Source organism: Phyllobates terribilis, unplaced genomic scaffold, assembly GCF_046119375.1.
Source record: "Phyllobates terribilis strain yellow unplaced genomic scaffold, ASM4611937v1 Scaffold_5__5_contigs__length_657084704, whole genome shotgun sequence".
Taxonomy (NCBI): domain Eukaryota; kingdom Metazoa; phylum Chordata; class Amphibia; order Anura; family Dendrobatidae; genus Phyllobates; species Phyllobates terribilis.
The window spans coordinates 400,394,581-400,682,938 of NW_027362765.1; the positions used below are offsets into that span (position 1 = coordinate 400,394,581).

The 288,358-nt window shown below is 44.4% G+C and overlaps 1 protein-coding gene across 3 annotated transcripts; it reads left to right on the top strand.

Moving 5' to 3' along the window:
- Positions 1-19,873: 19,873 nt before the first annotated feature.
- Positions 19,874-234,104, top strand: PTPRE (protein tyrosine phosphatase receptor type E). Of its 3 annotated transcripts, none has more exons than XR_012322091.1 (21): positions 19,874-20,083; positions 124,180-124,291; positions 136,102-136,207; positions 147,073-147,146; positions 176,425-176,561; positions 178,868-178,958; positions 183,627-183,703; positions 183,814-183,850; positions 185,498-185,595; positions 187,360-187,479; positions 187,613-187,773; positions 195,135-195,270; positions 195,685-195,834; positions 201,857-201,950; positions 203,715-203,791; positions 212,903-213,037; positions 213,178-213,303; positions 214,895-215,046; positions 217,372-217,507; positions 221,418-231,270; positions 231,669-234,104. XR_012322091.1 is itself a non-coding variant. In XM_073685061.1 (20 exons), exons 1-20 carry the CDS (start codon positions 20,051-20,053, stop codon positions 221,490-221,492), a joined length of 2,127 nt encoding a protein of 708 aa, XP_073541162.1. In that variant the 5' UTR covers positions 19,874-20,050; the 3' UTR covers positions 221,493-234,104. The 3 variants fall into 3 exon arrangements, 1 of the variants encoding a protein (XP_073541162.1); XR_012322090.1 differs by having other exon boundaries at positions 221,418-228,277; positions 228,343-234,104; XM_073685061.1 differs by having other exon boundaries at positions 221,418-234,104.
- Positions 234,105-288,358: the final 54,254 nt, after the last annotated feature.

The following is a 288,358-nucleotide window of genomic DNA, read 5'->3' on the forward strand; positions in this document are numbered from 1 at the left end:
GGAACCTAGCAACTCGCTTGTCTATTTCTTCCAGCTATAGCGTCCAGCTGGAAAGTCTTGAAATAGCCAGATTCACAATGTTTGCCCAGTCGAATGTTCCCAGAAAGATGTAACTCACAGATCAGTGATAGGGGTAGATAGGGGTAGAGAGGGGGAGTGGTTTTCTATGCCGGGATTTCACAACATTTTACCAAATGCAAATCTAAATACAGAAAGACTGTCTTGGCAAAATCAGGACTGTTGGCAGGTACACTCCCTCCCATGCAGTGCAAGAGTTCTGGATGACATGAACTTCAGAGACGTGGTCAAACTTGAATAATTTAAAGCTTCTTTGTCCTAATCCAAAATCAGCAACAAAATCCCTGCAATTACCAAACGTCCCAAATCTCGCAGGACTAACATGTTTTTTTATACATAAAAGGACATGTGCTATTAGAAAATGACTCATGTTTTTTATCAGGTTTATACGTTAACGTATTTTTTTTAATTATGATCTTTTTTTTTTAATTTCCATATCACTATCAATGCAAAATAATTCTGACATGTTGTTATATTCACACTAGTCACTTGGCCTAATATTAGAGTCATGATTTCTGTTCTTTAAAGATGACTTTTCATCAGTCACATTATTGTCGCATACATGATTACAATGACATGCAGCACCTCTGAGTAATAGATAACACAGGATCCACCATTGACAATAGGTGATGTCACAGCTCACCTCCTCCTCCTGTACAATGACTGATAACACCTCTATATACAGTAGATAACACAGCATCCACAATTCATAATAGGTGATGTCACAGCTCATCTCCTCCTCCTGATAACATAGGATCCACAATTCATAATAGGTGATGTCACAGCTCACCTCCTCCTATTGTACAATGACTGATAACACCTCTATATGCAGTAGATAAAACAGGATCTACCATTCACAATAGGTGATGTCACAGATCACCTCCTCCCCCTCCTGTACAATGACTGATAACACCTCTATATACAGTAGATAAAACAGGATCTACCATTCACAATAGGTGATGTCACAGATCACCTCCTCCCCCTCCTGTACAATGACTGATAACACTTCTATATACAGTAGATAACACAGGATCCATCATTCACAATAGATGATATCACAGCTCACCTCCTCCCCCTCCTGTACAATGACTATTAACACCTCTATGTGCCTATAGACCTGATTGTGGGGGAGTAAAAAGCCCAATACAGGCTGACCGTAGATTCAGCCACGGGTCGCATGTACACACCTAGATTTAGAGGAATTTAGATTTTGTATCCAACTTTTTTTCACAAAAGATTTTATCGTCAGTGTCCGTTTTGCAGAAGCCGAATATCTGAGATGCACCGACAACCAGCAATCTCTGTCATTACACAACTTGTGGTGAAACCAGAAAACTTCCAGTATCCTGTTTATGTAATAGAAGTCGTGCAAAATGGGTTTAGTTATTTTACTGCTCTACGTGTCATCTCTATTACAGTCTGTGACTGGATAGCATAAAACTAGACAAAAAAACACATCACAGTGAACTGCAGAAAAGATCAAGCTAGAAACACTGCTCATTTCACCCTTAAAGCGAATGTCATCAAAAATGACCTAAAGTTTAAATCAAGTTTTGATTCTAAATGTATATTTAAAAATGTAATCTTTAAAAAAAAAAGATTTTTCACTTGCTGATCTTTTAGCAGATTCACATGTATATTAGCAGCAACAGACTGACTCAGACCTTACTTAGTTGTGTTGAAGCAGCTAATGAGCGTGTGCAAAGGTTATTGTAAAGGTAAGGAGAGCAGGAGGAGCTGGGTCATCGCCTATTGTGATTGGTGGATTCTGTGTTACTTGTCATAGTAATCCAGCCTCTGCTGATAATGAACCTGCTGAAAATTTAGAACAGGAAGTGTGAATCTAAAATAGCCAATATGCCCAGTGTGAAAATGACAAGATTTCTAATATTTTTATAAATACAAATTGTGATATGAAGAAAAAAACATTTTTTTAAAAAAACATGTAACAGAAAAAACTGATTTTAAAAATCATTATTTGATTATACATTTGCTTTAAAGGGACAGCAATTGTCCAGCTAAAAGAAAAAAATATTCAATATATTTATAGGGGCTGCAGGGGACCGAAATATTGTCAGATATTGATTTTTTTCCTTGTCGTCTCTAGCGAAGAGTGTGTGAGCCGAACAGTGCAAAAAGTGAATAAAATAATTCCGTCTGCCAGACAAGAGCTTTCCTGTGGCCATTATTAGCCAGCAATGCCCACAGGGCAGCGACATAGCTGTCAAATGGACAATCATTTATTTGATTGCCCCCAACTTCCCAACCAATGCACTAAAGGGAAGTGCTCACCCGATACGGAGACTCCGCTCCCTATTGTTTGTAAAAAGAAATCTGAAGTTGGTGCTTTTGTTTTAACACAATAACATCTTTACAGTGGTGTTTTTTTCTTTTTTATGTTACTGAGCTTCAAAGCTATAGATACATGATCAATTTCTGTCCATCTGCAGTCACCACTAGGGGGAGGTTATCGTCTATGGATTTATATACCTCCTTTTTATTATGAGTCAATAGGATCTGTCTCGAGACATTACAGACATATATACACAGTGATGTCACAGTACAGGGATAATACACACAGTGATGTCAGAGTACAGGGATAATACACACAGTAATGTCACAGTACATGGATAATACACACAGTGATGTCACAGTACAGGGATAATAAACACAGTGATGTCACAGTACAGGGATAATACACAGTGATGTCACAGTACAGGGATAATACACACAGTGATGTCACAGTACAGTGATAATGCACACAGTGATGTCACAGTACAGGAATAATAGACACAGTGATGTCACAGTACAGGGATAATGCACACAGTGATGTCACAGTACAGGGATAATAAACAGTGAGGTCACAGTACTGGGATAATAAACACAGTGATGTCACAGTACAGAGATAATAAACACAGTGATGTTACAGTACAGGGATAATACACACAGTGATGTCACAGTACGAGGATAATACACACAGTGATGTCACAGTACAAGGATAATACACACAGTGATGTCACAGTACAGGGATAATACACACAGTGATGTCAGAGTACAGGGATAATACACACAGTGATGTCACAGTACAGGGATAATACACACAGTGATGTCACAGTACAGGAATAATAGACACAGTGATGTCACAGTACAGGGATAATGCACACAGTGATGTCACAGTACAGGGATAATACACACAGTGATGTCACAGTACAGAGATAATAAACACAGTGATGTCACAGTACAGAGATAATAAACACAGTGATGTCCCAGTACAGAGATAATACACACAGTGATGTCACAGTACGAGGATAATACACACAGTGATGTCACAGTACAGGGATAATACACACAGTGATGTCACAGTACAGGGATAATAAACACAGTGATTTCAGAGTACAGAGATAATAAACACAGTGATGTCACAGTACAGGGATAATAAACACAGTGATGTCACAGTACAGAGATAATAAACACAGTGATGTCACAGTACAGGGATAATACACACAGTGATGTCACAGTACAGGGATAATACACACAGTGGTGTCACAGTACAGGGATAATAATCACAGTGATGTCACAGTACAGGGATAATAAACACAGTGATGTTGTGGCACCCTGCTACCACAGGTCTCAAAAGGGTGCATGGACGGACTTCTCCAGAAGAGGCCCTCACTGCAAACAAACACCTCCACCCTTCCACCTCATACCACCAGAGGGAGCCTGTTAGGGATATATATATGGAGGGTGGAGCTAGGCAGTGGAGTTCAGTACTTCAGTTCAGTCAGACAGTGTGCTGGCACTTAGACCAGTGAAGAAGCAGCATGTCTGCTGCTGTGTTGAGGGCCCTGAGAGTGGCCGAAGCAAGGAGAGAGGAGTTAAGGGGGCAGAGGAGCATCACAGGCTCACCCCAAGACACAATCCGGACACCTACAGGGTTCTCTATACCAGGTAGGGACAACCGGCATACCAGGAGGCTTCCAGACCCCTGGTCATCCTGAAGCTACCATCAAATACAGGACTAGGCCCCGGCGTCCAGGGATAGTGGTTGCCAAAGAAAAGTCCTACTACCAAGCGGTCAGGTGAGAGAGCAACGCAACATAGAAGCCAGGCCAAGTTCCAGGCTGGCCAGAAGCTTAGAGAGAGGGAGACACAGATCAGGAGGCCTTATACCCGTCACTGGGGAGAGCCCTGAAGTGCACCCTTCCTAGCAAGTACCCCGGACCATACCTGCTGTTACACCAGTAAAGGTACTGAAGCGAATCCCCTGTGTGCGTGTCCGTCATTCCCCCTGACCCGACCGGACCATCTCTCACCTGCATCCCATCCATCAACCCTGCCCCGGGGACCCGCTCCGCCTGTGGGGAGCAGAAACATCCCAGCTGCCATCCCATCACCCCTGGAGGTGTGCAGCAGCGCCGGAAACCATTACCGGAATCCACAGGTGGCGTCATGAGACAAACTGTTAACAAAAACATACAAAACCCCTTTTAAAGAGTGACCCCAAAGGACGGGCCCGGGAGCTGACTGCCGTGACATCCCACAGAAGGTAAAGGCCCGGGTACCGAGTTTCCCCCATTTCCCCCTCTGGGCGAGTCAGCTCTTCCTGGCGTCACGAACAGGATGCTGTGCCCGTTGCCACCGGGTACTGTGTGCCGTATTTGAACTGTGTTTGAACTGTGGTGAACATCGCCTCCATTACCGCATTGCCGCGCGGGAAGAAGAGGGGCGTAACCGCGGGAACCAGAGAGGCGTGACTGTTGGTAGCGCGCGAAACTCAAGCCCCGCCTCGCGCTCTGATGCAACACTAGGAAGCGTCAGGTCCTGGAAGGAGACCGTTGTCTGCGGAGCTGGGGCCTACCTGATAAAAGCGAAGAAGGTAGGCTACGGTTTACTAGGGGGGCACAACCATGGCCGACGACCAGCAAGACTCACGCCCGGCGCTGCTCAGGCCGGAGCGGCTGCCCCATCAGCAGGGGTCGTGACTCCATTCATACCCATCGCCCTGCCGTATATCCCCGGAGCGAAATGGCTTCCCCAGTATGACGGCAAACCGGACACCCTGTCTGGATTCAAAAGGAAAATATGCGGTGTACTGGACATGTACTCAATGACTGGTAAACAGAGAGCCGCTGTTGTGTTGGGACAATTGACTGGTGCCGCAGAGCGGGAAGTTGAGACCTGGCCAGCCGCAGACCAGGAATCAGTATCCATTATATTTAAGAGACTGCAAACTGTGTTTGAAAACCGCACTGAGACAGATCTTCGGATGAGGTTCTATCACTGTACCCAGAAACCTGAGGACAGTATCCGGGACTATGCCTGGCATCTACAAGAGGCACTGCGGGCCCTGAAACAGGTTAGTCCAGCCAGCATACATGATGAGAACAAAATGCTGACAGAACAATTCATCCAGGGGTTGAGGTCCCAGGAGGAGAGCAGAATTGTACGGTGGTGGGCCTTAGATCATCCAAATGCCACCTTTGACACCCTGAAGGACATGGCTATTAAGGGCCTTCGGCCCCTGGAAACATCAGATACTGCTATCCAGCGTTACCAGGGTGGGGCCACCCCAATGGCTACAGCACTCACTGCCCCTTCATTAGCGGCTGAGACAAAAGTGCAAACAGCGCCCCTTAACGAGCTGGACAGCCTGCGCTCTGAAGTGCGTCAGCTAAGTAAAACTCTGACCACTGTCCTGAGCGCCCTGCAGCTACAGGCGGAGCCCGAGCCGGATGGAAGGATCCTACTCGCCGACAGTCCTGAGGATGTCCCCTGGATGAGGAGAAGAAGGAGGACAACGCCACCCCGTCGGAGGACCAACGACCAACATCACCCTCCAGGAGAACTCATCTGCTACCGTTGCCACAAGGCAGGCCACACCACACGGATCTGTCCTTTAAACGGGCAAACCCTGGGGCCAAGGGCCGACACCCAGGAGTAGAACAACCAGGCCCATCAAGCTGGTACGACCAGTTTGTAGGAGGAAGGCCTTTCCTGTCCATCGTGCTGGACGGCATAGCAACACCTGCGCTAATGGACACCGGCTCACAGGTAACCATCATACCTGATGTCCTCACCAAAAGGTACTGGTCCATAGATGAACTCCACCTGCCAGCCCCAAATCTCTCTGTGTATGCCTCCAATGGCCTTCCTCTTAGCCTAGTAGGGGTTAAGGACGTGACAGTGAAGGTGGGGAAAGTGGAACTAAAGGACCAAGGACTAATTGTTATAGAATCTAACCCTGGTGATACAAATCCATATATGATACTTGGTACAAATGTTGTTGGTAACTGTTTGGGAGAAGTGTTGTTCTTGCTCCAACAGATTGCTGACACTGCCAAACCAGGGCAGAGGAAGGTGCTCCAGAGAGAGATACGAGCCCTCCTGTACCAGCAACAGGTAAAGCTAACAGGTGGTGAGATTGGTAATGTACGGGTGACAGACCCGATACCCATTGTGATTCCCCCAATGAGTGAAATGCTGATTTGGTGTAGGGCAGCAATAGGTCTCAAGGGACAGAACTACCAGGCGGTAGTAGAGGCCATCAACTCAGAACACAGACCCACACTCCTAACTGCTAGAGGGGTAGTTGATGTACGCAATGGAAGGGTACCCGTACGCCTCCTAAATTGTGGGGAGGAGAAAGTCAAATTGCCACGATACGCCACTGTTGCCAGACTGTATACTGTGAATAATGATGCCATACACACAGTGGAATCCTTGACCCCACCGGATACAGTGGAGGACAATGACTCCGAAGCTCAGCTGGAGGAATGGTGTTGACAGCTCCATGTTGGGACTGACGCCACTCCTGTCCATCAGAAACACGGTGTTTACAGAGTGGTTCAGGAATATGAACAGGTGCTTAGTAAACACCCACTTGATTTCGGAAGGGTTAAAGGGGTACAACACCACATACCCACCGGTAACCATCCACCCATTAAGGAGCGTTACAGACCCATACCACCAGCATATTACCAAAAAGCCAAGGAAATGTTGCATGATATGAAAAAGGCAGTGGTAGTAAGGGATAGCTGTAGCCCCTGGGCAGCTCCCCTGGTCCTTGTCAGGAAAAAGGAAGGTAGCATGAGGATGTGTGTAGAGTACAGACAAATTAATCGAATAACACATAAAGATGCATACCCTTTGCCCCGTATAGAGGAATCCCTGGCTGCACTGAAATCTGCCAATTATTTCTCTACATTGGATCTCACTAGTGGGTACTGGCAAGTCTCTGTTGCTGAGGAAGACCGGGAGAAGACAGCCTTCAGCACCCCGATGGGATCATGCGAGTTCAACAGCATGCCGTTTGGTCTCTGCAAAGCACCCGGAACGTTCCAGAGGTTGATGGAGTGTTGCTTGGGACACCGGAACTTTGAGACAGCGCTGCTATACCTGGATGACGTTATCGTGTACTCGAGGACGTATGAAGACCATCTAAAGCACCTGGCGGAGGTATTTGAGGCGTTGTCCCGGTATAGGATGAAACTAAAACCTTCCAATTGCCACCTGCTTAAACAGAAGGTTCAGTACCTGGGACACGTGGTCAGCTCAGAGGGAGTAGCACCAGACCCGGAAAAGGTCACTACCATCCAGAAGTGGCCTGAACCAAGGAACATCAAAGAAGTACGTCAATTCCTGGGACTGGTCGGGTACTACAGGAGGTTCATTAAGGACTATACCAAAAAGGCAGCACCTCTACAAGATCTCCTGGTAGGACAGTCCAAAAGAGGTAAAAGTCTCCCATTCCAGTGGGGCAAAGAGCAGACTGAGTCCTTTGCATTAATGAAGGAAGTCCTAACCGGTGAGGAAATCCTGGCTTACCCCGACTACAGCCAATCTTTCCTGTTGTACACAGATGACAGCAATGAGAGACTGGGAGCTGTGTTGTCCCAGAAGCAAAACGGCAGAGAAAAGGTAATCGCCTATGCCAGTAGGAAGCGTCGCCCTACTGAGAAGGAACCCGGAGAATTACAGCTCCTTCAAGTTCCTGGCCTTGGTCTGGGCTATCACTGAAAGATTGAAGAATTACCTAGCCTCAACCAAGTTCACAGCCTTTACCGACTATAACCCCTTGACACACCTGGAGACAGCCAGGTTGGGAGCCATGGAACAGCATTGGGTAGCCAGGTTGTCGAATTATCAGTTCACAATCAAGTACCGGGCAGGTCACAAGAACACCAATGCAGATGCCCTGTCAAGAATGCCCCACCAGTCGGACACCGAGGATGAAGTGGATGACCTAGAAGAAATTGAATTACCAGCTTTCCACAGAAGCGGAGTGGTCCACGAGCAACATACCTCCAGAAGACGTCATGGTAGGACGCTGAATCATTTACCTCATCACAGCTGGAAGGAGACCCAGGACAGTGACCCGGTTGTCAGCCTCATCAAAAGACTGACAACCCAAGAAGGTTCTCACCTGGAGAAGGATGCTCCTCCACAAGCCAAACACCTGTGGAATGAGAGAAGCCGGCTGTTCATCTGTAGAGAAAAGCTGTGCAGAAGGTATGTCAACCCCAGAACCCATGAAATGGTGTGGCAGATTGTTGTACCCAGGACAGATATCCAGATGGTGCTAGAGGCCTACCATGACCAAGCAGATCATTTTGGTTGGAAGTAGCTGGAAACCCTGCTAAAGGACCGATTCTATTGGGTTGGAATGCGGAGTTCCATAGAAAGGTGGTGCCGGAATTGTGGGCCCTGTAGCCTCAGAAGGAAAGACTACGGCAGCCAGAAAGCACCCTTGCAATCCATCAAGACAACCCAACCCCTGGAGATTATCGCTCTGGATCATGTCAAACTGTCGCCCAGCAGATCAGGCTATTCCTATGCCCTGACCATGGTGGATAACTATTCCCGGTTCCTGGTGGTAGCCCCTGTCAAGGATCTGACAGCAGAAACTGCAGCAAGAACGTTCCAAGCCTACTTCTGCAGACCCCATGGATATCCGGACAAGGTGCTAACAGATCAAGGCCTTGCTTTTGAAGCTGAGCTATTCAAGGAATTCTGTCACCTGTATGGATGCTAGAAGATCCGGACTATGCCTTATCACCCGCAAACCAACGGTATGTGCGAGAAAATGAACAACATCGTTATAGACCTGTTGAAAACCCTACCTTTGGAAGAAAGGAACCAGTGGCCAGAAAAGCTACCTCACCTAGTGGACCTGTATAACCACATACCCGTGAGTTCTACTAATTGTACCCCAGCGTACCTCATGAGAGCAAGACCTGGAAAATTGCCCATGGACCTGGAGCTCGGAGTGGTAGAACCTGCTGCAGATACGTCCACTTAAGATTGGGACACAAGTCGGCAAGAGCAGTACAGGAAAGTACAGGCCTGTGTCGAAGACAGTCTAAACAAGATGAGGGAAAGACAAGAAGAGCAGTATAACAAACATGCACCAGCAGAACCCTTGGCACCAGGAGAAATAGTGCTAAAGCGGAAAAGAAGAGGTCACAAGCTCGATGACCAGTGGGAAAGAGAGCCCTACACAGTGTTAAATTCCAAATTCGACAACACCAAGACCTGCCTGATCAGCAAGGATGGAGGTAAGACGACCCCAACAGTCTCAAGAGACCACTTGAAGTTGTGCCCAGGTCTACTGAAGACACGGTAGGAAGAAGCACCTCTTGTAATACCGGAAAAACCAAAGGAAGATGTACTTCATACAGTTCTAGGAGACTTCCCTGCGGACTGGCCTCAACTTGATGGAGCAGTTATTATACCAGTAATACACTTCTGTCAACCACCAGAAGAGCCTCCACCACAAGAAGAACCTGCTCAGGAAGAGGAAGAGTCCTCAGTAAGAGGAGGATCACCCGTTGAGGCAGAGCCTGAAGGCCTAGCAAACAGTGTACTTGCCAGTCCCATAGAGAGATTGAGGCAGCCAACAGAGAGTGCATGCCCAGACACCAGTAACACCCCAGTGCTACGAAGGTCCACACGCAGCACACAAGGCCAAATCCCTGCCAGGTATAGGGAATAAATACAGGATGCCTACATTGTAAATAGTTACCCAGTTGGGTATTGCTTACTGTTATTTATGGTGTGAACTGAAAATAATGTGTGCACTTAGTTACCCGTAAGGGTATAAAGACTTGTAGGCTGAGGACTGTGAGCAGCCAAAAACTGTCTCTGTAAATAGTTGCACTTATCAAAGTGCCTCCTTATCTGTTTCATAATTAAAAGAAGACCACAGAACAAAAACCCGTTTGGCGTGGCCGAAGACGTGGTCCAACACCTGGATAACTTATGCCCTGCAGCCACGCCCAGGGCCTACGATGAGGGTTTTCAGGCGGGTCCCTCATGCTACTTTTGTTACACCTTCATCAGTGAAATGGACACCTGGTGACGGGACTTACTGTAACATTGTTATTGTTATTATTATTGTTACTTGTTGTTATTGTTACCTGTTTAAAATGCTTCAGTCCAGGAGTACTGAATTGTACTAGGGGGGAATGTGGCACCCTGCTACCACAGGTACCACAGGACCCAAAAGGGTGCATGGACGGACTTCTCCACAAGAGGCCCTCACTACAAACACCTCCACCCTTCCACCTCATACCACCAGAGGGAGCCTGTTAGGGATATATATATGGAGGGTGGAGCCAGGCAGTGGAGTTCAGTAGTTCAGTTCAGTCAGACAGTGTGCTGGTACTTAGACCAGTGAAGGAGCAGCACGTCTGCTGCTGTGTTGAGGGCCCTGAGAGTGGCCGAGGCAAGGAGAGAGGAGTTAAGGGGGCAGAGGAGCATCACAGGCTCACCCCAAGACACAATCCGGACACCGGGTCCACGCCTACAGGGTTCTCTATACCCAGTAGGGACAACCGGCATACCATGAGGCTTCCAGACCCCTGGTCATCCTGAAGCTACCATCAAATACAGGACTAGGAACCACGAAGGCCCCGGCGTCCAGGGATAGTGGTTGCCAAAGAAAAGTTCTACTACCAAGCGGTCAGGTGAGAGAGCAACGCAACATAGAAGCCAGGCCAAGTTCCAGGCTGGCCAGAAGCTTAGAGAGAGGGAGACACGAATCAGGAGGCCTTATACCAGCTCACTGGGGAGAGCCCTGAAGTGCACCCTTCCTAGCAAGTACCCTGGACCATACCTGCCGTTACACCAGTAAAGGTACTGAAGTGAATCCTCTGTGTGCGTGTCCGTCATTCCCCCTGACCCGACCGGACCATCTCTCACCTGCATCCCATCCATCAACCCTGCCCCGGGGGCCCGCTCCGCCTGTGGGGAGCAGAAACATCCCAGCTGCCATCCCATCACCCCCGGAGGTCTGCAGCAGCGCCGGTAACCAATACCCGAATCCACAGGTGGCGTCACGAGACAAACTGTTAACAAAAACATACAAAACCCCTTTTAAAGAGTGACCCCAGAGGACGGGCCTGGGAGCCGACTGCCGTGACATCCCATAGAAGGTAAAGGCCCGGGTACCGAGTTTCCCCCATATCCCCCTCTGGGCGAGTCAATGTCACAGTACAGGGATAATAAACACAGTGATGTCACAGTACAAGGATAATAAACAGTGATGTCACAGTACAGGGATAATAAACACAGTGATGTCACAGTACAGGGATAATACACACAGTGATGTCACAGTACAGGGATAATAAACAGTGATGTCACAGTACAGGGATAATAAACACAGTGATGTCACAGTACGAGGATAATACACACAGTGATGTCACAGTACAGGGATAATAGACACAGTGATGTCACTGTACAGGGATAATAAACACAGTGATGTCACAATACAGGGATAATACACACAGTGATGTCTCAGTACAGGGATAATACACACAGTGATGTCAAAGTGCCAGGATAATACACACAGTGATGTCACAGTACAGGGATAATAAACACAGTGATGTCACAGTACAGAGATAATAAACACAGTGATGTCATAGTACAGGGATAATACACAGTGATGTCACAGTATAGGGGTAATAATCACAGTGATGTCACAGTACAGGGATAATAATCACAGTGATGTCACAGTACAGGGATAATACACACGGTGATGTCACAGTACAGGGATAATAATCACAGTGATGTCACAGTACAGGGATAATAAACACAGTGATGTCACAGTACAGGGATAATACACACAGTGATGTCACAGTACAGGGATAATACACACAGTGATGTCACAGTACAGGGATAATAAACACAGTGATGTTACAGTACAGGGATAATAAACACAGTGATGTCACAGTACAGGGATAATACACACAGTGATGTCACAGTACAGGGATAATACACACAATGATGTCACAGTACAGGGATAATACACATAGTGATGTCACAGTACAGGGATAATAAACACAGTGATGTCACAGTACAGGGATAATACACACAGTGATGTTACAGTACAGAGATAATACACACAGTGATGTCACAGTACAGGGATAATAAACACAGTGACGTTACAGTACAGGGATAATAAACACAGTGATGTCACAGTACAGGGATAATACACACAGTGATGTCACAGTACAGGGATAATACACACAGTGATGTTACAGTACAGGGATAATAAACACAGTGATGTCACAGTACAGGGATAATACACACAGTGATGTCACAGTATAGAGATAATAGACACACTGATGTCACAGTACAGGGATAATAAACAGTGATGTCACAGTACAGGGATAATAACCACAGTGATGTCACAGTACAGGGATAATAAACACAGTGATGTCACAGTACAGGGATAATAAACACAGTGATGTCACAGTACAGGGATAATACACACAGTGATGTCACAGTACAGATATAAGGTATTACTGTGAGCACAGAATCGATTAAGGAGATTGCCCATAACATTGATCTCAGATGCTATTTTCAGTTAAAATTAAAATTTTTGTAACTCCTGGAAATCCCTTGAATCATAACCAGGCTCTAATGTTCAGTCCACAAACACCAATATTCAAACCCAAAATGTCAGACCCCAGTGCCCAAAAATGTAGTCATCAGACCAGACCTCATAATTTTGATGCCAGGTCATAGAGTATCTATTACATTAAAACTAGTGTTGAGCGAGTATGTTCTGTTAACCTTTTCGCTGAGTATGCTCAGGCCGAGCTCTGAGTATTTACAGCTGCTCGGTGATGTGTTTGAATCGCTCCTGTGTACATGATTTGCGACTGTTTGACAGCTTTAATACATGTGAGGAATGTCTATTTCTTACACATTCCTCACATGTAATAAAACTATCAAACAGTTGCAAATCATGCACACGGGAGCGATTCAACCATATTGCCGAGCAGCTATAAATACTCGGACATCGGCCCGAGCATACTCGGAACAGAACATACTCGCTCAACACTAATTAAAACCTAAGATAGAAACAAAATGAACATATACCCTGCAGTAAGTAAGTAATAATAATAATCTTTTTCTTTATATAGCGCCAACATTTTCCGCAGCGCTTTACAATTCAGACAATTTACAGACATTATGGGCACTGTCCCCATTGGGGCTCACAATCTTCAGTCCCTATCTGTCTTTGGAGTGTGGGAGGAAACCGGAGAACCCGGAGGAAACCCATGCAAACATGGGGAGAAGTAAAAGGAATAGTGCATATAAATATCATAGGGTACTTAGTAAACGCTGTTTTTTATCTAAAAGAGTGTAAAAGCCATCCCACCATGAAAAAGGTGTACCCCAGTCAGGAGGGTCTTAACCTCTAGCATTAAAACCTTACCATGTGTGAAAAATTACCTCAATGTGTATAAGGACTGAGCAGGAATGGGGCCTGACTATGAACATACAGCAATAGGAAGCTATACAGTCAAGGCTGAAAGTGTTGGCACCCTTGAAATTGTTCCAGAAATTGAAGTATTTCTCCCAGAAAATGATTGCAATTACACGTTTTGTTATACACACGTTTATTTCCTTTGTGTGTATTGAAACAACACAAAAGAATAGAGAAAAATAGGCAAATTGGACATAATTTCACACAAAACCCCCAAAATGGGCCGGACAAAATTGTTGGCACCCTCAACTTAATATTTGGTTGCACACCCTTTGGAATAAATAACTGCAATCAATTGCTTCCTATAACCATCAACAAGCTTCTTACACCTCTCAACTGGTATTTCGGACACCTCTTCTTTTGCAAACTCCTCCAGGTCTCTCATATGTGAAGGCGCCTTCTCCCAACAGCAATTTTAAGGTCTCTCCACAGGCGATCAATGTGATTTAGATCCGGACTCATTGCTGCCACTTCAGAACTCTCCAGCCCATTGTTTCCATCCATTTCTGGGTGCTTCTTGAAGTATGTTTGGGGTCTTGTCCTTCTGGAAGATCCATGACCTAGGACGCAAACCCAGCTTAATGACACTGGGTACTACATTACCACCCCAAATCCTTTGGTAATCTTCACATTTCATGATGCCTTGCATACAGTCAAGGCACCCAGTGCCAGAGGCAGCAAAACAAACCAAAAACATCTTTTAACCTCCACCATATTTGACTGTAGGCACGGTGTTCTTTTCTTTGTAGGCCTCATTCCGTTTTCAGTAAACAGTACAATGATGTGCTTTACCAAAAAAGCTCTATTTTGGTCTCATCTGTCCAAAAGATGCTTTCCAGAAGGATTTTGGCTTACTCAGTTACATTTTGGAAAACTGCATCTAGCTTTTTTATGCCTGTGTGTCAGCAGTGGGGTCCTCCTGGGTCTCCTGCCATAGCCTTTCATTTAATTCAAATGTCGATGGATAGTTCACGCTGACATTCTACACCTTGAGCCAGCGGGACAGCTTGAATTTCTATGGAACTTGATTGGGGCAGCTTATCCACCATCTGGATTATCCTGCGCTGCAACCTTTCATCAAATTGTCTCTGCCACCCACGTCCAGGGAGATTAGCTTCAGTGCCATGGGTTGTAAACTTCTTGATTATGTTGCGCAACATGGACAAAGGAATATCAAGTTCTCTGGAGATGGACTTATAACCTTGAGATTGTTGATATTGTTCAACAATTTTGGTTCTCAAGTCCTCAGACAGTTCTCTTCTTCTCTTTCAGTTCTCCATGCTTAGTGTGGCACACACAGACACACAATGCAAAGATTAAGTCATCTTCTCCAAAATTTATCTGGTTTTCGGTATGATTTTCATATTGCCCACACCTGTTACTTGTCACAGGTGAGTTTGAACGAGCATCACATGTTTGAAACAAATTGTGGTTTAACCACAATTTTGGAAAGGTGCCAACAATTTTGTCCGGCCCATTTTTAGTGTTTTGTGTGAAATTATGTCCAATTTACCTTTTTTCTTGTGTTGTTCCAATACATCCAAAGGAAATAAACATGTGTATAACAAAACATGTGTAATTGCAACAATTTTCTGGGAGAAATACTTCATTTTCTGGAATAATTTCAAGGGTTCCAACACTTTCAGCCTTGACTGTATAAACATAATATGAAGCTCAAAAAAAGGGTGGTCATACCATTGCATGCACTGAGTGCAAGAAACTAAAGCAAAACTGAAAGAAATGAACTGGAGTATAAGTTGGTGTACATGCAACATGTAGGAGCACGTTCACACTGTGGCCATTAAACAGACAAAACCTAAGATAGAAACAAAATGAACATATACCCTGCTGTAAGTAAATGGTAATAAAGCATATAAATAACATAAGGTACTTAGTAAACACTGTTTTTTTATGAAAAAAAAGGGTAAAAGCCATCCCACCGCCACAAGGTGTACCCAATCGGGACGGTCCTAACCTCTAGTATTAGATCTAGAACCATCCAATTTGGTACACCTTGGTGCTGGAGGGGTGGCTTTTCCACTTTTATTTGATTAAAAACAGTTTTTACTAAGTATCTTATGTTATTTATATGCACTATTACTATTTACTTATTTACTGACTATAGGGTATATGTTCGTTTTGCATCTATCTTAGGTTTTGTCTGTTTAATGGCCAGTGTGAACATGCGCCTACACGTTGCATGTGCACAAACTTATACTCCAGTTCATTTCTTTTGGTTTTCCTATTACATTAGTAACATTTGAAGTCTACTGATTAAAAAATGGTCTGTGTGGGATCCGATTTTTATTTTAAGCAGCAACAGACTTGAAAGGACCAAGGGAAAAATCATTCACCTGAACAGCCATATTGCATAACATGGGTCAGTGTGCTGTCCGATTTATACGCTCGTCTGTATAAGCCCTAATAGGAAGTTACCCCAAGCTTCCAGCCAGTGACCACTCACCAGAAACTCATTCCCATGCCATTTACTTGATGGAAGGAATCAGCGGCAGATCACTTTTGCAGAGACAGGACTGAATCCGCCTGTGAGTAGGTTATATGTTTATCAATTTGTCTTTTTACTGCAGTATGAGATGTAAAATATTATGTATACAAGTCTGCACATTAACCAATAAAATCTGCACACACCATTTATTTTATAGGACTGCAAAATATAACCTTGTAATGACAGCAGTCTGCCTCTAGAGGTCACTACTTAGATATATTCTCCTAGTAATAGAAACAGACTGACACAGATCAGACACAGCAGAGAGCAGAGGTCTATAGTCAGTGGAGAACATGGAGCCAAAGGTTATTATCTTTCCTGTATCTATCTCATATCTATTAATGTTATATCTACTATTATCTATCTGTCTATCATCCAGATTTCTAAAACTTAACATGGACAAAACAGAGTTCATCATCTTTCCGCCGTCTCATTCAACCCTCCCAACTGACCTATCTATCAACGTCAATGGCTACCCACTCTCCCCAGTCCCTCAAGCTCGCTGCCTTGGGGTAACCCTGGACTAGGAACTCTCTTTCAAACCACATATCCAAGCCCTTTCCACTTCCTGCCGACTCCAACTCAAAAATATCTCCCGGATCCGCACATTCCTAAACCATGAATCTGCAAAAACACTAGTGCATGCCCCCATCATCTCCCGCCTTGACTACTGCAACCTCCTGCTCTGTGGCCTCCCCTCTAACACTCTCGCACCCCTCCAATCTATCCTAAACTCTGTTGCCCGACTAATCCACCTGTCCCCCCGCTATTCCCCAGCCTGTCCTCTCTGTCAATCCCTTCACTGGCTCCCCATTACCCAGAGACTCCAGTTCAAAACCCTAACCATGGCATACAAAGCCATTCACAACCTGTCTCCTCCATATATCTCCGACCTAGTCTCCCGTTACATACCTGCACGCAACCTCCGATCCTCACAAGAGCTCCTTCTCTACTCCCCTCTTATCTCCTCTTCCCACAATAGTATACAAGATTTCTCCGGTGCATCCCCCCTACTCTGGAACTCTCTACCCCAACACATCAGACTCTCGCCTACCGTGGAAACCTTCAAAAGGAACCTGAAGACCCACCTCTTCCGACAAGCCTACAACCTGCAGTAACCACCGCTCCACCATACCGCTGCATGACCAGCTCTACCCTCACCTACTGTATCCTCATCCATCCCCTGTAGACTGTGAGCCCTCGCGGGCAGGGTCCTCGCTCCTCCTGTACCAGTCGCTGTCACATTGTATTCAAGATTATTGTAATTGTTATTGTATTATACCCTTTTTTCACATGTAAAGCGCCATGGAATAAATGGCGCTATAATAATAAATAATAATAATAATCTCTCTATCATCTATCTTTTTTTTCCATTTATTTTTTCTATGTATCAATAAATATCTACTACCTATTATGTTTTAAATAATCTCAGATCTACTTCTCTATGTATCTATCATCTATCTATCCATCTCCTGTTTCTCACTTTCTTCTATCCATCTCATATCTATCCATTGGCGGACACACACAGAAGAGGGCCCTATTTAAGAACAATATATGGGCCCTTTGCAGCCCAATAGTTCAACATAATATACAATTCCATTTGTTTTGGAGGAAGATGTGGCCCCCATATATCTTTTGGGATCGTGTGCAGCTGCAGAGGTTGCACCAATAGTATGTCCACAACTCCATCTATCTATCTATCCATCCATCTATCTATATATCTATCTATATATCTAGCTATCCAGGGGCAGAAGTACCATTGGTGCAACCTGTGCAACTTCACAGGGACCTAAGAGGTGAGGGGGCACACTTTTAACGCCAAAGCAGGTGGAACTGTATATTATGAGCTGTTGGGCTGTAAATTGCCCATATACTGTCCTTACACAGGGGCCTCTTCTGTCTCTGTCCGCTCCTGTATCTTTCCCTATTATTTATTTATTTCTTCTCTTTACTAATATCTACTGTTGTTTATTTATCTCATATCCCTTTATCATCTATTTATCTATCTATCATCATCTATTTATTTCTTCTATTTACTAATATTCACTATTATCTATATCATATCCCTCTATCATTATCTATCTATCTATCATTATCTATTTATCTCTGTATCTATCTCTCTATTTATTATCTATGTATCAATTCTACCTATTTATTCTATCTCATCTCTCTATTTAATATTTATCTATATTTCTCTCTATCCCTCTACATATTATCTATCTTATATCTATTATCTCTCTCCTCTTTCGATCTCGCCTTCTCTCTCTATCCTTCTCTCTGTGTCCTTCTATCTATCTATCTATCTATCACTCTCTCCTCTTTCTCTCTCCTCTCTATCCATCCATCTCTCCTCTCTATCCATCCATCTCTCCATTCATTATCTCTCCTCCTCTCTTTATCCCTCCATTATCTCTCTCTCCTACTCTCTCTATCCCTTTATCTCTCTCTCTATCCATCCATTAACTCTCTCCTCTTCTCTCTATCCATCCATTATCCCTCTCTTCTCTCTATCCCTCTCCTCCTCTCTATCCATCCATTATCTCTCTCTTTCTCCTCTCTATCCCTCTCTCTCTATCATCCATTATCTTGCTCTCCTCCTCTCTATCCCTCTCTTTATCCATCCATTATCTCTCTCTCCTTCTCCTCTCTATCCCTCTCCTCCTCTCTATCCATCCATTATCTCTCTCTCCTTCTCCTCTCTATCCCTCTCCTCCTCTCTCTATCCATCCATTATCTCTCTCCTCCTCTCTATCCCTCTCTCCTCCTCTCTCTATCCATCCATTATCTCTCTCTCCTTCTCCTCTCTATCCCTCTCCTCCTCTCTCTATCCATCCATTATCTCTCTCTCCTTCTCCTCTCTATCCCTCTCCTCCTCTCTCTATCCATCCATTATCTCTCTCTCCTTCTCCTCTCTATCCCTCTCCTCCTCTCTCCATCCATTATCTCTCTCCTCCTCTCTATCCCTCTCTCCTCCTCTCTCTATCCATCCATTATCTCTCTCTCCTTCTCCTCTCTATCCCTCTCCTCCTCTCTCTATCCATCCATTATCTCTCTCCTCCTCTCTATCCCTCTCTCCTCCTCTCTCTATCCATCCATTATCTCGCTCTCCTCCTCTCTCTATCCCTCTCTCCTTCTCTCTCTAGCCATCATCCCTCTCTCCAAGATCTGGTCTTCCCATTGTACACGGGCAGCTCTGCGCTGATGCAGTTGGGAAGGAGGAGGCTTTTCCCATTCATGGCCAGCCATGTACAGTAGAGGAGACCAATCCCTGATGGAGGAGGCCTCCCCGTGCAGTGTGGGGCTCGGCTTCCCCTCCTGCAGTGTCACTGCTGGGGGCACACACTCCCCTGCACACTGGGGATGAGGATGGTGGAGGAGGCTGCAGTGTGAGCCCCGGCCGGGCAGCATTCCACACAGCATTCCCCAGCACCCCGGCTCAGCCCCGGACCCGGCCCCCCGGCTCAGCCCCGGACCCGGCCCCCCGGCTCAGCCCCGGACCCGGCCCCCCGGCTCAGCCCCGGACCCGGCCCCCCCGGCTCAGCCCCGCACCCGGCACATGGGAGGATTGTTTCTCTTTCTGCTTGAGTAACGCTGTCCAGGAAATGCAGCGCAGCGGAGGAGCGGAGCGCGGCGCCGGCCCCGGGGAGAGCAGTGCTGCGGCGGCGGCGGCGGCTCCGGTGTAACGCGCAGGGATGACAGCTCCGGCGGCGCACTGCAGCCCACAAGTAAGAACTTCTGCTGCGGGAGATGGGGGGATAGCACAGGACCGCGGCTGATGCAGAACCTCATGGCTGCATGGGAAGAGAAGGAAGGCTGAGTGGGTGGATGTCAGTGCTGGCATTGATTTAGATAACCACACACATGCCATTATTAATACCACAGCTGCTGCAGAACCTCTTTAGTACAAGGCAAATCACAGTGATCTAAACATACAGCAGCTGATGCAGAACCTCATTACTACATGGCAGCTCAGTGTTATTTACAGACCGCAGCTGATGCAGAACCTCATGGCTGCATGGGAGGAGAATAAAGGCAGAGTGGGTAGATGTCAATGGTGGCATTGATTTAGATCATACACATGTGTCATTTTCTGCAAGAACCACTGATGCAGAACCTCATTACTAAATATATTCCTAGTATTTACAAACTACAGCTGATGCAGAACCTCATTACTAAATGTATTAGTGGCATTTAAAAACCACAGCTGATGCAGAACCTCTCGCCTACAAGGTATAGTAAAGGTTATAAACAGACCACAGATGATGCAGAAAATCATTTTTACAAAATATAGTATAATAAGTTGTGCACAGATCGCAGCTGATGCAGAACCCCATTCTCATAATTCATAGCATAGTATCCCACCCAGAATGATGCTGATGCAGAACTTCATTCCTACAAGGCAAAGCACAGCAATAATGTACAATCATATATAGCGGTTGGAGAGCAGCATAAGTCGTGTTACTCCCTTGAGTATAATGTCATGCGCTGCAGAGTGCGCAGCTGATGCAGAACCTCATACCAAGAGCGTAGTGCTCTGCACAGACCATAAGTGCTGCAGAGCATCTAGCCCAGTGGCTATAGATTATCTGACTGCAGAGTATGTGGTAGGTGTAGAGGCTGCAATTAATGCAGAAGAAATCATAGTCACGTGTCCTCCCCCAGCTAATGGCACAACCTGCGCTCCTGTGCTTCCTTGCCATGTGGGTTCACCTGAGTACAGCTCATAATAAGAGGCTGCTTCTGTAGGTCTGTGGCTTTCAGGCATGATGGGAGTTGTAGTTTTGCAGACACAGTTTGGCAATTGTTAATGACATTCATTTTGATTCTATACTGGTTCTATGCTAATTTGCATAATTTACGTTAATGGTGCCATGTTCAAGTCTTCATGGTGTGTGATGTATATTCTGGAGTCTGCAGTTATGAAAATCCTTGTTCCTATAATGTCAATTTGCAATTCGTATGTGGCCCTGGGGCCTCTTAGTTGTGGCCCCTTGGTGGCTGCCATCTGCACATAATGTGGGTTATCAATCAAATGGCTACATATTAGACATGATCAGAAAGAATAGCAGGACCCTTGTCCAGTGGCCACATCGGTGTCTGCTGATCCAGAGCCCTGTGAACCTCACACTACTGCCCGCATCCCTGGCACCGCATTCCCAGTCTACAAATCTGAAAAGTGCCTGTGATCCCGGCAGGTCAGAGGAGGTTGGCAGGGCTTGCCATGGCCTCTAGACCAAGGTCCTGCTAATCTTTTTAGTGATCTTTAGTAATAAATAGACAGCTACATATAAAATATCTTGTGCTGTCGCAATTTTGCTGGTTTCAGAGCTGAAATTACTGAACATTCTGTGCGGCTTTAATATCTTTGTAGACCCTTTTAATGTCATTTGCATTCAGTGGAGTGTCCTCTTTACTTCTACTCCCAACATTGTCCCTTGCTCGTGCTGGTCACAGCGCAAGCAGGGGACAATGATGAGAGCAACGTTCTGCACCCAGCGCTTGGCAACAGCGCTAACTGTACACTGATTCCCAGGTGCCAGTATGTGTGATACTGATGACAAATGGATGTCATCCGTGTGTTTTCAGAGTGATACATTTTGCAGACCGTGCAGCTTGTAAAAAACAGACATGTCAGCGTGTGGAGAACATGGACACACGGTCCGTGGAAACACTCTGACATGTGCGTAGACCCATTGATTTGAATGGGTCTGCATGTGTCAGTGTCTCCAGTACACGTGGAAACTGTCACCACTCGTACCGGACACACCAATGTGTGAAAGAGCCCTAAGGCAGAGAGCTGGCTAAATAGTCAGGTAATTACTGTGAACAGGAGACACATGGATGAAGCCTCGGCACACCCTGGTCCTGACTGGATGCTAAACTGTCACTCCAGACACTGACAGCTCAGCACGCCCCTGTCATAGATTGGACAACAGAACTGTCATTCACTGCGTCCAGACACTCTGATAGAAGGTACATGACAGTTGGATTATAACTTCTCGATCCTTCTGTTCTCACTGCAGATACGTTGCCACCACTGGTGTCTGGCAGCAACTTATTCCCCTTTCCTCACTGAGAATACATGCACACTTGACCAAGGTGAGCGTGCATGTGTATGGGGGTCCGGAGGAATTGCTGTTGGCTAAACGAGTGTTCGGTTTGCGGCCGTCTGTGGTGTATGGGAAATCTAATTCCCTCCTTCCGTCATATGATCTCAGCTAAGCTTTTAGGAGATCATGTCCGACTACAATTTTTTTGACTTTTTCTAATAGCAACTAGCAGATTTGTGAATGCAGCTCTGAAGCATAATAAAGTCTGTAAGTCAAGATCAGTGCTAAATAAGTAACGCAATGTATTTACAAAGTTACTCAACTTCTTATGTAGAGTAAAGCTACAATGTGTCAAGGCCTCAGATGCAACCTGTGTACAGAAAGACAAATGGAGGTGGAAGATATCGGTTGGTTTGAAATCTCTAATTGGTTATCTGACAACTTCCAAAACTTTACATCCTGTCAGTACGACTGTCCTTTTTATAGTCAGCTCAAATGTCCATAATGTCATTGATTGACTGATCTCTCTCCGATCCACAAAAATATATTTATAGCAATGAAATAATGAAGATTGTAGATAATTGTGTTATGAAAATATCATGTTCTGTGATGCCAGGAACAATCAAAATACTTCGAACTCAAACTAGCAAAAATATTATGTTTTATTATGTATATCTACCTATCTATCTATCCATCAAATATCTAATATTTATTATCTATCATATCTATTATCTATCCTTCTATCTATTATCTATCTATTATCTATCCTTCTATCTATTATCCATCTATCTCTATCTCTCTCTATCTATTATCTATCTATCTATTATCTATCCTTCTATCTATTATTTATCTCTCTATCTCTATCTATCTATCCCGCTATCTATCCTGCTATCTATCTATTATCTATATATTATATATCCTATCTATTATCTATCTATTATCTATCTATTTATTATCTATCAATCTATCTATCTATTATCTATCTATCATCTATCTATCTATTATCTATCTATCATGTATCTATCTATCTATCTATTATCTATCATCTATCTATTATCTATCTATCATCTATCTATCTATTATCTATCTATCATCTATCTATCATCTATCTATCTATTATCTATCATCTATCTATTATCTATCTATCTATTATCTATCATCTATCTATCATCTATCTATCTATCATCTATCTATTATCTATCATCTATCTATTATCTATCTATCTGTCTATCTGTCTGTCTATCTATCTATCTACACTGTGTGTAGAATTATTAGGCAAGTTGTATTTTAGAGGATTATTTTTATTATTGATCAACAACTATGTTCTCAATCAACCCAAAAGACTCATAAATATCCGAGCTTAATATTTTTGGAAGTTGGAGTGGTTTTTTTTTAGATTTGGCTATCTTAGGAGGATATCTGTTTGTGCAGGTAACTATTACTGTGCAGAATTATTAGGCAACTTAATAAAAACCAAATATAATCCCAACTCACTTGTTTATTTTCACCAGGTAAACCATTATCAGTGCACAAAATTTAGAAATAAACATTTCTGACATGTAAAACCAAAAACCAAAAAAATGAGTGATCAATATAGCCACCTTTCTTTATGATGACATTCAGCAGCCTTCCATCCATAGATTCTGTCAGTTGCTTGATCTGTTTTCGATCAACATTGCGTGCAGCAGCCACCACAGCATCCCAGACACTGTTCCCAGAGGTGTACTGTTTTCCCTCCCTGTAGATCTCACATTTTATGATGGACCACAGGTTCTCTATGGGGTTCAGATCAGGTGAACAAGGGGGCCATGTCATTATTTTTTCTTCTTTTAGACCTTTACTGGCCAGCCACGCTGTGGAGTAGTTGGATGCATGTGATGGAGCATTGTCCTGCATGAAAATCATGTCTTTCTTGAACGATACCGAATTCTTCCTGTACCACTGCTTGAAGAAGTTGTCTTCCAGAAACTGGCAGTAGATCTGGGAGTTGAGCTTCACTCCACCCTTAACCCGAAAAGGTCACACAAGTTCATCTTTGATGATACCAGCCCATACCAGTACCCCACCTCCACCTTGCTGGCGTCTGAGTCGGAGTGGAGCTCTCTGCCCTTTACTGATCCAGCCTCTGGCCCATCCATCTGGCCCATCAAGAGTCACTCTCATTTCATCAGTCCATAAAACCTTTGAAAAATCAGTCTGAAGATATTTCTTGGCCCATTCTTGACGTTTTATCTTATGTTTCTTGTTCAAAGGTGGTCGTTTTTCAGCCTTCCTTACCGTGGCAATGTCCCTGAGTATCGCACACCTTGTGATTTTTGATACTCCAGTAACGTTGCAGCTCTGAAATATGGAAAACTGGTGGCGAATGGCATCTTGGCAGCTTCACGCTTGATTTTCCTCAATTCATGGGCAGTTATTTTGCGCCTTTTTTGGCCAACACGCTTCTTGCGACCCTGTTGTCTATTTGCCATGAAACGCTTGATTGTTCGGTGATCATTCTTCAAAAGTTTGGAAATTTCAAGACTGCTGCCTCCTTCTGCAAGACATCTCACCATTTTGGACTTTTCAGAGCCCGTCAAATCTCTCTTCTGACCCATTTTGCCAAAGGAAAGGAAGTTGCCTAATAATTAAGCACACCTTATATAGGGTGCTGATGTCATTACTCAACACCCCTCCTCATTACAGAGATGCACATCACCAGATTTACTTAATTGGTAGTTGGCTCTGAAGCCTATGCAGCTTGGAGTAGGACAACATGTATAAAAAGTATCAAAGTGATCAAAATACGCATTTGCCTAATAATTCTGCACGCAGTGTATCTATCTATCTATCTATCTATCTATCAATCTATCCATCCACAGTGTCTATCTGTTTTTGCAGTTTCCACTAACATTTTCTTCACACGGATGGTTTTTATATAACATACTGAGGCTTCTTGTTATTTTTCTTCTTGTCAGATTTCAAGGTTTTTTTATGAGTGTGATTGAATATTCTGGATTTTGTGCAGTCTGCAGTCCCGTGGTAACATGTGATGTGTAGAGAGATGCGTCTTTCCAGAGCTGTCTGCAGATATTTTCTCCTTTGCCCCAGGAAGCATAAGGACCTGTGCACACGTTGGAGATATGTCGACTTTTTTGCTGCTGAGATTTGTCACAAAACCTGAAGGGTCTCCTAGTAGTTCCTAGTACATTGCTTATTTTTGACTTGCAGATTTAAATCTGCAACGTGTGCACAGGCCCTTTCAGAGTTTTACTGCAGATTTCACTCATACTAATGAGTGAGGAAAAAACTGCACCACAAATGCATATAAAAACGTATCAAAAATGCGCCTATTTTATGCTGCGTTTTTCCTGGCAAGAGATGCAGAAATTTCTGCGCCAAATACTTAACGTGTGCACAATAGCCTAAGTGTTTAGGGTGCAAACTTCTAACATAATGTGAATAGTAAATGCACCCTAACGAGGGTCCAGATAAGGGGCACACGTTTCATATTTAGCTTGCAAATCGTATAGAATAAAGCGTCTTCTATATTGTGTTTGGTGCCTTCTGCCCACAGAATTCCAGAAATGCTTCGTGTCCTCCGGATGCTTTGTGTTGACATAATCATGTAGTCAAAACCATGAGATTAGGAGGAGAAACAAGCCGGACGGTGCCAATTACTACTTTAGGAAACGAGGTGAAATCTTGTTTGTGCTGAATCATCATTTTTATACTAAACTTTTGTTTGAGTGGCAGTCAATAGCCCCAATTTATCATTTGTGATTTTGATTTATTATGTCAATTTTTGCGCTCGTCTTTGTTTTCACACCAGCAGATTTTGTGCCAAATTCATCAAAATGGTTCACAATGTTAGATAAATTTCCTGCACATTCAAAGATGCTTTTATTTAAGGACTTTTTGAGTAAAAAGTTCAATAGCATTTGAAATGTTACATTTTAGTCCTCAACAATACAATATATATATATATATATATATATATATATATATATATATATATATACACATATATACACACATACAGTGCTCAGCATAAATGAGTACACCCCAGTAGATTTATCAGAAAATCTATAGTTTTCTTCAGAAACAACATTTTCTATGGACTACCATACTACAAAATACTCCCACAAATGAGGGCCATTGATTGTAAACAAGATTTGTTATTTTGCACACCCAAGAAATTAATTTTCCTAACAAATTCATTCAAGACCATTTTGTAAAAATGAGTACACCCCAATGAAAAACTTAAGGGCAAAGTTAAAGTTTAGACTACAAAATCGTAATTAACAAGAATTCACCCACAGGTAAGTCTAATTATTCATTAAACAGATGTCCAGCAGATGGTTGACTATAAAAGGGCGTTATAAAACAAAGAACACCGATTTCATGCTGTCAGCAATGGCACCACGTGGAAGAGAAATGTCACAAGACCTGAGAAAGAAAATAATTTCTTTACACAAGAAAGGTGAAGGCTACAAGAGGATCAGCAAAGCTTTACTTATCAGTTAGATACTAGAGCAAAAGTGATACAAAAATGTAACACAGATGACACTGCAACCATCTCACTGAAACGCGTCCAGGCCGACCATGGAAGTTAAGACCTAAACAGGAGCGTCTTCTGATGATGAAGAAAATCAGCATGCAAGTTCACTGCAGTTAGCTAAAGAAGTCGAAATCCAAATGGGGGTGACAGTGAGTGTTTCATGTGACACAATACGGCGTACACTGCAGGGGAATGGCATGCATGGGTGTCATCCATGAAAGAATCCTCTCCTAAAACCCATGCACAGAAAAGCCGCCTACAGTTTGCCAGGGTCCATGCTGAAAAATATGAAGACTACTGGGACTCTATACCTGGAATGATGAGACCAAGATAAATGTTTATGGAACTGATGGCTTCAAACCTGTATGGTGTCACAAAGGTGAGGAGGTCAAAGAACAATGCAAGGTGCCTACCGTGAGACATGGTGATGGCAGTGTCCTTATGTGAGGCTAAATGAGCTGCTGGTGTCGGGGGGCTACATATCATTGATAGTATTATGAATTTACAGATACACTGCTCTAAATTGGAAGAAAAGATGCCTCCATGACTCCGTCCTCTTGGTAGACATGCACTTTTCCAACATGACAATGATCCAAAACACAGATTTAAGGCCACTGTTACATTTCTGAAGAAAAATAGGGTGAAAGTGATTCAGTGGCCAAGTGTCTCCAGATCTGACCCCAACTGAACACCTATGAGGAATTCTGAAGAGACAAGTTGTCATCACTCTCCATCCAGCATCTGGGCTCTAAAAGAGCTTGTTCTGGAAGAATATAAAAAGATATTGCAATTTGTCGCCAAGCTCCGCAAGATATTGATTAAAATTGTACTTTTCAAAGGGGGTGTACTCATTTATACTGAGCACTGTATACTGGGGCCAGACATATCATTGGTACAACCTGGGTAGTCGCACAGGGGTCCCAAAAGATAAGAGGGCCACTTCCACCTCCAAATCACATGGAATTGCTCATTGTGATGAACTATAGGACCTCAAAGAGCGCATCTATTATTCTTTCCCCGGGGGCCTTTTTGGTTTGCGTCCGCCAGTAACTGTATATATATGACAGATTTTTCACTCCACTAGGGTGATCGAGTTACTCTTGCTCAAAAATAATGTGACGTTTCAAATATTCTCATCTCATGAATTACCGGTAGCTGAAAATATCTGGACAATGAAAACCACATTGATGAGCAAATCTATAAAATGACGATGACGTAAAAAAAAATAGAGTAAAAATGGAGCAAAAACCATAATGAATTTATAATAAAAATGCCTAAAACCAAACTTTTTCCTTTAAAATAACACAAAAAAAGAGAAGAATCAACTAATATCTCTGCTAGATAGAGAGCTGGATGGATGGATAGATATAGGTAGATAGATAAATGATAGTGTGATAGATAGATAATAGATAGATAATAGATAGATGGATGATAGATACATTAGTAGACCTATCTTCTTTCTTTTCCGGGACCTTTCTTCACATTGCAGGGACTGCTGCTTCCTATTGTAAAATCACACAACCTCATCCTTCCTCAGCCAAAAACCATATTGACTTGTGGTTTCTTCCTTTCTCCACAGTCTCATGACTTAAAAAATAATATTTTCTGTGTTAACATTTCACCTGTTGATCGCTGCTGGTAACAGATATTTTTTGGTATTTTCACTTGTATAGTATATAGGTATATACTCATAATTGCACTGTGCTTCTCTGGCTGTTAGGAAACTACAACTCCTAGTATGCCCCGAGCACTACAACCTTAGACTGTACGTTCAGAGGGGAGTAGGCTTATTACATAACTCCCATAGACTTCCATGTCACGTACATACTGAGCCACTTCTCCATTTATTTCTATGGGGAAATCCTCCAGAGTGAATTTGTGAATGAGACTCCTATTCTCTGCAGGTGGTGAGGACACCACCCGTAACCAGAGCTGGACTGGCCATCTGGCAATTCTGGCAAATGCCAGAAGGGCCTGTCCGGTCGTGGGTTGCCTTTTCTGCTACGCTGTTAACAGCATCGGCATCCTCAAGATGGGGACCATCATACTATATAGGGTACAGTGGGTTGGACCATCATCGTATATAAGGGGCTGTTGTGTGGACCATCTTGATTTTCTCCAGGCAGGGTAATATTAGTAATATATTCCCATCTGGTGCTTGGGGACGGGAACTGCATGGGCCTGTGTGCTTTCAAATGCCAGGGCTAAATTTCAGTCCCAGTCCATTCCTGCCCGTAACTATCTGGACTTCATGGCATATCCTGGAAATGTTCCTTATTTCTGTAACATGGGAATACCCCTCCAATCCCTCTATGTTGAGCACTGTATGACTTACACTGGGTTCTTAGGAAATCCTTACATCCTGTCACTGTCGTCTCGAGGAAATGTAGTGATGAAGTTACAGCCGAGCAATTCACCCACATCATTACTGAGAAACACATAGTGGCCATGAGATGTCACTACTTTTTTGCTACATAGGCGTCCCGCATAAAAAGCATAATGTGGCGTATCCCTTCTTTAATATGACTGTATAGGTCCTTGTACAACGATAAAAATGATACCTGTCTTGTAGTAATCCGATGTGCCAGCGCTGAGAAATTAAGTTTTGAAGACATATCTGAGTTTGTCTGGAAGTGCATTGGGGCCGTGTCCATGCACTAAGAGAATATTGACACTCCACTCCCCAGTGCACTTCCTGGCTAATTTGCATGTAGATTCAAAGCTCGATTTCTCAGCACTGGCAAATCAGATTATTACAAGACAGGTATCATTTTTATTGTTGTACTAAGAATTATACAGTCATACTATTAGTTTATGTAGAAAAGAGGTTACTTTTAACTCCTTACTGACATAGGATGTAGTGGTATGTTCATCACAGGGCGTGGGTATATAAAACAGTCTCAGCCAACAGCTGAGCCAACTCCATACATGGCAGGTGCCGGCTGTGTTATACAGCCAATTCTTGCCTCTAATATTTCGAATTACTGCTGTTTAACCCCTTAAATGATGCCTACAGAAGACCCCCTGTCTCCTCCATCTTTGGACTCCAAAGTTGGTTCATCATCTTTTATATACACTGCTATACAAGAGTATTGCAGTGTATAGAACGAGCGACAAACAATAACAGGTGCGAGTCCCCTAAGGGAACTAAAGATTAAAGTAAAAATGAAGAAGAAAATGTTTTTTTTTTTTTTTTTTAATAATATAAAACAATATAATATGATATATATATATATAAGTTATAAATGTTTGAAACGCTCCCTTTTTTCCCCAGTTTAAAAATAAAAAATAAACATATTTGACATCGCTGCATCCGTAAAAGTCCGATCTATGGAAATATAAAGTTATTTAAAGAGTACAGTAAATGGCGTAAAAAGAAAAAAAATAAAGTCAGAACTGTCATTGTTGCACTTCTCAGCAAAAATGCAATAAAAAACTATTAAACTGAGGTATGAACCTAAAAATCATACATATGAAAACCTCAGCTCATCACAGAAAAAAACTGCCATCACACAGCTGTAATAGCAGAAAAATAAAAAAGTTTAAAATCAAATAGTTAAAAACCTGAGTAGTGGTGAGTAGTGGCAGGGAAAATATTTTTGCATTTCTCTCCCGTTCATTTTAATGGGTGAAAAGTACATGATGAGTCTTGGCAAAAACGTGGCAGGGCTCAAAATACGCACGGTAAAAAAAAAAGCGGAGTGTATGCATGAAATTTCTGAAATCTCATTGATTATGCTGGTCCTAAATAGATTGCTTAAAAATTAACTGCAAAAACGCAACATGTGAATATACCCTTATGGATCTCAGAAAGCGCTGATACAAACTTTTTTTTCTACAAAGTTTAACATTTTTTGTAACTACTAAAATCTAAAAAAAAGAAAACTATACAAGTTTGGTATCGCCGTAAATGTACTGAAATGAAGAATTATGATATCAGGTAATATTTACCGCACAATAAACGGCGTAAAAACAAAAAAATAATAGCATAATAGCAATTTTTTCACTTATTCACCACACTTGCAATTTTTTCACTTATTCACCGCACTTGCAATTTGTTTGACGCTTTTTCAGCACATTGCAATGTAAAGTGAATGGTGCAAATGAAAACTACAATTAACACTTAAAAAAAAGTTAGGATGCTTGGAAGGAAGGGAGTGGAAAAAAAGAAAGGGCCAAAAAATAAAAATGACCCAGTTATGAAAGGGTGAAGGCAGATTTGCCATTCAGGAACCTGGAAAGTTGGGTGGCTAGCGGTCTATATTCTCCCTATACGGTGCTGTTTGTCTTGCTGACAGGCAGTAATTGCTTCTACTTAACGTTGCGCATTATTCCGACAGCCGGGGGCGGCTTTTTTTCCTGCCCAGTAGAAATCCTGAAAGTGAGTGGAAAAAACGCTGTTAATCTAATTTCCAATCAGTCATAGGCGGCACCTGGGACATTATATGAGCGGCCTCTGCACGCCGCATTGTAATATAGCGCCATTGTCAGCTGTTTTTAAATGACCAGTAATGAAGCTGAGGCGTAATGTGATGGAGATAAATTCACAGCATGTAAAGACATTAACCAGCCCGCGGTAAAAGAAATGCAAAGGTCGGAGTAGGGAAACATACAATTTCCATATCTTATAAGACATACAAATTAATGGGTTGGTCGGGAAAGTCAAGGAAGTTTGCAAATAGTCTCATTTTAAAATCTACCGTTTTGTGTATACAGCTCCTATGCAAACCTATGCTTCTGTATACAGGCTATAAACAAATCTCGCTCGGACTTGGAAGCTGATTTTGGGGAGTTACAGCTTCCCGACGTACATTGTGAGATTTTATCAACTTTTGACAACTTCTAATGGATCCTGCTGTGGATGGTGTAGACCAGGGTTCCCCAACTCCAGTCCTCAAGGCCCACCAACAGGTCATGTTTTCAGGATTTCCTTAGTATTACACAGGTGATAATTGCATCACCTGCACAGGAAATAATTCCATCACCTGTGCAATACTAAGGAAATCCTGAAAACATGACCTGTTGGTGGGCCTTGAGGACTGGAGTTGGGGAACCCTGGTGTAGACAGACGTTTATTTCTAACTCATTCAAGGGGTTTTCTCATCTCCGCTCCTCTGCTTCCCGGATTCCCGCTTTTGGGGGTGCATTGTTTTCTTGATGATTGACAGTGTGGACCGGTGGCACGGGTCTGCCGATGACCCTATGGCTATATGCACACGTTGCGTTTTTGCTGCATTTTTTCCTGCAGGCAAAACCTGCTCTCTTGGCAATAAAAAAGCTGCTTACAAAAAAGTAGGCTTTGCTGCTTTTTTTGCTGCGTTTTTGCTGGGTATTTGCTGCATTTTTGTCAGGTACATTAGTCTCTTGTGCTTGCTGATAAAAATTTCTGTCCCCGAAAAAAAAACCAGGATGTAACTTCCTGAGTTTTCTGCACCAAAACCGCAGCAAAACCTGATACCTGCATTTTATACTACTTTAAAGATACTACGCCTCTTTAAAGAAAGACAACACCCCCAGTCGGACAAAGTGTCTAAAACCCATCGTAAATATGGTGCAAGTCATGAGAGACAGATTTGGGCACAAGTGACACCAGAATGCTGATGCATTTAGCTTGATAAATACACCAAAGTGTCGGCTAAGATCTACTTCTGTCCTCAGAGGCTCCTACTTTTTTTTTCGGGGGTGGGGGGACGCTTTACTATACTTTACATTGCTGGCTAATTGGTAGATTCCATTCTGTCTAGGGTAGTATGATTGAAGAGTCCCCCAATGATAAGCTGAGCACACAGTGTCTCTCCAATGAGATCCTCAATGATCAGTTGTTAAAGGGGTTGTCCAGCCTTAGGCTACAAGTCTGTAGTCACAGTTCACGCTAAGAGGATTTTCCGATGAGCAGCGGGTGCGTGACCTCAAGTATCTGATTTGCATACATGCGGTCACATGCTGACTAGACGTGCCCGGCCTCTCTCAATGCAAGTGTATTGATCAAGGGCATACATTTCTAGTCGGAATGTGTCCAAAAGTATGCAAATGACATACTTGTGCTCATGTGCCGGCCGCTCTCTCATCATTCTATACTCCCAACTATACTCCACCTAAAATTTAGACAATGAAAAAGTAAACTTTTTTGTCTCCTTCTACAATTGTATAGGAGCACAGAGTCTAACACTATCAGGTTGGGACCTTTTGCTCATCCTAATGACTATAGTTCATGAATATAATGTCAAAACTACAGTAAAGACTGAACACTGGTAAGATGCTAATGCTGGGTCTAGGCACGCCGATCGTGTTGCCTACGTAGAAGCCAATCAGCGGTCATTTAATGACCTGTTCAGACAGTCCGGCCACAATTCTGTGTGCACAGAATGATCATTAATACAGTCGTTCTGTGCCCATAGAATATCATCCTTATCGGCTACACATCTGTATCCGTGTGATTTTGGAGCAAGCCAGATGTGAATCCTACTCTGGCCACCATGGTAGACTATTTAATTCAATGACTGTCTTAAAATATTACATTTCCCTTTTAGCATACCCTGCAGAAAAATTAATTGATCTGCTGGAGCATTCTACAGAATTACAGCTGATCACTGGGAATTCATGTTCAGGCTCGGACTGGCCCACAGGAAAGCAGGACAATCCTCTGGTAGGCCGCTCCTGTGAAAGGAGTGCTGATGAACAGTGATTTTACACTTGATGCACAATTTTCAGAAAAAGGTATCATCTAATCATTCATTAAACAAGATAGTTAAATTAATATTACAGAGAAGCAAAAGTAAATTTGTGTACTAGGGTCAGCCGAATGGTGGGCCCCAAGAATCAATTAATGTTACTGGTGGGCCTTTGCCAACCCAGTCCGATGCTGTCCATGTAGGGGTTGTCTTTATGAGAAACGTTAAAAAGATCACACATTATTACATAATCTCAATCATCTAAAAAAGTTTCGGAATCTTTAGGCTAAAACATGAATTATCGGGCAGAGAACGGCGTTTTGGATCTGATCTGATTTGGAGAAGAGAAGAGGCTATTTGTGCAGTTTCCTGCTAGGATCGCAGCGGTGGAGTCTCCTCGCATTTCCTTCCTCTTGTTATTTACGTGTTCTCACTCTTAATTGGCAAATAGCATATTGCGAATCTCCAGTCAAGAAAGAGGAAGCGACGTCCTGCGGAGCCCGTGCAATTCTATAATAAAAGGAATTATTAGCTGTAAAGCTCAACGCCATCGATTACTTGTTTAACTCACTGGACGACAGCGTGGAGCGTATTAAAGGGAACGTGTCATCAGAAAACAACCTGTTGTTTAAATCAGATTTCTATATTCTGTCTATCTTTTAAACATTTTTATATACATTTTTTTCATATTGCAATCTATACTAAAAGAAAATAAATCTTGCAATTTACTCCTACTACTTCCTGTTCTGTACAGAAGACCTTTTAGTACTTTCAATATTATCTCAGACAGGATTTCATTGATAAATAACGGCATATAACACAGGATCCACCATGCAAATAGGTGATGTCACAGCTCACCTCCTCCTGTACAATGACTGATATCACCTCTATATACAGTAGATAACACAGGATCCACCATTCACAATAGGTGATGTCAAAGCTCACCTCCTCCTCCTCCTCCTTTACAATGACTGATAACACCTCTATATACAGTAGATAACACAGGATCCACCATTCACAATTGGTGATGTCACAGCTCACCTCCCCCTCCTGTACAATGACTGATAACACCTCTATATACAGTAGATAACACAGGATCCACCATTCACAATAGGTGATGTCACAGCTCACCTTCTCTTCCTGTACAATGACTGATAACATCTCTATATACAGTAGATAACACAGGATCCACCATTCACTATAGGAGATGTCACATCTCACCTCCCCCTCCTGTACAATGACTGATAACATCTCTATATACAGTAGATAACACAGGATCCATCATTCACAATAGGTGATGTCACAGCTCACCTCCTCCTCCTCCTGTACAGTGACTGATAACACCTCTATAGACAGTAGATAACACAGGATCCACCATTCACAATAGGAGATGTCACATCTCACCTCCCCCTCTTGTACAATGACTGATAACACCTCTATATACAGTAGATAACACAGGATCTATCATTCACAATAGGTGATGTCACAGCTCACCTCCTCTTCCTGCGGAATAACATTTCCCCAGATCAGTACATGCTTAGATAACGCTTCTATACAAACAAATAGGGTCTGAGTCAGTTTATTACTGACGATGTCCATGTGACTGCCCCCATGCTAAGTTTCTTGGAGGTATAAAGTAAGGCTCCGTTCACATGTACAAAGTAGTTGCTGTTTATAATGGACACCACAAGGTTCTGCTGGATCCATCGCACCACAAATACCAACCACCTGATGGAGCCCATTGACTTATAAGGGCTCCCTTTGTTGTCCTGGCATTTAGATGGGAAAATAGCGCTGCCTGCTGTTGTGTCAGGTACTGCATGCAGCGCCATATTTTCTATAGGCTGTGGAGTAAGAAACTACAGAGTTTAATGGGTTCCCCCATAGGAAAAGTGTTGAGAACAACCGGTCTCATGGTTCCTCAACCATTCATCTGACGTGTCAGGTCTGCATCTTCTGCCATTGATGTGATGCCGGGAGATAAGAGCTGCACCATTGCTAGTAATCGGTTCTGGTCGGAAGCTCATTACAATTCTGTTTCTTTCAAGCATCATCTAACAAAATAAAGGGGTCACAGCCCCAGAGGTGCAGCGTGCGACTCATCCTACTGATCCAGGGGTCTCGGCTCAGGGATGACCATTGTGTTATCTGATGCACTTTTAGTTCATAAGTTTCCAGTAGGCATAACAGAGGGACAGCACAAAACAGAGTCCTAATTAAAGATGTCTCAGAATTGTTATTTGAAGGGGATACAAGTATTTATTAAATCTAAGGAGAGCTGACAAGTTGTTTTTTTAGGATAAGGCAGTAATGGAAATTTTTTGAAAATTCTTCTATAGAGGACCTCTCACCAGGAGAATATTGACCAGTTTTTGCTCTTATTTTATTCCCGCTGAGTATTCTGGTTTTTGTTTTTTGAAAATCTACCATACGGTTCCAGAGATATGGGCCTATTTATTGTATTGCACATTTTTGTAGTCTTCCCCCTAGGGGGCGTGTCAAAAAGGGTAATTATGCAGAACAGCCTGAAGACCCGCCCCTGAGGATCCTATCAGCCACACCACAAAAAAAGGCTAAAAAATTTGCACAAAATGTAAAGCCCCATATCTCTGAAACCGTATGGTAGATTTTTAAAAACGAAAAAATGGAATACTCAGGGAAGTAGCAGGAATAAAATAAGAGAAAAACTGGAAATGTTTGACCTTTATTAAATTGAAGATTTACTTTAAAGAGGATTTCCAAGACTAAAATATTAATGACTTATCAGAATAGGTAATCAATATTAGAGCAGTAGAGATACGACACCACAGCGCCTTATACTGTGTAGTGGCCGTTCTTGTGTACTACAGTTAAGGTCATATTTATTTTTATAGAAGCTGAGCTGTAGTACTGAGAATGGCCACTACACGGTGTATGGAGTTGTGCTGTATCGGCTCCGTACACTCTGGAATGAGCTTACAGCCAATCATTGAGGGTCTCGGTTGTTGGACCTCCATCGATCTGATATTCATGACATTCCAAGGATAAGTCATCAGTTTCATAGTTGTGGACAAACCCTTTAAGAAACATAATATAAAAAAAATTGAATGGAGATGTAATATTTTTTTACCGCAATGTTTTTATCAGAGGGAACTGCGCAATAAGTGGACATGAAAGCAGATCATTGGGATCCTGTTACTGTGTACGCTGCTTATCGCCGAGGAGATAACGTTACATTTTCAATTAAATCCGAGGATTCTGTTGCCGTGGAGATGTCGAGAGGTGCAAAAGTCTCCGTGGTTCACACGTCACTCGCATGGATGTAACTTAATCAAACCACATCAGCGGGTCCGGCCCGAGCACATGCATCATTATGGCCTCCCTGAGAGGGCGCCACATGGAAATGACTGGATGACCTTTCAGGATTGAAGAGACATCAGGATATGGACGATGAGGAGGCGACAAAGTGTTCAGACGGTTTATTGAAATCTGTGCCGTAAAATAACACTGACAGATATATTAGAAGAAAAATGGGGTGAAATTTAATGGGGCGTCTGATATAGACAGTGTCACATCTCCAGTGTTATGTTATAGGAACCATCCAAATCACCCGGACACTTATTTCTATAAGATAGAACCTGATTATATGGGGAATGTGTGGCAGTATTATTCTGTGTTATGTCAGCACTGTATGGCAGTATTATTAGGTTACTGTATGGTGATATTTTTACGACACTGTATGGCATAGCATCTCTTCATACTGAATAGCAGTATTCATTGTATAATGTATTTCAGCATTATCTAGACACTAGGTGGCAGTATTTATAGCTAAATAGATACACCTATATACATACTATATACTGTATATATACTGCCTAATGCTTGCAACATGTTGGAAACGTGCACGTCTACCAAGAGCACGGAGTGATGATAGCATCTTCTCTTTCATTAGAGAGCATTGATGATACCATCAATGACATGTAGCCCCCTGACACCAGCAGCTCATGCAGCCCCACATAAGGACAATGCCATCACCATGTGTCGCTGTAGGCATCATGCATTTTTCTAAATTCATTTTTCTAAATGCAGTATTACTAGAGCACTGTATAACGGTATTATTGATGAATGGATTTTAGAATTTGAAGACAGTCTTGCAGTCCAATATTAACAGTATATTGTGCTGCTGTTTCTGCACAATACTGTATGGTCTGGTTATTTGAGAAGCGTATAGTAATATTATCCTGCCTCTGTATGTAGGTATAATTTAATGTTGGATTATATAATTTGAACACTCTAATGTATGCAGCGTTTTGCGGTATTGTGTCTGTATTATATGGGCTGGTTAATTGAGAAGCATTTGATAATGTTATCCTGGCACTGTATGGTGGTATAATTTATTATTTGTTTATATATTTTGAAAACTTTAACGTAGGCAGCGTATTGTGGTATTATTTCTGTACTATATGGACTAGTTATTTGAGAAGCATGTGGTAATGTTAACCTGGCGCTGCATGGTAGTATCATTTATTATTGGATTATATGATTTGAAAACTTTAATGCTTTAATGTAGGCAGCATATTGTGGTATTATTTCTGTATTATATGACCTAGTTATTTGAGAAGCATGGGGTAATTTTATACTGCCACTATATGGCAGCAATATTTATTATTGGATTACATAATTTGAACACTTTAATGTAGGCAGTGTATTGCGGTATTGTATCTGTACTATGTAGCCTAGTTATTTGAGAAGTACAGTATGTTGTAATGTTATCCTGGCACTGTATGGTAGTATAATTTATTATTGTATTATATAATTTGAAATCTTTAATACTTTAATGTAGGCAGCGTATTGCGGTGTTATTTCTGTACTGTATGGACTAGTTATTTGAGAAACATGTGGTAATCTTATCCTGGCACTGCATGGCAGTATCATTTATTATTGGATTGTATAATTTGAAAACTTTAATGCTTTAATGTAGGCAGCGTATTGCGGTATTATTTCTGTATTATATGACCTAATTATTTGAGAAGCATGGGGTAATTTTATCCTGGCACTGTATGGTAGTAATATGTATTATTGGATTACATGATTTGAACACTTTCATGTAGGCAGTGTATTGCGGCATTGTATCTGTACTATATGGACTAGTTATTTGAGAAGTATGTTGTAATGTTATCCTGGCACTGTATGGTAGTATAATTTATTATTGTATTCTATAATTTGAAAACTTTAATACTTTAATGTAGGCAGCGTATTGCGGTATTGTGTCTGTACTATATGGGCTGGTTATTTGAGAAGCATGGGGTAATGTTATCCTGGCACTGTATGGTGTTATAATTTATTATTGTATTATTTAATTTGAAAAATTTAATGTAGGCAGCGTATTGCGGTATTATTTCTGTACTATATGGACTAGTTATTTGAGAAACATGTGGTAATGTTATCCTGGCACTGTATGGCAATATCATTTATTATTGGATTGTATAATTTGAAAACTTTAATGCTTTAATGTAGGCAGCGTATTGCGGTATTATTTCTGTATTATATGACCTAGTTATTTGAGAAGCATGGAGTAATTTTATCCTGGCACTGTATGGTAGTAATATTTATTATTGGATTACATGATTTGAACACTTTCATGTAGGCAGTGTATTGCGGCATTGTATCTGTACTATGTAGCCTAGTTATCTCAGAAGCATGGGATAATGTTACCTGACACTGTATGGCGGTATTATTTATTATTGAATTATATAATTTGAGCACTTAGTAGACAGTCTGCTAATTTATTAAACAGGTGATTCTTTCTTTAATTATTGATTTCCATCACCTCCTTTTTGGGTCAAGTCAAGAGAACCAATACAGTGCAAACCCTGATGGGGGAAATATTACTCTGCGGTTTGTAAGTTGGGTGATAAGTGGCACTAGTTGTCCCTGGCAGCCACTGATCTCACTGCTCCTATCAAAATAACAAGCTCATTTGACCAAGCAAGATCAGCATCTTTAGGCAGGGGGGTATGTGAGCTCCATGCATCGCAGACGTTGCTATCTAATCAGTTTTTCTTGCAATTAAGAATAGTGAATGTGGCACCGTTATATGCGGAGTTTGTCTTTTCTGCCTCAGACGAGAATAAAAGCCTTTCATGAGCCGTCTCCGGGGAAAGTGAAGAGCTTCGGGGAGATCCACCATTATTTCTACAGACAAGATAAATTAGTTGTCCGGATCGTGTGCTGCTGAAGGGACGAGTAGTAACACTAGCATCAATTACATGAAACATTAAGTCGCCATGTCTCCATAATGAAAAGAATCCCTAATTGGGCTGCTTGGTGCAATTTTGATACAATCCCTGTTTTCCCTCCTGTAGATCTAGCAGTGCTATGAATGCTGAGTTGCGTATAGCCCCGCCCACACCACTGATAGGCTGCTTCCTGTGAACACTGTGTCAACAAGCTGCCAATCAGGAGAGGGGGCTGGGTTAAACAGATTCTGACTATCTTTCATGTGACATTTAGTACTGCAGTGATTATCTCCTGCTGATAAAACACTGATTGTATTGTAACTATAGCACACAGCCTAGTAAATGACACATCCCTGGAATCAGGATCTCAGCCCCTAGGTCATGCTGCTCTCAGATTACATAGAAAAACCTGCTGATAGATTCTCTTTAAAGCATCATATTGTTTTTAAGTCCTGGTAATTTTTTTAGGATTATTATTTAAAGGATATGGACACCTTCAGGGGTATTTTATTTTTCTTAAATTAATGCATTTTTGGGTAAAACTTTTTACAATTGGGTTTCATTAAACATTTTGCACCATTTATCTTCAATAGTCTGAGTTGCAATCTGTGTTGCATTGTCTGTTGCTGGCTGCAGATTGAGTTAATTAAGAATCTGTCAGTGAGTTCATTTTGACAGATGGATTTGGCCGACTTTACTCTGATGTATATGGGGACCTTGAGGTTTTTCTTTCTTTGATTATCGTCCCCCATACACAACAGATAGCGGTCGGGTGAACGATTGTCTCCCTATTAATTTTCCAGAGAACAAAATCGGAAGGCCAAAATCCGACTTGCCAGATCCTTCTCTACCCCGACGTCATCGGTCAGGAGGCCCCCATACACATTAGACTGTCAGCGAATCCTGCTAATATTGCTGGGTTCGGCTGACATTAGTCTAATGTGTATGAGACCAGAGTTTTAGTCACTCTTTTGACCTCCACTCATCTTACAGTCCCGGGGAACTTTTTTGAATTTACACTTTTGAGTCCAGGAAAAAACTTTAAGACAACCTCTTTAATCTTAGCTAACTAATTTAGGAAGAAGGTTTAGAGATTTTTTGGAAGAAATTAGATTTTTAAATTCTGGTAAAAATGATTATTATCAGTAAGTGGTGCAGTGGCCGCAGTCTATGGGGGTCTCCGTGCCGGCAGCTATGATGTGCCTTTGCCTTTCATATTCTTTCTGTACTATTTGCCTTTGAAATCGTCTGAATCAACATTTACTCAGGAACCATCTGTCACTTCTCGTCATATACCGATGCGGTTCTATCACTATAAGTCTCTGCATTTCTTGCTTATGTTTTATTCAAATAATCACCCAGGTCCATTGCCAAAAATTCTCGTGATCGGAATACCCTTTAACCCCTTGCTGCCACAGGCAATTTTCATTGTTGAATATTTTTTTTTGCTCTTCTTCCAAGAGTCAACATTTTTATATTTCTATCCTTATAACCATAGACTTATGAAGGCTTGTTTTTATGCAGGATGAGTTTTAGTTTTGAATGTCACCATTTATTTTCCCATTTAATGTATTGAAATACATTTTTTCATTTTTACTTTATTTATTTTTACTTCCCTTCACTTGAACCTGCTTGTTCTATACACACTGCAATACTACAAAACTAATCTCTTATGAAGCCTAGCCACAAACCTAGCTTTATATGAGCACTAACAGAGCTGCCATGGGGGTCTTAAGCGAGCCTGACAGCTTATTGGCTCCCTACAATCTTGTTGCGGGGGGCCAACGAACGCTGGAGATCTTAATGTATGGAAGGCTCAATGATGTGATCAGATCGTTGTCAATAGATATTCACAAAATCATAATTTTCATTCCTGGCGAGACTTCTGAGTATGTAAGTCCTGAGGAGATCTACAGTTTTATCGACCTGCAGCCTGATACTCCCGGGTTGAAAAATGAATAGATTTAAAGCAAAAGCCGTTTTTGGACGCTACAAATCTCCCGGAATGGGTCACACTTTGAAACATTCAATATTCTATTTTTTTTTCTGCTCATGTTTTGCTGCAAAGGCGGCATTATGTACCGGATGAAACCGCTTTCCCGCTTATCTTGTCGTATTCTTACCGAAATACACTGAAAGCGAAGCTTTTCATGTCTCCCCCGAACAAAAGCTGTCCTGTGGGAAGGACTTCATACAAAACGCCATCTTCAAAGCCTCTCGCCCCCTACCAGAAACTTCAAAGAATCCGACATCAAATAGACATTTAAATATTAGAATAAACATTTTGACTTCTGGTCACCCTTCATTCACGTGCTCTACATGGTAGTTTGCCGAGATCTGCCATTAAAAGGCACGGCGGTATTTTACAGCTAGCGGGTCGTGTCTGAGCATCAGCATGGAGAATGAATGCACAGACGGGCTATTACCAGCAGGTAATGTGCCGCCGGCCGGTAAACACTAACAGGTCCTGCAGGGTACAGGCACTGCCGCAAATGACTGACGGGGAAGACTATGCTGCCAAAATGTATCATGTGCCTAAAGGAGTGTGTCATCAGAAAATCATCTATTATTTAAATCAGGATTTTATGTTAAATATATTTAAATATATATATATATATATATATATATATATATATATATATATATTTATTTATTTATTTAATATCAGAAGTTATGTACAAAAAGTTCTAAAACCTTACAGTTTTAAAATTGGCCACTAGGCGTAACATTAGTTTTATAATTCTTGTTCTAGCTGGTGAGCTGTGACATCCCCTATTGTGAATGATGGATCCTGTGTTATCTACTGTATATAGAGGTGTTATCAGTCATTGTACAGGAGAAGGAGGAGGTGAGCTGTGACATCACCTATTGTGAATGGTGGATCCTGTGTTATCTACTGTATATAGAGGTGTTATCAGTCATTGTACAGGAGAAGGAGGAGGTGAGCTGTGACATCACCTATTGTGAATGGTGGATGCTGTGTTCCTACTGTATATAGAGGTGTTATCAGTCATTATACAGGAGGGGGAGGTTGAGGTGAGCTGTGACATCACCTACTGTGAATGATGGATCCTGTGTTGTCTACTGTATATAGAGGTGTTATCAGTCATTGTACAGGAGGAGGTGAGCTGTGACATCCCCTATTGTGAATGGTGGATCCTGTGTGATCTACTGTATATAGAGGTGTTATCAGTCATTGTACAGGAGAAGGAGGAGGTGAGCTGTGACATCACCTATTGTGAATGGTGGATGCTGTGTTCCTACTGTATATAGAGGTGTTATCAGTCATTATACAGGAGGGGGAGGTTGAGGTGAGCTGTGACATCACCTATTGTGAATGATGGATACTGTGTTGTCTACTGTATATAGAGGTGTTATCAGTCATTGTACAGGAGGAGGTGAGCTGTGACATCACCTATTGTGAATGGTGGATCCTGTGTTATCTACTGTATATAGAGGTGTTATCAGTCATTGTACAGGAGGAGGTGAGCTGTGACATCACCTATTGTGAATGGTGGATCCTGTGTTGTCCACTGTATATAGAGGTATTATCAGTCATTGTACAGGAGAAGGAGGTGAGCTGTGACATCACCTATTGTGAATGGTGGATCCTGTGTTATCTACTGTATATAGAGGTGTTATCAGTCATTGTACAGCAGGAGGAGGTGAGCTGTGACATCACCTATTGTGAATGGTGGATCCTGTGTTGTCCACTGTATATAGAGGTGTAATCAGTCATTGTACAGCAGGAGGAGGTGAGCTGTGACATCACCTATTGTGAATGGTGGATCCCGTGTTATCTACTGTATATAGAGGTGTAATCAGTCATTGTAGAGGAGGAGGAGGTGAGCTGTGACATTGCCTATTGTGAATGGTGTGTTATCTCTCAATATAAGGTGTTATCTGTCATTGCACTCCTGGCTTTGATGGTAATTAGACTTCTGAAAAGTCTCCTGTAGAATATATCAATTGTAAGTTCTACAATTTAGATTGACATTGATAAATTCCTCCTGGAAGTGTATGAGTAAATTGACAAAGACGTGTAAAACAGATTTATTAACAACCAATTGTACATGAAGGCTGAGTTCACATGGAAACGCATTAAAACCGCTTGGTAATAGGTCTGCCATGGATAGCAATGATAATCCGCATGTCCTGTGCACATGATGTGGAAATTTCCGCTCCGGATTATCATTGTGGCAAAAACTTCAGCATAACCAATTCAGGCGCGATTCCGCGGCGAATTTGTGCCCATTGACTTGCATTGAATCCACGCTGGTCTCTGGCTGACAACAGCGAGAGCAGCGTGGATGGGAGAAGCAGCAGCCTGCCCCTCCCAGCCCGCGTGCCAGGACCAGTAAAAAAAAAGAATAAAAAAGTGAATATTAAAAAAAAACCTTCATACTCACCTGTCCGGCGGCCCCCGGTGTCCTCCTCGGCTATGCTTCCTCTTCGGCGGCTCGCGGTACACTGCAGGGCGCGGGCTCGCGCCCCGCAGTTTACTTCCAGGACCTGCGGTGATGTCACTGATCAGCTGATGGTCGCTTGACCATCAGGTGATCAGTGCCGGCTGCAATCAGCTGATGGTCACGTGACCATCAGCTGATTGCTAAAGCCGGTAATCAGCTGATCGGTCTCATGACATTCACAAGAATGTTCCCATGCTCTCTAGCTCGCCGGGTCTCATAAGCAGGTCTTCAGCTGATGAACCCCAGTGACCCCCTGCACAGCAGTGTACACTGACAGGGGGTGATTTTACACACCTGTCAGTATACAGTGCTGTGTTCTACAGCTGTGACATCAGTGATTTCTGATGTCACAGCTGTAGAAATGATTGGGATCGTCTTGGGACAGTCGTGATCGTGGACTACGTCGTTGACGGCGGGTAGTTTTTTAAAAAAATTTTCAGAAGATCAAAGCTTCACGGAGGCGGGTAATAAAAAAAATTGTAGAACCCTGTGTGTTTTTTATTTCATTAAAATACTTTACTCTGGCCAACCATTTAACCACGCGGTTAGTAATGGGGGCGTCTTACAGCCGCCAATACAAGGCTGACATGAACCCCAAACCCATTACCCCCTGCCACCGCTACAGGGCAGTGTAGAAGAGCGAGGCTAAGCGACAGCAACTGGGACTGCTGAGGGATGATATTAATAGCCGCGGAGGGGGCTAGTATTCATGGCCCCTTCCATGGCTATTAATATCAGCCCGCAGCTGTCTAGTTTAGCCTTTGCTGGTTAGATTTTATAAGGGGACCCCACGTCAATTTTTTTCTGGGGTCCCCCTGTAATCTAGACAGTAAAGGCTAAACGTGGGCTGATATCAATAGCCAGGGAACATTTTTGGCTAATGGCCCCTTCCACGGCTACTAATATCATCCCCCAGCAGTCGACTTTCCCTCTGCCGGTTATAAAAATGACACGGAAGCCCACGCCATTTTTTTTTTAAATTTTAGGCTTTGTGCCCATAATTCAGACGTAGCAGTGCTTTGGATGCAAATTTTTGCTGCGTCCAAAACATTGCATTCTATTGAACGCAGGTAAATCCACATCTGTTCACTGAACTATGCGGATTCAATACTTTCTAGTGGTCGAATTTCTGTTGCGCAGACTAGCGACTCCACAAGATAATTTGATATGCTGCGGTCCTGAAAGACGCGCCGCATATTAGTGTCCGTGGTTGATTCGCAGCCTCTGATGCACGTATAGTGGACGTGGGATTCGTAGAGATCCCATCCACTATACTGTAACATCTGGACGCTGCGGGTTTGACGCTGTATATACACGCAGTGTCAAATCTCCAGCGGCTCCTGATCGTGGCCACGTACCCAAACTCACCCGCAGCATGTAAATTTCTGTAGCGGACACGCTAGTCTCCGCAGCAGATTTTGATCGATTGAAGTGTCATTATATGCAGTGGATTAACATGTACCAACAACAAAAGTGCGGCATTAGAACACCGCGTTTTGGACGCAACATAAATACGTTGTGTCCAAAGCGCTGATGAGTGCTGATCGGGGGGAATGTAGCGGCTAAAAAAACAGCTGTGAGATGTTATTTAATGGCCAGGGAAATGTTTGCCTATAGGCACCTTCCCAGGCTAAAAAAATAGCTCACAGCAGTTGCATGAATTACATAAATAAAAATGCTAATGAAGATTGGGTGAATGGGACTAGCTGACACCCAGCTTTTTTGTTTGATGATGTCAAGGTCTCAATCAGACCTTTTTATGACCAAACAAAGTAATGAAATACACAGACACAGTGTAAACACATTATTTGAAATACAACAGACACATTCTTAAATCATTTAAATATACTCAACCCAGTTCTTATGGTAATCCAAGAGCTTAAGCAAAGTCTCACCAACTTTATTTCGCTCCAAAAATCATTCATTGATGCTCAAAAACGCTTAAAAAAACGCATGCAAAAACGCATGTAAATCCGCATGCGTTTTTTTCTGCCAGGGAGAGGCAAAAACGCTCAGGAAATTTCTGCTTCAATTCCTGAATGTGTGCACATACCATTATTCATACATTTGCAGGAGGAATAACAGAGCAGCATCTCAAGGCAAAGTTCTAAGAAAAGATGCTGTAGAAGTTTGCAGGGAAAACACTCAAAACCGGTCCTGACCGCACTGATGATGTAGATTTTGGAATGTGTATTCAGTAGAGAGGGCCAGGAAGTTATAAGGAGGGATACTAGTGACCGGCGCGATCAGGAAGCTGAAGCCGGAACCTGACAACAATAGAAACTGGAGGAGAAGACAGAATGATTAGCAGCAGTGAGGAACCACAGAAAGATTTCAGGTCGTTACTACTTTCCGATGCTCAGTGGAGACATCTTCCTGTATATAAAAGCCCCCGCCCCTATCCTGGTCAAAATAAAAAAAATAGGGTATGTGCACAAGTCAAGGATTTGCAACAAATTTTTCTGCGGAAAAAATCAGTGTTGACTGGAAAAAGCAGTGTAAAATACTCGCATTTTTATGTGTTTTTGCTTGTATTTTTTCCCCCCAATTCATTTGGATGGGTGAAAATCGCTGCAAAAAAACACTGAATGAATGAATTTGCTGCAGATTTGAAAAAAACGCATTGATGCTTCAAATCTGCAAATAAAAAATTAAGCATCACATGCATGAGATTTCAGAAATCCCATTCAGTTTGCTGGTACTGTAAAACGCAATGTGTGAACAAGCCAAAAGATTTCAGGTCGTTCCTTCTTCTCCATGCTCAATGGAGATACAGACATCTTCCTGTATATAAAAGCCCCACCATCTCCCTCCTGCTTTAAAAAAAGCACCTTTGGGCTGACATAAGGATTTTTCCACCTCTTTTTTAGAAAATCCTAAATACGCTTATGTGAAAAGATGGGGTTACTGCCCAGAGTCGCAATGTTAGATTGCAGAATTTTCATGTGTATTTTTCCAGACATGTCGGTCCCAGTATACACATCCATACTGACCTAGGGCTCTGTTCACATGGGTGCAGTGGTATCTGTTTAAAGGGAATCTGTCAGCAGTTTTTATTTGCAATGGAATCTATCAGCAGCACAATGTAAAGAGAGAGACTCTGATTCCAGGGATGTGTCACTTTCTGGGCTGCTTGGTGCAGTTTTGACAGAATCCCTGTTTTATCTGATGTAGATATAGCGGAGCTAAGACTTCTGGGCTGTGCATAACCCCACCCACACCACTGATTGGCAGCTTCCTATGTACACTGTGAATTGTCAGTTAGCAGCCAATCAGTGGAAGAGGGCGTGGTTATACAGATTAGCCTGACTATTTGGCACATGAGTTGTAGTCCTGCAGTGATAATCTCCTGCTGATAAAACAGTGATTATATTGAAACTGCAACACACAGACTAGTAAGTGATACATCACTGGAATCGGGGTCTGAGCTCCTAAATGATGCTGCTCTCAGATTAAATAGGAAACCTGCTGACAGATTCCCTTTAACACAAAAGCAGAGGCGTAGCTAAGGGTTCACTACAAGGTGGCCCCTTACATGGTTAACCATTTTTACAACTATGGTGGTACACCCTAAATAGGGGCTAAAGGGGAGCCTCAGCAGATGACCATGTTGTTATTGAAAAAAAGTATCGCTATACAAAAGTCAAGAAAGATAATATCGCCATACGAGACCATATTGTGGTAGAAACCAGTTCTACAGAACATATAACAGATTATAGTACAGTTACAAATAGTGACTTTTAGCTGAAGTTCTTTCTGTTATAATTGTTCACTTTTCCCGCCTTTTCCATCTGGCCCAGACCGACATGACGACTTCTCCAGCCAGGACTCGTCTGCAGATATTACAACAAAGAAACATTTCACTTCTCACATTTCCAGCACCGTCCCCATTTATTCTCGACCTGAACAAACTCCTCATCCTGCTGATATCCCAGTACTGAGCTGATGCTGCCGTATGTTTTCCTATTACTGGACCTGCTATTTGGCAAAGTAATAGTACTCCTCTCAGTGCTCCACATAATAATGCCCACCGCTGTGACCACTACATTGTAAAATGCCAACTTTCTGCCCTCTAGATGGTAAAATTGAGCACTAGAAAATATTAATGCCCTCTGTGAGTGCCCTAGAAAGTAATAGTGCCTCCTGTGTGCCCCTTTGAAGGCTGCAATACCTTGAATGCCCCATAATGTAACAATGGCTTTTAAGTGCCCACTTAACATTAAATATTGTTCTCTGAGAGACCTTAAAAAAAGTAATAATGTCCTCTTATGTTTCCACACCCCCACACACACAGTATGATGGCCCCATAGCCCCCCACACAGTATCATGGACCCCACAGCCTCTTACAAACAGTATAATGCCACCACAGCTCCCCACACTCAGTCTGATGCTATCAGTCACCCTCACACAGTATAATGTCCCCACAGTCCCATATACAGTATGATGGCCCCTACACAGTATGATGCCCCCACAGTACATTCTCCCCCAAGACAGTATGATGTCTCCACAGCCCCCTATACAGTATTATGTACCCACAGCCCCCCCACATACAGTTTGATGTCCCACAGCCCCCCACACAGTGAGTGGCCACCCATAGTCCCCCACACAGTATGCTGCCCCAAAATCTTCTATGCAGTATGATCCCTTATGCAGTATAAAGCCCCCACATCCATGGTACAAGCAAACACTTAACTAATCCATGATTCTGGAAAGTTCATCAGCTCAGTCAGGCACAGGTTAAGTGGCATGGAGAAACTGTCTCGCCATTTATGCTAGGACGCTGACATCCTGTGCGTGCTTGCACCATTCCTTAGGCCTGCGGACTACAGAACAGAGCAGTAGAAAAAGGAGACTATTCTATCACGTATATGTATTATTTTTACCCTGAGGTTCCCATTTTCATATTTCGTATTTCCTGTTCATTAAGTACAGTACTTATGTGATACAATATTAGTGTATGTCCCTAGAGGTTCATTCGACTCAGTTTGAGGAGGAGAAGGGGTCTCATTGCAAAACCAAAAATGGTTCCCATGTTTTGTCTTAGTTAACATTGTTGCATCCACGCTTCCCAGATAGGAGAACTGATGGGTTATTTGCCCCCTTAGGCTAGTGCCCCTTTCCCAATTCCATTGTCTTTGGAGATTCCCACTGCTTTTATGAAGAGGGATAGAGATACATCATAGTAGATATGGAGGAACATGAATAATTTTAATTTTTTGTTAGAAGAATTATATTCAACAGTGTCCTAAATTAACATAAAGAGCAATTGGGGCCCAATATAGGCCTAGGCATTTACAATGCAAGGCCTGGTTTCATGGCCTCCACCATTGATTATTCCATGATCCTTAATTCAACCTCTGCCCACCCTTTTTTCTAATAATACAGTTCATCTGAAAAAGACAGTACTGTCCACCCAAAAGCAAAATGGGTGGCTTAAGACCCCCAAGTACATTAGATAACAATCGTCTTAACCTTCCGATTTTGGCGGGATTGGATGTCCATCTAATGTGTATGGAGGTCTCCATGCTCTCCCTCGACAGATGATGTCGGAAGAGAGAAGGATCCGACCTGTTGAATTTCATCAGCTGATCCTATTGTTCAACGCAGAGATAAGCATCCGCCAGAAGAGTCTGGCAGCGGCTCTTTCATAGAGAACACCGTAGAGCTTGACCATGCCGAGCAGTCGTGTGTATAGAAGGCTCTGGAAAGATAACGGTAGTCTGATCGATTATGTACCCAATGTGTACGGAGCCTTTAAGTGCTGGTTTACCCCTGGCAGCCACATGGTCTGCCTCCATGGTAAACAAGACCTTGCCGTATATACCTCATTGCCATGTGCACCAGCCATAAAGAATATGTTATTAAAGTTTGGGCACAAAACCTTAAAACCTTGGTTTGTTCCATTTTCTCATTCCTCCATTTATGTATTTTCTTACACTATAGATAAACCTCTTCCCCCCCCGGTTGTGGTTATCGGGACTGACATCGATGTAATTTCACTGCTAATTGTAATGCAGAAGATGTCCGCACCTCCCAACAATTCATTATCTGGAATGTGCTCCTCATTATTAGTTGTTCGTTCTAGTTCTGACAGCCAGGCTCTGCGCTCGTCACGTTTGTAGTATAAAATTAAGGAATTTGTTAAAAATAAAAAAAAAAATAAAAAAAAAACTAAGAATATAGCGGCAAAAATGTGCATTTGAAGAGTTCATTTTATCTGCCTTCACAACCAATTTGGTTGCTCAAGTTCATTGGAAATGGGAGTTGGAGCAATTTTGCAATTGATCTTTATATATTTTATCTATGGTTTTGTGTCCACAGTGCCTAGGAAGATCTGTGTCTCCATGGTAACAGACTACAAACGCTGTAGTCCCGTCCTGTAGACATTCCAATTGTATTTTACCTCAAATCTATTTTTCTAAGCATTTTTCCCAAAAAGTGAATAGCTCCACCAAACAGGTTTGATTAGGATCTCCCATATTAGCATCACTTGATTGAGCCCTGATTGTGTCGATGGTGCAGTACAGTCTGTAGGTCCCTACTATGGACATCTCAATTTTTGATATTGATACCAATTCTTAAGGGTAGTTAAAGTCCCAGAAAACGCCTTTGAATTCTCAGGAACTTCGTTGTTATTTGGACTGCGGCCATTCTTGCCATTTTTCTGTCAGTGGGAAGTGTATTGTCTCAGATTAGAAAGTGGCCTTTAAATCTCCCCCCACATGTGAATAGAAGAAATGAATGTGACTCTGTTTCCAGTGCGGAGGAGAAGAGCTCTGCGCAGAACCCCATTATTCCCGGCTCTGCTGACTCTCGGCTTAGACTAGGGGGCAGTATTCCTGCAGCGGTGGCCGAGCAGCGGAGGTGCGAAGGTGCAGGAGGCTTGTTCTGCTGAGGTGGAAGTACACTGGAGTATAGGGAGCAATTACCCGTGTTATGTGCGGGGGGCTGTAGATGAACAGCAATCCTTAATAATTAATAGAAAATACTGTATATGGTGACACAATGATATCAGGAGAAATGTCACCCAGATTATAATCCCCTCGTGTACTATAGATGTGAGTACAACAGACGGGGAATAACCTATCTGTATATCTCACATTCTATCTGATTATCTATTACCGTATACCTAATTCATCTCTATTCATCTCATATCTATTTATCTTATATCTATCTCATATGTTTCTATCTAATTCTATTATCTATTTACTATATGTTAACAATACATATATCTATTATTTATCTATCTATTATCTATCCCTCTATCTCATCTATCTATCTATCTATCTCTCTATCTATCTATCTACAAAGTCACTGGCAGAATACTGGAGGGGAGATATGGAAGTCTTCTCCTGGAAGTCTTCTCCTGCATGGTAGGTGCAGAGAGGGTTAAATAATATTTAAAAGGGCATGTTTTGTTGTGAATGGCCATAGTGCAGGTGGGAGGCCATTCACCATATCTCCACCCCATGGTGTTGTCTGGACTGTAAATAGCCAGCCTTGTGACTCAGGTGTGGGTCAGTATCTGGAAAGACTTGCTCCAGAGAGGAGCTTTCAAGTGTTGTGCTGAACCGTGTGTGGATAACCCTGGCTGATACACAGACTGTACTGCATCTTTGTATTTTGTTTTGCCATTATGCCGAGTGGGCATATCTATCTATCTATCTATCTATCTATCTATCTATCTATCTATCTATCTATCTATTCACCTATCCATCTATCTATCTATCTATCTATCTATCTATCCCTCTATCTATCTATCTATCTATCCCTCTATCTATCTATCTATCTATTATCTATCTGTCTATCTATCTAACTATTATCTATCTCTCAATCTATCTATCTATTATCTATCGATCTATCTATTATCTATCTATCTCTCTATCTATCTATCTATTATCTATCTGTCTATTATCTATCTATCTATTATCTATCTATCTATCTAACTATCTATCTATCTATCTAGAGGTAGAAAAATAAAAGCAGCACTTTTCATGTAAAGATGAATGCAAAACCCCCAAGGTTATCACCAAAACGACTTGTATACAAATCCAAAAAATGGGGGCAGCACTCCAAAGTCAGATGGTGAGAAAACAGATTTTAATTAGCAACATTTTCGCTCAAAATGGCTGAGGATTTCTCAAGCCAATTTTTGGATTTATCTATCTATCTAAAAAAAGAAAATTATCAAGCCACACAGGCTGTGTATCAAAGAAAAGAATGGGGGGTGCAAACCTTCCCAGGCAATAGCCCAACCTGAATAGTAAATACAAAAAACGCAGCACTCCAAAATAATGCAAGTCATTAGACTTTACTGGCCCATGTGGCAACATTTCAGTTAGTGTGAACTTTTCCCAAGCAGTTAAACAAATGCACAAGCCAAAAACATAATTAAGAAAATCATCATTTTGTAAGATCAGTGTAACATAGATATAAATGATAATGGACTACATTGTATCCCCAATGATTTGCAGTATTTTTGGAGAACTGCTTCAATCTCTCTTCTTTCTCTCTATCTATCTCATTTCCCATTTTCAAAGCTGTCTGTGCATCTCTGGGGCAGAGCTCTTTTATAATCATGGAGAAGTAGATTTATTACTTCTATTACCGCTATCAGATCAGCTTCTTATATCGGACTGGTCATTGGGAGGAAAGTGAATATACAAAGAGACGTCTTCAATGAACACATTATAATAAGTATAATAAAGAAGAAGTTGAGTCATGAGATGAAGGAAGCACAAATATTCCACGGCTGGAGGTGAATACATTTCTGGACGCTGTTATGTCTATTTCTTGTGGCAAAACAACCAACAAGACACTAAAATTTGCAAGAGGACTATCAAGTGTCTGTTCGTGCCTCGGAGTTGGCGTGGCTTCCACTTTCCAGCTACAGTAATATAAGCAGGAATAGAAGATGTAGTTACAAGCAGAAGATTGGAAAACCAGAAGAGGTCAAAATACACAGGTTGGGTGACCAGGTGACCAAAGACCACTCTATATAGTCAAAAATGTCTGACAGCAAATGCAACTTCCTGTCTCTACCTCCAATAAGAATAGCAAACTACTGGACTACCTGCTCTATTCACAAAGGGACTCTCATTTTTGTGATCTGTGGATAGGTGATAAATTTATTGGAAAGCCCCTTTAAACTTTTTCACCTAGACCTCAGCAGCCACACCATAGTTTCTGTCCAAATGTCTTGGTAGAAAACAATGCCAGTGGTCAAAATTTATGCCTAAGAGTGAAGAGTGCCATAAGTGCCGGCAACGTTTCTCTTGGTATCATCCACAGTTCACCCAATTACATTCTTACAACAGTCCCTATTTTGCTGGGATAGTCCTGCAAACCCAGAGGACAAAAAAAGTAGAGCTTAGAAAAAAGACACCCAACAATGGGCAACACGGTCCCATGTCTTTTACCGCAAGAAGGACGTCTTCTTAGCAATTTCTATTCTTGTCCCATGTTTTCATGGATAATTAGATCCAGAAGCCGTAGAACAGTCTGTTGCTGGCCATTCTAAGCTCTGCCTAATAACAAAACCTCTCATAAACACCCGTTTTTGACAAAATTTGCAAAACTATACCCATTTTGCAACATGGCACGGTAGAGCGGTATGCCAGCAGTCTACTTTCAAGCCAAAAGAATGAAGAGTGCCGTGGTTCCAAAAGTATCAACTGCGGTGCTATCAATCATATACTTAACAATAATCCCTATTTTGCAGGGGCAGTCCACCAAATACCAAAAAGGGTTAGATTAGAAAAAACACCTAAAAGTGGGTGTTTAGAATTAGCACAAAACCACCCCACCTCTGCTGCCACAAGAAGGAAGTTGTCTTGGAACTTCCCATGTTTTCTGGATAAAAGGACTTGGAGGAAAGAGGACAGTCCATTGCAAGGCAATATTTGGCTTCGTCTGAAAATAAAACTTTTCATAAACAACCAATTTTTGGGAAAACTTGCCTGAACCACAACTGTTTTAACCCTGCTCTCCAAAAATGGCACAGGGGGAGTGATATGCCAGGGGTTGACATTCATGCCAAAGAGTGAAGAGTGCAAACAGTACCGGGATTAGTATTAGTTACATTACTCCCAATCATAGACTTGCCAATAATCCCTATTCTGTTGGGAATTTCTAGTAAACACAAAAGGAGTGGAGCTTAGAAAAACACACCTCAAAGTGGGCGTTTAGGCTTTGTTCGTTGGACGGGCCCTACTTTTTGCATTGTAAATCTTGGTGTGATCACAGGCAATGTGAGTGGTAGCCTGACTTCTCTTATTTAGGCTTCCATGGGCAGACGTAGAGCTGGCCATTCAGGAGTTGCCCTGGCCTTCACCCTTTAACGCCTGTATGGGGATCTGAACTAACACATTGGCCACTGGATTGGGTCCACAGAGTAGCTGCTGGCCGGTAGAGCGGGTTGGCCGAGGATGGTCAGGATGCCAAGTCAATACCAGTAGATCAGGGACAGGAACAGAATCGTCATGTAGAAAGATAGTCTAAACACTGCCCGAGGTTAGAAATTGGATTAAAACCCGGAGTGAAACAGAGCAAGTGTAAACTGTAACTGGCACCGCCAGTAGAGTGGGCTGGCAGAGGATGATCAGGGTGGCATTTCAATACCAGGAGATCAGGGACAGGAACAAAATTTTCAAGTAGAAGGATAGTCTAAACACTGGCCGTGGTCAGAAACTGGATTAAAACAGGCTTAATAACCGGAGTGAACCAGAGCAAGTATAAACTATAACTGGCACCTCCTAGCAGTATGCTGGGAGTTTAAGGAGGGTGTGGTGCTTTCCTATTAGCCATAGCAATGAGCTGAATACTCCTGCTAGACAGCACACACCAATACTGCAAGACTAGGCAGCAGCTGCTCTAGCATCTCTGGCTGGTCGGAGCTCTTGGTCCTGATGTCTACATCATCACCAGCGGCACCTACAGAATGAATGTGGCGGCACCTGATGGCAGAAGCAGTCAACTCAGGAGGAGGTTTTTTTCTGTTAGAAGCCAGTTATCTTAGAACTTTTTGTTTTTGTCTCAAGTTTTCATGGATAATGGGAACTGGATGCAGTAGGACATTCTTCTGTACAGTGTCCATTTTAGGACATGATCAGATATCAAAATTAAACATCAGAATGATGTCAGTTTGAGGCTAAGTACCCTGTCTGAGAACTGATTTTGATAAGTGATTCTGACAAGTGATTCTGACAAGTGATTTTGACGAGTGATTTTGATGAGTGATTCTGACAAGTGATTTTGATGAGTGATTCTGACAAGTGATTTTGATGAGTGATTTTGATGAGTGATTCTGACAAGTGATTCTGACGAGTGATTTTGATGAGTGATTCTGACAAGTGATTCTGACAAGTGATTTTGATGAGTGATTCTGACAAGTGATTCTGACGAGTGATTTTGATGAGTGATTCTGACAAGTGATTTTGACAAATGATTCTGACAAGTGATTCTGACGAGTGATTTTGATGAGTGATTCTGACAAGTGATTCTGACGAGTGATTTTGACCAGTGATTTTGATGAGTGATTCTGACATGTGATTCTGACCAGTGATTTTGATGAGTGATTCTGACAAGTGATTCTGACAAGTGAGTCTGACAAGTGATTCTGACAAGTGATTTTGACAAGTGATTCTGTACTGCTGAATCCAGGACACTTGTGAGAAAAACTGTTCCTCAAAAAATGTGAGAAGCTCTGATTTAGTGGGTAGGTGCTCAAAAATAATAGGGTCATGCTAGTGACGGGTTGTTTTTCCGTGGTGCATAATTGTACTATTCAGATATAAGGAAGAGGGACTGGAAATGAGATAATTGGCATAAGAAGCGTCTGCCAGGTCATTCCAGTTCAGACCTTGTCAGCTTCGGCTACATGTTCACGATATTTCCATAAAATTTGCAGCTGTTGAAAAACCTCCTAGAACTCGACCTCTTCTATATTAATTACAGGGTCAGATTTAACACTTTGCTTTTCTTTCACAACGTGAATTTCTCCGTTCGTGTCGGAACCATCTCCATCTTTTAAGAAAGTCTTATCTCGGTGGCACAGATTCACAAGCCATTTGCCGGCACAGTTGGATAATTGGCTTAATGACAATTGGTTTGAAATGAATTGCAATAGGGAATTAGCTGAAAATTGAACTTTGCAGCGGTTTGATCCCGTTAAATAATGGGGCTGTGGGAAAGGCACGCTCTCGTCATGTGAAATAGATCTTGTTTATCAAAGTTCTTTTTTTTTTTTTTCCATTATTTTTTTTTCCTGGGATTCGTGTCCTCATTCCTGACGCCTGCACACTGCCCTAAGGGGAATTGTACTGGAATTAGGTCAGTCGGAAAGCAATCCATGTCTGCCAGTGCGCCGGCCTTCTGTGTTTACATGTAGTCAAATGGAAATCAAAGGCGCAGAGAGGAGACTACCCAGGGATGATTTATATATGAGATTCTAATATTTTCACTTCTCTCGTCAAGTTTCAAAAATGGTCAGTTTTTCCAAATAATTTCCATACGGTGCAAAAAAATAATAATTGTAGGATAATTATGTTAGAAATAGAGAATCGTTCAACTATAATATTGAACTTTAATATTTGATCAACATTTACTTAAGTAACTGCATCAATGCAGCAAATGTTGCATCCACTTCATTGTTTGCCAATATACAGCACCATACATATGGTTGTGGTGGTGCCTGGTACTGCAGCTTAATGGGGAATAGAATGCACAGAAATTAGAAACTTTGTAATATATCTTATTAGACAAAGCCGCTTCTTTCTTCTCGTGGTCTGGTCACTCATTCTCAAAATTCTCAATTTCCGTGTAAAATGTGTCTTTAGTCGGTGCTTATAAAATTCTATGGAGAACTGTAGCTGTTGTTTTAAGAGAACTTGCAGCAGAATATCTGTGTCTGCCTCTAGCTCCTCCTCCCCCCATAGAATTTTAAAAGCACCAACTGTCATCTATCTCAATAATGTAAATAGTCTGTCTTCACTGAATTCAGATTTTACTCCTGGACTGAGAATGCTTTTAAAATTCTATTGATGGAGGAGGAGCTAGAGGCAAACACAGATATTCTGCTGCAAGTTCTCTTAAAACTAAACTTACATGTCTCCAAAGAATTTTATGAGCACCAACCTTCATCTCAGTAATGGGAAAATCTGTATTCACTAAAGACACATTTTACACAGGAATTGAGAATTTTGAGAATGATCAGTTGAGGAGGAGGAAAAAGAAACAGATTTCTCTGATGAGATATATTACAAAGTTGCTTATTTTCATGTGTACTATTGAATTATGTAATAAAAATTTAAATTACTGCTCCTTTTTAAGCCTATGGTGCTGACCTGCTTTAGAAAATGTAGTCTGTGGACAGTTTTTGGGAACAGCTTCACGCAACCTTATGCATGGAGTTTGTATGTTCTCTCTGTGTTTGCTCAGGTTCCTCCCACGCTCTAAAAATACAGTAAGAGTTTAATTGTCTTCCTATGAAATTGACCTTTGTGCGTCTATCTGAAATAGGAACAGAGGAGTGGGTTCAGGGACAGATGTGACTTTGTACAGTGCTGTGGAATATGTCGGCCCTATAAAAAGATATGGGAAATAATAATTAATTTTAACTGTAATAATATTATTATTAAAGAGGTTGTCTGATCTAGAAACTTTTTTTTTTAAATACCCTATTAGAGAAATTTGAGTTATGAGAGCTGCTCCCAACATGTTCATGCATTACTCAGACAGGTCATTGATTTTAAAGTTGAATTGTGTAATACTTTCTTTCTCCTGTGGGAGCACTGTAGGGAAACTGAACACTTGATTACAGCTGATCGCTGGAGGTAGAAGCAGTGGGAATTCCTATGAATAGCTTCGTAAAATGGTTACATCTAAGAAATGATTTATATGTATGTTCCATCATTGTGGGGGTTCTTTTATAAGGATCCATGAGGTCTGTGACCGCCTCTATACCCTTTGACAATATGACATTTTGTAATCATACATATTAATGGATGTTGCTGGCTCCTCGCACCTACAGAGTTTGTGACAGATGCAATATAATGGCAGGGGACAAACAGAAATATAAGTATAAACTAGAATCATATGACTTTTGCGTTCATAGAAATCGCATGGCCTTTTAGGTGACTTTAAGACATTTCTGTCCTGGTAACTGTTTAGTTCATTTTCTTAAACCTCTACATTGTGCCATTCCCCTGTTATTCCTCCTGGAAATATATGATTTAGTCAATACCTGGGACATTAGCATTCCACTTTTAAATAGGGTTTGTCCTTACACAGTCAGAATCCATAGGGACACACCCCATTCACATTCAATTTTCATTTATGAATACATTTCCAGGAGGAATAACAGAGGGATTTTCATCAAGGAATATCAATAGATATGTCAGAAGATATTAAAAAAAATAAGAAAAATGTACAGGAAACACCTATTTGCTAGCCTGAAAGACCCTGAAACAAAAAATATTGTAGAAATCTGGAAGAAAAAAAAGTGCCCCCTCTCCCTTTGACCCTCATACAGCAGGTTAGTGATGAGCGAGCACTACAATACTCGGGTGCTCGAAGCTCGGGTCGAGCATATTGGGATACTCGGGTGCTCGGTCCGAGTAACGAGCCCAATGTAAGTCTATGGGAAACTCGAGCATTTTTCTGGCGGTCTCCCCCGGCGGTCTGCAGAAGGTCAAAAATTGCTGAAATCGATGGGAACAGTGCTCAATTAAACGTCAGGCAGGCAGAATATATAAGCAGACAGGCAGGCAGGGTATATAGGAGGGTGCATGAAAAACATAGCAGGGCACTTGGAACACACTAGTGCCCTCCGATTTTCATGCACCCGTCTCTTTAAAAAAGCCGGCCGGCAATTCAGCAACGGCATACAACGGTACCCGACAATTTAGAACAGAAAGAATAGAACATCACACATAGATTAGATAGATAGAAACATGTCAGTCACATATATAATAAGTACAGTGACAGTGTTGGTTACTGTACTTGTCATTTAGTGTTAAAATAAAGGATTTATTATAAGCTGACATCAACCCCAACCCTATTACCCCACTGCCACCGCTACAGGGCAGTGGGAAGAGCGAGGCTAAGTGCCAGAATTGGCGCATCCTATGGATGGTCCATTTCTGGGGTGGCTGACGGCTGGTGTTTCTAGCCTGGGAGGGGGCCAATATTCATGGCTCCCTTCCTGGGCTATTAATATCAGCCCCCAGCTGTCTGACTAGCCTTTGCTAGCTATTAAAATAGGGGGGACCCCACGTAATTTTTTTTGGGTCCCCCATTTTAATAGCTAGTAAAGGCTAGGTATTCAGCTGGGGGCTGATATTAGTAGCCTGGGAAGCTCCGTGGGTATTACCCACTTCCCAGACTTCAAACATCTGCCCCAGCCGTCTGCTTAACCTCCGCTAGAGACTATAATTACGGGGAACCCCACACAATTTTTTTTTTAATAAATCCTTTATTTTAACACTAAATGACAAGTACAGTAACCAACACTGTCACTGTACTTATTATATATGTGACTGACATGTTTCTATCTATCTAATCTATGTGTGATGCTCTATTCTTTCTGTTCTAAATTGTCGGGTACCGGTGTATGCCGTTGCTGAATTGCCGGCTTTTCATGTTTCACTATGAGTACTGTTCCCATCGATTTGGGCAACCACTGTAATGTCCCAACCACCATGGCTGTGGCATTACAGTGAGTGGCAGACAATCCCTGCATGATTGGTGTTCTAAATAGCGCCAGACATGCAGGACGGGGACCCGAGCTCCCGCCCGAGCATCGCGCAAGTACTCGGCGAGCTCCGAGCATCTCGAGTACTGAGATGCTCGGGCGAGTACCGAGCAGTGGCGAGCATGCTCGCCCATCACTACAGCAGGTCACTGACTTAGAGGGGGGTCTTATCCACAGGGCTGTTAGTTATCTGGTCTCCTTTTAAGAGACATCAGCCTATCCCTTTTCTTTAAAGTCATTGTTTCACATGCACTAGCACTGGAGCAGGGTGCTTCCTGGGACACATATTCTGTTATAAGGTACCTGTCACTTTTTTATAATTTTATTTTTAACCTGGTGTAAATGCCGCTGTTTTCCTGAATCCGGCGTTGTTTTTCTTGTCTTCCTACTCCTCTCCATTCCTGAGATATGGCCTATATCTAAATCTAGTCTATTTAGCCAAGTGGGTGTAGTCATCAGCTCTATTCTAGGAGTGTCTTCTTGTGGATCAAGCCCACTTGGCTAAAAATACAAGATTTATCTACAAGAAAAATAGGGTCATACATATCTCAGGAATGGAGAGGCGCAGGAACAAAAGAAAGACAACGCCGGATTCAGGAGAACAGCGGCATTTACATCAGAAAATATATATAGATATATATATATTTATGAAAAGTCACAAGTTCTCTTTAAGTTCTTGGGACAGGATTAAGGGCGTCAAGTCACTTTTGCTATTTTTTATACTTTTCCTTTAAGGTCATATTGACGTTTGCCTTTTTTCATATTAATTTCATAAAATATATCCTTGTCCAGGACATATCTGCTCATCAAGTTGGTCTGTATTTCCATGAAATGTGAAATCAATGCCCCGCCGCGATCCCATATTACAGCGTTATATTACAGGCATTGGAGATTTCCCGGCATTGAGGCTTTTATTATATTCTTATTTCTTCCATTATTCTGTAAGCTGAAGACGCGGCGGATAGAATACGAATTCTGGCGATCGCGGCACGACTGAGATAAATGACCCCTCTGCTCCTAGGAGCCGGGGTGCGGGGATACGGTGGAATATATGCGGTGGTGCAATTAATATAAAGAATGAGGTGTTTCCTCTTCTACAATCCAAGAGGGGCAGGAGAAGTGAGGCACAGATAGGGCGATCACAGTGATTTATGGCAGGGTAGGAAATGAGATTGGGGGTGGGGTAGATGAGCCGAGGAAAACTGGATATGCTCATAGGGAAACACATAAAAGTTGAGTCTGCTGTGGAGTTTACATGGAAAATATATATATTTATTATTGAAATATGAAATAACCTAAATATTTGTGTCGGAGATTTTTCATTTTACTTTTTTCAGAAAAAGCCGGGAAACAATATGGCCGCTGATCAATACTCGCAATGGGATCGACCGTCCAAGACCCTTAATCTCAGAGCAGTGATACAGGGCTAAGGCTTGATGTAGGGAGATTTTATTGCAGAGGAAACCTTGAGAAAAATCAGATGTGATAGATGTAAGGGCAGCCATGCTACCGCTCTCCTAAATATACCTATATATAAGATTTTTTATGGGAGGGGGAAACTCTCTTTAAGTAAAGGTGTACATAGCCGGTGGTGGATTATAAATGGCAGGCTTACATAAAGCAGCCCATAATGAATTTGTAGAACTTTGACAAGGAATTATAAATCTATAGCCGTTCTGACCATGTATTATAGTTAGGAAATTAGATTGAGATCATTTAAAGTATATTTGTCATTTTTGCACAAAACATGTAAAAAAGCCCTAATCCTCCACAACAAGTAAAGCTGCATCTGGTCTAATATGTCCAGGAACTGTCCAGATTCTCCGACTATCTAACTTGCCAGACACTCTTTTTGAGTCTGTGATTCCTCTTCATCCATAGTTTGCCAGCACTATAGGTGCCTGAACGTCCTTTCCCTTTATAAGCCTGCCCCTCTGGTATGCCTGTGTGAAGTGTGACAGACAGGACAGGAGGAACAGAGAGACAAAGACACACCCACATTTCCTGTAGTGATACAAATCCCCGCCCCCACTTCCTGTAGCAAAACAAAACCCTGCCTCCACTTCCTGTAGTGATACAAAGCCCCACCCCCACTTCCTGTAGTAATATAAAGCCCCGCCTCCACTTCCTGTAGTAATATAAAGCCACGCCTCCACTTCCTGCAGTGATTTAAAGCCCCACCTTCACTTCCTGTAGTGACACAAAGCCCCACCCCCACTTCCTATAGTAATATAAAGCCCGTCTCCACTTCCTGTAGTAATATAAAGCCCCGCCTTCACTTCCTGTAGTGATATAAAGCCCCAACACCACTTCCTGTAGTGATATAAAGCCCCAACACTACTTTCTGTAGTGATATAAAGCCCCGCCTCCACTTAATGTAGTAATATTAAGCCCCACCTCCACTTAATGTAGTAATATAAAGCCCTGCATCCACTTCCTGTAGAAATGTAAAGCCCTGCCTCCACTTCCTGTAGTGATATAAAGCCACACCCTCACTTCCTGTAGTGATACAAATCCCCACCCACTTCCTGTAGTAATATAAACCCCCTCCTCCACTTCCTGTAGTGATATAAATCCCCGCCTCCACTTCCTGTAGTAATATAAAGCCCGCCTCCACTTCCTGTAGTGATATAAAGCCCCGCCTCCACTCCCTGTAGTGGTATAAAGCCCCGCTTCCACTTCCTGTAGTGATTTAAAGCCCCACTTCCACTTCCTGTAGTAATATAAAGCCCGCCTCCACTTCCTGTAGTAATATAAAGCCCCGCCTCTACTTCCTGTAGTGATATAAAGCCCCGCTTCCACTTCCTGTAGTAATATAAAGCCCTGCTTCCATTTCCTGTAGTGATATAAAGCCCCACCCCTACTTCCTGTAGTAATATAAAGCCCTGCCTCCATTTCTTATAGTAATATAAAGCCCCGCCTTCACTTCATGTAGTGATATAAAACCCTGCCTCCACTTCCTGTAGTGATACAAAGCCCTGCCTCAAATTCCTGTAGTGATATAAAGCCCCACCTCCACTTCCTGTAGTGAGTTAAAGCCTTCCTCCACTTCCTGCAGTGATATAAAGCCCCGCCCACTTCCCGTAATCCCTCTTGTTGTCTCCGCTGTTAGACGCTGATTACACTTGACAGCAGGCAGCGGATTGCAAAGTTACACAGAAGGGAGACACCGAGTGGCCAGCAATTAGAAGTGATTTTGAAGGGATAAGACAACATAATTTTTAAATAAATTGATTTGCAGATTGTTTATTCATCACATTATCTATTGAATCAGATCAAGTCTGAAGTACAAAGAGCATTTATGATATATAATTTTATCATGTATTTGTCTGATGGCAGCCCTGATGCTGTACACAGTGATAGTCATCATCTTGGGGGTTGTCCTGCGGATCCTCGTTATCCACATATCAGGACTATGGTGTAACCAGAGAAATCCTAACATAAACCTCCTGAGGCTTCAGAGAGCATCACCGAAAAAATGTATTTTATCTAGAAATGTAATTGTAGGCAGAAAAGCATCAGGGAATCGTCCACGTGAGCGCAGTAACCCTGGGATCCAGATTAAAGCGCTCGTAATAACAATCATTTTCTTCACAGTGAAACCTTTTATAGATGCGGAAATAAATTGCCTTCTCTCTAACAAGTAAAATTGAATTACATTATCCAATTGGCCCCTGCAGCGAGTTGCTGACGTGCGGTGGACGAGCCGACTGCCCGGGATCACAGAACTCTGCAACCTGGGAGTGCCATTGGAGGCTATAATGTCTCAAGTGCCCCCTCAAAGTAATAGTGCCCACTAATGCCCCATCAAAGTAACAATGACTCTTATGTGCCCTCTTAAAGTAATAATGCCCTGTATGTGCCCTCTTAAAGTAATAATGCCTCTTATATGCCCTCTTAAAGTAATAATGCCCCTTATGTGCCCTCTTAAAGTAATAATGCCCCTTATGTGCCCTCTTAAAGTAATAATGCCCCGTATGTGCCCTCTTAAAGTAGTAATGCCTCTTATATGCCCTCTTAAAGTAATAATGCCCCTTATGTGCCCTCTTAAAGTAATAATGCCCCTTATGTGCCCTCTTAAAGTAATTATGCTCCTTATGTGCCCTCTTAAAGTAAATATGCTCCTTATGTGCCCTCTTAAAATAATAATGCCCCTTATGTGCCCTCTTAAAGTAATAATGCCTCTTATATGCCCTTTTAAAGTAATAATACCCCTTATGTGCCCTGTAGAACAAATAAAGCCCCTTATGTGCCCCTTCAAAGTAATAATGCTCCTTATGTGCCCTCTTAAAGTAATAGTGCCCCTTGTATGCCATCTGAAAGTAATAATGCCCCTTGTATGCCCCCTGAAAGTAATAATGCCCCTTATGTGGCCTCTTAAAGAAATAATGCCCCTTATATGCCCCCTGAAAGTAATAATGCTCCTTATGTGCCCTCTCTAAGTAATAATGCCCCTTATGTGCCCGCTCAAAGTAATACTGCTCCTTATATGGCCTCTTAATTTAATTATGCTCCTTATGTGTCCTCTTAAAATAACAATGCCCTCAAGTACCCCCTTAAAGTGACAATGCTCCCGAGTGCCCCCTTAAAGCAATAATGCCAACGAGTCTCCGCTAGAAAAGTAACAAAGCAACCGGAGTGTAGAGGAGACGCCATCTCACCTTCTAATACTGCACAGATCATATCCAGTGCTCGTATGTGGAATAAATGCAAACGGATTCCCACATTATAGTAATAATGTCTCTGAGTGCCCCCTTTAAAAAGTATTAATGCCCCAGACTATTCCCTTAAAAGATAATAATGCCAACTATGTGCCACCCTGCAAAAACTAAAAGCTTAATCCCTATCCCAATGCGGATTCCAAGACTGCCAACAGCAGCGTCCTTTTCTAACCTGCACATAGTTGAGCGGTGCAGGTGGTGCACTAAAGTAACTGCCCTGCGCCACCTGCACCGCTCCACTGCGCCAGGATGCCGTCGTCTTATAGGCTGCAGGTCAAGCGGAACGTTTTTTCCTGCTTTACCACATTATCCAACTGTATGCAGTGCTAATTGAAGCTCACTGCCGGAGATTTGATGCACAAGGAGAGAAGTCCGAGGGATGTGCCCCAAATGTTTGCCACCAGCAATGTCACTGCCCTAGGAGCCTTCCTGGCACATGGAACCATCCAAATCATCCTATCAATCCCTTAAATCTTTCACACTGCAGCCCTTAAGTGCATTTCTGCTTTTGTTTTTTGCTCCATAACTTTTTTATTTTTCGGTCAATATAGCCATGTGAGGGCTTGTTTTTTGCGGGACAAATTGTATGACATCATTAGTTTTACCATATCGTGTACTGGTAAAAAAAAAAAAATCAAAGTTTGTTATTGTTGTTAAAAAAAATACATTTGTTTTTGTTTTTTTCTTTTCTTTTTTTTTGGAAAAATAAATAAAAATCTATTGAAAAAAAAATTCCAAGTGCGGTGAAATTGCAAAAAAAGTGCAATTACACAATTGTTTTTTTTTTTTTTTACCATGATCACTATATGCTAAAACTGACCTGCCATTATGATTCTCCAGGTCATTATAAGTTTGCAGGTACCAAACATGTATAGGTTCTTTTTTATTTAAGCGGTGAGAAATAAAAATCCATACTTTGTTTAAAAAAAATGGCGCCATTTTCCGAGACTTGTAGGGTCCAACTTGTTGCGCACCAACCTGACGTTTCTATTGATACCATACTGAGGTAGATAAGATGTTTTGATCGCCTGTTATTGCATTGTATTGCAATGTCGCGGTGATCAAAAAAACTTAATTCTGGCGTTTTGATTTTTTTTCTCACTACGCCGTTTACCGATCAGATTAGTTATTTTTTCATAGATCGGTCGATTTTGAAAGCGGCGGTACCAAATATGTGTATGTTTGATTTTTTTTTATTGTTTTATTTTGAATGGGGTGAAACGGGGTTGAATTTGAACTTTTATATATCTTTAAAATTTCTAATAATTTAAAAAACTTTTTTCTCCTGCTTTTTTCTTGCTTCAATAGTCTCCTTAGGAGACTTGAAGCTGCAATTGTCTGATCGCCCGTGTTTCACATAGCAGGGCTTTAGCTCTGCTATGTGTATCAAAAGTGCTCATCTGCTATGAATGCTGACCGCTGGGCTGCGCTCATAGCAGATTGGCTATAAGAACCACAGGGGTCTCTTGCAGACCCCGGGTTGTCATGCCAACCCATCGGCGACCAGCAGTCATGTGACACGGGCGCCGATGGTCAGAGCTAAAGATTGACAGCGGCATTTAACATGTTAATCAGATCAGCTGTCATGTGCCCGGAAAGGTGCGGGCTCATCGATGGAGCCTGCATCAAAGGGGGAGACACGTCGTGAAGGGGTTAAAGGGAATCTGTCAGCAGATTTCTGCTACCTCATCTGAGAGTAGCCTGATGTAGGCTAAGAGAAGCTGAATCCAACGATGTATCACTTAGTTTACTGGGTGCAGATGTTCTGACACAATCAGAGCTGTTACGCTCGCGCCCGGACTGACTGGCGTGAGCGTGATTAGTGATCCCACTGTACCATGAACCGAGGAGTGCCTGGAGGGGCGTAACTAAGTATCAACCCGATCCGACCAAGGTCGCACAGCGGCTCAGTCGACTCCGTGAACCAGGGAGGAACCGAGCAGAGGGACCAGGTGCTACTCCAGGTCAGACCCTGGTCACAGCTGTTGACCCACACCGGGGAATGCAGGAACAGGCAGGTTAGACTGGCATGTAGACAGGTGGGTACTGGTAAACACGGCTGCTATGCAGACAGGTGGATATTGACAGGCACAGCTGGTATGCAGACAGGTTGGCACTGGCAGGCACGGCTGGCGTGCAGACAGGTGGACACAGGCAGGCACGGCTGACATGCAGAGAGGCGGGTACTGGCAGGTAGAAACGCAGGCAGGATAGGGACCAGTATAGACTAGGATACGGGAACGGAGCCGCAGATGCGGTAGACAAGCAGAACGGAGCAAAACCCGCAGATGCGGTGAACAAGCAAAGCAGAGAAAAACCCGCAGATGCGGTGAACAAGCAAAGCAGAGCAAAACCGCAGATGCTGTGAACAAGCAAAGCAGAGCAAAACCCGCAGTTGTGGTAGACAACCAAAGCAGAGCAAAACCCGCAGATGCGGTGAACAAGTGAAACAGAGCAAAACCGCAGATGCGGTGAACAAGCAAAGCAGAGCAAAACCCGCAGATGCGGTAGACAAGCAAAGCAGAGCAAAACCCACAGATGTGGTGAACAAGCAAAGCAGAGCAAAACCGTAGATGCGGTGAACAAGCAAAGCAGAGCAAAACCCGCAGATGCGGTGAACAAGCAAAGCAGAGCAAAACCCGCAGATGCGGTGAATAAGCAAAGCAGAGCAAAACCGCAGGTGCGGTAGACAAGCAAAGCAGAGCAAAACCCGCAGATGTGGTGAACAAGCAAAGCAGAACAAAACCGTAGATGCGGTGAACCAGCAAAGCAGAGCAAAACCCGCAGATGCGGTGAACAAGCAAAGCAGAGCAAAACCCGCAGATGCCGTAGACAAGCAAAGCAGAGCAAAACCCGCAGATGCGGTGAACAAGCAAAGCAGAGCAAAACCGGAGGTGCGGTGAGCAAGCAGAGCAAAGCAAAACCCGCAGATGCTGTAGACAGGACAGGGCTCTGTTCACATGGAACAGACTGGAGAACACAAGAAGATAGCTGTAACACAGGAGTTAGATACAGATGCAGGGAAACAGAACGAGCAGAACCAGATACACACACAGTACTTGCAATGAAGTAGCGAGTGGACACTAAACTCACAAACAGAAGTACAGAGACAACGAGTTGGAGTTAGGTGCAGGTTCAGATACTGCAGGAAAAGGGAAAGGTACAGACATAGAGACAAACAGGTAACGGACTAGGGCACTGTTCAGACAGAATCTGAACCAGGAGCAAGATACAGGAACGAGCCTGGGAACTCAGCCCCCAGGGTGGAGGAAACTGACTAAAGTCACAGGTACAGGTAACAGGCCTGGGTATACAGCCCCCAGGGTGGCAGAAACAGACTAGATACAGGACAGGACCTGGCAACTAAGTTGCAAGGAACAAACAGATGGAAAGTGTTGCTCAGGCACCTCCTACTGGGTGGATGGGGTTTAAGTATCCAGTGACTCACAGCAATAGGCTGGGGACACATTAGGACTGTGCACATGGTAGCTATAAGAAACAAGCAGAAAGCCGCGCTGACGCCCTAAGCAATCAAACAAGAGACATGGACACAGCAGGAACTGAAACAAAGAGTGCAGCATGGACTGACAGATAAGATTGCGGTCTTGCATGGTGGGAAGTGGTGCACCATGCAAGCACACTACCAGGAATGTTACAAGAGCTTTTAGATTTAGGATGAAGCTGAGCTGAGGAAGCTAACCCCGCCCACACCACATCTAACCCCACCCACATCAGGCTCTGTGTACAAAGTCCATAGACAGTGAGGTGCTCATCACAGGAGGGGGCGTGTCAGACCAGGACACATAGGCTGCTGTGTCCAGCAATGATAAGCTCCTGGTGCTAAAACAATTATTGCAAGCAAACAAAACCTCAGAGCTTGATAAGAGAGGCATCACTGACATCTGTGTTTTAACCCCTTCAGCATGTTGTCTTCAGATTACATAGCGAAAACCTGCTGACTTTTTCCCTTCATCTAGATAGGTATTAGGTCAGCCATACCTGTGTCAGTCTGCCTCCTATCTGACCAGTGCTCCATATTTAATTTTTTTGCTTCCTCCCCAAATTCCCAACAAAAGAATATGAACTTTTTCCCTTATGAAGAGCCTATTCCTCAAGCCCAGTACTAGACATCAGGAAGAAATATCTCCTATGGGATTTATTACAGCGCCCCCATGCATTAGTTCTGGACCACATGTCCCCTCCAAAAATTTTTTTAGATTGATCCTTAATTACCGGCACTGATACTGCGGAGTTTGTTAGTCTCGGGCACGCAGCTTACTCAGTTTTCCGTACTGATGTAGGTTGGCATTAGCTCATTAGTTCTTCGAAGATCTTTCTGTAAACAGGAAAATACTTGCTGATGGTTTCCACCCAACAGGATCATAAAGGCGAAAGAAAAACTGAGAAATACAAAAATTGACATTCATTGATTCTGATGACACCATGCTTTTGGAAGTGTCAGTGCCCGCGAACCCCGTGTACTGTGTCCTTCCTTGATTAATAAGGTCTTTTATGTTTTTTTGTTTTTCTTTGGGACTGGTATGGAAATCTCAGCAGTAGACTACCAGTCAAGTCCAGGAATGTATACATGTCTCTGCCACAACCCACAACAGTTGGCAGTGCCAAGCTGCCCACAATTACCCGGTAATGATCTATTTTCTTTTTCTAAACAGGTTTGCTCAGATCTAAATAGATAAAAGCCACAAATAAAAAAAAACGTTTGTATTTGTAATTATATTGAATGTACCATATGTTTGCTATATTGAGACATGGCAAAAAATGCCCACTGAATTTTATGGACATTTTATGAGTGGGAAGACCAATGGGAATCATAGGTACAATGAATATTTATAGGGGGTGCACCGGTTATGATTACACCACCTTGATGTCATGAATGCCCATATGCTACACAGCAAAAGCCCCTATGCTACATCGGAGCACAGCAGTACCAAAAATGGAAAGTTCGGAGGTGGGATAGTAACTAGGGCTGTGGAGTCAGAGTCCATATTGGTGGAGTCGGTATAAAGTGGACCGACTCCTAAAATATATAATACATTGGTACAGTAGTAAAATGCAGGATGTGTTGTAAATTTTTTCACAAGAATTTGGGAAAGTTATTAAATGTCCTATAAATGTCTGTTCTGTTCCTGATCTAAGGACTTCGACTTTTAGTTGAGATGAATCTGTGCTGCACTTTATGTACATGCTCAGTAGTGAGGCAGTGCTGCACTTTATGTACATGCTCAGTAGTGAGGCAGTGCTGCACTTTATGTACATGCTCAGTAGCGAGGCTGTGCCGCACTTTATGTACATGCTCAGTAGTGAGGCTGTGCTGCACTTTATGTACATGCTCAGTAGTGAGGCTGAGCTGCACTTTATGTACATGCTCAGTAGTGAGGCTGTGCTGCACTTTATGTACATGCTCAGTAGTGAGGCTGAGCTGCACTTTATGTACATGCTCAGTAGTGAGGCTGTGCTGCACTTTATGTACATGCTCAGTAGCGAGGCTGTGCCGCACTTTATGTACATGCTCAGTAGTGAGGCAGTGCTGCACTTTATGTACATGCTCAGTAGTGAGGCAGTGCTGCACTTTATGTACACGCTCAGTAGTGAGGCTGTGCCGCACTTTATGTACATGCTCAGTAGTGAGGCTGTGCTGCACTTTATGTACATGCTCAGTAGAGAGCCTGTGCTGCACTTTATGTACATGCTCAGTAGTGAGGCTGTGCTGCACTTAGTGAGGCTGTGCCGCACTTTATGTACATGCTCAGTAGTGAGGCTGTGCTGCACTTAGTGAGGCTGTGCCGCACTTTATGTACATGCTCAGTAGTGAGGCTGTGCTGCACTTAGTGAGGCTGTGCTGCACTTTATGTACATGCTCAGTAGTGAGGCTGTGCTGCACTTAGTGAGGCTGTGCCGCACTTTATGTACATGCTCAGTAGTGAGGCTGTGCTGCACTTAGTGAGGCTGTGCCGCACTTTATGTACATGCTCAGTAGTGAGGCTGTGCTGCACTTTATGTACATGCTCAGTAGTGAGGCTGTGCTGCACTTTATGTACATGCTCAGTAGTGAGGCTGAGCTGCACTTTATGTACATGCTCAGTAGTGAGGCTGTGCAGAACTTTATGTACATGCTCAGTAGTGAAGCTGTGCTGCACTTTATGTACATGCTCAGTAGTGAGGCTGTGCCGCACTTTATGTACATGCTCAGTAGTGAGGCTGGGCTGCACTTTATGTACGTGCTCAGTAGTGAGGCTGTGCTGCACTTTATGTACATGCTCAGTAGTGAGGCTGCTCTGCACTTTATGTACATGCTCAGTAGTGAAGCTGTGCTGCACTTTATGTACATGCTCAGTAGTGAGGCTGTGCAGCACTTTATGTACATGCTCAGTAGTGAGGCTGTGCAGCACTTTATGTACATGCTCAGTAGTGAGGCTGTGCTACACTTTATGTACATGCTCAGTAGTGAGGCTTTGCTGCACTTTATGTACATGCTCAGTAGTGAGGCTGTGCAGCACTTTATGTACATGCTCAGTAGTGAGGCTGTGCCGCACTTTATGTACATGCTCAGTAGTGAGGCTGCTCTGCACTTTATGTACATGCTCAGTAGTGAGGCTGTGCCGCACTTTTTGTACATGCTCAGTAGTGAGGCTGTGCCACACTTTATGTACATGCTCCATAGTGAGGCCTTGCTGCACTTTATGTACATGCTCAGTAGTGAGGCTGTGCTGCACTTTATGTACATGCTTAGTAGTGAGGCCGTGCTGCACTTTATGTACATGCTCAGTAGTGAGGCTGTGCTGCACTTTATGTACATGCTCAGTAGTGAGGCCGTGCAGCACTTTATGTACATGCTCAGTAGTGAGCTGTGCTGCACTTTATGTACACGCTCAGTAGTGAGGCTGTGCTGCACTCTGTGTACATGCTCAGTAGTGAGGCTGGGCTGCACTTTATGTACATGCTCAGTAGTGAGGCCGTGTTGCACTTTATGTACATGCTCAGTAGTGAGGCTGTGCAGCACTTTATGTATATGCTCAGTAGTGAGGCTGTGATGCATTTTATGTACACGCTCAGTAGTGAGGCTGCGCCGCACTTTATGTACATGCTCAGTAGTGAGGCTGTGCCGCACTTTTTGTACATGCTCAGTAGTGAGGCTGTGCCACACTTTATGTACATGCTCCATAGTGAGGCCTTGCTGCACTTTATGTACATGCTCAGTAGTGAGGCTGTGCCGCACTTTGTGCACATGCTCAGCAGTGAGGCTGTGCTGCACTTTATGTACATGCTTAGTAGTGAGGCCGTGCTGTACTTTATGTACATGCTCAGTAGTGAGGCTGTGCAGCACTTTATGTATATGCTCAGTAGTGAGGCTGTGCTGCATTTTATGTATACGCTCAGTAGTGAGGCTGTGATGCATTTTATGTATACGCTCAGTAGTGAGGCTGCGCCGCACTTTATGTACATGCTCAGTAGTGAGGCTGTGCCGCACTTTTTGTACATGCTCAGTAGTGAGGCTGTGCCACACTTTATGTACATGCTCCATAGTGAGGCCTTGCTGCACTTTATGTACATGCTCAGTAGTGAGGCTGTGCCGCACTTTGTGCACATGCTCAGCAGTGAGGCTGTGCTGCACTTTATGTACATGCTCAGTAGTGAGGCTGTGCTGCACTTTATGTACGTGCTTAGTAGTGAGGCTGTGCTGCACTTTATGTACATGCTCAGTAGTGAGGCAGTGCTGCACTTTATGTACATGCTCAGTAGTGAGGCAGTGCTGCACTTTATGTACATGCTCAGTAGTGAGGCAGTGCTGCACTTTATGTACATGCTCAGTAGTGAGGCCGTGCTGCACTTTATGTACATGCTCAGTAGTGAGGCTGTGCCGCACTTTATGTACATGCTCAGTAGTGAGGCAGTGCTGCACTTTATGTACATGCTCAGTAGTGAGGCAGTGCTGCACTTTATGTACATGCTCAGTAGTGAGGCCGTGCTGCACTTTATGTACATGCTCAGTAGTGAGGCTGTGCTGCACTTTATGTACATGCTCAGTAGTGAGGCTGTGCTGCACTTTATGTGCACGCTCAGTAGTGAGGCTGTGCCGCACTTTATGTACATGCTCAGTAGTAAGGCTGTGCCGCACTTTATGTACATGCTCAGTAGTGAGGCTGTGCTGCACTTTATGTACATGCTCAGTAGTGAGGCCGTGCTGCACTCTATGTACATTCTCAGTAGTGAGGCCGTGCTGCACTTTATGTACATGCTCAGTAGTGAGGCTGTGCTACACTTTATGTACGTGCTCAGTAGTGAGGCTGTGCTGCACTTTATGTACATGCTCAGTAGTGAGGCTGTGCTGCACTTTATGTACATGCTCAGTAGTGAGGCCGTGCTGCACTTTATGTACATGCTCAGTAGTGAGGCTGTGCTGCACTTTATGTACACGCTCAGTAGTGAGGCCGTGCTGCACTCTATGTACATGCTCAGTAGTGAGGCCGTGCTGCACTCTATGTACATGCTCAGTAGTGAGGCAGTGATGTGGGGTCAGAGTCAGGGAAATTGAGGAGTCGGAATCGGAGTCGGTGGTTTGGCTTACCGACTCCACAGTCCTGATAGTAACAGATGGCCATAGTTAAGGATGCGGCAATATATATTAATAATGAAAATGTAACGAGTTAGTCTAGTACCTCTAGTTATAAAAAAAAAATGAATGGCAGCCAGGGGTGTGTGTACTATCGTGGCAGATCTCGTGGGTACTACAGGGTCATAGAGAAAGGGAACTAGTCCCGTTGGTTCCATCCCCGTTGATTCTGCATGGGAGGAACTTATGTGACTTTCTCCTCTCCAGAGGAACGACCTTGTTTCTGTGGCACCCCAGGGGTCTGGTTGCCACAGTAATAGAAATATTACGTCTGGGAGCATGTGGGAGGTTTCTCTGGTCAGGAGCCCTTAAGCATGCAACACTTCCTGCCTAGACATGGGAGGGGAGGAATCTGCCCTTATATACTGGGTCTGGGGCGGGATTAGTGAGTAGACTCAGAGCCTGGAGACAGTTCCAGACACAGGGAAAGTGTCAGCAAGGAGCTCTGTAGGAGTAGTAGCAGAAGACCAGGGGCTGGAAGCTAAGCAGAGATATAGCTCGCCCTGGCAGAAGAATCTAGGAACCGGACACAGGAGTCCGAGGCTGTGGGGACTGATATCCACCCAGCAGCAGAAACCAGCTGGCAGGGGATTCCAGGTCCTCTGGCCATAGAAGCCCGGAGACTCAGTCACAAGGAAGGGACCAGCACCGCCATCCAGGAGCGGAGGCTAACAGAAGGCCCCAAGTCACCAGCCATACGGGTGACCACACGGTATACTCAGGGACGTGGGCTACTTCTACCCGCTTACAGCAAGGTAGCCAGAAAGAGTGCAGATAGACGGGGAGGCCTACAACTCCACCTGGCCAGGGGAACGCCTGTTTGCTCGCAGACTGACCAGGCCCCTTATGTTAGCCAGTACTCCCGGGAGGGTCTGCCTTAACATCACCAGTAAAGACCCTGAACTGCACTGCAAAGACTCTGAGTCGTTCCTGCTTCATCGCCGCACCAGCACTACTAGTGCTGGGACTCCCGTGCACTATCACCCTCACCATCAACTACACTGCCCTGGGGCTCCACTCTTCCCGTGGGGAGTCACACTACCTCAGATGCACACACCATCAGCCCCAGCGGTGTGCCTTGCAGCGGCGGTCCGCACTGACCGCAATCCACGGGTGGCGTAGTCGGACAATTAACTTAAAACCCCCACAAAATACCGCCATCGGCCTGACCACCCTGAGCCACGGGACCGGGTCGCCGCCACGGAGACTACAAACCCCAGCATCCCCCAGAGACCTGGTTCCGGGTAACCCACTACACGTGTACGCGGGGCCCAGGGGGGCGAGTCATTTCCAAAGAAGAAATTGGTCCAAGGATCTTGGAAAGAGCCATTTCCGTCTGTCCTGAGTGTAAAAATTTGACACTATTATTGGGAGCCCAGTTTGATCCCTGTTATAGACCCCCACCTCTCTTCTACTTACCCCACATATTTACTCTTAGAAAATAGGAAGACCAGCCAGACTCCTTTAAAACCCCAGAAAGCATCATTGTGAGAAGGGGGCATGAAATGGGGTGTAGAGAAAGCATTACCTGTAAAAGAGGGCACTTTATGGGGAAATGTTTCACTTGACTAACACACTTAGAACACCTCCAAGAAAGACCTAGTAAAAGTAGGCAAGTATGCCAAATATACAAGACAGATGGTTGGGAGTCATCTTTCTGTCCGCTGAGAACTTTGTGGCTGTTCCATTTTCCCATTTTCTTGGAGAAAATGAACAGTTTTGATAATGTAAAGTTATTTTGCTAAAATGTTGGAAAAAGTTTTTGTTCCCAAAGTGTTTGAGACGTGCCCAATAGGCCATATCGGACTTGGCCAATGTGATCACACATCATGATGATTGGCTGTATCATTGGACCATCCATTATTTTACAGGGAGGGTCCTTAATGATAAGTGGATTGCAGGGTTCCTTCTGCTCTCACTCCCAGTGATCAGCTGGAATTGGTGAGGGAACATGGAAACAAATGTTCCTTTCCCTGCAGAGAAAATAAAATATTACACAGTGGCCACTGGAATCAGTGAGCGGGCCATGTGCTAGTGGGTTGGACTGGCCAACCAGAGAACCGGAGAATGCTCTGGTGGGCCCTAGCTTCTCCTTTAGGAGAGTTCATAGTGCAACCCTTGCAGCTGCTATGGGGCTCTTGAGTAGGGGAGAATGGTGGGCCCTCAGAATCAAATCCTCTGGTGGGCCCAATGTTCTTCAGTCTAACACTATGTGCTACTCTCACTTCTGGCTAAAAAGTCAGGGTCCTAACTGGGCGTTCGGGAGTCTGAAAAAAACTTGGCGTTGACCTTTGTGGTAACCATATTTGTAGCTATTCTAGTTGTCACCCAAATTTCCCAAAAACAAACAGTAGGAAAAGACTCACAAATATAAAGGGGTTGTCCTGGAGTTAAAGGGTTTTCCGGCTAAAATCGACACCAATTGGGAGATCAGGGAACTTTTTTCCCCGACGTTACACTTTTATCCCCCTTACAAGTTGCCATGTCAGGTCGGACACCGGACCGCCGTTCCATTCATTCCCTTGGGCTACCGGAAAAAAGCCGAGTGCAGCACTCGGCAGCCCCATAGGGATTAAATGAAGTAGCGGTTCAGTATGCGCACTGCCGCTCCATTCTTACGGAGTAAAAGTTCTCCTTCTGCCGATTGGTGCGGGTCCCAGCAATCAAGACTCCCCGCTGCTCAAAAAGTTGCAAATTGATTAAACTGGACCCCTTTAAAGCTCACACATTAGATGAAATTTGTCCGAACCAACCAACCATCTGATGTGTATGAAGGTCTCCTGACTCTTCCCTGATAGATGGAGTTGAAGAGAAAAGGATCGGGCAGTTGGAAGTTGGAATTTAAAATCCTTTGGTTTTCACGGAAGATAAGTCGCTGCCAGAAGAGTCTCAGGTACTGCAGTAGCTCCGCACCCTGCATAGTGGCCGATCTCAGGTACTGCAGTCCAGCTTCTGCAAACATCTGATTGGTGGGGGTCCTGGGTGCCAGACCACCACTGATATTGAGGATAGGCCTTTAATATCCAAGTCGTAGACAAACTCTTTATGATTTTTTTCTAGTTTATAGGGAATGTGCTCATTGACCCCTTTTCTGTTAATTTAGTTTTTAAGAAAAAAAAAATATTATTCTGTAATTTGTCTTTTCCTCCATCAGATATTTCAGATTTTGCAGATATTCCTGTGTGCAGATCTGTGTTTTGCTCTCCGTTAGTTGGACTTATAATGTGCGCTCCTCTACATCCCGCTTTATTAATATGATATTGGCGATCAAGTCTCTGTCTGGGTAATATCTCATGACAATGTTGGATCTGCTGAACTTGGTCTCTGTTACCCCCTGGCCGCCCGAGGGAGCTGTGCTCGGTCACAGTCTTTGCATTTATTTTCATGCACAAAACCCTGATCATTCGTTTTGCGAAAAATATATCCCAAATCTGGCGGGTAATAGGAAATGACACATGAGCTCAGCTTGGTACAGCTGAATAAGCGTATGAGCGGCTTGTCTGGAAGCACTGGAGTGTGCAGCCCTGCATGCAGGGAGGAGGCAGCCTGTATTCTGTGCACTCACTTATGTGATGGGAAATTAAGCAGATGGCCCTGGAAACAAACACATTCTGACTTTATCTTTCCTCCTTCTTTAACCTTGATACTGGGATATCTTCTGCTGGTATTTTATGATGTGAGCACAACCTAATGACGGGAGAATTAAAGGAAATCTCCAGTCGTTATCTATATTTGTATTTATTCCTTCCTCTCCTGTAATGGCTCAAAAACTTTAGAAGTTTTTTTTTTTAAAGTTAAATTGATATTTATTTAATCATGAAAAAGCAAATAAAATATTCTGACCCAGATGGGAAAATATAAAATATTATAGCCACGCGACATTGTAGAAACTGTATGTTACACTGTATGCAATAAATGAGCAATAAACAATCCACCACTAGTATAGACACCAGACAGTAAGGCTGTGTTCACACAGTGCGTTTTTTTCTATAGGAAAAAAACTTCTCTCTAGGCAGTAAAGAAGCTGCTTCCAAAAAGCATTTTTTTGCGTTTTTACTGCTTTTTTTGTTGTGTTTTTGTTGCTTTTTTGCTGATTTTTTGTTGCGTTTTTGTTGTGTTTTTGATGCAGTTTTTGGTGCAGATTACATGTGTCAATTTTCGACAGTACATGTTTAAAAAAAGTTAGTTTTATTCACCAAAAACTCAGCAAAAATGCATTTTTTTGCTTTTTTGGAGGCTTTTTGCAGTGTTTTCACATGTTGCATTTTTTGCTGTGCTTTTGGTGTTCTCTTGGCAGTAAGGCTATGTGCCCACGTTGTGGAAATGAAGCGGAAAATTTGCGCTTCATTTCCGCATGTCCCTTCCCGGAAAAACGCATACGGAATTTCACAAGCGTTTATCGTGCATTTTTCGCGTGTTTTCGACATGCGGAATTGCCTTGCGTTTTTTATTGCATTGAAAAGGCAATTCCGCATGCGGAAACGCAAAATTAATGGACATGCTATGGATTTTTCCACGCATCAAAAACGCTGCGGAAAAATCCGCAGCATGGGCGTAGAACTTACGGATTCTCATTGGGGACCATGGGGTGCGGATTAACAAGCGTTTTACAAGCATTTCCGCTGCGGAAATTCCACATCAAATACGCTTGTAAAACACTACGTGGGCACATACCCTAAAGAATCTGCTTACAAAAAGCTGTTTTTAGTGCATTTTTGCTGCTTTTTTTGTTGATTTTTTGCTGCTGTTTTTTGGTGCAAATTACATGTCATTTGTCTACATGGTGAAAAAATGCTGCAAAACGCAGAAGAAATTAACATGCTGAAGATTTTAAAAAAGCAGCAGTTTTCCAATTCAGTGTGTACATGAGATTTCTGAAATCTCATAGTTTTTGCTGGTACTGTAAAAAGCAGCTTTGCATAAAAAAAACACTGCAAAAACGCAATGTGTGACCATATCCTTACCGTAACTGCAAAGATCCAAAAAATTGTACTGTGCTATTTTCTTTTTCAATAGGGTGTTTTTCTTATACAGTTTGTTAATGTGTCACATTGAGTTGGGCAAGGACAATACTCTGCTGCCTATTTATTCTTACAGTTCCAATAAGAACAATAGATGCGCAGTAGAAATTTCTAAGTAAGAAGTATTTACTTGTCCAGAGAACTGACTTTTTATCTTCCCACTAGGGGCTGATATTTCCATTTGCCACAGACAATGGGAACGCAGCCTTCTTAAAGGAGTTTCCACTCTTTGTAGCACTTACTCCTTCCTGTCAGGGTATCACAATATACGGTGGCTTGGTACATCATTGAGGGGCTCTAATGAGAAGTGATGAATGAGTTGATCTCCAGTTAGCACTCAGTTGTCATCTACTTAGCAAGTGGACAACTAAGCACCCATGTACACTTCTTGCTCTCTTGTTAAAGTCCATTCCTGTTTCCTCCAGTTTTGCATAACCTTATATCAATTTCAGGGGATTATCTGACTTTAAAAAAGGAGTCTGCTTTACTACTGCCCATGGGCAAATGATCAGTGACTGTGACTAAGCTGTAATACCAGATGCAACCCGTGAACAAAAGGGGTGCTGTTTCTAAGAAAAATAAAGAGATCCTATTATTGATCATAGACAGACCCTTTCAAGACAGCCCTATGTCTTAAAGAGAGGCAATGTTCCTAGGGTCAACACTTTTGGATCGGTAAGAATCCCTATGATGCTAAAAATGAAGGGAAGGACATATTGCTGGGGTAGCTCTGTGCTCTCTATTTTTTTTCCTGCTCCTGGATACCAGGCTGTACAGGGAACTGCAACCTACCCCTTTAACTTAAAGGGGCCACTTAGAAGGAGAAAGGCAGTGATGATGCTTCACTTGGGGGAAGTCCCAGTGATATGACGTCTAATGATCTGATCTGCGGATCTGTGGATCAGTGATCTGATGTCCTAAAAGGACAAACCCCTTTAACCAGGCGTAACACTGGAAAAAGCCAATCTGGGGGACTTCACAGTTAATAGGGTCTCGGCTCCTCTTCAAAACATGCATTATAAACAGCAGACCTCTTCTGTAAATTGCACAATCCATAACCTTGGATAGTTCCTTAGTAATGGTTCTGTAACCTCTTCCCTGGGGCCAGTAGGATTGAGGACCACCAATACATTTTCTAGGGATGGGACCTTACAATAGACTCCATCCCGATTTCTCCTGGCATCCAAGGAACTGAATCGAAGCTTATTACGGAGGGGAGATTTTTCTTTTCGTGTGTTGCTTGGATGAGCAAATATTTCTGTTGATTGTGCGGCTGAAGCGGAGTTTGGTATATAAAAGCCCTGACTGATGCATTTTTTTTACACTTTCTGATATTTTTCATTTTGTGGATACTTTGTAGCACTGGCTGTTCCAAATTTTAAAAATATTGAGTGTTTACATTTTTTGAAGATGATAAAATGTAAACAACAAAAACAACAAAAATACAATAAATATGAGGTGCGATAAAAGATCCATAGTAGAAAGCAAACTATTAGCTTTTCTGAGTCTGAATCTCACTAGGAGGAGTGAGATAAGTGGACGTCTGCTATATCTGTTGCTGCTTATCTCTGGGAAAAGCCAATGATTGGAATATTGTCCTGACAGTAGACATCAGGGAAGGTTGGGTGGTCCCTATTGACAGTCAACTAATGTGGAATCCTATCATGATTTGTAGACCACACAATGCTCCCTGGGAATAAAAAAAGGGTTGTTAAAAAGTTTGGACATTGACTTATTGGGTAGTTTCTTCCAATAGGTGGCACTATGGAGACAGATTTCTTCTCCCCGGAGGTGGAGCTAATCTGTATATACGCAGATTTTGCCCCATTTCATTGAATAGGATCAAGTTGCATTTCCAGATAGAAACCATGGACAAGAGGGGCACTGTTTCTAGAAGGAAGTAGCCATATTTTTCCAATAATTTACGATTATTTAAAGTGAAAGTTGTCTTAAGAAATTGCCCACTGTTTAAATTTAAATTTATTTTTTTAAACTATATATTTTTTCCATATTACTATATTTAAAGAGGTCAGAAGGTGAGCTGTGATATCACCTATTGTGAATGGTGGATCCTGTGTCATCTACTGTATATAGAGGTGTTATCAGTCATTGTACCGGAGGAGGTGAGCTGTGACATCACCTATTGTGAATGGTGGATCCTGTGTTATCTACTGTATATAGAGGTGTTATCAGTCATTGTACAGGAGGAGGAGGTGAGCTGTGACATCACCTATTGTGAATGGAGGATCCTGTGTTATCTACTGTATATAGAGGTGTTATCAGTCATTGTACAGGAGGAGGTGAGCTGTGACATCACCTATTGTGAATGGTGGATCCTGTGTTATCTACTGTATATAGAGTGTTATCAGTCACTGTACAGGAGGAGGAGGAGGTGAGCTGTGACATCATCTATTGTAAATGGGGGATCCTGTGTTATCTACTGTATAAAAAGGTGTTATCAGTCATTGTACAGGAGGAGGAGGAGGTGAGCTGTGACATCACCTATTGTAAATGGTGGATCCTGTGTTATCTACTGTATAAAAAGGTGTTATCAGTCATTGTCAAGGGAGTGGGATGTGGTGAACATTACCTTCTGTGAATGGAGAATCTTGTCTTATCTACTGTAATAGAAATGTGATCAGTTAATGCAATCCTGTCTGTGATGATAATGAGACTGCTGAAAAACCTTCTGCACAAAATATATAGTGTGAGTCTGAGCATTTTCAGATTTTTTATGTACTGTAGATCTCAACTTTTTTTTTAAATATATTGAAAACCTGGTTTAAACAATAGGTCATTCATTTTTCTGATGATACGTTCCCTTTAATTTCTGCAATCTTGATTCAGATTAATGTGGCGGTCACAAATTCTTTCAAATCTGCCGCATATTCTTATATAATTAAGCAGAATCATATGATGGGAAAATGTGTTGATTTTCTTACAGAGGGCAATATTTGCCATGTCTGCCAGGAACCATAGTTGGATTTGCTTGGTTCTGCTTTACACCCATAGTTCTACAATAAAAATCCAGGATGTTCTAATTACAGTTAGTAATTACAGTTCTAATCATTTTATGCGGGGGCATTTATGCATATAGCATTTATGCATACTTTATCGAAGTGCCATAATTTATCAAAGTGTCTCGGCAGTTAGCTATGGCAGTTCTAATATTCATCTCTCTTCTCTTCTTACAGGTATATATATCTCACTCCTCTGCTCCATGTAATCTCTTCTGAAATCTACATTGCATCTCCTTGTTACTTGCAATGCTCTGCAGCTAATCAATCACTGGTATATATATATCTCACTCCTCTGCTCCGTGTAATCTCTTCTAAAATCTACATTGTATCTCCATATTACTTGCAATGCTCTGCAGCTAATCAATCACTGGTATATATATATCTCACTCCTCTGCTCCGTGTAATCTCTTCTGAAATCTACATTGTATCTCCATGTTACTTGCAATGCTCTGCAGCTAATCAATCACTGGTATATATCTCACTCCTCTGCTTCGTGTAATCTCTTCTGAAATCTACATTGTTTCTCCATGTTACTTGCAATGCTCTGCAGCTAATCAATCACTGGTATATATATATATATCATTCATCTACGTTGTTTAATCCATGATACTTTAAGGTCATCACACTTACTTTAACAGTTTATGATCCATGTAGAGTTGCCAGTCTGTTTTTTTTCTGCAGTTTTATGGTCTCCTGTTGTCTTAAGCTAGTTGATTGATTGCTAACGAGTTAAATCTGTGTAGATCTAAGCAGATACGTCCCTATATATTGAGACATAGTCAAGGAGCAGCATTTATGCGGGGGCATTTATGCATATAACATTTATGCATACTTTATCGAAGTGCCATAATTTATCAAAGTGTCTCGGCAGTTAGATATGGTAGTTGAACAGGGCAGGAGACAGGTAAGACATGCAGGACAATTAAACAAACTTGCTTCCAGGTCATCTGTTTTGCAAACAGTATTCACCATTTGTATTTGTGCCATTTACATTCTGGCTGCTACAATCATCCACATTCACCGTTCTCCCACAAATTCTGCACACTTCATCCATATTAACCCCTCTCTCCTCTCTTCTCCTATGTACAGCTGTCATGCTCTGTACACAGTGTTATACCACTCAGATCCATTCACTCCCACCATACAACACAGGAAACGCTCTCACAAATCACTCAACCATCTGCTCACTCTCTGTATCTTCCTTCTCTTAGTTGCAGGTGATATTTCTCCTAATCCAGGACCCTCCAGTAATAACACCAACTCTTTCCCTGTTACATTCAGTAACCCTGCTAATCTCATTAATATTCCCTGCATATCTTCTGTCTCATTCAACTGTGCCCTTTGGAATGCGCGCTCAGCATGTAATAAACTCTCTTACATCCATGACTTTTTCCTCTCTAATTCCCTCAACCTTCTGGCTCTCACTGAAACCTGGATCCAGCAGTCGGACACCACCGCCGCTGCAGCTCTCTCCTATGGTGGCCTACAATTCTCCCACACTCCGAGACCTGACAACAGATCAGGTGGAGGTGTTGGTCTGCCTCTTTCAACAAAATGTACTTTTCAGATTATCCCCCCAGTACCCTCCCTTGTCTTCCCTTCTTTTGAGGACCACACAGTCACACTCTATCGGCCCTTCTCCCTGCAAGTGGCCGTTGTCTATCGCCTTCCAGGTCCCTCTCGTCAGTTTCTTGATCACTTTGCTGCCTGGCTTCCAAATTTTTTATCCTGCGACATCCCCACGATAATCATGGGAGATTTTAACATCCCAATTGGCGATCCCCTTTCCCCATCTGCCACTCACCTTTTATCACTAACCTCCTCCTTCGGCCTTTCACAGCTTGCTAATTCTCCTACACATGAAGACGGGAACACATTGGACCTGATCTTCTCCCGGCTTTGCTCAGTACATGACTTTACTAACTCTCCCCTTCCACTCTCTGACCATAATCTTCTTTCATTCTCTGTCAAGAACTGTGACTCTACTCAATACCCCCCCCCCACTTTCCACACTTAGAGAAATATACGCGCCATTAACACCCAGAAATTTATGAAAAAGTTGCAATCATCATTGGCCCCGATCTCCTCCCTCTCATGTCCTGACTCTGCACTGAAGCTTTATAACGAAACATTGCAATGTGCCCCTGCTGAAGCTGCACCTCCTACACAAAGAACAATTTGGCATAGACGGCGACAACCCTGGCACATGCCTCAAACACGTCTTCTCCAGAGGTACTCCAGGTGCGCTGAACGGCTGTGGAGAAAATCTAATCTGCCCGAAGATTTCCTCCATTATAAATTTATGCTGAAAACATATAACTCTGCGCTATACCTCTCCAAACAAACCTACTTTAACAACCTCATAATCTCACTTTCCAATAATCCTAAACGACTCTTTGACACGTTTCATTCTCTCCTCAATCAAACAGCACAGGCCCTGATCACTAACCTCAGCGCTGATGATCTGGCCAATTATTTCAAAGAAAAAATTGACCATATCCAACAGGAAATTTTCTCCCAATCACCAAAGGTTATGCATGCTCTCCCCCGCCACATTGTATCTTGCTCACTTTCTGACTTCAAACCAGTCACGGAAGATGAAGTGATCAGGCTCTTTGCATCTTCTCGCCCTACCACCTGCACCAGTGACCCTATTCCCTCACATCTCCTTCAGTCCCTTGCTCCAGCTGTCACCATTCACCTAACTAAAATTTTCATCCTCTCCCTCTCATCTGGTATCTTTCCTCTTCTTTCAAACATGCCAGCATACATCCATTACTTAAAAAACCATCCCTTGACCAGAACTGCACGGCCAACTACAGACCTGTTTCCAATCTTCCCTTTATCTCTAAACTCCTGGAACGCCTGGTCCATTCCCGTCTAATCCGCTATCTCTCAGACAACTCTCTTCTTGACCCTTTACAATCTGGTTTCCGCTCTTTACATTCTACTGAAACTGCCCTCACTAAAGTCTCTAATGATCTACTAACAGCTAAATCCAATGGTCACTACTCCCTGCTGATTCTCCTGGATCTCTCTGCAGCATTCGACACTGTGGATCACCAGCTCCTCCTCACTATGCTCCGCTCTATTGGCCTCAAGGACACTGTTCTCTCCTGGTTCTCCTCCTATCTCTCTGACCGCTCCTTCTCTGTGTCTTTCGCCGGCTCCTCCTCCTCTCTCCTTCCCCTTACTGTCGGGGTTCCTCAAGGATCAGTCCTAGGCCCCCTTCTTTTCTCCTTATACACCGCTCCCATTGGACAAACAATCAGCAGATTCGGTTTTCAGTACCATCTCTATGCTGATGACACCCAATTATACACCTCTGCTCCGGACATCACCCCTGCATTACTACAAAAGACCAGTGATTGTTTTTCTGCTGTGTCTAACATTATGTCCTCCCTCTGTCTAAAACTGAATCTGTCAAAAACTGAACTACTCATATTTCCTCCCTCCACTAACCTACCTGTGCCCGATATTGCCATTTCTGTTTGTGGCTCCACCATTACTCCCCAGCAACAAGCCCTCTGTCTTGGGGTCATTTTTGACTCAGATCTTTCCTTCACTCCTCACATCAAATCACTCGCTCGTTCATGTCATCTACACCTCAAAAACATCTCAAGAATCAGGACTTTTCTCACCTTTGACTCGGCAAAAACTCTTACTGTAGCTCTTATTCATTCTCGTCTGGACTACTGCAACTCTCTACTTATCGGTCTCCCTCTTACTAAACTCTCCCCTCTCCAATCCGTCCTTAACACAGCAGCCAGGATCATATTCCTCGCCAACCGCTACACCGATGCCTCTTCCCTGTGCCAGTCATTGCATTGGTTGCCCATCCAATATAGAGTTCAATTTAAACTTATCACGCTTACCCAGAAAGCACTCCATGCTTCAACACCCCCCTACATCTCGTCCCTTGTCTCAGTCTACCACCCTATACGTGCCCTCCGTTATGCCAGTGACTTAAAACTAAAATCCTCCATAATCCAAACTTCCCACTCCCGTCTCCAAGATTTCTTGCGTGCTGCGCCAATTCTTTGGAATGCATTACCCAGGACAGTTCGATTAATTCCGAATACCCACAGTTTCAAGCGGACCCTAAAACCCCATTTCTTTAGACTGGCGTATCGCCTCCACACACTATCTGTCCGTCCCCGTTTTCCCCCATATTAAAATCTTCTTCAGTTTCAGGTTCATACCAACCATGCACTTAATAGCCTCGGTCAGGACTGTACACATACTGGCAGGCGACCAGTTCCTGTATTATTTATCCTATTTAGTATATGAAGGCTGCATTATACAATATATGTACTTTTTACCTTTTGTGTCTCCCCCATTTCCTCATAGACTGTAAACTTGCGAGCAGGGCCCTCACTCCGTTCGATATGAAATATGCTTATTCTGTATTGTCCCCCCTAAAATTTGTAAAGTGCTGCGGAATATGTTGGCGCTATAAAAATAAAAAAATTATTATTATTATTATTACAATGTGCAGTCTGTGATGAGATGCAGAGTAGCATATTGTTTATAGATAGGGAAAGGTTTTCTGTGCGGTTATCATTGTGTCACCCTGCGGGAGATACCTTCATGTTTGCACACTAGTCTTGTCTTCCTGCTGTTTTACTTACCCTTCCAGAGTTTAATTAGTTTCATTATTGTGTCTTTTTAGTGACATCAGATAAGATCGGGCAGAATTAAAAGCTTCTTTGCATAAAATAATTGCAGCAAAAGAACAAAAAAAAAAAAATTGCAGATAATAAAAAGAACAAAGACAGCAATGCTCTAAATACCTCATCCTAAGGCGATACTGTACAAGAGAGTAATCGGATGATGAAAATATGTCTGATGAGTGGATGTTTTAAGAGGAAATAGCTATGCGTTTAAACAGGATGACAATATTTTGGAAGCTGAGTATTTGGCCTCGTGCTCATTCTTGATTTGCTTGCAGAGATCCTGTAAGAATGCAAGTTAGTCCTTGCAACTACGTATTATGGAGTCGTGGGTTACTGAGATATTCTTGCTGAAAAGCATTGGAGTGCACCTGTAAGGTGGCCATGGGGGTGCAACAATGAATATTGGAGTATTCCTGTAGGGTGGCCATGGAAGTGCAACATTGAGTATTGGAGTGTTCCTGTAGGGTGGCCATGGGGGTACAAGAATGAATATTAGAGTCAAGGCTGTGGAGTTGGTAAGCCAAACCTCCTACTCCGACTCCTCAATTTCCATGACTCCGACTCCACGACTCTTGCTCCACAGCCCTGTCTCAGGGTACAGCTCACTAAATGCTTCACATCATATTTCTTCACAGTCTATGAAGAGGGGAGGAGGGAGGGAGCATGTTTGCCGAATCATATTCCCGTAAAACACATACATATGTACATAAAAATATATACAGTACAGACCAAAAGTTTGGACACACCTTCTCATTTAAAGATTTTCAGTATTTTCATGACTATGAAAATTGTACATTCACACTGAAGGCATCAAAACTATGAATTAACACATGTGGAATTATATACTTAACAAAAAAGTGTGAACCAACCGAAAATATGTCTTATATTCTAGGTTCTTCAAAGTAGCCACCTTTTGCTTTGATGACTGCTTTGCACACTCTTGGCATTCTCTTGATGAGCTTCAAGAGGTAGTCACCGGAAATGGTTTTCACTTCACAGGTGTGCCCTGTCAGGTTTAATAAGTGGGATTTCTTGCCTTATAAATGGGGTTGGGACCATCAGTTGTGTTGTGCAGAAGTCTGGTGGATACACAGCTGATACTCCTACTGAATAGACTGTTAGAATTTGTATTATGGAAAGAAAAAAGCAGCTAAGTAAAGAAAAACGAGTGGCCATCATTACTTTAAGAAATGAAAGTCAGTCAGTCCTAAAAATTGGGAAAACTTTGAAAGTGTCCCCAAGTGCAGTTGCAAAAACCATCAAGTGCTACAAAGAAACTGGCTCACATGAGGACCACCCCAGGAAAGGAAGACCAAGAGTCACCTCTGCTTCTGAGGATAAGTTTATCCGAGTCACCAGCCTGAGAAATCGCAGGTTAAAAGCAGCTTAGATTAGAGACCAGGTCAATGCGACACAGAGTTGTAGCAGCAGACACATCTCTACAACAACTGTTAAGAGGAGACTTTGTGCAGCAGGCCTTCATGGTAAAATAGCTGCTAGGAAACCACTGCTAAGGACAGTCATCAAGCAAAAGAGACTTGTTTGGGCTAAACAATACAAGGAATGGACATTAGACCAGTGGAAATCTGTGCTTTGGTCTGATGAGTCCAAATTTGAGATCTTTGGTTCCAACCACCGTGTCTTTGTGCGACGCAGAAAAGGTGAACGGATGGACTCTAAATGCCTGGTTCCCACCGTGAAGCATGGAGGAGGAGGTGTGATGGTGTGGGGGGGCTTTGCTGGTGACACTGTTGGGGATTTATTCAAAATTGAAGGCATACTGAACTAGCATGGCTACCACAGCATCTTGCAGCGGCATGCTATTCCATCCGGTTTGTGTTTAGTTGGACCATCATTTATTTTTCAATAGGACAATGACCCCAAACACACCTCCAGGCTGTGTAAGGGCTATTTGACCAAGAAGGAGAGTGATGGGGTGCTACGCCAGATGACCTGGCCTCCACAGTCACCAGACCTGAACCCAATCGAGATGGTTTGGGGTGAGCTGGACCGCAGAGTGAAGGCAAAAGGGCCAACAAGTGCTAAGCATCTCTGGGAACTCCTTCAAGATTGTTGGAAGACCATTTCCGGTGACTACCTCTTGAAGCTCATCAAGAGAATGCCAAGAGTGTGCAAAGCAGTCATCAAAGCAAACGGTGGCTACTTTGAAGAACCTAGAATATAAGACATATTTTCAGTTGTTTTACACTTTTTTGTTAAGTATATAATTCCACATGTGTTAATTCATAGTTTTGATGCCTTCAGTTTGAATGTACAATTTTCATAGTCATGAAAATACAGAAAAATCTTTAAATGAGAAGGTGTGTCCAAACTTTTGGTCTGTAGTGTATGTCCTCATCGATCCTGTTGCTGTATTTCTGAATTTGAGATGTTAGAAAACAGTTTTTCCCCTTATATTATATGTATAGTGCATATAAGTCATCAGAGCAGCTAATTTCTCCAAACAAGAGCTAAGAGGAAAAACAAACTAAAACATCAAGCATACAAAGACAACATATACTGGACTATTGGTTTATGCACAGTTTATTGAAAGTTTAGATATGCTTTAAGAAGTACGTACCTTAATCCTGCTTTCCTGTTCACTCCAGCAGTTCTGAGATGAGTGCAGGCATTCCTTCCCTGTGTGTTTGTTTTTTTCCTCTTATCTGTAGAGGAGGAGCTTCACTACTTATCATGTACGTAAACTGCAGCACAGATTTATCTCAGCTAAAAGTCTAGACCCTTAGATCAGGAATAGGACAGACATTTATAGGACATTTCATAACTTTCCCAAATTCTTTTGAAAAAATATTCCCCACAAACTGCATTGAACTACTGTACCCAATTTATTATATATTTTAGGAGTCAGAGTCGGTCCATTTTATACCGACTCCTACCCCACCAAAATGGACACCAACTCCACGACTACGACTCCACAGCCCTGATTAGAGTGCTCCTGTAAGGTGGCGATTGGGGTGCAACATTGAGTATTGGAATGCTCCTGTAAGGTGGCCATGGGTGTGTAACAATCAGTATTGGAGTGCTCCTGTAAGGTGGCCATGGGGATGCAACATTGAGTATTGGAGTGCTCCTGAATTGTGGCCATGGGGGTGCAACATTGAGTATTGGAGTGCTCCTGTAAATTGGCCATGGGTGTGTAACATTGAGTATTGGAGTGCTCCTGTAAGGTGGCCATGGGTGTGTAACATTGAGTATTGGCGTGCTCCTGTAAGGTGGTTATAGGTGTGCAACATTGAGTATTAAATTGCCATGGGGGTGCAACATAGATTATTGGAATGCTCCGGTAAGGTGGCCATGGGAGTGCAACATCGAGTATTGGAGTGCTCCAGTAAGGTGGCCATTGGGGTGCAACCATGACATTGATGTAGCAAATTAAGAACCCATACACATATCGGCGGGATCGGCTTACCACCTGATGTGTATTGGAGCCTCCTTACTCTCTCCGACTGATGGTGTTTGAGAAAGAAGGATCTGGTTGTTGTAATTTCAACCCTTGACCCTTTTGTTTTCAGAGGAGATAAACAGCTGCCCAAGTTGCCTGCCACTGGCTTTCTACTCTTTCTCAGTTGTAAGCACATGACCACTTGGCCAAATCGGGAGAAGTCAGGGGAGATTGTTGTCTGCAGCATGGACATTTGGTGGACAGTCATCTCATATGCATGGCCAGCTTTAGTCTTGAATGATACTGTACTCTTCATGTCATCCACAAGGTGTGTTTGGCCCTAAAGCAAAGTGCAGAAACAGTTTGCAACTTTCAAACAAGATTCCGAAGAGACACACAATTGTAATGGCTGAACAGTCTTGGTCAGAAACATACAACGGCAGATAACTATTATGTGGTGAAATTGCCCTTAAAATCCTTACAGCAATCAGAGTGTACCTCTTGAAGGACTTGCTCCTAGGTGTGCAGAGAGACTCAGTTCTCCACCCTCATGGCTTCTCTACTGGATGCAAAAAGACTAATTTTCCACTTGCCTAGACATCGAGCACAGGAAGATCTGGCACAGTTGATCAGGTCTATTCATCAAAAGGATCCATCTTACTTTTGCAATGCACGTACTCAACGATGAATAGTATACCACGAGCATGCCCCACCCTGTGACACCCCATGCCACACCAGACCTCTCCCTACCGGGAGATCCATGACAATATCCCTAGTTGTACTCAGTAGTAGTAGTATTCGTAGGATCAGAGGTTGGACCCCCACCGATCACAAAGTGACGACCTTCTAGGGAAGAATATCTCTGTAATAAGATGGTGACCCAAACTTATCATAAAACAATTGCGTAGCTTAATAAAATGTGAACACTTTACACAATAAACCTTTCAGTCCCCAAATCGGCCACGTCCTTGAAGGGTCAAAACATCTTTTTACAAGGAGGCGAGTCTCTCAGCCCATGATTAAACATTGGATACTGGACAACATATCTTGTGCCACCAGAAGCCGGGCGAATCAATGACTTAACAGCAGCTCATAAAATAATATAAAACAATATTACAATAACTGGATTAAAGCCAAACGTCCAGCTATGAAAATCTTTGACTGTCAGTGGAAAATCCTCTTCTGGGAAGTTAATGTTTTACAGAATCAAAATAAATACGAGTTTATTTTTAGGATGTCAGAGTTGATCCTTACAAACCCAAAAATACACACAGATTGTCACTGGCTCCCAAAGGACGCTGAGACTGTATATCCATTAGATTCCTCTACGGTTGCTTTCTGGATTGCCCCATTTAATCTACGCTGTGATCTGTGTGACCCTTCTAGAATGAATCTCTTTTTTACAGTTTATGTAAAAATATAGAAAAGTAACTATTAGTGTGTAAATGTTTATAAGGATTTGCCACCATTAAACAGAAGTAGTTATTAATCATTTTTATTATGTTGCCCATTTCTGTGCTGCACCTTTGTTTTGATGCCACCAATGTCTGCTGTGGGTGGATTTACTAAGCTAAGTAGAGAAGTACGGTTCCAATGATTGTGCTCCTCTTATTTTCAGTTTATTCGGTTTATTAACAAGTCCATACATCGTCACAGCTCACAAAGCAAAAACAGACTTTACTCAGCATATAGGTAAACATAAACAGGTAGAGTTCTCTGTATCACAGACACGGGCTCACCTGTTTAGAGCAAAGTACTTTCAGTCAGGCTCTGAGAACAGATGAGATATAACAATGTATCACAGGTGTTTTCCTCCTTCCACATACAGATACCAACTGATGTAGCTGTGCTGCCTTAAATAAGCTGTTCAAAGCCTGGAGGTTGAGATATGGGAATGGCCAGTCCCACCCAGTTCTTCTGACCGTTCCTAAAACCCGGACACAAAATCCGAGCTTAATAAAAAAAGACTCTCTCAGCACTCTGTGCTAAAGTTTGCTTTACCGGGCTTCACATTACCGAGGTTAACCACCTCGGTGATACAAATCTCCCATCCATGATCTGTCCAGCTGCCACCTTACTATACCTTACTCGACAGAGTGAGCGCCCTTGTGTACCGGAGAGAAGGGCGAGAAATCTGCTGACCGAACGATCGGCTGAACCATTGTTCCGCCAACTGTTATCTAAAGTGTACGGAGAGGGTTTTAGACTAGACTTTTAAAATCTGCCACATTTATCACACTGATTGATAAATGTATCTTATTTAGGACTAATAATTACAGCAATTATCAATTTTCAGTAACAGAAGAATCTATGCTTGGAATAAGTTTGTGGTCAATATCTTTCGTCCTCCCATCAGATAATTAATCCTGGGCACGTTTATTTCCTAAGTGATGTGTAAGCTATGAGCGTATGGTATAATTAGTTGTTCATTTTCTCCAGTCACATAGAGCAGCCGATGTCCGCGCCATGGTGTAATACTCCGCTCTGGACTCGCGCTCGTACAGCTCGCTGACTCTTCTATGTAACCTTGATTTAAATTGATTTGACCTCTTCTATTTCATCATGTCTGAAATATACTGTGCGTTTATCTGCAGCACTTTCTAAGCTTTTTTTTCTGATCTCACCTATTTGGAGGGTCATTTTTGCTGGGAATTCAGAACAGTTTTTTATATTTACAAATGTTCTATAAATAATGCAAAACTAATAGAACAAATGTCATTTTGTAAGAGTCCATGTCTCTGTTCATTTTCTTAGGATCTTTGCTGCAGAAGTGTAGAGCACTGAATATTTTTACCATCCCAAGAAATGGGATACCTCCGTAGGGATGTAGGCACTTCTCACCCTTACAAAAACATTGTGAAAATGAAACAAAGCCCCTCTCCACCTTGCAAACATGTTCCTGGAATAAGTGCAAATATATAGAACTGTAATAGACAGTATGCTAGGAGGTTATAGTTGCAATCCAAATTTTTTTAGCCCTCCCTCATTGCAACATTTACAAACTTTCTGCTGTTTGCAATCGACCAATAATAATTGGAATAGTTGAGCACAACTAATTTAACAAGTATTTTCTTCAAATTCATCACAAAATACCACTTCTAATGATTGTTGCAATCTCAGAATTATTCATCTCTTCATGATAAGTGTCTTTGCTACTTGGTAGAGGCCCTCTGGCTGTTACAACCTGCTGCACACATGATGTATACAGCTTCTGTTTGGGTTTTTTGAGAAATCTTGGCTCATTCTCCATGGGCATTGGCCTCACGTTCACTAATATTTTTGGGTTTACTTGCCATAACTGCTTTCTTCAATTCCCACCAAAGATTTTCTCTGGAGTTTAAGTCAGGAGACTGTGAAAGCCACTCCAGAATCTTCCAGAACTTCTTCTGAAACCAAGCCTTGGTGGACTGTGAGATTGCTTGGGATCATTGTCCTGTTGGAAAGTACAATGATGTCAAAGCTTCAGCTTCGTGCAAAAAGCATGATATTTTCTCCTAGGCTTTCCAAATACTTGATTGAATCCATCTTGCCCTCCATACGCTGCAAGTTTCCAGTGCCAGGGGAAGTACAGCTGCCCAGGAGCATCAGTAATCCACCACCATGATTCACTGTAGGCATCACCAAGACACTGCCATGCTTCACTGTAGACATCACCAAGGCAATGCCATGCTTCACTCTAGGCATCACAAAAGCACCGCAATGCTTCAATGTAGTGATCACCAACCAAGACACTGTCATGCTTCACTGTAGGCATCACCATGGCACCGCCATGCTTCACTGTAGGCATCACCAAGACACCGCCATGCTTCACTGAAGGCATCACCAAGGCACCGCCATGCTTCACTGTAGGCATCATGAAGGCACCGCCATGCTTCACTGTAGGCGGGATGTTCTTTTCAGCATGTGTTTCACTCTCCCACCTCCAGACAGACTGCTAATCCAGAGGCCCAAAAAAGTCCAGCTTTCTTTCACCACTCCACAGAGCAGAATCCCAAAACTCCTGTGCATATTTATATGGTTTTAGGTATATTGGAGCCAACTTATTTTGTGATTTTGGGTCAGTAGCGGTGCATGTCCTGGAGTTAAAATATGAAAGCCTTCATAATTTAGTATGCATCTCAAAGGGACTCCAGCAGCACAGAATGACTGTTCAAACAAAGTGCAGGCGCTCGGTGCTTCACGGTGTGGTCAATCATTTATACATACCTGCCCACCTGCCCTTGTCTGGCTCTGTGAAGCCCAGAGCTGTCAATCAAATAAGTGGGTGGTGGAGATAGAGGGAAAATAAGCAGGTAAGAAGGTGTATATAAATGAATGGCCCTGCCATGAAGCACCGAGCAGCGGGACTTAGTTTGAACAGTCATTCTGTGTTGACAGAGTCCCTTTAACTAAAACATCCTCTTTCTGCCTCCTCCAGATAATGCAGCCAGTGCTGCTGTTACTTTGAATTGTAAACTCTGCTTCTACCTATATCTCAAGGAACATTCATTATCTTTGCTATCTTTTCTTATTCTTTTCCTTGCTTGTGCAAGGCAATGATCTCTCAACTCTTTGGACCTCTCTCTTGACTTAGACATACATGCAATCAAATGCCACAGTCAACAAACCCCCTAGCCAGTCCGGGTATTTGATATGTTTTATATCAAGCACACCTGATGTAATTAATGAAGCCTCTGATTATTACCACAGGTGATCTATCTGTTATGTTCATTAAAAACACCATCAGAACAACAGGATCCTCCGGGGCTTGTCTTTAGGCTGCTCTGCACTATTACCCTGTGAGTAATTATTCTTTCCTATATAAACAGTGCACAGAGCCAGAACAGCACCATACATAGTCTAATGGACACTCTTGGTACTGCAGATCAGTTCCTTTCAATAAGACCAAAAATTGAAAGCTTTACCAGGTAACTTTATTTTGGGGTATTTCACCCATGGTTCTTCCTAGATTTGCAGGCAACACTGTGTACAAGTAGAATATAAATAATTCCACACTTCAGACTGTACAGCTTTTCCATCATCTGTCCCCTCTAAATGCCTAATTACCACTTTACTCTAATAGTTAATTGCTTTTGACTGGAGAACTAATCTCTCGGTCATTTTCCATTACAGACACATAATATCTCAGCACGCTCATATTATCCACCCTGATGTTATTGAAGAATCTGTTTTTATTTCCAGGCCATTTTTATTGAGGCAGTTCCTGTCACATCGTAAAAAAAAGAAAAAAAGAAAAACAATGGAAAATAGACGCAATGTGGGGAGTTTGGCGGTAGATAGAAGGGAATGCTTTTGTTTTTTTTAATTTATGTAGATTTTTTTTAGTTTTAGCTGAAAATTTTACAATTTAATTTTAACATCCAGACTTACAGAACTAATCCTCTGTCCTTTCCACCTATTTTTCCAACGAGCCAAAAAATATAAGAATTACACAGATCATATCTAGAAATGTTATTATTAGGCTGGGCGCAAATTGCGGCCTTGACAGGTGGATTTTTATTAAAGGGAATCTGTCAGCAGGTTTTTGCTGTGTAATCTGAGAGCAGCATGATATATGGACAGAGACCCTGATTTCAGTGATGTATCACTTAATAGACTGTGTGCTGTTGTTTCAATACAATAAATGTTTTAGCAGGAGATTATCACTACAGGACTAGGTGTCTAGTGCCTCCTAGTCCTCCTGCCCTATGTAACCCCGCCCTCCACCACCTTCCAGCCAATCAGTGGTGTGGGCGGGGTTCTACAGAGCTCAGCAGTCTGACCACTGCTAGATCTACAGCAGAGAAAACTGTGATTTCATCACAACTACTGCACTCATTAAGTTAAGTAGTATATCGCTGGAATCAGAGTCTCAGCCCTTACACTATGCTGCTCTCAGGTGAGGTAGGACAAACTGGTGGCAGATTCCCTTTAAAGATGTTCCTATAATTTCCTCAGATTTCAGGGAAAAAACTTCACATGCTGCTACCCCAAGACTCCAGTGTCATTCATTATCAAGTAATCTTGAACAGCATGCACTATTATACAGTGGTCTATATGTAATTATACAGTCTATGCCAGTTTTTAGTGGAAAGTAAGCCACAAGGATTGTTTATGTGCGGAAAAACTTTCAAAAATTCATGATTTGTGCAAAACTTTCTATTTTGCACCAAAAGTTAACAAAGAGGGGGTGGAGTACCAGAAAATGTAGCAAATTTTGGCTGAAGTCTACATCTGCTCATATGAGGTATAGATTTAATTTTCTTATTTTTAGATAAAAAAAAACCTGTTCCAGTTGTATTAAAGAGTTTGTAACAAGTTTGAAAGTTATTCCCTTGGATAAGTGCAGGTTACCTCAGTGATCATGAGAAGAGGAGAGGAGGTCAAACATCTGCACCTTCTCTCCGTTCATTGTCTATGAGAGTAGCCAGGCGCTGTTCTCTACTATGGCAGTCCCATAGCGAATGAATGGAGCGGAGATGCACAACCTCAATCCCTCTCCATTCAGACTGGGCTCTTCAGAGCCTCATACTCAAAATTGTTGGAAATCCCAGTGATGGGGATGTTAGAAAGCGGATAACTCCCAAACTTAGTAAAACTTATTTAAGTGACATACTCCTTTTAATAAATTAGGTCCCATTTACTCCAATCCATCTTTTTTTGTTGTTGCAAAATTGCTTATAAAATGCCAGCCTTGATAAATCTGTCACATTATGTGTAATTATAAGCAGGGACATAGCTATAAAGGATGCAGGAGTAGCAGTCACACATTGGTCCTGTTGCCTCAGGTGGCCCGTAGCCTCCTGTTGAGAAAGTTTTTCCCGGCCCAAAAAGATCCAAGTGAAAGGCAATCTGCTACCCTGGTACCATACCATTGATAATTTTCGGAGCCAACAGATCAGCCTTGATAGGATATTTCTAACAGAGGGGTTGTCCCATCAGGATATCCCTCTCCTTGTGTCCTCTTAATGCATTTGTAAATCAAAAAGGAGGACCTCCCACTCAAGTCCCTCCCTCTCGGAGCCAGGATAGAGAACCACTCTGGTGAACACTCATCTGAATGGCTACCATATAATAATATAGCTGTGTGCATCACTCCCCAGCAAAATCCTTGTTTCTGGCCTTAAGGAGTTGGTTGGCAATGAGATACTTTGCAGTCTAGAGCAATATGCTGACAGCGTGCTCATATAAATCTCCACCAACGCTGATGTCATGTCGTCTGGGCGGCAGCGGGATCTGGTTTTATTTCCAAATGATTTTTGTTGAGGCAAAAGATGTCAGATCCGCTCCACATCGTATAAAAACAAAAGGGGAAGCAGAGTAGAAACAGAGTATGCGAGAACAGCTAAAATCAAGAAAAATTAATATATTGAAACTGCAAATAATAATAATAAATACAAACTCAACTCTAAATGATCTCTAGCCGAAATCTGTAGGACACCTGAGACCTTCCAACTCCATGCTAACATCTATTGATGACTACTCATCTATTAATGACCACAGTGGGTTCAAATACTTTTTCATCACCTGGAAGTAAGTCAACTCAAAAAAATATGCTAATTCAATGGATTAAACCTTAAGATATGTAGATTGACGACAATAAGTACCCATGGTTTTGCGGCACATTTTGGTGTGGATGTGGGGTTGGTACGATATCATAGAATCATAGAATGTTAGAGATGGAGGGGACCTCCAGGGTCCTCGTGTCCACCCCCCTGCTCAATGCAGGATTCACTAACCCATCTTAGACAGATGTCTGTCCAGCCTCTGAAGACTTCCATTGAAGGAGAACTCACCACCTCTCGTGGCCGCCTGTTCAAAGCATTGATCACCCTCACTATCAAAAAGTTTTTTCTACTATCTAATCTGTATCTTCTCCCTTTCAGTTTCATCCCATTGCTTCTCATGTTCCCATGTGCAAATGAGAATAAGGATGATCCCTCTACACTGTGACAGCCCTTCAGATATTTGTAGACAGCTATTAAGTCTCCTCTTCTTTTTTGCAAGCTAAACATTCCCAGATCCTTTAATAGTTCCTCGTAGGACATAGTTTGCAGTCCGCTCACCATCCTGGCAGCTCTTCTCTGAACTTGCTCCAGCTTTTCAATATCTTTTTTAAAATGTGGTGCCCAAAACTGGACCCAGTATTCCAGATGAGGTCTGACCAAGGAGGAGTAGAGGGGGATAATTACTTCATGTGATTAGACTCTATGCTTCTCTTAATACATCCCAGAACTGTGTTTGCTTTTTTTGTTGCAAAAAAAACGAGATGCACAAAAGCCAAAAATGTTATTGATGTCACCTTTTGGAGGTTTAATTCCCTCCACAATGTTTCTCATGTCCCATTCCATATCCCCAATTGGATGTCGGGGCTTTATTTAATGGCAGAACATCTTGGCGTCAGGCACAGAATAGTATCTGGAAACACTGACTACCGAGAGGTTACCCATGAGATTTGCCAACTTGGATGTTCCAGGACAGTTGACAAATATGGTAACCATAAAATCGATGTGCTGTACAATAGGCTGCCTGTTCACACTACACAGACTTGTTCAGATCAATCCCACACAGGCTAAAATAGGATATAGGTGCAAGAATATATTATATTTTGGAGAGTTCCTCAAAACCTAATTTACGTAGCTCTGAAAGAGTTAAAGAACGACCGGAAGTTAGTGATTAATGAATGAGAATTAATGAATGTATAATGCTACCAATATGCTAAGTACACAACTCTTGGATCTGTGACCTTCCGTCCAGATGGAATATAAATCTGTCTTCATGAGTTAGGTTCTGCTGTTATTTTGACAGAAAGGCAAACGGATTGAGATGGCAGAAGCTAACATTTACTGCTACATAACACATCTCCCGGGGAGCAGAGATCCATCGAGATTCCCTTGTTTACATACAATGGATCATATGCATACCACTGACAGCTGATACTAGCGCCATAGCGGTAATTATATATTAGAAAAACCCGGCACTCAAGATTTTAGTGAAAAATTATATAGAGTTTTTAATGAAGTAGGTACAATAAAATTGACAAACGTTTCGGTCCCTCGGGACCTTCATCAGTGTACAAGGCAAGGGTCATGAGGGTGGATAAAGTCCACTACGGTTGCTGAACTGAAAACTGTTAACCACCATTGAACAAGCGGTGGACACCGCGTTCTACAGGTCAGCACACCACAGCCATTGCCACGAACATACCATCTCTGATTTATACTCCAAAGTATACATTAACAGTTTTCAGTTCAGCAACCGTAGTGGACTTTATCCACCCTCATGACCCTTGCCTTGTACACTGATGAAGGTCCCGAGGGACCGAAACGTTTGTCAATTTTATTGTACCTACTTCATTAAAAACTCTATATAATTTTTCACTAAAATCTTGAGTGCCAGGTTTTTCTAATATATTGTATTTGGCTTGGTACCCTACACGTGCACCAAGTATTAATCAGGAGTGCGATAGTTTTTGTCTTTTACATAGCGGTAATTATACACATTAATGCCGCAAAGGTCATCACATCATCAACAGTACTTATAATGAAAAAAAATTTGATCTTGTTGATTTTGGTAATTTTATTAACTTGTGTATTCCGAGACTTTGCAGATGAAAGAAATCATTGACAAATTAAGTGCAACTAGAGCTATGTTCACACTGAGTTTTGTTTTCAGGAGCTTTTGGAGCAGAAGTTCTCCAAAATTCAAAAACTGCTTCAAAAACTCTTGGAATTCTGAGAAAATCTTTTATACTAAAGCATCTAATGAGCGTGTGCAAGGGGCATTGTGAAGGAAGGGAGAGCTGGGTCAACTCTGGCATCACCTATTGTGAATGGTGGATCCTGTGTTACCAGATGTGTATAGAGATATTACCCATTATTATAATCTTGCCTGTGATAAGGAAACTGATGAAAACTCTTCCTGAAAGGACTCTCCCTAAAATATTTCCAATGGCCAGATTGAATTTTTTTTTACAATTACTAATTTTGTTTCTTAAGGATTGTGATATGAAACAAAAAAATTGCCAAAATTAGAGAAAAATATGTAACTCAAAAACTTGATTTAAAAAGTAGGTCATTTTCTGACTACACATTGTTTAAGCACTGTAGACCACCATGGTAATGGATATTGATCATCTTAGGCTTCTAGAGATGCTTAACCAACTAGACATTCTAGACCACCAGGGATATTGGATCTAAGGAAGATTAACAAGTATTTTGAGGTGGACGATGACAAACTTGAAGTTGTAAAGGACTTCAACCTTCTCAGCTCAATGATCACTCAAGAAGCAGCAACGACTCTGGAAGTCAATAGGAGAATCAACAATGAATTCACTGGACAAGGTCTTCAAATCGAGGAACATTTCACTGGCGAGGAAGACACGGCTCGTACATTGTCTGGTCTTTTCTATGGTAACATACGGATGCGAAACCTGGACGATAAAGGAACAAGGCTGAAGAAGAATCGATGCCTTTAAAATGTGGTGCTGTAGAAGGATGTTATCAATACCATGGATGGCAAGAAGAACGAACAAATCAAATCAATTTTGGACCAAAACAAGCCAGACATGTCAATCGAAGCAAGGATCACCAAGCTACGACTTGTCTACTTTGGAAACATTATATGAAGACCGCAATCACTGGAGAAGGACATCATAGGTAGAATAGAAGGAACCAGGCGAAGAGGAACACCAGCAACTTGATGGCTTTCCACTATCAAGTTAATGGTGGAGAAGACTCTGGTGGACCTATCTAAGCTTGGACAAGATCGATCTTCCTACAGAGCGTTCATCCATCAAGTCACCATGGCTCGAGATTGAGCCGAAGGCCATTAAAAGAAAAGAATTTTATGTGATAACTGTTAACTATCGTAGACCACCATAGATAATGGATATTGATCACCTTTGGCAACTAGAAATGATATGTATTAACTACAAAGACACTCTAGACCAGCATGGAGATTACATATTAAGAGTGTTAATTAGAATACAAGATATTAACCCTTCACTACCCTAGGCCACCACAGATTATGGATATTAATGAAAACCCCTTAATCACCATACTCCACCAGAAATACTCGATATTACCACTGACACTGATCATAAAGGATATTGCAGAAATATTGTGACTAGCGCGTTCATCCTTCTAAAAAATGTAATTACGGTAGGTACAGTGAGTATAACTGGGGGTCGAGGAAGAAGAGGGGAAATTTTGCAATCTCTGTCATGTGTACTAAGATATTTGAAAACCCTGTTTAAAAATTCGACATTTGTCTTAGCCCGATCCTTATGGCTACGAGAGTCCCTTCCATTGCGTTTTTCTTACCCTGTGTGTAGTTTCTTCCTTCCAAGACCGGCATCTGCCGAGTGAATGCACGGAATAACCGGCCGTGACAGGAGAAGCCATTTGAACTCCAGTAATTTGAAAATCAGTCAATTGAGGACTTGACATTGCTTTAATGAGCGAGCTTCTGGAAGAATTATATAAAAGTCAATGAGATTAGATTTCATTTCATCCTGTGGAATTCTGTTCCTTCTTACAGCACCTGCCAGCCAGTCACACACCGTACCTTTACCAGCCTTAATTCTTAATGGCCTATGTAGCCGACAAAAAGAACACTCTGTAAGGGATAATAAAGTCCTCTGCTGCTCGATAGCGGGGCGCGGGCTTATCTTATTACATACTGAATCTATGAAAAAGAACAAACGCCGAGACAATTTATGTTCTACTCTTTAGGCAAAGTTTTCCGTTGTACCAATACAGCATTATTATATCAGAATTCATATTTCTCCAGTGAGGACTGGCGTTTTTTTTAGGGCCAGCTTGAAAGTTAGCTTAAAGTGATAATTTGCAAGACCTGTAATGTCTGAAGTGGAGATAAGCATCCTTGAAGTCCTTTGATCAGATAAGTAGTTCTGGAGCAACACGGACAAGTTGTGCTGATGCAGCAGGGCGGCTAAGTCAGGGTGAAGTGGAGATGAAGATGTAACTGTCTGCAAAGAAGATGACAAACATGTGTATTAGAGCTGAATCACTAATGACTGATGTAGCCAAGCTGGAACAGTAATGAATGATGCAGCAGAGCTAGTAGACCGATGACTGGAATAGCAGAGTGGTGGTGGTGGAACACAGATAATCAGAATAGCAGAGTTGTTGCAGCGGTGGCTAATGCAGAAGTGCTGGGACAACGATGACTGGAATAGCAAAGCTGTTGCAGCAGTGGTTTATGTAGCAGAGCTAACTCAAAAAATTCTGATATAGCAGAGCTAGCTCAATAAAGTCTGGTATAGAAGATCTAGCCCAACAAAGTCTGATATAACAGAGCTAGCCTAACAAAGTCTGATATAGCAAAGCTAGCCAAACAAAGTCTGATATAGCAGAGCTAGCCCAACAAAGTCTGATATAGCAGAGCTAGCCCAACAAAGTCTGATATAGCAGAGCTAGCCCAACAAAGTCTGAAATAGCAGAGCTAGCCCAACAAAGTCTGATATAGCAGAGCTAGCCAAACAAAGTCTGATATAGCAGAGCTAGCCTAACAAAGTCTGATATAGCAGAGCTAGCCCAACAAAGTCTGAAATAGCAGAGCTAGCCCAACAAAGTCTGATATAGCAGAGCTAGCTCAGCAAAGTCTGATATAGCAGAGCTAGCCCAACAAAGTCTGAAATAGCAGAGCTAGCCCAACAAAGTCTGATATAGCAGAGCTATCCCAACAAGGTCTTATATAGCAGAGCTAGCCCAACAAGTCTGATATAGCAGATCTTGCCCAACAAAGTCTGGTATAGAAGAGCTAGCCCAACAAAGTCTGGTATAGAAGAGCTTGCCCAACAAAGTCTGGTATAGAAGAGCTAGCCCAACAAAGTCTGATATAGCAGAGCTAGCCCAACAAAGTTTGATATAGCAGAGCTAGCCCAACAAAGTCTGTAATCACAGAGCTAGCCAACAAAGTCTGATATAGCAGAGCTAGCCCAACAAAGTCTGATATAGCAATGCTAGCCCAACAAGGTCTGATATAGCAGAGCTAGCCCAACAAAGTTTGATATAGCAGAACTAGCCCAACAAAGTTTAATATAGCAGAGCTAACCCAACAAAGTCTGATATAGCAGAGCTAGCCCAACAAAGTTTGATATAGCAGAGCTATCCCAACAAAGTCTGATATAGCAGAGCTAGCCCAACAAAGTCTGGTATAGAAGAGCTAGCCCAACAAAGTCTGTAATGGCAGAGCTAGCCCAACAAAGTCTGATATAGCAGAGCTAGCCCAACAAAGTCTGATATAGCAGAACTAGCCTAACAAAGTCTGATATAGCAGAGCTAGCCCAACAAAGTCTGATATAGCAGAGCTAGCCCAACAAAGTCTGAAATAGCAGAGCTAGCCCAACAAAGTCTGATATAGCAGAGCTAGCTCAGCAAAGTCTGATATAGCAGAGCTAGCCCAACAAAGTCTGAAATAGCAGAGCTAGCCCAACAAAGTCTGATATAGCAGAGCTATCCCAACAAGGTCTTATATAGCAGAGCTAGCCCAACAAGTCTGATATAGCAGATCTTGCCCAACAAAGTCTGGTATAGAAGAGCTAGCCCAACAAAGTCTGGTATAGAAGAGCTTGCCCAACAAAGTCTGGTATAGAAGAGCTAGCCCAACAAAGTCTGATATAGCAGAGCTAGCCCAACAAAGTCTGTAATCACAGAGCTAGCCAACAAAGTCTGATATAGCAGAGCTAGCCCAACAAAGTCTCATATAGCAGAGCTAGCCCAACAAGGTCTGATATAGCAGAGCTAGCCCAACAAAGTTTGATATAGCAGAACTAGCCCAACAAAGTTTAATATAGCAGAGCTAACCCAACAAAGTCTGATATAGCAGAGCTAGCCCAACAAAGTTTGATATAGCAGAGCTATCCCAACAAAGTCTGATATAGCAGAGCTAGCCCAACAAAGTCTGATATAGCAGAGCTATCCCAACAAAGTCTGATATAGCAGAGCTAGCTCAATGATGGCTGATGTAGCAGAGCTAGCCCAACAAAGTCTGATATAGCAGAACTAGCCTAACAAAGTTTAATATAGCAGAGCTAACCCAGCAAAGTCTGATATAGCAGAGCTAGCCCAACAAAGTCTGATATAGCAGAGCTATCCCAACAAAGTCTGATATAGCAGAGCTAGCACAATGATGGCTGATGTAGCAGAGCTAGCCCAACCAAGTCTGATATAGCAGAGCTAGCCCAACAAAGTTTGATATAGCAGAGCTAGCCCAACAAAGTTTAATATAGCAGAGCTAACCCAACAAAGTCTGATATAGCAGAACTAGCCCAACAAAGTCTGATATAGCAGAGCTATCCCAACAAAGTCTGATATAGCAGAGCTAGCACAATGATGGCTGATGTAGCAAGGCAAGCACAATCATGACTGATATAGCAGAGCTAGCACAACAAAGTTTGATATAGCAGAGCTAGCAGAACAAAGTTTGATATAGCAGAGCTAGCACAACAAAGTCTGATACAGCAGAGCTAGCACAACAAAGTTTGATATAGCAGAGCTGGCACAATCATGAGTGATGTAGCAGAGCTAGCACAATGAAGGCTGATGTAGCAGAGCTAATCCAGTGGAGTCTGATGTCCTTAATGCTGGGTAGTGGCAGAACAGCAGCTACCTGAATATACGGCATCCTGCCACCTGAACCAGGTTAAATAACCCCACGAGATGATATCACTGAAGCTCGTCAGGTTCCCACACTCAGCCCTGGAAACAATACCAAACACAGTCTACAAACAAGAGTAGACCATTTCATGTTAAAAAAAAACAACTTAATTAGTGACAGCACCATTGAGGTTCCTTTATAATAATACTTAATGTTTTTATTCCTTAAAGGGGTTGTCCACTGAATTTTTTTTTTTTAGATTTGTTATCTATACATTTTTATCTAAATTACGTAATATATTAATTAGCAAAGTTCTGCTGAGGCTTCCCTTTCACCCTCAATCCCAGGTCTTGGCAGCTCCACTTTGGGTCCTGTGCCCTAGACAGGAGAATGTTTCCAGTGCCAGCCCAAGAACCTAACTGAGTGTGAGGGGGGCTGGCTGACTGCTCATTTCAATAACCAAGCCAGCCCCTTTTATGTCATGGCCAATACATAGACAGAGAAGGGGTTTGACTTAGCTATTGAAATGAGCAGTCCGCCATCCCCTTTTATGGTCATGTGCTGGCACAGGAAGCTCTTCTGTGTCAAGTACAAACTGGAAGTGGAAATGCTGGGAACCAGAACCGATGAAGCGGTGACAGGGAGGCCTCCGTGGAGTTTTGCTAACTAATATAAATTAGTAAGTTATATAGAAATTGATAAAAAGATAGTTCTAAATATATTTTTTTTAGTGGACACACCCTTTAAAAAAAACATTACTATTTTTTTTATTAGTTGTGAAGCAATGAAAAAAAATGCACAAAAAAAAACATTCAAAAGATTTTATGTGAAATGACACAATTCCAGATTTGAGGTTTCTCGCTCTTGTTTTGGAGCTCCAGACTGAATAAAAGATTAATGATTTTTTCCATCCGTATGATTTTCTTTACACATTGAATGTTTCTGGGAGTGGAATATTTTGGGAGCCATCTGCTCTTATGAAATAGTAAGAAAAATATAGAGCTCCTAAGAAACTGTTAAAAATAAAAATACAAGGCGCTAAAATGCTTATTGGGCCATCGATGGTGGTGAAGGGTGGAAGCTTTGGTGGTATATTATTAGTAGTATTTATTATTATAGCGCCATTTATTCCATAGCGCTTTACATGTGAAAGGAGTATACAAAGCACAAGCAATTACAATAATTTTGAACAATCCAAGTCAATTGGTACAGGAGGAGCGGGGACCCTGCCCGCGAGGGCTCACAGTCTACAGGGGATGGATGAGGATACAGTAGATGAGGGTAGAGCTGGTCGTGCAGGGGTATGGTGGAGCGGTGGTTACTGCAGGTTGTAGGCTTGTCGGAAGAGGTTAGTCTTCAGGTTCCTTTTGAAGGTTTCCACGGTAGGCGAGAGTCTGATGTGTTGGGGTAGAGAGTTCCAGAGTAGGGGGGATGCACCGGAGAAATCTTGTATGCGATTGTGGGAAGAGCAGATAAGAGGGGAGTAGAGAAGGAGATCTTGTGAAGATCGGAGGTTGTGTGCAGGTATGTATCGGGAGACTAGGTCACAGATGTATGGAGGAGACAGGTTGTGGATGGCTTTGTATGTCATGGTTAGGGTTTTGAACTTGAGTCTCTGAGTAATGGGGAGCCAGTGAAGGGATTGACAGAGATGAGAGGCCGGGGAATAGTGGGGTGACAGGTGGATTAGTCGGGCAACAGAGTTTAGGATAGATTGGAGGGGTGCGAGAGTGTTGGAAGGGAGGCCACAGAGCAGGAGGTTGCAGTAGTCGAGGTGGGAGATGATGAGGGCGTGCACTAGTGTTTTTGCAGAGTCTTTGCTGAGGAATGTGCGGATCCGGGAAATATTTTTGAGTTGGAGTCGGCAGGAAGTGGAAAGGGCTTGGATATGAGGTTTGAAGGAGAGATCAGAGTCCAGGGTTACCCCGAGGCAGCGAGCTTGCAGGACTGGGGAGAGTGAGCAGCCATTGACTTTAATGGATAGGTCAGATGGGGGGGTTAAGTGAGACGGTGAAAAGATGATGAATTCTGTTTTATCCATATTAAGTTTTAGAAATCTAGCAGAGAGGAAGGATAAAATAGCGGACAGACATTGTGGGATTCTGGTTAGTAAGGAGGAGATGTCGGGTCCAGAGAGGTAGATCTGTGTGTCATATATGTACGTACAGACAATGTAATGACCCTTTAGCTGATATAACCCTTCTAATACATGAAAATACAAGTTCATTGTGGACCTCTCTCAATCAGGATCCTCATCTTTTAGCCAAAGTGATAGACACCTACAAAAAATCTTTAGGGGGAACCTACTATTCTCACGTAATCCAAGAACTGCCCACTGATATCAATAGACACTATGTAATACCACGTTTCTTCTGTGGTGGCGCTGTTGGGAGGTTTGAACACAGTTGCTGGGAGCAGACTTATTTTTCTATTAAGCCCTTTGACTCGATGATCGATGATAAAAATTTAGCTTTATGGTTGGGATGAGTTCACGTGTAGTACTGAATAAATCACGGTATAGGGTCTGCTCTGCGGGAAAGAAAAACCTTCAAGCGGTACTGGAGAGGTTTTTTTATTCCACCGCGTTTTGGCACTGGACCGGCGCCTTTCTCAAGACAAAACCCCCCCCCACAAATATCATATCCTCCTTTCTGTCCAATTGGATTCCAATCCAGCTCATCCTCAATTCTTTTTTCATGACATACATTTTCATCATGGTGATCTCATGCACCTGCACGATCCGTGGCTCTGTCAATCTACCAGCTTCCTCACGACTCAATCATGGGATGTCGATGGTTTCCGATATTGGTTGGAGCCTAAACAATGGCCTCAATAGTTGCCATCTGAATGCAGTTGTTTAAGGCTGAGCTTTGCCTGTCAACTTCCTATGGCAGCCGGGGTCTTCACTTGGGGTGGACATATCATTTGGATTCCAAAATTTGGGGGAAATTCCGACTAGTGGGCGCGGCCTTACTCCATACACATTTGTACAAATCTGATTCTTTTGAGGGTCTGCAAAGGGGTTAAAAAGAAACTCACCCTATACTCACCTGTCCTAGGGTTGACTGGTTCCTTTAATTTAAATCGCAATAATATGGGGGGGGGGGGCAACACGTCATTGACGTAAATGATGTGTGTCACTAGCCTCAGCCATCCAAATTGAAATCTGATGGCTGAATACAGTAGCCTGAAATACATTTTGTCAAATTCGCTTGTAACATATACTACATGTTGAATGCTGTAAAGAAACAACCCCTCCTCCTAAAATAAAAAAAGTTAAAACAATAAATTATTTCACTCAAAAATTGCACCATTGAAAAATGCATCTTGTTTTGCAAAAAAATCAAGCCCTAGTATAGGAACAAAAATGGAAAATTAAACATGCAATGGTTCTTGAAATGCGACTAGAAGAAAGTTAAAAGAAATTGCAAGATCCTTATGGGCCAAAACAGGCAGGTCCTTAGAGGGTGAGGGGAATAAATCTTCATGTAATTATTGCAGATCATTTGATCTCAGTGCTACTGCTTTTATGTTTTTTTGTGTTAGTATTTTTATATCCTTTTTGATTCATGTACTCTTCATAAGACATTAAAGAGCAGTTAAACATCAGTATAAGATAATTTGATACGAAAAGACATCCTAAATCGTTAAATTCTATCCCCATTTGTTTTAGGAACTTCCTCACATTCCAAATAGAATGTAAATAGCAATATTTTCTTCTCGTCACAAGATTCCTGCTGTCTGGACCATGAGCAGCATGAATGAGATACAGGATCCCTCATTATAAACATCAATATTTAAATGTCATTTTAAATTCCTACATACCGTTAATTAGCTGATCAATCTTGTTTTGTCTAGGGAAATAATGACTATAATACATTAAAATTGCAGCTGTCTTATTGCACTAACAAAATAGTCCTAGAAGTTTAATAGCACAGGTGCCTGTGAGCATATGCAGTAGGAAGCTGCACTGCTTTGACCTTGAGATAACCAATACCATGTACTATCAAACTCCAGGTCACAGAAGCCGCTCAGCATTCAGAAGGACAGGATGGACATCAATGTCAGAGGCCTCTTCATACCTTGATACCACTGGTATCACCAGTATTAGATCAGACAGACAAGGTGGACAGCAGTGTGAGCAGCCTCTTCTTACCTCAGCACCATTGGTATCTCCAGTATTAGATCAGATAGACAGGGTGCACAGCAGTGTGAGCAGCCTCTTCTTACCTCATCATCCCTGGTATTTCCAGTATTAGATTAGATAGACAGGGGTAACAGCAGTGTGAGCAGCCTCTTCTTACCTCAGCAAACCTGGTATCTCCACTGTTGGATCAGACAGATAGGGTGGACAGCATTGTGAGCAGTCTCTTCTTACCTCAGCACTCCTGATATCTCCAATATTACATTAAAAAGACAAGGTGAGCAGCATTGTAAGCATCCAATTCTTACCTCAGCACCCCTGGTACCTCCAGTATTAGATCAGATAGACAAGGTGCATAGCAGTGTGAGCAGCCTCTTCTCACCTCAGCAGCCCTGGTTTCTCCAGTATTAGATCAGATAGACAGGGTGGACAGCAGTGTGAGAAGACTCTCAGTACCTCAGCACTCCTGGAATTTCCAGTATTAGGTAGACCGGGTGGACTGCAGTATGAGCAGCATCTTCTTACCTCAGCACTTTGGGTATCTCCAGTATTAGATCAGGTAGAAAGGGTGCACAGGGATGTGAACAGCCTCTTCTTATCTCAGCTCCCCTGCTATCACTAGTATTAGATCAGAAAAACAGGGTGGACAGCAGTGTGAGCAGCCTCTCTTATCTCAGCACTACTGGTATCTCCACTATTAGATCAGATAGACAGGTTGGACAGCAGTGTGAGAAGACTCTCATTACCTCAGCACCCCTGGTATCTTGATCAGATAGACAGGGTAGACAGCAGTGTGAGCAGCCTCTTCTTACCTCAGCACTTAGGGTATCTCCAGTATTAGATCAGATAGATAGGGTGGACAGCAGTGTGAGCAGCCTCTTCTTACCTCAGCACTTAGGGTATCTCCAGTATTAGATCAGATAGACAGGGTGGACAGCAGTGTGAGCAGCCTCTTCTTACCTCTGCTCCCCTGCTATCACTAGTATTAGATCAGAAAAACAGGTTGGACAGCAGTGTGAGCAGCCTCTTCTTATCTCATCATTCCGGATATCTCTAGTATTAGATCGGAATATCTACTGACAGTACAGGAGAAGAGGTTGCGGAGCTTCCTACTGCACATACTCCCAGGCCCTATTAGCATTCTGACTGATTTTCAGTGTAAGAAGACAGAGGCCATTTTAATATTCTGTAGTAATTACTTTCTTAGACAAAATGAGCATGATTTGCTAATTAAAGGACTTCAGGAACTTATTAATAATGACATTTTCTATTTATTTCTTTTTACATTCCTTGAGAGCCCAGGCCACCAGCGGGGATATGCATTAGGATTGACACAAGATTAATAACACTCACTAAGGAGCTGCTGCTTTGGTGATGACCATAAAACTGTGTCTAATTTTTTAATATGCGTAACATGCGGTATTCTAGTCCATAGTCCAGCACCACTTTCTACTCCTCCAACAAGACGTTATATTCAAGAAGCCAATCAGCAGACCCCTAAATGTAGCCATCTCTTCCCTTCCGACAGAAATTGGCACAGAAATGACACATTTGTAGATGACTGTAGAGAGAATTTTTCTTGCCGCACTGGGATATACTGGTTGTTGCCCCTCCAGATATACAAGTAGCTTCTGCAGACAAATTACCATATCAATGGCTTATAATAGTCGCGTTATATATTGACACGTGTAATTAGGCGACAGCTCTCCACTATTTGCGATATGTAGAAGCTGAGGCCATTATGTCATTAGACATCGCTCGTAAAATCATCTGCCATAATAACAGTTTAGGGACAAAAAAAAAAGGTTGCACAGGCAATGTATAAAGACGAGAAAGAAGAAAAAGCTGCCAATCCGCTGTTTAAAGGGTCCGCGGTGCTCATACATGTCTACAGTATACTTAGTGACAGTACAAGTATTGCAGCACTTTCCCATATAAAGGTATACTGATGTGTTGGACGGAAAAATGCAGTATAAAATTGACACGTTTTTGACGCTTTTTTTTTGCATGCGTTTTTGATGCATTTTCCCCCTTCATTAGTAGGGTGAAATCTGCAGCAAAAACACGGAAAGAATTGACATACTGCAGATTGAAATCTGAAAAAAATAAGCAACGTGTGCATGAGACTTCAGGAAATTCATTTTGCAGGTACTTCAGGTTTTATGACAAATCTGACCCTAACTAGATGTGACAAATCTCCCTTACATAACATAGCTGATACACCTAAAACATCCTTAAAATGTAACCGCCGTTTTAATTCCTATTTCATACATCATTGGTACATGTGAAGATAAGCAACTTTGTAATGTATCTTATCAGAGAAATCTGCTACTTTCATCCTCCTGGACTGATCTTTCACTTTCGAAATTCTCAATTCCTGGGTAAAATTTGTATTCAGAGAAGACAGATTGTTACATTACCGAAATAAAATGTGATCAGTAGCAACTGCCATCTTCTATGTAGTTTAGATCTCTGCCTCTAGCTCCTCCCTTCTCCCCTCTACATAGAATCTTATCAACAACAACTGCCATCTTCTATGTAGATTAGAGCCCTGCCTTTAGCTCTTCCCTTCTCCCCTCTACATAGAATCTTATCAGCACCAACTGCCATCTTCTATGTAGATTGGAGCCCCACTTCTAGCTCCTCCCTTACCCTCCCCTCTACATTAAATCTTATCGGCACCAACTGCCATCTTCTATGCAGATTAGAGCCCTCCCTCTAGCTCCTCCCTTCTCCTCTCCTCTACATAGAATCTTATCAGCACCAACTGTCATCTCCTGTGTAGATTGGAGCTCTGCCTCTAGCTCCTCCCTCCTTCCAACTACATAGAATCTTATTGGCACCAACTGTCATCTCCTATGTAGATTGGAGCTCTGCCTCTAGCTCTTCCCTCCTTCCAACTACATAGAATCTTATTGGCACCAACTGTCATCTCCTATGTAGATTGGAGCTCTGCCTCTAGCTCTTCCTTCCTCCCGTCTACATAGAATCTTGTCGGCACCAACTGTCATCTTCTATCTCAGTAATGTCACAATCTGTTTTCACTGAATACAGATTTTACTCCTAATTTGAGAATTAGAAAAATTACTGATCAGTCCTGACAGAAAAAGAAGCAGATTTCTCTGATAAGATACAGTACAGACCAAAAGTTTGGACACACCTTCTCATTTAAAGATTTTTCTGTATTTTCATGACTATGAAAATTGTACATTCACACTGAAGGCATCAAAACTATGAATTAACACATGTGGAATTATATACTTAACAAAAAAGTGTGAAACAACTGAAAATATGTCTTATATTCTAGGTTCTTCAAAGTAGCCACCTTTTGCCTTGATGACTGCTTTGCACACTCTTGGCATTCTCTTGATGAGCTTCAAGAGGTAGTCACCGGAAATGGTTTTCACTTCACAGGTGTGGCCTGTCAGGTTTAATAAGTGGGATTTCTTGCCTTATAAATGGGGTTGGGACCATCAGTTGTGTTGTGCAGAAGTCAGGTGGATACACAGCTGATAGTCCTACTGAATAGACTGTTAGAATTTGTACTATGGCAAGAAAAAAGCAGCTAAATAAAGAAAAACGAGTGGCCATCATTACTTTAAGAAATGAAGGTCAGTCAGTGCGAAAAAATGGGAAAACTTTGAAAGTTTCCCCAAGTGCAGTTGCAAAAACCATCAAGCGCTACAAAGAAACTGGCTCACATGAGGACCACCCCAGGAAAGGAAGACCAAGAGTCACCTTTGCTTCTGAGGATAAGTTTATCCGAGTCACCAGCCTCAGAAATCGCAGGTTAACAGCAGCTCAGATTAGAGACCAGGTCAATGCCACACAGAGTTCTAGCAGCAGACACATCTCTTCAACAACTGTTAAGAGGAGACTTTGTGCAGCAGGCCTTCATGGTAAAATAGCTGCTAGGAAACCACTGCTAAGGACAGGCAACAAGCAGAAGAAACTTGTTTGGGCTAAAGAACACAAGGAATGGACATTAGACCAGTGGAAATCTGTGCTTTGGTCTGATGAGTCCAAATTTGAGATCTTTGGTTCCAACCACCGTGTCTTTGTGCGACGCAGAAAAGGTGAACGGATGGACTCTACATGCCTGGTTCTCACCGTGAAGCATGGAGGAGGAGGTGTGATGGTGTGGGGGGTGCTTTGCTGGTGACACTGTTGGGGATTTATTCAAAATTGAAGGCATACTGAACCAGCATGGCTACCACAGCATCTTGCAGCAGCATGCTATTCCATCCGGTTTGCGTTTAGTTGGACCATCATTTATTTTTCAACAGGACAATGACCCCCAACACACCTCCATGCTCTGTAAGGGCTATTTGACCAAGAATGAGAGTGATGGGGTGCTACGCCAGATGACCTGGCCTCCACACATGGGCGTACCCAGGATCAAAACTACGGGGGGCAAGCCATGGTCACAGATACCGAAGAGAAATATATATATAGTACAATGCAAAGATTTCACTTCTTACATTACATGAGTGATATCTATTGTAAATTCCACAATAGCTCAGAAACCGGCGAATCGCTCCACACAGTATACTGGCCCCCATAAAATGCTCCATACAGGATACTGGCCCCTATATAACGCTCCATACAGGATACTGGCTCCCATATAACGCTCCATACAGAATACTGGCCCCCATATAAAGCTCCATACAGAATACTGGCTCCCATATAACGCTCCATACGGAATACTGGCTCCCATATAACGCTCCATACAGGATACTGGCCCCCATATAACGCTCCATACAGAATACAGGCCCCCATATAACGCTCCATGCAGGATACTGGCCCCCATATAACGCTCCATGCAGGATACTGGCCCCCATATAACGCTCCATACAGAATACTGGCCCCCATATAACGCTCCATACAGAATACTGGCTCCCATATAATGCTCAATGCAGAATACTGGCTCCCATATAACGCTCCATACAGAATACTGGCCCCCATATAATGCTCCATACAGGATACTGGCCCCCATATAATGCTCCATACAGAATACTGGCCCCCCATAAAATGCTCCATACAGAATACTGGCCCCCATATAACGCTCCATACGGAATACTTGCCCCCATATAACACTCCATACAGGATACTGGCCCCCATATAACGCTCCATACGGAATACTGGCCCCCATATAACACTCCATACAGGATACTGGCCCCCATGTAACGCTCCATGCAGGATACTGGCCCCCATATAACTCTCCATGCAGGATACTGGCCCCCATATAACGCTCCATGCAGGACACTGGCCCGCATATAACGCTCCATACAGAATACTGGCCCCCATATAATGCTCCATACAGATTACTGGCCCCCATATAACATTCCATACAGAATACTGGCCCCCATATAATGCTCCATGCAGGCTGTTCCCCACACATAATGCCTCATGCAGGCTGTTCCCCCCCACATAATGCCCCATGCAGGCTGTTCCCCCCACATAATGCCCCACGCAGGCTGTTCCCCCCACATAATGCCCAATGGAGGCTGTTCCCCCCCATATAATGCAACATGTAGGATGTCACCCCACCTTATAATGCCCCATGCAGAATGTCACACCCCCCCCTCCCTTATAATGCCCCATGCAGGATGTCACCCCCCCTCCCTTATAATGCCCCATGCAGGATGTCACACACCCCCCTCCCTTATAATGTCCCATGCAGGATGTCACACACCCCCCCTCCCTTATAATGCCCCATGCAGGATGTCACACACCCCCCCTCCCTTATAATGCCCCATGCAGGATGTCACACACACCCCCTCCCTTATAATGCCCCATGCAGGATGTCACCCCCCCTTGTAATGCCCCATGCAGGATGTCACACCCCCCCTCCCTTATAATGATGTCACACAAACACCTCCCCCCCTTTATAATGCCCCTTGCAGGATGTCACACCCCCCCTCCCTTATAATGATGTCACACAAACACCCCCCCTTTATAATGCCCCATGCAGGATGTCACCCCCCCTTATAATGCCCCATGCAGGATGTCACCCCCCCTTATAATGCCCCATGCAGGATGTCACCCCCCCCTTATAATGCCCCATGCAGGATGTCACCCCCCCTTATAATGCCCCATGCAGGATGTCACCCCCCCCCTTATAATGCCCCATGCAGGATGTCACCCCCCCTTATAATGCCCCATGCAGGATGTCACACACCCCCACCTCACCCCCCTCCCTTATACTGCCACAGGCCTCCATACAATAAAAAAAAAATCAAATACCTCATGTCTCACCTGCTGCCGCTGCTCCGGACTCCAGCGTCGCCGGCCTCATCCCGCTCTGCGCTGTGACTGCTCAGGAGAGAGTGCAGTGTAAAGACGTCACCGCGCCCTCTGACCTGAGACGTCACAGTGCAGCAGCCGCGGAGGATGCAGGAGCTGCTGCGGAGGCACGGGGAGGGGTAAGTATTGTGCTGGGTGCCGGGGCCCTGAGCAAGCGGGGGGGAGCGGGCGCTGACGGTGAGGGCCCCCCCGTCTGCTCAGGGCCCCGGCATTTGCCCGGGTGCGCCGGGTGCTGACGCCGGCCCTGGTGTGCGGCTTGCGTGCCTGCTTCTAGGGGGGGGCAGCTGCCCCCCGCTGCCCCACGGTGGGTACGCCCATGCCTCCACAGTCACCAGACCTGAACCCAATCGAGATGGTTTGGGGTGAGCTGGACCGCAGAGTGAAGGCAAAAGGGCCAACAAGTGCTAAGCATCTCTGGGAACTCCTTCAAGATTGTTAGAAGACCATTTCCGGTGACCACCTCTTGAATCTCATCAAGAGAATGCCAAGAGTGTGCAAAGCAGTCATCAAAGCAAAAGGTGGCTACTTTGAAGAACCTAGAATATAAGACATATTTTCAGTTTTTTCACACTTTTTTGTTAAGTATATAATTCCACATGTGTTAATTCATAGTTTTGATGCCTTCAGTGTGAATGTACAATTTTCATAGTCATGAAAATACAGAAAAATCTTTAAATGAGGTGTGTCCAAACTTTTGGTCTGTACTATATATTACAAAGTTGCTTATCTTCATGTACTATTGATTTATTAAATGAAAATTAAAATGATGGTTACTCTTTAACCCCTTAATAACATCTGACGTACTAATACGCGTCTGTGCCCTGGGACTTAAGAGCCAGACCCGTATTAGTACGTCATGGCGATCGCGCGCGCACACAGGCTGTGCGGGCGCGATCGCCGCCGGGTGTCAGCTGATTGTCACAGCTGACACCCGGTACTATGTGCAGGGAGCGGTCACGCACCGCTCCCAGCACATTAACCCCCGCGATGCTGCGATCGAAGTCGATCGAAGTCGATCGCGGCATTGCGGGGGCAAGGGGAGGTGATCGCCGATACTCACCTCCTCTTCCGGCTTCCAGCGCAGTCTGCAAAGGCTTCCCGGGTGTTGCCATGACGACCCGATGTCGTCATGACAACATCCGGGTCACCAGAGAGCAGGAAGATTGCTTGGACATGCGCAGTGCATCTCCAAGCAATCTTCACACTGTGCACTTCTGACAGCCTTCATGGCATAGGGATGGTGCTCCATTCCTGTGCCATGCAGGCGATCAGAAAAAAAAAAGTGAAAGTCCCAGAGTGGGACAAAGTAATAAAGTGTATAAACTGTGTGAAAGTGGAAAAAAAAAAAAAAAAAAAATGTGCAAAAATATTATAAAAAAATAAAAAAAATAATACACCAAAAATAAAAATATAATGTACCCATCAATAAATATTATTATAAAAAAAATAAAAAAAAAACAATAAAAGTACACATATTTGGTATCGCCGCGTCCGGAACAACCTGACCTATAAAACTGTCCCACTAGTTAACCCCTTCAGTGAACACGGTAAAAAAAAAAAAAAAAAAACCAAGCAAAAAACAATGCTTTATCACCATACCGCCAAACAAAAAGTGGAATAACACGCGATCAAAAAGACGCATATAAATAAAAATGATACCGCTGAAAACGTCATCTCGTCCCGCAAAAAACAAGCCGCCATATAGCTCAATCAGCCGAAAAATAAAAAAGTTATAGCTCTCAGAATAAAGCGATACTAAAAAATATTTTTTTCTATAAAATAGCTTTTATTGTGTATAAGCGCCAAAACATAGAAAAATTATACAAATGTGGTACCGCTGTAAACGTACTGACCCGAAGAGTAAAGCTGCCTCATCAATTTTACCACACGCGGAACAGAATAAAAAAAAAAAAAAAAAAACAATTCCTGAATTGTTGGTTTTTGTTTATTCTGCCTCCCAAAAATCGGAATAGAAAGCGATCAAAAAATGTCACGTGCCTGAAAATGGCACCAATAACAACGTCAAGTCATCCCGCAAAAAACGAGCCGTCACATGACTGTCTGCCAAAATTTGGAAAAATTATAGCTCTCAAAATATGGCGATGCAAAAACTAGATTTTACAAAAAATGCGTCTTTTAGTGTGTGACAGCTGTCAGTCATAAAAACCCCATATGATTCTGGCATTGCTGTAATCACACCGACCCGAAGAATAAAGTCGTCTAATCACTTATACCGCACAAGGAACGGCGTCAAAAATAAACTCTTGAGTTAGGATTGGGCTAGGGTTAGGGCTGGGTTTGGGGCTAGGGTTGTGCTGGGGCTAGGGTTGTGCTGGGGCTAGGGTTGTGCTGGGGCTAGGGTTGTGCTGGGGCTAGGGTTGTGCTAGGGTTAGGGCTGGGGTTGGGATTTTTTTCAAAAGTAAGAAAAAAAGATGACGATATGGCGACTAGTGTTGAGAGCAAGTGCTCGCTACTTGAGTTTGCATCGGGTGCTCTGGTATGCATTTAGTATCGTGGGTATTTGAGTGACATGCTCGAGTCTCTGCCCCATATGCTTCGCGGCCGAAAAACTTTACGGGGATTGCCTGCCATGCACGAGCGATCCCCGCATGTTTTTTTTTGGGTGTCTAATAACCGTGAAACATGCGGAGCAGGGACTCGAGCATGTCACTCGAGCACACGCTGTACATGGTGCATACCTGAGTACCCGATGCAAACTCAAGTAGCGAGCACTTGCGCTCAAGAATAATGAAAACTTATTCAATATGATGACCTAATGTAAACAAATAATGTGCCGTACCTCTGGGTTCAAAATGTTCACTATACACCTTAATAAAATCTTTGAGGGGTATAGTTTCCAAAATGGGGACACTTGTGGGGGAGCTCCACTGTTTAGGCACATCACGGGCTCTCCAAACGCGACATGGTGTCCGCTAACAAATTGAATGGAAAATCGGCTCAAATTGTTAGCGGACGCCATGTTGCGTTTGGAGAGCCCCTGTGTGTCCAAACATTGGAGCTCCCCCACAAGTGACCCCATTTTGGAAACTAGACCCCCCAAGGCACCTATCTAGATGCATAGTGAGCACTTAGAACCCCCAGGTGCTTCACAAATTGATTCGTAAAAATGAAAAAGTGAAAATAAAACACTTTTTCATTTTTATGAATCAATTTGTGAAGCACCTGGGGTTCCAAGTGCTCACTATGAATCTAGATAGGTGCCATGGGGGGTCTAGTTTCCAAAATGGGGTCACTTGTGGGGGAGCTCCAATGTTTGGGCACACAGGGACTCTCTAAATGCAACATGGTATCCGCTAACAAATTGAATGGAAAATCGGCTCAAATTGTTAGCGGACACCACATTGCGTTTGGAGAGCCCCTCTGTGCCCAAACTTTGGAGCTCCCCCACAAGTGACCCCATTTTGGAAACTAGATCCCCCAAGGCACCTTTCTAGATGCATAGTGAGCACTTGGAACCCCCAGGTGCTTCACAAATTGATTCGTAAAAATGAAAAAGTGAAAAAAAAAACACTTTTTCATTTTTATGAATCAATTTGTGAAGCACCTGGGGTTCCAAGTGCTCACTATGAATCTAGATAGGTGCCTTGGGGGGTCTAGTTTCCAAAATGGGGTCACTTGTGGGGGAGCTCCAATGTTTGAGCACACAGGGACTCTCCAAATGCAACATGATATCCGCTAACAAATTGTCGGCTCAAATTGTTAGCGGATATCATGTTGCATTTGGAGAGTCCCTGTGTGCCCAAACATTGGAGCTCCTCCACAAGTGACCCCATTTTGGAAACTAGACCCCCCAAGGCACCTATCTAGATGCATAGTGAGCACTTGGAACCCCTAGGTGCTTCACAAATTAATTCGTAAAAATGAAAAAGTGTTTTTTTTTTCACGTTTCATTATTACGAATCAATTTGTGAAGCACCTGGGGGTTCCAAGTGCTCACTATGCATCTAGAAAGGTGCCTTGGGGGGTCTAGTTTCCAAAATGGGGTCACTTGTGGGGGAGCTCCAAAGTTTGGGCACAGAGGGGCTCTCCAAACGCAATGTGGCGTCCGCTAACAATTTGAGCCGATTTTCCATTCAATTTGTTAGCGGATACCATGTTGCATTTAGAGAGTCCCTGTGTGCCCAAACATTGGAGCTCCCCCACAAGTGACCCCATTTTGGAAACTAGACCCCCCAAGGCACCTATCTAGATGCATAGTGAGCACTTGGAACCCCTAGGTGCTTCACAAATTGATTCGTAAAAATGAAAAAGTGTTTTTTTTTTCACTTTTTCATTATTACGAATCAATTTGTGAAGCACCTGGGGGTTCCAAGTGCTCACTATGCATCTAGAAAGGTGCCTTGGGGGGTCTAGTTTCCAAAATGGGGTCACTTGTGGGGGAGCTCCAAAGTTTGGGCACAGAGAAGCTCTCCAAACGCAATGTGGTGTCCGCTAACAATTTGAGCCGATTTTCCATTCAATTTGTTAGCGGATACCATGTTGCATTTAGAGAGTCCCTGTGTGCCCAAACATTGGAGCTCTCCCACAAGTGACCCCATTTTGGAAACTAGACCCCCCAAGGCACCTATCTAGATGCATAGTGAGCAGTTGGAACCCCCAGGTGCTTCACAAATTGATTCATAAAAATGAAAAAGTGTTTTTTTTTTCACTTTTTCATTGTTACGAATCAATTTGTGAAGCACCTGGGGGTTCCAAGTGCTCACTATGCATCTAGATAGGTGCCTTGGGGGGTCTAGTTTCCAAAATGGGGTCACTTGTGGGGGAGCTCCAAAGTTTGGGCACACAGCAGCTCTCCAAACGCAACATGGTGTCGCTAACAATTTGAGCCAATTTTGCGTTAAATTTGTTAGCGGACACCATGTTGCATTTAGAGAGCCGCTGTGTGCCCAAATATTGGAGCTCCCCCACAAGTGACCCCATTTTGGAAACTAGACCACCCAAGGCACCTATCTAGATGCATAGTGAGCACTTGGAACCCTCAGGTGCTTCACAAATTGATTCATACAAATGAAAAAGTGTTTTTTTTTTCACTTTTTCATTGTTACGAATCAATTTGTGAAGCACCTGGGGGTTCCAAGTGCTCACTATGCATCTAGATAGGTGCCTTGGGGGGTCTAGTTTCCAAAATGGGGTCACTTGTGGGGGAGCTCCAATGTTTGGGCACACAGGGACTCTCTAAATGCAACATGGTGTCCTCTAACAAATTTAACGGAAAATCGGCTCAAATTGTTAGCGACACCATGTTGCGTTTGGAGAGCCGCTGTGTGCCCAAACATTGGAGCTCCCCCACAAGTGACCCCATTTTGGAAACTAGACCCCCCAAGGCACCTATCTAGATGCATTGTGAGCACTTGGAACACTCAGGTGCTTCACAAATTGATTCATAAAAATGAAAAAGTGTTTTTTTTTTCACTTTTTCATTGTTACGAATCAATTTGTGAAGCACCTGGGGGTTCCAAGTGCTCACTATGCATCTAGAAAGGTGCCTTGGGGGGTCTAGTTTCCAAAATGGGGTCACTTGTGGGGGAGCTCCAAAGTTTGGGCACACATGGGCTCTCCAAACACAACATGGCGTCCGCTAATTATTCAAGCAAATTTTACAATCAAAAAGTCAAATAGCGCTCCTTCCCTTCCGAGCCCTGCCGTGCGCCCAAACAGTATTTTTTCCCCAAATATTGGGTATCTGCGTGCCCAGGGGAAATTGCACAACAAATTTTGGGGTCCATTTTTTCTTGTTACCCCTGTGAAAATAAAAAAAATTGGGTCTAAATTAACATTTTTGTGAAAAAAGTTAAATGTTCATTTTTTTCTTCCACATTCAAAAAATTCCTGTGAAGCACCTGAAGGGTTAATAAAGTTCTTGAATGTGGTTTTGAGCACCTTGAAGGGTGCAGTTTTTAGAATGGTGTCACTTTTGGGTATTTTCTGTCATAAAGACCTCTCAAAGTGACTTCAAATGTGATGTGGTCCCTAAAAAAATGGTTTTGTAAATTTTGTTGGAAAAATGAGAAATCGCTGGTCAACTTTTAACCCTTATAGCTCCCTAACAAAAAAAAATTTTGGTTCCAAAATTGTGCTGATGTAAAGTAGACATGTGGGAAATGTTATTTATTAACTCTTTTGTGTGACATATCGCTCTGATTTCAGGGCTTAAAAATTCAAATTTTGAAAATTGCAAAATTTTCAAAATTTTCGCCAAATTTCCGTTTTTTTCACAAATAAACGCAAGTGATATCGAAGAAATTTTTCCACAATCATGAAGTACAATATGTCACGAAAAAACAATCTCAGAATCAGGGGGATCCGTTGAAGCGTTCGAGAGTAATTACCTCATAAAGTGACAGTGGTCAGAATTGTAAAAATTGGCCCAGTCATTAACGTGCAAACCACCCGCGGGGCTTAAGGGGTTAAACTAAAATATACATAATATCTAAGGCTCAGCTCATAATAATTAAGCTGTTAGGAGGACAGGGTTGATTTATTAAGTGTCGCCCGAAGCAGCGAGTGCCTGTGAAACATTTTATCTAAAGAACAGCTACTTCATTATTCCTTTAGTGGATCAAGGCAAGAATTAAAGTGCCAGCTGCAAGAAGCATTTGTATGGGCCTTTTGTCTTGGCCTTTCAGCAGTAACTTCAACTGTTGCTTTAAGAAATCAGCGTCTGTCTGTACATGGGTGTAAATTGCTGAGCTGAAATTCTTTGCTGTATATGCTTCACTATCCTGCACCTGGTATATAAGTGTATGGGCCCGGACTCCGCCTTAAGCCAATGACTGAATACATTAATTCCACATAGCACAGCAAAGCCAAAGCATGAAATGTATAATATGTGACGACACTCATAGCAAAGTATTGCAAGAGTAGGCATATATCAAATATATACATTATTTATATATATATATTATTTATATATATATATATATATATATATATATATAGAATGTATAAATTTGCCATTAAAGGTGTTCTTTCATCGCAGGTAACTTATTTTAAAGAGCAGCTGGGGAAGCCTCATTCATCTAGACATTTCTTTAACCCTTTAAAAAACAGAATCTTTGTTTTTTCCTTGCCTTTTTCCAAGAGCCAAAACTTTTTTAATTTTACATAGACATGTGAGGGATTATTTTTTTGCAGGATGAGTTTTAGTTTTGAATGGCACCATTCATTTTACCAGGACATAAAAACTATGGATGAAGTATCTGTTGGTGGTTTCTATGAAGTTTCCATCGGGTTTAGACTGATTTTGTGTATTCATATGTTTAGTCACCAAAAGCAATGAGGAAATGAAAGAAAGATACCAATAGAGGAACTAGGGGAATGCATGACTCGTTAGTTGACTTAACAGCATATCTCATCAGAAAATTACTTATTAATTAAATCAGGCTTTTATGGTTAAATGTATTTTGCAAAAAAAAAAAAAAAATTATAATGTATTTATATTGTCTTGCACTTTTCACATTGGCCTCTGGGCCTAATATTAGTAATGGACTGACTCACACCCTATTTGTTTGTAAAAAGTGTTATCTGGGCAAAAGTCGATGTGAAGGGAGGGGAGGAGGTGAGCTGTGACATCACCTATTGTGAATAATGGATCCTGTGTTATATACTGTATATAGAAGTGATATCTGTCATCGTACAGGAGGAGGAGGTGAGCTGTGACATCATCTATTGTGAATGGTGGATCCTGTGTTATCTACTGTATATAGAGGTGTTATCAGTCATTGTAAGGGAGGGGGAGGAGGTGAGCTGTGACATCACCTATAGTGAATGGTGGATCCTGTGTTATCTACTGTATATAGAGGTGTTCTCAGTCATTGTACATGGAGAGGAAGAGGTGGGCTGTGACATCACCCATTGTGAATCCTGTGTTATATACTGTATATAGAAGTGATATCTGTCATCGTACAGGAGGAGGAGGTTAGCTGTGACATCATCTATTATGAATGGTGGATCCTGTGTTATCTACTGTATATAGAGGTGTTATCAGTCATTGTAAGGGAGGAGGAGGTGAGCTGTGACATAACCTATTGTGAACAGTGGATCCTGTGTTATCTACTGTATATAGAGGTGTAATTGTAATCCTGCTGTTATAATGAGACTGACAAAAATCATCTGACCAGAACATGAGCCTAGCATTAAGCTTAGTCGCCAGTGTGAAATTTTAAGAATTTCTGTTTTTATTGTTTTGTTTTTTTAAATCAAAATAATTGTAAATGATATGGAAACAGTGGTTCATTTTCTGATGACGCGGTCCCTTAAAAAGATCTGTCCAGTATTAGAAAGACATGGCTGCTTACTTCCAAAACAGTTCTACACCTTTCCATGGGTTGTTTCTTGTTCTGCAGTTCAGCTTTATTGTGATAAGAACTTGTCCAAGATAAAAAAAATAGCTCAGGACCCCAAAACAAGTATACAAATAAGATATACCCTTTAAAGAGGACCTTTCACCTAATTTTTCATGTTGAACTGGACACACAATGTAATAGTGGTTGCAGAATAAAACGTTTTTGTTTTGTTTTTTTTAAATTCGCCTCTTCGTTGCGGAGACATCAGGAATTAAATATTTGGCACCTAATGAGTTAACTTTTGTTAAGTCCAAGTGGGTGTTATCAGATAACAACTTCTACAGGGAGATTAAGTGCACGCCTCCAGTGACAACACCCAATTGGATTTAATTGGTCAGTTACCTAGTACCGCCCCCCACAGGAGTAAAGAAGTATTACAAAGTTTTAGTTGTAATTAGTGGTCTAGCTGTGTAATGTTCAGACGTAGCCAGTCCTCTAGGGTGAGAGTCACCACTAGTGTGGGTGTCACGCAAGGTGAGGGAAAGAATAAGTGTACAACGACGGGAAGAGGGGGAAGGGTGCCCAACAACTAGGGAAAGGGAGAGTGGAGACCCCTAGGAAGATCTAATATCACCCTGCCTACCCTATCGTCCCTATATAGGATCCACACCTATTGCCGAGCAGGAACCTAAGTCCTGAATGTCCCTAGAGCTAGGCCCTAGATAGGGAGGGGACACGGTGAGGACTAGTCAGGCCCCACTACAAACTAAAGACAACAAGGTAAACAAACAAAGGGGATACACTTACCTTGAGAAGATACCAGAGAGATAACGCCAACAGTTCTCCAAGGACACCAAAGGCGAGACTAGCCAACTGCTAGTACTCCAAGCCAACACAGAGGTACATAGAACTATCACCGGCGACTCTCTGGAGAAACTGAGAGATTTTAACTACCAAGCAAGGGTGTGTCAATCAGGAGCAGAAGATGGAGGTCGCTGCTGGGTCCTAAAGGGAGAAGGATATAACTATACTACAGAGATGAGACGATCAAGAAGGCGTCTGCAATGCCAAGCGCAGTGACCGTCTACAGCCGGATCCAAAACGACTGTCTGTCACACCTTACACACCCTTGACAGTGGGGGACTTGTGAAGGTTTTGGGCTATGTAGGCTTGTTAACAGTGAGAAATCCTTATTGAGCACCTGCAAGTCACCATCTGGTGACTTTTTGATAACTATGTAATTATTATTTCAGATTTTTTTTTAATCATTTTTATGTTTTTCTTTTTAGATAATCATGTTGGGACGGCTCTGGTCACCGATTATCTACTTCTTTATTACGCTCGGTCAAGGGTTGACGACGGAGGTGAATCAGACAACATCATCATATTCCACATTACCAAGTAAGAGAATGCGTCGTAAATGTATGAGATACACTGAAATAAATATTGCTAAAAATGGAATAACTTTAAAAATATATATGTTTATCTCACCCTCCCCTGGTTCAGTGCTGAGATTCCACTGCTGCTCTCGGTGTCTGTTATTGCCTACAGTGCTCACATCACGTCACGTGCAGCAATCAGTGAGCTCAGCCAAAGTAGACAACTTGAGCTGAGCTACTGAGCTCACAGATTGGCTGCAGCGTTGCTGAGATGATGTTAGTGCTGTAGACAATAACAGACACTGGGAGCTGCGGTGGAGACTCAACACTGGACCCAGAGAGAACAAAGTGTTTTCTGAAAATGGAAAACCCCTTTAAGCAGAAGAGTATCCTGGTATAGTCCATAGAAATCACATTGTGTCACATGCTTCATCCATGAATTTAAAGTTTATCTCCAATGTTTTGCGAAGTGTTCAATATCAGTTTATTAAATACATACTTGCAAGCTTTTACTGTTTTTTAGTATCTCTTTGTGCTATTTTTTTGTATGTTTCTGTTTGTAGTTTGGGAGTTTGTAGGGAAAGGTTGTGTGTGAGTGCGTTTATCGGCTAGAGCTGAAGTGACCAATCAGAAACAGCAGAAAATGTCAGGTGATATGATCGACCAATCAGCTGCTGAATTCTGCATTTCAAGTGGGCTGGAGGCTCAGAATATTCATCGGCAGACATTTTTTTTCAAAGAAGTATAGATAGAATTAAGGAGAGCGTTAGTGTAATTGAATGGAAGAAAATCGCAGTCGAGGCCTCATGATATGTTTATCATATGATTCCATAACTGTTACTCCGTAGATTAAAAAAAAAATAGACATTTAATTTGAAATGTAAAATTTCTGTTTTTTTTCTCTAGCCAACACTATTTTCCCTTGTTACTAACGGGGGTTATGAAGTGGTGGTGCATAAGCGTTTAGCTGGTGAATAACTAACAGTTTGCTTAGACATTTGTGGAAGACTTAAAGGGTATCTGTCAGCAGGTTTTTACTATGTAATCTGAGAGCAGCACGATATAGAGGCAGAGATCCTGATTCCAGCGATGTGTCACTTACTAGTCTGTGGTTTGCTGTTTCAATAAAATCAGTAGGAAATTATCACTACAGGACTAGGTGTCTCATGTCTCCTGGTCCAGCCCTGCCCCCAGCACTGATTGGAAGCTTTATGTCAGTGTACAGTGCACACAGAAAGCAGCCAATCAGCGGTGTGGGCGGGGTTATACATGGCTCATCATTCTGAGCTCCGCTAGATCTGCACACAGTAAACTAAGTGACACATCGCTGGAATCAGGGTCTCTGCCCCTAAATTGTGCTGCTTTCAGATTACATAGCAAAAACTGCAGACAGATTCCCTTTAAAGAATTTTTTGTTTCCCGCATGGAGTTTTTACTTTTAATTTTGTAATCTGCAAAACTCTACTCCCAGGAAGAAATTAACATTCAGAGCCCAACACTAATTGTATCAGAAACTAAATCCTCCCTAATTGTAAACCAATCAGCCTGGAATAAGTGCAGATGATTAGGATGCAGACAGCTGACAGATGTCTAATTTGCATGAATATATATATATATATATATATATCAATAGAAACGCCCTGGAAGAAGCCACCAACTGATTATCCTAAGAATATTGGGACAAGGATCTCCTATTTTATGAAATGAACGACATTAGTTCTTAACCATTTGCTGCAGCGTGCGGTGACATTGTGGGGAGTAGGAGTCTGGAGCACCTTAGTGCCTGCGGTGACCGGAAGTGCTCAGTTACGGAGCTGCTCCGTCTAGTGCTCACAGTCGGGTACTGCACATCCGCCCCCTATTAAAATCAATAGTGGTCGGATGTGCAGTACCTGGCCATGGCCACTCTCAGTAGATGGAGCAGCTCCGTAACTGAGCACTTCTGCCGCTACTGGTACACCACACAAAAAAACAAGCTATTTCGACAGCAACCAAATTTTTTGTTACAAAGTTCTACATTTTTTTAACCAGTAAGATAAAAAAAATTAATTTTTTTGTACCTCCATAATAACACTGATCTGCAGAATCATGTCACTACCGTAGGTTATTTTTACTGCACTGTATAAAAAGAAAACAAATGGGAATTTTTTTCTTCACCATTCCATCAAAACTGTATTTTTTTCCTGTTTATCACTACGTTTTACGGTAAAATTAAAGTGTCATTCAGAACTACAGCTTGTCCTTATGTCTATGTCGATGCAAAGTTAAAAAAAAAAAAAAGTTATGGCTCTTGAAAGAAAGGAAAAAAAAAAAAGTAAAATGCAAAAAAAAAATAAAAAAATCACCAAGTCTTGAAAAGGGTTAAAAGTGAGAACTAATATATTGCCGCCCTGCATTAAAGCAGTGATTGGAGGATCACAATTCCCAGGACTTTTGTGGGAATTAAAAAAATAAAGTTTATTGGAATGAAAAATTCAGGAAAAAAGTATATTGTGTAAAAATCTTAAATTAATATAACATATTACATAAAACTCCAGCGTGAACAATGTAAAAAATCACAACTCTTTTATTTATTTATTTTTTTACAAACCCTGGTTTCTCGAAAATTACTAATTGAACACCAGCACCCATAACCTATACATAACTTTCACCTCCTTCATGTCACCCTCCTTTAGTGACATTAGCACAATAGTTGAGGTGACGCCTAGCCTATAGCTATATGATGTTCTTTTTAAATTGATAGAACATTTTTTTTTATTAAAGGGTTAAATGCTTTTACTCTCTACTGATTTTTAGTTATTTTAAACCATTTTCTCGATTCATACACAAAAGCTGCTTCCATGTTGCTACTGATTGTCTTCGGAAACAGTCAGCAGTTCTGGCTCCACCCACTGTCGGACATGTGACCTAAAGGCTTAGCGCTAACTGTACAGCTGAGTCATCTGAGTTCCCACAATGCACTGCTCCCTGATTACGGGAAACCAGCAGGATTCTAATTTTAGCTTTAGTCAAGAATGGAGAAGTAAACATTGTGTAACTCCAAGGCAGTAAAAAAATAAGAGGCTAATAATGAAAATAGTTGCTGCGGTATTTTATTTTGTGAGTTTTGGGGCTAAAAGTAAAGTACACTTAACCCCTTCCCAACATAGAACGTAATATTACAGTATGGATGTATGGAACGGACTTAAATGCCAGTGTCAATGATCCTGCTCGGTGTCCATCGCCTTCCACCCCAGCAACGTGATCGTGGGGGTGCTGATGAATTACCTTGGCAGTCAGGGACCTACTGAAGACAAGCGATTGCAGGTTCAAGTCCCCCTGTGGAGACAAAAAAACAATGAAAAGTAAAAAAAAAAAAAAAAAAATCTGTATTGATCTATCAACATCTAAAATTATTTAACCCGTGCTGTAAAGCAAAAATTTTAAAAATATCAATAAGCCAGAATTTCCATTTTTCTGTTGTTGCACCTGTACTAAAAAAATGATCAAAATGTCCGTTGAAGCCCACAATGATACCAATAAAAACCATAGCTCCCCACACAAAAAAAAACAAAAAAAAACCAAGCCCTCACACAGTTCCATCTACAGAAAACCAAAATAAGTTACGGGTCTCAGAAATTGGTGACAGAAACTAAATTACTATTTTACAAATTTCAGATTTTTTTTTATCATTACTTAAAGGGAATCTGTTAGTAGGATCAATCCTCTTAAGCCGTTTATATGGGCATGCAGGTCATAGAAAGTGGAATGAAATGATACCTTCATATCTGTGATCCGATGTTTTATTCCAGAGTAATCCACATCTTTCTTAATATGCAAATGAGCTGTTAAGATCTATGGGCCGGACATAGATCTCCCTGAGAATCTGCCTCCAGAGCTTATTATAAATGAAAGAGGTGTTACCAGTGTGAGACATGTAGATCAGGAGAGCAGACTGTCAGTCATTACATGTCTCACACTGGGAACGCCCCCTTTCATTTATAATAAGCTCTGGAGGCTGATTCTCAGGGAGATCTATGCCCGGCCCATAGATCTTAACAGCTCAGTTACATATTAGGAAAAATGTGGATTACTCTGAAAAAAGACATCGGATTTCAGATATCAAGGTATCATTTTATTCAGCTTCCTATCACCTACATGTCCATATGGACGGATTAGGAGGGTTCTTCCTACTGAGAATCATGTTGCCAGGTCATTTTTACTTCACATTGAATCCTTTTAAAACAAAAGTAAAAAAACATTAACGGAATAGTTTTTTTTTCACCATTTTACCGCAATTCCAAACTGTCTTCCATTTTTTAGTGCATTGCATGGAGAAATAAATGGTGTCACTCAAAACTAAAACTTGTCCCACAAGGAACAAGCCCTCCTACTGCTATGTGGATATAGGGCAGTCATGGTATGGTTTTCGCATGGCCGCCATCGGCTTCTTGTTAAGCTGGAGATCAGTGTGATCTGGCACCTGATTGAGATAGATGCTGCCGGGAATGGAAGTTATCTCTGTGCTCTCTGGAGTCACGACAAACGATTAGTATGGATAAAAATGTAGGAGTATTGTCTACGCGTTTAAGAGTCCACCAACTCCTTCCTCAGGACAACCATACATAATCATAACCATACATACTGGCACCTGATTGGGTGTTTAAATCCAAAGTGATTGATCCTTCTCTCCCCTGATATCATCTGTCGTGGTAGTCAAGAGGCTCAATTCACATTAGATGACCGGTTCTGCACTTAGGTTCTTCTGACTTTAGTTCAATGTAGACAAAGACCTTTATACCGAGTGTTGCCCCATTTGGCAAAAATCTGAATTTCTCACAACTCTCTTTTGTATAACATTGACACATGACTGTATCAGTTTCCAGAGACCAGAAAAGTTCCTAAGGGGTTGTCACCCGGCTATCCTAAAGTCCTGAAAGTCCTAAAGTTTTCACGTTAATTCTGTGATTTATTTGAAACAGATTTAGAGACAGATGTCCCTTTTAGGAGGCTGAGAAAATTGAGAAAATGCCCTTGTTTTGGATGTGCTCTAAGGGTTATCACCCAGTTTTTCCAAAGCGTTTAATAAACTTCTGCAGACACAAGCTGCATACACTCCTCAATCCATTAATGAAATCTTATATAGCCGTATAATCCTACTAATTGACAAAGATCAGGCTTCCACTTGTCACCCCTTGGACATGACACATGAGTGCGTTATAGGGTGTTAGCCGGGTGTTATAGCATTTAGCATGCGATATATCTGCTAATCCTTAAATTATCCTGGAATATGTATCTTCTCGCCGCCTCTGCAACAATCTTACTCCCACACAGACTATATTCAGTCTCCTTGTAGCTGCATTAACTGACATTGGGAATGAACCGCTGTTAGTTACAATGAGAAAGTGAGGCTGCTCGTCCTTTCACCTGCAGCTGACATGGGGAAATTTATTTTTTCTGATGATGGGATTGGGGGCATAATGACCTAGCGGCAGAAATCCTTCACCTGCATGAGTTTATTTACAAATCTAGGTCATTTTGTGGACATGGTGCCCCATTTTCTCAACAACCTTCTTACTCGGCTTTAAAGAGGACCTGTCACTTGACATAAATATATAATTTTTTAACCTGGTGTAAGGCTGTGTGCCCACGTAGCATTTTTCAAGCGTATATGCTGCGGAATTTCCGCAGCGTAAACGCTTGAAAAACGCATGTATATCCGCACCCCATGTTCCCCAATGGGATTCCGCAAGTTCTATGCACATGCTGCGGATTTTTCTGCAGCGTTTATGCCGCGTTCAAAAATCCGCAGCATGTCATTTAATTTTGCGTTTCCGCAAGCGGAATTGCCTTTGTCCAATGCATAAAAAACGCAAGGCAATTCCGCATGTGGAAAACGCGTGACAAACGCGCGAAAAATGCGCGATAAACGCGTGCGGAATTCCGCATGCGTTTTTCAGGGAGAGGACTTGCATTTATGCAGCAGAAATTTTCTGCTTCATAAATGCAACGTGGGCACATAGCCTAAATGCTGCTGTTCTCCTGAATCCGGCGTTGTCTTCCTTTTGTTTGTGCGCCTCTCTGTTACTGAGATATATCCTCTTCTTCCCTGTATATAAATCTAGTGTTGTTATCCAATGGGGTGTGGTCCTCTACTCTTCTCTGTGGGCGTCTTCCTGAGAACCTCGCCTGGTTGGCTAAAAAGACCACATTTATATACACGGAAGAGAAGGCCATATCTCAGGAATGGAGAGGCACAGGGACAAAAGAAAAACAACGCCGGATGTAAAAAATTACATATTTATGACTTGTGAAAGATATTTTTTAAAGCTGTGGTAGGGAAGGATCCAGGAACCATTGGTCCGGCAAACATGATGGTGATGGGACTGTGATTTCAATCTCTACAGTGCCTTGAGAGTTTGCTGTGGGAGATAAAATTTGGAAAAATTTCTGGGCTCAATAGGATTGTCTGGGATTAACAAAGTTTTGCAGTTGTCGAAATAACCACTCCGCTATACTCATCCTCCCCAGGTTCAATCAGGTGTAGATTACTTATTCTTATCCATCTACAAGCCCTTGTAGCGAGATCCATTTTATAGTGTTCTCACAAGAGTGGTCAAAGACAAGTACTCATTGGTAAAACTATAGGTTAGGTTTTTGGTTTTGTTCCCCAGAAACATCGTGACTTTTGTCCGTAGGTTGTATCTGGCATTGCATCTCAAACTCATTAAATTTTATAGGGCTTAGCTGCAAAATCAATGACATCCAAAGGACAAAATTGGCTCTGTTTTTGAAAGAAAGCCACAATGTTTCTCTAACCTTATGCAGTCGATGAATCTGAGGAATCTCCAAGAAAATCTAGTCTTACGCATTGAATCATTCATTCAGGAGCCCCTGAAGGTCTCTAATAAATAATTTTTGGGACTGCTGCAGAGGCAGCTGGTGGGTGACAATTGTCACGTAAGTGGTTTGTGGAACCACTGTTCAATGGACCGAGGAGTGTCTGGAGGGGTGTAATTAGGGGCCTCGCCCAATCCGACCCGGATGCACGGCGGCTTTATGACTCCGCAATCCGAGGAGGGATGAGGGAGGTGGCCCAGGTGCTACTCCAAAACAGACCAACGGACGCGCAGCGGTTGGACCCAGTAGGACAGGTAGGCAAGATTGCACCAGAGTGCAGCAGGCTTGGTTGCACCGGAGTGCAGCAGGATTGCACCAAAGTGCAGCAGGCTTGGTTTGCACCGGAATGCAGCTGGATTGTTTGCACCAGAATGCAGCAGGATTGTTTGCACCAGAATGCAGCAGGATTGTTTGCACCAGAGTGCAGCAGGATTGTTTGCACCAGAATGCAGCAGAATTGTTTGCACCAGAGTGCGGCAGGATTGTTTGCACCAAAGTGCAGCAGGCTTGGTAGCATGAACTAGTACACAACCTTCACAACATTGACTGTAGAACAGGAAGGTTGCTCAGGCACCTCCCCAGTGGGGAGGAAGCAATATATATGTAATGTTCCACAGGCATTGGCTGGGGACGTAATAGCAAGTGCGCGCTGGCCCCTAAGGACACGGCCGAAAGCCCTGCTGGAAGCAGGCAGAACACGGGGGAGGGAAGCGCCGACCGCAGCACGGGTGAGTGAAGTGACACGCCGGAGACCCTTCTTGTTAGAGTGGGGATCCGGCGTGGCGCTAACAACAGTTCTGGATGTCCACAGTCATTTGGAGACCCAACGTTGTTGCTGAGCTGTACTTGGTAATTGGACTTTTTTTTACCAATGTGTATGGGGAGGACGGTTGGGATTCCGAGTTCTTTTTCTTAAATATTGCACTTAGAATGTTCAAATAGAATGTTGGGAAACCCTGGAACATATTAGTTCTCTTCTCACCAATTTCTTTGTTGCCTTGGAAACTACAACTATTCCGATAAAAAACAGAGTGAACTCCTAGAGCAGACTGAAGAATCATGTAATGAGCGTGGAGAGGACACTCTCCGACCTCTCTTCACAACTCGCAATTCTGTAATATTTCAGAAAGTACTGTAAATTACAGAACACGGCTACCAGACTCCATTTGAAGGGCTCTTCTTGGCGACCCCAAAGATTGTTGTAAATTGGTAGCAATTAGGTTTCATATTAAATAATATCTTCATGTTATTTTTTCCCTTTTTTTGCCCTAGCACATAACATTGGCCTATTGAAGAGAGAATTATCCTTTTTCTTCATCCAGGACTTTTTGGTTCATGATCCTGCCCAAACACATTAGATGAACGTTGAAAGAACACGCAGATATTGGCTGGTCCAACCAATTATCTAATGCATGTGGGGGTGTCCTTACTATCTGTAATGGCAGATCTCGAGAGAAAAAATTTCAGCTAAGACTCTGTTAATATTCTAGGAACATTGGACGTATTGGGTCCGATTCATCATCTCTTTTTTTTCTGAAATTTCTTTTTTTTTGTCTTGCGTTTTTCGTTGACTTTTTTTGCATCATGTTCTTCAACATGGTGAAAATGGTTCATAAATGTTGGGAAAAATAAAAAAAAGCTCTTTATTTTTTTGTCTTTAACATTTTTTATAATTTTTTTTTACCCCAAAAAGTTGCATGTTTGGGTATAATGTGCGTAAAATTTGCAACATTGGCGAGCATAAAAGAAAAAAAAACAAACAAGCAAATGCATATAAAAGAAACTTTAGAATAGGCACAAAGTAAAACAATAAGATGCAAATGAAAAAAAAAAGATCAAAAACACCAAAAGCTAGACAAAAATATGTAAATGGATAATAAACTGGGCCATTTTTATCTATAGGTGATTGTGCACCCTGCCTGAGCCTTAAGAGTGTCGTTTTGGCATTCACTAGGCATGAATATGTCCCTTTTTTTAGAACTTTATGTAAAAACAAGATCTTCCGCCCTCTTGGACTTGTTCCTGTAAACTTTAGGTACTCACAATGAAAATCCCTTTTACTGCAAGCCATTAAATAGAAGACAAGGAGGAAGGGGGGATGCAGCTGCATAATCTCACCCTGTCGGGGTCGGTGAGGCTGCATGCTGTGAAATAGGAGTAAGAGTAGCGGAGGGCACAACTGTTACATTTCAGAGAAAATGTAAATTTATAGCAACCTGGGTTTCAAGAATCCACTGGACATTGCAAACCACCAATTAACAGCTATCTATGCATACTTATTCAGTGATGGCTGTCAGTTTCCAATAAGACCTCCCACTGGACTCCTAAGTCCTGAGTGACCATGAATTTAAATGGATAAACTACAAGATATACTGAGTACTGAATCTTTTCATACAAACCCATATATCAATCTGCTCATCTCCTCCTGCTCTTATCCATCCTGTTTACAGATTGGACTGTATTGACATGTTTAACGTGACAGATTCCCTTTAAAAAAGTCCCGAACATAGAACTTATATGTAACTGTCTAATTGTTGTAAAACTTATGTCGGGTTTGGTAACCCAATGCTTAAATATGGTTCAAGGCCAATTCTTCATGGTTTGTAGCTTATATTCTAGCATGGTCATACTCAAGAGTAATCAAGATGTCCTCCAGGACTAATGTATTGATGACCAATCCTTAAGACACGCCATCAGTGATTGACTTACATGGGTTCCATCAGCTTAAACCTCCACTTTTTAGCGCTTGAAAGGGATTGAATGCCGCGGCATAACATGAATCTCTTCCTGGGCTCCGATGCAAAATCTGTACTAGAGTCCTCACTTATCAAGTGTCTTCTAATGTGGGTCCCCTCAACCACTAGGGCCACATTTTACTGCTGATTTTGGACAAGCTAATGTGCCTGAATAATATTTTCTAATAGTCCTACATTTCCTGGGACTGTCACAATTTTTTGAATATTATTATAGCAAATTTGTGGCTGTCCCGGGAAAAAATGGGTGTTAGGATATGTAAACCCGACCTAAAAGTAGGTGGTCGTGATCAACTTGGGTGATATCGCCAATAATCATATAAGACATAAGTGGCCCTATTGTTCTAACACCAATGTTGGTAAGTATGCCGCATAAATATTAAAGGTTCCCCATTATTCCAGTGATCACCGTGGTTTTTATGGGTCAGACCGCTAACTTTTATGCATTTCTGTTCTATCTGACGCGCCTTCTGGGCCGTGGGGTACCCGGTGCCGAGCCGGTAGATGCCGGGGGATGTCACAGTGGCGGTGACCCGGTCCATGACCCAGGGCGGTCATTCAATGGGGAATTATTTACAGGGGAATTATGTACAAAGTTTGTGACGCCACCTGTGGTATGCAGTTAAACGGAGCCGCCGCTGCGGAGCAGTCCTCTGGAGCTGATGTTACTGCAGCAAAGCTGGGGTGGCTCTCCACAGGTAGAGCTTAACTCCAGGGAAGTGTAGAAGTAATAGGTTGTGTTGGGCGTTGTAGTGTGAGGGTGATGGCACAGATAATAATCACAGAGACAGGGGGGTGCAGTCCTCAGGGTCTTGACTCACGGTTGTTGCAGTCCAAGTTACAGGTACCAGTGTAACTTCCCTCGTCCTGCTGCGCTTACTCAGGGAGGGGTTCAGTCCACCCTCAGATATCTCCGGAGTACTTAACGGGACCCCCTTCTGTGTCCTTTCTCTGGCTGTCTCCCTGCACCTCATACCAAGTGTCCCAATCCGGTACCTGCGGGCCTTGTCGGGCGACATCTGTTCCGTCCCCTGGGTCCTCTATAGCTACCTTCTTGGTGAGACTGATTTGGACTGTTGGCTGAAGGACTTGAAATACTGCAGCCTCCGGTTTCTAGTTGAGTCATAAAGTTCTCTGCTAGTTGAGGGACCGGTCCCCTTTGTGTGGCCTGACCCCTCCACCTCCCGGTAGATTCGGGCATACGGGTGGCTTCCAGCACTGCCCGTACCCGTGGGGTCCCTTCTTCTGTTCCTGGAGCCTTCCTGCTCCCTCTCCTTCTCCTTCAGTCCTGGGCCTCTCCTCAGGCCCTCTGCCTGAGCAGAGCTAATGCAGAGCCCTGCTCCACTCCTCTCCTGTAGACTGTTCTGACTGGACTGGACTGAACTGTCCTCACTAAACAAGATGGTTTCTCTATTTATACCTTTCTTCCATGTGCTCCCCTAAGCTACTTTCTCCACCCACACCCACTACATAACCCCTCCCGCCAGCTAGGGACCTGGGACTGTGCTCTCCCTTAGGAGCAATCTCTCCCTACCCCCACTGCGGGTATGTGTTGGATGCAGGTGTTAGGGTCCCGAGCTGTACTCCTTCCTTACCTGAGAGTGAGATACCACACTTCTGGGTGAGATGCAGTACCTCTGTGGCGACCGAACCCTCAGGGGCGCCACATATCCATAAAGGGTTAGTCCAAAAAAAAATCAAGTTATCCCCTATCCATGCTGATCGCTGGGGTCTGACCACTAGATTGGTGCTTTGGACCTCCCAAGAACATGGTTCGGAATGGAGCAGGAGTGCATGCTCCACCGCCACTGAGCGTATGCTCCTCTGTCACTGAATGCATGCCCCTTCGTCTTTGAGCACATGCTCCTCTGTCACTGAGCGCATGCTCTGCCACCACTGAGCGCATGCTCCACCGCCACTGAGCGCATGCTCCACCGCCACTGAGCGCATGCTCCTCCGTCACTGAGAGCATGCTCCTCCACCACTGAGTGCATGCTCCTCCGTCACTGAGCGCATGCTCCGCTGCCACTGATTTCATTCTCTATGGGACTGCTGAGTGCTCAGCTTTCTCCAGCAGTCAATAGTCATAGTCAATGAATGGAGCCGTGGCCAAGCATGCATACTTCTCCTATCTTATACATTGATCCATAGGATATCTGTATTATACACATATACTAATGATGTTATATTTTATTTCCAGATACTACAGGCAGTCCTCGTACTGACACGTCCTCGCTCCTGACATCCGTGCTGGTGCCTTTGTTTGTTTGCTTCGTTCTCATACTTCTGGCTGGCTACCTTCTAAGGTAACATCATTCACATGAGATATACATTGCTTTATTGGTATGATGTGAATGTATTTATGCAGGAAACCAAAGAAAAACTTCCATAGTCAGTCTGGCCACCAGTAGATCCTGATGTAATAATGAGATTAAGACTCATCAGGACCCATGGGGTCAACCCAGCTAAAGCCAACGGTGAAGTAGATGATCTATGATACACCTCTCTCTAGATATTCTCTTACCCTGTAAGCAGATGATGAAGCCATTGTAAAGGTGCCATCATGCAACTTGCTCACATAGATGCACTAAGCACAATACTGCCTTGCGCATATGCAAATACAGAGCTCTAAATCCCCTTCATAGACATAGTGTAGCGATAAAATCCTGGCTTCCTGAAGCCACCACTAGAGGGAGCTTATTGCATACTTGTTTATACATTAAACTCAATTACACCAGTGTTTGGTTAGCTCCCTCTAGTGGCCGCTGAATGCAGTCAGCATGCTAAAGACATCTTTGCAGCTTTTTGAGTCGGCTGTCCAGTAGAGGGATGAAGTGCACTGCTGAGTTCTCCTCCTTTGATGCTACGTTGCTCCACGACTTGTGCCACAACCATTCAAAGTGCAATTGGACATCAGGGCATGGTCTAATATCTTAGCATCAAGCATAGGAAAACTTCAGGGAATTCTTGTTTTCAGGAGCTTGTTAGGGGGTTAAGGTGGCACCAAGAAAGTTTTCTAACTCCTCAAGGAGTCCGGGATTTCCACCAGTTTTCCAAGGAAAGTTGTCAAGCTTGTTTGCCAGTTCTCCTTACATGCCCGGTTTAATTAAAGGGGTTGTCCTCTTTTTACAGAAAAATGTCTGAAAGGCTTAAGGTGCTTGAAAATAATAAAATCAGCATTATTTACATATTGAGGTCCTTGTTGCTTCAGCATTGCTTCTCCGCTGATTGGTGATGTCACGTCTACTACATGTGATCGCTGCAGCCAGTCACTAGGCTCAGCAGTCTAATGCCAAAGTAGACCGCGCAAGACTGCTCAGACCAGTGATTGACTACAGTGGTCACGAGATATAGATGTAATGTCACCTCTGTAGCCATGTCAGCAGAGAACAATGGGAAGCAGCGGCGCAGCAATTCTGCAACAAAAAGGACTTCGGCTTGGTGGCTCAGTGGTTAGCACTGCAGCCTTGCAGCGCTGGGGTCCTGGGTTCAAATCCCACCAAGGACAACATCTGCAAGGAGTTTGTTTGCTCTCCTCGTGTTTGCGTGGGTTTCCTCCAGGTTCTCCAGTTTCCTCCCACACTTTAAAGACATATTGATAGAGAGTGTAGATTGTGAGCCCCAATGGGGACAGTGCCCATAATGTCTGTAAATTGTCTGGATTGTAAAGCGCTGCAGAATATGTTGGCGCTATATAAATAAAAAGATTATTTTTAAATAATGCTGATTTTATTATTTTCAAACAGTTCAAGCCTTTTAGACATTTTTCTGTAAAAATGGACAACCCCTAAAATACTTGTATTCCCCATCAAATATCACTTCTTCAATTAAATCTGTCAGCAGGTTTTTGCTATTAAATCTGAGCGCAGCAAGATTTAGGGACAGAGAGACTAATTCCAGAGATATGTTTCTTATTAGGCTGTGTGCTGTAGTTTCAATACAATCAGTGTTTTCTCAACAGGAGATTATCAGTGATGGACTAAGTCTCATGTGCATGGCAGTCAGGCTAATCTGTGTGACCCCACCCCCATCACTGATTGGCAGCTTGCTGACACTGTACACAGAAAGCAGCCAGTCAGTGGTGTGGGCGGGGTTATACACTGCTCAGCATTCTGAGCTTTGCTAGCTCTGCAGCAGAGAAAACTGTGATTGTATCACAACAGCTGCACCCAGTAAACTAAGTGATACATCAGTGGAATCAGGATCACTTCTCTTAGATCATGGTGCTCTCAGATTACATAGCAAAAACCTGCTGACAGATTCCCTTTAAGCACTTTTTCTTAGAACTTTATATTGTGTCTTTCGTATGTTATTCCGATTGTATATGTCTAAATAAGATGACAAGTAGGTGTTACCAGTTGGATTTATGTCTCTCTACATTCTAACACTATCCAATCAGTACCATCTGTTTAGGGACACCCCCTTTTGACAAGCGCAATGGAAAACACCCAGTAGTTAATTTATTCATAAATTTTCAGGAGGAAATATGGAGAAGAACGTTGCAGAGTTTTAAAAAATATATACCGTAAACGAAAATTGCTAATTGCGGTGAACACAAGTATTTGCTAAACTAGACAATTCTGAAGAGATGAAGATTCCCCTTTAAGTTTTACATCTTTATGTAGCAAGGGATTTGGAGCTCAGAATCAGAAAAGCAGAGAAACAACTGCCATAAAGATACAGTAAGAAAAGAATCGGCACAGACTTTTGGACACAGAATCGTTGTGATGATTAAAAGGGAATATTTACTTTAAAGTTTCAGGCGTCTTCCGCTTTTCTCAGCAGGATTCCCTAAGTGAAGGGGGTGAAGCGTGAAGCGACATGATATGTTTCCTGTGAGATGATATCGATGATTGTGGGCTTGGTGAGCAATAATAAAAGCAGGGCAATTAAAATAGATCATGCACATTTCCTGTGTGACTGCGAAGCGGACTGTCAGAATATTTGAACCCGGGTATCCTAGTCAGAAACCGTTCTTTTCAGAGCATAATAATAAGATGCAAAGGTTTTGATTGCAGGTGTAATGACTGCTTCTTACTTTGGGATGGTTTCCTCATGAGCTCTCGCTTCCCCTTCTTAGTATGCATTTGTCAGAATAAGAAAAGGAAACCTCCGGAGAATTGTGTGACTGTGGGTAAAGGCAATCTCTGTGCCCACGACTGTATCATGAGGATGCCTCGACTGTACATGCAATCTGTGAGCTGTAATATACCCATTGATGTCTGTAGGCAATTATTGTCTATGTTCATAGAAAGCTTATGCCTCAGCTGGTGAGGTGGATTTGCTATGTTGTAGGTCAGGGTGAACAGCACGGACCAGCTGCATTGATGCACAGGAGTTGGACAGACCATATGGGAAATGAGCAGTGAAGATCAGCTGGCTGGAACGTGGAACAGCGAGGATCAGTAGAGCAGGACATGTGGACGGGCACCTTGGCATAGCAAAGAAGAATGTGCAGACAACACCTTAGAGCGAAAGGGCAGTGTATGTAGTCAAGCACTTTGGTACTGCAGAGCCAAGTGTGTTGACAACACCTTGCAAACAGTAGAGTAGTGTAAACACACCTTGATGCATCAGAGCCGAGTGTGCAGTCAACACCTTTGAAAAGTAGAGTCATGTTGACAGACAGGTACCTTGACGTAGTAGGGCCGAGTGCGCAGACAGTACCTTGAAACAGCAGAGCCGAGTGTGCAGACAGCATTCTGGTAAAGCAGAGATGAGTTGGCAGAGAGGCACCTTGATGTAGCAGAGCTGATTGTACGGACAGCACCTTCAAACAGCAGAACCGAGTTGGCAAACAGACACCTTGATGCAGCAGAGCTAGGTATTTTTCTTGTAGCTAGGCTGAATGCAACCAAGTGGTAGTAGCTTGCTCTTAGTACCTGAATACTCAGGCGTCTACGCAGCCTTAAAAGGCCTAGGAATATGACATTAGAGAGGCGCATTAGAGCATAGAGAAATGGTCCGCTGAGGCAGAAAAACACTTGGACCAATGCTGGAGCCAGGACAGCTGAGCAACACATACACATGTGATTGACTAAGAATTGTGCCTTATTCTATCAGAAGCTCAGCTTCTAGGTTAGGATAATTCCAAAATTTAGCACAGAGCTATGTTTTGAGCTGCAAAAACTCTGTGGAAAACATTAATTAAAAATTTGCACAAAATATGTAGTGTACTCCGCTTCTCCATATTTATCAACATTGCACCTTAATGATATATTTGGCGTAAATCGCTTGCGCAACTTAAGGATGATAGTGAACTTCCCAATAATAGATAAAAGCCACAGGGCAATATTTCTAATGTCACAATTCAATACAAATTTTTTTTTGCACAAATTTACAAATTTTAACTTCTTATTCATTTTAATTGGTACACGTCCAAATGTTAGAAAAGAGTGGGAGAGCAATATGTGAAATGTTGCCTTGTAATGTAGAATTTTGAGCGAATTGCGACTTTTTATGCAAGTCAAAAATGGTTGCAACATATATGTATTTGTTCCACTCATTTTTTAATACAGCTGTCAGGAATATGTGACATTTTTATTGCTTTTACGTAGAAATATAATTATAAATATGTTGTACTTTATACCAAACTGTTAAAGGAGTTGTCCGGCCTTAGGATACAAGTCTGCAGAAACTCTATGTGACAACATGACTTCTGTGAATCCTCACACCACGTGCACTGCGCACTTTCAGAATTCTCCGGCGGCAATATGTATACATGCGGTCACATTCCGACTAGACGAGCATGGCCTCTCTCAATGCAAGTGTATTGAGCGAGGCTGGAAACGTCTAGTCTGAATGTGGCCGAAAGTACAGTACAGACCAAAAGTTTGGACACACCTTCTCATTTATAGATTTTTCTGTGTTTTCATGACTATGAAAATTGTACATTCACACTGAAGGCATCAAAACAATGAATTAACACATGTGGAATTATATACTTAACAAAAAAGTGTGAAACAACTGAAAATATGTCTTATATTCTAGGTTCTTTAAAGTAGCCACCTTTTGCTTTGATGACTGCTTTGCACACTCTTGGCATTCTCTTGATGAGCTTCAAGAAGTAGTCACCGGAAATGGTCTTCCAACAATCTTGAAGGAGTTCCCAGAGATGCTTAGCACTTGTTGGCCCTTTTGCCTTCACTCTGCGGTCCAGCTCACCCCAAACCATCTCAATTGGGTTCAGGTCTGATGACTGTGGAGGCCAGGTCATCTGGCGTAGCACCCCATCACTCTCCTTCTTGGTCAAATAGCCCTTACACAGCCTGGAGGTGTGTTTGGGGTCATTGTCCTGTTGAAAAATAAACGATGGTCCAACTAAACGCAAACCGTATGGAATAGCATGCCGCTGCAAGATGCTGTGGTAGCCATGCTGGTTCAGTATGCCTTCAATTTAGAATAAATCCCCAACAGTGTCACCAGCAAAGCACCCCCACACCATCACACCTCCTCCTCCATGCTTCACGGTGGGAACCAGGCATGTAGATAGAGTCCATCCGTTCACCTTTTCTGCGTCGCACAAAGACACGGTGGTTGGAACCAAAGATCTCAAATTTGGACTCATCAGACCAAAGCACAGATTTCTACTGGTCTAATGTCTATTCCTTGCGTTCTTTAGCCCAAACATGTCTCTTCTGCTTGTTGCCTGTCCTTAGCAGTGGTTTCCTAGCAGCTATTTTACCATGAAGGCCTGCTGCACAAAGTCTCCTCTTAACAGTTGTTGTAGAGATGTGTCTGCTGCTAGAACTCTGTGTGGCATTGACCTGGTCTCTAATCTGAGCTGCTGTTAACCTGCGATTTCTGAGGCTGGTGACTCGGATAAACTTATCCTCAGAAGCAGAGGTGACTCTTGGTCTTCCTTTCCTGGGGCGGTCCTCATGTGAGCCAGTTTCTTTGCAGCGCTTGATGGTTTTTGCAACTGCACTTGGGGACACTTTCAAAGTTTGCCCAATTTTTCGCACTGACTGACCTTCATTTCTGAAAGTAATGATGGCCACTCGTTTTTCTTTACTTAGCTGCTTTTTTCTTGCCATAATACAAATTCTAACAGTCTATTCAGTAGGACTATCAGCTGTGTATCCACCAGACTACTGCACAACACAACTAATGGTCCCAACCCCATTTATAAGGCAAGAAATCCCACTTATTAAACCTGACAGGGCGCACCTGTGAAGTGAAAACCATTTCCGGTGACTACCTCTTGAAGCTCATCAAGAGAATGCCAAGAGTGTGCAAAGCAGTCATCAAAGCAAAAGGTGGCTACTTTGAAGAACCTAGAATATAAGACATATTTTCAGTTGTTTCACACTTTTTTGTTAAGTATATAATTCCACATGTGTTAATTCATAGTTTTGATGCCTTCAGTGTGAATGTACAATTTTCATAGTCATGAAAATACAGAAAAATCTTTAAATGAGAAGGTGTGCCCAAACTTTTGGTCTGTACTGTATGCAAATCGCATATTTATGGTCACATGATCACCTGTTCCGCACACTGGCACCAGAGAATAATCAGTGTGCCGTGCGCGTGATGTGAGGGTTCACAAATCTGCAGTCACATAGAGTGATTGCAGACTTGTACCCCGAGTTCGGACAGCCCCTTTAATCACGCTGCCTCTTATTGTTATTTCTAAGCTTTGGCACCAGTATTGATATACAGTGCAGTAAATGTTATAAAAGATTAATACATTTGGCATAGGCATTTACAACAATGAAATGTCGCAATTTGCACAAAAATTTTGGTGTGAATGTAATGACAATTGTCCTGCTCTTTGAATGTGCGCAGACCTCATGGACATCATGCAAATTATAGAAAAGTCATGGCGGAGGTATCTGGCAGTGACTTAAAGAGTTACCTTCATTTTCATTATCTATATATATAATCGTCTTATCCCGTCTGTCTGTCTGTCCTGGAAATCCCGCGTCGCTCATTGGTCCGGCAGCGGCCAATCAGCGCCGCGGGATTTCTGAAAAAAGATGGCTTCCGTTAGCGGCTCATCTGCGGGACGGAGCTCAGCGGCGTTGCAGCCGGGAGATGACCGGCGCGAGGCGCACTTCTCCCGACCGCCGGCGACGCTGACCTCCATGCGGCTAGGGTGTCAAGGGAGGACCGGGGAGCGGCGCTGCGGGTCGGGATACTTCTGCTGCGAGCGTCCGCTCATGTCCCGGGTTCTCGCAGTGGAAGTAGCCGTACAGGCAGCGGCGCTGACATCACCGATTTGGGCGCCACATTTAAACACTGCTGTGCTGATTGGTCGCGGACGCTGCCCGCGACCAATCACCGATTTTGGCGCCACATTTAAATAGCGGCCGCGACCAATCACCGATCTCGGCGCCACATTTAAACACTGCTGTGCTGATTGGTCGCGGACGCCAGCCGCGACCAATCAGCGAGCTTGGCGCCAAATTTAAACAACGCTCTGCTGATTGGCGCCAAATTTAAACAACGCTCTGCTGATTGGCGCCAAATTTAAACAACGCTCTGCTGATTGGCGCCAAATTTAAACAACGCTCTGCTGATTGGTCGCGGACGCCAGCCGCGACCAATCAGCATTACTGGCGCCAAATTTAAGCCCCGCTCTGCTGATTGGTCGCGGTCGCCGGCCGCGACCAATCAGCAGTATTGGCGCCAAATTTAAACACTGCTCTCCTGATTAGTCGCGGTCGCCGGCCGCGACCAATCAGCATTATTGGCGCCAAATTTAAACCCCGCTCTGCTGATTGGTCGCGGTGGCCGGCCGCGACCAATCAGCAATTTTGGTGCCAAATTTAAACAACGCTCTGATGATTGGTCGCGGCCGGCGACCGCGACCAATCAGCAGTATTGGCGCCAAATTTAAACACTGCTCTGCTGATTGCGCCCGGTCGGCCGCATACATATTCTAGAATACCCGATGCGTTAGAATCGGGCCACCATCTACTTATTTAATAAGTCACTAGTACACATGAAAATAAGAAACTTTGTAGTATATCTTATCAGAAAAATCTGTTTCTTTTTTCTCCAGGACTGATCGATCATTCTCAAAATTCTCATTTCAGGGGTAAAATCTGTCTTCAGTTGGTATAAAGCTTTAGCGCCTCCTTCCTCCCTTTTACATAGAATCTTGTTAGAACTAGGTGTCATCTCCTATCTCAGTAATGTAACAATCTGTCTTCACTGAATACAGATTTTACCTATGAAATGAGAGTGAATGATCAGTCCAGGAGGAGAAAGAAGCAGATTTTTCTGATAAGATATATTACAAAGTTGCTTATTTTCATGTCTACTATTGATTTATGAAATGAAAATTAAAATGATGGTTACTCTTTAAGGCCACCTTAGAAGGGCCCATTTTGGCCCCCTTAACGAGTTTTGATCTACTGTATGCCAGTCGGTCAATACTCGTTTACTGGTCTTTTTTAACAATGAAAACTAATGGGAACAGAACTATGGCTAATACAAGTGTCCTGTCCCCTTACAGCATCATGTTCTCGGCAGCACTCTGTTTACACAGGATGATGCTTTGCCGATAATAATGATTTTTATGCTGGCCAAGGCAATCTGATCATCGACAAAAGAGTGTTTTGCTCATTCGTCAGGGGATTCATCATGTTTACATAGACTGACAATTATGAATGTGTAGTCTTACGAATGCCCATCGGTCAATGATTGAGTCGTCTAAATGGGCCTTTACTCCTCTAACCCCATTCAGAATACGTATGCTCAGCCCGGCTGATGGTGCATGTGTATGAGAGGTTGGGAGAGAGCTTTTGGAGGACTTGATATCCAATGTGTATAAAGGTTATTCCGAACATTAAGAATTATTATCACCTATCAACAGGATTATTTTTTCATTATTATTATACTTTATTTTTAGAGCACCATTGATTCCATGGTGCTGTACATGAGAAGAGCTTACATACAGGATACAGACATAAATTATGGTGAACAAACTAACAATGATAGACTGGTACAGAGGGTAGAGGGCCCTGCCCTTGCGGGTTTACATTCTACAGGATGATGGGGAAGGAGACAGTAGGTCGCGGGGTTGCGGCAGCTCTGGTGGTGGTGAGGCGGCAGCGGGGTCATTGCAGGCTGTACCTATCTTGAAGAGGTGGATTTTCAAGTTTTGTCTGAATGTTCTGAATGTGGTGGATATCGGATGTGTTGGGGCACAGAATTCCAGAGGATGGGGGATACTCAGACGGAGTCTTGGAGGCGATTGGGTGAGGAACGTATGAGTGTGGAGGAGAGAAGGTGGTCTTGGGAGAACCGGAGATTACGTGTTGGAAGATATTGGGAAATTAGTTCGGAGATGAATGGAGGAGATAGATAATGGACGGCTTTGTAGGTCATTGTTAGCATTTTGAACTGGATACGTTGGAGAATTGGGATCCAATGGAGGGATTTGCAGAGAGAAGAAGCAGAGCAGTAGTGAGGACAGAGGTGGATTAGTTGGGCAGCAGAGTTAAGGACAGACTGGAGAGGTGCGGCAGTGTTAGCAGAGAGGCCACAGAGGAGGATGCTGCAATAGTTGAGGCAGGAGATGATGAGGGCATGCACTAACATTTTACTAGATTTGGGGTTGAGGAAAGGACAGATTATGGAAATATTTTTGAGTTAGAGGCGACAAGAGCCGGAATGTGCAGTATGAAGGAAAGGGCAGAGTCAAGGGTTACGCCGAGGCAGGAAGGTGATAACTTGCAGAATGCTGGGACCCCACTGATCCTGAAATGGCCCTTTGGAATTGAGACCTGGCCACGTTTGTGCGCCACCACTCCATTTATAGTCCATGGGATTGCCCAATATAAATAAGTACAGTGCTCAGCTTTCTCCATCAGTCCCACAGACAATAAGTGGAGCAGTGGTGAGCATTAGTGATGAACGAGTATGTTCTGTTAACCCTTTTGGCGAGCATGCTCGGGTGTTTTCCGAGTATCTTCAGTGTGCACGGGTGTTATGTTTTCGTCACTCCATGCTCATGATTTGTGACTGTTTGACAGCTTTAATACACGTGAGGAATGCCTAAGAAACAAGCATTCCTCACATGTATTAAAGTTGTCAAACATTCGCAAATCATGAGCACAGAGTGACGAAAACATAACACCTGAGCACGCTGAAGATACTCGGAAAACACCCGAGCATGCTCGTAAATCTGGAATAACGAGCATGCTCGCTCATCACTAGTGAGCATATATGGACACTGCTTCATTTCGACAGGGAATTTCAGCTCTCATTCTCGGAATCAGTGGGGATAACTGATAACATTCATTGCTGGGAATACCTCTTTATTTCGGGTGATCTGGTGACGTAAATTCAGACCACTATATTCGGTCGTACTATGGCAGTCACAGATGTGAAGGAAGCTGAGATATAGGATGCTATTTAGTGGGGTCTGCTGCTTTATCTGTCGTTATGTGATACATGGTATATGCGTGCTACCTGTTAAAGTAAGCACAAAATTACAGCCATGCCCATGATTATAATGGATCCTTGGTCCAACTTTATATGAACAAGTACGAGATATGTAATGGGTGAATATAGAAAGAAAGACTATATACACTGTTATATATGGTGAGTTTTGCTACAGTGTTGCGCAGGCTTGTGGGGTTAGCATCATTTTTCCTGTGAATTTTTGGTGGAAATTGCAATGTCAATTGCAAAATGTGTCAATGAGTTTCTTACTTGATTGTGTAATATAATAAGTTTATGATTCTTTGATGAGGTCACAGAGGGGTATTGCTATATGGGGTGCAGCTGCAATTACGAGACCCCACCCCAGTGGTGCCAGGGACCCCCGATGCTACGTAAGAGAACACCAGTATTAGGGGCACTGTGCCTTATTATTGCACAGTGATGTCATTATAGTACACATATGTAATATATACCGATCCTATGCCTTAAGAGCAAAGGGCAACAAAGGAGCAAAGTTGCCAACTATTTAGTGGTGGAGCCAATCGTGGCCGGGCATCGGGTCCAAGAGCTTCCATCTATGTGTCCGAGGTCACAAGTTTTGAGCTGGGAAAGATTAGCCCTTACACAATGACTTATATGAAACATCAAAGTGTTAAAACTGTGTGGCTGTAACAGGAACTTAACTTTAACAAGAACGCGGCTTCCTGTATTGAAGCTGTTGGGAGAAGTAGTTGGCTGCCGCTGCTATCATGCTAAGAGGCCTCTTTTTTTCAAGGTCCAGAAAGAGTCGGAAAGCAGACGTGAACTCCGGAGATAAGAAGATTCCGAATGGAATCCTGGAAGAACAAGGTGAGGACTTCTGACCATAGTTCCCTAAGGTTTCTGCTTTGTGTAATACTTGTCTATGTGAAGAACCTGTCACTGTGGACTTAGTTAAGGCTTAGGATAGGGGAATGTTCACACAGTGCCGCCATATTGGATTTAGAGGCTATGTCAATTGATGAACACCATGCAGTCGTATCTCAGAGAGCTGATGGGGTGACAGAAGGAGATCCCTTTGATCTTGGTTGTTACAGTGGCTTTTAAATGCAGTAGGTACCCACTGATGATGGTGTGGGCAAAGCATAGCACAGATTGATCCACTTACTGGAACATATGATTATGTCGCAGGGTGAGAAGAGGGTTAACATTCCTACTTATCTACTCAATGCCAGGCAGGTTCTTCAAAGCCCAACTGATTCAATGGCATGGAAATGATTAAGACTGTGTTCTCACGTTGCAGTTGAGCTGCATTTTTTATTGCTACAATTGTGGCATAAAATGTGATTTTCAAAAATCGTGCCAAAAAAACGCTGTGGTTTTACCGCTATTCTAGCAAAGTAAGAAAATCATTGCAGCCCCAAAATATGAATGCAGCTTAGAGTATGGTAATTATTATTAGATAACCGTCACTCAACACTTTTTTATTTATATTTTTCTATATTTTAGCCCTATGTACATGTGAATTTGGGGCGATTATGCCCTACAGAAATATTTCATGTAAGCACTAACCATCTCTCTATAATGGTCAATAAGATCATCTTTAAGCTACAATTGTGCATTGAAGCTCCTGTGCGTTTTTTATTGCCACAATTTCTGAAAATTGTGGCAAAGTGGTTAATTTCTGCCACAATTGGGGTGTTTGCAATGTGTGAACGCAGCCTTAGGCACTAGGACCTGCATACCTGTTGGATAATCTATTAGCACACAGTCATTAACATTTTTAATTTTAATGAATAATTATTCAATGTATGGAGAGAAATGAGGGGATTGTACTATAAAGGATATTTGCCGTTTTGTAGCTTGGGAAAAAGAGGCTTTTGGGAGGGTCACACAGACATAACTGCTCCAAGAGTGGAATCAAGTTCTTAAAATAATTTTAAATTTTAAAAAAAAGGAGAATCTTAGAAACATTTCAAAGCTTTTCAAACATTTATACCAACCAATGCCAGGGAGCTGCTGCTAAGCCAGATATGCTGTGACTATATGGTAATTGTCACCAGGTAGTTAGCATGTAATCATTATTCTCTATTATTTCATCCCTCCACATACATACATGAATGCTCATTGATTTTCTTATGCATTATTCATATTATATTTTTCTATAGAAGTAATCCCCAGTGTATACCTCCGATAAATGTCACTATCCATAAGTTGACATATATCGCTCCCACTAGCCAGAACTTTAAACAAACGTCTTCTGCATTTTTTTATGCAGCAAAATTTCTGGCATATGGAAACAAAAAGGACACTCTTTTTAAATTACCATTGGGTCAGTGAGGTATATACAGTAACTGCAATCTGTACTCGGGACAGGAAGCTTTCCCTGCTCATAAACCAAATATGTGCAAATGGCGTGAGGAGACCACTGCCCTCGACCCCGTTTTAGACGGTTGTATGAAAAATTGGGCAAATTGCTGACGTTATTGGCTCCATGTGCTCGTCAGCATTGCTAATGGTGGCATGAGCTGCACTATTTTGGTCTATAAAATGGACCATAAGGGATCGTGCTGACATCCGTGCAAATCGGTCCGAGCACGGACTGGCCATGGCTCTCCCGACCCGAGCGTCACAGTGCTGAGGTTGGGAGAGCCGAGGCCATTCCGGGCATTGTGGTCCATGCTCAGACCGATTTGCACGGACGTCTGCATGAGCCCCAATAGTGTGTGCTCCACTTTTTTGCCATGTGGACAATCGGTTCTCATGGGAAATCGCCGATGTGCGCTAGCACCTTGACTACAATTGGTCCGTATGCTCTACATGGACCGAAACACTTTGGTCTGAACGAACCCTAACACCTAAAAATTTGCCATCATTGACTAACTGGATCATTAAGATACATTTAACATAGAGATAAGAACAGACTGTTGTGGTTTTTCGGAACTCTAGAGGTTTGGGAGGATTATATTACTAGTGAATTCACTTGGTTTCTTAAAGGACTTGTTTGCTTTAGCCCTATTTTTTTACTGGATCAACAGGGACCAAGATTAGGGATGAGCGGACCCGTGTATGTTCGGGTTCTGGTACTCTCTCTCTGCTCCTGGACTTCCCCCGGAACTCCGAACATTGCAGCGAACTCCCAGGCAGGAGAAGTCCGTGTTTGGCGTTTAACCCTGGACGCTAACTGTCCGGTACGAACCCCAAACTTTTAAGTTTGGGTTTGCTCATCTCTAATCAAGATTGATCAACTGTTATTTTGGGGGAAACCTGACAGTAAGGCAGCGTTCCATCATCCGGTGTACTCGTCCGTTTTTTTCTCAGACAGCACATTGACCGACAGAGTTTCAACGATCCATACACACATCAGTCTCCGGTACGTGAGACTCAGAGCTTGGCCTATTCTCATCTGTTTCGACACAAGTTCGTTAAGCACAGATGAAAAACGTAAGACATCCTTTTCACTTTTCTATCCGTGCCTCTTCATCCATTTTACACCGATCCATTGCTAGGAGTCGGTGAAAAATTAAAAGCTCAGACTGCCCACCTCCTTCAGTTTTTAAAAAACAGATGAGAAGATGATTGCAACGCGAAGGCAAAACAGATGACGCATGAGAGAAAAACGGTCCGAATGTAAAAACAGATATGCATGTGTGATTGTGGCCTATGTGTTCATTTTTCTTGCCGCGCCCCAAAAGGGATTACACATTTTTCAATCAAATCAACAGGTTTTCTGCATAAATCAGGTCAAGTCCAATTTTATAAAGGCTCTCCATTCCGCGTATGAAATGACGATCTTCAGCAAAAAATTCCCCTCTGTTAAGTCAGAATTTCCCAGTAATGTATGTGAAAAAGGGTTTTATGAACCGAACAATTGCTTTATGAAGTAATAGCAATGTCTGTAATTTTTCACAGTTTTTACAGTTCTTTTACAGAGGTGAGATAGAAAGTGCTATATTAAGAGGTAAGATTGTGTGGTTTGGCTGTGTTTCTAGGGGACGCTCTACCACAGGATGTTGTGTTGGGTATCTGGTAGAATATTCTAAAATGTCGCTGAATGCCTTTCTCAAAAATTATAACAATATATAAGAGCCTCAAAAAGCTGGTCTGATACATTAGATAGCTGTGGGTTGAAAGATTATTTAGCCGTCAGCACTCTCCCTACTCCCACTACACGGGATTGCTCGTCTCACCCGAATGGCTCCTGTGTTCTCCATGAGAGCCACTGCCAAACTCCTCTGGCAGCGACTTGTCTCCCCGTCACACTGAACAAAAGGATTAGCTGATGAAATTCCAACCACTGGACCCTTCTTCTTTTCCACGACATGAGAATTAGGGGTCCCATAGACATTAGACCGTCTTCCGATCCCACCAATATTGGTGGGTTTCGTTGACTTTTATCTGATATGTATGGGAGCCTTAAAGATGTTGGCCACAACTTTTTTTTATTGATGGCCAATCTGTGAGATAAGTCATCAATATCTGATCAGTGGGGATGCAACACCCAGCACCACCGCCGATCAGCTGTTAAAGGCACCGAACTGGAATTTCTTGAATGATGTCGGAACACAGCAGTTCCATTAAAACTATGGCAGCTGGGGCCGTGTACTATGGATCTACCCCTATACATCTGGCGGTGCCAATAACTGCTGATTGGCGGTGGTGCTCGATGTCTCATCACCACCAATTGGATATTGATAGACCATCAATTAGAAAGTAGTAGTCAAAAAACATCTGGGCAGCACGGTGGCTCAGTGGTTAGCATTGCAGCGCTGGGGTTCTGGGTTCAAATCCCACCTCAGACAACATCTGCAAGGAGCTTGTATGCTCTCCCCGTGTTTGCGTGGGTTTCCTCTGGGTTCTCCGGTTTCCTCCCACACTCCAAATACATACTGATAGGGAATGTAGATTGTGAGCCCTGATGGGGACAGCGACAATAATGTATGTAAAGCGCTATGGAATATGATGGCGCTATATATATGCAAAGCATAATAAATAAATAAACACTTAGAAACTCCAAACCTTGCCCTCAAGGAAAACATATAAAATAGACTTTGAAAAAGTTGCAAATTAAAAGAAGTATTTGGCTCAAAAAAAAAAAAAGGTACGGTATGGGGATTTCTACACTCGCTCTATTGTGGACCTGTGCAGCATGCGTCCATACTGTCTCGTACATGCAACCTAAGAATTTGTCATAGCAGCTCGGTGCTAGTTTACATGTTGCTGAACTTTTATAGTGAACAAAGAAAGAAAGTGTAAACTGCAAAAATGGTGATAACTATGTATAATATTTTGACATGGTGCACAGCAGTTGCTACCATGGCAAATTTCTGCAGCTTCCCTATTCCTGAGAATGTGGCTTGTAGAAGTCTATGTTGCAGAAATAACTCCACTCAAATGAATACAGGTGCATCTCACTAAGTTAGAATATCATCAAAACGTTAATTTATTTCAGTTCTTCAATACAAAAAGTGAAACTCCTATATTATATAGAGTCATTACACACAGAGTGATCTATTTCACGTGTTTATTTCTGTTAATGTTGATGATTATGGCTTACAGCCAATGGAAACACAAAAGTCATTATCTCAGTAAATTTGAATTATTAACAAAAAACACCTGCAAAGGCTTCCTAAGCGTTTAAAAAGGTCCCTTAGTCTGTTTCAGTAGGCTCCAGAATGATGGGGAAGACTGCTGACTTGACAGATGTCCAGAAGGCAGTCACTGACACACTCCACAAGGTCCCAGAGTCTGGAGGAAGAGTGGAGAGGCCACAATCCAAGCTGCTTGAGGTCTAGTATGAAGTTTCCACAATCAGTGATGGTTTGGGGAGCCATGTCATCTGCTGGTGTAGGTCCACTGTGTTTTATCAAGACCAAAGTCAGCGCAGCCGTCTACCAGGACATTTTAGAGCACTTTATGCTTCCCTCTGCCGACAAGCTTTTTGGAGATGGAAATGTCATTCTCCAGCAGGACTTGGCCCCTGTCCACACTGCCAAAAGTACCAACACCTGGTTTATATACAACAGTATCACTGTGCTTGATTGGCAGCAAACTCACCTGACCTTAACCCCATAGAGAATCTATTATAGAGAATCTATGGGGTATTGTCAAGACGAAGATGAGAGACCAGACCCAACAATGCAGACGAGCTGAAGGCTGCTATCAAAGCCACCTGGGCTTCCATAACACCTCAGCAGTGCCACAGGCTGATCGCCTCCATGCCACATTGCCGCATTGAGGCAGTAATTGATGCAAAAGGAGCCCGACCAAGTATTGAGGGCATTTACTGAACATACATTTCAGTAGGACAACATTTCAGATTTTAAAATAATTTTTCAAGCTGTTGTTATAAAGTATTCTAATTTACTGAGATAATGACTTTTGTGTTTTCATTGGCTGTAAGCCATAATCATCAACATTAACAGAAATAAACACTTGAAATAGATCACTCTGTTTGTAATGACGCCATATATTATATGAGTTTCACTTTTTGTACTGAAGAACTGAAATAAATTAACTTTTTGATGATATTCTAATTTAATGAGATGCACCTATAGAACTATGTTTAAAAGCAACCTGTCAGCAAATTCATGCCGCTCAAGCCTCGGGCAACATGAATCAGAGCCTAGGTGCACGATTGCAGCCAAGTATAGTTTACTCTGAAACGCTCTGATTCTCTGCACGTCCCAGAGATTTTGGAAGCAAATCTGTCGCCATACACGTCTGAGGGTTATGTCAAGTTTTCTTTTCTACTGGGCATCAAGGGGTTGGACTGGCCCACTGGAGAACAGGAGAATCCTCCGGTAGGCCGCTCCTGTGTAGGAGTACTAATGAGTGGTGCTATTACACTTGATTCACAATTTGCAGAAAAAGGTATAATCAAATCATTCATTAGCAAGCTAGCCAAATTAATATTACATAGAAGCAAAAGTAAATTTGTGTGCTGGGTTCAGCTGAACAGTGGGCCCCAAGAATCGATGTTACCGATGGGCCTTTGCCAAACCAGTCTGACACTGTTCATACCCCTGGTTTTCTTCTCCCTGTTTGCTAATATTCAGGTTCCTGATAAGATGGGGCACTTTTTCTGGTTCACACCAAGGTTATGGTATCTGCCCCACAGCAACTGAATGGTCAGCCCCTATTACAATAGTAAATTAGGAATTTGCTTTTTATTCAGCATCTCTGATTTTTTTCCGTAAGGGTGGCACTCATATACTAGGCGTGCCATTAATCCGTCTGCAAGAAAGGACCACTGTGCACACAGAGCAGAAATAATAGAAGATTTTAGGTATTTGTGGCTTGTGAATCATCCGCTCATTAGTTCCCTTTGCATCAGATAGGATCCCAGGAATAACCACCAGTTTGGAGGCGGGGGATTAATGTTCTTGTATAAATCCTCTCTTGGTCATTGATGTAGAGCAGGAACTAGGAGTAGGGAAGGAAACGTGCACTTCCCGATACTCCTCTCACTAGTCTATGGCTTTGTATGATTTTTTTTACTCGCACGCTATTACTGCGACCTGTCAATCAGATGGATCAGCGAGGTCAAACGCTTCACATCTCCGTCTCGCAGCGTGTATTGCACATCTGAAATGTGAAGCTTATGTCAGGCCTGAAAATCTGCAGAACCCCGTTATCATGTTCTTAGTATTATTAGGTCCCTCAATAACCAACATTTAAAGAGGATGTCCACTACTTTTACATTGATGACATAGGGCATCAATATCTGATCGGTCGGAGTCCAACACCCGCCCCCCCCTGCCGATCAGTTGTTATCAGTGCCGGTGGTGGCGGCCACCGGCCGGAAGCACTTACTTGCAGAGCTTTGTCGTCTACTTGTAGTGGCCGCCACAGGGTACTACACATCCGCCTCCAATTGAAATGAATAGGAGGCGGATGTGTAGTACCCCGCGGCGGCCACTAAAAGTAGACGACCAAGCTCCGCAAGTAAGTTCTTCCAGCTGGTGGCCGCCACCAGCGATAACAGCTAATCGAAGGGTTGCCAAGTGTCGGACCCCGACCGATCAGACATTGATGACCTATCCTAAGGATAGGGCATCAGTGTAAAAGTAGTGGACAACTCAACTCCAAATTGAAGCCAATTTAGCCCAGAAGCCTAAAAGTGACCCTCCACCCTGGAGGAATGAAAAGTAGCCATATATTTCTCATATGTTGTCGCCCTCTGTTTGCCTCTTACTGCCTCCTTCTCTCAGATTGGCGCTACGTTCCTCCTTCTTCCAAGTGCCATCAGGAGCCACTTTCCTGTATCTTGAGATAGGAAAGGCAAGAGGGTCACTTGCTAAAAAATAAAAAAAAGTTCTAAAAATTAATAAAATTGCCAACGATCCAACGCTGATGTAACTACTGGTTTTTGTGTACACGTATCGATAATTTACCTGCTTCAGCCAATCAATGTCTGCACATACTGTACTATACTGGCATGACCAATCTGCACAGGGCTATGATGTTTGGGGCGTGACAGTTGTGCCCACTGATTGGCTGCAGCGGTCATAGGCTGGCAGCGTTTAAACAAAAACTGGAAGAAGAACCAGAACATCAGCACTGGATCGCCTAGGTCAAAGACGTGAGTATTGTTTTTCTTTTATAACATTTGCACCTATTTAGATTTTTGTTTTGTAAGTACAGGGAATGACCACTCTTTTTTTTTTTTAAAACTAAATATATCCATAATTCTTAATATTTTATAGATTTATATTCTGATACAGAGCTAAAAATCACAAACTTACACCTAATTAATGAAATTCTAGATGCCTGCAGCAATCACTGAAGCAGCTTACTGCACTAGAAAATGTACTATAAAGTCATATTAGACCACTGGACTGTCAGCAATCACGAGAACAGGGGTCCCCGATTGAGAGGAATGATGATTCCGCATGAGCACTAGTGACTTATTCATCACATAATCGTGACTCAAATGAAGCTTCCGCAATGTGCGTAGCCGCCACTAGGTGTACCTGGTGTCCCCCTGGGGTTGCAATGTGTTTGACTTGAGGCTAAACTGAGGAGTGAAATTTAAGAGATTCTGTGGTTTTGACCCTTTAAATCCTATAAATGGGTTGCAGGGAATCTCCACATCACAACGTCAGATTAGTCACCGTAAGGGCTCGAGCATAGTGTGATCCGATTCTCTTGGATGTGGAAAAGATGGAGAACAAAATGTTTCCATCTTCTTCATTGTGTCAGCGCGCGGAAATGGGACTGCACTCAGATGTCGCCCGAGTACAGACAGGTTTTTTTTCCACAGACTCATTGACTTGCATGGCTGAGTGCGATTGGAGTATCGGCTGTAACTCGTGCATGCTGAGATTTTTTTCCTCGACAGACTCTAACCGAGGAAAAAATCAGCCATTTGCACGGCCCCATAGAATAACATTGGTCTGAGTGCGATCCAATGTTTTGTCGGCTTGCACTCAGACCGAAAATACTTTTGTCTGCACGAGCCCTTCATGGCTGACAGATGATGGTATTCAATACATAGGGCCAAAATGAGAAATATGAGCTAGCGGCTGAGTTCAAGGCAAGAAGACTTCTCTCAAAATAATAGTCAAGCAAGGTCAGGGCAGGCAGCAGACAAGATAAAGATCAGGAGACAAGCGGGGTCTTTATTTGGAAGACGACTTGGGGAGACACCTTTGGAACCAAGACCAAAAGGGACCCTAAATTATTATGGGTTGACTCGGCATAAGCTGGAGAAGAACTTGAGTGTGCGCTGCTCCTTTAAAGGGAATGTGTCGTCCGAAAAATACCTATCGTTTAAATCAGGTTTTTGTGTTACACATATGTAAAAAAATGTCAATTTTTTATATCACTGTCTGTTTTTAAAAGCAAAATCAGTAATTTTGCAATTTTCACACTGGCCACTGGGACTTTTTTTGACTTATATTTCCTGTCCCTTCAGAAAGAGTTTACTGGAGTTTTTATATCAGAGGCAGGATTACAATGACTGATAACACCTCTATATACAGTAGATAACACAGGATCCACCATTCACAATAGGTGATGTCACAGCTCACCTCCTCCTCCTGTACAATGACTGATAACACCTCTATATACAGTAGATAACACAGGATCCACCATTCACAATAGGTGATGTCACAGCTCACCTCCTCCTGTACAATGACTGATAACACCTCTATATACAATAGATAGCACAGGATCCACCATTCACAATAGGTGATATCACAGCTCACCTCCTCCTTCTGTACAATGACTGATAACATCTCTATATACAGTAGATAGCACAGGATCCACCAGTCACAATAGGTGATGTCACAGCTCACCTGATCCTGTACAATGACTGATAACACCTCTATATACAGTAGATAGCACAGGATCCACCATTCACAATAGGTGATATCACAGCTAACCTCCTCCTCCTGTACAATGACTGATAACATCTCTATATACAGTAGATAGCACAGGATCCACCAGTCACAATAGGTGATGTCACAGCTCACCTCCTCCTGTACAATGACTGATAACACCTCTATATACAGTAGATAGCACAGGATCCACCATTCACAATAGGTGATATCACAGCTCACCTCCTCCTCCTGTACAATGACTGATAACATCTCTATATACAGTAGATAGCACAGGATCCACCAGTCACAATAGGTGATGTCACAGCTCACCTCCTCCTCCTGTACAATGACTGATAACATCTCTATATACAGTAGATAGCACAGGATCCACCATTCACAATAGGTGATGTCACAGCTCACCTCCTCCTCCTGTACAATGACTGATAACACCTCTATATACAGTAGATAACACAGGATCCACCATTCACAATAGGTGATGTCACAGCTCACCTCCTCCTGTACAATGACTGATAACACCTCTATATACAGTAGATAGCACAGGATCCACCATTCACAATAGGTGATATCACAGCTCACCTCCTCCTCCTGTACAATGACTGATAAAATCTCTATATACAGTAGATAGCACAGGATCCACCAGTCACAATAGGTGATGTCACAGCTCACCTCCTCCTGTACAATGACGACTGATAACACCTCTATATACAGTAGATAGCACAGGATCCACCAGTCACAATAGGAGATGTCACATCTCACCTCCTCATCCTCCTCCTCCTCCTGTACAATGACTGATAACACCTCTATATACAGTAGATAACACAGGATCCACCATTCACAATAGGTGATGTCACAGCTCACCTCCTCCTGTACAATGACTGATAACACCTCTATATACAGTAGATAGCACAGGATCCACCATTCACAATAGGTGATATCACAGCTCACCTCCTCCTCCTGTACAATGACTGATGACACCTCTATGTACAGTAGATAACACAGGATCCACCAGTCATAATAGGTGATGTCACAGCTCACCTGCTCCCCCTCTCTTCACAATGACCTTTGCACATGTTCATTAGATGCCTCAATACAAAAGACACGATCGGAGTTGGTTCGCGGAGGCTAATGGACAAGTGTTGTTTCCTGAAACAACAGGGAGTTAGAGTCTAAAAAAAACCACAATGGTCAGTGTGAAAATTGTGTGAAAATTGCTGGGTTTCTATTTTTTATTCTTAATAAAGATTATAATATAGTAAAAAAAAACATTGGCAAAAACCAAAAAATATATAGTAAACCTGAAAACCTGAATTTAAACAATGGGTCATTTTTTAATGATACATTTCCATTTTAAGAGATCTGAAGTCATTGTGCTCCCTAACGTTGATTACTGTGACTGTGGTGACGTAGGAAGGCATGCAGATGGGGAATATTATAAGGGGTTTCTGTCATTGTCATAATACGATTTGCAATAAAATGACGGGAGAAGAAGAAATCTTGTGACATTTGGGTGGAATAATTACCCTCATCTGTCTTGGAGTTGTTAGCGTTGCCTGTGTGTGGTGCTTCCTGTTTTTGTAATTACTGTTCTGAGCGAGGACATTAGCATTTTCAGAATCTTGTGATAATGACTTGTAAACTGTAATATGTCGGCTAATAAGATGTAACCATATCATCTGTTTCACTTCTGAGTCATTCCTGGCTCTGTACAGGGCGTAGAACAATTTTAGATCATAGAGCTTAGATGTTCAGAGATGGACTAATACAGTGGCGGACTGGACCACCAAGGACCCACCAGTAACACTGACTCTGGTGGCCCACTGCTCAGCTACATGCAAATATCACATTACCCTCATTCACAAGTTTTCCTGTTTCTATATAACAATAAACTGGATAAATGAATGATGAGATGCTGCCCTAGTCTGTACATTGTGAAACAAATATATTGCACCAAATATTTCTCATATATTGGGAGTGAGGCCCACCAGGGAATTTTCCTGTTCTCCTGTGGGCCAGTCCGAGCCAGGACTAATATACAGGTTGTAGTGCCGGCGTCCCTGCCCTCTGCTAGGCAGGGACGCTGCTCCTCTCACCGCTCTGCTCCGTGCCCGGCTTCCTCCCCCCGCTCTGCTGTCAGCGCGCGCTCCGTCCCGGCGTCCTCCTCCTGCTCTGCTCTCAGCGCGCGCTCCTTCCCGGCCCCTGTGCTTAGGGCGCGCGCGCGCGCGCTCCCCTCCTCTTAAAGGGGCCGCGCGCGCCGCCCTAAAGAGTCCCCGGCCAATGGCCGGAGGACTTCATCATATATAAGGCACCTCCTCCAAAATGGAGGTGCCCGAGCAATGTTGTTTGCACCTGTGTCTCACCTGTGCTTCAGCCCTCAGGTCCCGTTGCCAGTTACCTGCCAGTTTCCTGCTAGTTACCTGCCAGTACCTGCCAGTTACCTGCCTGATTCCTGCCTGAATACTTGTTACCTGTCTGCCAGTCTGAGGTCCGACGGTCTGCCTTACTTCTCCTGTCAGTCTGTCTAAGGACCAGCCTGCCCGCTCACCTGGGAGCGCATGTCAGCTACCTGCCTGCTTGCCTGAGGTCCGACGGTCTGCCTTACTACTCCGGTCAGTCTGTCTATGGACCAGCTTGCCCGCTCACCTGGGAGCGCTTCTCCGTTATCTGCCTGCTTGCCAGCCCGGAGGCTCCGTTGTCACGTGCTGTGACCACCAGCTATCTCAGAGACTCTTGCCCGCTCACCTGGGAGCGCATCTCCGTTACCTGCCTGCTTGCCAGCCCGGAGGTCCCGTTGTCACGTGCGGTGACCATCAGCTATTCCAGAGACTCTTGCCCGCTCACCTGGGAGCGCATCTCCGTTACCTGCCTGCTTGCCAGCCCGGAGGTCCCGTTGTCACGTGCGGTGACCATCAGCTATTCCAGAGACTCTCGCTTGCTCACCTGGGAGCACACATCTACCACCTGCCTGCTAGCCTACCCGGAGGCTCTGCCATCACAGGTCGTACCTACCCCTTACCCAGAGACTGCCCTGATCACTTGCCGTAACTCCCTGTCCGTTCACCCAGAGACTGCCACCCGCTCCCTTACAAGGGCCGCCCCCTTGTATAGTAGCTCAGAGGTTCCGCCTCCCGGACCCGTTACAGTCCGCCTCCCGGACCCGTTACAGTTTGCTCGGGCCATGGAACCCGGTGGCACCCAAGCTCCCTCGCTCTCGGACCTCGCTCTTGAACTGTCCCGTCAGAGGTCCCAACAGGAGGCCATCCTGGGTCACCTGCGGAATGTTAATACTCGCCTGAACACTCTGTCTGATCCACCAACAACCTCCGCCAGTGCCATATCTTGCAATCCGGCGGCTCCGCTGCTCACTAATACTATGGTATCCTACCCCGGACCCCGGCTTTCTGCACCTCCTCGCTTCGGAGGCGACCCCGTCCAGGCTCGGGGCTTCTTGAATCAGTGCACCCTGCATTTTGAACTTTTGTCCTACCAGTTTAACTCCGACCGGGCCAAAATTGCCTTCATCATGTCCCATCTCACCGGGGAGGCCCTGGCCTGGCTGAATCCTCTATGGGAGAGAGGAGACCCCCTGGTGTCCAACTTGCCTGCTTTTCTCACGGCTTTCCGGAAAGTCTTCGACGAACCCGGACGGAAGACCTCATCTGCATCATCGTTGCTACGCCTCCGTCAGGGGAGTCTCACCGTGGGCCAATATGCCATACGGTTCCGTACCCTTGCCTCGGAGCTGGCCTGGGATAACGACGCTCTGGTTTCCGTCTTCTGGGAGGGTCTGTCCGGCCGTATTAAAGATGAACTTGCCGGTCGGGACATTCCTACCACTCTCGATGACTTAATAACTCTTGCCACCCGAATTGACCTACGGTTTCAGGAGCGTGCCAAAGAGATCACCCGTGAAAGAAGGATTCCACGTTTAGCTCCTACTTTCCAGAAACCCGTCATTCCCTCCATCTCTCCCCAGGTACACTCTCCTGAGCCTATGCAGGTCGACCAGACCAAGATGGTCAAAACCCGTCAGGACTCACGCCGTGCCGAGGGGAGCTGCTTCTACTGTGGCAGTAAGGAGCACCGGATCCGTGCCTGCCCGGAGAGGTCGGGAAACGCCTGTGTCTAGGTTCGCTCAGAGAGGTCCACCTAGACAAGAATAAATCCTCTCCATCCCTGCTGTTGTCAGTTTCGATCATCTACGGGGAGAACCGTTATTTCGAACTAGCCCAACTTGACTCTGGAGCAGCCGGGAACCTTATTTCACAGTCCCTGGTTGAGAAATACCGCATCCCCACCAAACCTCTGGCTGTACCCTTGTCTGTCGCTGCCGTGGATGGGGGCCTCTTACCTCGCCCCATTCAACTCATCACCGAATCCATTACCCTGCAGGTGGGAATGCTGCATTCTGAAAGTATCTCCTTTCATGTTCTGCCTGGACTCTCTCACGCCCTCTTGCTAGGTCTGCCCTGGCTCCAGAGACATGCACCCGTGCTAGACTGGCAAACCGGAGAGGTCCTTCGCTGGGGACAAGACTGTCATAAGACCTGCCTGGTTCCCGTCCATCCCGTTCGTCCCTCTCCTACCCCAGCTAATCTACCTGGACTTCCGATTCCTTATTGGTCTTATGCAGATGTCTTTAATAAAAAGGAGGCAGAGACATTACCACCACATAGACCATACGACTGTCCCATCGATCTGCTACCCGGTACTACTCCTCCCCGTGGGCGTATCTATCCTTTATCCGCTGCTGAGACCCGGTCAATGTCCGAATATATTGAGGAGAATCTGGCCAGAGGATTCATCCGGAAATCTACCTCCCCGGCGGGAGCAGGCTTCTTTTTCGTCAAAAAGAAGGACGGCTCTCTCCGTCCCTGTATAGACTATAGAGGCCTAAACCTGATCACGGTGAAGAATAAGTACCCCCTTCCGCTCATTCCAGAATTATTTGATCGTCTGAGGGGGGCTAGGATCTTCACCAAACTGGACCTTCGTGGGGCGTACAACCTGGTTCGTATTCGTCAGGGGGATGAATGGAAGACGGCATTCAACACCCGGGACGGCCACTATGAATACCTGGTAATGCCCTTTGGTCTCTGTAACGCTCCTGCCGTCTTTCAAGAGTTGGTCAATGACATCTTCCGGGACCTTCTCTACTCCTGCGTAGTGGTGTACCTGGACGACATCTTGGTCTTCTCTCCGGATCTCCAGACTCACCGGAGGGACGTTCGTCAGGTCCTGCTCAGGCTAAGGCAGAACCATCTCTACGCTAAATTTGAGAAGTGCCTCTTTGAGCAGACCTCGCTTCCGTTTCTGGGCTACATTATCTCTCAGACCGGCCTTCAAATGGATCCTGAGAAACTGTCTGCCATCGAGAAATGGCCCCGACCGGAGGGGTTGAAGGCCATTCAGCGTTTCCTGGGCTTCGCCAACTACTACCGCCTCTTCATACCACACTTCTCTTCCCGGACGGCCCCAATTTCTGCGCTCACCCGTAAAGGTACTAATCCCAAAGAGTGGCCACCCGAAGCAGAGGAGGCCTTTCTTTCCCTTAAACAGGCCTTCTCTTCCGCCCCGGTGCTGCATCGCCCAGATGGCAACAAGCAGTTCTTCCTGGAAGTTGACGCCTCCTCCTCTGGAGCCGGAGCGGTACTTACTCAAAAATCATCTTCCGGGAGGATGGTAACTTGTGGCTTCTTCTCTAAACTCTTCTGCTCCTCTGAGCGCAACTATTCCATAGGAGACCGAGAGTTATTGGCCATCAAACTGGCATTGGAGGAGTGGCGTTACCTGCTCGAGGGGGCTCTTCACCCGGTAATAATTTACACTGACCACAAGAACTTGGCTTACCTCCAGCATGCCCAGAGACTTAACCCGCGCCAAGCCCGGTGGTCCTTGTTTTTTGCTCGTTTTGATTTTGTCCTTCATTTTCGCCCGGCTGACAAAAACGTCAAGGCGGATGCCTTGTCTCGATCCTTTCTGGTGTCTGATCTCGAGGAGGATCCGAAACATATCATCGATCCCGCCAGAGTAATGCAGGTGGCTCCCGTGAGTCTAAATCGTCTTCCTCCTGGTAAGACGTTCGTACCAGTACCTGATCGGGAGAAGATTCTACACTGGGGTCATTCGTCTAAACTAGCTGGCCACGCCGGTCAGAAAAAGACCCTCCAGCTTATTACCCGGCACTACTGGTGGCCTAACCTGCACAAGGAAGTAATAGACTTTGTTTCTGCCTGTGTGTCCTGCGCCCGCAACAAAGTTCCGAGACACCTGCCGGCCGGCCGCCTCCTACCTCTGCCAGTACCTGCTGCCCCCTGGCAGCATATAGCGATGGACTTCATTACTGATCTGCCTGTCTCTGCCGGTTGTACGGTCATTTGGGTGGTCGCTGACCGCTTCTCCAAGATGGCTCACTTCATTCCACTGCCAGGTCTTCCGTCTGCACCCGAGCTGGCTAAAGACTTTATCCGCCACATCTTCCGTCTTCATGGCCTGCCCCGTCACATCGTGTCGGATCGTGGGGTACAGTTCACTTCCCGTTTCTGGAGAGCCACTTGTAAATTGCTGGACGTCACCCTGGACTTCTCCTCCGCTTACCACCCACAGTCTAATGGTCAAGTGGAGCGGATCAATCAGAACCTGACCAGTTACCTTCGGCACTTCGTTAATGCCCACCATTCTGACTGGGTGGATCTCCTGCCATGGGCCGAATTCTCGTACAACAATCACGAGAGCGAGTCTTCCTCCAAATCCCCGTTTTTTGTAGTCTACGGTCAGCATCCTCGGATCCCGTTTCCCGTCTCCACCTCGGCGGACAATCCGGCTGCGGAATCTCTTGTTAACAAATTTTCCTCCATATGGGAGAGTACCCGGTCCGCACTTCTTCTGTCATCCGAGCGTATGAAAAGACACGCTGACAAAAAACGTCTGGACCCTCCTCAATTCCGCCCTGGGGATAAAGTCTGGCTCTCGTCCAAATATGTCCGGCTCAAGATCCCTTCCTATAAGTTAGGGCCTCGGTTCATCGGCCCACTGGAGGTCATCAGTCAGATCAACCCGGTGGCCTATAAATTGAAACTCCCGGCCAACTTACGGATCCCTAACTCCTTCCATGTGTCTCTCCTCAAACCTGTGGTACTTAACTCTTTTTCCAAGTCTACAGGTACGCCTCCTGCTCCGGTTTCTGCTGTGGACGAGTTTGAGGTAGAGAACATTCTTGCCACCAAAAGGGTAAGAGGAAAGACCTTTTTCCTGGTAGATTGGAAGGGGTTTGGTCCTGAGGAGAGAACGTGGGAGCCCCGGGAGAACATCCATGCCCCTCTCATCCTAGCTAAATTTCTGTCTGGCCTAAAAAAGGGGGGGCCTAAAGGGGGGGGTACTGTAGTGCCGGCGTCCCTGCCCTCTGCTAGGCAGGGACGCTGCTCCTCTCACCGCTCTGCTCCGTGCCCGGCTTCCTCCCCCCGCTCTGCTGTCAGCGCGCGCTCCGTCCCGGCGTCCTCCTCCTGCTCTGCTCTCAGCGCGCGCTCCTTCCCGGCCCCTGTGCTTAGGGCGCGCGCGCGCGCGCTCCCCTCCTCTTAAAGGGGCCGCGCGCGCCGCCCTAAAGAGTCCCCGGCCAATGGCCGGAGGACTTCATCATATATAAGGCACCTCCTCCAAAATGGAGGTGCCCGAGCAATGTTGTTTGCACCTGTGTCTCACCTGTGCTTCAGCCCTCAGGTCCCGTTGCCAGTTACCTGCCAGTTTCCTGCTAGTTACCTGCCAGTACCTGCCAGTTACCTGCCTGATTCCTGCCTGAATACTTGTTACCTGTCTGCCAGTCTGAGGTCCGACGGTCTGCCTTACTTCTCCTGTCAGTCTGTCTAAGGACCAGCCTGCCCGCTCACCTGGGAGCGCATGTCAGCTACCTGCCTGCTTGCCTGAGGTCCGACGGTCTGCCTTACTACTCCGGTCAGTCTGTCTATGGACCAGCTTGCCCGCTCACCTGGGAGCGCTTCTCCGTTATCTGCCTGCTTGCCAGCCCGGAGGCTCCGTTGTCACGTGCTGTGACCACCAGCTATCTCAGAGACTCTTGCCCGCTCACCTGGGAGCGCATCTCCGTTACCTGCCTGCTTGCCAGCCCGGAGGTCCCGTTGTCACGTGCGGTGACCATCAGCTATTCCAGAGACTCTTGCCCGCTCACCTGGGAGCGCATCTCCGTTACCTGCCTGCTTGCCAGCCCGGAGGTCCCGTTGTCACGTGCGGTGACCATCAGCTATTCCAGAGACTCTCGCTTGCTCACCTGGGAGCACACATCTACCACCTGCCTGCTAGCCTACCCGGAGGCTCTGCCATCACAGGTCGTACCTACCCCTTACCCAGAGACTGCCCTGATCACTTGCCGTAACTCCCTGTCCGTTCACCCAGAGACTGCCACCCGCTCCCTTACAAGGGCCGCCCCCTTGTATAGTAGCTCAGAGGTTCCGCCTCCCGGACCCGTTACAGTCCGCCTCCCGGACCCGTTACACAGGTGCATCTCACTAAATTAGAATATCATCAAAAAGTTAATTTATTTCAGTTCTTCAATTCAAAAAGTGAAACTCATATATTATTTAGAGTCATTACTAACAGAGTGATCTATTTCAACTGTTTATTTCTGTTAATGTTGATGATTATGGCATACAGCCAATGAAAACACAAAAGTCATTATCTCGATAAATTAGAATACTTTATAATACTTGGTCAATACCTCAATACTTGGTCGGGGCTCCTTTTGCATCAATTACTGCATCAATGCGGCAATGTGGCATGGAGGCGATCAGCCTGTGGCACTGCTGAGGTGTTATGGAAGCCCAGGTTGCTTTGATAGCAGCCTTCAGCTCGTCTGCATTGTTGGGTCTGGTCTCTCATCTTCCTCTAGACAATACCCCATAGATTCTCTATAATAGATCCTCTATGGGGTTAAGGTCAGGCGAGTTTGCTGCCAATCAAGCACAGTGATACTGTTGTGTGTAAACCAGGTATTGGTACTTTTGGCAGTGTGGACAGGTGCCAAGTCCTGCTGGAGAATGAAATATCCATCTCTAAAAAAGCTTGTCGGCAGAGGGATGCATGAAGTGCTCTAAAATGTCCTGGTAGACGGCTGCGCTGACTTTGGTCTTGATAAAACACAGTGGACCTACACCAGCAGATGACATGGTTCCCCAAACCATCACTGATTGTGGAAACCTCACACTAGACCTCCAGCAGCTTGGATTGTGACCTCTCCACTCTTCCTCCAGACTCTGGGACCTTGTGGAGTGTCAATGACTGCCTTCTGGACATCTGTCAAGTCAGCAATCTTCCCCATGATTGTGGAGCCTACTGAAACAGACTAAGGGACCTTTTTAAACGCTTAGGAAACCTTTACAGGTGTTTTTTGTTAATTATTCTAATTTACTGAGATAATGACTTTTGTGTTTTCATTGGCTGTAAGCCATAATCATCAACATTACCAGAAATAAACACTTGAAATAGATCACTCTGTTTGTAATGACTCAGTATATAATATATGAGTTTCACTTTTTGTATTGAAGAACTGAAATAAATTAACTTTTTGATGATATTCTAATTTTGTGAGATGCACCTGTATATATATATATATATATATATATATATATATATATATATACACATATATATTTATATATATATATATATATATATATATATATATATATATATATGATAAATGCAAACATCGAGTTTGTGAAATGTTAAGGGTATTATTGCAATATAGACTATTTATAAAATGAAGATATTTAGCACACAACCTAGCCAATTTGTGACCACCAGCCACGACAAGGCGACCTTTCTCTGGACAGAACCAAACTATTTCTGTCAGATAAGCCGCTTCTGAGCCAAAAAAACTAAAAATTTAAAGAGTAGGTAGGATCAAATGCAAATAAAAAAAAACCTGAAGGCTTTTTCACATGGCCGATTTTTCCACGTACGATAAAAACGGACCGATTATTCTGATCAGAGTGTGGTCTGAGAGTCATCTGTTTTTCTCGTACATGGAGAAATTAAAAAAAAAAAAAAAATTCTCCACCTTCTCCATTCTGTTAGTCCGTGAAAATCGGACCGCACTCTGATGTCATCCGTGTACGGTCCGATTTTTTCCGGACCCTTTCACTTGCATTTCCTATTTTGATCCGACCGAGGGATGTGAATGGCCCCATAGACTATCACAGGTATGAGTGCTATCCCTGAATATCACTTATACGCAAAAATTGGATGTGTGATTGAGCCCTTAGGCTGATGGAATATACAGTGGTGGCCAAAAGTATTGGCACCCCTGCAATTCTGTCAGATAATACTCAGTTTCTTCCTGAAAATGACTGCAATCACAAATTCTTTGGTATTATTCTCTTCATTTAATTTGCTTGCAAGGAAAAAACACAAAAGAGAATGAAGCAAAAATCAAATCATTGATCATTTCACACAAAACTCCAAAAATGGGCCGGACAAAAGTATTGGCACCCTCAGCCTAATACTTGGTTGCACAACCTTTAGCCAAAATAACTGCGAACAACCGCTTCCGGTAACCATCAATGAGTTTCTTACAATGCTCTGCTGGAATTGTAGACCATTCTTCTTTGGCAAACTGCTCCAGGTCCCTGATATTTGAAGGCTGCCTTCTCCAAACTGCCATTTTGAGATCTCTCCACAGGTGTTCTATGGGATTCAGGTCCATTGCTGGCCATCTTAGAAGTCTCCAGTGCTTTCTCTCAAACCATTTTATAGTGCTTTTGGAAGTGTGTTTTGGGTCATTGTCCTGCTGGAAGACCCATGTCCTCTGAGGGAGACCCAGCTTTCTCACACTGGGCCCTACATTATGCTGCAAAATTTGTTGGTAGTCTTCAGACTTCATAATGCCATGCACACGGTCAAGCAGTCCAGTGCCAGAGGCAGCAAAGCAACCCCAAAACATCAGGGAACCTCCGCCATGTTTGACTGTAGGGACCGTGTTCTTTTCTTTGTTGATGCTTTTTCCCAAAAAGCTCTACTTTTGTCTCATCTGACCAGAGAACATTCTTCCAAAACGTTTTAGGCTTTCTCAGGTAAGTTTTGGCAAACTCCAGCCTGGCTTTTTTATGTCTCAGGGTAAGAAGTGGGGTCTTCCTGGGTATCCTACCATACAGTCCCTTTTCATTCAGACGCCGACGGATAGTACGGGTTGACACTGTTGTACCCTCGGACTGCAGGGCAGCTTGAACTTGTTTGGATGTTAGTCAAGGTTCTTTATCCACCATCCGCACAATCTTGCGTTGAAATCTCTTGTCAATTTTTCTTTTCCGTCCACATCTAGGGAGGTTAGCCACAGTGCCATGGGCTTTAAACTTCTTGATGACACTGCGCATGGAAGATACAGGAACATTCAGGTCTTTGGAGATGGACTTGTAGCCTTGAGATTGCTCATGCTTCCTCACAATTTGGTTTCTCAAGTCCTCAGACAGTTCTTTGGTCTTCTTTCTTTTCTCCATGCTCAATGTGGTACACACAAGGACACAGGACAGAGGTTGAGTCAACTTTAATCCATGTTAACTGGCTGCAAGTGTGATTTAGTTATTGCCAACACCTGTTAGGTGCCACAGGTAAGTTACAGGTGCTGTTAATTACACGAATTAGAGAAGCATTACATGATTTTTCAAACAATGCCAATACTTTTGTCCACCCCCTTTTTTAGGTTTGGTGTGGAATTGTATCCAATTTGGCTTTAGGACAATTCTTTTTGTGTTTTTTCATTGAAGACAAATTAAATGAAGATAATAATACCAAAGAATTTGTGATTGCAATCATTTTCAGGAAGAAACTGAGTATTATCTGACAGAATTGCAGGGGTGCCAATACTTTTGGCCACCACTGTATACAACCCCTGGCAAAAATTATGGAATCACCGGGCTCAGAGGATGTTCATTCAATTGTTTAATGTTGTTGAAAAAAAGCAGGCAACTTTAGGGCTTTAAGAAACACTAAAAGAAATCAAGATTAAAAATGTGGTACTCAGTAAGGGTAATTTTTTTCAGACCAAGCAGAGGAATAAAATTATGGAATCACTAAATTCTGAGGAAAAAATTATGGAATCACCCTGTAAATTTTAATTTACAAAACTAACACCTGCATCAAATTAGATCTGCTCGTTAGTCTGCATCTAAAAAGGAGTGTTCACACCTTGGAGAGCTGTTGCACCAAGTGGACTGACATGAATCATGACTCCAACACGAAAGATGTCAATTGAAACAAAGGAGAGGATTATCAAACTCTTAAAAGAAGGTAAATCATCACGCAATGTTGCAAAAGATGTTGGTTGTTCACAGTCAGCTGTGTCTAAAATCTGGACCAAATACAAACAACATGGGAAGGTTGTTAAAGGCTAGCATACTGGTAGACCAAGGAAGACATCAAAGCGTCAAGACGGGAAACTTAAAGCAATATGTCTCCAAAACAGGAAATGCACAACAAAACAAACGAGGAATGAATGGAAGGAAACTGGAGTGAATGTCTGTAACCGAACTGTAAGAAACCGCCTAAAGGAAATGGGATTAACACCACAACAGCAAAAATCAAGGTTACAATGGGCTAAGGAAAAGCAATCGTGGACTGTGAATGACTGGATGAAAGTCATATTCAGTGATGAATCGCGAATCTGCATTGGGCAAGGTGATGATACTGGAACTTTTGTTTGGTGCCGTTCCAATGAGATTTATAAAGATGACTGCATGAAGAGAACATGCAAATTTCCACAGTCATTGATGATATGGGGCTGCATGTCAGGTAAAGGCACTGGGGAGATGGCTGTCATTACATCTTCAATAAATGCCCAAGTTTACATTGATATTTTGGACAGTTTTCTTATCCCATCAATTGAAAGGATGTTTGGGGATGATGACATCATTTTTCAAGATGATAATGCATCCTGCTGTAGAGCAAAAACTGTAAAAACATTCCTTGAAAGAAGACACATAAGGTCAATGTCATGGCCTGCAAATGGTCCGGATCTCAATCCAATTGAAAATCTTTGGTGGAAGTTGAAGAAAATGGTCCATGACAAGGCTCCAACCTGCAAAGCTGATCTGGCAACAGCAATCAGAGAAAGTTGGAGCCAGATTGATGAAGAGTACTGTTTGTCACTCATTAAGTCCATGCCTCATAGACTGCAAGCTGTTATTAAAGCAGAGGTGGTGCAACAAAATACTACTGATGTATTGGAGTGTTCTTTTGTGTGTTTGTTTTTCATGATTCCATAATTTTTTCCTCAGAATTGAGTGATTCCATAATTTTTTCCCTCTGCTTGGTCTGAAAAAAATTACCCTTACTGAGTACCACATTTTTAATCTTGATTTCTTTTAGTGTTTCTTAAAGCCCTAAAGTTGCCATTTGAAATGACTTTAGTTTTGTGCCATGTCTGTGATCTGCTTTTTTTCAACAACATTAAACAACTGAATGAACATCCTCCGAGCCCAGTGATTCCATAATTTTTGCCAGGGGTTGTATACTGTATATGTGTGTACTCTATATAAATATAGCGCTGAAAAGTGAAAGGCATCAAGAAACGTAAAGATCTTTAGTTTGAGACTCAAACACACCATCATCGTTAAAAGGGACCTTACTACCTTAAAAAAAATCAAACAATACTATATAATAATTCACTATTTAAAGGGGGTTGTCTGGGCTGAATACAATCTTAAAAATGCTGTTGTCTTACCCCAGAAAAAGTGTCCCTCTATCTAATTTACCATCCACTGAGTATTGTCAAGTGTAATCTGTATCTAGCAGCAGAGATGCCAGAAGTGGGCAAGTTGGGTCTGAACATTGTCTCACTGCTCCTGCTTTCCTGTGTGTCAAATTGTATACAGGCATAAGAGAGAGGTGGACTTTTAGCTCAGTGAAGACGAGTCATTATACAGTGGGAAGTAAGTGAAAGGTGGTTCCAGCAACTATAGTGCTGGTAGAGTGCTGATGAAGAGGAAGAAGTTACTTACTAAGAAGTCATTTTCATTCTCATTATCACTTATCTAGAAAGCTTGATTACACCAATACTTAGTAATAGGTAAATTTTTCATGCAGTGGAAAGGAGAATAGCAATTCTTGTGGGGACCTCATCCGATGGTATGGGCGGCTACCAACATGGCTATGCAACCCAACTATCATAGAGTCTAGATGCCCGTGTAGTATTCAGTTTCCTTGTCCTGTTTAGGGCACAACCCCTTAAGGATATATTTTAATGGCCCAAACTTATTTTGCCACCATTTTGTTTTCTGTCTTCCTTACTCTTCGGGAAGGTCTCTTTTTTAATTTTTTTAAAAACTGGAAAGTGAAAAGAGTCTAACTACCAAAATACTAAGAGGTTTTGCTGTAGATGTTTTGTCGGCTGTTTATTCCAAACTTTTACTAATGGGCATGCCACCTATTTTAGTCAACAGATGCAAAAAGAATTCACAGGCCAGTGGGCGATAAGTATTGGGTTACTCATGCCCCGGGTTAGGTCCCTGACTATCATGGAGAGCAGATGTCTGGCACTGGACATGCGTGGTCTGCAACTTCTTCATAGTGCACATCTGTACCCCATTAAGGTCAATGACTCTTCACCAAGAACATTTCTAGCCAGATGGTTGTCTGTCCTCGTCGGGAATATAGCACAAGGGCAGAGACAGCATCTTATACACTAAATGTAAAGTATGTACATAGCCCAAGGGCTTCTGATGTAACCATGATGCAGACTAATGCAAGGTGAACGCTCATTCCAGATCTACAGTTTCAGCCAAAAGTTTTGAGGTTAGCACAAATTTTAAGGTTTGCAACATCTTTTTGTCTCTTCTTTCTCTGGTTACTAAAGCACAACTATCAGTATTTCTTAAGTTTGTAAACTTTTTTTGACAAATACATCAAGTTTATGTAACGACTGAAAGTTTACAGTGTTGACCCTTATTTCTCCAAGACTTCTGCCCATCGCTCTAGCAGCTCGATATCATCTTATGGGCCAAATCCTGACTGATGACTGCCCATTCTTGTCTAATCAGTGCTTTGCGTTTCTCACAATTTTTGTTTGTCAACTCACTTTTTGGGGCTTGACCACAAGTTCTCAAGGGGATTGAGATTTGGGAACACAAAATGTCAATCTTTTGTTCACCGAGCCACTTAGTTATCACTTTTGCCTTGGTCTCTATCATGGTGGAAAAAAACATTGCTCATCACCAAATTGCTCCTGGATCACTGAAGGACATTACTCTAGGAGGATGTTTAGATCCCATTGTTTATTCATGGCAGTGATCTTAGTCAAAATTGTAAGTGAGCCCCCTCCATGGATGAGAAGCCCCCACACATGAAGGGTCTCAGGATGCTTTATTGTTGGCAGGACACAGACCTCATGGCAGCGCTCACCTTTTCTTTTCCGGACAATTATTCTTCAATATGTCTGAAATAGTCTGAAAATGAACTGCCGATCAGTGCGGGTCCCAATGGTCGGACCCTCATTGATCAACTTGTTTTTAGTGCACATCTCCTTTAAGAAGATCCCCTTACGGGAAAGTAGGAAAACTTTCAAAAATAGGAATAGACTTTCAAACAAAGTGTAGATGAAACAAGAAATACATTCAGAAACATGAATAGATTCCAGTAGAGGAAAGTATGAAAATGCCAAAAGTGAGAAGCGGTTACCTGCAGAGAAGAATCGAAGAACATCTCTTCAAAAAGTTGATTCACTGCAACGTAGAAAAAAATAAACTTCAAAAGAAAAACAGTAGGAGAAAGTAAAAGAGTTATACTATGCTTTTCACTACCATTACAAAAGGGTACCACGATGTTACACTAGTTGATTATCGTGAGTCCAGCTTCAAAAACCAATGATCAGCTCTTATCGCTGCAGGGAGCCATGTCTGGCCATACTCGGGAATTGGATGGTGGCCATTCACCTGGTTGACCAAGCTCTTTCTACAAAGGAAGAGCTCTTAGTATCCTTCCACACTGACTCATAACCGTGGGTCCCAAGTACGAGACCACTTCTCTATGACATCTATATGCAATAACTAGGGGGTGGAAAGCTTGGCAATTGCCCAGTGCCCCCAATTTCTGTGGGACCCTAAGGAAGAGAACCTTAGGAAAAACCTAAATGCGCCAATGTTTTAGTGGCATAAGGCGGCATTCTTTGGGCTTTAAATTACAGTGTTATGTGGGATATATAGGCAGTATTTTGGGCATTTATATATTTTGCTGCTGTATATTATTTGAGGTACTGTGTGGGGTTGTTTATGGAAGTATTGACTTGGTACTACATGGTGGTATTACATGGACTTTATATGACAGTATAGTCACATTACTATATAGAGGTATTGTGTAGGTTGTATTGACTTGACACTATATGGTGATATTATACAACCTTTATATGACACTATAGTCACATTACTATATAGAGGTATTGTGTATGTTGTATTGACTTGACACTATATGGTGGTATTATACGGCCTTTATACAACAGTATAGGCACATCAATATAGAGGGGGTATTGTATAGGTTGTATTGCTTTGGCTCTATATGGTGGTATTATGTGGTCTTTATATGACAGTCACATCACTATATAGAGGTATTGTGTAGGTTGTATTGTCTTGGCACTATATTATGGTATTATATGGCCTTTATATGACAATCACATCACTATATAGAGGTATTGTGTAGGTTATATTGTCTTGGCTCTATATTATGGTATTATATGGCCTTTATATGACAATCACATCACTATATAGAAGTATTGTGTAGGTTGTATTGCTTTGGCTCTATATTATGGTATTATATGGCCTTTATATGACAGTCACATCACTATATAGAGGTATTGTGTAGGTTGTATTGTCTTGGCACTATATTATGGTATTATATGGCCTTTATATGACAATCACATCACTATATAGAGGTATTGTGTAGGTTGTATTGCTTTGGCTCTATATTATGGTCTTATATGGCCTTTATATGACAGTCACATCACTACATAGAGGTATTGTGTAGGTTGTATTGTCTTGGCACTATATGGTGGTATTATGTGGTCTTTTTATGACAGTATATTCTAATCACTACATGGCGGTATTATGTGGGTTGAATATATCAGTAAAATAGTCAAAAATGACAATGGTGGGGGCTACTTTGCTTTTTGTCCAAAGTCCAGCTTTTTACAGAACAAAAACAGGCATATAGACAGGATAGGTGTATGGATATAGGTTGTTGAGGCAGCGTCTTTACAAGGGTAAGCATAATCCATACATCTTTGTTTGGCGTATAGAAACCTATTGGACAATTTAGGTATTAAAATAGGAGAACAAAGTAGAAAATAGCGATGCAATTTTGATTTTCTTTAATCCACCATCCAATATTAATAGTTGGTGGGTTAAATCTGCAGTAGAACGTGAGTTGGTCTCGCTTCGCTCCTCACCTGTTTGCTGGGCGCTCTGCGGGCCATGTCAGCACTTGCTGAGTCACTTTTGTTTTTTTTTTTTATAAATAAGGAATTTTAACCTGGAATTTTTTGCAAGCCTGCTCCCAGCATTGCTGATAAACAAACCTTGAGTGAATTCCTTCGATTCTGTCTGCCTGGATGGACACACATACTGGCGTGATACCAAAACTCACTGCACGAGGGTCACAGCTCATACTACGGCTCTGTGAATGTGGCTGTCTGAACCTGATAAAGCCTTTGTCTGCTATGTCCTAGGCCGGTCTCACACATCCAGAAAAAACGGTACCGGAGATATCCGTGTCCTGTGTGCCGCATCAGGGTGACACGGACCGGTGCCTGGGAATCAGCGCTACAGTTAGTGCTGTTCCCAAGCGCCGGGTGATGAACGCTGCCCTCATCATGGTTTCCTGCCTAGAATGTTAGAGTTGGAGGGGACCTCCAGGGTCCTCGTGTCCATCCCCCTGCTCATTGCAGGAGTCACTAAACCATCTCAGACAGATGTCTGTCCAGCCTCTGTTTGAAGACTTCCATTGAAGGAGAACTCGCCACCTCTCGTGGCCGCCTGTTCCACTCATTGATCACCCTAACTGTCAAAAAGTTTTTTCTACTATCTAATCTGTATCTTCTCCCTTTCAGTTTCATCCCATTGCTTCTCGTGTTTCTATATGCAAATGAGAATAAGGATGATCCCTCTACAGTGTGACAGCCCTTCAGATATTTGTAGACAGCTATTAAGTCTCCTCTTCTTTTTTGCAAGCTAAACATTCCTAGATCCTTTAACTGTTCCTCGTAGGACATAGTTTGCAGTCTGCTCACCATTCTTGTCGCTGTTCTCTGAACTTGCTCCAGTTTTTTCATGTCTTTTTTAAAATGTGGTGCCCAGAACTGGACACAGTATTCCGGATGAGGTCTGGGCCAAGGAGGAGTAGAGGGGGATAATTCCTTCATGTGATTAGACTCTATGCTTCTCTTAATACAACCCAGGACTGTGTTTACCTTTTTTGCTGCTGCATCACACTGTTGACTCATGTGCAGTCTGTGATCTGTTAGTATACTAACACGTGCTGTTCCTTAGTTCTATTCCTCCCATTCTGTAGATGTAATTTTCGTTTTTCTTGTCCAGATGTAGAATCTTACATTTCTTCCTGTTAAATACCATTCTATTAGTCGCTGCCAATTGTTCAAGCTTATCGAGATCCTTCTGAATTCTTTCTTTGTCTTCTCTAGTGTTAGCTATCTTTGTACATCTGCAAATTTGATTTGTTTACCTTCAGTTCCCTTATCTAGATCATTTATAAAAATGTTGAACAACTCAGGGCCCAGGACAGAGCCTTTTGGTACCCCACTTGAAACACTCTTCCAATTGGAAGTGCAACCACTTATTACCACTCTTTGAGTACGATCACTGAGCCAGTTATGAATCCATCTAACGAATAGTCATTATGTACTGACACACATAGACTAGGATCACACGACCGTTTTTCTCTCATCTGAGAAAATCGGTTTGATTATACTAATCACACTCTTATAAGAGTTTGATCCGATTTTGGAATGTGGAGAAGAAGAAAAAAAAATTCTCCATCTTTTCCATTCTGTCAGTCCATGGAAATCGGACTGCACTCAGATTTTTTTCTCGGACCCATAGACATGAATGGCCGAGTGCAATTGAATAAGCGGATGCAACTCGTGCATCAAAGAATAACATGGGGGCGAGTGTTATCCGTCCAAACAACGGATAGCACTCGTTCGATTTTTACAGTCTTGTGCATGAGTCCTTGCAGTCATAGGGAACAGACTAATTATCCAATTGTGGGACTGGTCAGGAATGGTAATTGGTATCACAGTCACGATTTTGGAACATGGAATATCCCTTCCTTTTAGACGCAGGGATATTACCTATGGATAAAAGAGAAGAAGGGGACCTCCGAATGTAACATTCCACTGCAAGAGGGTATTGATCTGGGGGATCAGCGGGGACCATGCATTATATTGGTGACCTATAGAATTCAATGGCATGGCATTTAGAGAGTGTTAATTCTCAGTGTTAAAAAATTGGGGTGAAGTTTGTTGTTCCAGTGGAGTAGCCTGTCTGATTATGCGGGTAGAGCAGCACAGAGTATTTGCAGCTTCATGGGAGGCAGTGGCCACTCGTATGATTTGTTTCTGATAGACAGGACAGTGTTGTACATTACTGGGCGAGTGACACGAGATTGGGAAGTAAAATGGAGGCATAGGCTAAGTGTTAGACTGCGGAAAAAGTTGGCAATTGTAATGTGAAGTTGTATTTACCTTTTTTAATGTCTTTTATGGTCATAAATGTATATCATTTTGTTTATCGACTTAACAGAGCAGCAGAGGGTGATGTTACTGAGCAGCTCACCCACTGTGGTGAAGAAGTACTTCCCGATACCAGTGGAGCATTTAGAAGATGAGGTGCGGATCCGGTCGGCGGATGATGGGAAGCTCTTCAGAGAGGAGTACAATGTGAGTCTGTGGGGAGGACACTGACATTTTGCTTTACAGTCTGTGCTGGAAAATCGCCAATCACAGCAGATCTCTTCATATCAGATTTCCTTTTTTTCTGCAGAGCTAAAGTGAGTTTTAACTTCCTTTTCATTTTCCTGCAGATCCATGTATAACGGCATAGCCCTATTCATAGTGCCACACACTTTCCACACGTCATATATTCGTTTCCTGCTCGCATACTTATCAATAGTTTTTGTTAAAAGGTCGGGGGGGTTATATATTTTGCATGTGACAGACCATTTTAAGGAATTTATGGGCTACGACTTAAAGGATATATTCCAAAATTAGAAGTCTCCCCCCTTCCTTTCCATAGGATTATAATAAGAATTATAGCTCTGGTCCCCTGATGAAGCCTGTATAGGCGAAACTAGTTTGGGGGAGCTGTATATGTTTCATCAGCAGTACCTGTGAGAATGAAATGGATATATCTATAAAGTGCTACATAGATCTATGGATTGCAGCCATGATTATTCTAGGGAAATCTCAATACACAAAAGGAGATTGATTAGAAGTAGCTGATAGTGAGGTGTTCCAAAGCTGGGAAATCCTCCTGTATGTGGATATAATACAGGTCCACTGTAGTAGTTTTAAACATAGACCACTTTTAAATGAAAATTAATAGAAGTTAGTTCTTAGTGCATCCCTTATATTGGGTCTATTTACCCTTTGGGTAATATGATCTGACACTTGGATCAATATCGACAGTGTAAATCTATGGGTCCATGAAAAGTTCGGATTGCACTCGGATGCCATCTAAGTACGGTCCAATTGAATAGAGAAGGTGGAAAAACTTATTTTTTTCTCTCCATGAACGAGAAAAACTAATACACTCGGACTAAATTCTGATGAAAATAATTGTTCCCCTTTTCTCGTATGTGAAAGAAAATGTCTGAATGAGGCCTAAATGGGAGTGTTGTAAATATGACGCGCCCCCTGGGCCGTGGGGTATTCGGTGCCGGGCCGGTCGGTGCAGGGGATGTCACAGTGGCGGTGACCCAGTCCGTGACCCAGAGCGGTCAATAAAAATGGGATTATAGTTTTTATAGTTTATGTTTGTGACGCCACCTGTGGTATGCGGCTATATGGAGCCGCCGCTGTGGTGCAGATCCTCTGGAGCTGATGGTGACGCAGCAGAGTTGGTTCAGCTCTCCACAGGTAGAGCTTAGCTCCAGGGCAGTGTATGATGATTTTGGGAGGTAGCAGTTGTTGGTGCTGTGTAGTGCAGGGCTGGTGATGGCGCAGCAATAATTCTAGGACACAGTGGGGTGCAGTCTTCAAGGTGTACTCACACTTATTACGCTGCTCCAGGTTACAACTGCCAGATTATAACCGCCTACGTCGTCTTGCGTTCACCAAGGAAAGGGGTTCAGCAATCTCTCAAGTAACTCAGGAGTACTTAAACAGGACCCCGTTCTATGTGCCTTCCTCGGTCGTCTTCCTGCGCTGGCTCTCACCCTCCTGCCCTGCGCCTCACAATCAGTGTCCCAAGCCAGTAGCCTCGGATCTTGGCGGGCGACCTGCAGTCCCCTGGACCCTATGCAGCCACCTTTTCGGCAATGTAATTGTGGTGGTTGGCAGCTGCACCTTGCAAGTACAGCAGCCTCCGATTATCTAGCTGAGCCTTGTAGTTCTCCACTAATTCAGGGGCCGGTCCCCTCTGCAGCCTGATCCCTCCACGTCCTTGTAGATTCGGGCGCACGGGTGGCATCCGCACTTCCCGTGCCCCTAGGATCCCCTCTGTTCCTCTTGTAGCCTTCCCGGCTCCCTTCCTCTTCAGCCTTTCCTCCTGGGCCTCTCCATCTAGGCCCGCTCCTCCTGAGCAGAGCTCCTGCAGAGCTCCTGCTCCTCTCACTGTCCTCCTCTGACTGAACTGTCTGCTTCTAGATGGTTCCATCCCTTCTCATACTCCTACTGAAGTGCTCCCCTGATCTACTTCCTCCACCCACACCCACTCAATGGTTCCGCCCTCCAGCCAGGGACCAGGGACTGTGCTCTCCCTTAGGAGCAATCTCACCCTTTCCTCTGAAGTGGAGTGTAATGGATGCAGGTGTTAGGGTTCCGGGCAGTACTCCTTCCTTACCTGAGAGTGAGATACTACACCTCTGGGTGAGATGCAATACCTCTGTGGCGACTGAACCTTCAGGGGCGCCACAAGAACTGCTGATGCGGTGGGAATGAATAATGTGTGGTGCAGATCCATTAAATATCAAATATGTAAAACTGTAACAGTCACAAGAATAATTAGTTTTTTTTTTCTTCTACAGTCGTTACAATCTGGGAATTTTCAAGGAACCTTTGAAGTGGCCAATAGGGAAGAAAACAAGGAAAACAACAGATACCCCAATATCCTGCCCTGTAAGTCTCATCTGTAAGACAGAGCCGCTTACTTATGTTTTCCGTGTGACATGTGCTCAGTTATCAACTGTTTGTAAAAAGATGATTGATAAATGTTTGCATTATTTTTTTTTTCTAATGCTGGACCCCTCTTTATTCAGGTCTATCAGGTGCCATATATGTAAGACCGCACTCGAGAATCTATTTGGTTTATTTGTGGTTTACAGTTACTAGAGCCTTACTGTAAATAAATCGTGAGAATCTTTTCTTTTAACATGGCTGCCAATGTGAAGCAGAGCTGCAGTGTAAAGCATGGCAAACATAATATCAACAATGATTTGTTTTATTTAGTATTAGTTCTGCCCTAGTGCAACTCAAGCTGAACAAAATAAATAGTGCTTTCCCTCTTTCAGCGAAAAGGAAAAAAAGTGGGCGGCAAATAAATTAAATATGGCTGACGGTGTCATCGGTCAACATGGTACTACATGTCCCAGAAACTGAAGGGGAAAAAAGCCTTGGCATACACTGTCAGCCGAACTCTTGTTAAACTGACAAGACCCCTCTTTTACAGTTCAGAGTGCATGTATGTTCTCAATGTCTCAATGGGGAGGGGGGGTTAATCATTTTTTATGACTAGACAAAAAAAAAAAAAATCAGGCATGTTGACATCGAACTGCCCGATCCAATTGCCCGACCCTTTATTTCCCTGCCAGAAAGGCATAGTAGGAAATCCCCCATATAGATTAGATGGTCATCTGGTTCCACTCTGTGTGGCCAGCTGTTTTTAATGTGCAGAGCTTAGCTTGAGGGGGCAGGGCTGTTTACTATTATTTACTACAGAATATAGCATAAATTATAGTGGAAATCTATGGTGGCGCAGAGGCTGCACAGAATGCGTTGAATCGATTTAGAGGCAGTGTCTGGTATGAGAGGGAGTGCAAAAGCTGACGGACACAGCCCAAAGAACGAATACAGGTTATACCCAAAGAAAAAAGTTTTCTCCTTAGCAAACCCAAATTGCATCCTGCTCTCCTGACATGTCTGCTTTGTCAAATAAATGCATTACCCTAAAATAACATTTCTGGTGCATTTTTGCATAATGCTGTTCTATAGTTCTTCCTGGAACTGGATGAAAAAAAATGACACCTGGTTGTTCGCAACTGGGGGAGACAATCAGTGCTGATTAGAGTTGAAGGAATAACTTTGCAGGACCCTTGTCCAGCGGCCACCTTAGTAGTCACATAACCTTGCAAACTGCCTCCTTCCTGCAGGAATCCCTCCCCGTCTTCTGATTTATAGGCTCGATACAATGTCATTGTTGCAGTGTTAGATGACGTTGCACCTATCCTACAAATCAGAAGAGGGGTTAGGGATGCATTGATTAAAGAGGTTGTCCACTGCTTTCTCATTGATGACCTATCCTTAGGATAGGTCATCAGTGTCTGATCGGTGGGGGTCCGGCACCCGTCATCCCCGCCAGTCAGCTGTTCTTGGTTTCGGCGGCGCCTGCAGGGAACTGCAGATCCGTCTCCTATTGATTTGAATAGGAAGCGGATATGTAGTACCCTGCCGCGGCCACTATCAGGAGACTGAGCAGCTCCGAAATCGAGCAGTTCCGGTCGGCGCCGCTGACACCGAGAACAGTTGATCGGCGGGGGTATCGGACCCCGACCGATCAGACATTGATCCAATGAAAAAGTAGTGGATAATCTCTTTAATAGTATCAAGCTTTAATGAGACACAACCCATTGACCAGAAGAATGGTGACACCCAGTTATCAGTTTTCACATATTTCCAGGAAGGATAACAGAGGAATAGATTTTTAAGAAAAGATAACTTAGAATTTAAATTTAATGGAGAATACAAGTATTTCCTGAAAAGAGATGTCGAAAAAGAATTTCAGGAATCATGGAGCTGATTGCAAGGGCTTATTCTGACCTCCGATTTCCTCCCGTACAAGAAGAACGGACGGTTTATTTTCATCGGACTCAGATCAGACTTTGATCAGAGCAAGGTCTGAGTGTCATCAGTTTTTCACAGACGTGGAGAAAATCAAAAAAAGTTTCTCCAACTTCTCCTTTCTGACGGTCCGTGAAAATTGGACTGCACTTGGACGTCATCTGATTTTTTCATGGACCCATGGATGTGCATTGCTGATTTTGATCTGACTCTGATCAAAATCGGACATGTGAACAGCCACATTAGACTATCACAGGTACGAGTGCTATCCGTGAAAACCACGGATGGTGCTTGTACGAGAAAATCGGACGTCTGAATGAGACCTAAGTGTGTTTTTTGTAGGTGTTACATCTTAATAGGGAGAAGTCATTATCCCGGGTTTAGTGATCTCAGTCCATACAGGCATTTAATGTTCTTGTGGTGATAAAAATGTAGAAAATGTTCTGGCAGTTGTAGACGGAGTTGGCAAAGTCACAGGAATCCTTAGAGCATATTCTTACTTGTCTATGTAAACAGGCCGTCTTCTCCAGAGAATGTCTTATAATATCATCTGGTGTTTCCCAAGAACAATCAGATCAGTTCTTGAAGATAAAAAAATATATATAGTGAGGAGAAGGCGATAAATCCTTGTGCTTCACAGTAAGGAGGTGTTCACACAGAGGTTTTTGATGTGGATTTTGCAGCAGATTCTTCTCCAAACTCCACTTGAAGAACTTCTTTAAAACAGTCTTTGAATGAGCGTCCGATTGACTTCAATGGGATAACGCTTGTAGCGCACATGGTGCTGTTTTTCTTAAGTGAAAAAAGAGGCAATATGTCCATTCTTGAGTTGTTTCTGGTTGAAAAAAAGCACAAAAAATGTGAAAAACAGCCGCATGCATAAAAACAGTGTTAAAATATGCATAAAACAATGTGATGTTAAGCAATTTTTTAACATGGAAAATAATCAGCGTGAACATAAAAACCACGTGAAAAATGACTTCAAATACTCTTTGAATTCTCTTTACAGACTTTCCATAAGGGGCATCAAGTTACATCTCTGCTCTCAAATAAGACAAGGCAGCATTGTACTAACTGAAGGGGGTTTACACTGAAGCCCCCCATACACATCAGACTGTCTGTTGATTTCGCTGATGTCAGCATGTTCGGCTGCCATTTTTGGAGGACTTTAAGGGAATCTGTCACCAGATTTTTGCCATCTAATATGATAGCAGTATAATGTAGAGTGAGAGACCCTAATTCCAGCGATATGTCACTTACTGGGCTGCTTGTTGTAGTTTTGATAAAATCCCTGTTTTATCAGCAGGAGATTATCACTAGAGGACTAGTAACCTGCTGTCAGGTAGTCCTCCATAGTCATTAGCACAGTTTAACCCCGCCCCCACCACTGATTGGCTGCTCTCTGCTCGTGTGCAGAGAAAACTGCCAATAAGTGGTGTGGGCGGGGTTATACAGAGCTCAGCATTTAGAGAACTGTTAGACTTGCAGATAAAACTGTGATTTCATCAAAATGACAGCAAGCAGCCCAGTAAGTGATACATCGAATCAGGGTCTCTGTCTCCACATTATGCTGTTCTTAGATGATGTAGCAAATACCTGGTGACAGATTCCCTTTAAAAGGCGTTGTCCAGCATTAGGTTACAAGTCTGCAGTCACTCTATGTGACTACAGGCCTGTGAGTCCTCACATCGCATTCACTGTGAGGGCTGTCAGGATTCTCCAGTCTAGTGCCGGGAGAGGTGGGCACGTGACTGCAAGTATGTGATTTGCATACATGCAGTTACATGCCGACTAGACGTGCACGGCCTCGCTCAATACGGCATCGGGAGCCGTGGGCACGTGACCGCAAGTATGCAATTTGCATACATGCAGTCACATGCCGACTAGAACTACGCTGGATACGTCTAGTCGGAATGTGGCCAGAAGTATGTAGATTGCTTACTTGTGGTCACTTGGCCACACGCTCTTGGCGCCAGCAGATGAGAATCCTGACAGTGCACACGCTACGAGGATTCACAGGTTTGCAGTCACATAGCGTGCACTGTGAGTGCTGTCAGGATTCTCCAGGCTAGTGCCGGGAGCGGTGGGCACGTGACTGCAAGTATGTGATTTGCATACACAACTGCAGAGTGACTTGCATAGAGTGACTGCAGACTTGTACCCCAAAGCTTGTACCCCAAGGCGGACTTGTACCCCATTCCTTTAAGTATGGAGGGCTCCATAATGAAATCCGTAACTAATCACCTGAAACGTGCCTTTTATTGGGTCCATAGAAACAAAGAAGTGAATACTCTCTCTCTTGATGAAATTAATAACTCCCTTGGCGTGACCATATGTTGTGGCTTCACCCTTCCACCCTGAGATCGGCATTATGACTAGTGCTGTAAAGTCTTACATAATTTTGTAATGCAATTTTCCAATGTATTATTCTGGTATCATTTTTTTTTTTCCAAGATCTTTGCTTCCTGTCATAGAAAACAAACATCAATTGTTTTCAAGATCTCTGCTTGCTGTCATTGAATTGAAAAACTTCATTGTGTACTTCCAGCTGATACAAATCTGTCCTGGTCGTGTAATGAACAAATAAGTGTTACCAATAAATGTATCAATTACGCCACATTTTCTGATAAAAGCTGACATCTGATTGTTTGATTTCCTTTTGTAAATAAATCAGGTTTCATTCTGTAGAAAGTTCTATAAAGTTAGTCATTGCTTCTCTTCTCTCATCAGACGACCACTCCAGAGTTGTGCTGACAGCAGCTGATGGATCCGTATGTTCAGACTACATTAACGCCTCATACATAGATGTAAGAGCCGAGTCTCCCATCTGTTTCATACACTCTGTGTTCTTTTCGGTCTCTGCTCACTTTCTTGGCACAGCTGACGCGTTTCGCAATGTTTGTTCCTTTCATTTCAGGGCTACAGAGAGAAGAATAAGTTCATAGCGGCTCAAGGTAGGAACGTGTGGTATGTGTATAAGGCATCGGGGCTCTGCTGCTGCTACATTCTTATACAAAGTACATGCTAAAAAAATTTTGTAAAGCAGAAAAAAGAGATTTTTTAAAAAAATTATTCCATGAACAGCGCCACTATTGTCCATGGGTTGTGACTGGTATTGCAACTTAGGCCAATTAACAGCAATACCAGACATGACCCATGGAAAAGAGGAAGAAATATAGTAGGTATAGTGTACTCAACGTCCTATTCCATTGCCGCTTTGATATTTTAACATTTGACCTGTCACCCCTGACAGTCAGCTGATTGAAAGGGACACAGAGCTGCAGTGATGAATAACATTTTTTTATTTCTTTTTTTAATATTGAATTATATAAAACTTTTTTAAAATCCCACTTGCTCATAGATCATCAGTACTTCTGTACTGCAGTGTGGTGTGTCTGCCAGTGTAAGCTGACAGGTATTCTGTTAGGCCCTGCAACCCATCGCAAAGCGGCAGGGACAATGGAGGTGACAGAGGGAGCTTCCTCCCTCTGTCGACAATGGAGGTGACAGAGGGAGCGTCCTCCCTCTGTCGACGATGGGGGTGACAGAGGGAGCTTCTTCCCTGTGTCTTACCACTTAAAGGAGTTATTCTCAACATCTTAAACAGATAAAATCATGAAATGCTTGTACAAACCAGCACTTTTGCAATTTACGTCTTATTAAAAATTCTCTCCGTTTCCATAACAGAAGAAGTTAAATTCTTTAGTTTAAAGCTCATTGGCTAGGGTTATCAGTCACTACTGTGGTCTATCAGCGGTAGCCGGTCTCCTAGGCAAGAAGCGCGGCACTTACAAGGTCTATTGGAAAAAATGTATAAGTGCTGCTCCGAAGCTTGCCGGATCGTTGGATTCGGCCAGGTCCTCTAATATTGCCTCATATAGTAGCATTGGCTAGCGCACAGTTGGTGCAACCACGACGCCAAAAAATCCAGAGCACCCTCTCTCCCCAGCAATCCGATAGATGATTGGTAAGCTTCTGATCAGCAACCCCTTTAGATTTCAATTTTGCTATTGACAGCTGCATTTAAAGGGTTATATTGCAGGGATCAAAGCTGGATTTTTTTTGCTGCAATAGCTGAGCTGTGAGTTACAGCCCCGCTCCTGCCACTGATTTCCCGGATGCACTGGCAGAACCCGCCACTGGCAGCACCCGTAAGATCAGCCTGAGAAAAGTGTGGTGCCATACCCAAGGAAGCTTTTGTATGAAGTTTTCATGCAGTTCTGATCCTGAGCACTTTTCCTGCAGGGGCCCTCATGTAGTATGCCAGTTAATAGAAAGTTCAACTTTTTGGATAATCCTTACTTCTTAGAAGGGTTCATGACAATAAGCAACTCACAAAGTGCTGGAACCACCAGTGATCAGCCTGGCAGTAAGTGTTCAATTTCTGTACAGCACCACCGCAGGTGAAATAAAGCATTACACAGCTTGATCAGTTTTCTGTGCAATGTCAGACGGGACAGGTCCTCCAGAGGACAGAGACTCTCTTAACACTTTCTAAAATCATTCTTATCATACAGTCGTGTCACTGTAAGAGTCCGATGAGAGTATTCTGCGTTTACAATGTGTCTTGTAGCAGTTTTTATGTTTCTCTTCCACCACAGGCCCCAAACTTGAGACCATGAATGACTTTTGGAGAATGATCTGGGAGCAAAAATCTGCCACCATAGTCATGCTTACCAACCTGAAGGAGAGGAAGGAGGTGCGTGTCCTGATTCTTATCATGTCCTTCCCTCTGGTATGCCTTCAGGTTTTATTGTATGAGGACTGTGACAAAGTTCAAGTATTATAGTAGGAGGTGAGGCCGCAGATAAGGAAGCCGCTGATGTAATGGGAGGCAGCAGTGACGTCGGCTTCCGTTCCTCCCTGCACTTCCCTGGTAAATTTCTCTGCAGTCTCGTGATTTACTTCGACAGGCGTGAATATGTTGCAGATACTATTTTTATATTTCATGCAAAGTGATGATCACTTACTGTATTCAGTGCTTCATGTCAGCAATGCAGAGGGTCGAATCAGGAGTGCAGCTTTTGCTGTGACTAGAGCAATGAAATCTGTCGGAACAGCACGTGACTATCACATAAATATAAGAAAAAGACACAACGCTCATCACTCAAGTCGCGTTCCCTGCTCTGACATTGATGGCATATCCATAACATATGTAATAAATTTCTAATAGATTCCAATCCATCCTCTCAAGAATGTATGTATGTCCGGCTAGTCAATGGAGGGAGCTGCGCAAAAGTGGTCAACGCAACAATCCTGGTGGTGTAAGTGGAGGCCCTGTTCTCAAAATTGGTGCTTCTATCAGACCTGTGTATATGCCCAAATTGTCTGATATGGGAATACCCAATTAAATAGGGCTTTAACACTAAATACATATCACAGGTTTATCGCGACAGAGAGAGGCCAGAAGACCGCGGTGTCTGATATCACGTACTCCAGCACTGATTAGAAGCCCTTCACCATTATATTAAACAGTGCAAGTTTCTTCTAGCAGTGCAGGGGTTAATCTGTTCAGTTGAGAACTTCTGGAGCTTTCCTGCTTTGATGGTCTCAGCTGTTCAGTGTTGGCCACTCCCCTCTCCTATACATACTGGCCTCTGGCAATCAAAGATTTCCAGTGTTACTTTCATATTACCTGGTTCTGGAGTTGGAGTTGTTGGTTGTTTGAGGAGGCGTTTGGAGAGTTGTGCTAAAGACTGTTGCTTGGTGATTTGTCTGTGTGCATATCCTCATGCTCTTCTATTTTGTTTTTTTCCTTCCCAGTGTTCCACTCTGTTGTTTGTGAGTGCATATTTGTATGATTGGTATTTTCATTTATCCCTGTACATCTTCCCTTGTTAGTTTGGTTTGTTTATACTTATACACTACAACACCCCACGTCCCTGAGTGGGAGAGGGGGCAGATAAGGGCTGATTTAGGAGTTCAGCACCAGAAGTAATTTGGGGAGCAGGAATAACTAGGGCGACCCTAGCTTTAGGGGTAGGAGCCACTAGCCCCGAGACATCCGACTACAGTGTTGTGACAATACACATAAACAATCCACAGTATAGGTGATAAATGTATGATTACTGGGGCGGGGGGGGGGGTCAGACAGTTGGGACCGCCACAGAAACCTGAGATCAGGGGTCTAAATTATCCAATGTGAATGGATCAGTGGTTATACTCACTGATGGACACACTCTCATTCACTTCTGTGGGACTAGCAAAAAGGCTATCTCTATCACTCCCATAGAAGTGAATGTGACTGATGGATCTATCCCTGTAATTGGGATCTGTAGAGTCTTGTCTGTATGGAGCAGAGGTCGAGCCTGGGCTGTCAGACTGCTGGAGATAGCTGAGTACGGTGCACGGCTAAGGGTATGCTATACTTATGGTGGAAATATCTGCCTAGATTCTGAATGCAAATTCTCAGATTGTTTTTTTTTATTTTTTAATTTTACTGTTTCTCCTGTGAATGATGCAGGATAAATGTCACCAGTACTGGCCGGACCAAGGCTGCTGGGTATATGGGAATATCCGAGTGTCAGTAGAAGATGTGATTGTTCTGGTGGATTACACCATCCGGAAGTTCTGCATACAACCTGTAAGTGTTCCCTCTATTCGTACTGAAACGCATTTGTATACACGTCCGCCCATACGACGAACTTTTATTTGTTTGGAATTGTTTTTGTAGTCATCTAGAAAGAAATGTTTAATCTAGATGTTGGTTTTTGTAGGTTCATGATGGCTGCAAGGCCCCCAGGCTGGTAACGCAGCTCCATTTCACCAGCTGGCCAGACTTCGGAGTGCCCTTCACACCCATTGGTATGCTGAAGTTCCTCAAGAAAGTAAAATCTCTCAATCCTGCGCATGCCGGACCCATTGTTGTTCACTGCAGGTAACATCTTTACAACTGTCTTCCTATAGCTTATATACCGCTATATTTTCTTCTTAAATAGAATCCAAGGAGCATCTAGAGCATTTTCTTTAAAAAGTTTGTTCTTCCTGTTATTGTAGAAATAAGTTGAGAGCTTGGAAGCGTTACTATTTCCCCTGTCAATGCGGCATGTCTCTGCACACTAAGGCTGGGTGCAGACGACCGTATATCCTTTCATCCGAGAGAATCGGGCCGATTGTGCAAGTCACACTCTGATCAAACTCTGAACAGTCAGTACAGTGTGATCCGATTTTCTTGCATGAGGAGAAGATGGAAAAACAAAAATTTCTCTATCCTCTCCATTCCTCAGTCCATGGAAATCGGACTGCTCTCAGATGTCATCCAAGTGCAGTCCGATGGTTTCCACGGACTCATTGACTTGCATGTCTGAGTGTGTTCCGATAACCAGATCCAACTCGGGCATGCAGGGATTTATTCCTCGGTCCTAGGGAAAAATGGAACATGTGCGCTGCCCCATAGAATAACGAGTGAGAGCTGATGTTTTGTTGAATCGCACTCGGACCAAAAATCCGGTCATGTGCACGAACACTAAGAGTGTCTAATGTGGGGGATAACTATGTAAGTTCCTCTGTTTTGGTTTGTAACTATAAAGGGGCAAAGTTCTGCTTCTGTTATTCTTCCTGGAAATAAGTTGAGAAGTCGATATGTCCATTCCCTATTGGGTTTCTCCCTACATAGCTAGACACTCTATTTCCAATAGGGAATGGACATACCAACTTCTCAACTTATTCATATATTTCCAGGAAGAATAACAGAAGCAGAACTTTGCCCCTTCATAGTTACAAACCAAAACAGAGGAACTTAAATAGTTATCCCCCACATTAGACACTCTTAGGGCTTGTGCACATAGCCGTATTTTCGGTCCAAGTGCGAATTGACAAAACATCGGATCGCACTCGGATCAATCTTATTCTATGAGGCCGTGCACATCTCCCGATTTTTTTCGGCTCGGGTCGAGGAAAAAAAAAAATCGCTGCATGCCCGAGTTGAATCTGATTATCAGATCACACTCTGCCATGGAAGTCAATGAGTTTGTGGAAAACATCGGACTTGACTCGGATGACATCTAAGTGCAGTCCGATTTTCACTGACAGAATGGAAAAATATTTTTCATCATCTTCTTATCCAAGAAAATCGGATCACACTATGATCAGATTGTGATTTGCATAATTGGCCCAATTCTCCCGGATGAGAGACTACACGCTCATCTGCACCCAGCCTAAATTGTCACTTTGACAAGGGGAATAGTGACACACCCATTTGTCAAGTTATTTATACATTTCAGGGCGGAATAATATGGGAACAACAATGAAAAGATCTTTCAACTCTATTTTTTTTCAGTGAAAATATGGGAAGTTATTTAAAGAACCTGGTTCCATTCTTACTAAACTACCAGAAGTATAAGGATAATCAGCAGGGAACAGAAGAAAGGGAGCGTGACTGTAGGATCATACAATACACATTTATTTACTGTCTGTTACTATGGAGACACATAGATCTGCATTGAAGCTGTAAACACAAAACAGTAGCTTATATTTTATTCACTTTTTAGATACATTGGAACAGTAAAAAAAAATATCCTCTATTTTTTAGTGTCCTGCTATGATACTACGCATGACTCTATGATGATTTTTGCAGTTTCGTACTGATGCCTGTAAATGAAAATCTACTGTGGGAAATATTTTGGCCTCCATAACGTATTTAATACGGTCATCTGCATGAGACGTTATAGCGAACAGGTGTCTCTGAACTCCAGAGTCTGTTAAATCTTTCTGAAGGTCTTTTGCAGTCGAGTAGGGGTTCTGATTTGCCTCTCTAGCAATCCTATGAGCAGCTCTCACTGACATTTTGCTTGGTCTTCCAGACCTTATCTTGACCTTTACTGTTCCTGGTAACTGCCATTTCTTAATTACATTTCGAACTGAGGAAAGGGCAACTTGAAAATGCTTTGCTATCTTCTTATAGCCGCCTCCTGCTTTGTGGGCCTCCACCATTTTCATTTCCAGAGTGCTAGGCAGCTGCTTAGAAGAACCCATGACTGCTGTTTTTTGGCACAAGGTTAGAGGAGGCTGGATTTTTATAACACTGGGAAATTTGCATCACCTGGCCTTTCCTAACGATGATAGTGAACAAGCCATAACCCTAACAGGCTAATTAAGGTCTGAAACTGTGGTCAAAGTTATCTGAGCAAACAAATCTCCAAGGGCGCCTGAACTTTTGCATCTGCCCATTTTCCTTTTTGTAATTTGTCAAATTAAAAAAATGAAAATGTGGTTTTTTTTGCCTAAAATACAAAGGAAATCTGTCATCTTTAACTTTAGGCCTTTTAAAGATCATTTCATCTTCAGCTTGCTTAACTGTTCACAAGAACAGTAATTTTGACCCGGGGTGCCCAAACTTTTACATGGCACTGTATACAGTGGGTACAGAAAGTATTCAGACTCCTTTCAATTTTTCACTCTTTGTTTCATTGCAGCCATTTGGTAAATTCTAAAAAGTTCATTTTTTTTCTCATTAAAGTACACTCTGCACCCCATCTTGACTGAAAAAAACTGAAATGTAGAAATTTTTGCAAATTTATTAAAAAAGAAAACCTGAAATATCACATGGTCATAAGTATTCAGACCCTTTGCTCTGTAATGACTAGAAGCACCCTTTTGAGCTAGTACAGCCATGAGTCTTCTTGGGAATGATGCAACAAGTTTTTCACACCTGGATTTGGGGATCCTCTGCCATTCTTCCTTACAGATCCTCTCCAGTTCCTTCAGGTTGGATGGTGAACGTTGGTGGACAGCCATTTTCAGGTCTCTCCAGAGATGCGCAATTGGGTTTAGGTCAGGGCTCCGGCTGGGCCAGTCAAGAATGGTCACAGAGTTGTTCTGAAGCCACTCTTTTGTTATTTTAGCTGTGTGCTTAGGGTCATTGTCTTGTTGGAAGGTGAACCTTCAGCCAAGTCTGAGGTCCATAGCACTCTGGAAGAGGTTTTCATCCAGGATATCTCTGTACTTGGCCGCATTCATGTTTCCTTCAATTGCAACCAGTCGTCCTGTCCCTGCAGCTGAAAAACACCCCCATAGCATGATGCTGCCACCACCATGTTTCACTGTTGGGATTGTATTAGGCTGGTGATAAGCAGTGCCTGGTTTTCTCCACATATACTGCTTAGAATTATCACCAAAAAGTTCTATCTTCGTCTCATCAAACCAGAGAATCTTATTTCTCATAGTCTGGGAGTCCTTCATGTGTTTTTGAGCAAACTCTATGCGGGCTTTCATATGTCTTGCACTGAGGAGAGGCTTCCATCAGGCTACTCTGCCATAAGGGCTCGACTGGTGGAGGGCTGCAGTGATAGTTGATTTTGTGGAACTTTCTCCCATCTCCCTACTGCATCTCTGGAGCTCAGCCACAGTGATCTTGGGGTTCTTCTTTACCTCTCTCACCAAGGCTCTTCTTCCACGATTGCTCAGTTTGGCTGGACGGCCAGGTCTAGGAAGACTTCTGGTGGTCCCAAACTTCTTCCATTTAAGGATTATGGAGGCCACTGTGCTCTTAGGAACCTTGAGTAATGCAGAAATTCCTTTATAACTTTGGCCAGATCTGTGCCTTGCCACAATTCTGTCTCTGAGCTCCTTGGGCAGTTCCTTTGAGCTCATGATTCTCATTTGGTCTGACATGCACTATGAGCTGTGAGGTCTTATATAGACAGGTGTGTGCCTTTCCAAATCAAGTCCTATCAGTTTAATTAAACACAGCTGGACTCCAATGAAGGAGTAGAACCATCTCAAGGAGGATCTCAAGGAAATGGGCAGCATGTGACTTAAATATGAGTGTCTGAGCAAAGGGTCTGAATACTTATGACCATGTGATATTTCAGTTTTTCTTTTTTAATAAATGTGCAAAAATTTCTACATTTCTGTTTTTTCAGTCAAGATGGGGTGCAGAGTGTACTTTAATGGAGAAAAAAATGAACTTTTTAGAATTTACCAAATGGCTGCAATGAAACAAAGAGTGAAAAATGTAAAGGGGTCTGAATACTTTCTGTACCCACTGTATGCATAGGAGCTGAGAGACAAGGAGGCAACTAAGGAGTTGGGTTTTCCCTATGTTCTCCTATGAAAGATGTGGAAACAGCCAAGTGCAGGTCCCTGTAGTGGGTGCAGATGTGCTATTGCACCCCCAAATGCACTTTTTTTGTTATAGGTAGACACCAGTAATATAAATGGCACATAGTAGGTGGGGGCCTGTTACAAATTCTGCATAAGGAACTCTGGTGACAAGCTATATTTGTTATGTGACCTCATAAAATAAATGCACTTATGCCACCAGTTATTTCAAGGAACAAGACCTGACTACAGTTGCACCTGATGTAACTGTATACCTAGTTCCTATGTTGTAAAACAGGGGAAATCCTATAATGGGTGTATACAAATCCTCCCATCACTGCAGAATCTGAAAACCCAATTTGCTAAAACTGGCCGGCCCCCAGAGACATTTTCAAGGTCTAGTAACAGCAAAATCATCCATATTCCATGTATAGGAAACGCTCTGTATTATATTTAAAGGAACAGTGACACCTGCTGGTCAGAAGGAGAAACACAGTCAGATGTTATCCCTTTGGATATTATGAGTAGTCTTGAGAAGCTCAAGGTTGCATGCTAGGATCTAACGCTTTACAAAATCCTTGCCAACCAAATGGAAAAAAATTATGTGATGTTTTTCTGTACAGAAAAAAGCTCAATGCTGAGTATAATACAAAGATGAGATATTCCCATTGTGTGTGTGACCTTAGCTGTATGATCGTTCCTTTCCGTGATGCTTATGTAAAGTTGGATTTATTGATATTTAAATTTCTGCACAAAACTTTTGTGGTCTATTGTTTCCTGTTATCAGCCAGCCCAGATTTGTTAGAGTTCTTCAGTGAAATAAAAAAAAAGGGGGAGACTTCTTGGACTTCGGGATGAGTTGGTTGATTTCCCAAAACTTCCAGGAAACTAGAATTCCCATTGGGTTTGCTGTGTGGCATCTGAATGCTTCGTCATTAGACTGAGCTCTGGCGTCCAAATGTACATTAAGGAGGGGCATGGGATGAGAAGGCGTGGTCAGTAATAAGGAGGTGGTTATGGGAAAAAAATTAAAGTCGCCAACAAAACTTTACAAGTGTGACTTGGGATGCATTCACATGTCTGGTTTTTGGTGTATGGAAAAAAAAATGGCCATTTTTTCATCAGTTCACTGGATCCAATTTTCATCCGCTTTTGTCCGTTTTTAACATTATTGTTTAATTTGTTTTTCTCATATTTAAAAAAAAAAAAAAAAGAAAAAACATTTCCAAGCTTCTCCCACCCATTAAATTGTAAACAGCATTGGAATGACATGTGGATGGCATCTGTCCGTCCGTCTGCCATCTAAATGGGCAAGTTTGATTCATGGCTCAGATCAAAACTGATGTGTCTGTTTGTTTTTTGTTTGTTTTTTTGCAGTCATTCTGTTTTCAAAAAATAGACATGTGAACAGTCACATAGACTATAGTAGGTACATGTTCTACCCATTAAAAACACGGAATGGAAGGCATATATCTAAAAGACAAATGTATGAATGAAGCCTTAAAGGGGTTGTCCGGCCTGAGGCTACAAGTCTGCAGTCACTGTATGTGGTTGCAGACTTGTGAATCCTCACTGGGCACTGTAAGGATTCTCCAGTGCCGGCTTTCATGTGACCTCAAGTATGGGACTTGCATACTTCCGGCCACACCCCAACTAGACGTGTTCTGTTTAAATGCACAGCTAGTCTGCATGTGACCGTATGTAAGCAAATCTGCACCGGAGGAGAATCCTCACAGGCCACAGTGTTCACACAAGTCTACAGTCACATAGAGTGACTGCAGACAACCCCTTTAATCTTGTATATGGGTACAGATCCCCCGTGTCTTCAATGGGGGGAAATGAGTCAGGTTGTTCAAGGTTTGTATGAGATAAGAGAAAGGAGTCTTCAAATTTTTTTCTAGCAACAGCGCCACTAGAGTTGAAAATCGATTTGCAGGAGCCCTGAGAACCGCCTCCTACCTCCTGGCTATTTGTGGCTCTTCATTTGACTAGCCAACTTTGGGGTGACATCATTGTTGGGGGTGACGCACATGTGATGTCATGCCAGGCCGGCAGAGCCACAGATGCCGGCAGATAGGAGTCGGTTCTCAGGGCTCCTATCCGACAAGCTCATATTTCTGGACCTGGTCTTCTGAATCAGTTCTCAGCAGCTCTCAGCGCCACCCTTGTCCATAGGCTCGGTTTGGTATTGCAGCTCAATTAGAAACAGCCGGATGAATAAAGCTGTCCTGCTTATGCTGAAAAATCAAAACAAAACCTCAACCCTTTTTCAGTTCAAATCACATACGGCCTCCTAAGGATCTTGAAACACTGCCAGATAGAACTGCCGAAATCTTCCATCATCTGTTTCCCTGGAAAATTGCTCTTCTTCCTGTGTAAATACAGGTTGTGACTTCCTTACCGCACTTATCTCAATCACAGGAATTTGTTCCAATGGCAAAGTAAATAAAAAGGGTTGAAATATGTATACATTTCCAGGAGGAACGACAGAGGAACAGCACTACACAGTGTTCTAAGAAAAGACTCTCTAGCTTGGTTTTGTTTTTTTGGGCAAGTATTATTTTATACACTTGATAAAAAGGCTGGATTATAAAGCAGACCTGTTACCTGCCATAAATATGTAATTTTTTTTTTCTTTACCTGGGGCAAATTCCCGCTGAGCTCCTGAATCTGGTGTTCTTTTTTTTTTAGATATATCCCCTTCCTCCTTGCATATAAATCTAATCTTGTTAGCCAATTGAGTGTTGTCATAAACATTTCTTGGTAAACACGCCCACTTGGCTAAAAAGACTAGATTTATATAAAGAGATGAAGAGGCCATTTCTCAGGAGTAGAGAGGCGCAGGGGCAAAAAAAAGAAATAATCCCAGATCCAGGAGAACAGCGGCATTTACACAAGGTAGAAAAATGACAATTTATGGCAAGAGACTGGTCTTTATTAAGTGTTTAGTGCATTGTACCACCTAGTGGCTGAAAGGAGTAATGCAAAGCATCAGATTGTGTCTGTACAACCACATATATAGATGGGAGATTAAAAGGATTTTTATTAGTGTGAATCTAGTAGCGGTATTCATGAAAATCCACCCCCCTGGACTGATGCCCCACTGTGTGGCAAAAGTAGTCAAATATGTAACAATTATTATAATTTTTTTATTTTCCTGATTTATTTGACTGATCCGTGCTGTTCTGCGTCTTTTAGCGCCGGTGTTGGACGGACAGGTACATTCATACTGATAGACGCCATTATCGACATGATGAATGAAGAAAAGAAGGTGGATGTTTTCGATTTTGTTTTGAAAATCCGAGGTCAACGGCCCCAAATGGTGCAAACCGATGTAAGAGAAAGGGGAAGCAAGAAGAATGTGGCATCACTAAATAATGAAAATAGTTTTTATATCAGTAGTCTCCAGCTATCCAACTGATTCAAAACTACAACTCTCATCATGTCATCAGCTACAGCTGCTCAGGCATGATGGAAGTTGTGATATTTCAATAGAAGGGGATCTCCTGGCTTCCTACAGCCACCACTAGGGGGAGATTAGATTCAATGTTTACTTAGTATTCAGTAAGCTCCTAAGCTCCCCCTAGTGGTGGCTGCAGGAAGCCAGAATTTCATCATGTAGATCAATGCCTCTGCTAAGGATTTGGAGCTTCTGTCACTCTGGATGGCCTGATATAGTCACATTTTTTTGTGTGTTACTCTTTTACACTCTATACCATTCTGAAGTGATTTTGTATATTTTTTTCAGATGCAGTATTCATTCATTTATCAAGCCTTACTAGAATACTACCTCTATGGTGACACGGAGCTGGATGTGGCCTCATTAGAGAAACACCTTCAGACGTTGTACAGTCCGGCACCGCACTTTGAGAAAGTTGGTCTGGAACAGGAGTTTAAAGTAAGTTACTTCCCTTTACTGTAGAAAGGGAATTACAGGATATCACATATATCAGACATATCATAGCTGTCAATTTGCCCAATTTTTTTTATTTCCACAGGAGATAAGGCACTGTCATAAGAGTCTGGCAGCAGCTTTAAGTGACCACACCCATCAAATAAGTGTCAGTTAAACCCAAGGAATGTAGGATTGGGCATATTGGTTTTCCACATGCCTGATCTTTTTTTCTTTTCAAAGGTCATATACTGCCACTTGATGTTTTTGATGGTCATACATACAAGATAACCAGATTACTGTAATAATTGTTGTCACGGATCTCATAAAAAAACTGCCATCATGTTCTCCACTTTATTTTCTATATCTCCAATTTAAAGACCCAGTGAAACATTTGCATGTACTGTATGTCTGAGAATGTCATTAGCTTCTTCTTTTTTTAACACCTGTCAGTTGATTACTGTATTACTCTCTCATACACACATGGATGCTCCACTCGGCCGAGCGTACATGCTATTTCAGTGGGCAGTGGGTAATAAGTCATTGCCAGACACTTCTCATGTAAGATCAGGTCGAAAGGATCAGATGTGCTGAAATCCAACAAGCTTGATTCTTTTTTTTTAGGCAACATCTGCTTTCATTGGAGAGTCAGGACACCTCTATACATATAAGATAGTTTTCTGACATAAGAAGGTTGTCTGGGGAGAGATCATTTTTAATAATTGCTGGAGAAAAACAGTAATACTCACTTCACCATTTCTCCTGCCACTCTGCACATCTAGCTACATCGATGATGTTCCATCACTGAATTCTGAATTTTTGACTGCTGCAGCCAATCACTAGTCATAGTAGTGACCCTCTACAGCCAGTGATTAGCTGCACTGATCATATGTCTATGGGATCGGACAGTGTCACAACAGTAGCACTGGCGTATTGATGGGGTATTTCGTTGTTTAACTCATTTCCATAGTTTTCCCCCAAAATATTTTTCCCCAGACAACCCCTTTATGGACACCTTAAAGGGATTCTCCAAGAATATAAAAAAAAAAATAAAAGAAGAAAATATCATCATAAATATATTAACAAAAGCCTTTACTTAGCAAATCACGCTCGTGGAGGTAATCGCCATGGTACATTAAAAAGTCCGCCATCTGGTTACACTGGCATAAACCTGTCCTAAAATGTGAATAGGACCATTGTCTCTGAACATGTGCGGTAGAAAACTCTGGTATTTAGGGAATTTATCTAGTATGACATTTTTCTTTCTTCCATTATTTTGTAGATTCCTGGAGATCCCCTTTAAGATAAAAACCAGGTTTAGAGCAACATTTAAGTGAAATTCCAGTGAAACTAGGGGTGTAACGTTCACTGAAACGTTGCTGGTTATTCGGATTGCCATATTAGGTATCCTCAGGTCTTTTCCACTGACTTTTATGTAGTTTCCAACCAGTAAAGGTTAAGCAGATGCTAAACAGAAGAAGCTCAACCACATTGTGAAGAGGTGCATTGTGTGCAGTGTATAAAGCCGAGCACCAATTACAGTGTGAAAACGTGGGAGGATGCAGAATTTACAGAGAATGTGTGAAGTGTGGGAAACGGTTTCCATGACGATAGAACTCTCAAGGAGATTGTTTAATATGGGTGTTCTGAGCAACGTACGTACAATCCAACGACAATGTCCATAAGACAGTATTGAAGATTTAGCTTTCTGGTGTTGATTGTGGTGATTATGTCTCACCTGGAGCAGTAGATCCTGGAAGCCTCTGGCGCGGAAAAGCAGTTTTTGAGCAACACAGACAGGAGGTGCTGGTGCAGCAGAACGGCAGTGATGGGGAGAAGTGGTGTGGATAATGTAATGAGCTGTAAAGGAGATGCTGAACTGGTGTAGCAGAACTAGAACAGTGATGACTGAAGCAGAGCTGGAACAGAGTTGGCCGATGTAGCAGAGCTGGAACAGTGATGATCGATGTAGCAGAGCTGGAACAGTGATGACCGATGTAGAAGAGCTGGAACAGTGATGACCGATGTAGAAGAGCTGGAACAGTGATGACTGATATAGCAGAGCTGGAACAGTGATGACCGATGTAGCAGAGCTGGAACAGTGATGACCGATGTAGCAGAGCTGGAACAGTGATGACCGATGTAGCAGTGCTGGAACAGTGATGAACGATGTAGCAGAGCTGGAACAGTGATGAACGATGTAGCAGAGCTGGAACAGTGATGACCGATGTAGCAGAGCTGGAACAGTTATGACCGATGTAGCAGCGCTGTAAGGCCACGTTCACACATTCAGTATTTGGTCAGTATTTTATATCAGTATTTCTAAGCCAAAATCAGGAGTGGAACATTCAGAGGAAAAGTATAATAGAAACATGTGCACCACTTTTGCATTTTTCCCCCACTCCTGATTTTGGCTTACAAATACTGAGGAAATATTGAACGTGTGAATGTGACCTACCAGTGATGACCAATGTAGCAGCGCTGGAACAGTGATAAGTAGTGAAGCCAACTTGAACCAGCAATGACTGATGTAGCAGAGCCAAAACAGTGATGACCGATGTAGCAGTGGTGTAAGGCCACGTTCACACATTCAGTATTTGGTCAGTATTTTAAATCAGTATTTGTAAGCCAAAATCAGAAGTGGAACAATCAGAGGAAAAGTATAATAGAAACACGTCACCACTTCTCTCCCCCCCCCCCACTCCTGGTTTTAGCTTACAAATACTGATGGAAGATACTGACCGAATTTTGAAAGTGTGAACGTGGCCCCACAGTGATGACCAATGTAGCAGCACTGGAACAGTGATGACAAATGTAGCAGCGCTGGAACAGCGATAACTGATGAAGCCGAATTGGACCAGCAATGACTGACGTAACAGAGCTAAAACAACAAAAACAGGAATAGAAGAAGTTGTTGCAGCAGTGGCTGATTTAGCAGTGCTGCAACAACATTGTACAGAGGAACAGAGTTGTAGCAGCGGTGACTGATGCAGCAGTGCTAGAGCAATGATTAATGGAATAGCAGAGTTGTAGTAGCAAAGTGGAACTGATCCAGCAGGGCTGAGTTTGCAGTGGTAGTACAGTGAAGCAGGCAAGAACGCCAATTACCTGAATAGCTTAAATGACCTAGGAGGGTAAAATCATTGGTGTGTGTCAAGTTAGAAAAGGAGACAGGACCGGCCATCGATGGGATGTAATGCATTGCTTTGCGCTGGACTTGGGACAGGTGAGCAACAACATAAAAGACATGGGACCCCAAACATACATGTATCATAGGGCTCCGGTGCACTAATGCAGCTGTAGCATGGGCTCTCACCTCCCTGCCATGTGCCATTATTGGTGGTGTCTTATGTGCCTCTGCAGGCAGTGTATTGCTGCTACACGCCTGGATTGTGTCTGGTATTGCTGCTCAGCTCCAATGAAGTGAATGAGAATGAGCTGCAATACCACACACAGCCTGTGTACAGGTGTGGCGCTATTTTTTTTTTTTTTTTAAAGCAACAATGTTTTTTTAATCCTGGTTAACCCCTTTTAGAAAACGTTTTCCAATGTTGATAATTTTTATCTATAATTTCGATGTAAAACTAACCTTAAAGGGGTTTTCCCACGAATGAAAGTTGATTTTAATCAATAAATCTTGGAATAATAATAATTTCCACAATTGGATGTTTTTAAATAAAATGTTCCTGAGATAATCTTATAAATGTGCCCCTGCTGTGTACTGTGTAATGGCTGTGTCTGACCGTACAGGAACATGGTCTGATCATACCACAGCTCCTGGGGAGGGGAGGAAGCAAAAGAGTATACAGACATTACAGCAGGGGATCACAAATTATTCTTTCTTTGAAGTAAAACATTGTTTAAAAACAGGGAGGGAAAATTTTTACCTCGCAAAAAGAATCAGCTGCGATCCCCTGCTGTAATGTCTGTATACTCTTTTGCTTCGTCCCCTGCCCAGGAGCTGTGGTATGATCAGACCATGTTCCTGTACGGTCAGACACAGCCATTACACAGTACACAGCAGGGGCACATTTATAAGATTATCTCAGCACAGGAACATTTTATTTAAACACATCCAATTGTGAAAGATATTATTATTCCAAGATCTATTGATTAAAATCAACTTTTGTTCATGGGAAAACCTCCTTCCCCTTTCCGACGTGGTACGTAATAGTACGCACCACCTAGTGGTCGGCGCTCATAGCACAGGAGCATTTCTACTACATAGAGGTGATCTGCTCATCGCCTCTATGTAGCAGAGGCAATCAGACAGTTGCTGCTTCTAGTCTCCTATGGAAACTATTGAAGCCTGCAAAAAGTGTAAAAAAAAATATTAAAAAAATCTAAACGTTTAAATCACCCCCCTTTTGCCCCATTCGAAATAAAATAATAAAAAATAAACCCCACATACACATATTTGGTATCGCCGCTTTCAGAATCGCCTGATCTATCAGTGTAAAAAAATAATTAATCCGATTGGTAAACGGCGTTATGAGAAAAAAATTCCAAACATCAATAAATGCAATAACGGGCGATCAAAACATCGGATCTACTCCAAAATGGTATCAATAAAATGTCAGCCTGGAGCGCAAAAAATAAGCCCTCACCCAGCTCCAGATCTCGAAATATACAGGTCTCGGAAAATGACGCCATTTTTTTTAGCAAACTTTGGAATTTTTTTTCACCACTTAAATAAAAAAGAACCTATACATGTTTGGTGTCTACAAACTCGTAATAACCTGGAGAATAATAATGGCAGGTCAGTTTTAGCAGTCAGTGAACGTGGTAAAAAAAAAAAAAAAAAACACAACTGTGGAATTGCATTTTTTTTGCAATTTCACTACACTTGGAATTTTTTTCCCGTTTTCCAGTACACAATATGGTAAAAACAGTGATGGCGTTTAAAAGTACAACTCGTCCTGCAAAAAATAAGCCCTCACATGGCCATATTGAACAAAAAATAAAAAAGTTCTGGCTCTGGAAAGAAGGGGAGCAAAAACTGAAAATGCTCAGGTCATGAAGGGGTTAAATGCATGTACACTCCTACTGTCTATTTTGCTTTTCACTAAATCCAAGGTAATCGTTAAAGATGACAACTCCTTTTAAGATCTGACAGTCCAGATCTTATTGTAGTGTTTACCTTGTAGTAGACAGACTTGCACCAACAAGCTGCACTGCTCTCAGGAGTTTCCTCACCGGCGTCCCGCAGCTCAGATTGTGTCTGGTTGATGTTGAAATCTGTGTACTATTAGGATGATTGGTTATCCAGGATTAGTAAAATGTGACGGCTTTCTTCCAAAAAAACAGGGCCACATGTGTATACTGGTTGTGTGGGGTATTACAGCTGAGCCCTAATCACTTCAGTGGAGCTAAGCTGCAATTCCAGATACAGCCTATTGAAATGGGCGGCGCTGTTTTTTTGAAAGAAGTTTGTTATTATTTTCTATCCTTCTAAGTTAATATTGTAATACTACAATCATGAAGAGCCCCTTAGGCTGGTTAGGGTGCAAAAAAAAAACAGCTTCTTTTTGCATGAAATTTCTACATTAAAATCCAGCAAAAGATTTTACAATATAAACTGCATACCGAACGTGATGAGGCTGGTGTACTTACTGTGAAAAATCCTTGTCAGAATGGCTACATAATCCATAGTTCATTATAATACTGGGCAGGGAATGGGGCGGTGGGTAAGGATCAATCAGCTATTGTTATTTGGATTATCAACGTAAGTACACCAGCCTCATCAAGTCTACAGATCTATTCAATAATGTATGCAGTTTGTATTGTAAAATCTGACAACAGATGACTTAGGATAGGACATATGTTTTCATCGGTCAAGTCAAACCTCGAGGACCTCAGGCACTCATAAGGACAAGTCACTGAGAAAGGGGCTATGACGTTCTCTGGCTCCTTCTTTCGGCTGATGGTGTGAGTCCCTAAGGAGAGGTCACCATCACATCCATTTTATTTAACGATATGTATCCACTCCAGAAGTACAGTGACTTTTATTTATTTTTTTTATTTGCAGAAACTAACAAACGTCAGAATAATGAAAGAAAATATGAGGACGGGGAATCTGCCGGCCAACATGAAAAAAGCCAGAGTCATCCAGATTATCCCGTGTAAGTTTAATTGGATTTCACTATGACGCTCACTAATAAAAAGCAGTCTGTGTGCCATGGGTGAGCCTTGTTCCTGTCCTGACGACGCATGACATACTCGAGGGGGAAGAAGCAGCAGGAATGGACGTCATTGATGATGTTCCTTTGGAGACCCTACTAGTCGTGCTGGAAGTTTTGAAAGGAAAGTTATCAGAAGCTGAAACAAAAACAATAAATGGGGGGGATATCTAGGGATCGGTAGAGAATTTTAAAAAGTAAATCATAAAAATGCATATGCTTATGTCTAATAGATGGGAATAGTTAGTGATCGGACAACCCCTTTAAAAAAAATTAAACGTGTTACTGGGCCAGAAAGAAAAACTAGAGATAAATGTAACTTTATAATCTGGTGTATGCAAAGAAAGCAAATCTGCAATTCATAAATTTACTTCTTCACCACAAATGACCATAATGTCATATTAATTCCTCGAATAGTTGCAGCTAGAAGTATTATGTGGTGGCCATCAGGATCAGGGGGCAGAGGTAGAACTTGAGCTCGGATTACCAAATAGAACATGGTAGGAGAGGGCCCAGGATTTTTCATTTGCGCCTAATATATTTATGTTACACCTATGGTGGTCACTTTTTTTTTAACAACATTGGTTATTCTATATTTTTTTAGAGAATCTGTCACCAGATTTATGCTGCCCAATCTGAGAGTAGCATGATGTAGAGGCAGAGATCCTGATTCCAACGGTGTGTCACTTACTGGGCACCTTGCTGTAGTTTTCATAAAACACTGTTTACCTGCTGCAGCTCTGTTAGTCTTCTCATGCTGTGTAGATCCTGGTCTTTATGAGCTCCATTCCCACAGTTTATTGGCAGCTTTCTGCCTGTCCAGAGTATACAGTGAACTGTCAATTAGTGGCAAGGTGGGGAGCAGGTCTAGCCAAAGCTCCACTTGATGGTGGCACCCTTACACAACAGAGTCCATCAGTTCCAGCTATGGCAATCCCTCTTGAGACTCTATCCCTCTTGAGACTGATAGTTGAATGTACAAGTTACTTGTTGCTTCACGAATAAACTGTAATCATTACAATTATAATATGTAATAATAAAAACAATTTCTGTTAACATTTAAATAAGTACTCCCATCAAAGTTTTTATCCTCTTAATATATTGCAATCATCATATTATACTGCACTATGTACTTACAATTGCACATTTTAATTCTGCATTTTTACCCAGCTAATTCTTCTTTTTTCCTACATAGAGCAGAGAAAAAAAAAAAGTCTCTTGTCCCTGAATTTATCATTCCCCTCTTCAACTCATGACCCACTTGCTCCGCTCCTCCTCCTGCCAGGGATTTTTGCAGAGACTCATGAGTCATACAGGGAAAAGAGACCTCCTGTCTCTACATAGAGCTTAGAAGGATTCAGCTAGTCAGTTTTTAATCACGTGATGTCATAGACCTAATGGAAAAGAGAAGAATTAGCTGGGTAGAAAGGCAAAATGCGCAATTGTAAGTACACAGTGCTGTATAATATGATGATTGCAATATATTAAGAGGATAAAAATATAAAATTAACGATGGGAGTGCTATGTTTAGATAAAGGGAACCATTTTTCCAGATGAACCCATATAATTCAGTCAGATTTTGTGTGAAGGGTCACCACAATGTTCACAGTTGCTATTAAATACTGTACCATTACTGCCATAATGGATGTATGATGCCGCCCTAGACCTTAATGTTAAATTAATTTTCTGGTGCTTAAATCCTATCAGATGATTTCAACCGGGTGATTCTGTCAATGAAGAGAGGAGAAGAATACACAGATTATATCAACGCTTCCTTTATTGATGTACGTAACATATCGTTATCTTTTCCTTATAAAATGAACCGAATTCTATAGCTATCTTGTTATATATAAATCAAAATAATGACAAATGTTAAAGAGGACCTGGCACTTTCCAGAAATATGTATTTTTTTTTTTGCCTGGTGTTAAACCCGACGTTCTGAATCCGGCGTTGTTTTTCTTTTGTTCCTGCGCCTCTCCGTTCCTAAGATATGGCCTTATTCTTCCCTGTAATTATATGAACTCTTGTTAGTCAAGTGGGTGTAGTGATCAACTATTCTCTGTGGGCATCTTCTTGAGGACCACACCCAATTGGTTAAAATACTAGACTTAAATACTGAGAAGAGGAAGCCATATCTCAGGAATAGAGAGGCATAGAAACAAAAGAAAAACGAACGCCGGATTCAGGAGAAGAGCGGCATTTACACCAGGTAAAACAATGTCCATATACAGTATAAAATATTATTATGATTATTATGATCATTATTATGTGTTTTACTGCTCCACGGCATAAAAGATCTTTTTGTTTTTGTTTCTGCATGTATCTCTCACTCATTTTGTATTTCCACTAATTTTGTATTCCATTCTATCTCATGTCCAATTTTATGTAGTTTTTGTGCTTTTTTGCTGTAGTTAATTTTAGCTGCCAATAATGGGTTAATTCTCCTCTGGGCTGTGGTCCAACACCTGAAGCAATCACCAAGAAGTGTTTTTTATTTAACTTCAGCTAGCAGGCTTAGTTCTCACATTATTCCATGAATAAGGTTTAGCCGAAACGCGTTGGAATGTGCTGTACCTAAGAGCCGTTACATTGCTCATTCTGTAACTCATCCTTGGCTTTTATAATTTGAAATTAAAAGTGAAGTTTTAACAAGATATATACAACCCTGGTCCTGCTGGAGACATCTTTGCTTGCTTTCTCATATACAGTATATGTACTATATATTTGGCAAGTAACAGGTGCACTTTAAATTAATAACATTTCAATGTAAAATATGCATAAAACATAATAATTTATAAAAAATAAAAAGTGTGATAACTCTCAAAATACTTTTGTTAAGACAAATATTGTGTTTATTTGGAGTTACAGCCTGTATTAAAGTTTTGAGCCGTGTTCACAATGTTTCTGGTCGCTGGTGGAAACAGTCGATAAGCTTGTGGCCAGACACACCGCTAAAATACATTGATGCAATGAATAAGGAATTCTTTCTGAAACGCGTTTGCTCTTAGCACCCCTCTTCATCAGTGATTGATATTCTTTTTGTCTCTTGACTTTTTTAATTGATTCCTATTAAAAAATGTTTTTAAGAAGTTCGGTACCCTGGAATTACTTCTCCACCTTAAATAGATGTTTCCTTGATATTTGAAACCTCTGTTCTGTAGAAGGGACTTTCAGAGACTATATTTCTGCAAGAAATCTGCACAGATCTTAGCCGTCCCTGTTCTTTGATTTTATACTATTTTGTCTCATATTACAGTTAAAACAGAAAGATACGTCAAGAAATCTTCTGTGTGTCTCCAAGGAGATCAGCTATGCCCTTCCTCCTCTTCCTCGTTATCCTGTACCTTGCTGCAGCAGGAGCCTCTCCCCTATGACCTGCCTGCAGTAGGATATAAAGATTGTTAAGAGCTGCCACTTTTGTAAGCCCCACCACCTTAGCAGTACACCAGCCAGAAAATGGTACAGAACAATCAAAAATAAATGATTGTGTTCTCTGCAGGATTTCTAGAATATTGTTTAGGTGACCATATAACTTATTCCTCCTCCCCCCTCATATACATGAATGCTATGTGTTCTACAAAAGGGAGGGGGGAAAAGCCTCTACCAGAATTATCTCAAGAACAATAGATCAACTATATTGAAACTCAATGTGTAATATGTTTTTTTTTCTCGACAAATGCCATTGCCACCCACCACTTGTTTCCAAAACATGCAAAAAATCCTGCAGACTGACCATGTGTTCCTTTAAGCCTTTCCACTATCTGTTAACATTGGGCGGTGCAGCCGGGTCCTGAGTCTGCAGTGACGTCTTTTGTCACCTGCAGTCTAGCAGGAGCAGGTCGAGTCTCCAGCTACAGGACAGACGCGGTTTATCCCCGCTTCTGTCTTCTCTTTTGCCATCTACATAGCACTTAAGAAGTGCTAGGCAATAAATAGAAGCACGACGGTTCTTCCACTGGACTCGGAGATTCCATGTTTGCCAAGTGTCTACCGAACATACTGTAGCGGAGTCGCTGGGTCCTATCAGACCCAGGTCAGCTCTGCCAGTGACTTCTGTCACTATAGGCTGATGTCTTTATTGAGGATAATGAATGCCCCAGTAAGGTCGCGTTCACACGTTCAGTATTTTACATCAGTATTTGTAAGCCAAAATCAGGAGTGGAACAATTTGAGCAAAAAGTATCATCGAAACACGTCACGATTTCTGCATTTTTCACCCACTCCTGGTTTTGGCTTACAAATACTGATAGAAAATACTGACCGAATACTTAACGTGTGAACATGGTCTTAGAGTGAGAAACTGAACACTACAATTAAAAATGTTATGTCAACAGAGATCTTTAGAATGAAAAGTTATAAAAAATAATCCCCTCACCAAGAAATACAAAAAGACAAATATTTATTTATTTTAAAGGGGTTTTCCCACTAAAAAAGTTAATTTTAATCAACATTTTAATCAATAGATCTTGGAATAATAATAACTTCCACAATTGGATGTGTTTAAATAAAATGTTCTTGTTCCGAGATAATCTTATAAATGTGCCCCTGCTGTGTACTGTGTAATGGCTGTGTCTGACCGTACAGGAACATGGTCTGATCATACCACAGCTCCTGGGCAGGGGACGAAGCAAAAGAGATTACAGACATGACAGCTGATTCTTTCTGTGAGGTAAAACATTGTTTAAAAACAGGCAGGGAAATGTTTTATCTCACAGAATCAGCTGTGATCCCCTGCTGTAATGTCTGTATACTCTTTTGCTTCGTCCCCTGCCCAGGAGCTGTGGTATGATCAGACCATGTTCCTGCACGGTCAGACACAGCCATTACACAGTACACAGCAGGGGCACATTTATAAGATTATCTCGGCTCAGGAACATTCTTTTTTAACACATCCAATTGTGAAAATTCTTTTTATTCCAAGATCTATTAATTAAAATGTACTTTGTACTCATGGGAAAACCCCACTTTTAAACGCATTTTTATTATACATACATAAAAATGTCACGCCGACAGCGCTGCAGCCAATAACCGAACTCAGCAGCTTTGCCCGAACTGACAGCACAAACCGCTCAGATCCACTGAGCTGACTGATTGTCTGCAGTGTTGTCGACATGATGTCAGTGCTGCAGACAATAACAGACACCAAAAACAACAGCAGAAACCTAGTGTTGGATCTGGGGAGAGTGAGTAAAGCACAGTTAAAAAATAAAAAAAAACAAGAAAAAAGCCTGAAGCTGGGGACAGGAGTTTTCCAAAATCGGGAAACCCTTTTAATATGTTTCGCTGGCCATGGCTTTCTGCAGCTGTTTCCCTGGACCCAGACCTGAAGCAGTGGCTGCAATATTAAAGGGGATGTCTATAATGAGACAACCACAAAAAGAACATCCCAATATTTTCCCTTACAATTAAGGCTTATTAGCCTGAGAGCTGCATGTCGGTGCAGGGGCCAGGATCAGTCAGTGAGAATGTTGTGAAACAAAAGATGGAAAGTAGACTGCTCCCACAATACAGGGTGTAACCAGGATTTACTACACATATGTCAACATACTAGAGACTGTAACATGATACGGAGCCTCCTCCCCCTGTGTGTGCACCTTCATATTTTCCCATATGCTGGCGCATTTTTATTTTATTTTTAGATAACGATACATTATTGTAATTAAGTTTGTTTAGAAACTACAGCAAATGTAGACATAACACCATGTATGAGCGGGTGGAGCACGGGGGTCATCTCACTGCACTTCTACATAATAAATGCTCATCGTGATGGTTGTAGACACTAAAGGTGGGCCTACACAATATGTTTGATGAGCCCATGGTCTTATGTATCAGAGGCCCATTTCTGTCTGCTTTCTGTAGATAAGATCTATCACAGACATGTTCTATCTTGTACTGTGCGGAAATCAGGCGGGTTCCTTGTGCTGCTAGTAAGATCCCACGAATGGACTCGGGAGATGAAGAAGATTAAAATACGGTGTTTATTTAGCTTTTAATAAAGTCTACGCGTTTCGAAGTTATCCAACTTCTTCTTCAGGACACAACTACAAGATCTTATCTTGGCTGGTGAATTTTGTGCATTCCCTCGAGAGAGGCTGTAATAAGAATGTTATCAGCTTTTTCTCCTCTTTCTTCCATATTCGTGTTTGGCTAAGTCACAAGAATGTAAGATGTGAGACCCCCTTCCTCTGATAGCCTGAGCATGCATCTAAAGTCTCAACTTCCCTCGGCACAATAAACTGCTTTCCGGGAGTTTCTTGAATCAGAAGTGGTTGTCTATGATGAGACTACACCAATAATGAGGATATTCAATATCTTCTGTTATAAATAATGCTCATTAGTCTGAAAATTACACAGTAAAGATCGTGCCCCTACCAGGGCTGTGGAGTCGGTAAGCCAAACCTCCGACTCCTCAATTTCCATGACACTGACTCCGACTCCACAACTCCCTCATACACGGCTCATGTTTAAGTGATAAATTTACTGTAGCACAGATTCATCTCAGCTAAAAGTCTAGACCCTTAGATCAGGAATAGGACAGACATTTATACACTGTGTTCCAAATTATTATGCAAATAATATTTTCTCAGATTTTCCCAAATTACCTATATGAATTGCAGTCATTGTAATTTTCCAGTCAAATAACTATTAGAGTACAATTGAAAGGTTTTTGTACAAACTGCCTATGATAACAGTATATTTTTAAAGAATAAAAAACTCAAACTGCACTCAAAATGCGTATTCCAAATTATTATGCACAGCAGAGTTTTCAACCTTTTCATTTTAATAAAGAACAAAAAAATGGTCATTTTTGAAATTATAAGCATTAGCAGGTTATTACAAACTGAAATCAAACAGTTTTCAACTCAAAACTTTATTCTAGGTGATGTTACATTTGCACATAGGACCCCTTGTTCGAAAGAAGCTTCTGAACTCTCTCATTCATTGAATTTGTCAGGTTTTGGATGGTTTCTGCTTTAATTGTTTTGCATGAGGACAGAATACCCTCCCAGAGCTGTTGCTTAGATGTGAACTGCCTCCCGCCATCATAGACACTCCTTTTGATGATGCTCCAGAGGTTCTCAATGGGGTTGAGGTCAGGGGAGCATGGGGGCCACACCATAAGTTTGTCCCCTTTTATGCCCATAGCAGCCAGAGATGCAGATGTGTTATGTGCAGCATGAGAAGGGGCATTATCATGCATGAAATGATCTTGCTGCAGAATTCACAGTTCTTCTTGAACCATGGAAGGAAGTGCTGTTTGAGAAACTCAACATACATTATGGAGTTCATCTTTACCCCTTCAGGGATCCTAAAAGGGCCGACAATCTCTCTCCCCATGATTCCAGCCCAAAACATTACTCCACCTCCTCCTTGTTAGCGCCATAGCCGTGTTTGCATGGGGTGTCCATCAACCAGCCATCCTCCACTCCATCCATCTGGATCATCGAGATCATTTCATGCATGATAATGCCCCGTCTCATGCTGCACATAACACATCTGCATCTCTGGCTGCTATGGGCATAAAAGGGGACAAACTTATGGTGTGGCACCCATGCTTCCCTGACCTCAACCCCATTGAGAACCTCTAGAGCATCATCAAAAGGAGTGTCTATGATGGCGGGAGGCAGTTCACATCTAAGCAACAGCTCTGGGAGGGTATTCTGTCCTCATGCAAAACAATTGAAGCAGAAACCATCCAAAACCTGACAAATTCAATGGACGAGAGAGTTCAGAAGCTCCTTCGAACAAGGGGTCCTATGTGCAAATGTAACATCACCTAGAATAAAGTTTTGAGTTGAAAACTGTTTGATTTCAGTTTGTAATAACCTGCTAATGCTTATAATTTCAAAAATGACCATTTTTTGTTCTTTATTAAAATGAAAAGGTTGAAAACTCTGCTGTGCATAATAATTTGGAACATGCATTTTGAGTGCAGTTTGAGTTTTTTTATTTTTTTAAAAATATACTGTTCTCATAGGCAGTTTGTAAAAAACCTTTCAATTGTACTCTAATAGTTATTTGACTGGAAAATTACAATGACTGCAATTCATATAGGTAATTTGGGAAAATCTGAGAAAATATTATTTGCATAATAATTTGGAACACAGTGTAGGACATTTCATAACTTTCCCAAATTCTTAAAAAAAATATTCCCCACAAACTGCTTTGAACTACTGTACCCAATTTATTATATATTTTAGGAGTCGGAGTCGGTCCATTTTATACCGACTCCACCAAAATGGGCTCTGACTCCAACTCCACAGCCCTGGTCCCTACCTTATGTTGCTTTCAGATGAGGTAGCAAAAACCTGCTGACAGATTACCTTTAAAGGGGTTATCCATTGACATTCGCAAAACACAATGCCTACAGATCGTGCACAGGTCTCACCAGATATGTGGGGTAACGTCATACCTCCCAACTTTTGAAGAATAGGAAGAGGGACAGATGTTGCGGCGCGCCCAGCGCGCTGCGGCAGGTTTTGGCCCCTCCCCTTGTCACACCCCATTACACTCCCGTTTACCATTTCTTTCTCCCCTGGTAGAAGGAGATGTCAGAGGGGCGGTGGCAGTGAGGGATATCAGCAAACGCCCGAGACTGCAGGGTGTAGACCCAAATCCAGGACTGTCTGCTGTATCTGGGACAGTTGGGACTAGAGATGAGCAGTTCGATTCCCAGGTCCAGCATCCAGATCAGTGGTACCTGGCGGCTGGATGGGAGGCTGCGAATCTCTAACCTTCCGGTGTCTCCAGCGGTTTATGATCACCCAGGGCAGCGCGACATCATCTGTGCGTCCTGCTCATCTCTGGTTGTGGATTATTTTTTGTTCTTCATTTACAGTTGGAGCTGCCAGAACTTTCTCATCTTTCTGTAGCGTCACTATATGACACCTGGCTTTTTGGTGTCTGTAAGACCGTGTTCACATGTTGCAGAAATAGTGTGTTTTTTGTTTTCTGCAGGATCCGCACCAAACTACACAATAACAATCTTCTCTAATTATTGCCGCATTTTTTATGCCCTTTGCCCCTTATTTGATGCATTTTTGGTGCAGACGTGAAGCCGCGTTTTTTAATTGCTTATTATACTACAGAAAAGCTTTGATTCTTAATAAAGTGTCTGCAGGTTTTACATGAAGTTTTTTTTTAGGCTCCAAATAGAAGACGAGAAAAAAAGCACCAAAACCGCACAGTTCAGCAGCGTCTTTAGTCCACAGGGGGCGCAGTTCTCATGAAATCACATCCACTTTGCTTGGACAGCTAAACAGAGCAGAATTTCTGTGCAAATAAACAGCACAAAAAACGCAGCATTTACGCTACATGTGAACACGGCCTAAATGTCCAAGCAAAGTGGATGTGATTCCATGAAACATCCACCCTCTGCGGTTTTAGTGCATTTTTTCTTTATAGGCTTCTGAAAAAAAATGCATGAAGAAAACAACACTGTTGAATTTTTAAGCGCAGAATCAAAGCTTTTCTGTACTATAAAAAAGCGTTAAAAATGTGGATTCACATCTGCACCAAAATCGCATCAAATACGGGGGAAAACGTACAAAAGAAACGCAGCAAATGCGCAATAATCAGAGAAGATTGTTATTGCATCGTGTGCTGCGGACACCTGCAGAAAATGTGCAGAAAAAAAGCAATAAAGAAAATGCAGCACTTAATCTATGTGTGAACATGGCCTCAGCATTGTGTTTTTAATACATTTTTAATACATTTTATAAGTATAAGTATAATGGAGAAAAAATATCAATCACGCCATTTTTTTACGACATTTACCGATCCTTGTAAATAATCTGATCGCTGTGTTGTGCGGGTCGTTACGATTACAGGGACACCAAATATGTCCATGTTATGTGCTGATTTGTGATGTTTATTATTTTTATTTAAAAAAAACGCATTAAAAATTACAATATTTTAAGTGTTTTTCATAATTTTTTTTGTAATTTTATAGGAAGAAAAAAAAATATCTTATTCTCCCTCTAGAATACAATACATAGAAATCCACTGCTATGTGTAATGTATCTCTATGTAATCTGTCTGTGCAGTCAGAGCTGCTATAACAGATCAACTATCGAAAATTCACCTGAGCTTGTAGCTCAGTATGTTCAACTCCTGCCTGGATATTGAGGGTTGTGGGTTTGAGACCTTGGGGAGGCTCTCACAAAAAAAAATTACAGTTTTGTAATTACTTATAATAAAAATCTTAGTTTTATAGGAACAAAAATCGGACTTTTTTTTCACCTCAGAATACAAGTACAAAAAAATACAACGCTGTATGCAATGTACTTGTATTCTGTGCTTCTGGAGTCACTACCTGATATAGAGGTCAAGATTACCAAAACTTCCTATGTCTCTCATTACGACCTGTGGCTCATTGGTAGAGCTGCTGCCTATGAGCGACGACCGCGGCTGTGGAAGCCCGATGGTGAATGAAGTAAATAAATTTAATTTAATTTATGCACTTCACAGGGAGAAGCTACGAAGATGTCGGAGAGGTGAGTATAAACCGGGAGAACAGCTGAGATGTGACGGGACAGTCCCGCCGAATACGGGACAGTCCCGCCGAATACGGGACAGTTGTGAGCTATGGGTAATGTTATTGATGCTGGGGTAGTGAGTAGTTCTGGATGGCACCAAATAACCTCTTTAAGCCGTGCAAGGATCACAAACTGCAAGAGGCTCTCAAGAAACTTTTCAGAATTTACTGATAGAGTTCTGTTAATTCTCATGAATTCCTCTCGGTTATTACTCTGGCCTAATGCGTATTTCTTTTTTATACTCTTTACTATGCATTGATGGCATAGCATATGTGTAATTATTAAATTACAAGTGACTTCTCATCGGATTCATGCATTCAATCATTATATTTTCTCCTTTTATCCAATTTTTTTAGGGCTATCGACAAAAAGACTATTTTATCGCAACGCAAGGTCCGCTGCCGCACACGGTGGAGGATTTCTGGAGGATGGTGTGGGAGTGGAAGTGTCACACAATTGTGATTCTCACAGAACTGCAGGAAAGGGAGCAGGTAAAGAGAAATGACTGGAAAAGGCAAATATCGAGCAAGGCAGTGCTTTGTGTGCGGTATCCTAGTGCATAATGATCCATATAACGAAGATGGAGCTCTCCTCTAAAATACTGTTAATCTGATTGTTTCCCCTCCATCAGGAGAAATGCTGCCAGTACTGGCCATCTGAGGGCGCTGTGACCCATGGAGAGATAACTATAGAAAGTAAGAGTGACCGTTTACTAGAAGCAATCAGTATCAGAGACTTCGTAGCTACAAGCAGCCAGGTAATATTGGAAATGGTTCAGAGCTTTTGTCATCCAGACACGACACTTGTTTTCTGATGTTTAAAGGGGTTTTGCTGGGATACGGCAAAAATGAGGCGGCATAAAATAACAACAGGAACAGTACTTACCTGATAAAGGTGTTAAAAAAAAACTATTTTGCAGTCTTGTTTAAAAATTTGCTATTGCATTTTTTTTTCTACAGCTACGAAACCCCTATGCATATCCAATGCACTCCTCCATAGTTGCAAATGAACCCTCTATACTCTTAGGCTATATTCGCATAAGAATATTTTTAGGATTTTTTTGGCGCAAATCTGCTCCGAAATCCTCCTCAAAAATTTTTTAAAAACACTTGGCAAACCCCTCCTATTCGTTTTTTTTTTTATAGTAAATCCAATTTGTTCTTTATATGAGGAGTTTTTTTTTTTCTTGATCAGGTTTTGAAAAACTTAGTGAAAAGAAAAATCTGCAGGTCACATCTTTGAAGTTAATCTGATGGAATTGGCTACAAATAAGACTCTGTCAAATCAAAAAGCTGCAAAAATGCTTTGGTAAAAAAAAAACACCTTGTGGACATAGCCTTAACATTTGTGCCCACAGCGTCTTTTAAACAATGAGTTTTCCTAGATGAAGCGGTTTTTAAAAAAAAAAATGATGGTTGTCATTTTCCTGACGCCAGTGGTCGTTTTCCTGACGCGGCTTTGCGGTCATTCTTGCAGCGTCTTCCACTCTATACAGAATGAAAGTTACTTTTTTTTAAACGTTCCAGGTTTTTACGAATGAGAAAGTGGTTAAAAGAAGTGACACAAGACTAAACATGTGCTCAACAATGTCGTTTTATGTCCATTTTTTTTTTGCGGCGGTTTCGCAGTGCTTTTTCAGGCGGATTCCGGAAACAATTTGCCTGAAAAAGACACCGTGTGTACATAGTCTTGTTCTGCATTCACACGCCTTTCCATATGTCTCCTTCTTGCTAATGATATGAGTAAGGCCTCATTCAGACGTCCGCTGTTCCACTATATGTATCTGTGTTTTCATATGAGAAAAATGGCTGCCACACAAATGGTAAAAATAGACACATGGACCAAAAATGGATGAAAATTGTATCTGGCACTTAGGAAAAATGGTCAGTTTTTCACACCCTCTAAAGCACCCATAGCTGTTGGATGAACAATGGCTCAGCCGATAGTTCTGCTGGCAGATATCTCGCCCGACTTTCCCATGCACAATAGTGCTCATGATAACATCTGCGTGTGGCAAATCAGGGATGTTCATGGGCGGAGCCGATTTTTTGGCGCGAACAAGCCGGAACCCCGTACACGAACACGAATTTGAAATGCCAAACACATTCGCTCAACACTACTCATGAGGCCGAGCCGTCCTGTGTTCTCTATGATACTATTCAGGTTTTGTGAGACTTCAGAATATCTTGCAGTTGTGTGCCAAGAAAAGGTGCCAAGAGTGAAGAAATATACTGAAATAATACTGTATGAAGTACTCAGAATCGCTCAAGGCATTTCTCAACAATCCCATGCTTCAAAGTGAATTTGGAAATAAAGCTTAGTAACAGTTTTGCAATATATTTATGCAGGAAAAACAGCCACGACTTGTTCGTCAGTTCCATTTCCATGGCTGGCCTGAGATTGGAATTCCTGCAGAAGGGAAAGGGATGATTGACCTTATTGCAGCCGTCCAAAAACAGCAGCAACAGACGGGCAACCACCCCATCATTGTACATTGCAGGTGAGTCCAGCCATGCTAAAGTCATGGATCAGTTGCTTATCGAGTCAATTTCCAAACCGCCCTATGCACTTGTACTTTATATTACAAAGTTTGTCTTAAATGGATGGATTAAAGGGTTAGTCTCATTATTAGAAATGGGTAAAATTGCAAAGTATATGTTAAAACAAGTAATTTTGAAATTCACCTCTTATTAAAAAAAACTGAAGAACGGAGGGATTTTTAGTTCTATGATCACTCAAAATGCAGCGACGACACCGGAAGTCAATGAGCGAATGACCATGGGCAAATCAACAATGAAGTCACTGGACAAGGTCTTCAAATCGAGGAACATTTCACTGGCGATGAAGACACGGCTCGTACATAGTCTGGCCTTTTCTGTAGTAACATATGGATGCGAAATCTGGACGATAAAGGAACAAGACAGAAGAAGAATCAACGCCTTCGAAATGTGGTGCTGGAGAAGGATGTTATCAATACCATGGATGGCAAGAAGAACACACAAATCAATTTAGGAACAAATCAAGCCAGACATGTCACTCGAAGCAAGGATGACCAAGCAACGACTTGTCTACTTTGGACACATCATACGAAGAGAGCAATGACTGGAAAAGGACATCATGGTCAGATGAATAGAAAGAACAACCCGATGGCTTCGTACTATCAAGATAACGGCGGAGAAGACCCTGGTGGAGCGATCTAGCCTTACACAAGATCAATCTTCCTACAGAGCGTTCATCCATCAAGTCGCCATGGCTCGAGACCCAAGCTGAAGGACATTAATAATAATAAGTTTACTGCTCAATGCGAAGGTTACCAGCCACCTCTGAAATCAGAGGTGACCAATTTCCCATGCTTTCAAGCTCTTTGTTCTGCAGCTTGCTGGATCACTGGATTGGGTAGTCTCAGTGTCTCTGCGTTCCTCCCTGCGCACATTGTGGACCAGCGGCACGACATTGCTGCTGGTCAGAACTGTCAATCTTCACTGCTCCCGGGCAAGCAGGAAGCTGGGAGTTGTGCTCCTGAAGAAACAAAATGAAAAAACTGCTTTTGCTTTTAGCATTTACATTTTAGGGGGAAGACCCAACTTGGCATGGAGACTTATTTTCAAGGAACTACAGTGGAAAAAAAAATGATATGCAAAATAGCTCATACCGAATGGGTCTCTGGTTTAGCAGGTACAAGTTGCATTGCTTAGCATTTACATGATACATTTATCTCTCTACCTGCATTAAGATTTCCCAAGAGCTTCCAACTTGCATCTAATATGAAACTATAGCTCCCAGCTTGGCTGCCAAAACTTGCTCAGAATTGAAGTTTCTTTTTAGATGTGAATTATTATTATTATTATTATTATTATAGCACCATTTATTCCATGGCTCTTTACATGTTAAAAGGGGTATACATAGCAAACAACAAGTACAATAATCTTGAACAATACAAGTCGGCGACTGGTACAGGAGGAGAGAGGACCCTGCCCGCGAGGGCTCACAGTCTACAGGGGATGGGTGAGGATACAGTAGGTGAGGGTAGAGCTGGTCATGCAGCGGTGTGGTGGAGCGGTGGTTACTGCAGGTTGTACGCTTGCCGGAAGAGGTGGATCCTCAGGTTCCTTTTGAAGGTTTCCACGGCAGGAGAGAGTCTGATATGTTGGGGTAGAGATCCAGAGTAGGGGGGATGCACGAGAGAAATCTTATATGCGATTGTGGGAACAGGAGATAAGAGGGGAGTAGAGAAGGAGATCTTGTGAAGATCGGAGGTTGCATGCGGGTATGTAGCGGGAGACTAGGTCACAGATATATGGAGGACACAGGTTGTGGATGGCTTTATATGCCATAGTTAGGGTCTTGAACTTGAGCTTCTGAAGGGATTGACAGAGGGGAGAGGCCGGGGAATAGCGGGGGGACAGGTGGATTAGTCGGGCAGCAGAGTTTAGGATAGATTGGAGGGCTGCGAGAGTGTTAGAAGGGAGGCCACAGAGCAGGAGGTTGCAGTAGTCGAGGCGGGAAATGATGAGGGCATGCACTAGTGTTTTTGCAGTCTTTGCTGAGGAATGTGCGGATCCGGGAGATATTTTTGGGTTGGAGTCAGCAGGAAGTGGACAGGGTTGAATGACGAAGAATAAAGTTTTTAGGTTTCCTCAGGCCCTGAATGAGAAATTTACTTAAGAGATACAGAAATATTTGGGGAGACAACAAGAGGCGCACTTTGGCATAAAAGGAGGAAATTAATAATAAAAAAAGTGCTATAGCTAAATACACCTTGATATAAAACATGGAAAGAAAGGGGTTTCCAGATTTGATGTATGATTTGTGCATTCCTTTCCAGTGCTGGAGCTGGCAGAACGGGGACATTCATTGCCCTCAGCAATATCCTGGAGCGAGTTAAAGCCGAGGGGCTACTTGATGTTTTTCAGACTGTGAAAAGTTTACGAATGCAGCGGCCGCACATGGTGCAAACACTGGTGAGTGGAGGCTTGTTTTAGGAATACATATTAAATGCCAAGAAAAAACATATATTTGCGCTATAACCCTTAAAACAGTTTGTAGTGCTGCCCAAGGGCTTGTGCACCAGGCCATATTGTATACATGTATATAGACCCATCATGCCGAGACATATGGAGGTTGTTTCTATTCTATTTGCATTAAAGGGAGAATATCTTCTTCAATAGACACCTGAGGCTGTAAAGCAGCACACAGACATTGTGCAGCCACATACTGGGGAGTCATATGGCCTCATTGTCCTGCTGTACAGCTACCTTGTATGCAGGAGAAGCTGGAATTCCAGAATTCAGAAAAAAATGGCTTAGATAATAAAAGAGATAGAGTTTCCTTATGGGTTAATCCACCATCTTATCTGCATCATTGCCTGTGGGTGCAATACACAGTCCTGTGCTGTTTAAAAAATGCAAATCGAATAGGCAATCCTGGGTTAATAATACAGCGTTTCTCACTCTGGAGGAACCAACAGGTCCATTCATTACAGTCAGCTCATTAAGCGTAATGCTTCATTTCACCTGCGGAGGCACTGCAGGGAATTTTACAGTCACTGCTTTTTTTTTTTTACTCTAAAGTACAACTAAATACTGGTACTACCTTTTATCTTCTTATCCAATAAAACCGGGTAACCCATGACACAAAGGGGGCATTCAGAAGGCGTCATTATTTTTTAAGAGGGCATTATTACTGTGTAAAGCAGCACTAATTGTTTTAAGTTGCACTCAGCTGGCATTATTTGTTTTTTTTGGAGCAATCAGGGGGCATTATTTCTGAATTGGGGGAGCACAATAGTTGTTTTGGCCCAGCTGCTGACAATCCACGCTACACTATTGCCCGAACATGGACATGGCTTTGTGGCCTTTGACATTTCAAGGTGGGTTTTCTCCAGCAACTTGGGGCATTAAACGTCTGCAGATTAGTAAATATTTACCGATCAGCAGTTATTTGATAAACTGTTTACACAAGCAGAACGCTCTTAAAATTGCGCAATAGCTCGTTCAGTGCACATAGGCTGCCATTTTTCTCGGCAGCATGAGTGCTGTTAAAAGGAATCTGTCACCAGGTTTTTGCAATTTAACCCCTTCATGACCGGAACATTTTCCGTTTTTGCATTTTCATTTTTTGCTCCCCTTGTTCCCAGAGCCATAGCGCTTTTTATTTTTTGGGCAATATGGCCGTGTGAGGGCTTATTGCGGGACAAGTTGTACTTTTAAACGCCATTAATAGTTTTACCATATTGTGTGCTGGAAAACGGGAAAAAAATTCCAAGTGCGGTAAAATTGCAAAAAAAATGCAACTCCACAGTTGTTTTTTGTTTGTTTTTTCTTTGCACATTCACTGGATATTAAAACTGACCTGCCAGTGTTATTCTCCGGGTCATTACGAGTTCATAGACACCAAACATGTATGGGTTCTTTTTTATTTAAGTGGTGAAAAAAAAATCCAAAGTTTGCTAAAAAAAAAAAAAAAGGCGCCATTTTCCGAGACCCGTAGCGTCTCCATTTTTCAGGATCTGGGGCCGGGTGGGGGCTTAAAGGGGTATACCCATCTCCAAGATCCTATCCCAATATATAGTAGATGTAATAATAATATTAGCAAATATCTCCAATTAGAAATGTAGTATAGTATTTTTGATTCACTATCTCTCTTACCTCATGGGCAGGCATTGTAGGACCATAGGTATCCATGGTTATGACCACTAGCACCTAGCTAACTAACTGACTTTATCAGTGGACGTAACCATGGATACCCAAGGTCCTGCAATGCCTGCACATGAGGAAAGAGACACAGCGAATCAGAAAAAATACACTACATTTCTAATTGGAGGCATTTGCTAATATTACTATTATTACTCCTACTACATATTGGGATAGGACCTTGGAGATGGGAATACCCCTTTAATTTTTACGCGCCGGGCTGACCTTTTTATTGATACTTTTTTGGTCTAGATACGATGTTTTGATCACCCATTATTGCATTTTATTGGAATGTTGCGTCAACCAAAAAAACGTAATTCTGGCGTTTGGAATTTTTTTCTCGTTACGGCGTTTACCGATCAGATTAATTATTTTTTTATATTAACAGATCGGGCGATTCTGAACACGGCGATAACAAATATGTGTATGTGGGGCAAAAAGGGGGTGATTTAAACTTATATTTTTTTAATTTTTTTAAAAACATTTTTTTTACACTTTTTGCATGCTTCTATAGTCTCCATAGGAGACTAGAAGCAGCAACTGTCTGATCGCCTCTGCTACACTGAGGTGATGAACCACCCGACCACTAGGTGGCGTTCATAGTGATCTTTACATGACAACCACTGGGGTCTGCTGCAGACCCAGGGTTGTCATGCCCACCCATCAATGATCCGCGATCACGTGAATGGGTCACTGATGGGTGGGGTAAGTGACGCGCTTCCGGCGCGGCGCTGTTAAATGCCAGAGATTGACAGCGGCATTTAACTGGTTAACAGCCACGGGTGGATCACGATTCCACCCGCGGCTGTTGCGGGCACATGTCAGCTGTAAGAATCAGCTGACATGTGCCCGGTTCAGTGTGGGCTCACCGCCGGAGCCCTCACTGAACCGGGGGTGATGGTCTGGGGCGTACTAATACACCCCAGGCCAGAAAGGGGTTAATCTGAAAGCAGCATAATGTAGGGGCAAAGAGCCCGATTCCAGGGACGTGTCACTTGCTCAACAGCTTGCTGTACTTTCAATACAATCAGTGTTTTATCAGCAAGAGATTATCACTGCAGGACTAGATCTAATGTGCAAACCAGTCAGGCTAATATGTGTAACCCCGCCCCCACCACTGATTGGCAGATTCGGGTGTACACTGTACATTGTCAGCAAGCAGCCAATCAGTGGTGTGGGTGGAGTTATTCACGGCTCAGCATTCCGAGCTCTGCTACATCTACAGCAGCGAAAACAGGAATTCTATTAAAACTGCACCAAGCAGTCCAATAAGTGATACATCGATGAAATCAGCCTCTTTTCCCCTACTTCATGCAGCTCTCAGATTCCATAGCAAAAACCTGCTGACAGATTCCTTTTAGGGTGATCCACTGCCGAGAACAATAATCTTTTGTGTAGCACAAAAGATCTTTTCACCAGACGAAAAAGTATTTTGTTTGTTCATTGGGTGATCGGCAACCTACATTTAGACTTTTATTTTTGTGAAATGAGCATTGTTAAGAGCGCTCGTTCACGATAATCTTGCACTGTAAATGGACCCTCAGATGATGAAGCTCTTTTCACTTTGAGATAACAGTTTTACATTCTGGCTCCACATGTCTGAACAACTCCTGTACTGTCCTCATTGAAGCTGCATTTACAGTGCAAGATAATTGTGAAAAAGCTTTTTTAAAAATGCTTGTTTCACGATTATCTTTGCAGTGTAAACAGGCTCCCGATCAGCTGATGAACGAGCAAAAGATCATTGTTTTCCCCTGTGCATCGTCTTGTGTAAACAGGACTCGTGCTGCCGAGAACCGTGGCAGCCTATGTGCCCTGAGCTATCTATTACAGATCGATCAGTGTGCATTGTTTTCTTTGGTCTGCTTGTTTAAACAAGCTTTTAAATGACCGCGGATCGGTAAAGGTTTACTGATAGCATCGGTGTGTATAAATTGTTAGAATATTTTGCCTTTCCAAATAACAGGTCAGCTGGTCTTGCTAAATTCGGTTTGTTGACAAGAAGTAGGGAACATATGAAAGGGAATATGACTACAAAATCCGACTTCATGGGGCCTGCTTGTAGTCTATTGCATAGGTCTGCAAAGGAGCTGTAGACACAAGACGGTAGCAATGTATTAGTCAAGACTAATGGCATAGTTGGGGTAGATCTGTTAATTTGTCCTTTTCTCTCTTGCAGGAACAGTATGAATTCTGCTACAAAGTGGTACAAGACTTTATTGACATATTTTCAGATTACGCCAATTTCAAGTGAAGGACTTGAACCCGCTTTATATACAGGACTAATTCATATGATCTATTTTGTTGTTAATTTATCTCGTCGATTGTTTTCTGCTTTTGTATTTTTCTCTGCTACCAAATAACAAAATGATGTACGCTTCTGGTTTGACATCCTTTTCGGTATGACATACAGATTCCAATACAAGAAGCCTTCCAGGTGTGGAAGAGATAGATGTAAAGTAATGTATATATTTATTTATAATATGGCATGTATATTATGGAACCAAACATTTTCTTATATGCCGAGTTTTTTTTTTTTAATGGCATAAATAAGAAAGTGATTGAGATAGGGCCCTTTTCTGTACAGTGTCTGAATTTCATGCTGCAATGTAAATGTAAAAATGTAAAGCTCCTTCATCAAAGGTGGTCAAATCATCATCCACCACTGGGGTCAATGATATATCATTAATTAGATAGCAGTTTCCTTACATAATTAGCCCAAAGTAGAACATTTAGCACAGACCAAAAAGGGAAGCGGTTGTCCGTAGCTGCCAAACAGGTCACTGCCTTAGAGAAATGAGAGCGCCAATCTATGCCACGGGCAATGGCTGAACTTTTGGTTTGCACTAGTTTTATTACATGAGGCGCAATGTTATTAGTAAAAATGCTCTTTTTAGCCATTGACGCTTTAATTTTTTTTTTTCAAAGTTTGCAAGATAACATGTATCCAAAGAGTGGGACATAACTTATTGATCACTGGGTGACTGACTGCTGGGACCCCAAGTGATTCCAAAATGTGACTCTGCAACTCCGATAACAGATTCTGTAGAGCTCCCATCATGAATCGAATGGCGGTGCACATGCTCGACTTCGGCTCCATTGCTTGTCTATTGGATTGGTGAATATGTTATTATTATTAGCGGCCTTCAGCTCGATCTCGAGCCATGGCAACTTGATGGATGAATGATCTGTAGGAAGATCAATCTTATGCAAGCCTAGATAGGTCCACCAGGGTCTTCTCCACCATTATCTTGATAGAATCAAGCCATCGGGTTGTTGGTCTTCCTATTCGCCTTGTTCCTATTATTCTTCCGACCATGATGTCCTTCTCCAGTGAATGTTCTCTTCGTATGATGTTTCCAAAGTAGACAAGTCATAGTTTGGTGATCCTTCCTTCGAGTGACATGTCTGTCTTGATTTGTTCCAAAATTGATTTGTTTGTTCTTCTTGCCATCCATGGTATTGATAACCTCCTTCTCCAGCACCACATTTCGAAGGCGTTGATTCTTCTTCTGTCTTGTTTCTTTGTGAATATAGTGGAGCGCTAATCTTGGCTTTCTCTGACAGTCCCATAGAGCAAAGATGGAGCATGTGCACCTTCGCTTCATTCAACACAAAGGTGGCTCATGTCCTTGGGGTCCAGAGCCCCGTTCTCAGGATCGTTGGGGGTCCCATTGATCAGCAAATTATACCCTTTTGTACTGTTATAGGATTAATTGCGATTTTGATAAAACCCCCTTTTAACCTGCTAAGTTTCTAGGAATTCCAAATATCCATTGTTTTTCCTGAAGGCTAAAACGCTTCATGATGAGAGTTGTAGTTTTTCTACAGCTGGATAGCTACCGATTGGATACAACTACTCTGCAAGATAACTTATGACAATGTGAAATTTTTTAGCAACTATCAGAATGATTTTGGGACCAAGGTTAAGAAGAAGGGCCAGGGGAGAAAGCTACTGCAATGGCTAATAATGGCGGTCGTTCTAGGGTCTGATGAGCTCTTCACTTTACAATGCTGACCTTGAGATATTCTGTAATCAGGAAAACTTGTTTCGCACCTGCCCGGGGTTAAAATGAGCATGTTTTAATAATAATATTGCATTAGGAAATTGTTATCTAAGTCGTTTCCTAGTATTTTATTTAAAGTGGCTATAAAGATAGAGCGTTACTTTAAGAAAAAAAAACACTTTATATACAGTAATATTTTATAAAACATGAATGTGTGTGTACTTTTGTAATAAGTGTGCAGGATATATGCTTACATTCCATCATTTACAGAACTAGAGATTGGATCTATGTGTTGGCAGCAAGATCAGTAAAGGTGACAGTTTATTTATTTCTATAGGCTCCAGCCAGATCCTAATTTACAGAGAGCCATATACAGTACTTAATCATATGACTAATGATCTATTTAACCTTTCAGATAAGGGCTCCAGCATTTTGGGTTCTCTGAACATTTTTTTGGCCCCAGATTTTGTTTTCAGTGCAGAATTTTCCGCACATGTAGAATTACGCTTCTATTGAGATGAATGAAGGCTGTGGCGTCCTGCGAGTAATAGAACGCCATTCCCTTACATGCATGTTCCCCTTATTATCCATACCTCTGTTTTTTTATTTTAAGGAAATTTCATTCAATTTTCAAAATAAATATGGTAAGAACAGCATAGCACTCACTAAGCCTATGGCTGTTTCATGCTGATCTGAGCTTCTTTTGGCCCAGAAGAAGCGTACATCAGTGCGAAACGGCCATAGCTTTGGTGCCATCTGAACCACTTCCCTCCATTTGTTATGTACTTTTTCCTGAAGATAATAAAAGTTTTTGTCTAACAGGTAAGTGCTACAATGTTCTTATTATATTTATCTTGCATACGCCTTTTGCCTAGAAGATTTATTTTTTTATTTATATTTATTTTTTATTTTTGCTCTTACATCTACTTATACCTTAGTCATGTGGTTATGCTGACCCAAATTTTATTTTTTATTTTATTATGTGGACTATTAGTTCCATTTTCACAAGTTAATTCCTCTGAATATCCCTTGCCTGTCCCCATACACTAGTATGCTGGTGACATAGCTACAATAGGCCGCTGTTACCTTGTGTCCATAGTAATGTCAGGTTACGTTTTACATCACCCAGTGCCTGCCTCGGTTCATTACCACAGCCTAAACCCATTAAACAAGGCAGCCACATCACATAATGCACTGTCACAATGACTCAAAGTGTAATTCCCATCTTCATATATGGACATTTTTGAACAGTGCTTGTTTTTACAAGCACTTTTGCAATTTGCTGCTTATTAAAATTTGCAACCATTCTTGAGATATTAACATTTTTCTTATGTTTACAGTTTGATGCGTAGGAGACCGATCACTGCTTCTGTCTAGCTTGTAAACACTGAGCTGAAACTGGCCGTGAATAGGAGGTAATAGTGCGCTCTGGCGATCCTGGTCAGCTATATAACAGTCCTTACAAGCTCAATGAAAAAGAGCTTGTAAGAACGGCACATTTTCTACTGTCTAACAATGGTGGTCGGTCTCCAAAGCAACGAGCTGTAAACAAAAGAAAAGTGTTGATATCTCAAGAACGGCTGAAAATTTTAAGAAGCAAAAAATTACAAAATTGCTTGTATTTACAATTACTATCTGACAAACCCATTTATAAAGATGGGGAAAACCTTTTAAAAGCTATGCACACCTTTGCGTAGAATCTTTTTTAATTGTTCATTTGCTTAGATTTTGCTGCTGCAGATTTTCTGTAAGTCCTCTATATATAGCTAAAAAAAAAATCAGTCAGAGCTCCTGACAACTATTTTTGCTCTCCCCTCTCTTCTGTCAGGGAAGGGTTTGTACGCAGACTTTCACAGCATGGACATGGGGGGAATTCCAATGAGAGCAGAGAAAACAGTCTATAGATATAGTGGAAAGCACTTTAAGAGAAAATAGGTGCAGAATTAAAGCTGTGCTAGTAGATGTGCAACACAGACCTCACATCCAGCCTATATTACTGAGAGAGACACATGAGAAAAATCTGAAAAACTTGGATTTGGCTGCAAACTGCATATCAGGAGGGTCTGAAATGAATGAAGGAAATTAAGATTGCAGACTGCAATTTTGTTAACTAAAAGTAACCACTACCATATGTAAAAATGATGTCCATAGCAAAATGGGGTATAATTATGAAAATGTAAGGATAACTGGTGGGTTTTTGGGGCCAAAATTTGCACCATTCATGATTATGCAGGGTCTCCTGTTTTCCTTAAAGGAAAAATGTCAGACGCATAAATCAGAGCTTAGCGGCACCATTGCTCCCAAGTATGTTAGTCTCTGAAACGTGCTGGGATTTCAGAGAAAATAAAGTTTGAGGAGCTTTTCCAAGCTGTGCTCCACGTGATTGACAGGTCCCTTCCATCCATTCACCTGGGGCAGAGAGAAGCTGGTCAGAGGAGGACTAATCAGGTCACTCCCTATTGTCCCTGGCCGTCTCATTAAATAATGTTATCTTGGAGTGTTTTGGAGAAGAACATACCTGGCTGCAGTTGTGCCGCCCATGCCCGTGGTTGGGGCAGCATGAATCGAGTGACAGGTTCTGGTTGCAGGGCTGAAGTGCATGGAGCATCCAAAAACTACATCAATTTGCAGCTCTAAAGCTATGTTCACGCACCATAGTTTTTTCAGTGTTTTTTTATGCGTTTTTTTATGCTAATTTTCAGCTACGTTTTACAGTACCAGCAAAGTCCAGAAATCTCATGCACACATCATGTTTTTTTTTGTACAGGATTTTGTGCTTTGCATGTATTTTTGAAAGATAGAGCCTGTCACTTCTTTCAGTGGTTATTCACCCATTGGAAGTAATGGGTGGTGAAAAAAACGCTGAAAAAACGCAGGTGTCGAGTTTTCAGCGGTTTTCGTGCATAAACCAGAATGAGATTTTTTTTTTTTCACTGAACTTTAATGTACATGCATAACAGAGACAAAAGAACAGTGAAAAAAACGCACCAAAAAAAAAGCAAGAAAACCGCAACAAAAATCCTGAACAACCTCCTGGCAAGAGATCACCTTTTGCTTCAGAAAAAAACATGATGTGTGAACATAGCCTAACTCTCCATAAATCTATATGGTGCAGATTTTATATGAAGTACTACAGGGCCCATGTAGTCCATGAGCTCTCAGCAGGACCTACTCTTCTCAGGACTGGTAGGATCTCAGCTGCTTGACCTCGTGCAATCTGAATTTTTTTCACACATCTAATTTTCAGGTTATGTTTAAAGGGAAAACGAATAGCGATTTTGTCAGTGATTACAAGGGCTGCACTGAACAGAGTGATCTTGTATATACGATTATTATAAGATAGGAATATTCTATTTTACTATATAATAGATAAGGGGTTCTGTCTCACAATGATCAAGATAGGGAAATATTTTTGCAAAATCACAGTTTACCCCGGCTGGCGGCATTGTTGGTCTCTATGCTTAATACATTTTGTGCTATATGTTTGGCACATACATCAGGAAATGCTTCTGACGTATATGTGTAATTTGGCTATAAAGTTCTATTGTCTTTCTGGCATAAGGTATATGGTGGGGTATATTTTTTTCCAATTGTATGTGTATATACTGTGATATCTTATTTTTACAATAGGAGTCAATGGAAAGTGTATGCAGTTCGTATAGGTATCTAACTAACAATATACCGCTATAGTGTGAAAAGAAAAGTTCTATTTATTGAAATCTACACGTTTAGAGAAGAGAATAAGGGATTGAAGAAGGTTATAAATGAAAGGATAATATAATTATATCAATGAAAAGCACAGAAATGCATCATAAAATCATGGATTTTGCGGATGTCGAGAGAAGGCGTGATAAAATCTGGCCTTTAGTGAGCATTAACCCCTTCAAAATGTCGCCATTTAAAAAAAAAAATTTCTAACCTTTTAAATGACAATTATGACTGCAGCATCTAAGGCTGTGTGCCCACTATGCGTTTTTCAAGCGTTTTTGATGCGGAATTTCCGCAGCAGAAGTGCTTTAAAAACGCTTGGTAATCCATGCCCCATGATCCCCAATGAAAATCTGCATGTTCTGTGCCCATGCTGCAGATTTTTCCGCAGCGGATTTTCCTTGCGGAAAAATCCGCTGCATGTCCATTATTTGTGCGTTTCTGCATGCGGATTTGAGGTCCCAATGGACTTGAAAAACGCAAGTCAAATCCACATGTAAAAACGCTGCAAAAACGCGTGTAAAATCCGCAAGCGTTTTTGACTGCCAAGACCATGCAGAAACGCTGCAGAAATTTTCTGCTTCATTTCTGCATCGTGGGCACATAGCCTTAGGTTGCACTCCGCCAAGGTGTTAAAAATGTGAATTTTTTTTCTTTTTTTTTGCTTTTATGTTGAAATATGAGCGTTTAAAGTTACAGTCCCAAAACCTGCACTACTGAGAGACTGTGGTAGGAACATGCCCAATTTCTGATTTCTGTCAGTTACAATGTTGCCATGTAGACAATGTGTAAATCCAATCTATCGTATGACATTATTTATTTCTTAACTGGCTTTAGTAGTCTCAATTATGTCTGTAGATATGGCTACATTTTATTAGAGAGTGATTTTAATCCACACTACCGATGCCAATTAATCAGAGCAGTCTCTCAGTAGTGCAGCCTTAGGCTGTCGGCTCGTAACTTTAAGTCATCATATCTCCGGATACAAGTAACAAAATGAAACATGCTTTTCATTTTTAATGTACATTAAAGGTACTCTTCATATTTTTTATGGTAGGTTTCTTTTAAAAGGGGATTTTGCGGGGGTAGTTGAGGGGCAAATATTATTAAAGTGTGCGTCTGTAAAAAATAAAAATAAAAATTGAGGTTAATATTTTAAACCGGTAATACAAAGACTCCTTCAGAAGATTCCACAAGTGATAGCTCACACACAAAAATAATTGAAGTGTCCTGGCAAAACTGATACACTGTGTTATGTCCTGTGCAAGGCCACCTCAGTCTTACGAAGTAACACAATGTTTCAGTTTTGTACAATGTGCAAATTGTCTCTTCAGAGAGGAAGAGGACTAGAACTCTAACACCACCTAATGTGTGGCCCTAGAGTTCTAGTCCTCTTCCTCTCTGAAAAGACAGTTTTCATATTTAATACCCCAGAGGAGCATTGCATGGCTTATAAGTCTTCTCACTCTGACATTGCAGGCTTGGCTTGACACTCTCCACAAGTAGAAACGTTACCTCTTAGAATCCAGTTTTGTACAAAATACTCCTTAAAAGGAACAATAAACACAGAAAAAAAACTAAGAATGAAGCCAAAATCTACTTGGTCCTATTTTGTTTCAGTTTATAGTTGTGTATAAGAAATATCTAAAAAAAATATATATATATTCTCTGTGTCTTTCAGAAGATCAGCCATATCCTCCATTGTCCTCTTGCTGTCCTGTGTGGCTTTCAGACATCTGGCTGCTGCAGGAGCCTCTCCCCACTGCCCTGTCTGTGACTACACAGCTAGAAACTAACCTCTGTGTTGTGTGCAGGATTTCTACTAATCTGAGTATTTCGGGATCATGTAGAAAATGCTGCAAACAACAAACAGTGAGGACGCTTGATTTCTTATTTAAAGGGAACCTGACATCAAGATCTTCCCCTAGAAGGTATTAGAACTTTATCTGCCTCCGAATACCCTATTTAATATCTGTAAATGCTACATGTAGTTGTTTAGAAACCAGACAAGTCCAGGAATGCTGTCAATCAATACAGAAACGCCCACCGCAGTGTGACTGACATCCCCGGGGTGTGCAGGGAGAGCAAGGTGAAGGATAAGAGGGCCGACTTGTTCCCACCCCCTCTTTCAAATTGCCCTGCTTATCTATTAGTTATTTCTAGGTTTATAATGTTGTTTAACTTGTTATATGAATGTGGTAAACACTTGTATGTTAAACTATAGGGTAAAAAAAAGTTTAGAAGACAGAAGTTTATCATTATATATCAATTATAGATGAGCCAATCTGACCAAATTTGATTTGGCAGATTTGCTAAAATTTGGCCAGGAAATTTGATTTACGTCAATTTTATTATGTTCTCACATCTCTCCAGACCTCAGAACATAATAAACTGAAGGGTTAAAATATATTATACTCACCTGTCCTGGCACCAGAGCTTCCTGCCCGGTCCTCCGTTGACTCGCTCTCTCCCGGCCCGGTCCTCCGTTGACTCGCTCTCTCCCGGCCCGGTCCTCCGTTGACTCGCTCTGTCCCGGCCCGGTCCTCCGTTGACTCGCTCTGTCCCGGCCCGGTCCTCCGTTGACTCGCTCTCTCCCGGCCCGGTCCTCCGTTGACTCGCTCTCTCCCGGCCCGGTCCTCCGTTGACTCGCTCTCTCCCGGCCCGGTCCTCCGTTGACTCGCTCTCTCCCGGCCCGGTCCTCCGTTGACTCGCTCTCTCCCGGCCCGGTCCTCCGTTGACTCGCTCTCTCCCGGCCCGGTCCTCCGTTGACTCGCTCTCTCCCGGCCCGGTCCTCCGTTGACTCGCTCTCTCCCGGCCCGGTCCTCCGTTGACTCGCTCTCTCCCGGCCCGGTCCTCCGTTGACTCGCTCTCTCCCTGACGTCTCTTTGGTGCCTCTAGCACCTACTAGGTTTCACGCGAAGTCACCATGCACGTTAATTGAGGCCAGAGGCACCAAAGATTGAAGACTGAGTCAGAGGGAAGAAACGAGACATTGGAGTACCAGACGGGAAGTTGTTTTTCTAGGATAGGTGAGTAAAATGATTTTTTTTTTAAACACCTTCCTGGCATTTTGCTTGAGTCAAAAAAAATCCGAGCTGTGACGACTTTGAATTTTTTGTGACATTGAAGTGAATTTGTCTTGAATGGATTGGTAATGCAGATCAGATGATAAGAATACCACTACATTCCCATAAAGAGAGTCATGTAATACTGATGGGTTCTTATGTGGCAGAGGGGTCTTTTGGCCCACCCAGGCACCAGGGCTCAGATGTTACAGGCGATTATACCCCCTCTATAGCTAAGAGAATACTAATTTATAACCACTTTGATTTTGAGACATGAGCACATTGACTGCTTGTTAAAGCTTTTTTTTAAATACTGGAACTATGCATAGTGCAAATAGAATGGAAACTGAAAAAAGATATATATTTATTATTTATTGATAATTCCCCTTGATATAGTATATAAAAAAAAATATATGATATATGCAGGTAAACAGCATAATATACAGTATTGGCTTTCTTCTCATACCACTCAAACCTCATGTTATGTATTATTTTTCTATCTGCATTTTATATTTTAGGTACTCTTATTGCATGCCGGTGGCGATGTGTCTAAAACATTTTACAGGACTGTGCTTTTTGTGCCTGTGCAGTACCGTTTTAAAACAAATTGTACATTGCTGTAACATATGTCTTATAAAGATTGGCAACAAAAAATATTTATTGCAAAAAAAATCAATAAAGTCTAATTATGTTGTTAAAAGTGTCATTTTGGCTGATACCACTAGGTAGCGCCACTTACCCTCGGTAATTAACAGTAGCCTGCTGGGTTGCTCAAATATGATTACATTTGGTGAATATTAATGATAGGTAATGTAAGCGAAGAATCCCATTTTAATGGTCACAAGACTCACCAGAGTATACCGTAATTCTGGACACAAATGACATTGGTTCTTGTAAGCAGCCATTTGCTTCAAATCAGGTACCTGAAATACTCTATGATGTTGTAGGCTTTGGAATTTCTCCATCAATCAGAAATCTCTATGAAATCTGTGCAAGTGTTTGATTTCCCTGCAGTGCCTCTAAAGGTGAAATGATGTATTGCATGGTTCTTATGTAAATCAATAACACACTGGGTCCTTCAAAGCGAGAGACTAATTAAAAAAAACAACAACTCAAAAACGCCACAAGACTTTTGACTTATTTTTAACTACCATACTTTTCATACTATAAGACACAATGAACCATGAGACGCACCCCAAATTTAGGGGAGCAAAATGGGGGAAAAAATATTTTTTTTATGTGAAAATGGGGGGTCCGGAGCCATTGATCTCCCGGCGGTGCGAGGCAGGAGCAGAGTCCCCGCTGCGCATATTGGTCTCCCAGCGGTAGGCTACAGGGAAATGGCGCATGCGCAGATTAAGATTTCGGCTCGTCAATGAGCTGAGATCTAAATCTGTTCATGCACTGACACTGGTGCCCTTTCCTATAGCTCACCGCCGGGAGATCAATGGCTCCTGCCTTGCCCCGCCGGGAAATAAATGGCTCCTGCCTTGCACCACCTGGAGGTCAATGGCTCCTGCCTTGCACTCAATGGCTCCTGCCTTGCACTGCTGGGAGATCAATGGCTCCTGCCTTGCACCACCGGGAGATCAATAGCTCCTGCATTGCCATACCGGGAGATCAGTGGCTCCTGCCTTGCACCGCCGGGAGATCAATGGCTCCTGCCTTGCACCGCCGGGAGATCAATGGCTCCTGCCTTGCACCGCCGGGAGATCAATGGCTCCTGCCTTGCACCGCTGGGAGATCAATGGCTCCTGCCTTGCACCGCTGGGAGATCAATGGCTCCTGCCTTGCACCGCCGGGAGATCAATGGCTCCTGCCTTGCACCGCTGGGAGATCAATGGCTCCTACCTTGCACCGCCGGGAGATCAATGGCTCCTGCCTTGCACCGCCAAGACACCCCCCTCCTCCCAACCAGGGCCTGCAGCAGCGCCCCACTCCTGTCGTCGCCACCTTCCTACAGTGGTGACCTTGCCTCCTGTGACCCCGATCCACCGCTCCTTCTTCCCTGCTAAGCTACATTCGAACTATAAGACGCATCCCCATTTTCCTCCCAAATTTGGGGGGGAAAGTGCGTCTTATAGTCCAAAAAATACGGTAATTATAATATACATGTATATAACTACTAAAATTTCCAGCATAACTTGCAGTTCGCTACTGCTGTATAGCCACAATTTAGCTTTGCTACCATTGGGGAATAGTAATAGAAATTGTCATCACCCCTACATGTCTAATTTCTGCAAAAATAATGCAAATTCAGAAGTGTAAAAGATGGTACAAGTGACAGCAGAATTTTAATTATCTGGTATCCAGAATGCTATTGAGGAACCAGGTTATCAAATACATCAAACTATTGAATACTTTGGTCTGGTGGGTCATAATTAGTACGAGATTCCGCTTTAAATTCATTAAAACATAGGTTTTCCAATGTTATATAGAGTGATAGAATATTGCAAGGACATGACACCATTTTATTATTAGTGGGGCTCCACCCTGAGAGACCCTTACTGATTCTAAAAATCAAAGGAAAATAGTGCAGTATCCTTTTATTAATCTTTCCCTGTACAGCGGCTGTGCACCCAGCCTCGTGGCTCTGCTAAAATGCAACCAGCACATTCACGGAAATGGGTTTGATAACTGGTTGAAATTGGAAAGTGCTTGTAAAAACAATCAATTTACTTGTTATTGAAAATCTCAAAAATGGAGGGATTTTTAAATGTTGTTTACTGCTTATTGCCTAAATTACCAGCCACCTCTACAGTGTATCAGAGGTGGCTGGTTTCCTAGGCAAGGAGTGCAGTACATACAAGCTTTTTTCTATAGAGCTTGTAAGCGCTGCTCCAAAATTGTCTGAATCTGGTGAGCTTTAGTGCCCTTGCGCTTCTTCGATGCTGCAGAGGCAACGCTGCATCTGCTCGCAGCATTAGAGAGTGTGCTGTTCAGATTAAAGGCTCAACTGGCCCAAACATTCAATCTTCGGGAGTGCACTGCAAGAAGCTTAAGAGGCATGAGAGCGGTGCGCTCCTAAAAAAAAAAAAAAAAAAAAAAAAAATCTTGAGAAAAACCTAAATGAGAACTAGTACTACACCTGCGCTGCATCCTCTTCATTCTCAGAATCAATGGGGGTTTCAAAAGTCAGTCTATCACCGATCAAATAGTGATGGCATAACCGAACGCTATATAATTATCACTTTACAAGGAAAAGCCATTAAGTCATCATGTAGGGGTCTACATTAATTACTATAATTGTGGTAGATATAGGAAGTCATAATTTGAACTGCTTGTGTTCAGGATATAGCCCCCTACAAAGGAACTGTGAAGAGTTTAATAAAAATAATTATTATTATAACCCACCGGTCCCTCTCCGCAGATCACCCCCCAGACTATCAGAGTTATGGAACTTTTTTATATGACTTTACAGACCATCGGGTTCCTAAATATTAGACGTTTATCACAATTATAAGTGACACTTTTTCTATATAACCCCTGATATGCCTTCATTGTTACTCTAAGCACAAAACTCACATTAGAATGAGGAAAAGAAGATATAAGGGATTACAATAATTCCACGATGCGATTAGAAGATATTTATTCTGATCATTTGCTATTTTTTTTGGTCACTGGGTGACTTAACTTTTCACTTTGTTTTGTATTAAATACTACAGAATGCACATTGCAGCTACCTGTGTTCATAACGTGTAATATTTTATGTATGTTTTCTTTAATACTTGGATATCTGTAGAGCGAATTGATTGAAAAAAAAAAAAATACCTGCCTGCGATTACAATTTCTAAGACTGTTTGTACAGCAGCCATGAACTGTCTTGGAAGATGTGGGGTTTGCACCCGCTCCTCGCTTTTTGCTTCATTGCCTTGCATGTGATTTCTATGGGACTTTTTAATATTTCATATTGTCTTATATTTCCGACTTGCATCAATCGTTTTTCTTTTACGTTTGTAATCTGGATTTTGCCGTTATCATGATGTGATTTTTATGCTGGTGGGGTGTGAGCAGAATTCCTGTGTAAGAAATAAATGAGAGATCTGATGCACTGTAAAGCAAAAAAAATAAACAGATATGTTCCTACTTGCGTGTTGTTATTGCTACGATGACCTCCTTGTTACAACTGTGTAAGATGAACACTTACAAAAGCGATGCACAGCTTTCTGCAAGACTAGGGGGCTTATGGATAAGCTTTCAATTCTGCGATACTTTAAAGTTTGAAGTTGAATTCTGAACTTTTAAGCAAAAAATGATGGATTTAAATGAAAATGAAAGAAAATTACCTATTCTTTATATCAGGTATTTGACTTTTTTTCAAATTTTTGACAATTTTTTTTTTTTCCCGATTTCACAATGTTCATTAAAGGGGTTATCCAGGATTATTTTTTTTTTAAATAAGGGCTAATAACAGATGGGCAGGTGGTTGTTAACTGCCTGCCGGTTCTGCCTGCCTCAGATTAGTCACAGACCGCTCCTGCCAGCGATTCTGCTGCTTTATTTGACCGCATGTCAATGAAGTAGCTCTTCCTCTTCCAAGCTGCTCTGTTGACGGGGTGCATGTAACTTTTTAGGCCCGTAAGAAAAAAAATTAAAGAAGCTGTCCGGTACTTTTTTTAAATTGCCTAATGTATTCAGCATGTGGGCATAAGTATATTTGTAAATACCTTCTGTTGCTGAAAATGCCTGTGAGCGTCGCTATCGGTGGCCGCTCACAGGCAGCACGTGACCCCCCGCTGATGTCACGACAAGTGATGCGTGACTCAGTGCTGGGGTCCCGCGGTGGCACCTGGGTTATTCCCTGCGTCACACCCAGCATCCACTGCGCGCTTTCCCAATCAATGGGAAGAGGGAGAGCGCATGGTTGATGCCGGGTGTGACGCGGGGAATAACCCTGCACACAACCCAGCAGCCACCGGTGGAACGTGGAAGAGGGACCCTCTGCTGCAGCCTGGACTTGTCGTGATGTCAGCGCCGGCTGCAACCGGGGGTCACGTGATGCCTGTGAGCGGCCACCGATAATGCCTGTGAGCGGCGCTATCTGCAACGCAAGGTATTTACAGAGATACTTATGCCCACATGCTGAATACATTGGACAACTTAAAAAAAAAAAAAGTACCGGACAACCCCTTTAAATAGTCCAGGATTACTCCTTTAAAAAAAAAAAAAAAGAGAAATCTTGCAATTTTCACACTGGCCACCAGGTCTTTTGTAGACTGTAAATTACCATTGTTTCAGGAAATACACAAGTACATTTGTCAAAATGTACAGACTGACCCAATCTTTTGAATTGATCTATTAGGCAAAATGCACTACGATTAGTGTTGAGCGAGTATGTTCTATTAACCCTTAGTGTTGAGCGAGTATGTTCTATTAACCCTTTCGCCGAGCTCCGAGTATTTATAGCTGCTCGGTGATATGGTTGAATCGCTCCCGTGTGCATGATTTGCGACTGTTTGATAGTTTTATTACATGGGAGGAATGTCTATTTCTTACACATTCCTCACATGTAATAAAGCTGTCAAACAGTTGCAAATCATGCACACGGGAGTAGTGTTGAGCATTCCGATACTGAAATATCGGGTATCGGCCGATATTCGCGGTATCGGAATTCCGATACTTAATTCCGATACTTTTGCAATATCGTATACTGGAATCGGAAGTTCCCATAATGCAATGAGACATTTTCATTTTATTCAGCCAATGAGGATCCTAAGAAGTGTGGGCACATCCTGTTAGGCATGTAGGCATCTTAACTAATGGCATGGCTGTGATTGGCTGCTGAAATGATGTCATGATGCACTATAAAAGCCACCGCCGCCATTTTGAGCTCACTCTGCTGTGAATTCAGTTAGGGATAGGACGCTGTTGTTCTGAGGGACAGTTTTAGCTACCTATTTGCGCTATACTGCTTTACCCAAGCTACTTTCTAAATCACTGTGCCTTGCAGTGCTAGTGCACAGTTCCCTGTGCTGTTCACCGCTGTCTGCAAGGTCTGTGTGTGTGAGTGCAGCTCACCCTGTAGTGTGTGCTTCAGCCAAGTCTGGTTGTAGTGCACTCAGTGTGTGTCACTGCCTCATACATTGTCCTTTTTTGCCAATTCATAATTTTTCCTGATATCTCCTATTAGTGTGGTGGTTCCATCTGTATTCAGCTAAATTGGTTCCAAACACACTATATAGGAGTAGATAGAGAATTTTTTTTCCGTCTTGCAGCGCTAGTGCACAGTGCTCTGCATCTGTACTGTTCACCGCTGTCTGCAAGGTCTGGTGTGTGAGTGCAGCTCACCCTGTAGTGTGTGCTTCAACCCCGTCTGGTTGTAGTGCACTCAGTGTGTGTCACTGCCTCATACATTGTCCTTTATTGCCAATTCATAATTTTTCCTGATATCTCCTATTAGTGTGGTGGTTCCATCCGTATTCAGCTAAACTGATTCCAAACACACTATATAGGAGTAGATAGAGGAGCCTTTCTGCAGCCTTGGGCCCTGCAGCCCCAGCCAGATTAGTATTAGCCTATTTTTTGCAGCCTCATCTATTGCATTGTAGGTTACCTTCCTACATTGTAATAGCTACAAAAAGTTTGTGATACTATCGTTATTACATCTTTAGGCACATCCAGTGTCTTTTTGTGACAAAAAAAAACCTAAATAAAGTTCACCAAACACTCCACTTTACAGTTGTGTAGGCCACATTAGCTCATATTAAAGTCTAGTCCACACTTTATAAAATTAGTGTTTCTTATACCTGTTAGCAGCTGTTCAGGAATAAGCACACTAAGCCCTTAGTACTTTTCTGCCTATCTTTATCAGTCTACCAAGATGAAGAAGGCAGGGAGTAAGGCATGTGGTCGTGGGCGTGGGCGTGGAGTTTCTGCAGGGAGAGGACGTGAGGATTCTGTGCCTGCAGGGAGAGGACGTGGGGATTCTGTGCCTGCTGCGGGCACCAGTGACTCAGCATCCCCCAGTTTTACCAGGGAACAGTCCTTTATGCGCAGCTTTGTAGGAGCTAGCCGTACCCCACTGCTGCGCGAGGACCAAATTGAAGCCGTTGTCGGATGGATGGCAGCTAACGCATCGACTTCAATTAGTTCCAGATCCTCTCAGGTCCTGAGCACTGAAGAGCACCCATCTGTCTCTTCACCACCTGCCAAATTGCCCAGGCAGTCAGAGAGCCCTGGACAGGAGCCATCTCTACTTCTGTTCTCTGAATCTCTTGGCTTGGAAAGAGGGGGCCAGCCAAGCAGAATTCGAGAATTTGAAGAAGAGGTAGTATGCAGTGATGCGCAACCGTTTTGTCTCTCTGAATCTGAAGAGGCGGGTGGGCCAGTGCCTATGGTCAGCAGCACACCTCAGTACGCATCTGATGATGAGACTCAGGTGCCACTTTCTGGTGCGTACTGTGCTGTCGAGACTACCCAGGAGAAGCAGTTGTTTGAAGAGGGTGGTGTAGATGATGAGGTCCTTGACCCATCATGGCGTGAGGGACAGGAAGGTGGTGGGAGCAGCTCTGAGGAAGAGATTCCCCGAACGGCCCAAAAAGGAGGGAGAGGGAGGGGGCAGACTTGGTTGCCTGTAGCCTCCACTTCGGCACCCATTAGGAGCATGGCTCTTCCAAAATCCAAAGCGGGCGCTCCCAAGACTTGCAGTGCCTGGTCCTTTTTTGACACAGTTGCAGATGACATTTGCTTTGTCAAATGCAAGCTGTGTAATCAGAAGGTGAAAAGAGGGAAAAGTGTCAGCAACCTCAATACCACAAATATGTGGAAACATGTGCGGACCAAGCACGTGGTGGAGTTACACAAACACACTGAAGACCTAGGCCAACCTACAGCGCCACCTACCACCTCTTCAGCTCGTGTTGTAGCCTCTTCCTCCAGCTCACACACAGCTGGTTCGGCTTCCTCACAGGATCGCCATGGAAGAATCTCTGGCACTGTTGTACAGAGACACAGTGTAATTCCACCCACAGCACCACTTTCCCAGTCATCCTCACACTCCCAGGCCAGTCTACAGCCATCGTTAGCACAGGCATGGGAGAAAAGGTGCCCATACTCGGCAAACCACCCCCGAGCACAGGCTCTGAATGCTGGCATTTCTAAACTACTGGCCCTTGAAATGCTATCATTCAGGCTGGTGGAGACTGACACATTCCGTAACTTTATGGCATTGGCAGTCCCACAATACAACGTGCCCAGCCGCTTTTATTTCAGCAGGCAAGCCGTCCCTGCCCTGCAACATCATGTGGAGGGAAAAATTAAACATGCGCTACAAAACGCCGTCAGTAGCAAGGTCCACCTGACCACTGATGCGTGGACCAGTAAGCATGGACAGGGACGATACCTTTCCCTCACTGCCCATTGGGTAAATGTTGTGGAGCCGGGTACAGATCTTGAGAGTGGCGCTGTACGTGTTCTGCCAACTCCAAGGATTGCAGGAATCCAGTCTGTACACATTGACTCCTCCTCATACTCCAGTTCCTCTGAATCAGCGCTGCAGGAGCCGTCACGGTCTACCTCCACATCGACCCGTGAACGGTTACCTGTTATGATGACCGATATGAGCACAGCCGTGGCCAAACGTCAACAGGCCGTATTAAAATTAATTTCTTTGGGGAATCGAAGCCACACAGCGCAGGAGCTCTGGAATGCCATCAAGCAGCAGAGTGACGTGTGGTTTGTGCCAGCGAATCTCCAGCCAGGCATGGTAGTGTGTGACAATGGCCGAAATCTGGTGGCAGCTCTGGGCCTAGGCAACCTCACTCACATCCCATGTCTGGCACATGTGCTCAACTTGGTCGTGCAGAGTTTTTTGAGGGACTATCCGGATCTTGATGCACTGCTTCACAAGGTCCGCATAGAGTGCGCTCACTTGCGGCGTTCCAGCAATGCAAGATCACGCATTGCAGCTCTGCAGCGCCGATTATGTCTTCCGGAACATCGCATCATATGTGACCTACCCACCAGGTGGAATTCAACGTTACATATGTTGGAGAGTTTGTGTGAGCAGCAGGCAGCAGTAATGGAGTACCAGCTGCAGCAGGCGCAAACAAGTTGCAGTGCGCGCCGTTCACACTTCACCACCACTGAGTGGGCCTCTATGAAGGACATTTGCCACGTTTTGCGTGCCTTCGATTATTCCACGCGGATGGCGAGTGCAGATGACGCACTAGTCAGCATGACTATCCCCCTTATCTGCCTGCTTGAAAAAACACTGCAAGCACTAAGGGACGAGGTTTTGGAAGAGGTGGAGGATGAGGAGTCACAAATGCCATCTGCTTCTCTACAGTCTGCGCAACGTGGTTCCTCACAAAGGCCTAGGCAGGGGACACTTTGTGAGGAGGATGAGGAGGAGTCAATGGATGAGGAAGACATCTGTCCAGAGGAGGGAGGTACACAATGCTCTAGTAGTCAGTATCTAGAGCGAGGGTGGGGTGATGCAGAGCAGGCAGAGATCACGCCTCAAGCAGGGGACAGCGTTTCTTGGCCAGTTGGCAGTCTGCAGCACATGGTTGATTTCATGCTGCAGTGCCTGAGAAACGACCGCCGCATCGCCCACATTCTCAACACGGCTGATTATTGGGTGTCCACCCTCCTAGATCCTCGCTACCGGGACAACTTACAAAGCCTCATAACACCGTTGAACCGGGAGCGTAAAATGCGGGAGTACCAAGACGCACTGGTGCATTCCATCATGTTCTCCATTCCAACCGAGAGCAGTGCTGCTAGTGCTTTACAAAGCAGCTCAGTGCGTCGAGGCAGTGGAGGAAGCTCTGCACAAAGAGGGAGCAGAAGCAGCGCCTCAGCACAAGGCAAGACCAGTATGGCCGAAATGTGGCAAAGTTTTGTGCCCCCGCCGCCACAAATGTCTACACCATCACAGACGGCTCCAGTCAGCAGGAGGCAACGTTTCCGTCAGATGGTGACAGACTACATGTCTTGCCCTCTTAGTGTACTCCCAGACGGCTCTTCTCCCTTCAAGTTTTGGGTCTGTAAGCTGGATACATGGCCAGAGCTTAGTCAGTATGCACTGGAGGTGCTAGCTTGCCCTGCTGCTAGTGTATTATCGGAACGCGTCTTTAGTGCCGCAGGTGGTGTACTAACAGACCGTCGCATGCGACTATCCTCCGATAACGTTGACCGGCTTACTTTTCTCAAAATTAACAAGGCCTGGATCTCTCATGAATTTGCCAGTCCTCTTCCAGAATAAATAATTGGTTGGCAACAGTATCCAGGTCTCCTGTTCTGTTCATGTTTCTACCACCTGAACTGTAATCCCTGAGCTCCAACACCGCCAGTTGGCGCTCGGAAGTGCCGTCTGCACAGTCAACACTTGCTGCCGTGTTATTGGGGTTCAGTAACGTCAGCTGTTCCCCTGCTGTACGGACGGCAATTTCTCCTGCTCTGTCCACATCCACTGTACTACTGATTTAAAACCTCCTCCAAATACACCTCTGGCTCCTCTGTTTTCAGTATTATCCCTGAGCTCCAACACCGCCAGTTGGCGCTCGGAAGTGCCGTCTGCACAGTCAACACTTGCTACCATGTTATTGGGGTTCAGTAACGTCAGCTGTTCCCCTGCTGTGCGGATGGCAATTTCTCCTGCTCTGTCCACATTCTCACTACTACAGATTTTAAAGTTGCTCCAATTACACCTCTGGCTCCTCTGTTTTCAGTATTATCCCTGAGCTCCAACACCGCCAGTTGGCGCTCGGAAGTGCCGTCTGCACAGTCAACACTTGCTGCCGTGTTATTGGGGTTCAGTAACGTCAGCTGTTCCCCTGCTGTGCGGACGGCAATTTTTCCTGCTCTGTCCACATCCACTGTACTACTGATTTAAAACCTCCTCCAAATACACCTCTGGCTCCTCTGTTTTCAGTATTATCCCTGAGCTCCAACACCGCCAGTTGGCACTCGGAAGTGCCGTCTGCACAGTCAACACTTGCTGCCGTGTTATTGGGGTTCAGTAACGTCAGCTGTTCCCCTGCTGTGCGGACGGCAATTTCTCCTGCTCTGTCCACATCCACTGTACTACTGATTTAAAACCTCCTCCAAATACACCTCTGGCTCCTCTGTTTTCAGTATTATCCCTGAGCTCCAACACCGCCAGTTGGCGCTCGGAAGTGCCGTCTGCACAGTCAACACTTGCTACCATGTTATTGGGGTTCAGTAACGTCAGCTGTTCCCCTGCTGTGCGGACGGCAATTTCTCCTGCTCTGTCCACATTCTCACTACTACAGATTTTAAAGTTGCTCCAATTACACCTCTGGCTCCTCTGTTTTCAGTATTATCCCTGAGCTCCAGCACCGCCAGTTGGCGCACGGAAGTGCCATCTGCACAGTCAACACTTGCTGCCGTGTTATTGGGGTTCAGTAACGTCAGCTGTTCCCCTGCTGTGCGGACGGCAATTTCTCCTGCTTTGTCCACATCCACTGTACTACACATTTTAAAGTTGCTCCAATTACACCTCTGGCTCCTCTGTTTTCATTCTTATCCCTGGGCTCCAACACCGCCAGTTGGCGCTCGGAAGTGCCGTCTGCACAGTCAACACTTGCTGCGGTGTTATTGGGGTTCGGTAACGTCAGCTGTTCCCCTGCTGTGTTCACGGCAATTTCTCCTGCTCTGTCCATATTCACTGTGCTACTTATTTAAAACTTGCTCCAATTACACCTCTGGCTCCTCTCTATTTTTATTCTTATCCCTGGGCTCCAGCACCGCCAGTTGGCGCTCGGAAGTGCTGTCTGCACAGTCAACACTTGCTGCCGTGTTATTGGGGTTCGGTAACGTCAGCTGTTCCCCTGCTGTGTTCACGGCAATTTCTCCTGCTCTGTCCATATTCACTGTGCTACTTATTTAAAACTTGCTCCAATTACACCTCTGGCTCCTCTCTATTTTTATTCTTATCCCTGGGCTCCAGCACCGCCAGTTGGCGCTCGGAAGTGCTGTCTGCACAGTCAACACTTGCTGCCGTGTTATTGGGGTTCGGTAACGTCAGCTGTTCCCCTGCTGTGTTCACGGCAATTTCTCCTGCTCTGTCCATATTCACTGTGCTACTTATTTAAAACTTGCTCCAATTACACCTCTGGCTCCTCCGTTTTTAGTATTTACCCTGGGCTCCAATACCGCTAGTTGCTGCTCAGAAGTGCCGTCTGCACAGTCAACGCTTGCTCCAGTGTTATTGGGGTTCAGTAACGTCAGCTGATCCCCAGCTGTGTGTCCGGCAAATTCTCCTGCTTTGTCCACATCCACTGTACTACGGATTTAAAACCTCCTCCAAATACACCTCTGGCTCCTCTGTTTTTAGTATTTACCCTGGGCTCCAGCACCGCCAGCTGGTTCTCGGCAGTTCCATTGGCTCTTGTACCTTCTGCTACCCATCCGGGTTCCAGTACCGTCAGCTGGTCCTCGGTAGTTCCATTTGCTCTTGTATCTTCTGCTACCCATCCGGGTTCCAGTACCGTCAGCTGGTTCTCGGCAGTGTCTTTGGCACGGGTACTCCCTCCTGCCCAGCCTGGTTCCAGCACGCCAGCTGTTTCCGGGTAGTGTCAACGTCACTTTGCCTCCAATGCGTTGTCCTGTCGTGTTGCGGTCGGGTTAGCCGACTCTATGGTGCCTGCAGTTTAGGTGACTCCTATGTGGGCTGCGGGATCTGGCAATGAAGGCTGGTTCCATAGTGCCAATAGGACAAGCACCCCCTGTAGGACTGTGGGTTTTGGTAACTGCGGCCGGCTCGCGGCCTTGAACTTTTTTTTACATGGGTACCTTCTGCTACCCATCCGGGTTCCAGTACCGTCAGCTGGTTCTCGGCAGTGCCTTTGGATTAGGTGCCTCCTTCTCGGTATCCAAGTTCCACCAACGTCTGCTGGTCCTTGGTAGTGCTTTCTGGCACAGGTACCTCCTGCTTAGTAACCGAGTTCCAGTAACATCAGCTGGTCCTCGGTAGTTCCATTGGCTCTTGTACCTTCTGCTACCCATCCGGGTTCCAGTACCGTCAGCTGGTCCTCGGTAGTTCCATTTGCTCTTGTATCTTCTGCTACCCATCCGGGTTCCAGTACCATCAGCTGGTTCTCGGCAGTGTCTTTGGCAGGGGTACTCCCTCCTGCCCAGCCTGGTTCCAGCACGCCAGCTGTTTCCGGGTAGTGTCAACGTCACTTTGCCTCCAATGCGTTGTCCTGTCGTGTTGCGGTCGGGTTAGCCGACTCTATGGTGCCTGCAGTTTAGGTGACTCCTATGTGGGCTGCGGGATCTGGCAATGAAGGCTGGTTCCATAGTGCCAATAGGACAAGCACCCCCTGTAGGACTGTGGGTTTTGGTAACTGCGGCCGGCTCGCGGCCTTGAACTTTTTTTTACATGGGTACCTTCTGCTACCCATCCGGGTTCCAGTACCGTCAGCTGGTTCTCGGCAGTGCCTTTGGATTAGGTGCCTCCTTCTCGGTATCCAAGTTCCACCAACGTCTGCTGGTCCTTGGTAGTGCTTTCTGGCACAGGTACCTCCTGCTTAGTAACCGAGTTCCAGTAACATCAGCTGGTCCTCGGTAGTTCCATTGGCTCTTGTACCTTCTGCTACCCATCCGGGTTCCAGTACCGTCAGCTGGTCCTCGGTAGTTCCTCAGCTTTCTTGTACCTTCTGCTACATTTCCAAGTTCAAGCTTTTTGAAATGGTTCTTGGTAATCACTCTGGATCTCCCTGACGAGGACCCTGAAGACGAGGACCCTGAAGACCAACCCTAAGAAGATGAGGACCCCGAAGACAATGACCCTGAAGACGAGGACCCTGAAGACCACCCCGAAGAAGACGAGGACCCTGAAGACCACCCCGAAGAAGACGAGGACCCTGAAGACCACCCCGAAGAAGACGAGGAACCCGAAGACGAGGACCCAGAAGACCAACCCGAAGAAGACGAGGACCCCGAAGACGAGGACCCCCGAAGACGACGACCCTGAAGACCACCCCGAAGAAGACCAAGAAGATGACCCTGAAGAAGTTGACCAAGAAGACAAAGAAGAGAAGACAAGCACCAAGATACAGAAGAACAAGAGACAGAAAACCAAGAAGCAGAAATACAAGAAGCTGCAGAACAAAAAGCGGAAGAACATTAAGCATAAGACTAAAAATCAGAGCAAAAGATAATATCTAAATTATAAGCAGAAGATGACTAAGCAGTGTATGGGGGTGAGTCCGTTCCTCCTCGTGGTGCCCCTGGAAAAGACCTGCTGCTGCAGGCCAAACTGAACGCGGACAAATCCTGTTGTAAATCTTTTGTGACGGGCAGAACGAAAGGTGTAATGTCCAACCTTTTATAGATAACAACTACAGGAATGCCTGTCACAAATAAGAATATGATGAAGAAGAAGAATATGAAGAAGATGAAGAAGTAGAATATGAAGAATGTAAAAAAAAAGAATAATACGAAGAAGGTGAAGAAGAAGAAGGTGAAGAAGAAGTGGATGAAAAAGATGCTGAGGATGATGAAGGAGAAAGTGTGGGAGAAGCAAAAAAGAAGGTGAAGAGCATGGAAGTAGTGAAACATAAATATCTGACAAAATATAAAAATACTTAACATAGTTAATATTTCCGTAACGCAGAACATAATAAAAAAATAGTAATTCCTGCTATTCCATTTGACTGGGCTAAACCTCTATGCCTTTATTGTCTCCCCCACCTCCCCCAATACATTCTACATTATTCTTAGTTGTTTTCCTTCATGTAGAAATAACCTACAAGGAAAGAAAGGGTTTATTTTAATTCCGATATTTATGTCCCATTGACTTGCATTGGTTTCCGGTATCGGAATCGGCGATATCCGATACTTTTTCGGTATCGGTCCGATCCAATCCGATCCGATATTTCCCGATATCGGAAGGTATCGCTCAACACTACACGGGAGCGATTCAACCATATCACCGAGCAGCTGTAAATACTCGGAGCTCGGCCCGAGCATACTCGGACAGAACATACTCGCTCAACACTAATTACGATAACTAACGGATAAACTCCAATAAAAGTGCATAATAATACAAGGAAAATTTATCAGCAGTGCTAAATAATGCAGAAATATAGACGTTGGTGAAAGCAGTGCTGGATGTTATGGCTCCTCTTAGTCTTGCCTTTGTTAGACATTTTCAAAACCTTTTAGGTAGGAGTAAAATGTGTGAAAAAGCACATAAATCTGAAATCTGCCATTCGTGTGCTACTGCTGACGTTAATAAGGAATAACCCAAACACTTTTGGTATATATCAAAAGACTTCCAAAACAGAAAACAGGTGTGTACAGGTGCTTACTAAGAGTAGTCCTCTCCATATATAACAAAGTAGCACTCTGTAGCACTATAGTATCTAAACCATACTGGCTACCATGTTAATTTGTGCTGGAAAATAAAACTCAGCTGGAGGTCTCAGCAGCAGTAATTACCATACATGACCAGTCTGTGTCCGTGTAAACACAAGTGAACGTTGATATGCAAATGATTTGTCCAAATGCTTTCAAAGCTGTTGCATTGAATATCTCCCTGCAAGGACAATTGGGAAAAGCATGATGCTAATTTAAAAGCCACCCCCCCCCCCCCATGCAAATTACATTGAAAGAAGCCAAACCTAGGAATGTCTGCAGGACTGTATATAGAAGCTTACCTTCTCTCCTCTAACAAATTGTCAGAGAGAGAATGATTGGCATGTTGAATTACAATGTCTGTTTTTTTTTCCCCTGAGAGATAAGCTGCTGCTTGTTCCCTTTCTCCCAGCATGCTCAGCTGAGTATGCATGCATCTTTAATGGTGGAGTCGACACAGATGTTATCAGCTGCTCTCTTAAGAATATGGGCATCTTAAGTTTATTCACATGCTATGGTCAGACTCATATAGTATGTAGAAAGTGCATCAAAAACACTTTAGTTTTGTTGCAATTTCAAAAAATTGCAGCAAATTTCAAAATGACTGTAGCGTGCCAATCAACCCACATGTGTCCTAAAAGGGATGTCATTTTAGGATGGCTAGAATAGCATAGTCTTCAATGCTAATTAATAGAAAACATGAAGGACAGATTTGCCATCTGTAATTTACAACTTGCAAATTTGCTGCATTTTACAGTTTAGTGTTGAATTTCATGCAAATGGTGCTGCGAAAACTTCCAGCATAAATTGACCATTGTCCTTAGCCCATTATTGTATGCTGTCAATATTTATTGTAGATTTCAGTCTCTACATTGCATTTGATATTCTATCCACAGCATTTCTTCAGAAATTCCAAAGTCAATGTACAGCGCTGATACTTGGCAATCACCAATGAATGAATGGAGCGGAGGAGTGCATGTTCAACCTCTGTTCTATTCAGACAGGGCTCTGCAAAAATCCCTGTTTCCAGAATCGTTGGGCGTTCCAGCTGTAGGACCCTTGACAACTGGTAAGTTATAAACTTGATACAATCTCTTTAACAGAGTTGTCAAGGCAAAATGAATATATTTCCGGTGGCTGGGTATGTTCACCTGCCAGCCCTTTTTTGGAACCAGCACAGGCAGCTCTGAGGTCTGTATTTATACCATCAGACAGTGGCATACCGCCAATGGCGGCAGGCCACGCGACTGCTATGGGGCCCGTGAGCTGGGGGGGCCCCATAGCAGTCGCCCCCTCCTGCACTCCCCGCTCAGCTGCTTGATTGCCGCCGCCACCCAGGCATGGCCGCGCGCAGTGCGCTGTGCGGCTGTGTATTGTAGTAATGATACGGCAGGGGCGACACTGCGCCTTTAATTGTGCTTGTGTCGCCCTTGCCTTCATTACTAGCAGACACAGCAGCACAGCGCACTGCGTGCGGCCAAGCCTGAAAACAGTGCCGGGGGGCAGCGGCGGCAATCAAGCAGCGGAGCGGGGGTGCAGGAGGGGGGCCCCGATGAAGAAGGGGTCCTGATGAAGGGAGGCCCTGATGAAGGAAGGCCGCGAGGGGGGCCCTGATGAAGGCAGGCCCGAGGGGGGTCCTGACGAAGGGAGGCCCCGAAGGGGGCCCTGATGGAGGGAGGCCCCGAGGGGGGCCCTGATGAAGTGCCGTCAATTAAGCAGCGCCGGTGCAGCAGGAGGGGGGCCCTGATGAAATGCCGGTAATCAAACAACGCCGGAGGTCCTCCCTGCGGAGATGCTGGGGAAGCGGTGTGGGCCCCAACGGTGAGTGGGTCCCTCTGATGGTCCAGGGCCTGTGATGGCCATCAGACAAGCTAGCGGCCCTGCACAGCTGGACCGGACACAGGCCAAGGGGCAGGTGAGTGAGGCTTGTCGCCAGATTCCCCAATCCCCATATTAAATATATTTCTAATGTGTCTTGTGTGTATGTCAGTGTGTATGACTGTGTATATATATATTTATGTCTGTTTTATGTGTTTTTAAGAATGTGTTCAAATGTGTACGTATGTCTGTATGTGTACGTGTATGTGCATATCTGTGTACCATGTGCATGTCTGCTTACCATGTGCGTGCATGACTGCCTACCGTGTGCGTGCATGTCTGCATTCCGTGTGTGTGCAAGTCTGCGTACTGTGTGTACGCGCATGTCTGCGTACTGTGTGTGTGGGCATGTCTGCGTACTGTGTGTGTGGGCATGTCTGCGTACTGTGTGTGTGCGCATGTCTGCGTACTGTGTGTGTGCGCATGTCTGCGTACTGTGTGTGTGTGCATGTCTGCGTACTGTGTGTGTGTGCAAGTCTGCGTACTGTGTGTGTGGGCATGTCTGCGTACTGTGTGTGTGGGCATGTCTGCGTACTGTGTGTGTGGGCATGTCTGCGTACTGTGTGTGTGCGCATGTCTGCGTACTGTGTGTGTGCATGTCTGCGTACTGTGTGTGTGTGACGCGCCCCCTGGGCCATATTCTTTAGGGGAATACCCGGAGCCGGATCAGATGGGGGTTGTAGTCTCCGAGTGGCGGTGACCCGGTCCGTGCCCAGGGTGTCAAGCTCAGAGTATGTGGCAGTCCTACAGATGTTACAAAGTTCGTTATGTCGACTACGCCACCAGTTGGATTGCGGTCACTACGGCCGCCGCTGCAGCAGGGTCCGCTGAGGCTGATGGTGTTGGTGCAGCTTTAGATGGTATAACCCCCAACGGGAAGGGTATGGCCTCAGGGGGTCAGGTGCAGAGGATGGGGGTTGTGGTGGTGCAGCGTAGGTGATAAGTAAAGACAGAGTCGGGTTGTGCAGTTCAGGGTGTTTACTTACTGCAGATGTTCCGGTCACTCCGGCCTTGAGTGACCACCCGAGCCGTGCTGCGTCCACCAGGTCCTGGATTCAGCCAACCCCCAAGCAAGTCCGGAGCGTGTCCCTGAGCCCTCCTTCTTGTCCTTTCTTCTGGCCGTCCCCACCAGGGATCCACCTAAGTCCAGCTCCCTCGGGCCTTCTGTTGGGCGACCCTTGGCCTTGGGTTCCCTGACCCTACACGTGGTTTGCCTTCAGGGTGGATGTGGTGGGTGGCCGTGGCAGATGCTGCCCACGGCCTCCGGTCTCTGGCTGAGGTGTGCTTTAGCCCCCACCAGTTTGGGATCCGGTACCCTTTTGCCAACTCTTCACCCCAGGTTCGTATATGGGTTCTCAGAGTTCCTTCTTGTTTCCCCCTCTGGGTCTCTCTTGCTCTCCTCTCTCACTCTCTCTTGGGCTGCTCTGCTCTCTTCCTCTGACTTCTCACAGACTGACCGACTGTGGCAGACTGACCCTGTTCTTAGATGGTGCCCACCTTAAATACTCCCTCTATGTGTGAGCTCAGGTGACCAGCACCCAATGAGCTCCTATCTTTACCCAGGCTGCTCCCCCTATCTGCCCCTACACTATTGGGATGTACCACCCCCCTCCCACTCCAGCCAGGAACAGACTCGGTCGTACCTGCACATTTCTAAGTGGGAGTACCGTTGGTCTGTTCCTCGGAAATGGGATGTGTGTAGTGCATGCAGCTTTCTGAGCTCAGTTCCACACTCCATCCTTACCCGGAAGTGGAATACCACACCTCTGGGTTGAGGTGCAATACCCCTGTAGCAGCCGAATCCTCAGGGTGCTACATTCCCCCCTGGTAAATCACAGCACGTCCTCGGGCTGTAAGATATAAAACATCATAACATACAATTTTTGCATAAACAACATAATAAAAACATATAAAACATATATATCAGCAATAAAACTTTTTTTTTTTTTCTTTCATAAATAACATTCTCGTCTTCTAGCTCCTCCTCCGGACACTGTGCAACGTGTGCCCGGGAAAAGTGCAACAGTTTCTCTAGAAAACCGGTAGGGGGCGCTTTAGGAAGCGCAACTATATACAAGGGATATGGCCGCTCTCAGTCCTCGGCCAGGTAATGGGAATAGGGATGACCGCTCTCAGTCCTCGGTCAGTGGGATTAAGGGAAATACGGGTAACAGTTCAATTTGCTGGTCCCAACGGGGACTATATTAGCAACAGTTCACTGTGCCCCGACGGGCAACTATATACAGCTTGTACTCTGCTGTACTTAACGACGACGTCCTCCTGCTCTTTCTTTGTGGTTACCTTTAGCTTCAGACCCGTCCGGGTCCTCTTGCTCCTCTTCACACCGCAGCTCCTCCTCCGTCAGGCGATGCACATGGAGGGCGTAGGGTCCTTTGGCACACTTGTGCCGGGTGAAGGTGACCTCGTCCCCTATATACAGGTCACGTCCTCTGTGTCCCTCCGGTAGGTGGGACTCAACGTCTCTTCTTGTCACGAAGACGTCGCCTGGGGTGCGGTGATCTCGGATGAAGCCCCACCCGTGCTGCATATTAAACTTGATCACAGTCCCGGTGGAAGGGGGACCATGAGCTGCACGGGGACTCCTCCTGGCCCGGCTCTTCTGCTCCGCGCTCTTTATTTGGGCTTGTTGTTCCCGGACCCGCCTCTCTCTCCGCTCCCTCTCGAAGACCTCGAGTTGCTGCCGGCAGCACTCTGCACGCTCCGCTGCAGCTGCCCGGGTCTCCTGAGTGAACCCCATGAGATCTTCTCCGGTGGGGTCCCACTCAAACTGTGCCTCCTCTAGCGGGGGCGAGGTCCTTTTTACGGGCTTTGGAACCGGAATCAGGGGCTCGTCTAGGGCTCTCTCTTTCCGGAGTCGGGGATGGTGAAACTCCGGTGGCCATATAAAGGGCTGCCCATCCGGGCACGTATGTTGGGCGAACAGATCTTCTCCCAGATGCGGCACTCTTGGTTTTATGGGCGCGGTGGTGGTGGCGGCGCCCGGGTTGCCCAGGCCTTGCGGCCAGGCCTGGGGCACCTGGAAAGTGAAGGGCACCGTAAGGACGGCGGCGCCCTGGGCTACTTGGCCCTGCGACCAGGCCGGTGGCTCCGCGGAGGTAGGGGGCGCTGTTGGTATTGCGGCGCCCGGGGGTACTAGGCCTTGCGACCAGGCTGGTGGTACTTCCTGCTTGGTCACGCTCGGGGTCGAGGCGTGTGACGTCACAGGGGTCGCGGCTGCGGCTTCCGGTTGAGGCCTAGTCTGTGGCAGTGACGTTGCGGTTACGGGCACGGCAGGGGGTACTTCGGGCTCTGCGACGGGGAGCTGGGGCAGGTACGCGGTTTCCCGGTTTGGGGTAGAGACGTCCCCTTTACCTGCCTCCTTTCGTTCGGCTCCCTTCTCGGCGCCGTCTCCGGCCTTCAGTCCTCCTGCGCCATCCTCAGAGGCGGTCTGTCTCCTCGTCTCGGGTGGCGTGCTCCGCTGACGGGTTCTTGTCTGCTGGGCCATCTCACGGCTCCACTCCGCCAACGTCTCCCGCTGTACCCGGGCCATCCTCCGTGCGAGGCCCTCCAGCGCAGTCTGTGCACACTCCCGATCTCGGGGGAGCTGTGTTAGGACCTCCACTAAGCCTAGTGGGGTCGTTGCTTCTAGCAGGCTCCTGACCAACGGGTCGGTGCTGCTCTGCTCTCCTTCCGTTGTCTCCAGCAGGCTCCTGGCCAGCGGGCCGGTGCTGCTCTGCTCTTCTTCCATCTCCGGGTAAGCTTCTTCTGGACTCAGCTCTAGGCTTCTTGTCTCCGGGTGCGCTCTCTCCAGACTGCTCCAGGCGACACCCATCTTTGCTCTCTTCTTCTCAGTCCTCCCACTTCGAGGGCGGTCCCGGGGCCACTTGGTGATTGTCAGCTCCAGGGGCAGTTCTTTCACGCTGACAGACACCTCTAGCATCACAGTCTCTGTTGGTGGGGGCGGTTTCCACTTTTGGCGCCATTTTCGGTCCTGGCCCACGATGGGAGGCGGCCTCTTGCCATCCTCTGGCACGCCCATAATGGCGTCCGCTCTTCCAAGGCGGGAAACCTTTGGAAATGGCGGGAATCGTCTCCCAGTGGCGGGAAACTCTGCAGATGGCGGGAAAAAGCTGTTAATGGCGGACAACCGGCGGGAATCGATCTGTGACGGAGTCCGATGGCGGGGACCCTCCGGAACCGGCAGGAGACTTCTTTTTGAGGTAAACTTGTTCTTTTCTTCAGGCACGCAGTACCCGGGTGTTGCGGGCACGTAATCCTGCCGACTACGCCAAAGTTGACGCGCCCCCTGGGCCATATTCTTTAGGGGAATACCCGGAGCCGGATCAGATGGGGGTTGTAGTCTCCGAGTGGCGGTGACCTGGTCCGTGCCCAGGGTGTCAAGCTCAGAGTATGTGGCAGTCCTACAGATGTTACAAAGTTCGCTATGTCGACTACGCCACCCGTTGGATTGCGGTCACTACGGCCGCCGCTCCAGCAGGGTCCGCTGAGGCTGATGGTGTTGGTGCAGCTTTAGATGGTATAACCCCCAACGGGAAGGGTATAGCCTCAGGGGGTCAGGTGCAGAGGATGGGGGTTGTGGTGGTGCAGCGTAGGTGATAAGTAAAGACAGAGTCGGGTTGTGCAGTTCAGGGTGTTTACTTACTGCAGATGTTCCGGTCACTCCGGCCTTGAGTGACCACCCGAGCCGTGCTGCGTCCACCAGGTCCTGGATTCAGCCAACCCCCAAGCAAGTCCGGAGCGTGTCCCTGAGCCCTCTTTCTTGTCCTTTCTTCTGGCCGTCCCCACCAGGGATCCACCTAAGTCCAGCTCCCTCGGGTCTTCTGTTGGGCGACCCTTGGCCTTGGGTTCCCTGACCCTACACGTGGTTTGCCTTCAGGGTGGATGTGGTGGGTGGCCGTGGCAGATGCTGCCCACGGCCTCCGGTCTCTGGCTGAGGTGTGCTTTAGCCCCCACCAGTTTGGGATCCGGTACCCTTTTGCCAACTCTTCACCCCAGGTTCGTATATGGGTTCTCAGAGTTCCTTCTTGTTTCCCCCTCTGGGTCTCTCTTGCTCTCCTCTCTCACTCTCTCTTGGGCTGCTCTGCTCTCTTCCTCTGACTTCTCACAGACTGACCGACTGTGGCAGACTGACCCTGTTCTTAGATGGTGCCCACCTTAAATACTCCCTCTATGTGTGAGCTCAGGTGACCAGCACCCAATGAGCTCCTATCTTTACCCAGGCTGCTCCCCCTATCTGCCCCTACACTACTGGGATGTACCACCCCCCTCCCACTCCAGCCAGGAACAGACTCGGTCGTACCTGCACATTTCTAAGTGGGAGTACCGTTGGTCTGTTCCTCGGAAATGGGATGTGTGTAGTGCATGCAGCTTTCTGAGCTCAGTTCCACACTCCATCCTTACCCGGAAGTGGAATACCACACCTCTGGGTTGAGGTGCAATACCCCTGTAGCAGCCGAATCCTCAGGGTGCTACATGTGCGCATGTCTTCGTACTGTGTGTGTGCGTGTCTGCGTACTGTGTGTGCGCGTGTCTGCGTACTGTGTGTGCGCACGTCTGCGTACTGTGTGTGTGCGTGTGTCTGCGTACTGTGTGTGCGCATGTCTGCATACTGTGTGTGCATGTCTGCATACTGCATGTGTGTGTGTGTCTGCCTACTGTGTGTGTGTGCGTGTCTGCGTACTGTGTGTGTGCATGCCTGCGTACTGTGTGCGCATGTCTGCATACTGTGTGTGCGCGGGTCTGCGTACTGTGTGTGCGCGTGTGTCTGCGTACTGTGTGTGCGCGTGTCTGTGTAATGTGTGTGTGCGTGTCTGCATACTGTGTGTGTGCGTGTCTGTGTAATGTGTGTGTGCGTGTCTGCGTACTGTGTCTGTGTGCGTGTCTGTGTAATGTGTGTGTGTGTGCGTGTCTGTGTAATGTGTGTGTCTGTGTGCGTGTCTGTGTAATGTGTGTGTCTGTGTGCGTGTCTGTGTAATGTGCGTGTCTGCGTACTGTGTCTGTGTGCGTGTCTGTGTACTGTGTGTGTGTGTCTGCGTACTGTGTGTGTGTGTGCATGTCTGCATATATGAAGGATGAGGGGACAGCCTGGGCCCTGTGTACTATACCGATATTTCTCCGCCATATCTGTGCATCATGAATGCTGTATGTATTAAAGGGCCCACTGAGACTCTTTCGCCCCGGGGCCCACGAAAACCTGGAGTCGGCCCTGGTTGATAGCAATGATGGAGGAGGGAACGTCATGTGACACTCTCTCTCCCATCATTCCTCCTCTGTTTCTGATGCAGCGGTGTGATGACGCTCCACGCTCTGTCAGACAGTGGAGCTGGCAGCTGCTGAGGTGATGACAGAGGCGCGCTGCAGAGACTGAAGCAGCGGGGAACGAGGAGCGGTAAGTATGTATTTATTTATAAATCAGTGAGTACTGATAAAACTGGAGGACTGGGGGCTGCATTTTACCCTATGGTGGGGGGAAGCTGCATTTTACCCTATGGGGGGCTGCATTATACTGCGTACAGGACCATGGGGTGCATTATACTGTGTTGAGGACCATTGGGAGTGCATTATACTGCGTGGAGGACCATGGGGAGTGCGTTATACTGTGTGGAGGACCATGGGGAGTGCATTATACTGTGTGGAGGACCATGGGGAGTGCATTATACTGTGTGGAGGACCATGGGGAGTGCATTATACTGTGTGGAGGACTATGGCGAATGCATTATACTGCATACAGGACCATGGAGAAAGCATTATACTGCGTAGACGACCATGGCGAGTGCATTATACTGCGTGGAGTGTAACGGGTCTGGGAGGCGGAACCTCTGAGCAACTATACAAGGGGGCGGTCCTTGTAAGGAAGCGGGTGGCTCCCAGGGAAGACGGGCAGGTAATCACGGCAAATGACAGGGTCAGTCTCTGGGTAGAAGGGCAGGTAGTCACGGCAAGTGACAGGGACAGTCTCTGGGTAGAAGGGCAGGTAGTCACGGCAAGTGACAGGGACAGTCTCTGGGTAGAAGGACGGGTACTCACGGCAAGTGACAGGGACAGTCTCTGGACAGGCAGGTGGTCACGGCTAGTGACGGCAGAGCCTCCAGGTAGGCTAACAGGCAGGTAGCAGGTGAGCGCTCCTAGGTGAGCAGGCGAGAGTCTCTGGACAGGCAGGTGGTCACGGCAAGTGACGGCGGAGCCTCCAGGTAGGCTAGCAGGCAGGTAGCAGATGAGCGCTCCCAGGTGAGCAGACAAGAGTCTCTGGACAGGCAGGTGGTCACGGCAAGTGACGGCGGAGCCTCCAGGTAGGCTAGCAGGCAGGTAGCAGATGAGCGCTCCCAGGTGAGCAGACAAGAGTCTCTGGACAGGCAGGTGGTCACGGCAAGTGACGGCGGAGACTCCAGGTAGGCTAACAGGCAGGTAGCAGACGAGCGCTCCCAGGTGAGCAGGCGAGAGTCTCTGGACAGGCAGGTGGTCACGGCAAGTGACGGCGGAGCCTCCAGGTAGGCTAGCAGGCAGGTAGCAGATGAGCGCTCCCAGGTGAGCAGACAAGAGTCTCTGGACAGGCAGGTGGTCACGGCAAGTGACGGCGGAGCCTCCAGGTAGGCTAGCAGGCAGGTAGCAAATGAGCGCTCCCAGGTGAGCAGACAAGAGTCTCTGGACAGGCAGGTGGTCACGGCAAGTGACGGCGGAGACTCCAGGTAGGCTAGCAGGCAGGTAGCAGACGAGCGCTCCCAGGTGAGCGGGCAGGCTGGTCCATAGACAGACTGACAGGTGTCGGAAGGCAGACCGCCGGACCGCAGGCTTGCAAGCAGGTAACGGATATCAGGCAGGTATCAAGCAGGAATCTGGCAGGTGACTGGCAGGTAGCAGGCAGGAATCTGGCAGGTGACTGGCAGGTAACAGGCAGGAATCTGTCAGGTGACTGGCAGGTAACTGGAAACGGGACCTGAGGGCTGAAGCAGAGTGAAGGCTTTGCAACAACATTGCTCGGGCACCTCCATTTTGGAGGAGGTGCCTTATATATGGTGAAGTCCTCCGGCCATTTACCGGGGACTCCTTAGGACGGCGCGCGCGGCTCCTTTAAGAGAGGGGGAGAGCGCGCGCGCCCTAAGCACCGTGGCCGGGAAGCAGCGCGCGCTGCCAGCAGAGCGGGAGGAAGACGCCGGGCACAGAGCGGAGAGGTGAGGGGAACAGTGTCCCTGCCTAGCAGGAGGCAGGGACGCCGACGCTACAGTACCCCCCCCTTTAGGCCCCCCCTTTTTTAGGCCAGAGAGAAATTTATCAAGGATGAGAGGGGCATTGATGTTCTCCCGGGGCTCCCACGTTCTCTCCTCAGGACCAAACCCCTTCCAATCTACCAGAAAAAAGGTTTTTCCTCTTACCCTTTTGGTGGCCAGAATGTTCTCTACCTCAAACTCGTTCTCAGCGGAAACCGGAGCAGGAGGCGTACCTGTAGACTTGGAAAAAGAGTTAAGTACCACGGGTTTGAGGAGAGATACATGGAAGGAGTTAGGGATCCGTAAGTTGGCCGGGAGTTTTAATTTATAGGCCACCGGGTTGATCTGTTTGATAACTTCCAGTGGGCCGATGAACCGAGACCCTAACTTGTAGGAGGGAATCTTGAGCCGGACATATTTGGACGAGAGCCAGACTTTATCTCCAGGACGGAATTGTGGAGGATCCAGGCGTTTCTTGTCAGCGTGTTTTTTCATCCGTTCGGACGACTGAAGGAGTGCGGATCGGGTACTCTCCCAAATGGAGGAGAATTCGCGAACGAGAGATTCCGCAGCCGGATTGTCCACCGAAGTGGAGACGGGAAATGGGATCCGAGGATGCTGACCGAAGACTACAAAAAACGGGGATTTGGAGGAAGATTCGCTCTCGTGATTATTGTAAGAGAACTCGGCCCATGGTAGGAGATCCACCCAGTCCGAATGGTGGGCATTAACGAAGTGCCGGAGGTAACTGGTCAGGTTCTGATTGATCCGCTCCACTTGACCATTGGACTGTGGATGGTAAGCGGAGGAGAAGTCCAGAGTGACGTCAAGCAACTTACATGTGGCTCTCCAGAAGCGTGAGGTGAACTGAACCCCACGATCTGACACGATGTGGAGGGGTAGGCCATGGAGACGGAAGATGTGGCGGATAAAGTCTTTAGCCAGTTCGGGTGCAGACGGGAGACCCGGCAGGGGAATGAAGTGCGCCATCTTGGAGAAGCGATCAGCGACCACCCAAATGACCGTACAACCGGCAGAGTCAGGAAGATCCGTTATAAAGTCCATAGCAATATGCTGCCACGGGGCAGCAGGTACTGGAAGAGGAAGAAGGCGACCGGCTGGCAGGTGTCTCGGAACTTTGTTGCGGGCGCAGGACACACAGGCAGAAACAAAGTCTATTATATCCTTGTGCAGGGTAGGCCACCAGTAATGCCGGGTAATGAGCTGGAGGGTCTTTTTCTGACCGGCGTGGCCAGCTAGCTTAGACGAATGACCCCAGTGTAGGACCCTCTTCCGATCAGGTACAGTTACAAACGTCTTACCAGGAGGGAGACGATTTAGATTCACGGGAGCCACTTGCATTACTCTGGAGGGATCAATGATGTGCTTAGGTTCCTCCTCTAGATCAGACACCAGGAAGGATCGGGACAAGGCGTCAGCTTTGATGTTTTTGTCTGCCGGGCGAAAATGAAGAACAAAATCAAAGCGGGCAAAAAACAAGGACCACCGGGCTTGGCGCGGGTTAAGTCTCTGGGCGCTCTGAAGGTAAGCCAAGTTCTTGTGGTCCGTGTAAATTATTACCGGGTGAAGAGCCCCCTCAAGCAGGTAACGCCACTCCTCCAGTGCCAGCTTAATGGCTAACAATTCACGGTCTCCAAAAGAATAGTTGCGCTCAGAAGAGGAGAAGAGTTTAGAGAAAAAACCGCAGGTTACCATTCTCCCGGAAGATGACTTTTGGGAAAGTACCGCCCCGGCTCCGGAGGAGGAAGCGTCAACTTCTAGGAAGAATTGTTTGTTGCCGTCCGGACGATGCAGCACCGGGGCGGAGGAGAAGGCCTGTTTTAAGGAAAGAAAGGCCTCCTCAGCTTCGGGCGGCCATCTTCTGGGATTAGTACCCTTACGGGTGAGCGCAGAGATAGGGGCAGTCCGGGAAGAGAAGTGCGGTATGAAGAGGCGGTAATAGTTGGCGAAGCCCAGGATCCGCTGAATAGCCTTCAACCCCTCTGGTCGGGGCCACTTCTGGATGGCAGACAGTTTCTCAGGATCCATTTGTAGGCCGGTCTGAGAGATTATGTAGCCCAGAAATGGAAGAGAGGTCTGCTCAAAGATGCACTTCTCATATTTAGTGTAGAGGTGGTTCTGCCTGAGCCTGAGCAGGACCTGACGAACATCCCTCCGGTGAGTAGGAAGGTCCGGAGAGAAGACCAAGATGTCGTCCAGGTACACCACCACGCAGGAGTAGAGAAGGTCACGGAAGATGTCATTGACCAACTCTTGAAAGACGGCAGGAGCGTTACAGAGACTGAAGGGCATTACAAGGTACTCATAGTGGCCGTCCCGGGTGTTGAATGCAGTCTTCCACTCATCCCCCTGACGGATACGGACCAGGTTATACGCCCCACGGAGATCCAGTTTGGTGAAGATTCAAGCCCCCCTCAGGCGGTCAAATAATTCAGGAATGAGCGGGAGGGGGTATTTATTCTTCACTGTAATCTGGTTAAGGCCTCTATAATCTATACATGGACGGAGCGAGCCGTCCTTCTTTTTGACGAAGAAGAAGCCTGCTCCCGCCGGGGAGGTAGATTTCCGGATAAATCCCCGGGCCAGATTCTCCTCAATATATTCAGACATGGACCGGGTCTCCGCTGCGGACAAAGGGTAGATACGCCCACGGGGAGGAGTAGAGCCGGGAATCAGGTCGATTGGACAATCGTATGGTCTATGAGGGGGTAATGTCTCTGCTTCTTTTTTATTGAAGACATCCAAATAAGACCAATAGGGAACCGGTAGACCGGGTAGACTGACTGGGGTAGGAGAAGGACGAGCAGGATGAACGGGAACTAGACAAGTCCTATGGCAGTCCTGTCCCCAGCGAAGGACTTCTCCGGTCTGCCAGTCAAGCACGGGTGCATGTTTCTGGAGCCAAGGTAGGCCTAACAAGAGTGCGTGAGAGAGTCCAGGCAGAACATGAAAGGAGATGCAGCATTCCCACCTGCAGAGTTATGGATTCGGTGATGAGTTGGATGGGATGTGGTAAGAGGCCCCCATCCACGGCGGCGACAGATAAAGGTACGGCCAGAGGTTTGGTGGGAATGCGGTATTTCTCTACCAGAGACTGAGAAATGAGATTTCCAGCAGCTCCTGAGTCAAGTTGAGCCAGTTCGAAATAGCTGTTCTCTCCGCAGGTGATAGAGACTGACAGCATCAGAGATGGAGAGGGTTTACTTTTGTCTAGGGTGACCTCTCTGAGCGATCCTAGACACAGGCGTTTCCCGACCTCTCTGGGCAGGAACGGCTCCGGTGCTCCTTACTGCCACAGAAGAAGCAGCTCCCCTCGGCATGGCGTAAGTCTTGACGGGTTTTGACCATTTTGGTCTGGTCGACCTGCATAGGCTCAGGTGAGTGTGCCTGGGGAGTAACGGAGGGAGTGACGGGTTTCTGGAAGGTAGGGGCTAGACGTGGAAACCTCCTCTCACGGGTAACCTCTTTGGCGCGCTCCTGGAATCGGATGTCAATCCGGGTGGCAAGTGTTATTAAGTCGTCGAGAGTGGTAGGAATGTCCCGACCGGCGAGTTCATCTTTAATACGGCCGGACAGACCCTCCCAGAAGACAGACACCAGAGCGTCGTTATCCCAGGCCAGCTCCGAAGCAAGGGTACGGAACCGTATGGCATATTGGCCCACGGTGAGATCTCCTTGACGGAGGCGTAGCAGAGACGATGCGGATGAGGTCTTCCGTCCGGGTTCGTCGAAGACTTTCCGGAAAGCCGTGAGAAAGACTGGCAGGTCGGACACCAGGGGATCTCCTCTCTCCCACAGAGGATTTAGCCAAGCCAGAGCCTCCCCCGTGAGGTGGGACATGATAAAGGCTACTTTGGACCGGTCGGAGATAAACTGGTGGGACAAGAGTGCAAAGTGCAGGGTGCACTGGTTTATGAAGCCCCGAGCTTCAGCGGAGTCACCTCCGAAACGAGGAGGTGCAGAAAACCGGGGTCCGGGACTGGATACCATGGTATTGGTGGGCAGCGGCGCTGCCGGGTTGCGACTCATGACACTAGCGGTGGTTGCAGGTGGAGCAGACAGAGTGTCCAGGCGAGAGTTGACACAACGCAGGTGACTCAGGATGGACCTGTTGGGACCTCTGACGGGACATTTCATGACAAAGGTCCTAGAGCGAGGGAGCTTGGGTGCCACCGGATTCCAGGGCCCGAGCAAACTGTAACGGGTCTGGGAGGCGGAACCTCTGAGCAACTATACAAGGGGGCGGTCCTTGTAAGGAAGCGGGTGGCTCCCAGGGAAGACGGGCAGGTAATCACGGCAAGTGACAGGGTCAGTCTCTGGGTAGAAGGGCAGGTAGTCACGGCAAGTGACAGGGACAGTCTCTGGGTAGAAGGGCAGGTAGTCACGGCAAGTGACAGGGACAGTCTCTGGGTAGAAGGATGGGTACTCACGGCAAGTGACAGGGACAGTCTCTGGACAGGCAGGTGGTCACGGCTAGTGACGGCAGAGCCTCCAGGTAGGCTAGCAGGCAGGTAGCAGGTGAGCGCTCCTAGGTAAGCAGGCGAGAGTCTCTGGACAGGCAGGTGGTCACGGCAAGTGACGGCGGAGCCTCCAGGTAGGCTAGCAGGCAGGTAGCAGATGAGCGCTCCCAGGTGAGCAGACAAGAGTCTCTGGACAGGCAGGTGGTCACGGCAAGTGACGGCGGAGCCTCCAGGTAGGCTAGCAGGCAGGTAGCAGATGAGCGCTCCCAGGTGAGCGGGCAGGCTGGTCCATAGACAGACTGACAGGTGTCGGAAGGCAGACCGTCGGACCGCAGGCTTGCAAGCAGGTAAACGGATATCAGGCAGGTATCAAGCAGGAATCTGGCAGGTGACTGGCAGGTAACAGGCAGGAATCTGGCAGGTGACTGGCAGGTAACAGGCAGGAATCTGTCAGATGACTGGCAGGTAACAGGCAGGAATCTGGCAGGTGACTGGCAGGTAACTGGAAACAGGACCTGAGGGCTGAAGCAGAGTGAAGGCTTTGCAACAACATTGCTCGGGCACCTCCATTTTGGAGGAGGTGCCTTATATATGGTGAAGTCCTCCGGCCATTGGCCGGGGACTCCTTAGGACGGCGCGCATGGCCCCTTTAAGAGAGGGGGAGCGCGCGCCCTAAGCACCGTGGCCGGGAAGCAGCGCGCGCTGCCAGCAGAGCGGGAGGAAGACGCCGGGCACAGAGCGGAGAGGTGAGGGGAACAGCGTCCCTGCCTAGCAGGAGGCAGGGACGCCGACGCTACATGGAGGACCATGGCGAGTGCATTATACTGTGTGGAGGACCATGGCGAGTGTCTTATACTGTGTTGAGGACCATGACGAGTGTCTTATACCGTGTTGAGGACCATGACGAGTGTCTTATACCGTGTGGAGGACCATGGCGAGTGTCTTATACCGTGTGGAGGACCATGGCGAGTGTCTTATACCGTGTGGAGGACCATGGCGAGTGCATTATACTGTGTGGAGGACCATGGCGAGTGCATTATACTGCGTGGAGGACCATGGCGAGTGCATTATACTGCGTGGAGGACCATAGCGAGTGCATTATACTGCGTGGAGGACCATGGCGAGTGCATTATACTGCGTGGAGGACCATGGCGAGTGCATTATACTGTGTGGAGGACCATGGCGAGTGCATTATACTGAGTGGTGGACCATGGTGAGTGCATTATACTGAGTGGAGGACCATGGTGAGTGCATTATACTGTATGGAGGATCATGGCGAGTGCCTTATACTGTATGGAGGACCATGGCGAGTGCATTATACTCTGTGGAGTGTGGAGAGGTGTGGGGCCATTATATTGTATGTAGGCCCATTATACTGCATGGAGGGCTGTGTGGGGGTCACAGTTGGGGGGATCATACTGCGTTGGGGTCACCATACTTTGCCTTGGGAGTTGAGGTGGGGTACAATAGGGTCATTATACTGTGAATGTGGAGGAATTCACCATGGGGGTATCATACTGTGTTTGGGGGGCACTTTTGTTGGCATCACACTTTATGGGGCAATGAGTAAGGAATTTAGGACTTCAGCAGGAGGAAAATTACTATGTAAAGGCTGGAAAGTTGTGAGATCTGCTCTTCTGTGACCCCGACAATTATTTACTTTTTTTTTGGGGGGGGGGGCCCAATTAGAACTTCTGCTATGGGGCCCCATGATTCCTATGTACGCCCCTGCCATCAGGAAGTCGTCATTGTTCAAAGCGGCAGCAGGACTGCTGGGACCTGAGATTGGCCGCCACAGTCAGGTAACTTCTGCAATGCATCATCAGTGACGTCCCAGCGGTTATGGACATTGATGACTTCTTGCAAACCACAAAGTGGCCTCTGCTGTATCCCAGTAAGTACTGGCAGCTGACTATAGTTTTATTTGTTGTTTTTTAACTTAACAAGCCAATGATAAAATTTTAGTATTGCCTGGACAACCCATTTAAGGTAAATGCCACATAGAGATTACTTTGTGATTTTTTTTTTCTTCTGTTGGGCTATGGCCCCACTATCAGTATTTGATCAGTATTTTTTCTCAGGAGTGGGCGCCAAAACCAGGAGTGGGTGATAAATGCAGAATTGCTGACTTGTTTCTATTATACCTTTTCTCTGATTGTTCCTCACTAGTGTTGAGCGAGTATGTTCTGTTCCGAGTATGCTCGGGCCGAGCTCCGAGTATTTACAGCTGCTCGGTCATATGTTTGAATCGCTCCCATGTGCATGATTTGCAACTGTTTGACAGTGTAGCATCGACGTCTCTGCCCCGTTCTAGGCAGAGACGCCGTCCCTCTCACCTCCCCGCTCCTGGCGCGGCGTCCTCCAGCGCTGCTCTCACCGCTGCTTCCGGCGCGCGCTCCTTCCCCGGCAGTGTGCTTAGGGCGCGCGCGCGCGCGCTCCCCCTCTCTTAAAGGGACCGCGCGCGCCGTCCTAAGGAGTCCCCGGCCAATTGCCGGAGGACCTCCCATATAAAGGGCACCTCCTCCAAAATGGAGGTGCCCGAGCAATGTTGTTTGCACCTGTGTCTCACCTGTGCTTCAGCCCTCAGGTCCCGTTGCCAGTTACCTGCCAGTTACCTGCCAGATTCCTGCCAGCTTGCTGCCTTTGTCCTGCCTGATATCCAGTCACCTGCCTGCTAGCCTGAGGTCCGACGGTCTGCCTTCCAACTCCTGTCAGTCTGTCTATGGACCAGCTTGCCCGCTCACCTGGGAGCGCACACCTGTTACCTGCCTGCTAGCCTACCTGGAGGCTCCGCCGTCACGTGCTGTGACCATCTGCCTTTCCAGAGACTCCTGCCCGCTCACCTGGGAGTGCCCACCTGTTACCTGCCTGCTAGCCTACCTGGAGGCTTCGCCGTCACGTGCTGTGACCACCTACCATTCCAGAGACTCTCGCTTGCTCACCTGGGAGCACACATCTACCACCTGCCTGCTAGCCTACCCGGAGGCTCTGCCATCACAGGTCGTACCTACCCTTTACCCAGAGACTGCCCCGGTCACTTGCCGTAACTCCCTGCCCGTTCATCCAGAGACTGCCCCGGTCACTTGCCGTAACTCCCTGCCCGTTTATCCAGAGACTGCCCCGGTCACTTTCCGTGACCTCCAGCCCGTCCACTCAGAGACTGTCCCGGTCACCTGCTGTGACTGCCTGCCCGTCATCCCTGATTGCCACCCGCTCCCTTACAAGGACCGCCCCCTTGTATAGTAGCTCAGAGGTTCCGCCTCCCAGACCCGTTACAGTTTGCTCGGGCCATGGAACCCGGTGGCACCCAAGCTCCCTCGCTCTCGGACCTGTGTCATGAACTGTCCCGCCAGAGGTCCCAACAGGAGTCCATCCTGGGTCACCTGCGGAATGTCAATTCTCGCCTGGACACTCTGACTGCTCTGCCAGCAACCTCCGCCAGCGCCATGATTCGCAATCCGACAGCTCCGCTGTCCACCAACACTATGGTATCCTACCCCGGACCCCGGCTTTCTGCACCTCCTCGCTTCGGAGGCGACTCCGCTCAGGCTCGGGGCTTCATAAATCAGTGCACCCTGCACTTTGAACTCCTGTCCCACCAGTTTAACTCCGACCGGGCCAAAATTGCCTTCATCATGTCCCATCTCACCGGAGAGGCTCTGGCCTGGCTAAATCCTCTATGGGAGAGAGGAGACCCCCTGGTGTCCAACTTGCCTGCCTTTCTCACGGCCTTCCGGAAAGTCTTCGACGAACCCGGACGGAAGACCTCATCCGCATCGTCACTGCTATGCCTCCGTCAGGGAAGCCTCACCGTGGGCCAATATGCCATACGGTTCCGTACCCTTGCCTCGGAGCTGGCCTGGGATAATGACGCTCTGGTTTCAGTCTTCTGGGAGGGTCTGTCCGGCCGTATTAAAGATGAACTTGCCGGTCGGGACATTCCTACCACCCTCGATGACCTGATAGCTCTTGCCACCCGGATTGACCTGCGGTTCCAGGAGCGTGCCAAAGAGGTCACCCGTGAGAGGAGGTCTCCACGCCTAGCTCCTACTTTTCAGCAACCCGTCACTCCCTCCGTCTCTCCTGAGCCTATGCAGGTCGACCAGACCAAGATGGTCGGTTCTCGCCAAGAATCTCGCCGAGCCGAGGGAAGCTGTTTCTATTGTGGCAGTAAGAAGCACTTCATCCGTTCCTGCCCGGAAAAGCCGGGAAACGCCAGTGTCTAGGACCACTCGGAGAGGTCGTCCTAGACAAAAGTAAGTCCTCTCCGTCTCTGACCTTACCGGTCTCTATTGCTTGGGGAGAAAACCGTCTCTTCGAACTCGCCCATCTGGATTCTGGAGCTGCTGGAAACCTCATCGCCCAGTCTCTGGTAGAGAGATACCATATTCCCACCAAGTCCCTGGCGGAGCCATTGTCAGTTGCTTCCGTGGATGGAAGACTTCTCTCGGAGACCATCCTGCTCGTCACCGAACCTATAACCCTACAGGTGGGAATGCTGCACTCTGAGGAGATCTCATTCCATGTGCTGTCCGGACTTTCTCACTCCTTGTTGCTAGGTCTACCTTGGCTCCAGACACATGAACCCGTATTGAACTGGCGGTCCGGTGAAGTACTCCGATGGGGTCCTGACTGCCATAGGACCTGCCTGGTTCCGGTCCGTCCACTTCGCCCTCAGCCTACTCCAGCTAACTTACCTGGTCTCCCGGCTCCCTACTGGCCCTATGCGGACGTCTTCGGTAAGAAGGAAGCTGAGACGTTGCCGCCCCATAGGCCATACGATTGCCCGATCGACCTGGTACCTGGCACCACTCCTCCCCGTGGGCGTATCTACCCGTTATCTGCAGCCGAGACCCGAGCCATGTCTGAGTACATTGAAGAGAATCTGGCTAGGGGATTTATCCGAAAATCTACCTCCCCGGCTGGAGCCGGATTCTTCTTTGTCAAAAAGAAAGACGGCTCGCTACGTCCCTGTATTGACTACAGAGGACTCAATCTCATTACGGTAAAAAACAAATATCCCCTGCCACTCATCTCCGAATTGTTTGACCGGCTCAAGGGCGCCAGGATCTTCTCCAAGCTGGATCTTCGAGGAGCGTATAATCTGGTCCGTATCCGTCAAGGAGACGAGTGGAAGACGGCATTCAATACCCGGGACGGTCACTACGAATACCTTGTGATGCCCTTCGGTCTCTGTAATGCTCCCGTGGTCTTTCAGGAACTAGTCAATGACATCTTCCGTGACCTCCTGTACTCCTGCGTAGTGGTATACCTGGACGATATCTTGGTCTTCTCTCCGGATCTCCCCACACACCGCAGGGATGTTCGTCAGGTCCTGCTTAGGCTTCGGCAGAACCACCTTTACGCCAAATACGAGAAGTGCCTCTTCGATCAGACCTCCCTTCCGTTCTTGGGCTATGTCATCTCCCAAACAGGTCTGCAAATGGATCCCGAGAAGCTCTCTTCCGTTCTAAAATGGCCTCGTCCTGAAGGTTTGAAGGCGATACAGCGATTCCTGGGCTTCGCTAATTATTATCGTCTTTTCATCCCACACTTCTCGTCTCGGACTGCTCCCATATCTGCACTTACCCGTAAGGGGGCTAACCCCAGGATATGGTCGCCTGAAGCCGAGGAGGCCTTCCTTTCCCTAAAGAAAGCCTTCGCCTCTGCTCCCGTCCTGCACCGTCCGGACTGTAATAAACAATTCTACCTGGAGGTTGATGCTTCCTCCTTCGGAGCCGGAGCGGTGCTCACCCAGAAGTCTTCTACCGGGAGAATGGTAACGTGCGGCTTCTTCTCCAAAATCTTCTCCTCGTCGGAGCGCAACTACTCCATTGGAGACCGGGAATTGCTAGCCATCAAATTGGCACTAGGAGAGTGGCGCTATCTGCTTGAAGGGGCTCTCTACCCGGTAATTATCTACACGGATCACAAAAACCTGGCATATCTCCAAAATGCCCAGAGGCTCAATCCTCGCCAGGCCCGGTGGTCGTTGTTTTTTGCCCGCTTCGACTTCACTCTTCATTTCCGTCCGGCGGACAAGAACGTCAAAGCTGATGCCTTGTCTCGGTCTTTCCTGTCCTCCGATCAAGAGGAGGAACCTACGCACATCATCGACTCCTCCAAGGTGATGAATGTGGCTCCCTTGGATCTAACTCGTCTTCCACCCGGTAAGACGTTCATAGCTGTGCCAGATCGGGAGAGGGTTCTTCGCTGGGGACATTCTTCTAAACTAGCTGGCCATGCTGGCCAAAAAAAGACCTTTCAACTTATTGCCCGGCATTACTGGTGGCCTACCCTACGTAAGGACGTGGTAGACTTCGTCGCGGTCTGTTCATCCTGTGCTCGTAACAAAGTTCCCCGACATCTACCTGCCGGCCATCTCCTGCCCCTTCCCGTACCTGCTGCTCCTTGGCAACACATCGCTATGGACTTTATCACCGACCTTCCAGTTTCTGCCGGTTGTACCGTCATTTGGGTTGTCGCTGACCGTTTTTCTAAGATGGCCCACTTCATTCCCCTGCCTGGTCTTCCGTCTGCACCCGAGTTGGCTAAAGACTTTATCCGCCACATCTTCCGTCTCCATGGTCTGCCCCTCCACATCGTGTCGGATCGTGGGGTTCAGTTCACCTCTCGTTTCTGGAGAGCCACTTGTAAGCTGCTGGACATTACCCTGGATTTCTCCTCCGCTTACCACCCTCAGTCCAATGGTCAAGTGGAGCGGATCAATCAGATCTTGTCCAGCTACCTCCGGCACTTCGTGGATGCTCACCACTCGGACTGGGTGGATCTTCTACCGTGGGCCGAGTTCTCTTATAACAACCATGAGAGCGAGTCCTCTTCCAAATCCCCGTTCTTTATAGTTGGTGGCCAACATCCCCGGATTCCACTTCCTGTCTCCGTTTCTGTGGACAACCCTGCTGCGGAGTCTCTTGTCAGCGAATTTTCTACTATTTGGGAGAGCACCAGGTCCGCTCTTCTTCTCTCCTCTGAGCGGATGAAGAGATATGCTGATAAGAGACGTCTGGATCCGCCCCAATTCCGTCCGGGAGACAAGGTTTGGCTCTCATCCAAACATGTGCGGCTCAAAATACCCTCCTACAAGTTGGGTCCTCGATTCATCGGCCCCTTCGAAGTCCTCAGGCAAATTAACCCTGTGGCCTACAAATTAAAACTCCCGGCCACCCTACGGATCCCCAACTCCTTCCACGTATCTCTCCTCAAACCCGTTGTCTTTAACTCTTTTTCCAAAAATCCAGGTGCCCCTCCTGCTCCGGTTTCCGCTGATGACATCTTTGAGGTAGAGAGTATTCTGGCCTTCAAGAGGGTAAGAGGAAAAACCTTTTTTCTGGTAGATTGGAAGGGGTTTGGTCCTGAGGAGAGAACTTGGGAACCCAGGAAGAACATCAACGCCCCGCTTCTCCTTGAAAAATTTCTTTCTGGCCTAAAAAAGAGGGGGCCTAGAGGGGGGGGTACTGTAGCATCGACGTCTCTGCCCCGTTCTAGGCAGAGACGCCGTCCCTCTCACCTCCCCGCTCCTGGCGCGGCGTCCTCCAGCGCTGCTCTCCCCGCTGCTTCCGGCGCGCGCTTCTTCCCCGGCAGTGTGCTTAGGGCGCGCGCACGCGCGCTCCCCCTCTCTTAAAGGGACCGCGCGCGCCGTCCTAAGGAGTCCCCGGCCAATTGCCGGAGGACCTCCCATATAAAGGGCACCTCCTCCAAAATGGAGGTGCCCGAGCAATGTTGTTTGCACCTGTGTCTCACCTGTGCTTCAGCCCTCAGGTCCCGTTGCCAGTTACCTGCCAGATTCCTGCCAGCTTGCTGCCTTTGTCCTGCCTGATATCCAGTCACCTGCCTGCTAGCCTGAGGTCCGACGGTCTGCCTTCCAACTCCTGTCAGTCTGTCTATGGACCAGCTTGCCCGCTCACCTGGGAGCGCACACCTGTTACCTGCCTGCTAGCCTACCTGGAGGCTCCGCCGTCAAGTGCTGTGACCATCTGCCTTTCCAGAGACTCCTGCCCGCTCACCTGGGAGCGCCCACCTGTTACCTGCCTGCTAGCCTACCTGGAGGCTTCGCCGTCACGTGCTGTGACCACCTACCATTCCAGAGACTCTCGCTTGCTCACCTGGGAGCACACATCTACCACCTGCCTGCTAGCCTACCCGGAGGCTCTGCCATCACAGGTCGTACCTACCCTTTACCCAGAGACTGCCCCGGTCACTTGCCGTAACTCCCTGCCCGTTCATCCAGAGACTGCCCCGGTCACTTGCCGTAACTCCCTGCCCGTTTATCCAGAGACTGCCCCGGTCACTTTCCGTGACCTCCAGCCCGTCCACTCAGAGACTGTCCCGGTCACCTGCTGTGACTGCCTGCCCGTCATCCCTGATTGCCACCCGCTCCCTTACAAGGACCGCCCCCTTGTATAGTAGCTCAGTGGTTCCGCCTCCCAGACCCGTTACAGACAGTTTTATTACATGTGAGGAATGTGTAAGAAATACGGGAGCGATTCAACCATATCACTGAGCAGCTGTAAATACTCGGAGCTCGGCCCGAGCATACTCGGCGAAAGGGTTAATAGAACATACCCGCTCAACACTATTCCTCACCTGATTTTGGCTCCCACTCCTGAGAAAATATACTGATAGTGGGGCCGTGGCGTTAGTTTGATCGTTTACTAAATTCACTACATGGTTTTATAATAAGTTCTTCCTAGCACTATTTTTGGCTGGAAAAGAGCACTCAGACTGATGAGCAAATCTTTCTAAATAGGAAAGACAAACATTAAATTATACTTTTGAGAAGATAACAAAATGGTGAGGCGAGGATTTACCAAAATGTAACAAATGTGATGTATTTAAAGTTTGCATTTTGCATCAAAATACTTTTGTAACACATTCCACTATAGAAATCTGAAAATAAAAGGCCTGCAAGATAAAAAGAAAACTATCTGAACGATAGTTTTCAGATCTGTTAAGTTTTGAAATGTGTGAGAAAAAATTAGTAAAAGGCAAAAATAAGGTTGCAAAGAAAAAAAAAAGCTAAACTCCTTACCTGTTTTATTTTCTGTGCAATTTTGCATATCTTAATTTCCAAATGTTTTGTATTTACAATTCTTATGCCGGCACAGACCTACAGTGGTGGCCAAAAGTATTGGCACCCCTGCAATTCTGTCAGATAATACTCAGTTTCTTCCTGAAAATGATTGCAATCACAAATTCTTTGGTATTATTATCTTCATTTAATTTGCTTGCAAGGAAAAATCACAAAAGAGAATGAAGCAAAAATCAAATCATGGATCATTTCACACAAAACTCCAAAAATGGGCCAGACAAAAGTATTGGCACCCTCAGCCTAATATTATTTGAAGGGTGCCTTCTCCAAACTGCCATTTTGAGATCTCTCCACAGGTGTTCTATGGGATTCAGGTCTGGACTCATTGCTGGCCACCTTAGAAGTCTCCAGTGCTTTCTCTCAAACCATTTTATAGTGCTTTTGGAAGTGTGTTTTGCTTTCTCACACTGGGCCCTACATTATGCTGCAAAATTTGTTGGTAGTCTTCAGACTTCATAATGCCATGCACACGGTCAAGCAGTCCAGTGCCAGAGGCAGCAAAGCAACCCCAAAACATCAGGGAACCTCCGCCATGTTTGACTGTAGAGACCGTGTTCTTTTCTTTGAATCCCTCTTTTTTTTTCCTGTACACTCTATGTTGATGCTTTTTCCCAAAAAGCTCTACTTTTGTCTCATCTGACCAGAGAACATTCTTCCAAAACGTTTTAGGCTTTCTCAGGTAAGTTTTGGCAAACTCCAGCCTGGCTTTTTTATGTCTCAGGGTAAGAAGTGGGGTCTTCCTGAGTATCCTACCATACAGTCCCTTTTCATTCAGACGCCGACGGATAGTACGGGTTGACACTGTTGTACCCTCGGACTGCAGGGCAGCTTGAACTTGTTTGGATGTTAGTCAAGGTTCTTTATCCACCATCCGCACAATCTTGCGTTGAAATCTCTCGTCAATTTTTCTTTTCCGTCCACATCTAGGGAGGTTAGCCACAGTGCCATGGGCTTTAAACTTCTTGATGACACTGCGCACTGAAGACACAGGAACATTCAGGTCTTTGGAGATGGACTTGTAGCCTTGAGATTGCTCATGCTTCCTCACAATTTGGTTTCTCAAGTCCTCAGACAGTTCTTTGGTCTTCTTTCTTTTCTCAATGCTCAATGTGGTACACACAAGGACACAGGACAGAGGTTGAGTCAACTTTAATCCATGTTAACTGGCTGCAAGTGTGATTTAGTTATTGCCAACACCTGTTAGGTGCCACAGGTAAGTTACAGGTGCTGTTAATTACACGAATTAGAGAAGCATCACATGATTTTTCAAACAATGCCAATACTTTTGTCCACCCCCTTTTTTAGGTTTGGTGTGGAATTATTTCCAATTTGGCTTTAGGACAATTCTTTTTGTGTTTTTTCATTGAAGACAAATTAAATGAAGATAATAATACCAAAGAATTTGTGATTGCAATCATTTTCAGGAAGAAACTGAGTATTATCTGACAGAATTGCAGGGGTGCCAATACTTTTGGCCACCACTGTATGGCACTAAATGGTTACAAGCTACAGACAAACCTTTTAGTCTTACCCTACATCCTTACACTCTATGCCCTCATTCTTAATAGTCATTAGCAAGAACAAGGGCACAAGTGAAATTAAGTGTGACTGCATGTGTCGAAACATATTGCAGCACTCCAAGGCCTTATTCAGATGACCGTTTTTTGTGTATAAGCTCTATCCGTGTTTTTCACTCGTACCTAGTATAGTCTATGAGGCTGTTCATGTGTTTAATTTTTATTGTGGATCGAGTGGTCAGCGCAAAATCGCGAAGGCGTCTCGGATATTAATCTGAGTGTCAGATCAAACTCGTCAATGAAAGCCTAGGGGCCCATGAAAAACAGACAGCTCTCGGATACGAGTGTTCTCCGTTTCTCATTGACTGGGGTTTTGCTGCGTTTTTAGTGAAAATAAGCAAGTACAGTAGTATGTGAAACATTTATTTTTGTGATTTTACCATCTTGTCTTGGTCACTGAGATGGCAGTTTGTATAAGCAGTGTTTATTTAAATTAGTTATGTGTACATTTTAAACATTGGCTAAGCTACCTGTGAGATTGAGCAATACCTGTGGCCCAGTGAGGTGTGAAATTGAACAATGCCTGTGCAACTGAATGGCAGACCCCATAGTGTGAAAGTAAATAGTGTCATAGGCACTGGCAGTGCATTGATTGAGTTTGTTAGTTAAACTATTCCTGAACAGTTCACCTCCCTCACAGTTATGCCAAAACCAGAAAGTTTTTTTTTTCACTGAACTTTATGTACATGCCTAAAAGAGACAAAGCATGAACAAGAGACATAATTCTGCAAAAAAAAAAAAAAACGCAGCAAAACCTGCGTGTTTTAACATAGCTTCTTTCCTGCCAGAGATCAGGTTTTGCTGCAGATTTGTGACGCAAAATAAAACCATGATGTGTGAACATAACCTAAGATAGGAGAAGGTAGAGAAACTTTTTTTTGTTGTTGTTTCTCATCCGAGAAAAAAGTATATAAATCAGACTAAATTCGGAAGAATTGCTGTTCCCGGTAATGGAACAGCAATTCTTCGGTCTGATGACCTGTGTCCTGCAGCAGATGATTTCTACCATTGAATGGTTGCACCGTATCAGTTGAGCACATACACTCTCTGATCTATCCTTGTGTTTATCAGTTAAGACCCTCTTTGCACTTTCTGTTCCCCAGTATTTTTTAGTGCATAAATTCAGAAGAAAACTCAGATGAATGTATAATGAATAGTGTTGAGCGGGCATGCTCGACACTGCTCGGTACTCGCCCGAGCATCACGCTACTCGGGATGTTCGGCGAGCACCGAGCATTTCCGGGTTACTCGGGCGGGAGCTCGGGTCTCCGCCCTGCATGTTTGGCGCTCTTTACAGAGCCAATGAACATGCAGGGATTGCCAGCCAGTCACTGTAATGCCGCAGCCATGTTGTTTATGGGCATTACAGTGATTGGCTGGCCGCACAGCGTCACCTCGAGTATTTAAAACCGGGCGCCGCCATCTTGGACACAGTCGCTCCGGATCAGACAGTGTAGGGACAGCGCTGCTGATTTATGGAGAGATATATCCTGCGAAATAGTTAGTGTAGGGTCTGTAAAGGCTGCCAGATCAAACAAACAGTCCTTCTCAGGACTAATATCCATCCTAGATATCAGGCAGGCAGGCTGTATAGGAGACGCAGTGGTTATACCAGCAAACGCTGCATTACAGTCCTGTGTGCTTCTGTTGCTGAAATTGCTGAACTTAGCTCCAGGTCTCGGGGGCCAGGAAAAATCCTTTTTTTTTTCATCTAAATCCTCTTTTTTTTTTCCTCCTTCACACTGTACAAATACCCGTCTTATTAACCTTTTGGTGTGTCCCCCCCCACAAAAAAAAAAAGTGTTTCCATCAAAAAGGTCATAAACATAAACCACCTCAATAAAGATTTTCAATACCCATAAAAACCTGCGTTTACATAAACCAGATTTTTGAAAAGAGGATGTAAAACAAATAGTATTTAAAAATTATTTATTTTTATTGCATCAAATTTAAAAACTTCAGTAAAAACCATAAAAAAGCAGTGGCCTGTTGATCCCATGCAAGAAGTCATCCAATTAATGAATCACAATGTTAATACAGTAAACACTGCACTATTGCACAAGAAAAAAGGGGGAAGGGTGATGTAAATGTAGCACCCTGAGGATTCGGCTGCTACAGGGGTATTGCACCTCAACCCAGAGGTGTGATATTCCACTCCCAGGTAAGGATGGAGTGTGGATCTGAGCTCGGGAGGCTGCATGCACTACACACATCCCATTTCCGAGGAGCAGACCGACGGTACTCCCACTTAGAAATGTGCAGGTACGACCGAGTCTGTTCCTGGCTGGAGTGGGAGGGGGGTGGTACATCCCAAGTAGTGTAGGGGCAGATAGGGGGAGCAGCCTGGGTAAAGATAGGAGCTCATTGGGTGCTGGTCACCTGAGCTCACACATAGAGGGTGTATATAAGGTGGGCACCAACTAAGAACAGGGTCAGATGCAGAGAACAAGTCAGGAGCAGAGGAGAAGGAAAGACCCAGAGTGAGAGAGGAGAGAGAGAGACCCAGAGGCACAGAAGAACAGGACTCTAAGATCCCAAATTAAAACCCCGGGTGAAGAGTCGGCATCAGGGTACCGGAACCCAAGCTGGTGGGGGTAAAAACATTCCCCAGCCAGAGACCGGAGACCGTGGGCAGCGTTTGCCACGGTCACCCACTACATCCACCCCGAAGGCACACCACATGAAGGGTCAGGGAACCCAAGGCCAAGGGTGTCCCAACAGAAGGCCCGAGGGAGCTGGACCTAGGTGGATCACTGGTGGGGACGGCCAGAGAACGGGACAGAAGGAGAGCTCAGGGCCACGCTCCGGACTTGTTTGGGGGTTGGCTGGATCCAGGACCTGGTGGACGCAGCACGGCTCGGGTGGTCACTCGGAGCTGGAGTGACCAGTACAACATCTGCAGTAAGTAAACACCCTTAACTGCATAACCCGACTCTGTCTTCACTGCCGTCTGCACTGCACCACCACAACCCCCATCCTCTGCACCTGTTCCCCCTGAGGCTATACCCCTCCCGTTGGGGGTTATCATCACAAGCTGCACCTGCACCATCAGCCTCAGCGGACCCTGCTGCAGCGGCGGCCACAGTGACCGCATCACAACGGGTGGCGTAGTCGACACAAAAGAACTCTTAATAACATCTGTAGGACTGCCACATAACACTGAGCTTGACGCCCTGGGCACGGGGCCGGGTCACAGCCGCTCGGAGACTACAACCCCCCATCTGATCCGGTGCCGGGTATTCCCCTCAAAAAGGAATATGTCCCAGGGGGCGCGTCAATTTTTGGCGTAGTCGGCAGGATTACGTGCCCGCAACACCCGGGTACTGCGTGCCTGAAGAAAAGTGCAAGTTTACCTCAGAAAGAAGTCTCCCGCCGGTTCCGGAGGGTCCACACCATCGGACCCCATCACAGGTCGTGTCCCGCCGATTGTCCGCCATTTCCAGCTTGTTCCCGCCATCTGCAGAGTTTCCCGCCACTGGGCGACGCTTCCCGCCAAATCCGAAGATTTCCCGCCTTGGAAGAGCAGCGGACGCCATTATGGGCGTGCTAGAGGGTGGCGAGAGGCCGCCTCCCATCGTGGGCCGGGACAGAAAATGGCGCCAAAAGTGGAAACCGCCCCCACCAACAGAGACTGTGATGCTGGAGGTGTCTGTCAGCGTGAAAGAACTATCCCTGGAGCTGACAGTCACCGAGTTGCCCCGGGACCGCCCTCGAAGTGGGAGGAGACGAAAGGAGAGAACAAAGATGGGTGCCGCCTGGAGCAGTCTAGAGCGAGCGCACCCGGAGGCAAGAAGCCTGGAGAAGAATATCGGAGGAGCTTACCCGGAGATGGCCAGAGAGCAGAGCAGCACCGGCCCGCTGGCCAGGAGCCTGCTGGAAGAAGAGCAGAGCAGCACCGACCCGTTGGTCAGGAGCCTGCTAGACACCACGACCCCGCTAGGCCTAGTGGAGGTCCTTGCACAGCTCCCCCGAGACCGGGAGTGTGCACAAACTGCCCTGGAGGGCCTCGCACGGAGGATGGCCCGGGTACAGCGAGAGACATTGGCGGAGTGGAGCCGTGAGATGGCCCAGCAAACCAAGACCCGGAGCACGCCAGCCAAGATGAGGAAGCAGACCGCCTCTGAGGATGGCGCGGGAGGACCCAAGGTCGGAGACGGCGCCGAGAAGGGAGCCGAACGCATGGAGGCAGGTAAAGGGGACGTCTACACCCCAAGCCGGGACACCGCTTACCTGCCCCAGCTCCCCGTCGCAGAGCCCGAAAGTCCCCCTGCTGTGCCCGAAAACGCCATGTCACCGACGCAGACTAGGCCCCAACCGGAAGCCGCCGCCGCGACCCCTGTGACGTCACACGCCTCGACCCCGAGCGTGACCAAGCAGGAAGTACCACCAGCCTGGTCGCAAGGCCTAGTACCCCCGGGCGCCGCAATACCAACAGCGCCCCCTACCTCCGCGGAGCCTCCGGCCTGGCCGCAAGGCCAGGTAGCCCAGGGCGCCGCCGTATTAACGGTGCCCTTCACCTTCCAGGTGCCCCAGACCTGGCCGCAAGGCCTGGGCAACCCGGGCGCCACCACCACCGCGCCCATAAAACCTAAAGTGCCGCATCTGGGAGAAGATCTGTTCGCCCAACACACATGGCCGGACGGGCAGCCCTTTGTCTGGCCCAGGGAGTACTACGAACAAGAGCTCCAAAAGAGGGCAAGGCCCATGTGTGAACCCCTGATCCCGGCTCCAAAGCCCGTTAAGAGGATCTCGCCCCCGCTAGCAGAAGCGCAGTTTGAGTGGGACCCCACCGGAGAAGATCTCATGGGGTTCACTCAAGAGACTCGGGCAGCCGCAGTGGAGCGTGCAGAGTGCTGCCGCCAGCAGCTCGAGGACTTCGAGAGGGAGCGGAGAGAGAGGCGGGTCCGGGAACAACAAGCCCAGATAAGGAGCGCGGAGCAGAAGAGCCGGGCCAGGAGAGACCCCCGTGCAGCGCATTGTCCCCGCACCATCGGGACAGTGATCAAGTTCAACCAGCAGCATGGGTGGGGCTTCATCAGAGACCACAACACCCCCGGCGACGTTTTTGTAACGCGCAGAGACGTTGAGTCCCATCTGCCGGAGGGGCACAGAGGTCGTGACCTTTATATCGGGGACGAGGTCACCTTTACCCGGCACAAGTGTGCCAAAGGACCTTACGCCCTCCACGTACACCGCCTGACGGAGGAGGAGTTGCGGTGCGAGGAGGAGGAGCAAGAGGACCCGGACGGGTCTGAAGTTACCACCAGCTATAAGCAAAGAGCAGGAGGAAGACGCCGTTGAGTGCGGCAGAGCAGGTGCTGTAAATAAGTTACCCAATCGGGGTATAAAGAAACTGAAACTGTTGCTACATATATATAGTCCCCGTTGGGACCAGCTGAGTGAACTGTTTACCCGTTTACCCCTTAATCCCACAGGCTGAGGACTGTGAGCAGCCATTCCCTTTCCCTCCTTACCTGGCCGAGGACTGAGAGCGGCCAACTTCCCCTGTATATAGTTGCGCGTCCTAAAGCGCCCCCTACCGGTTTTATAGAAAACCTGTTTTTCTAAGAGACTGTCGCACTTTTCCCGGACACACGTTGCACAGTGTCCGGAGGAGGAACCAGAAACAAGAGACGACGAGAATGTTATATGAAAAGTTTTATATATATATAATGTTTTATATGTTTTATATGTTTATAAAAATTTGTATGTTTTGGTGATGTTTTATGTCTTACAGCCCGAGGACGTGCTGTGATTTACCAGGGGGGAATGTAGCACCCTGAGGATTCGGCTGCTACAGGGGTATTGCACCTCAACCCAGAGGTGTGATATTCCACTCCCGGGTAAGGATGGAGTGTGGATCTGAGCTCGGGAGGCTGCATGCACTACACACATCCCATTTCCGAGGAGCAGACCGACGGTACTCCCACTTAGAAATGTGCAGGTACGACCGAGTCTGTTCCTGGCTGGAGTGGGAGGGGGGTGGTACATCCCAAGTAGTGTAGGGGCAGATAGGGGGAGCAGCCTGGGTAAAGATAGGAGCTCATTGGGTGCTGGTCACCTGAGCTCACACATAGAGGGTGTATATAAGGTGGGCACCAACTAAGAACAGGGTCAGATGCAGAGAACAAGTCAGGAGCAGAGGAGAAGGAAAGACCCAGAGTGAGAGAGGAGAGAGAGAGACCCAGAGGCACAGAAGAACAGGACTCTAAGATCCCAAATTAAAACCCCGGGTGAAGAGTCGGCATCAGGGTACCGGAACCCAAGCTGGTGGGGGTAAAAACATTCCCCAGCCAGAGACCGGAGACCGTGGGCAGCGTTTGCCACGGTCACCCACTACATCCACCCCGAAGGCACACCACATGAAGGGTCAGGGAACCCAAGGCCAAGGGTGTCCCAACAGAAGGCCCGAGGGAGCTGGACCTAGGTGGATCACTGGTGGGGACGGCCAGAGAACGGGACAGAAGGAGAGCTCAGGGCCACGCTCCGGACTTGTTTGGGGGTTGGCTGGATCCAGGACCTGGTGGACGCAGCACGGCTCGGGTGGTCACTCGGAGCTGGAGTGACCAGTACAACATCTGCAGTAAGTAAACACCCTTAACTGCATAACCCGACTCTGTCTTCACTGCCGTCTGCACTGCACCACCACAACCCCCATCCTCTGCACCTGTTCCCCCTGAGGCTATACCCCTCCCGTTGGGGGTTATCATCACAAGCTGCACCTGCACCATCAGCCTCAGCGGACCCTGCTGCAGCGGCGGCCACAGTGACCGCATCACAACGGGTGGCGTAGTCGACACAAAAGAACTCTTAATAACATCTGTAGGACTGCCACATAACACTGAGCTTGACGCCCTGGGCACGGGGCCGGGTCACAGCCGCTCGGAGACTACAACCCCCCATCTGATCCGGTGCCGGGTATTCCCCTCAAAAAGGAATATGTCCCAGGGGGCGCGTCATAAACATAAGACCAATAAATATAATATTATAGTGTCAATTGCCGCTATACACATAAATAGGTCAAGTATTAATCAAATAATTATTGTCCCCATAGAAAATATTATAAATATATAATCCACAGTTTTTAGAAATATATATAAGTGCAGAATTTCCATTCAGCAATGTGCTATGGATTGCAAAATTCTCAAAGAGTTCATGAAAATATGACTGATAGAAGTACCAATAAATTGATTACAAGTGTAAAAGTAAGTTTCCATCAGTCAAATTATTAAGTCAGACTATTCCAATTTATCAAGACAGCGCTTAAAACGATAAGTATTCATTAGAATCATGCATGAACAATCAGCATCAATGAAGTCCAAACAATACACTTACATGAATGTTTCAGGAATATGGAGACAATCTCGCAGGGATCCGTGCGAGATTGTCTCCATATTCCTGAAACATATCCATAGCACATTGCTGAATGGAAATTCTGCACTTATATATATTTCTAAAAACTGTGGATTATATATTTATAATATTTTCTATGGGGACAATAATTATTTGATTAATACTTGACCTATTTATGTGTATAGTGGCAATTGACACTATAATATTATATTTATTGGTCTTATGTTTACATCACCCTTCCCCCTTTTTTTCTTGTGCAATAGTGCAGTGTTTACTGTATTAACATTGTGATTCATTAATTGGATGACTTCTTGCATGGGATCAACAGGCCACTGCTTTTTTATGGTTTTTACTGAAGTTTTTAAATTTGATGCAATAAAAGTAAATAATTTTTAAATACTATTTGTTTTACATCCTCTTTTCAAAAATCTGGTTCATGTAAACGCAGGTTTTTATGGGTATTAAAAAAAAAAAGTGTGTCTGATTTTTCAGACACAAATATATCTGTTGAAAATAGTCTGGTGTAGGCTAGAGAAATAGAAGTGTGGTTTTGCACTTCCACGGTTCAAACCTCTGTATTGTCCACTTTTGGGCCATTTGTATCTTAAAAAAACAGTTTGAGTGTGTCGCTCACTGTTCAGCCGCAAATATATATATTTAAAAAAGTCTGGTATACACTAGTAAATTATAACTGTGGTTTTGCTGTTCCACGGTAAAAAATCTCTATTATCCTGCTTTTGTCATTTTTTGCCGTAAAAAAAAAATAATAGTGTCTCCTGATTGTTCAGACACAAATATATCTGTTGAAAATAGTCTGGTGTAGGCCCGAGAAATACAAGTGTGGTTTTGCAGTTCCACGGTTCAAACCTCTGTATTATCCACTTTTGGCCCATTTTTACCTAAAAAAAAACAGTTTGAGTGTGTCGCTCACTGTTCAGGCGAAAATATATCTATTTAAAATTTTCTGGTATACCCCAGTAAACAATAACTGTGGTTTTGCCATTCCACGGTAAAAAATCTCTATTATTCAGCTTTTGGTATTTTTTCCGTAAAGAAAAACAGTAATAGTTTCTCCCTGATTGTTCAGATTGTTTAAGAGTCAGGTGTAGGCTGTAGCGTCGGCGTCCCTGCCTCCTGCTAGGCAGGGACGCTGTTCCTCTCACCTCTCCGCTCCGTGCCCGGCGTCCTCCTCCCGCTCTGCTGGCAGTGCGCGCTGCTTCCCGGTCACGGTGCTTAGGGCGCGTGCGCACGCGCTCCCCCTCTCTTAAAGGGGCCGCGCGCGCTGTCCTAAGGAGTCCCCGGCCAATGGCCGGAGGACCTCACCATATATAAGGCACATCCTCCAAAATGGAGGTGCCCGAGCAATGTTGTTGCAAAGCCTTCACTCTGCTTCAGCCCTCAGGTCCCGTTGCCAGTTACCTGCCAGTCACCTGCCAGATTCCTGCTTGATACCTGCCTGATATCCGCTTACCTGCTTGCAAGCCTGCGGTCCGACGGTCTGCCTTCCGACACCTGTCAGTCTGTCTATGGACCAGCCTGCCCGCTCACCTGGGAGCGCTCACCTGCTACCTGCCTGCCAGCCTACCTGGAGGCTCTGATGTCACTTGCTGTGTCCACCTGCCAGTCCAGAGACTCTTGCCCGCTCACCTGGGAGCGCTCACCTGCTACCTGCCAGCTAGCCTACCTGGAGGCTCTGCCGTCACTTGCCGTGACCACCTGCCAGTCCAGAGACTCTTGCCCGCTCACCTGGGAGCGCTCACCTGCTACCTGCCTGCCAGCCTACCTGGAGACTCTGCCGTCACTTGCTGTGACCACCTGCCCGTCCTGAGACTCTTGCCCGCTCACCTGGGAGCGTCCACCTGCTACCTGTCTGCTAGTCTACCCAGAGACTGTCCCTGTCACTTGCCGTGACTACCTGCCCGGCTTCCCTGGGAGCCACCCGCTTCCTCACAAGGACCGCCCCCTTGTAGAGTTGCTCAGAGGTTCCGCCTCCCAGACCCGTTACAGTTTGCTCGGGCCATGGAACCCGGTGGCACCCAAGTTCCCTTGCTCTCGGACCTATGTCATGAACTGTCCCGTCAGAGGTCCCAACAGGAGTCCATCCTGAGTCATCTGCGGAATGTCAACTCTTTCCTGGACACTCTGACTGCTCCACCTGCAACCACCGCTAGTGTCATGATTCGCAGCCCGGCAGCGCCGCTGCCCACCAATACCATGGCATCCTGCCCCGGACCCCGGCTTTCTACACCTCCACGCTTCGGAGGCGACCCCGCTCAAGCTCGGGGCTTCATAAACCAGTTCACCCTGCACTTTGAACTCCTGTCCCACCAGTTTATCTCCGACCGGGCCAAAGTAGCCTTCATCATGTCCCATCTCACGGGGGAGGCACTGGCTTGGCTAAATCCTCTATGGGAGAGAGGAGACCCCCTGGTGTCCAACCTGCCAGCCTTTCTCACGGCTTTCCGGAAAGTCTTCGACGAACCCGGACGGAAGACCTCATCCGCATCATCTCTGCTATGCCTCCATCAAGGAAATCTCACCGTGGGCCAATATGCCATACGGTTCCGTACCCTTGCTTCGGAGCTGGCCTGGGATAACGACGCCCTGGTGTCTTTCCTTTGGGAGGGTCTGTCCGGCCGTATTAAAGATGAACTCGCCGGTCGGGACATACCTACCACTCTCGACGACTAAATAACTCTTGCCACCCGGAATGACATCCGGTTCCAGGAACGCGCCAAAGAGGTCACCCGTGAGAGGTTTCCACGTCTAGCCTCTACCTTTCAGAAACCTGGTCCTATTTGTCTACCCTTTTATATGCATTACTTCAACTTTGATATACAGTAAGGTTTTTAATATAGGCAGTATAGGTACCGTCCCAATTTAGGGTCACCTTGCCGCTGGTGGGACGGCTTGTATACTTTTTTTGATCAAAAATAGTTCACTAAGTACCCTATATTTATTATGCAACTTTGCTTTACATTTATATATAATGATGGTAGGGTATGAGATATATTTTTGTCTTTTGTCTTTTGTAGGTTTTGTTTCTTTTTTGCTAGTGTGAACATGCTCCTATTTCTTGCATGTCTACCATCTTAGACCTCAGTTCACATTGCCTGGTTTTTTGTCTTGTTTGCATTCTGTGCAATTTAAGGGTGTGGCATCCCCTTTGTTGAGCTGACTGGTATATATGTAGCTTACCACGGGCCTGGGTGGTCTGGAGTTGGGACCCGGTCCTATTTGTCTACCCTTTTATATGCATTACTTCAACTTTGATATACAGTAAGGTTTTTAATATAGGCAGTATAGGTACCGTCCCAATTTAGGGTCACCTTGCCGCTGGTGGGACGGCTTGTATACTTTTTTTGATCAAAAATAGTTCACTAAGTACCCTATATTTATTATGCAACTTTGCTTTACATTTATATATAATGATGGTAGGGTATGAGATATATTTTTGTCTTTTGTCTTTTGTAGGTTTTGTTTCTTTTTTGCTAGTGTGAACATGCTCCTATTTCTTGCATGTCTACCATCTTAGACCTCAGTTCACATTGCCTGGCTTTCAGAAACCTGTCACTTCTCCCGCTACTCTCCAGGCGCACTCACCCGAGCCTATGCAGGTCGACCAGACCAAGATGGTCAAAATCCGTCAAGAGTTACGCCGTGCCGAGGGGAGCTGCTTCTACTGTGGCAGTAAGGAGCACCGGATCCGTTCCTGCCCGGAGAGGTCGGGAAACGCCTGTGTCTAGGATCGCTCAGAGAGGTCGTCCTAGACAAGAGTAAACCCTCTCCATCTCTGTTGCTGTCGGTCTCTATCATCAGCAGGGAGAACCGTTATTTTGAACTAGCCCAACTTGACTCTGGAGCTGCCGGAAATCTCATTTCTCAGTCCCTGGTAGAGAAATACCGTATTCCCACCAAACCTCTAGCTGTACCCTTATCTGTCGCTGCCATGGATGGGGGCCTCTTACCACATCCCATCCAACTCATCACCGAATCCATAACCCTGCAGGTGGGAATGCTGCAGTCTGAGAGCATCTTCTTTCATGTTCTGCCTGGACTCTCTCACGCCCTCTTGCTAGGCCTACTTGGCTTCAGAGACATGCACCCGTGCTTGATTGGCAGACCGGAGAAGTCCTTCGCTGGGGACAGGACTGCCATAAGACTTGTTTAGTTCCCGTCCATCCTGTCCGTCCTTCTCCTACTCCAGCCAATCTACCTGGTCTTCCGGCTCCTTATTGGTCGTATGCGGACGTCTTTAATAAAAAGGAGGCAGAGACATTACCCCCTCATAGACCATAAGACTGCCCAATCGACCTGATGCCCGGCGCTACTCCTCCCCGTGGGCGCATTTACCCTTTGTCCGCTGCTGAGACCCGATCCATGTCAGAATATATTGAGGAGAATCTAGCCCGGGGATTCATCCGGAAATCTACATCCCCGGCGGGAGCAGGTTTCTTCTTCGTCAAAAAGAAGGACGGCTCACTCCGTCCCTGTATAGACTATAGAGGCCTTAACCAGATCACGGTGAAGAATAAATACCCCCTTCCGCTCATTCCGGAATTATTTGACCGTCTGAGGGGGGCTAGAATCTTCACCAAGCTGGACCTCCGTGGGGCGTATAACCTGGTCCGTATCCGCCAGGGGGATGAATGGAAGACGGCATTCAACACCCGGGACGTCCACTATGAATACCTGGTAATGCCCTTTGGTCTCTGTAACGCTCCCGCCGTCTTTCAAGAGTTGGTCAATGACATCTTCCGGGACCTTCTCTACTCCTGCGTAGTGGTGTACCTGGACGACATCTTGGTCTTCTCTCCAGATCTCCCCACACACCGGAGGGATGTTCGTCAGGTTCTGCTCAGGCTCAGGCAGAACCACCTCTACGCCAAATATGAGAAGTGCCTCTTTGAGCAGACCTCGCTTCCGTTTTTGGGCTACATAATTTCTCAGACCGGCCTGCGAATGGATCCTGAGAAACTGTCTGCCATCGAGAAGTGGCCTCGACCAGAGGGGTTGAAGGCTATTCAGCGGTTCCTGGGCTTCGCCAACTACTACCGCCTCTTCATACCGCACTTCTCTTCCCGGACTGCCCCAATCTCTGCGCTCACCCGTAAGGGCACTAATCCCAGAGAATGGCCGCCCGAAGCTGAGGAAGCCTTTCTTTCCTTAAAACAGGCCTTCTCTTCCGCCCCGGTGCTGCATCGACCGGACGGCAACAAACAATTCTTCCTGGAAGTTGACGCCTCCTCCTCAGGAGCCGGAGCGGTACTTACCCAAAAATCGTCTTCCGGGAGAATGGTAACTTGCAGCTTCTTCTCCAAACTCTTCTCCTCTTCCGAGCGCAACTATTCTATAGGAGACCGAGAGTTATTCGCCATTAAGCTGGCATTGGAGGAGTGGCGTTACCTGCTCGAGGGGGCTCTTCACCCGGTAATAATTTACACGGACCACAAGAACTTGGCTTACCTCCAGAGTGCCCAGAGACTTAACCCGCGCCAAGCCCGGTGGTCCTTGTTTTTTGCTCGCTTTAATTTTGTTCTTCATTTTCGCCCAGCTGACAAAAACATCAAGGCTGACGCCTTGTCCCGATCCTTCCTGGTGTCTGATCTTGAGGAGGAACCTAAACACATCATCGATCCCGCCAGAGTAATGCAGGTGGCCCCCGTGAGTCTAAATCGTCTCCCTCCCGGAAAGACGTTCGTAACGGTACCTGATCGGGAGAAGATCCTACACTGGGGTCACTCGTCTAAGCTTGCTGGCCATGCCGGTAAGAAAAAGACCCTCCAGCTTATCACCCGGCTCTACTGGTGGCCTACCCTGCACAAGGACGTAATAGACTTTGTTTCTGCCTGTGTGTCCTGCGCCCGCAACAAGGTTCCGAGACACCTGCCAGCCGGTCGCCTCCTTCCTCTTCCAGTACCTGCTGCTCCCTGGCAGCATATAGCTATGGACTTTATAACAGATCTTCCTGTCTCTGCCGGTTGTACGGTCATTTGGGTGGTCGCTGACCGCTTTTCCAAAATGGCTCATTTCATTCCCCTGCCAGGCCTCCCGTCTGCACCCGAGCTGGCTAAAGACTTTATCCGCCACATCTTCCGTCTCCATAGCCTGCCCCTCCACATCGTGTCGGATCGTGGGGTTCAGTTCACCTCTCGCTTCTGGAGAGCCACATGTAAGCTGCTAGACGTCACCCTGGACTTCTCCTCCGCATACCACCCACAGTCCAATGGTCAAGTGGAGCGGATCAATCAGATCCTGACCAGTTACCTCCGGCACTTCATTAATGCCCACCATTCAGACTGGGTGGATCTCCTGCCATGGGCCGAATTTTCTTACAATAATCACGAGAGCGAATCTTCCTCCAAATCCCCGTTTTTTGTAGTCTTCGGTCAGCATCCTCGGATCCCATTTCCCGTCTCCACCTCGGTGGACAATCCGGCTGCGGAATCTCTCATTAGCAATTTTCCTCCATTTGGGAGAGTACCCGATCCGCACTCCTTCAGTCCGAGCGGATGAAAAAACACGCTGACAAAAAACGCCTGGATCCTCCACAATTCCGTCCTGGAGATAAAGTCTGGCTCTCGTCCAAGTATGTCCGGCTCAAGATTCCTTCCTACAATTTAGGGCCTCGGTTCATCGGCCCACTATAAGTTATCAACCCAGTGGCCTATAAATTGAAACTCCCGGCCAACTTGCGGATCCCTAACTCCTTCCATGTATCTCTCCTCAAACCCGTGGTACTTAACTCTTTTTCCAAGTCTACAGGTACGCCTCCTGCTCCGGTTTCCGCTGAAAACGAGTTTGAGGTAGAGAACATTCTGGCCACCAAAAGGGTAAGAGGAAAAACCTTTTTTCTGGTAGATTGGAAGGGGTTTGGTCCTGAGAAGAGAACGTGGGAGCCCCGGGAGAACATCCATGCCCCTCTCATCCTTGATAAATTTCTGTCTGGCCTAAAAAAGGGGGGGCCTAAAGGGGGGGGTACTGTAGCGTCGGCGTCCCTGCCTCCTGCTAGGCAGGGACGCTGTTCCCCTCACCTCTCCGCTCCGTGCCCGGCGTCCTCCTCCCGCTGTGCTGGCAGCGCGCGCTGCTTCCCGGTCACTATGCTTAGGGCGCGCGCGCTCCCCCTCTCTTAAATGGGCCGCGCGCGCCATCCTAAGGAGTCCCCGGCCAATGGCCGGAGGACCTCACCATATATAAGGCACCTCCTCCAAAATGGAGGTGCCCGAGCAATGTTGTTGCAAAGCCTTCACTCTGCTTCAGCCCTCAGGTCCCGTTGCCAGTTACCTGCCAGTCACCTGCCAGATTCCTGCTTGATACCTGCCTGATATCCGCTTACCTGCTTGCAAGCCTGCGGTCCGACGGTCTGCCTTCCGACACCTGTCAGTCTGTCTATGGATCAGCCTGCCCGCTCACCTGGGAGCGCTCACCTGCTACCTGCCTGCTAGCCTACCTGGAGGCTCTGCCGTCACTTGCCGTGACCACCTGCCAGTCCAGAGACTCTTGCCCGCTCACCTGGGAGCGCTCACCTGCTACCTGCCTGCTAGCCTACCTGGAGGCTCTGCCGTCACTTGCCGTGACCACCTGCCAGTCCAGAGACTCTTGCCCGCTCACCTGGGAGCGCTCACCTGCTACCTGCCTGCCAGCCTACCTGGAGACTCTGCCGTCACTTGCTGTGACCACCTGCCCGTCCTGAGACTCTTGCCCGCTCACCTGGGAGCGTCCACCTGCTACCTGTCTGCTAGTCTACCCAGAGACTGTCCCTGTCACTTGCCGTGACTACCTGCCCGTCTTCCCTGGGAGCCACCCGTTTCCTCACAAGGACCGCCCCCTTGTAGAGTTGCTCAGAGGTTCCGCCTCCCAGACCCGTTACATAGGCCAGAGAAATAGAACTGTGGTTTTCCTCTTCCACTGTTCTAATCTACTTTTTATTACCCTTTTTCCATTGATAGTGCGAGTGTAAGCTATTTTACTTCCTTTACAATGGGCAAGGCGCGTGGCAAGGGACGTGGAACTGGACGTTCTGGTGATGGTGCGTGCAGAGGACGGGGCCGTGGCCAAGGTGAAAATGTGCCACAACCAATAGCCACATCTTCTTGCTCCCACTTCTTGACCGAATTACTAGGGAAGCACAGAACAACACCAGTATTGAGAACTGATCAGCGTGAACAGGTTATTAATTGGATAGCAGACAATACTTCCAGTTACCTGGGCACCACCACCTCCGGCCTGTCTTCCACACGGTCGACTCTTAGTAGCCGTGAGTCTCGACCGCATACTCCTCCTCACCCTGATGCTCCTTCCTCCCACCATGCCGAGTGTCGTAAGACAGCAACTGATCCCACACTTGGACACTCTGAAGAGCTGTTCATTGGTCCATTTCCAGATTTGTGCCCCTCGCCTGCTCCGCTTGAAGTGGTGGAAGAGGAGATCCCATGTAGTGATGCCCAAATATTTGAACAGCCACGGCTACAGGAAGTCAACGCTGGCAATTTGTCACAAGAGGTGGACAATGACGAGACACAATTGCCAGGAAGTGAGGAGGAGGATCGTGGTGCGCAAGTGGAAGAGGAGGAGGTGGTGGATGATCTAGTAACTGACCCAACGTGGCAGGAGGACATGCAGAGCGAGGCCAGCAGCACACAGGGTGAGGGAGGCAGAGTACCCCAACAGGCAGGAAGAAGCAATGTGGTGGCCACACACAGAAGGCGGGCAACAGTTCCCCGTAACACCAACACGAGGGACGTTGCCAGTACAACCTGTAGGTCTTCCAGAGTCTGGAATTTTTTTAAAGACTCTGCTGATAACCCCAAAAAGGCCATTTGTACCACCTACCATGCCAGCATCAGCAGGGGTGACAAAACTACCACCAGCATGATCAGGCACATGGCAGCAAAGCGCCCGACTTTGTGGGGCGAACCCCAGGGTCCACGACCGGTGTCACCACTGCTTCTTCCGCTGTTGTGCGTGCAATAGAACCCCCTGTTGTGTGTGCAAGGCAATCCCCTGTCCATACTGCATGCAAAGATGCCCCCTCCACTCAGTCTTCACTTGTTATGGCAGTTTCTCAAGAAACAGCATCAACGTCCACGTCCACATCCCACCGCAGCGTTCAATTGTCCATATCCCAGACCTTTGAACGAAAGCGGAAATTCGCAGCTAACGCCCCACAGGCCACAGTTCTAAATTCGCACATTTCACGACTGCTTGCGTTGGAAATGCTGCCTTTTAGGCTGGTGGAGACGGAATCCTTCCGCAACCTTATGGCGGTGGCCGTCCCTCGGTACTCGGTCCCCAGCCGACACTATTTTGCCCGGTGTGCCATCCCCGCACTACACAAGCACGTGTCCCAAAACATCTGCCGTGCCCTCAACAACGCAGTTATTGGGAGAGTCCACCTGACAACGGACACGTGGACAAGTGCTTGTGGCCAGGGACGATACATCTCCCTGACGGCACACTGGGTAAACATAGTGGAAGCCGGGACCCAGTCGGACCTTGGGACGGAACACATCCTCCCCACACCGAGGATTGTGGGCCCTATGTCAGTCAGAGTTGCCCCCACAGTGTACAGCTCCTGCGCATCATCCTCCTCCTCCTCCTCATGTTCAGCCTCCATCTTAGATATCACCACATCAGTTACAAGCTGGAATCACTGCAGTACTGCCTCCGCCAAGTGGCAACAGGCTGTGCTGAAACTCATAAGCTTAGGTGAGAAACCTCACACTGCTTGTGAGTTGTGCACAGCTGTGAAAGAGCAGGCAGATCTGTGGCTGAGACCTCTGAACCTACATCCAGGCATGGTCGTGTGTGACAATGGCCGTAACCTGGTGGCGGCTCTGAGGCGAGGCGAGATCACACACGTACCATGCCTGGCTCATGTGCTTAACCTCGTGGTTCAGCGGTTTCTTAAATCATACCCCGAGTTGCCAGATCTGCTCGTCAAAGTACGCCGCCTGTCAGCTCATTTTCGCAAGTCGGCTACAGCTTCCGCCGCCCTTGCTGTGTTGCAGCGTTAGCAGCTTCCGTCACACCGACTGGTGTGTGATGTCCCCACACGTTGGAACTCTACCCTCCACATGTTGCAAAGGATTTGTGAGCAGAAGAGAGCAGTTGTGGAGTACCAGCTGCAACAAGGCCGTCGATATTCAGGTCAGACTCCACACATAAGACCTCAGGAGTGGACCTGGATGTCTGACATATGTACCATCTTGACAAATTTTGAGGCGTCTACCAAGATGGTGAGTGGTGATGACGCCATCATTAGCGTCAGCATTCCACTTGTCTGTCTTTTGCAACGCTCTCTGCAGAGAATTAAAGAGGAGGCATTGCAGCCAGAGTATGAGGAGATGGATCAAGAAGCCGTAGCGGTCGATTACACACAGCCCAGCCT

Bases quoted from the DNA above. Each gene is read 5' to 3' on its own strand.
- PTPRE (XM_073685061.1), top strand. From the start codon at position 20,051: ATGACAGCTCCGGCGGCGCACTGCAGCCCACAA. The intron at 176,562-178,867 runs GTGAGTCTGTGG...TTTCTTCTACAG, and splicing joins TCTTCAGAGAGGAGTACAAT to TCGTTACAATCTGGGAATTT. The intron at 203,792-212,902 runs GTACGTAACATA...CAATTTTTTTAG, and splicing joins TCAACGCTTCCTTTATTGAT to GGCTATCGACAAAAAGACTA.